This window comes from Dipodomys spectabilis, unplaced genomic scaffold (assembly GCF_019054845.1).
Source record: "Dipodomys spectabilis isolate Male_0828 unplaced genomic scaffold, ASM1905484v1 ptg000136l, whole genome shotgun sequence".
Classification (NCBI taxonomy): Eukaryota; Metazoa; Chordata; class Mammalia; order Rodentia; family Heteromyidae; genus Dipodomys; species Dipodomys spectabilis.
The window spans coordinates 7,324,118-7,612,475 of NW_024870813.1; positions in this window are offsets into that span (position 1 = coordinate 7,324,118).

Sequence of the window (288,358 nt, forward strand, 5' to 3'; positions counted from 1 at the left end):
CTCAGTACCCCCCCACCATGTTCTCTTTGGCCCTGAGAATTTTGGACATGCTGCTCCTGATGCCTCATATTCCCTTTCTCAGTTCCTCCTCTGCAAACTCCTATTCATGTCTCAGAACTCAGCCCCACTGCCCCTTCTGCTAGGCGCTTCTCTGAGAAGTCCAGACTCAGTTGGACATTCTCCACCAAGTTCTCATGCAAGCCTTGCCAACCTGTCCCAACAACTCTGCATTTGTCTGAGAATGGGAGAACTTGGAGAGGTAAAACCTGAGGCCTTTATCTTTATACCTCTCATTTCCAGCACAGTGTCCAGTGCTGAACTAGTGGGTAGGCAGGAAGGCAGTAGATATACAAACACTAGAGAGCAAGCATATGGAGGAGTCTCCTCTACTGACTGGTACCTTGTCAGCTGCTAGCCCTCCTGGGAGTGGCTGGACCCCAGCTGTGAGTCTCACAGCAGAATTACACTGCAGAGTTCCAAAGCCATAGGCCTGTGTGCATCCAGCCTCCATCACACCCAGGTCGAGTTCAGACCCAGATCATACCTGAGCACCTTTGCTAGGCTCATGGTCCTCAGGGATCCCTAGGGATGCCAAAATTCTGGGTCTTTCATGAAATCTAACATACAGGATTAAAACACATTTTAACCTAGCTCTCTGCTAGGATGTAAAGGGACAACAGAGAAGCAAAGCCAAGCCATCTAGGTGAGCACAAGGGGCTAGAGATCTGGTGGAGGGAGGCAGGGATGCAGGAAAACACACTGATGCTTACCATCTGGCCTTGGTGACCTCTCCCCAGTCTCCTTGAGTAATGCAGGACTTTCTGATTGCTCAGACTGGGAGTGCATTCCTGCCTCCCAAGCTGTTGAAGGAGGATTGGTTCTTATCTGTGCAGTAGGATATATCTGAGGCTCTTTATAGGGATGACCAGATCTCTTTATAGAGATGACCAGATCAGTCAATGGAGCCTAGCCTGGAGGAGACAAGAAGCAGGTAGGGAGGCCTCAAGGCTCTTCCAGTCTCCTTGGTGGCATGATGGTGGCCCACAGCACAGAGCAGCAGGGCTATCAGAATAGAGAGAGGTAGGAGGACTCCAAGGGAGTCAGCAGGGATCTTTCCATCACTCTTCCTGTAGGGCCAGGGCAGAGAGGACAGGAGGGGGACCTGTTGGGGCGATGGTGTGTAGGTGGTGACTCTGGGAGGCTGCAGGCACCCATGGAAGAAAGGAAAGCTGCCATGGAGATAATGGAGCTGGCTGGCCATCTTCACTGGTGCTTGCCTACACTGCTGTCTTAAATGTGCCGAGCTGGAACGCAGATCGGTGCACAGAAGCAAGTAGAGGAGCTTTTCCTACACCTGTGCTGTGATGCCAGCTTTCTACACTGGGTACTAGCAGGCAGAGTGTGAGCACACCATCTATTTTCTCTGTGCTGGAACTCTGAGGGCCCATACCGACTCTATTGAAGGGGTCCACAGTATCTGACTGTCCAATGACCCCATTAGTGAACTTCTCTGGGCCATGACTCTCAGTATTGTGCACAGGTGTAGAAATGTGCACACATATGTACATGTTTTTACAGAAAGCATACATGCTGACAGTGGGCAGGCGTTAGAGAAGTCTTGGAGCATGAGTAAGAGTCTGTCAAGGAGATGGGAGGGTGTGAAGAACTTTCTAGACAGCTGGAAAAGCAGAAGCAAAGGTGTGGGTTGGGGGAACAGAAAACAAGTTGAGGATGAAATGGAAAGAAACTAACTGGGAGTGAGGTTGGAAGACAGGCTGTGTTCAAGGTCACGATGCACAGATATATTCCACCTTGGAGCTCAGAGGTGACTCCAGAGCTTTGTTTTGTAGTCTTCTTTGTCTTGCTGAGTGCCCAGGACACGTGTTAAGAAGGACTCTGAGGTGGACTGGGAGAGTCACATAGTCAAGGAGTGGCATTTGCTAGGACTGTAGGAGTAGAAGGTGGCACTTTAGGGGTGGGATTTGCCATATTTGTGTGTGTGTATGTGTGTGTGTGTGTGTGTGTGTGTGTGTGTGTGTGTGCGTGCTGGTCCTGGGGCTTGAACTCAGGGCCTGAGCACTGTCCCTGAGCTTTTTTGCTCAAGGCTGACACTCTACCACTTGAGCTACCCCTCTCTTCTAGCTTTTTTGGTGGTTTGTTAGAGATAAGAATCACAAACTTTTCCTGCCCTTCAAACTATGATTGTCAGATCTCAGCCTCCCAAGTAGCTAGAATTATAGGCCTGAGCCATTGGTGCCAGGCCCATCTTTTCTGTACAAGAGGACCAGCCATGAGGGCGTGGAGGTGCCCAGTGGCTGCTCCGTGGTGCTGACTCTAGACCAACTTGGAGAGGCTGAGTAGGTAAGATGAAAGCTGTATTTGCCAGTGAGCTGGGACTGGGTTTAAAAATACCTGAGGACCAAATAGCTACAGCGTTGTCAACTAGGTCGGGGAGAGAAACATTCTAGCTACTTCCTAATGAGGAGTACCAGTGCCCAGCCCTGCCAATCTCCTACACCCCATTTGCAAAAGCAGCCAGGGTGAGAAAAATACCACACAGCACATGCACAGCAATGACCCCCCCAGTAAGGGAAGGCCACTTTATAATCTCCCCACCCCCCAGTCTCGGCTCCTTGCGGAAGTCAAGTTGCATAATTACTGGAAAGTAGTTTTGACTGAATTTTAGATGAGCATTTTGACAAAATAGAATATTGGAAACAATCTTTATCAAACATTCATGTGTAGTATGGGAGATAAAGCCTGGACTCCATAATTCATACAGTGTGTGTATTACCAAGTGTGCATGAGAGACTGCATTTCAATGAGGCCGCCCGAACAATATTTTCTGTCAGACGCTGGCTTTCATCATTTACATTATTCACCAGGTTTTCCAGAACAGTAAATCTTAAATATATATTTGTGTTAGGAAGAGCTCCTGTGCATGTCTGTATACACACAGGGAGATGGGCACCCGTGTGGGCACAGAGCAAGAGGGGGCGCGATCCAGCTGGAGGGGCCCACAGCGGTAACCGCAGTACACCAGGGTGATTCTTCTGGACCACAGCCTGTGCTCAATGCACAGGCATTATATCCACTCAGCCTGGGCTTTTCATCCTCCGACTCTCCTAAGCAGTGCTCCTGGATCCTATAGTAGGGCAAGACAAAGCAGAAGCCAGGTGAGGTATCTCACGCCTGTCATCCTAGCAATCAGGAGGCTGAGATCTGAGGATTGAGATTTGAAGCCAGCCTGGGCAGGAAAGTCTGTGAGATTCTTATCTCCAATTAACCACCAAGAGGCTGAAAGTAGAGCTGTAGCTCAAGTGGTAGAGCACTAACTGTGAGCACTAAAGCTCAGGAGCAGTGCCCTAAGGGCAAGCACCACACACACACACACACACACACACACACACACACACACACACACACACACATACACACACACAGACTTTCTGCAGAGGAAGGCCATGGGTGAGAAAGAAAAAGCTCTTCATAGTTCCACTCTGCACTGGGCTGGAGAATTCTCCCTGAAGTCTCCAGAGATCCAGAGTGGAAGGAAAGGTTCCATAAGGAAGCTCAATCAGATTTGATATCAACAGTCTCCCTCTCTCCTCTGGAGAGCCAGAATGCTTGGCCCCCAGTCCAGCTCCTAAGAGCCAGACGGCTCAAAGGTCTTTCCTTCATCAAGGTGAGCGTTGTCTTTTAATAACTACCACCCTTGAGTCACGTTTTCCCAGAGCACAGGGCTGGCCTCCAGGGCTCCTGAGTGTGATTTAACTTTATAAAGCCTTCTCCTTCCAGCCCCGTGTTCCTCCAGCTCTTCCTCCTCTGTCCTATGGGGTGGACACCAGGACAACACTCAGTTTCTTTTTCCCTTCAGAGCCAGGAGCTTGTTCTGTTGCTCATTGGCTCACCTGTTTCTGCATCCAGAATGAGGCCCCTTTAGGAAGTTCCCAAGCAGAGGATACGGCCCATTCAAGGTCTTGTTTCACTTACTACACGAAGGAGAGATAATTGAATTGGGTGGCTGCTAGCGGCATGCCTGAGGAGTCTTCCTCAGTCCTAGAGCTGAGGTCTCTCCCTTGGTCCACACTGCGGTCCTCCATCCCCCCAAATACTCATTCTGGTGAACCTCTTGCAGGCCAGGACTGAGTGTGTGTGAGAGGGGGGGGGGCAGGAAATGGTCTCTAGGAACCTGACTTAAGTGAGACTGGGAATGGCATGAGAAAGGGGCTTCCCAGGGAATGACAGAGGTGGCTCACCCACAGGCACTAAGATGCCCTTACTGGTGAGATCAGAGATCAGAGGTCAGAAGTTAGTGGTCTGAGAGCTCCTTACTCAGATAAAATACTTTACCCTGAGGAGAAACCAGGATAATCCAAGACTGATGGATAAATTAGTAATTATAAGGACACTGAAATGGTATGGCTAAATGCAATGAGTGGACTGAAAAAGTAAAGAAAAGGTTGTCAGTGATGAATTACCAAATGAAGGCAAAGGGTTGAAGACATGGGTGTCCTAGGCTGCATCTAACATATTCCACTTCTCCAGCAGCTGGATAGATGAGAATCTGGAGGTTCAGGGCCCAAGCTTAATTACAAGGACAGGTGTAGTCCAGGTGAGTCCTCTAGGCCAAGTTCAAAGCCCTGGCTGGGAAGGAGCAGGACTTTGGGACTTGGGATGGGGATTTCTGAGTGAGGGGCTTTGAACATTTAGAAACTGGAGCTCCTCCGAATCTTCTGAGGAGTGGTGCCACTACCATGGCTTCCTACCATCCAAGACCCATGCTGTGCTCTGGCTCAGAGATGGTGTAGGATCTCTGCCTGCTACATTACGTGTTGCTAGTTTCCTCCCACCCAGGAAACAAATACTAGAATTCTACATAGACCATTCCTGTGAGTGCTTGGTTTTCTGGAGGTGGGGTTGCTGATCTAAGAGATGTAGAACTCCACCCCAACCCCCAACCTAAACACACTGGTGTGGGCGAAAGCCAGTGTAGAGGCCTGGCACACTGAGAGTATGAATCAGGGATGATGGAAGGAATTGATCAACAGTCGATTCTCCTTGAATGGAAGGTGTCATGCTTTGAGAAAGACCTTGGCAGAAGAGGCTGACACATTACTGGGGTGACTCCCAGAAGCTTGGAAGAAGAGATGTCCTACACTGTGTGAGTAGAAATGCAAGGTTCGTGTGGCAAATGGCAGGGGAAGGAACAGAGCCTAAGGAGTAAGCACACTGAAGATCATCCATGGATAGTCTTATGCATGATTTCGACAGCAGGTCCCACAACCTGCTCTCCTCCATGCAGTGGGAGGCCCAGCCTCAGGAAAGAGATCTCAGGATTCATTGCCTCGTGAGTCCATCCTGACACAGTATGGGTTTGAGACTCCCAACATCTGTTTTCTTCTAGCATTTCATTAGATGTTCTACACCCATCTTCTCCTTCAAAAATGCCAGTATTACTTTGCTTAATGGTGCTCCCAAAGTCTCCAAGGTTCTCTTCATTTTTTCCCCTTGTCTGATGGATATTTAAAAAGACTTGTCTTCAAGTTAAGGTATTCATTCTTCAGCTTCATCTACCCTACTGAGTTTCTTTCAATTGTATTTTTTAGTTGCTTTTTGAAGCTTTCCTGGATTTCTGTTTAGAGCTTTTTCAATTCTCTCTCTGTTTGCTGAATTTTTCACTCCTTAGCTCACATTATTTCCTATTTTTTTTCAATGCAACTATGTCTAGGTACTCTCAAATCTCATTGAATTAAAAAAATTATTATTTTAAACACTCCATCAGCCATATCATCAATATCGTTTAGTTTGGGGTCTGTAGCTAGCACGACCATGTTCTTTTTGATGTTGTTTTCAATTCTTTAGTTTTTAAGTCAGCATCTCACAATGTGGTTCAGGCTGGTCCTGAACTTATCATATAACTCTAGGCTGTCCTAGAGCTTGTAATCCTCTTGCCTTGACTCCCAGGTGCTAGGATTGTAATTGTGCGCCACCACATGTGGTTAGAGTTACCATGTTCTTGTGGAGGGATCATGTTACCTTGGTCTTCCATATTTCTGTGTTCTTGTATTGACTTTTGAACATCTGGCAAAGACATTATCTATTGGCTTTTTTTTTCCTGGTGTGGTTCTTAGGTTTCATCTCAGGTCCTTGCACTTGCTAGGCAGATAGTCTATGCTGCTTGAGCCACATTCTAGGACATTTTTAAAAGTAAGTTTTGAGGTAGGGTCTTTGCCCACAGTCCTTTGATGTAGCTGGGATCACAGGCATACATACACCACCATGCCTGGTTTTTAATTACAATAAAATCTTGCTAAGTTATCTATCTATCTATCTATCTATCTATCTATCTATCTATCTATCTTTCCTAGGTTGGCTTCAAACCATGATCTTTACCACCTTTATCACCTTCCCCTGCAAATCTCTGCCCCCAGAGTGAGTAGGATTACAGGTGTGAATTACCATGTTCAGTTTCCTCCACTACTTTTGTAAGATGGTCATGAAGGTGTATCTTGGTATGCAATATTGGCTCTGGTTGCAGCTGAGGGTCTGCGATGTGGACTCCTTATAGCTTATTTGGCTGTAATTAATGGCATTGACAGCAATGCATGGTGTGATGGGATGGAAGAGGCCCCTTATCTCTATGGATCACTCAGGGGTGGGGATGTTCTGGTGGACCAGGCAGGTGTGGAGAGGTAGTCCTGGTTGGGCGATGACCTTCCCTCAGGCAGTGCTGAAGGCACCCTACTGAAGGAGAGGGCCTCTGGTTTTGGTAGCCACCTCAGCAGCAGGAGACTAAAGTACCTCTGCTTAGTCCAGGCAATGAAGCCATGCACAAGCTGCCTGTGTGGAGGGGTAGCATGGTCACTGGCATTTGGCCTGTATTAGCCTGAGTCCACACATGGCCCAGCCTTTATCCTCTTCCTCTGATTTCCCCTGGCCTGCCAATTCCCATGTTGAACCTTCTGTCTTGGAAGGTGCCCTGTGGGTACCTGCTACTAGGGTAACAGCTGCTCTGCGGGGCTACGTTGAGTTGGGAGGTGGTAGAATGTACAAGACCCTGAGGACAGTGAGGTGTAGAGGGGTCTCCGACCTCTGGAGCAGGATGCGTTCAAACTACAGTTGCCTTCTCAAGATATAGAAGCCTGGCTCTGGAGGCTGGTGGGGCAATGCTACTGTGCAGGGCTCCAGGCCTATGTGACTGCAAATCTCTCCAAGTGCCAGGATGGCTGGTATCTGTGCTGGTGGAGTTTGCTGGGGCTTGCCCTCCACCCTCTCCCCAAGTTTCCACACCAGCTGGGGTGGGCAGGGTGGTCAGGTGCTTTGTACCTGTCCTAGGTCTTAGAGTTTTTCAAGCTCTCGGTTTTCTTCCTTGCTGTGTTCCATTATTTGGTGGTGGTCACTTGCCTCGCCAAGAGGCCATCCACTTGTTGCTTTTGTTTCTTTGTTTGTAGAGAAAGACACAATAATTCCTGGGATCTGTTTCCTGCTCATGTTCCAGGATATCTAAGTTGCTCCTCTTGAGAAATGGTTTCTGAAGTAGAAATAAAGCTCCAATTGTTCACTTTCTTTGTTGTAGACTCTCTACATATATTAATGTAGCCTAAGTAATGAATAACTCTTTTGTGACCATGCCATGTAAACGACTTTCTTTTTTTTTTTTTGGTCTGGTCATGGGGCCTGAACTCTGGGCCTGGGCGCTGTCCCTCAGCTCTTCAGCTCAAGGCTAGCGCTCTACCACTTGAGCCACAGCGCCACTTCCGGCTTTTTTCTTTTTTTGCTTATGTGGTGCTGAGGAATCGAACCCAGGGCCTCAGGCATGCAAGGCAAGCGCTCTGCCACTGAGCCACCTTCCCAGCTCCGACTTTCTAAACTTACTGGGGTTCAGAATTGGGGCCTTGTGTTTGCTAGCACTCTACCACTTGAGCCATCCCTCTAGCTCTCCTTTGCTTTAGGTTACTTTTGAGACATTGTTTTAGTTTTTACATGAATCAGGCTGAGACTGTGATCTTCCTGCCCGTGCTTCCTTTATAGCTGAGATTATTCACATGTACCATCATGCTTGACTTGTTTGTTATGATAAGATCTCACTAGATTTTTGTCCAGGGTGGGATTGAATTTTCCCGGTGTTTGCCTTCTGATAGGCAGGATTACTGTGTGACCACCCATCTGGCCCTTAAACTCACCCTTAGTAGAAAACCTCACATCTTTTCTACAACCTGCTGCTATTTATCCATGTGCCCTTAGTGTGTGTGTGTGTGTGTGTGTGAGAGAGAGAGAGAGAGACAGAGACAGAGACAGAGAGTCAGAGAGAGACAGAGAGACAGAGAGAAAGAGAGAGAGCGTTCTTGAGGGACCAAGTACAGAGTTTAGATCCCTTTGTTCAGCTTCATCTGCTTCACCATCGCTTGTGTTTCCTTCCTACCTGTTGAAAGATTTCTGGATCAGACTTTCATTCCATTTGCTTACCTTTACTTTCAAATTCCTGACAGCTTCCAATTGGATAACCCCTCTTTCCATCTCCTTTGTTAGCTCATAAGACTGCTTCAGGCTTACCCAGGGCTTGAGCATCTTCTCTGCTGTGGGACAGACAGACAGCTCAGTGATATTGCGGGGGCGGGGGCGGGGGTGGGGAGAGCCCATACACTCCCCTCTGCTGTGAGGCTGTTGTTCCTACTTACCCTTTCTGGAGCCTGCCATCCTAAGCTCCCCACTTTGCTTAATCCCTACCCCTCAGCAGCCTGTGCACAGGTACCCTGGAGTATCTAAAGAACTGGCCTCAGACTTTACTGTTATTAAGTGGCAGACTCTGGATTCACACATGGATTTGTTGGCCCAGTAGCACTGTGCTGTGAAGCCACTTCCAGGATGTGGCTTTCAAGGCTGGTCCCTTCCTGCTTGCAGGTATCACAGGGTATACAGAGACAGGCTAGTTGAGATGTGGGAAAGATGGAGTCTTCAGGGTGGTTGAATTTTGGAGAGAGCACAGGCTCTGGAGGATGCATCATAGGGGGGGAGTTATGTGCACCTGGTCAGAGCATCTTTACATAGTAATAACGTCCTGCAAAACCACCTACCTGCCCCAACTCAGTCATCTCTAGCTCTCCAGCAAAGCACTGATGGCACAGAAATGTTCAGGAACTTTCCATAAGTCACAAAGCTGGTGGAAGCATGGCCTAGGGTCATCTCCAAAGAGCGTGAGCCTCTTTGCCTTCATTTTCTGGTGACCTCCTGAAGCCCAGCCAATGCCACTGCAAGTCACCTGGTAAGCTGAAGCAGTGTCCTCTCCTAGTTCTGTGCAGTGTGCTGCGAGTGCATCATTGGTGTGAGCTCTACGACTGTCTTGTTTACCAACTCCTGGTTGTGTCCCCAATCCCAATGACAATGCCTGCCAAGAGTGAGCACTCAATGTATTATTTGTTCATCACAAAATAATATACAGGACTTGCTGGGTGCCAGTGGCTCATATCTGTAATCCTATCTACTCAAGATGCTGAGATATGAAAATAGCAGCTAGAAGCCAGCCTGGGTAGGAAAGTCCATTGAACTACCAAAAGGCTGGAAGTGGAACTGTGGCTTAAGTGGCTAGAGTGCTATCCTTGAGTGAAAAAGCTCAAGGACAGAGGCCTGGCACCAGAGGTCAAGCCCTAGTCCTGGTGTAAGCACGTACACACACACACACACACACACACACACACACGTGCACACAGACAAGTCTATGAAGCCTAAGCCAACTTCCCTCAAGTTGTGCAACACCATGAAACTTGTTGGCCCCCATGCAGAGGTCCAGCTAGAGCAAGCACTTTGCCTAGGTCTTGGCACCCAGCAGCCAAGACTTGAAAACTTTGAGTTGGCTGTTCCCCTATTTTCCCCTTGGAGCCAGTGGCTCCCAGATGTTTTTCAATGAAATTGCAGCCTGGGCATCTCACAGGTGGAACTGTACCAAAGAGTGAGGCACTGTTCTCCATGCAGGTTTTTCTCCTTGCCACATGTTTTCTACTGCTTCAGGTGGCACCCTGCCCTCGGCCAGACTCCAGACACTGGATCACTGGCTGAGGGATCCAGAAATTTTGCCTGAGGAACAGCTGGCGTGCTTGCTAGAGAGGTTGTGCTTTTATGAGAGCTTTATTCTTATTTCCTTTCCCCCTCTTATTTCCCCAACAAGAAACAGGGACACTCACTCCTAGGGGGATCTGTCTCAATTGATATATACTACAAGAAACCCACTGAAGTTCTCCTTCCACGTGGCCATCCTGCCAGCAGGGAGGGCTTGGGGAGCTGGCTCCCTGGAGGCCTCCAGCAGATGGTAGGGAAGATAGAGCACTTGCAGGTTCACACAGGACCTGGGATCTCTGCCACCTCTTAATTCAGAACAGACATGGAGTACTTAGGATGATATAATATTATTTTGAGTTATTGTTCCATAATAAAAATTAACTGGGCAGGAAGATGGTTGGAACCGTCACATGGCCGTTCCCTTTACTCTTTTTTCCTCTAGGTGCAGATATGGTGACCTTGCTCAGTTGACATGCCAGCAGTCCCAGGCAGGCCAGGTCCTTCCCACCCCATCCTGACAGGTCACCCTGGGTACCATGCTACTGGCCTTGGCCTGTCTACTCCTCCTGTGGTTGAGGGATCCCAGCTGGTCACAGATATTCCTCCATGATGGCAAGGAGCTCCAGCACCAGCACACACTGCTGCAACTGTTGCACCCCATACTTTCCATCCTTGGCCAGGTGCCCCCGAGCTCATAGTCCTGCTCGTGTGGACTTAGTGTCCCACTGACCAGCCAGGATTAGAGGACAGTGAGACAGCAAGACAGTGGAAACAGATATTTGACTCATGGACTACTGGAGCCGGAAGCTACTTGGAGACAAATCTTTCTGCAGAAGAGGGAGCCGGGGCACAGAGTTCAGGGTCTTGTCCAAGATCCCACCAGTTACAGTGTGGCTCAGCAGCTGCTCAGCCGCTCCCAGCTGGCCCCCATCACTGAGCCATCTCTCCTGTAGAGCCCAGAGAAGGAGCAGGCTGAAGTCACACAGCAGGCAGAAACCTAATTAGAGCCCTGTCACTCTTTAACAAAGGCCTACAGACCCATGGCTTAACGAACGGAAGTGTTTGGCTTCCAGTTCCAGAGGTCAGGGGTCAATACTAAAATATGTGAGCATGATGACTCTCATCTAAGGGCTTTTTGGGGGAATGGCTGGCCTTGGAGGGTCTGCTGGCAGTTGATGACATAGCTTAGCTGGGGAAGCCATCATTGTGGTCTCTACCTTCATCTCTACACAGTGCCCTTTCCAGGTTCATGTTTATATGCCCAAGTTTCTCCCTGTGAATAAGGACACCAGCCCCACTGGATTAGGGGCCAGTTTGGCCAGTCGCATCTCATAGCAACTAGCCACACATCCTGTGACCCTACTTCCAAACAATGTCACATGGTCCAGTGCTGAGGGACAGAACTTCAGCCTATGAATGGGGACAGGGCACAGTTCAACCCCATTCACCCAGTCTCCTCACTCCATAGCCTCCTGTTATCCAAAACAACGTCTAATTTAACCGATCATAATCACATTGAGTAAAATAGAGTTTGGGGGGCAGCCAAGAATACAAGATAAGAGCTTTAAATAAATTGAATGACAGGATACCAGGACTCTGAACTATGTCCACTTATTGCAGGTGATAGTATTGCAGGGGAGAGCGGAGGGTCTGAAGAAGGGAGATTTACACCCGAAGTCCCATGGGTCCCAGGAAGACAGTTTATTCACACTAGCCCACCCTAGGTGAAGGTGTCTGTTCTTGAGGATGGAGCTAGAAATGCCCAATAGGTATCAGTAATGACTAGAAAACCATGCCCAGACCCTTGCCCAGTGTGGGCTGTGGCTGGAAGCTAGCTCTGAATTGTAGGTCAGCACTGATGCCACTGTTGCATTTTGGAGTCCTTTCATTACCTGGGTTGTGAGCCCTTTGATGATAGCAGTCCTTGCTCTGCTGTCTCTCTCAGAACCCTCTAGAAGCCCCTCCCACCCTTGGTTCTCTTTGAACCCATGGCTTCAGCCTCTGTCCCCAGGATGAAGATCTCCAGCCCCTCCCTCTGCTTTACTCTGTGATGGTGGTGGTGTCACCCCAGCCTCTTACCCCCAGGCCTCTGCCCCCACCCCTTGTGTAATTAAAGGCGCAAGATTCTGCATCCACTCCCTTATATTTTTATCAAATAGCGGCGAGATGAATTAAGAGGTCCATATTTCTATTTCAAGGTTCATGCGCTTTCACAAACTGCAAGTTGTGCTCTTTAAAGCTGCTGCGTCAGCAGGAAGGCTCTGCTCTGCTCGGCTACCTCTCCCCCTTCCTCTTTCTGGTACCCCCAACTTCTAAATGGATGGGATCTTAGAGACTCTGCATAGAAAATGAGGGAATTACTCCCCCAGGATCCTCTGATCTCTCCTCCCTTCCTCTTTTTCTCCTTCCTCATTTTCCACCTCTCTCTTTCCTCCCTCCCTCCCTCCACTCTCCTATTCCTTCCCCCTCTTCCTTTCTCTCTCTCTCTCTTTCTGCCTCCCTCCCTCCTTATTCCATCTTCTTTCATTCTCTTACATATTTCTCAAGAAATCTTCCTTCTGGAGGGCTGCCAGGTTCTTAGCTTAATCATCTTGACTGTAAGAAACATGTATTCAAAACTTGCTCAGTACTTGGGAGATGAAAATAGGAGGATCATAGTTTGAAGCGAGCCAGTGCAAAAATGATATCAAGACCCGTCATCTAAAAACTATGGCATTGTGATACTTGTCCATAATCTTAGCTATGAGGGAAGCAGAGGCAGATAGATTGTGGTTCGAGACTGGTCAGGGAGGAAAAGTATGTGATTTTGTCTGAAAGACAACTAAAGCCAAAAGGATTGAAACTGTGGCTCAAGTGTAGAGCACTTGCCCAGCAAGTGAGTTCAAATCTAGTACCTCTGAGAGAGAAAGAGAGAGAGGGAAGAAAAGGAAAGAAGGGAGGAAGGAAGGAAGGAAGGAAGGAAGGAAGGAAGGAAAGAAGGAAGCAAGGAAGAAAAGAAAGAAGGAAGGAAGGAAGGAAAGAAAGGAGGAAGGAAGGAAGGGAAGGAGAGAAGGAAGGAGGGAGGGAGGAGGAATGAGGATTTCAATGTGTGCCATGAAGGGAATAAATACCTTAAATCTCTATACTTGTTTCTAGCTCACCAAGTACTTCTATATTTAACACCATTGGATTCTTGCACAGAGCCTCTGACATGATCACCTTATCATGTCATAGTGAGGAAAGGAATATGACGTGGCTGAGATGACAGGAGTCCCTCAACTTCAGGGGTCAAGGACTCTCTGGGCAGACTGGTGAAGCCCATGACCCTTGTCTCAGAGTAACACTTTTTAGCACACAGAGTGACATTGAGTCACAGAGGCAAATACTTAGTCTGAAATGTAATTTTCAAGATATGAAAAAGTCTGATGTTGTAAGACATGTGCTTCTATGTTAAGTCACTAAATAACAAGATACTACAAATTATGGCAACTTTAAAGGGATGAATCATTAATCTGGGACGTATAAACTATGGTTTAGATTACTGTCTACTTATATAAATAAAGTTTTATTGGAACACAGTCATGTCCATTCATTTCTGTTTTATCCATGGCTGCTTTAGAGGTAGGTCTAAGGGCTCAGCAGTTACAACAGGGAGCTGGTGCCTAAAATAATTACTTTGTGGACATGTACAGAAAATGCTTGCTGGCTTCTGCTGTAATCCGTACTTGGGGCTGTCTGGAGCAATGTTAAAGAAATAGGAAAATGACTGTGATTTCTACAGGTGACATGAATCTTAAGTATTCCTGGTACCTCTGAGGTTTGTTGCCTCTGTCTGTGATTAAAGAACAGTATTTTTTTATCCAAGTGTATGAGCCCATATGATTCTCTCCCAGGTACTAGTGGGTATGGAATTCAAGCCAGTATTTGTTCCATGCTCTGGTCCCTGGTACTGAGCTCAGTCTAGTGGAGCACACACATTCCTGTGAGAATACATGCTCTCTCTCTCTCTCTCTCTCACACACACACACACAGTGGGCAACCTCTGCTTAGTGCCATCACAAGGAAGAAGAGTGACTGGAACGATGGGAGAAAGTGTTTTTCTATGTGCATGCATGTGTGTGTATGTGGTGTGTGTGTGTGTGTGTGTGTGTGTTCACATGTGGTATCACACTCTGGTATTAAGGCTTGAATTCAGGGCTCTCATGTTCTTGTTTAGCTTTTTCAGTCAAGGCTAGAGCTCTACCATTTGAGCCACACTTCTACTCTGGCTTTTGTCTGGTTAATTGAAGATAAGAGTCTCACAGACTTTCCTACCCTGGCTGGCTTCAAACCATGATCCTCAGATTTCATCCTCTTGAGTAGTTAGGATTACAGAGGTAAGCCATCAGCGCTTAGATGCCTTCTATGGTTTTGTTTGTTTGTTTTTTTAATAAGCCCAGGGCTACCATGTATGCTGTGTGGATCATTATGCCTACTTATGTTGAGAGATTCGGCACCATGCTCCAATTCTCAGAGAGATGGACTGTGGGCTGGAGGTAGCTTGAACCCATCTTCTTTCAACGTATGTAGAAGGTTTGTTTGTGCTAAGACTCAGTGGGTGCTGGTTAATGTGTGGTCAGTTCCTCCAGAAACAGCACAGGTTGCTTGCTAGCTTGATTCTTGGAGAGATAGCAATGAAGAGGGAAGAGTTTCATTACACTGAGGAATTTTTGCAAACTTTATTCATTCACTCCTTTACTCCCATCTTCTTTCTCCCCTCCAACCCTAGCAAATGTTCAGTGATTATTTACTACAAGCCAAACTCCTCAGTGTTACCCGAGTCAGAAGAACTTCAGTCCTGGCTCTGTGATCTCCTAGCTATATGATATTGAGTAGCTCAAACTCTTTGACCGCTATTAGCCTCCCTCCTCCACACCCTGCAAGTAGGAATCATAAATATAGCTGCTATCTGCTTCACACATCTGAGATGAGTCTGAGGAAATGACAGGAAGGAGGGATGGGGAGAAGTCATCTCAGAAAGGGAAAAGAAGAAGTTCAGGTTACTCAAACTGATTTATAGTGGAAATGTCCTTGAGGCCATCAAGAGATGGACAGGATTTGAAGAGGCCATCAGTTAGCTGGACCCAGTGAAGACATCAAAATGGTACCACATGCGAGGTTTGGGGAGACCAAGTAGGTCCTGTGACATTTTATTTTTCTGCCTCCCAAAGGAGCTGTAACACTCAACATACTCCCTGCTGAGATTTCAGTGCCAGCCGGGAGCCATTGTTATGAGAATATGTTTATTATTATCATCCTCATCAACATTATTATCATTATTAATAATACGGTATTTGGAGCATTTATGCACATTAATTTTAAACAAGCACGTGCAATGGCGAGATTTGATGCTGCTACCAATAAACAGCCATAATGTGGCTCTTTAATTTACATGAAATCATTTATGCTAATTTAATTAGTCCTTTGTTTACAACCCAGGCACTCTCGCCACTGGCTTGTGTGGGAGGCTGAGCTTCAGCACACTGCAGAGCTGACGCTGGGCACCAGCTTCCGTTTTTGCAAAGATGCTCTTCTTACCTAGAGGGAAGGCTCCATATTCTACACATGCAGAATCAGAAAGTTCTTAGTTAGAACTTACACCCTTAAAGGAATTTATTAGGTGCTAGCCAGTCATTGACTAATCAGTCAGAGAATCTTTGGTCCTGTACTCAACATCTAGTTGATTCATAGGTTTCTCATACTCAACCCCTTTCTGTGACTTCCTTGAGGCCCTTCAGTAAGAAGCTAGCATGTCTTGATTGGCACCAGTAGCTTGTAAACTTAGCTACTCAGGAGGATGAGCTCTGAGGATCATGGTTTGAAACCATCCCAGGCAGGGAAGTCCATGAGACTCCTATCTCCAATTAACCACCAACAAACAAGAAGTGGAGCTGTGTTAGAGGACCAGTCTTGAGTGAAAAAGCATGGAGCAATGCCCAAACTGAATTTAAGCCCCAGTACTGGCACACACACACACATACACACACACACACACACACACACACACACACACACACACACACTCACTAACCCCAGGTTGGCATGTCTTGTCATATAGTGTGTCCTCCATCACCATCAATTGAATAAGTGAATGAATGAATGAATAAACAGCAGCATTACAGTTCCAAGTGCTTTCAGATACACCATGCCCCTGATGCTCAGCTGTAACACCTGAAGGACAGGTTTTGTTGTCTGCAGAGAAAGCTGATCCTCTGGAGGCATGGGGAGACCATTGCCCTGTGAACTCAGTTTGTCCTTCTGATGATGTCATTGATTTATGGCCTAACCTTGGACTGACCTTGACCTTGGCCAAAGTGCTCTTCCACTCCAGTTCCTCCATTTTCTAATTCATGAGACAGAAAGAAGAATCTCTTGTCCTTCTAATCTGATGGGCAGAAGTAAAAAAAAAAAAAAAGAGATTGTAGAGAGAATGTGCAGGGTTCTGGGGAATTATAAGGTGGTATTTGTCAGCCTTGCCTTGGGAAACCTTGAAAAATTGAATGGAAACCACTGGGCTCATTCATCTCCTTTTAACAGCCCCATGTCATCCAGCCTGGTCTTTTCCATTCCTGCCCTGTCCAATCCTGACAACATAATTTAGTTCCAGGGAACTTGAATAGAACACAGTGGACTGATATTTCCACAGGCCCGAGCCTTGATTAATACCATCAGGGCAGCAGCCAGAGAGGATGGGGACCAGGGAGGCCCACTCTCTGCAGTGCCTCACTCCTGTGCGTGTATGCCGCCCAGCACTCCCCCACACTCCGCCTCTCCCCATGCAGAGCTCTTCCCCTGCAGATCTTCCAGGCTCCACTGGCCCCTCCAGCTCTGGCCTAGACTCAGCTCCAAGTCCCTTACCTGGTCTGCTTGCTCTTTCCATTGTCTGACCACTCATTTGCAGATAAGGTGAGCATTTCCCATGATCAGGCAATTGGGCTACAGGGCTAAGTAAGGCCAACCTTCCCCTGAGAAGAATTCAGCCACAGGAAATTCAGCCCAGAAACTGCCCAAGGGTTGGGGCTTTAGGGGTAGAGGCAGGGTGGGGTAGGTGGAAGAAGGAGGCACACATTGTGCCAGAGCCTCACTATGGACAGAATGTCCACATGGGCATCTCAGGATTAGCAAGCACCTCAGACTCAGGAGAACATGATGGTGCCGGGAAGTGACCACAGCAGAGATGCACTGTGTCTAGGTGGCTCTCTGTGTTGGGGTGGTGAGATAGGACAGAGCTGGAAGCAGAGACTGGGAAGACAAAAGGATTGAGAAGCCCTTTGGCGTGGCTGATATGGTCTGCCTGAGCTCGGATTTGGCAGTGTGCCTTTCTCAGAGAGAGAGAGTACCCGACAGACAGGCATAGATGAGGAAGGAGGTGGGAAGCAGATAAGGGAGGCATTCCATCCACATTTCAACTTGGAAGAGGGAAGGAAAAGTTAAATCCTAGCAGGCTGGGCGAACAGGAAGGATATAGGACAGGAATGTCCCCTCCATTTGTGTAAATAGGGGCAGATAGAGCACATTCTGGCAGTCTGCTCTCTGAGGATAGAAATTGGCTTTCCTTTTGTAGACTCCTTTCAAAACACACAACCACCCAGAATCTCCAAGAAATTGCTAGACATATTCAGAACCACCTCCCCATTTTGCAGAGAACCTTTAGCTGGTCACAAAGGAGACACAATTACTCAAGCCATTTGTGAAGACATTTCTGTCCTTGCCCAACAGCACCTGCGTGGAGACCTTCTTTCTATGGATACCAAGATTTATTGCTCTTCAAAAATCAAATATTGACCTTGACTTTTTGTCCATCAATATATGACCTTTTGAGTCAATGGACCTGGATATGATAGTCAATGGCTACTTATTATTTCTCCTGCCCTGAATTGGACATCTCAGACCCCAGTGCATTTCTTTCTAACCCCTGCACTTGCAATTTGTGGCTGTAATGTTTCCAGACAGCCTGAATGGCTCTGGGCAAACCTCCCCTTCCTACTCCATGATACCAGAAGTCTCACCAACCCAGTACTAGTGGCTCACACCTGTAATCTTAGCTGCTCAGGAAGATGAAATCTGAGGATCATGGTTCAGAGATAGCCTAAGTAGAAAAGTTGGTAAAACACTTATCTCCAATGAACCAGCAAAAAGCTAGAAGTAGATGTCTGGCTCAAGTGATAGAGTGCCAGCCTTGAATGTAAAAGCTAAGAGATGGTGTCCCAGGCCTGAGTTCAAGCCCCAGGACCAGCACAGAACAAACAGAAAAACAAACAAACAAACATAATAAAGAAATCTCACAAGTAGGCCTGTTTGTCTATGGCACCTAGGTCTCTTCCTCATGGAGAAAGTCTGTGGGCTGCTCATCTCAAAGGTCTGTGATGGGAAGTGGTGCTGTGGCTCAAATGGTAGAGCACTAGACTTGAGCTGAAGAGCTGAGGGACAGTGCCCAGGCCCAGAGTTCAAGCCCCACTACTGACAAAAAAAGGGTCTGTGATGGGCCTAGGCCTCTTTCTCTCCATCTACCTCAAGCCAAGAAGACCTGGTATATTTGGGCTGATGAAGGATTTCAGAACCCCATTGCTGTGATACTGTGGACCTATTCCAGTCCACAGCTGTAGAAGCTGTAGAATGAGCGATGAGCACCCAGACTGTCTGAGTATGTACTGTTTGTCTTCTAGTACTGTAGGACTTTGGGTAAGTTCTTTCTGTGCATTTTCTCTCTCTGTCACTTCCCTTATTAGTAGCATAGATTATTGTAAAGAATAACCCACTGCGTAAAGCATAGCAGCAGTATCCAGCAGCTCAGTGGTCATGGTAAAGATTACAAATGTCAGCCATGTCTAGTTTTCTCCCTTGCCCCCACCTTACCCTTTCTTTGAGGGTGGGGTGGACTGAGTGCCAGGTTTAGACTGATCAAATCTGAGATGTGACAGATGTCACTTCTGAGGTGGGGGGAGAGTGTTAGTTCTATCAGTCTGAAAGGTGCTTAGTAGCTGAGAAATGCCACTGCTGGGGGTCTGTGAGGTTGAGAAGTCTGTGAGAGACCCACCCCCACCAATATGGGCAGGCACCACCCCCTCCATGGACTTGGCAGAACAAAAGACAGAGAAGTAACAAATCCCCTCTCTTCCTTGGCTGGGCCATCTATCTTCTGCTCTTAGACATTGGGCTCCTGGGTCCTAGGCTTTTGCTCTTGGACTGAATTGTACCCCTGGCTTCCCCGGCTTTTCAGCTTTCAGACAGCAGATATTGAAGAGCATATTCTGAGCCTCCATAATTGCATGAGTCAATTCCCATAATAAATCTCCTTTTATATAGCTATATATATCCGCAAGGTTTCTCTGTTTCTCTGGAGAGCCCTGACTAAGGCAGAGAGTGAAAAGCCCATGCATTGTCTTGTCTCTCTCCTGCTGCAGCCCCTGTGAAGGTAATGGGCTGCAGATCATACAGCTGTGGGTAGCAAAGGACCGACTGGGCCACTCTGCAAGAAGAACACTTGCCCTGCAGAGGCAGGATCTGCAGTGGATGGTGTGTGAGCAAGAAACAAGTCTTTGTTGTGTTAAGCCACCAGAGTTTGGGAGCTATATTACTGCAGCAGGCTGAGACTCTCCTGACTAACACGGTCCTCAGTGAACAGTAGCATCATGGCTATAGTAGTATGGCTTGTAATATGGCTAACAGCGCAGATAGTACAATAGTTTGGTAATTCTGCCTCCTTCCGCAGCAGATCCTTGACTGTGACCTCCAGATGCTGTTGCTCAGTAGTCCTAAGGACTCTAACCTAGCTGGCTTATGGATTCTGTCCTGATGTTCTGCTTTGACTGATGATTGGACCTCTCTTTTCTTCCTTTTGTCTTTGCAGATCTGAAACTCTACCTAGAACTTTTTTTTTTTTCAAACAAGACATGGTCTTTTTCTTTTTAGAATCTTCAAGCCAACTTATCTACTACAAGAAGGCTGGGGAAAAGATGAGCCACGGATCTTAAATTCAAATGTTGGTGTAGCCTGCACCTCCCTCTTTTCTGATCTCCTGCCTAGTTTGAAAGAAATTTGGGATGATGGTTACCCTGGGCACCTCCTTATTTCCCGGATATCCTCTGGGTACAGCCCTGTCTTAAACCTCCTCAACTAGCGCACAGTGTGGGATGCAATCTATAATCTTGAACCACTTGAGCATGAAGGATCCTAAGGAAGAGAGAGCTCTTAGTGGCCATGCTCCTGCACTGACACAGACACAGAAACTGCCCCCCAACAGGTGCTCACAAGACGCTCTGCTCAGCTGGAATGACTGTAAGAGAGACAGGGGCCATCCTTCAACCCCAGATAGCTGGGACAAGCAGCTTTCTGAGGAACAGCTCTGGGAACTTACTGCCTGGGCCCAAGTTTTTCATCTTAGAAGTGGGGTGTTAGTGACTCACAGAGGATGATGACAGGCAGAAGCCACAGATATCAGGCCCATGAGTTCCCTGAACCTGACTTGGGTGGCTTCATGTCATTGTAGTCCATTCTTTCCTAGCTACTGTCCCAGTGTGGCTGAGCCCTCTAAGAGCAAGGTGGGCTCTGAGTGGGTTGTGGGATGGGGACATGGGCAGGGTACCGTGGTCCTGGTCTATAATGCATGCTGTCATATTGCCCAAGCTTGGGTCCTGAGTCTCCCCATATGAGCTTTGTGACCCCACTAGGTGACAAATTCCTTCACCTCCCTGAGCCTTTTGTATGTTAGGTGAGGATGATGAATGAACCCTTGCCCTGGCCTCCTGGGGGCCTGGGTGAGATGGCTCTGAGTGGTGCTCTGTGCCCTATGGCCTACAGCCAGGCTAAGCGATATTGCTGCCCGTCTTCCTGCCTTCCTTCTGTCCACAATCACCGAACTCACATGTATTCCATGTAGGACATTTGCCTGATCAGTCATCTTTATTTGTTTCTGGAAGAGCAGAAAGTGACAGAAATAGAAAGGGCCCCGAACTGCAGAGCCCAGATCAGGAAGACTTCATGCTGTCTCTTCTCCTCCAGCGTCACCTCCATACCCCAGCGGTTGTGCTTACTCCCTCCAAGAAGTCCACCTTGATTCCTCCAGTGGTTACGTGTGCATTCCCTGTTCATCATGGCATCCTGTTTGGTGCCAAATGGGACCAGCCAGCATTGCCAGTAAACAAATGACAGAGTCATCTTCTGTCCTAATGACTGTCATTTCCTATAAATGCAAAGGACTGAAACTGTTCAACCAGGGCTCAACACAGTGCCTGGCACATACTAGATCTCAATAAATACTTATTGATGGAATGATTAATTGATTCAGGCAAGTATGCTTCACTCTTACTCTATAGCTGTGACTCTTACTCTATACCTATGACTTATTCAGCATAAATCATAGGTAGGCCTGGCTCTTGACTTACACACACAGGACTGGCAGACTCTCTTAGAAGGACTAGAAAGAACTCTGAAAGTCCCTTGAAGTGGAAAGGAGAGCAAAATTGAGGCCAGAGAGTATTAGTAGTTAGCTGGCTAGATGTAAAACTGCAGCTTGAGCCTGATTCTGGGTGACCCTCAAAGCTAAGCTTTTTGGTCACTACATTTTCAGTAGGTTTCAGACTTCCTGTGTTCTATCCCCAGTGCTTAGTAAGTTGAGAAGCAGGACCATCCCCAGGACCTCCACCCTCTCAGTCCTGTATTTAATTAATTTATTTCCAGGGCAGGCTGTCTGTGTAAACCACTGAGCCATTCAACAGTCATGTGAGCTCCGCCTTGCTGGCTGGATCCCCTGCAGTTCTGTGATAACAGTGCTTCCCTGCCCAGGAGGTGCAATTACACAGGGTCCCACCCCAACGCCCCAGGGTGACCTGTAGGGGTTTGATCTCAGAGCTTCCTGGTACCCCCGGGATGTTCCTGGAAGCAGTGGTGCAGGGTTGGAGGGGGCAGACAGTGTCAGGAGAAGAGAAACAAATGGGAACTTCGGTTCCCATAAAAGTCTAGTGTGCGAATGAGGCATGGTTAGTCCTAGGGAGACAGGGCTAGGTTCCCTTCAGAGGAACCCCTGAGATTGTGGATAGTCTATGATGGGGGTCTTCCTAGCATGGGGATGGGGGCAGCAGCATCTAGGGTAAGCCTAGCAGCCTGATGGCACACCAGTAGCCCACCTGTGGGATTCTGATGCCCAGGCCCCATAGCATCTCACTTTGAGAAGCCCTACTTTGGGAGAATCAGCTTGGCTCCAGGTGGGAAGAGCTTTCTGAGCGACACAACTGGTCAGGGATGGAGGACCCTGTGGGTCTGCCCAGCCTGATGGCTGTCATCTCCCTAGGTCTCAGCACAGGAGGAAGGTGACAGGCACTGGATGACAGCGTGGGCTCCTGGGAGGGAGGGGGATTTCTGATCAGACGGGGCCTTGGCAGCCTCCTAATTTGCCTTCTCGTCACCACGCCAGTATCAGCTTTCTGATGCACGGGGACCCCGGTAATGAGTTTCTATTAAAAGAGCTGAATCCTGACTCTCGGAACTCAATGTTCAGAATAAACAATGGGGCAGAATCCTATTAAAAAAAAAAAAAAGAGGTTTCCAACACGGACAAATTAAACCCTTGGGAATGCTGTACAAAGAATACATTTTTTTCCAGTGTGGAATCAAGATCAATAGAGAAAAACAAATAATTTCAAGTAAGAGTCGTCATAATGACATCCAGGTACAGGCAAGGTCTGGGCATGCTTTTATTTTTGGTCCTAGGTTGCCCTGGTAGAGATAATGAGGAAGCAGAGCTGGGGGCTGTCCCAGACACCAGGGGTCTAGGTGGCAGAATTTGGAGGACCACATGTCTCTGCTGACTCTATCAGGCTATGGTTAGGCCAGGGAGGGGAAAAGCCCTGGCCATGCTAGGAGGGAGTGGAGCTTATCAAGAACATCTGTGCAGTCACCATACCCTGCTTCTGACCCTGGTCTCCTTTTTGACCTCTGCTTATCATTCCACTGGGAATATCACCTTGACAGGGCCTGCTTTGAATCCTGGGATCTGAGCAAGATATTAGCCATCCTGCCTTATTTAGAATCCCTCACTTTTCCTCCCCAAACCCTTGCTGTGTATTCCCCTGGTAGTCTTACAAACTCCTCTTGAATAGTTGGCTCTGTATTCCTTACCCTGCTTCCCAAAGGAGCCTGGCTCCATGGTGCTCACTGTCCTGTTGATTTGTGACTCAGGCAAGAATCCCTAGATTCAGCCTAGCTCTTCTCACCCTCCCAGAAACATGAACCACTGAGCATGTCATTTCCATGCAAAGCACAAGAGATCTGGGTAGACTCACATCTGGGCTGGGGTACCAGGAAGACAGAGGTTTGCCTAATATCCCGATTTGACTATCTGAGGAAGTGAACTGACCTCCTATAGACAGTGGTGATGGACCCCAACTAGAGTCCAACCAGAGCCCAATCTTGCTACCATATCCCGAGAAACACGGTTTTTCCTTTACTAAAACCCCTAAGAAGTCTTGCAGCAACTTCACTCTTCCCAGTGTCTGCAAGGCACACGGGATAGTGGAAGCCCTTTCTGGTCTCCTAAGACTGTGTCTATGTAGTAGTCTTCTTCTCTTGGAAAGTCAGCCAGAGGAGTGGGAGGTTCACTGACCAAGACGTTAAATTGCATAAGCTCAGAATCAACCAGGTGGATTTCCAGGTAAGGAGGAGGAGGGTGGTGGGACTCCAGGTTCCTGAGTGGCAAAGCTGAGGTAGGTGAGGAGTTGAGCTCTACGTTACAGGCGGGCACCCATGCAGGTTACCAGTGGGGGCACACGTGCGAATGAGGGGGCTTTGGTGGGGCAGGGTTGGCTCAGCTATTGAGGTTCCAAATGTACTTTCTCACCATGAGCAATTTCAGGTCTCTGTTTACCTAGAAGGACTTACTTCATCTGCAGGGGCTCATGGTGGGCTGTGCAAACCCGCTTCCTGCAGTCCTGCTAGCAACCGTGTAGGATAGAACAACAGTGTAGGATAGAACAACAGTGTAAGATAGCTAGATGTCTGTGGCTCACGCCTGGAATCCTAGCTACTCAGGTAGCTGAGATCCAAGGATTGGGGTTTGAGGCTAACCTTGGAAGGAAATTGTAAGCAACTTTTATCACCAACTGACCACCAGAAAGCTGGAAGTGGACTGTGGTTCAAACAGTAGAACACTAGCCTTAAGTGAAAAAGCCAAGGGACAGCACCCAGGACATGCACTCAAGCCCTAGTACTGGTGCACACATACACACACACACACACACACACGAAAACAATAAGAAACAACCTTTCTGAGCATCAGTAGGAGAAAAACTGGAGGTCCTCTATAACCAGAAAGAGTGGGAAGATAGATGTCAGTGTATATGGCTACAGAGTTCTCTCATGTACCAGCAGAGCAATGTGAATGAGTGGCATCTATAATATCTACACTAAGTTACTGAGGGGAAAAATATACCTGTAGGTACACTGGAGCATTCCAACAGATATACAAATATTGGCAACCTGCAGACATGCTTACATACACACACTGTTCCATGAGCAGTAAGTGAGCAAGCTCTAAACACAGACTCCTTTTGAGTCTGTATTTCATGTCACTGAACTTAACTTAGGGTGAATAATCCCACCTAGCTGTCCCCCACCCCCATGTTTGCTCATCCATAAGTTCAGATAATTCTATTTCAACCTGAAAAAACGATTGGGTTTAAGATGAGCAGGGTTTGTGAGAGTGGCCGGCCCAAGATAAGAGAGCAAGCTGGGGACCTATTTCCTCTCTGCAAATGCACACATCTTTCCCCAGCTGGAACCCGCGGTAAACGTGGGCTTGAACAATCAACAGCTTTCAGAACTGGGTCATAGTTTCATTGGCAACTCCTTTTCCTTCTCGATGCTGTATCTTACAAGAACGGACTCCTAGGCAAATGAGTGAGATCATTGCTACTAGCTGACGCCTGCAAGGCTCCAGTGCTTTGGGTTCCAGGACACACACAGCTGGCCTACACCTCTGGCCTCTGGGAGGAAGAATGCTGGGGAATAGGGGGCCAGTGGGAGGGTACAGCCTTATCAGGAGACTCTGTGCTTTACAAGCAGCATGTACCCGTGTTTACATGTGCTTTCACTTAGCGTTGCTTAGCTGCAGCCAGCAGACACTAACACTGGTTAACTTAAGCAAAAAGGAATTTATTGGCAGGATGTCGGGAGCTCACAGAAGTGACAGGAGCCTGGAGAGGCAGACTTGGGAAGGGCGGGAGCGGGACCTTCCACAAAGCTCCAGATTAGGAGCCGCAGCCACTGCCTTGTAGCAGGGGAGCATCTGGTGTGCACGCTGCTGCACTGAGATGAGTGACCTCCAGCTCGGCCGTCTGTCTCCAGGTCCAGTGGCTCTTGTCATTCTTGTCTGTCATCTGATAATCTCTCCTTTCTGGGCTCCACAAAGCCCCTACCTTAGAAGTCTTTGAGGGGGAGGGAACAGCACAGGTCCAGTCCTATTGTGGGCTGAGCTACAGATCCACCCAGGCCCAGCAACCTTTACAGCAGCGATGACCCAGACTCATGGCCAGGTTGGTCATATGCCAACTTCCCTGAGGAATCCGGAGCAGGCAATGCCATGGGACAAGGACCGTGGCATATCTATGCAGGAGGCTGAGAGCAGGAGCTACAGCAGCAATGCCACTCCAGGGGGCAGTGCTTGTCTGAGTGACATGCCACACCCAGCCTGAGGAGCAAGTGTCATCTCATACTGGCATTTACACGACAGTTCTGGGGGACTGCTCTGCCCTGACCAGTATCAGCTGAGCCCTCTCATTCCTGCCTATCTCCTGGTCTTCCCAGTGAATATGTGACCTCACCTCTCATGGAGTACCCCCATTCCTGCATCAATCTGACCACACAGTTTCTGTCACTGGCAACCAAGAAGTCTGGCTGATACCTTGTGTGACACAGCACATGCAAACTCCAAACTCCAGAAAAGAGGTCAGGGCATACTTCTGGTCCCCGGGGGTCTCCAAAAGACACAGGAAACTGGAATGGGCCCTTTGACTTTTATAATGGGAGGCAGAAGCTTAGAATTCCCTTCCATCAAGACCACACAGGAGAAGAGGAAAATTCCAGACCAGGCTGCTGACTACGATGAAGGAGTAGAGCTAGCTAAGGGAGACACACGGTGCACTAACCTTGTTTTTTTATCAAAGGAAGTTGAATATGCATTCTCCCTTGAATGAATGAATGCACATTCATTCATATATTCACTCAACAAAATGATGAAAAGCCAAGTCCTGGGCAGACAGACATGGTCAAGACCTGAGGATAGAACAGTAACAGGGGAGCCCAGGTCTGATGCCAGGGAAGAAAAGAGACAGGGAGTGGATGTACTATGGCAAAACCAGATGGTCCAAGTGCTGTGGCCTTGGGAGCAGGCAGTCATGGAAAGCTCCATGGAGGAAGTACAAGGGAGCTCTGCCTGGGACGCAGGATAGCTTTGCCAGGTGGAAGGCCAATGGAACAGAATTGCATGGAGTTAGGATCCTGCAGGACACTGCCCTGGGCCCTTGGAAAGGGCGAGGTGGTGGAATAGGAGGTGGCGAAGGGAGGTAGAAATGGGAGAAAGGATGAGTCTAAAGATCAGGGTGGGGCTGGCAGGAAAAGGCCTTGAATATTACGCAAAGAGGAGCTAGTAAAAGTATTTGAAATTCGAGAGAAAGGTCATTGGATTCGTCTTTGAGAAGGGCTATTTGGGTGAGACAATGAAGGCCAGCAGCAGGGGAAGAAAGAATGACACAGTGCCAGAAGGGAGACCGCAGCCAGGCATCCGTGGTGACTGCCTGGGCCCAAGCTGGTAGGACTTCAATTAAGGACCTGTTAGAGGTAACAGTGAGGGTCAACATGGGTTCCATTGTGGGTTCCCCATTTGGGGGAGGCAGCCGCACCTCTGCCACCACTCCCGGCTCCCTCAGGGCTTGCTGAGTGCCTGGCACCACCCTTGACTCTGGGACCACAGTGAAACCTCTGGGGATCTACCAGACCAGCCCCACCAGGGCCTGTCTTACACAGGTAGGTCCCACCCAAGACGTTGCTTGTACTGGAATTACACATAGAGACCACTGGAATCCCTCACTCTCCAAGATCCTGTGCTGCTCCAACAACTTTGGGTGACCGTTCACCCTGGTTTGCCACGGATGATCTTTGTTTTAGCTGGGCTGGTCCTGTGTTGAATCCCTTAGTCCTAGGCAAACTACATGGTTACTAGATCTAGACATGCAGTCCTGAAAATATTGGGGCAGAAGGCCACAGAAATGGGTGGCCCATGGCTTCCAGTGATTTCATGGGTATGCTTCCTATTGAACAGGAGAAGGAGAAGAAGAAAGAGGAGAATAAGAAAGACTAACTAACATAAATGTCAGCAAATACAGGCTGACTATACATTGCTGAGACCACTGTAGGAATTGCTTTGGTCTTTTTCTTTGTTAAACTTTATTTATTTATTTATATTGTTATTATTAAGTAGTTGTACAAAGTGGTTACAATTCTGTAAGCTGCTTTGGTCTTTATGACATTAGCAAATCCAAATAACATCTGCCTAACCTTCACAGTGGTTTATTGTTATGATCCATCAACCTAAATTCCAGAGAGAAACTTTCAAGGATGTAACCGCGGCTCCACAAAGCTAGTGGGGGGGGGGGGGGGAGGGTCCATGTTTCTTCTTCCTCACCTTTGCTCCTCTCTTAGCGGAGGAAGGTGGCTCCAGCTAGAGCCCTACAGCACAAGCTTGAGAACAAAGGAAGAAGCAAGGACCTAGCAGCAGTACCTGGACAGGGAAGCTGAGCCCTCCCAGGTACCTGCTACTCTTCACCCACCATCTCTCTTGTGGAAGGAGGCTGAAGGATGGGATGTGTCAGTTGACCTGAACAAGCACATGGGATTCATTTGTAGGAAAGGGAATTTGACCGGGCTTTGTTTGGGTAGTTAGTTGGGTAGTCAGAAGGGTCTTAGAGCTTCTAAATGCCCTGCCTCATCCTGCTTGTCTACCATATGATGCTGGCACCGGCCCCAGGGTCCCCATGGCCGTAGCTACCAGGCTCAACATGATCCACAGACCCAGGGTTCAACCAAGAGGCTGCCTGCAAACCCCTGCTTCCTTCTCTTCCCCCACAAAGCCAGATGGCAGGCGGCGAGGCTCCAGTTCCTGGCAAGGTCTGGAGGACTTTGCCCCTTTCCCGCCTGGAAGGCTGTGTCCCCTCCTGATGTGCTTCCTGTGGCCTGGAGCCCAGCCTCCCTCCAAATGTGATTTTCCCTGCCTCCTCCAGCGCGGAACTCAGAGTGAGCCGGTCCCATCTGGTTCTACTTTCCTCCATGTTACTCATCAGGATATGTTTGCCAGGAGGTATTTGATGTTCAGGAAGAATTCTGAGGCTTTTGAAAAGAGGTAAATAAAATCTTTTTTTAATCCCCCAAAGAGTCGTGAAATTGCATTTTGCTTAGGAGATGGTAGGCCCGCATGTGCGATCTTATGACTCTCCCCAGCCCAGTGAGGCACGGGGGGCTAGGGTTCCAGGATTTGTCATCCTGCCAGTCTCCCCCTCATCATTGAACGCATCTGGGCCTCCCCAGGAGCCTAGTCCTCTGAGCCTTTCCTGATCCTCCATGATGCCTGAATTTGGGAACAGAAGAGGATTGCTATGGGGACAGCCCAGCCCTATCTCTGTCTCTAGCTGGCCAAGAAAGCTTTGAGGATGAGCTCCTCCCACTTGCAGCCTTGTCAGAGCCGTGTCTGTGAGCTCCAGAGGGGTGGAACCAGTGATATATTCTCTGCTGCAGGGGGCACTTGTGAGGTCAGAGAGGGGGAGCTGAGAAGGCTCACCCCACCTGCTGGGGCTTGGGGCTCAAAGCCTCCCTCTGGATGTTGAATAAACAGAAGAAGCTGGGGTCATGGGTATGAGGATGTCCGGAAGGGAACAGGATTCACCTCCATCTCATCCTCATCCTTTTCTTTTCTCAGTTCCAGCATCCACCCTGCTTCCTCCCTCCATGGTGAGGCTGGAATTGTCCAGAAATGTTTTGGTGGAAAGCCAAATACGTATTCCCTGGTATGTGCCAGATCCTCAGGCTCTTCGGTCCAAGTGGACCCTCCCCCTCTCACTGGGTACTGACAATGGCCCTCGCTGGTCCCCAATCATCCTGGTGACGGAGTGAACCAGAGTGTGTTGGTTGCTCCTGCAGTGGCTGGAGGCTGGTTATGCTCCCACGCTGGGCAAAGCATCCATACAAGTGGCCAGAAAGAGGGCTGCGGGCTCATCCCTGGTTGCCTCAGTCTCTTCTCTCCTACTTATGGGGGACTGCAGTGGGTTGTTTCTCCCCAGCTGTGGCATAGCAAACCCTGTAATTCACCTAGAGCATCCCTCATGACAGCTTACAACGCCGACTATTAAACATTGATCACTCAAAATTTAACATCCGTCTTCTCTTTGATACCTTCAACTGCCCTGTGCAGAAGACAACAACTGCTTTCTGCAGCTCAGTATGAGGGAAGACTTCAAAGCTGCCTTCCCTGCATTCACTGTTCCCCAAGCTCAGAAGCTCTGGTATTCTGCCAGCCAGCTTGTCAAGAGGAAGTGGGGAGAGAGGAGCCCTCGCAAGCTGCATCGTAAGGACTGAAACCAGCAGGGGAAACCTCCAGGATTAAGTACGGGGTGAAGATTCGAGGGGTGATCTGAGCATAGCCTGATTCATGGGCACCTTGGATATCTCTAGAAGTAGCCATGGATAACAAGAAGGGATTTGGGTTGAGCAGCTGCAGCCTGGGTGTGTATCCTTGGGCTGTCCCTCTCAAGTCAGGTAGATGTGATGATGGTCCTTACCAGGTGAGCCTCTGCAGAGGCTAAAACCCCAGGCAGGGTGTGTGTTTGCCCAGCTCATCACAATCACAAGATGTGATTTGGTTTTCTCTGGGGGGAGGGATGCTTTAATGACCTACCTGGCAAGATAGGTGACTTTGAACTTCCCAGAAGGTAGCCAGTTCAGAGTCACTACCTGCATGCTACGTGTCAGTCACTATTGATCTTTCATTTGCCCTCCCCAGGAACCTGTATTATATTAACTATATTAATTAGAGTAGTTAACACTTTTAAAATGTGCCTCATGGGCTGGGCCCTGGCAAGGTGATTGATGGCTGTCATCTTATATCAGTTCCATATCCACCTTGAGGCTTCGAGATGACAGGGGCCACCTCTGAACAATGGCCCTGTAGGGCTCTGGAGAAGGTCAGTTCAAGGTCTTGCCTGTCTTCTGGCTGGTACTGACCTAGGCTATAGGTGCTCAGACATGTGTGCACCTGAAGTTAATCCATGTCAGTAAACAGCTTCGTATTTCATCTGAGCATTCATGTGCGTCTCTCCCTATGGAGAGAAGTGTAGCAGATCATGAGCTCACAAAAGACTGATGTGTTCCTTCATGCTGGGCAACATGGAATCTGCCTGCCTGTGGGCTTCCTCTGTGCTCTGGCAACCCCTGTGTGAGCAAATCTGGGGTCTTGGGGTGTGCATTAGATGACCTCTCAGCATGGAGGGGTATGTTGAGCTCATCCAAGACCATTGACTATATTCACACACCAGTTTTGAGATGCTATCCATGCACAGTAGCCCCAGGCTGGAAGTCCAAGGTCGTGGTAACTGGCCTTCATCTCTGCAGTCCTCAGAAACAAACTGTGGTTCTCCTCTCTGCCAACTTCCAGGGACTCAGTCCTGTCCACGCAGAGCTGCTGGGATGAATAGGAAAGCTATGGCCATCCTCATGCTGGTGGATGGATGCTGGGAGGATGATGTCAGGTACAATGGATGGTTTGGGGGTTATGGGCTGGGACTGAAGCATTCCTGGTGCATCCTTATCGGCATCCCAGAAGCACAGGCAGTGCTGCTGCCTTGTGAGATCAGGCAGTCTCTGTCCCTTTCTCGGAGATCTGAAGGAAACATTATGCCTCTGAACCTTTTATTTCTCAGTCTAAAGGGATTCAATTCCTTCCTTCATTACTTCCCTTTTGCATGGCTTTGCAGGGGAGTATGGGAGAGACATTAGGAGACTGGCTCAAGCTTCCTGGAGGGTTGCTGGGGCTGGAACAAAGGCACAGTGCAGAGCTGGAGAGAGAATGGTGGGAGCAACTAGAGAGACCAGTGAGCAGAGTTTCCTCCCCAGTAAGGCCTCTATGTATCCTCTGAGGAAGAGCAGAGCCAAGCCACACTTCTCCCAGGCATACAAGGCAGCCCTTTGTCTGGCAGCTGCCTCAGAGCCATGAGGAAACCTCCATGTCCTCCCAAATAGGAGGGTTGGGCTGAGGACTGGTAATACCAGTTTCTAAGCTGTCACCTGTACGCGTCAAGGATAACAGACTCTTCTTTGGAGAAGAAACCTCATGCTATGATGATTCAGCCAAACTGAGCAGATGAAGCTCCCCTCCACATGGCCTCCCAGGCAGAGTAGGGTGGCTGGAATGACCTCCAGGCATTCCACCCTCCCTGGGATGGGTACCAGATATTGTCAGGACCTCCCCAGGGCTCTTCTTACCAGGCCTTTGGTGGGCACTTAAGCTATGATCTTTGCAGAGTGTCTCCACTGTCTGAATTCAGGAAAGGCCAAAAAAGGAATGAGGTAGAAGGTAGAAGACCTTTGAGTCTGGATTTGAGTTTACGTCACCCTCTCTGTGATTTGGGGTAATTGAATTATCATCTCCCAAACTCGATCCTTAGTTGAGGAAATGAGGCTAACAATGTATGACTCATAGGGTCTTCCAAAAAGCCAAATGAAATGGTATCTACAAAGAGCTGATCTTTATACAGTATACTATAGATGTTCAATAAGTGCTAAATAGGAAAAGTGATTGGGTTGTAGATGTGGAAAAGACAGATTGACACCAACTTATGAATGATTTGTTAGCTAGTGGTTGGGACTGGGGTCTGGGTTTTTCTAGAAGGTCAGTGGAAATTCTTTACTCTAGTAGCCTCTCACAACCACTCTGAAATCTCCAAGCCAAGCATACTGCCTGGTTGTGTTAAGAGTCAGCACACAGAGGCAGCCTGGTCCCAGCAAACCCAGGAGATGGATCACCAGTGAGGCCCCCATCCTGCCTGCCAACCTGCTCCTGACAGAGCCCAGAGCACAACCATTAGAGATTTGACTGCAGGTTCAACTCTAAACCTGACCCTAGGAGATGTAACAAATCAACCCATTATCCTCCATTAATGCTCCTGCATGGCTCCATTTGTCATAGCTATGCTGCTGCGCGGAGAGGCGGAAATGGCAAAGGGTTCCCAGAGGGGGTGGGGGTCTGTGGGCCTGACTGTAGCCTATATCAGAGCTTGAATTCTCATTGTTCTAGATCTTGAGGAGCGGGCAGAAATGTCTGCCAATTATGAGTTACACCATATTCTGAGCCTTGCCCCATCTCCTTTAATGATGCAACCCTCCTTGGAATTTGATACCATTCTTTCCATTCAGTGATGAAGGCACTCCAGAGAAAAAGAAATAATGACTCGAGGTCGAATTGTTACTGTCAGATGGGGACTGAAGCTACAGGGTGGCCCTAAAGTCATATAACCCTTGTCTGCTCTTGGGCACGGAGGAAGGGTTCAAAAGCTCCTTTATAGCCATTACTTCCCTCAACTCATGCAACATCATAGTGATTGAGATTATTGTCAGCTTCATTTGTTTCAGGTAGAACTGGGAACTCCTGTTGGCTTGGTTTTTGAGGAAAAAGAATCAAGGGAGACCGACATACCTTGTGGCCTGGATTTTGAGCCAGGTTTGTTCCTTTCCAGAGTCCCACATCCCAATTCTGCTATTAGACTTCCTGCTTTGAATGTATTCCTCTAGCCCTCCAACAAGCCTAATGATCACATGGAAACTTAGCAGAAGTGAGTGGCCCCTTCTCGCCAATCAGCCAATCAGGAGCAGACCAGCCTTCTGCATATCTTCTCCTGTGTGTGTGTCTGGAAGTCAGGGAGCCAGGATACAGCTGCCACTAGGATGGAGCAGCCCAAGTCCTTGAGTCACCACTTACAGGAGGACCTTGAGAAGCCCAGACCTTCATGATGTGTTGATAAGAGCCAGATGTACCCACCTATGCTAGGCCAAACAACATTTTTTCTTTAGCACTCTGTGTGTGTGTGTGTGTGTGTGTGTGTGTGTTAGTCCTGGGGCTTGAACTGAGGGCCTGGGCACTGTCCCTAAGCTTTTCTGCTCAAGGTTAGCGCTCTGGCACTAGAGCCACAGCTCCACTTCTGCCTTTTGGGGGTTAATTGGAGCTAACTCTCACCAACTTTCCTGTCCAGGCTGGCTTTAAACTGAGATCCTCAGATCTCAGCCTCCTGATTGATTAGCTAGGATGACAGGTGTGAGACACCAGTGCCCAGTATATTTGTTCATTTTACTGTTAAATTCTTAAAGAAGAATCAGTTCCTAGGAACATTTAACACCAAAGGCATCATCCTGGGTCCTGCCCAAGCTCTCCTCTACAGGCACAATGTGTCTGCTAGAGGCCTCTGCTGACTCTTCTTGACCCCTGGACCCCCTTGTGCCTTCTCATCCTCTTCTCCCATCTCAGAAACACATTCTGAGATGCTTCCCTCCACAGACATAGGGTCAGGAAGGTCCTGAACAAGTCAACAGTACCTTACCAGAAACTATCTGTTCTGTCCCCTGGCCCACCAAGGACTGAGGTGGTGAACCAAAGGACCAAGATGGGGAATGGCTTTGACAAGGGGTCCACTGGAATGGGGTCTCACTAAGAAGGCTCTTGAGTGAGATGCGGAGCTTTTGATTGTGCTTTGTTGACAGAGCAAAGCTAGGGAGAATTTTAATGGGGAGAGAAGCAAGGTTGGGTCCATGCTTAAACACAACAAAAAAACTAATTGAGCTGAGTGCTGGTGGCTCATGCCTTTACTCCTAGTCTACTAAAGAGACTGAGAGTTGGAGGATCAAAGTTTGAAGGAAGCCCAGGCAGAAAAGTTTGTAAGACTTTACCTCCAATGGACCAGCCAAGTGCCAGGTTAGAAATATTGCTCAAGTAGTAGAGCACTATCCATGAGCAGGAAAGTGAAGTGAGAAAGAGACTTACTTTTCTCGGCCAACTTTTAGTAGTGATCAAATTTTTATTAAACCTGTAAATGCATTATTTTTCTAATGTATTCAATAAATGTGCATTAAAATTTTTATCCTTCCTGAGATGTGAATGATGGATTGAAGAAAGGAGAGACTGAGGGACTAGCGAGCCCTTCTTCACCCACAGTCTTGTGATTAATAGCATCGCCATCCATCCAGTCTTCAAACCTGGGAGTCCTTTTTGACTCCCCCCACATCTAGTCGGTTATCAAGTCCTGCCCGCGCTACCCAAGAAATCTCACTCCTCTCAGTTCAGAACAGACAGAGAGATGGATGACACAGCCCTACACGGCAGAGACAGACCGAGCATGTATAAATATTTAGTATGTGATAATGGTGGCATTTCAAGTCCTGTGGGGAGGATGGATTAGTCAATAAATGCTGCTGGAAAAAAATTAACTCTGATTCTTAGCCCAGTCATAAACTAAAACAAATTCCTGGTGAATTAAAGGTATGCATGAAAAAAAATAAAGCCAAAAAGCCACTAGAAGAAAATGTAAGTCAGTCTTCATGCAACCGTAAGGATCTTTATAAGGGTCTTGAAAAGGAATTATAGAGATGAATCTGATAGTTGGGATTGTATGAAATTATTCTGGACATATGCATAATAAAACATCAAAAGCTAATGGGAAAATGGAAAAAATACTTCAAAATATGTGGCTTCTTAGAAAGTTAATAGCTTAATTTATAAAGAAAACTTACTAAACAACGAGAAAAAGATAAACACTCTAATAAGCAAATGAAAATAAGTAAGTAATGGAAGAAAAAGCAAAAAGCTGATAAACACGGGAAAATGTTGCATATTATTGTCAAGAAAAAACCTAGCCAGATGCTAGCGACTCATGCCTGTCATCCTAGCTACTCAGGAGGCTGAGATCTAAGGATCATTGTTCAAAGCCAGCCCAAGCTGGGAAATCTGCGAGACTCTTCTCCACTTATCTAGCAAAAGGCAGAAGTGGATTTAGGGCTCAAGTGGTAGAGTGTCATCCTTGAGGGAAAAAGTTAAGGGAGTGCATGAGTTCAAACCCAAGTACTGGTGTGCACACCCACATGTGTATACACACACACACAAACACACACACACACACACACACACACACACACATAACCCAAGCACTTTAAAATAGCATTAAGACTTGAAGTTTTCAATGAGATGATGCCCTGAAAGCTGATGTGATCGTGTATACCTTGGAAGGAAGAGGAAAGAAGATCAAAAGTTCAAGGTCACCTAGATTACATGTTGGGACTTAGTCTTGAGGTTCTAGCAAACTGGTTTATCTATCACAGGAAGATAATGCAGTCAACTCAAACTTGGCAGGTTCAAACCTATGAACATACATCAAAGTAAAAATGATACATGAAAATTGTGAGTCATTGACTTCAGCTTTAAAATTTTTACTTAAAAAAATAATTGTCAGTCATGGGGCTTGAAGTCAGGGACTTAGCATTGTCTCTGAGTTCTTTTGCTCAAGGCTAGTGCTCTACCACTTTGGGCTACATAGCATCACTTCTGGATCTTGAGTAGTTAATTGGAGATAAGAGTCTCAGGGGGCTTTCCTGCCTGGACTGGCTTCTAACTGCAATTCTCAGATCTCAGTCTCCTGAGTAGCTAGGATTATAGATGTGAGCCACTGGTGCTCGGCTAAGAATTTTATCTTGAGGAAATAATTAAGGACCCTATAATGGTGTTCTATATAGCGAAGTAGGTGACTTAAACATTTTGGAAAACAAAACTCCCAAATTCCTTATAATAAATGATTGATTACATAAGTTATCAAAGTCCAAACAATGTCATTAACTCATGGTTAGTCAGAAAAAATGTATTTTGGTTTAAAATCATGTTTGTTCTCTGCATGTAGAAGACAGAGATTACAATATAATCTTATCTCCATATAGATCTCCACAAGATTTCATAGAAAGCTCATATTTTCAATAGTGGCTGTCTCGATGAGCAAGGAAATGTGTGGATGATTCTTATTTTCTTGAAAATCACTTTACTATTTAAAAATGACTTAATAAATATTGATAACTGGAAAAACTTTAAAAATATACCTATACTTCACGTGAGAAATTATAGGAATTCATGATAAAAAAGTAAAGAGCAATGGGAGAATGAATGGTAGCTCAAAGTCATTTATCTCAGCTCTTCGAATAATGATAAAATGTGGAGATGACCTTGAAGCCCAACCAGAGAATATTTAAATAAATGATGGGTGGATGGAAGGTGATGCCATGTCATTGTAAGAAGCAGGTTAAAGAAAGTAATTCTTAAAATGGAAATGGTTTCCCAAGAGTAGCTAGAAAACCCCATATAGAAATGTATACCCCTGTCTGGGTATTTTCTACAGAAAATAGAAAACTCTACACCCAAATAATAATGTAGTTACTCTTGAGCAGATAAGCTTTAGTTGAGAGCTTTGTTTAACATTCTTATCTATTTCAATAATTCTGAATTACATAGTTTGCTGCTTGACAAAAACACACAGAAATCTTAAAACACTATAAATAAAACTTAGAAGACAAATTAAAAGATTAGGAAAATATTATAGCTCATGTGATATTCAAGGTGTTTTTAGATATTTAATCTATAAAAGTTTCTTTTTTATAAAGGAGAAAAATATGTGCATCTCAACAGAGAGAAAAATAGGTACATCTTCTCAATAAAGAGAAAAATATGTACATCTCAATATGCATGGGATATCTAAAGACCATTAAGAAAAGAAATACAATCACTCACCACAGGAATAAAAGTCAAATGCTGCTAGCGATACTGAAAGAGAACTGGGCATCTTTGCTCTTTCAATGAAGAGTCCATTTTTCTAATAAGAGGCTTGCTGTTTTAAGAGCTGGGCCTGGGATGTTAGACCCATCCCCTTGCTCACAATTATGCTGGAAATTCAATGTCTGGATTTGCTGAGGAGCCACTATATCAGATAGACTGAAAGTTTGAAGGGGTTCAGCTTCTAGGAAGTAGTCATCAATGTGCAATGAATTTAGGGGAAGTATGCTTTCAGCAACACCACTTGGTAAAGATGAAAAGTTAGGTACAGTTCTCATAGTGAAGCCATGAAGTTGGGTTTTGGTTGGAAATCACAGCCCAGGTCCATAGTACAATAGGCGTAATTCTAGAACCCACCAAGTCATCATAATTAATCAACTCATGTGATATTTGCCCCAAAGTTATGGGTGCTAAAAATCTGAGCTGAGCTGAAGGAGGTTTACCTAGACACTGGTAGATTGCAGTATGTGACTATTCCAGTGTTTTCTTGTCTACATCTTAGAGCTGACCATGGACTACTTTTGAGGTCCTGTGGCAGGTGCATGTGTTCCATGGTGCAAATAGTTCTGAACCTCCCAAAATCTGGCACCAAAGTTTTCAGAGTAAGTCCCAAACAATGGAATATCCCACTGTCATCAAAATTCATGTTCTCTGGGAGGGCTGTCGGGTATTTTGTTCAGTCATACTACTTAAAATTGTTTAAATAAAAAAACCAGTAAAATATAAAATTGTGCATAGCATCTTTTTATTTTTTATTTTATTTTTTTAACCAAAGTATGTGTCCACATTTTTTTTGGTGGTGATAGTATTGAGATTTGAACTCAGGTCCATGAGCCTGCTGGCCAAATTTTCTCCATTGAAACTGGATTTTTAGATCTCAGGCCTAAAATCCAGGAGTTCCAAGTTAGGTCTGGCCACTCACCTCTCTATGCCACATGCAGAGACATGACGAAGGGCAGAGAAAGGAGATTTCTTGCCATGGCAGCCAAGGGAGACAGCACTTCAATGCAACTTCAGCTGTATCCAAGGGTACAGACATTGGCTTCAGGTTAAGTAGGAAGAAGGAGGGGCAGAGAGTAAGAAAGATCTTCGTAGTAGTCCCAAGTCACAAGTGTGGCCTGGTTGAGCATCAGCTCTGTCTTTGTCCCTGCAGGAATTCTGGAAAAGTTGTTATCACTTTATTACTGGAACAGAACAGGGACAAGGTGGTCTTCAGAGTTTGGGGCTGTTTTAAGATAGCAAGACATTATTTGTTTGTGGGTAGTTTTCCTTCTACACAAGATGCTGACCGGTGATTCTTGGAACCCAAGGTGATTGCAGAGTAGACTGCAACAGAGGATGGCTCAGATCACAGATATAAAGTTGGAGGACTTTTAGTTCATTCACAAGCACCTTTTAAGGTTGCCTTTTACACTATGGCTTGAGCCCCACAGCTCCTATCTGTAAATTATTTTAATATACTAAAGAGTCAAAGGATGTTTTTTGTTCTCCAAGTTCTCTATGACAAACCTTCATTGTCTTTAACAAATATATTCTGAAACATGAAACAAAATCTAGGTGACGTGACATCAAGTAGGAAGGGTTGCACATATTTTGTTTTAGTTCTGGTTATCTTGTATAAATAATCAAATGTCTTGAAAACATATTAATTGGAGATAAGAGTTTCATGGACTTTCCTGGGCTGGCTACCTTCAAACTTTGTTCCTCAGATCTCAGCTTCCTGAGTAGCTAGGGTAACAAGTGTGAGCCACCAGAGCCTGGCTCTGTCTGTTCCCTTTTAAGATTTTCATGTACCTGTTCAAGACCATGCTCCTGGGTTCCATGTTCTGTAAGGTGGCCTTTGTGATCTGTACAAATGCTGAAATACTCCTCTCTGAATCTCCCATTAGGTGTGAAGTCCCTGGAACTCCCTCCTCCTAATGACCCTCTGAAGAAACCTTGGCCTAACAGCCTGCAGCAAAGTTGAGAGAGAACATCCATGAACCTGTTAATTAGGGCAGAAGAGCAACTATGTGTGTCTTCCTTGCAACTAGAATCAGTGGACAGGGCTTCTGTAGAACCTCGAGGTTGCATTTCTGCTTTATGAGAAAGGATGTTGTGATGGATTCCTAATGTCTGCCCTGGGCATAGGTCTGCAGACAGTGTGGTATCTGCCCTTTTTATGGTTGTCTCAGAGTTGAGTAACATATAAATAGTCATGATGATTGGACACAAAGAAAGGACACAAATCCAGCTTCTGTTTCACAAACTCTGATGGTCTTTTCTCTCATTCCTCTTTTGCTTTAATTTAAAATTGTTTTATTCACTTTCATCTATAAAGATTCTAAACTCTTGGCTTTTGGTTTCTGTAATAGCAAAGTAATGGTTTTCTGTAACAATCTTTTTATACTTCCTCTCTTTCACTCTCTTGCCAGGGATGAAATTGTTTTTACTAAAAGGGGGGAAAAAGGAGAAAAAATACATATGTAAAAATCACACATCCTCACCATGCTTAAAAATCATGTGTTTGGCAGTGAGAATATCTTTCGGAGGCCAAATGGCGTTTTTCTTCTCTTGCAGAACAAGCAAGGGGAAAAAATCATACTTTTCCTGAAATGGTATTGAATTATTGGCTCTTGTCAGTCACTGCTACTGAGGGACCTCTTGTCCTGGAAACTCGTTATGCCGAGAGACCAAAAGTTCTAGAAGAATCTGGCTACAGCTGCTTCTCTTATTTTGTGTAGGGACCATAAAACCAACATCCATGGTACTGGGTATTAGAGGGAGTAGGCATGGGAGACAGACAGACCAGAGCAACTGTGACAGCTGTGTGACCTTGAGCAGAATTCTTAATTGGCAGGGAATGGGAAGTGCCAGGGCTGGGATGTTGTTTCCCATAGTAAAGCTGTCTAGGGGGAAGGATTCATGTATACAAATGCACTCACTGAAACACAGTAGATTCAAGGGAGAACTCGAGTAATATAATTCCTTAGAAAGGGAAAATCAAAGCTCAGCAAAATAAAACACCATGAAGTGGGTACTAGGAAAAGAAGGGGTGGTGTCAAGGGAAAAGGGATAGAGAAATGAAGAGAAGAGGCAGGAAATGCAGACAAGAATCTAATGTATACCCTACCAAATCAGTAGGGTGAGGGAAGGGGTGGGTAAGAGAGGGATGGGTGAGAATGTTGAAAGGGGTGATGTTGATCAAGACACATTGTTATTCATAACCTGCTTTGTTCAATCGCAGCTCCTTTGTACAAGTACTTAAAGTTAACATTTTTTTTAAAAAAAAGAACTAAGGGAATGGTACTGTGGCTCAAGTGGTAGAGCGCTAACTAGCCTTGAGCTAAAAAGCTGAGGAACAGCATCCAGGCTCAGAGTTCAAGCCCCATGACGGACAAAACAAAAAAAAAAAAAGAATTGAAAGGCAGGAAAGTGTTTAAGGTAAATGGAAGAAGTGTTTTGAAAATGAAAGGAAAATCCTTGAAAGAAAGCAGTGACTCTCCATCCAGAGAAGGGCCCCTCGAGGAGTCCAGTGGAATCTTTGGGGGTGGTTATTATAGTGTGGGTCCCCCATATATCCTCATGGGCTCTGAACTAATGGCTTGTGTATGCACCACCTTGGCTCTTTCCATTGAATGGGAACCCAGGGCATTATGGGAAGAAGAAAGATTTGAGTGTGAACTCACAGCATTCTGGGAAGAAGAAGAAGCCCAAGGCACTATATGGGAACAAGAAGTACCATGATGGACCATATGTTATCTGCCATGTGTTATGTCCAACACTTTTTTTATCTTTATCTACCTAACAGTTCTCCTTTTTCTCTCTTAATAAGGGGCAGAGGGAACCCTCCCCGCAAGGGGGGACTCTGTTTAGAGAGAGCAGGAGGAGTTGATGATGTGTTCTTGTGTCTACCTGGTATCTCCCTGGGGCCCGGGGAACTTGGGGCTCCAACTAGTGGCAGAGAGCTACAGGGTAGAAAGAGCCAGGGATGAGCCAGTGGGGCAGGGCAGGGTAGGGCAGGGCTGTCTGGGCAGCCCAGGTAGGATGTGTGGGGACTTTGGTGTTTGCTCTGCACGGGACCAGAAAGCATGTCATCCCAGGGAGCCATAGTGATCTCAGTTACCATGTAACAGGGACAAGACCCTACATAGAGAAGTCAGGAGAGGAGGGAGCTATTACAGCGAGCAGGGGAAACATGGTGGTGGCTCTGGAGAGTGGGAAGGGGAAGAAGCTGGTTGAGGTGATGGAGGTTGGCCCGTAGTGGACTCTTCTCCCTCTGTCCTGTGGCTGTGGTGGTGATGGAATATTACTTGCCACTGACTTCAGAAGGAGAATGTCATGCCTGGGAAGGTCCTGGTTGGAGTGTGCTTTTATCGCCCAAACCCTCAGACCTGTGAAACTCCATATATCAGAGGATATTTCTATCCATTCCAGATCCTTCCATCTCAATGTAAGAGCAGAGACAAAGGGAATTGGAGTGGAGTAAAAAAGTCTTGAAATTCCTGTTTATACAAGAATCCCACATAGAACCTCTTTCACCTGTGCAGGTGTGGTTTCCTGTTGGGGTTTTTGTCAGGGCCTAAGGAGAGGCGACCTGAGAGGAAGTGCTCCTCTGGCCCTTCCTTCCTTCCTTCCTTCCTTCCTTTCTTCCTTCCTTCCTTCCTTCCTTCCTTCCTTCCTTCCTTCCTTCCTTCCTTCCTTCCTTCCTTCCTTCCTTCCTTCCTTCCTTCCTTCCTGTTCCTCCTTCCCTCCTCTCCCTCCTTCTCTTTTGAAGGTCCTGGGGCTTGAATTCTGGGCCTGGGCACTATCCCTGAGCTTCTTACAGCTCCACTTCCCATTTTCTGGTGGCTTATTGAAGGTAAGAGTCTCCCAGACTTCCTGCCCTGGCTGGCTTTGATCTTTCATATTCAGATCTCAGCTTCCTGAGTAGCTAGGATTACAAGTGTGAGCCACTGGCTCCTGGCTTCTGCTGCTGTCTCTTTCTACCCTGCCTACCATATCTCCCTCTCACAAAATTTACAACTCACAGACCTTCAGGAGGCAGTCTTTGATATGTGTGTGGTCACCACCACACCAGGCAGGGTGGGACCTCGGGAACTCGCTCCTTCTCAGCACTTTCCACATATACACTGCTCTGACTCAATGGTGCCTCACCCCGGTGCTCTGCCTCCCCTCTCCCAAAGTAACCAGGGCTCCGTAAGACCTGTGAGCTGGGATCTTATCTGCCTGAGGGCCCTCTAGGGGAGAGTGGTCTGCTGATGATCATGTCAGAGCCACAGGAATGAGCTATGTTTGGCCCGTGTCCACCTGCCTTCCCTGTGGGCAGCAGCCCAATGCTACAGAGCTGGGTGACTGGATGGCACCTTGCTCCATTCCTGGAAGGGCAATAATGATCACTGATGAGCAGGTGCATTTATGGATCACTATTGCATACATATACCTGCATCTCAATCAGCCTACAGGCTGAGCATAAGGGTCAGATAGGCGCCTCAGTTTACTTCTCCGTGAAGGGGGTCTTGCCCGCATCCCTGCCTGCCCTCACATGGGAGGCGTGGGTAGAAACAATTTGGATTGCTGCCTGGCCCAAGGTCAGGCTCACAAAGTGACAGCTATCCTTGCTGTACTTGTTTTAGTTTCTGGACGACTCTGAAGGCAGAGCGCATTCCACGATGTTCCACTGCTATGTGGGGACAGGTTAGGATCCCATAGGACCCCATGCCTTCCAATGGGTGGCCTTAACCCTTTCAAGACCTTCCCTGGCACCATAGGGTTGTATGGGCCCAGTGGCCATCCACAGGATCACCCAGGAGAGGATTCATTATGACCTGGAGTTTGGTAGCCCAGCCTTGCCCAGCCCTCTGCCAGTTCTTCCAGGATCAGAATGTTGGGATGCTCTGATCTTAGCAGTCCTTGGTCCCCTCCTCCAGACGCTGCCTAAGCTCCGATGGGCGTAGGCCCAGTGTGCTGTAGGTAGATGCCGAGACCCAGAGAAAGGCTGGGAACAGTGGATGGAGGCAGGCCAAAGCAGATGTCAAGGAGATTTCCTGTGCAGAATAATAGAAAGGTACTCACAGCCCTGTGATGTGGGGGAGCAGAGTGTATCTCCTGAGTGAGTACCCTGAGTTCCCACAGCTGTCAATGATCTGCCTGAGCTGATGAGACTCTGGGTGTTAAAGCCAGATCTTGATTCTGGTGACAAACATCTCAGGAGTGGTCATTCTCTGTCTCCTGGGCCTACCTCCCAGCTGGTTCCTACATATCAGAACAGAATGGCAGAGTGTGGGTCGTGGTCACTTACTTTGTCTATAAAGTGGGTTGATGATATCTACCTCACAGCATGGTATCAAGGAATGAATTGGGTCTGCCATGAAAATATAGCTTGGACAACTGGAGTAGTCTGTGGTCAGTGGGCTGGAGTGCCCCTCACCATACGGGGGTGGGGGGAAGGAGGGCATGCAGGCAGCACCAGCTCTGGGCCAATGTGGTTCAAGTGGTAGCCTTGAACATAAAAGCTAAGGGACAATGCCTAGGCACAGCCCTGCCCAACACACACACACACACACACACACATACACACACACACACACACACGTGCCCGCTATGGGCCTGCTTGTCTAGGGGAATCTATGCTTGCTGCTAGCTGGTTCAAGTGGTAGCCTTGAACATAAAAGCTAAGGGACAATGCCTAGACACTGCCCTGCCCAACACACACACACACACACACACACACACACACACACACACACGTGCGCGCTATGGGCCTGCTTGTCTAGGGGAATCTATGCTTGCTGCTAGCTGGTTCAAGTGGTAGCCTTGAACATAAAAGCTAAGGGACAATGCCTAGACACTGCCCTGCCCAACACACACACACACACACACACACACACCACACACACACACACACACACATACACACACACACACACCACACACACGCACACACATGCGCGCTATGGGCCTGCTTGTCTAGGGGAATCTATGTTTGCTGCTAGCTGTGTGACCTCAGGCTACTGTCCTTCCCTGTCTGTGTCTCAGAGTCTTTTCTTACAGGTGATGAGTACACTCCCAGGCTTCCTGTTTTGATAGTCCCTGGTGCCAAGGCAACTCATCATAGTAGGGATAAAAGGTTCCGGACCTTTTTTCAAGCCCTCCCTAATCCAGGTGACCAGCCAGGTGTCCAGCACACTGGCAATCAGAAAGACCAAACTGACATGCCAGAAGTCAATCACTTCATCCAAACCCTGGTGATTCCCCCACACCTTTTCCACACCCACCAGTGTCTGCCCAGGATCATAAAATCCCACAGCCCGTGAGGTTCACTTGGGAGGGCTTTTTCTGAACTGGGATTGACCCCAGTTAGCTGGGTAAATTTCCTTCCCACCATGACCATGGCTTACACATCTGTGGAATGAGAATTTTACACATCTGTGGAATGAGAATTTGAGATTCAGTGCAGGGATGGAAGTGGGGGAGGGGGGTATCTCAGGAGTGCTACCCTTTGATGGTTCTGAGATCAGGTCAAGCCCCTAGGGCTCATTTGGGACCTTAGGGCTGGGCTCTCTACTAGCCTAAATCTTCCCATCTAGGCAGCCTTTTCTTGTTTTTCTTGCTGGGCTGGGGGGGCTCAGGGTCTAGGCATGGTCCCTGAGCTCTTTGGCTCAAGGCTAGTACTCTACCATTTGAGCCACAGTGCCACTTCTGGCTTTTTCTATGATTTGAGATAAGAGTTTCACAAGCATTCCTGTCTAGAATGGCTTTGAACTGCTGTCCTCAGACCTCAGCCCCTTGAGTAGCTGGGATTACAGATGTGAGCACCAGCACCCGGCCACCTCAACTTTTCAACCCCAAATGATCTCACTTTCTTCTGAAGCCCATCTGATTTTTTTTCCTGGCATAGCAGCCTCCTGTCCTTTCTCTGGTCACCCTGCCTCTTTCCTCTGACCACAGGTAACAGTGAAAATCTGTCTATGCCTATCTTGGGCAGCCACAAGCCTCAGAACAGAGTGGTCTGGGGTCTCTACCTGTGCAATGCTTCTTCAAATCAAGAGCCAAATCTCCCAGACTCCCACTCATATATCTGTGCCCAAAGGGTACTGATGGCTGGGCATAATTCCAGGGCCCTGGGCGGAGCAGGTAGATTCCCACCTTTGTCTGGTGGCTTGGCAAATAAGTGGGAATGCAATTCTAGAAACAACTGAACACAGCATATCCTGGAGGGAGAGAATAAATGTCATGCCCATGTGGAGATCAACCCATATCTAAAACAGAACAAGCAAAAATGGCTCTGGCAGACAGGAGAGGTCCAGCCTCAGCTCTACGGGTCTCCCCTGTGTGAGCCACTTAGCCATGTCAACTTCATCCCAACTCCCATCTCCAGCCCTGTAGCCTTAGTGTATTTCCCAGCCAGCTCACTGCCTGGTTGGGATAGACTCTGTTCCTCTTCTGGCCCCTGACTGCCCACTTGGGCTTTCCTGAGTCTTGCTAGCTCAGAGACCCAGAGATCTGTGTTTCCCACCCACCATCATAAGCCAGTGGTCCAACCTCAAGACTAATCATTTTCTTGTTCTCACCTGCAGGAATCCTGTTCTAGCCTGGGGTGAGCAGTGGAGGGAGGGGGAGACTTGGATCTCATAAAGCAAGAGGAACAAGCACCCCCCTGCTGTGTCTGCCTTGTCTTTCTTCCTGGTGGGCTGGGATGAGGGGAGGTGGGTGGAAGGCTGGTTAGAAAGCCCCATAGCTGCAATACTGGGCCTGGCCTGGTTGTCTGCCTGGCTCTGTCACTTTAAGAGAACCCTGGGGCCAAGATTTATTGGCTGCTGTGGCCCTGCTGTGTGTGTGGCTCCCGTGTTTACAGGCTGAGGTCTCCACTGGTGGGAGAATGGCTACCATTCACGGTGGGGTTTGAAATAGGACTTGGTGTGCCGCCCAGGCGCAGGCATCTTGTGCTTATAAAAAGTCCAGTCCTGGGATGGAAATCTCACCCTGCTCAGTGCAGATGGGGAGGGGATGGTGGAGGATTTGGCTCTTCTCTGTGTCTGGGTACCTGGGCCAGGAACTGGCTCTGTTCACCGAGAGTCCCCCTTGGGTGGGCAGCACTAGAGATTTAGCAGTGGGGGACAAGCAGTGGGACCCAGAGCTGAGAGATGTAGAAACAAGCAGTGCACAGACCCAGCTGTGCAGGAGAGGACAGGACGGACGGAAGGGCTGCCTGTGTATACTAGGAACCCACAACACTGTGCACATGACCAAGACACTTGAGCTCTGTGTCTCCATTGGCTGACCAGAGAAGTAGGACTGAGTCTCCATTGGCTGATTGGAGAAGTGGGACTGATGGGGACTGATGGGGTCCACCCCACAGGTTGGCAGGAATTTGGTACTATAGTACAAAGGGCCTGATGCCCAGCAATAGTTATTTCTACTGCTGCTCCTGTTGCTGTTACTGAAGGCAAACTGTCACCGTGTTCCCAGCTCCTCCTTGTTCCTTCTGGCTTAGGGCTGCCCAAAAAGGTCATTTGGGGATGGAAGATGAGATTGACAGGATATTTAGGCTCAGCCTGGGAGCTAAGACAAACATGGTATGCTCTTCATCACACTCCAATTGACTGTCACCCTTTTATCATAGAAATATTCCAATTTATGAAGCTAGATAGAATGGTGATGGATGGCCTGGTACCTATCTCCTTGTCTCAATATTGATCCATTGATGTATGCTGCTCTTTCTTTTTTTCCATCAATGCCATGTGGCTTTCTTTTCTGCCTCCTCCTCCTCCTCCTCCTCCTCCTCCTCCTCCTCCTCTTCTTCCTCCTCCTCCTTCTCCTCCTCCTCCTTCTCCTCCTCCTCCACCTTCTTCTTCTCCTTCTTCTTCTTCTTTTTTCTGTCTTCTTTTCTTCTTCCTTCTCCCTCTCAGCTGAACTATCTAAAGCCAACCCTGGATATTGTATCATTTCACCTATAAGTACTTCTCTGTGTTTGCTACTGGTTGAAAAATTTGAAACAAGTTGGGCATGATGGTTCATGCCTGTAATCAGGAGGTGGAGATCAGGAGTATCATGGTCTGAGGCCAGCTTGGGCAAATGTTAGCCAGATCCTATCTCAATAAACAAGTAGAGTATGGTAGTTGCCATTCTCTAATTTTAACTATTCAGGAGATATAGGTAGAATGATCATGATCTGAAGATGGCCCAGGGAAATAGCACAAGATCTTATCTGAAACAAACAAACGAAAAAAAAAAAAACCCTAACTAAAAGCATGAAGAGCTAGAGGTATGCTCAGGTGACATTTCTTACCAAGCTAGCACAGAGTTCTGAGCTCTAATTCCAGTATGGAAAAAAATTAATTAAAAATGAGAAGAAAGAAAAGAGATTTTTAAAGCTTATTTTCATACCTCAAAAAATAAACAATAAGAGTACGAGCTAACAACTGTTCTGCACATGATCATATTTAATTCTCCAAATAATCATTTGGAATTTAAAATACCATGGCTCCCACCTTTTCAATGAAAACCAACAGCAAAGCAGGCATGATGAAACTCCTGCTCCATAGCCTCCCAGCACAAACGACAGACACACAGCACCTGCCTTCTAGCTCTTCCTTCCTTTGCATTTTGACAACTATCTATCCTGTGGCTTTTCTGTGGAGTTTACAGTCTGCACATGTGCTCCTTGAATCCTGGCCTATAGACCTGCAATTAGGAGAGGTTAAAAACTCAGACACTTAATTAGAAACTCAGCCCTGCCCCTGCCTTTGTTAAATTGGAATCTGTATTTTATTGTAATTTTTTTTCATGCTAGGACTAGGGTTTGAACTCAGGACTTCACTCTCTCTTAGCCTTTTGCTCTTAAGCTTAGCGTTTACGCTCTACCACTTGAACCACGGCTCCACTTCCAGCTTTTTGGCAGTTAATTGGAGATAGTTTATCAAACTTTTCTGCCCAGGCTAGCTTTGAACCTTGATCATCAGAGCTCAGCCTCCTGAGTAGCTAGGATCATAGGTGTGAGCCGCTGGCCTGCACACAGTAGCATCTGTATTTTAATGAGATCGGAGGGATTTAGTCCTGTGCTTTGGAACTTTGGGAACCATTGTTTAAGCCCAGCTCTCATCACTGTCTGCACACTCAACTGCCCTCAGGAGCCCTGGAGAGCACAAAGCCAAGGCCCACCCAGAACAATGAACCAGATCCATCCATGACGTGAATAGGTTCTCCCTGAACGGGGACTAGGAACTGCTGGCCCAATTTGATTATTTTAAGAATAAAGGAATTAATTGAGATGAAATCTCTAGCAGCTACTGGAGGACACAGTAGGTGCTAAGTTAATGCTATGCCTTTCTTTCCCTTTGTTGCCTCTTGTTCCTGAGACCCCCCACAGAGTCGTGTACTTGGGTGGCTGATTGCCTTTTCCTAGTCCAAAGACATTCTTTGGCCACAAACACTTCTAACTGGAATGTCTTTCTTTTCTGGGAAACCCCAGAACCTTAACCTTGGGGCCTTCTGTGGGAAGCTCTGCTCGAGTTTGCCGAATTGGGCTGAGAGTTGCAAACAGAAATAAATAAATAAATAAGGAGAGGCTCAGCCATGTGTGCAAAGAGCCTTTCCTTTCTACACAGCCAGATTTGTCCAGACATGATCTCATCTCTCTCTCTCTCTCTCTCTCTCTCTCTCTCTTTCTTTCTTTCTCTCTCTCTCTCTCTCTCTGGTCAGGTGAGGCAGTACAGACAGGTGCCACCCACCAAGGCTTAAGGTATAGGGCTGTGAGTTGAGTCACCCAAGCAGATGGGAGAGGGCCCTGATCCCTAGCCCCTGGGGTCAAGCAGCCTGGGTATAAGCAGGCTGCCCTCCTGCGGTCCTAGGAACAGGAATATCTGAGGAATATCTGCCTGCCGATTGGGGGTTGTCAGGATCTCACAGTGGTGGGGGTAAGCCTGTGTGAGGTCCCGCCTCTCCTCCCCTTCTACAGGCCACCAGGATACACTGCATGGTGCCATTCACAGGCCATAAACAAGCCATAGCCCATGGGGGAGGGTAGACAGGGTCAGAGCCTCCTTCAGCCAGAGTGGAGCGCTAACAGGGATCAGGTCTCCTGGGAAGTCTGCACTTCAGTCCGATTCTCCACGCAGACATTAATTTGGTGGGAGACTGCAGTCTGGGTTCTGGGAACAGGAAAGGACTTTCTGGGGTCATTTTGTCTACTCTGGGCCTGTTGTTCTCTCTCTGATATGAACTTGGGGCTCAGTGCTACCCTGGGAAATGTTCGTGCATACCAAAGGACACCCCCAGACCTTGCCTGGGGGTGTGGAGAAATGAGATCTGCAGTCAAGGCAAGAGGAGAAGAGGTGGCTCAGGAAGAACTTGAGGTTGGTTCTTCTGTTGGTACTTGCTGGGAACTCAAGGTAAGTCATGTCCTTTCCCAGCATCTCCAGTATAGTCATCTCTCAAGGGACTTCACGGGGTGGCTCTGGTGAGTCTGGATAGCTGAGCCCTAGTGGCTCCTACCTGTAATCCTAGCTACTCAGGGGACTAAGATCTGAGGATCTTGGTTCGAAGGTAGCCCAAACAGGTAAGTCTGTGAGACCCTCATCTCCAATTAACCACCAAAAAGCTAAAAGTAGATCTGTAGCTCAAGTGGCAGAGTGCTAGCCTGGATTGAAAAAGTGAAGGAACAATGCCCAGGTCCTGAGTTCAAGCCCCAGTAATGGCAGAAAGAAAGAGAGAAAGAAAGGAAGGAAGGAAGGGAAGGAGGAAGTAGGGAGGGAGGGAGGGAGGAAGGAAGGAAAAAAGAAAGAGAGAGAGAGAAAGAGAGAAAAGGAGAAAGGGAGGAAGGGAGGAAGGGAGGGAAATAAAGCTTGGATAAGAACCTCTGCTGTACTAGGTATGGTCAGCAGCAGACATCATGCACCTGGCCTAATTCCTCCCTTCAAAGTCCATGGCAGACATCACTAAACAAAACCAGAACCTCCTCCTGCTCCGTGTGGACCAAGTCTCAGAGCCTCTGTTCAGGGTGCTGCAGGCAGCCACTTCCAGTCCAGCTGAGATATGTTTTAACAGAAATCCATCTTCATCCTGTCATCATCTGCTGAGAAACTGCTGCTACAGAGCCAGAGCCAGGCACCTCCAGGAAAAGCCAGAGCTTGGGAATAAATGAAGCAGGAAGCCAGGAGAGGTGTGGGGAGGGGATCGGGATGGGGGAAGAAGAATCTTGGGCAAGGTTAGTGATACATAAGACCCTCCTCTCCCAGAGCAGGACACACAGAAAACCAGTAAGGAGGTACGAGCACTGGGAAAGAGTCGTTGTAGCTGAGCCCTGCGCTGGTACCAGGAACTTGTTTCCCCTTCTCATCCTGTGGCTTTATGTCATTATCAGCCCAGATTACATAGAGGGAAACTGAGGCTGGAGAAGCTTATGGCTAAGAGTGGGCAGAATTGGCTCTGGTGACTGAGTCTTCCACTAAAGTCGATGCTCTTTCTTCGGCCTTACACACAGCACATCTCAGCTGCCTTGGGCCTTCTCCTGTGCAGAGCCAGGAGTAGAGGTCAGCCAGGGATATCCAGAGTTCTGATCTGGAGAGCCAGGTTCCTGCTGCTCGAGGCTAGGGGAGCACGAGGGCAGAAGGCTTCAGGAGAGAGGGCTAGCCCTCACGGTGCATCCAGGACTGGACACACAGCAAGATGTACACAGGCACCCCAGGCCTCCCAACTTGCTGATTGGGTGGATGTGGGCAGCAGAGTCCTCATAGCTTCAGGATACACGTTGATGTTTTGAAGTTGGGGCATATGTAAAACCCCATCTATTCCAGTTCTCGGAGAAATCATATGCATTGCTGATACAGGGTACATAGGGTCACCAGGGGACAGTGGGTGGGGTACTGAGGGCAGGCTGCCTGGCTGGCCTTCTCCTTGCCTTGCTAATCACTGGAACATTAGAGTTCCAGGCCCAGAACAGAGGACAGAGCAGCAAGCAGCACCTCACAGGAGACTTGCCCCTTTCTGAGCCTCAGTTTACCCACCTTGCGTTGAAACATATAAATTTGGGGAGCCTGTGGTAAAGACTGAACCTCCCCCCCCGCCTCACCTGCCATGGGGTCATTAGAAGAGCTTTTCTATCTCAAACCCCAGCACCAAGATGGTTAACATCAGCTAGAGTCCTTGAGTCTCTTACATCTCAAGACCCAGACAGCTCAGAGCTGGATCATCAAGCTCAGCCTGATAGTTCCAGCCAAGCAGGGCAAGCAGGGATTGCCAGGCACTAGCTGATGATGCAAAGGAAGCTTCCTGAATGCCTGACTCTGGAGCTTGAGTGGGTGAAGGGGTGACCGGCCAGCTTGCATGGAGCTCCTAGGAGCATGTGCGCACACACAGAGAGACACACAGACACACACAAAGCAAGGACTCCACAGTACATCCTGGGTGTGGGGATAAATCAGATCAGATCATAAAGGATGATTGAGTAGGCCTGGGGCCCTGCCCTTCTCCCCACAGCTGGCTGAGCTGTGTCCCAAGCCCAGTAAATGCTATCTCCGGGTCCCATCGCAGGCAGTGGGGGCCACAATTATAAATGGAAGTGCTCCTTCATTCTCTCACAAGCACTAGCATTTTCCATCCCTTTTATGGATTTCTGAGCAAGGATAAAATGCAGCCGTTTTGGCTCATGAACCAGCAAAAGAATAAAAGGTGGTCTGAGTCTTCTCCAAGGAAATCAGTGCTTATTTATTTATTTTGCCTCCAAGACTTTTCTCCAAGTCTCACAATAGAAACATAGCTTCCATCCCCCTCAGGGCCCCCCCCCCCCAACTTCTCTCACTCAAACCATTTCTTGGCCATTCCTTTGTAGACACTGAAAAGCCTTCTAGGGGTGGTCAGGTTTGTGGTTCTCTTTTCTCTTCTGAAAATGGTAGCCATCCTGATCTCTGCCCTGCCGGACCCATGGCAACATTAAATGAGATAATGCAGGCCCTGGGCCTGACACAATGCCTTCTTATTTGCCTGCCTTAAAGATTTTCTGTGGGTTAGAAAATTCCTATAAAGCCAGATGCCTAGGCCTGTCATCTAGCTACTCAGGAAGCTGAGATCCAGAGGATCATGGTTCAAAGACAGCCCAGGCAGAAAACTCTTCTAGACTTTATATATCCAAAATGACTAGCACAAACTGGGCTGGAGAGAGAGTGCCAGCTAATCAAGTTAAGCAAGCTTGAGGCCCTGAGTTCAAACCCTAGTATGATGGAGGGGGAAATTGTCTGAAGCAAACAGCCTGGCTGCTGTTCTGGTGGTATCCCGGATGCACGTATGTCTGCTATCGTGGAATAGGACTGTCCTTTCAAGGCATGTGAATTAATGGAAAGACTTGAAGCCAAGACCCTGGAGAGAGCATGGCCTGGATGTTCTTGCTCCTGCAGCTTCCTGACCTCAGCTTCATCTCCCCAGGATTCAGGCTTAACTATCCAGCATGGAAACACTGAGAACTCAAGCCTTGTTCCTCTCATCCCTGCTCCCCAGAATACACACACACGCACGCACACACACACACACACACACACACACACACACACACACACACACACACACACACACACACGGACAAGGTGTTGCTGCCATCCTAGGTGTTTCTACCTTTCTGGGAACCGTGAGCTGCAGGATGACCCAGCACCAGGTGTTCAAGGTGACCTTTAGCCCTGACCATCCTGTGTCTCTACTGCTGGTTATCCTCAGCTGTCAGGCGGGCAGGCTGTGGTCGAGCTATGACTATGTGTATAGAGCTATGACTGTGCACAGGAGGCTGAATTACGTCCCTGGAAAGGTACGCCCAGGCGCTCCCTCCCAGCACCTGGAAAGCCAGCTCTGCCCTTCTTTGGAGATGCAGTGAAGTAAAGGATCTTGGGATGAGATAATCCTGGATGTAGGGTGGGCCCTAAAGCCAATGACTGATGTCCTTATAAGGAGAGGGAACTTTGAGACACACAGAGATAGTCAGGGGGAAGCCAAGGGAGGATGGGGAGATGTATCATCAGCCAAGGAACACCACAATGGGCAAGGGTGGCCAGTGACAACCAGAATTGAGAAGACACAAGCAGGGATTGTGCTGAGAGCCTCCGAATGGAGGCCATCTACATCGGGATCCAATACCACCTTGAGTTTGAACTTGTGGCTTCTGAACTTAGGACAAAATCCATTTCCATTTAAGCCATTAAGATCTGAGTAATTTATTTCAACAGCCCCAGAAAATAAATACACCGTATAAAGAGCAATCAATTGAAAACAGACCTTCCAGTGTATTTGGGATGTTTGCAGACTATATGTGAATGGTACCAGGTACCCTCAGAGGGAGTGGAGAGCCCCGGGGTACCTCACAGTGTACCCTGAACAGAGAGGGGCCAGCAGTGTGGGCAGTTAGCTAGCTTGCATTGGACTGGCAAGGATGCTGTGCAGGGGTGAAGACTCAGGGTCATCAGCCTGTGTCAGAGATTGGAATTGGCTTTTAGGATACCACACATCTCTGTATGGGGGAGGGCTAGGGGTGCAGTAGGAGAGGCAGAAAAAGAGATCAACCATCTGGGAACTGTGAGGTGGGGGGAACTAAGTGACCCAGCTTCCATGGAGGTGAGAAGACCTTGGGAGCTCTCTCCTTACCAGGAACAATGGGAATGAGTTCTCCTGGGCAGGGGTCTGTGTATTGGAAAGCCAGAACTGAACCTGCAGTAGGCATTCTCTGTCCAATCCACAGGGAGAGAGGAGTTGGAGCAGCTGACACCTGCTGTCAGGGGTGCTGGCCACAGAAGGATACAGGAAGCATGCAAAAGGAATGGAGGGAAAGAGCCTTCCCTCTGGGCTGGAAGAGCCAGGGGGACTTCCTGGCAGAGAGGGTTGGCTTTGGCTCCAGGAGGCTGGGGTAAGAGGGAGTCCTAGGTGGCCTTGAGCAGAGAGGTGGTCAAGGGTGCTGAATGGGGATGTGGAGGCCTGCAGAATGGGGGCTGGGCCATGTGGGGAAGGAGGGAGGCCGGGCTGGGTGCCAGAGGGGTCAGGTGCGGCAGGAGAAGGCCACTCACCTGGCCGAAGATCAATGCCAGAAGGCTTGGTGGCTGCCTTGGGGGAATGAACAGAGGAGGATGGCCACAGCCCAGGCCCAGGAGACTGCAGAGAGCCTGGGAATGGCTAGACGGCACCAGCTCTTTGTGACGGGGTTGAAAAGCAGAGCTTGGCCTGCTAGGAAACCCACCTTAGCCATACAAAGACCAGCCATACAAGCACACAAACACACAGACGCAGGCTATGGGATACTCACAGACACCTACAGGGCCTCAGACAGACACAAGACCCAGGGTACATACACATCACACAGAGATGCCCCTGGCCTCTTCCTCTCTCCCACCTCCTCCTGCCCCTGCCTTGCTTTCTCCTTCTCTACAGTCAGCTCTGGCTTCAGACATGCCAGTGCCTCCCGGAGGGGGCCCGTAGGGGCCCCCGGCCAAGATGGGCGGGGGACAGGCAAGATTCCAGAGACTTAGAGAGAAAAGAGTCCTTCCCTGTCACAGAGGCAGACAGGCCCATGCTCACCACCCCCCACAGGAACAGGGACCCAGAGCGACTCTGACACAGACACTGCAGGAAGCTGAGAGGCTAGTCCCGTGATGCTACAGGACAGAGCAAGGTACACAGACACACACACAGAACACACGCTGATCCACACATGAGTACCCTCTGGCATGCACACACTCATGGACACACCCAAGAGCAAATAATAATAATAATAGTGCTCCACACATAGAGAGCCACTGAGACAGACATATAGACACAACCCAGCCATCAGTGTCGGGGAGGCCGAGTAGAAGACAAAGGGGCTTTGAGAGCTGGGCCTGCCTGCTCCAGAGCCCAGAGCTCAGACAGCTTGGCTTTGCAGTCCCCCTAGGAGCCCTCCGAAACGCCAGCAGAAATTCCTGGGATATTAGCTAAATTTCAGACACAAACATTCCTGTCTCCCGCCCCTCTCCAGATGTGCTGTGTGTGAAGGCACGTGGCCACCCCTCCTTGGCCCCCCACTCCCTTATTCCCAGGAATGATTCCAGAGCCTGGGTAGAGGCCATGCAGGGGGCTCATGGCTCTCTGGATGCTAGGCTGGGGCGGGGTGGGGGGGGATCCTGGCAGGCAAAAAGAAAGGGTCAGGCAGAAAGAAGGGATCGTGTGTGTGTGTGTGTGTGTGTGTGTGTGTGTGTGTGTGTGTGTGTGTGTGTGTGTGTGTGTAGGGGGGGTTCTGCTCAGAGCCAGGCTGTGAGAGACTGGAGTCTAGTGTGGGGAAGTGTCAAATTGGAACTCAGCAAGGGGTAAGTTCCAGGTCCTTGTAGAGCTAAGGTCTTGCTCATCTTCCTATGGCCACAGTAGCTACTCGCAGGACTCAATGTGAGCTATGTCTTTGCACCCTGAGGTCCCTCTGCCTGGGGTCATTTCTTCTTCCATTCTGCCTCAATCTCAGGGTGAAAGTCATTTTCACAAAGTGTCCCAGGCCTCTGAGTACTCCCTCCTAAAACCTTCCCTGCCTATCATCTTCGTCGGGTTCACAGTGACTTCATTTTCACGTCACACTCGCAATGTATTTCTCCCCTGGACTGGATCAAAAGTTTCACTATGGAGGACAAAGAGATAGACCCATTAGAGACAGAGCTGGGAGATGTGGATCTTGCCCAAGACCCTCAACACCTCCTTTTCCATGTCTATAAAATGGGCTGAGGTTATGGTTCTCTCTTGTAAGGCTCCCATGAGAAGGAAATGAATGAGGAAAGGGCTTCTCACTGTGTGGGGACTAAGACTCCCCCACCTCCCCAAGAGGAAGCAAACAACCCAGACCCAGGCACAGCCAGGGTTTACAGGGAATAGTGCCCGGAAATGCTGGGTTGCTTAAGAAAGGTGTTTCTAAGCCTATTACAAGGTGTCCAAACCTCTGACTGAAAGGAAAGTTCCACCATAAAGGACCACAAATCTTATCAACTCACAAACCACGAGAGGAACCTGTCACTTATCATCAGAATAAAGAAATGATCGGGCCACAAACAGGTCTGTCCTCTGGGACCCAAACACAGCTTGTTTTCCAATCTTGATCAGCACTATATCCGTGAGGTTTAGCAACTCCAGGACCTCAGGATCACACCAACTCTGTGGGATAAGCCAAAAGTCCAGTACTCAACCCCTGTGCCATAGGACCCATGGCTTCCTCTGAAGGTCAGGGGCCACCTCAATCCAGCTTTGCCTACTGCTCAATGCATGACTAGAGTAAGTATCATCTTTGAGCTTCAAATAATCATTTACCTCCTTTCTTTGCAAAGAAAGCCGCTCAACCATGTTCTGGTTCCTGATGGGTTTTCTGGGACATAGCAGTCACTCAGTACAAGGTGCCTGTGATGGCGGTGAGCCCCAGCATTCTGTGGGAGTGGGCAGCTCCCAGACATGGATACAGAGATGTCTTCCGTGCTGGGCAGGTTCACTGGGCCTGAGACCTACACCCCGCCTGCCTCCTCTTGCCTAGACAGTGCCTGCTTTGCAAGAGGCAGCTCGTTATGCTGGAGATATATGTCCTGTCATAAAGCGTTTAATATTTGAGCATCTAATTGCATTAGCAGAGACAGACAGCTGTTAATGCTTATCACTCTCCCACTGCTGCCTTTGGCAGGACCCGCCAGGATGCTCCAGGTGTTTCCTTACTGCCTCCTTTGGAAAGTCCAGGTTGTCCTCTGTGCTACGTGATGTGGTCAGGCCATAAGCAGGAGCAGAATCGGAGAGGGGTCTGGGGATGTGGGAATGAACATGACCCAGCCTGCACCCTCTGGAGATGGAATGTGGCACTAGCATGGCCGCATTGCATGGGTTGTTCTCAGCAAGTAGGGGCATACATGAGTCACGGTGGGGGTTCAAGATGATCAACAGTCCACCACCTCCTTTGAGCCACCTGCAGGAGCCTTCCTGTTGGTGAAGCACCAGCTTTGGACTCCTCTGATCCCAGTGGCCTGGTCAGGAGGAAAGGTTATTATTGGTCCCATGATGTAGAGGTAGGAGAGGATGCTAAGAGATGTTGTATGTTCCAGTCTGTCCATTCATCTGTCTGTCTGTCCATCTGTGGATGCATGCATGTATGTATCCTTCCTTCCTTCCATCATCTATCCTCTGTACACTTATGCATGTTTCCATCCAGCCTTCCTTTCTTCCTTAAACTATCCATCCATCCCCCCATCCATTTATCCATTCATTGGTCTATACACCCATATAAGTATCCTTCCTTTTTTCTTTTTTTCCTTCCTTCAATCATCCATTCATCTATCTACCTACCCATTTACCTTTCCATGTGCCTATGTATGTATCCATCCAGCTTTTTTCCCTTCTTTCCTTCTTCTCTTCCTTCTTTCCTTCTTCCCTTCCTTGCTTGCTTCCTTCCTTCCCTCTATCATAAGCCAGCCAGCTTCTTTGGGAAGAGTGGCATTGTGGAAAGTTCTAGGAACACAGAATTGACCAGTCCAGCCGCACCCTCAGAGAATCCCTAGCCGTGAACAGACAGAAAGGGACAGAGTCATGGCTACCCTTGTGGTGTCTCTGCTAAGTCAGGGCTTCATTCCCTGCTAGCTGATGACTAGCTCCTGATACACATCAGCTCCAGAGTTCATAGATGGATGGTCCCAGTCTATACTCCTGATTCAAAGTATTCCATTTAAATCCTTCTCTGAGCTTCCTCTCCTTTCCTTGTCCTGACCACACAGTGCAAGGGAATGTCACATGACTACTAAATCCAGACTTATGCAGTATTGCTGCTCCCCATTTCCAACTATCTGCACCCCAAACTTGTTTGTGTAGTGAGCAGAAGTCTGAAGCATCAAGGTGACCACCAGCCTCAGCATAAACCAATTGTGATCTAGTCCTCTTCTCCGTGGTCCTCCCCAGCTTCCCTTACAACCACAAATGACCAGCCCGAGGATTGAACCAAGGAGAATCAGATTATGTCGAACTTTGAGGGCTCCAAGACAGAAGGGAGAGTTTCCTTGGGTTCTAGCTTTCCTTTTCTTCCTGCCCAGGGCAAGGTTGTGCATAGATATGATATCTGGAGCTGCAGCAGCCATATTTTGACCACATGGCAACAAATAAAGGGCCAAAAAACTGCTCATGGAGGGAGACTAAGCTAAAGTATGGACGGATTCTGTGCCAGTTCAGGAGCTGTGGAGACACACCACTCTGGTGTTCTCATGAAGCAGAGGGCACACCCTTCTGTTCATACTCGTGTGCTTTGGGGCTTTGCTGCTGGCAATAGCCACGTCCTATTGGACAGTCACTCAGCCTTCTCTCTTCCTGTACCTGTTTTATAGTCTTGCTTTGTAAATCTGAATGCGCCAGTTCCTTTGTGAGATGGCTTCCTTGCCCTTTCCTCACCCCCTCAACCATAGGGTTAATCACCTCAGCATAACCCACAGCTCTGTGTCCACAGCCCTTTGTAGCTGTCATCAAGAGGATTTGCCATGATCTGTCTTTGTGGTCCATCTGTGGACACCCAGAGGGTTGGAGCAGACGCGTATCATGGAGACTAGAGGAAGGAGCTTGCACTGAGGCTCATATGGGAGCAGTTGCTGCAGCGGGTGCCAGCAAGGCCTGTTCTGTGTCCTCACATCACTGGCTTCTCCCAGTGACCCGGGACCCATCATCGCCCCCCACCATCACCAGTGAGGAAACAGGAATTCAGGAAAGGCCCACCATGAGGCCTGTCCAGCTTGGAAGGAACTCTCGGTCCTGCCTGCTGTGCTCCCCAGCCCACAGGTGCCCCTCTGTGTCCCTGAGTGTAGTCAATGCTGCCTGTGACCCGGTGTTTTGCAGGGCAGTGGGTGGCCAGGTGCTCAACCTGGGGCAATGAACAGACCCTGTTTGTCTTGGCAGAGCTGCTGGTGGGGACTGGTTCAGAGGCCATTTTATCCACAGAGCTGGGGTTGGAGCCTATCGAAAAATATGGCCCAAGCTGGGCTTGCGGGGGGAATGAAGTCATGTGGAAAAACACTCTGGGCAGAACGAACAAAACTGTCTTTCTGCAAATGACTCCATACGGTTGCCAGCAGCCAGAGCAGCCTGCCCTGGGCCTCTCTCTGCATGCCCACAGGAGCCTCCCTTTGCCATACCTCTAAGGCAAAAGCAAATATTACTGCTATTCACCCACGAGAGGTTAGGGAGCTGCTACCCCATCTCTTGGACCCACAGGCTGGGCCTGAGCCTCCTCCAGCTCTGTATGCGAGAGCTCAGCTCTCTGTGAGTCACAGACTAAAAAAAATTAAAAAAAGAAAGCACTCAGGGAATGCAAGTGTTAGACTCAGCAGAAGAGGACGTAAGAGGGAGAAGGTGAGAACAAGTGGTTTCTCTATTAGAGAGTTAGGAAGCCCATAGCCTAGAAGTGTGAAGGTCTCTGACTTCTCTCTTTCCTGCCCAGGTTTCTATAGCCTCGCCTCCATTTCTGACCACATGATGGCCTCCCAAGATGCCCTTTTAGCATGCTGGCATTGGTGGCTCCACTCGGGGGAGTGGAGGGGTGAGAGGCCCAGGTCCCCTGCTGCAGTGTGGTGTGACGAGGTAGTGTGGGGCAGGCAGGAACAAGTGCCTAGTGAGTAGGTCCAGGCAGCCAAGACAGTGGCTGAAAGGGACGCTGAAAGGGCCCAGGAGCCTGGAAGGGGCAGGTAACAACCCACATTGGGAGGGCAGGGTGTGTAAAGTGTTGCATTTGTTGCAAGAATAATGAATTGTGGGGTCTGGTGCTGCAGGCAGAGGCACCAGCCTCAACCTGAAGGTGGAATGGGATGTAGATTTCATGATGGAGGATCCAGAGCCATCAGAGGGCTGAAGAGGCAGAGGGTGCATCTCAGAAAGCTGCTCTAGACTGGAGGATAGGTCTCAGACAGACTGAGGAGGCCCTGGCATAGTTCAGAGGCAAGAGAAAGAAGACCTCAGAGTAGGTGATAAAGGGGTTGAGAGGAGGGGAAATTGTCTAGGTGAGGATGCATCAATGAGGCCAAGTGGGTGAGGAAAAGTGAGGGCCTATGAATGATTTTGGTTGCAGAAGTGATTTAAACGTTTATTGGAATGCAAATGGAGAATAGCAATGCCCTCAAAATAAGTGATCTCAAAGAAGACAAAGAGGGAGGATCTTGCCTCACAGAGTCTGAGGCTGGTAGGGTGGCTTCCCAAGGGTCAGAGACCCAGGTTCCTTCCATCTTGTTGCAATCCAGAAGATCCAAAGTGGCTGGTTCACCTTCCACAGTCACACCTGCATTTCTTTGAGAGGGATTCAGATAAAAAATAAAGGGCTGGGAGGGAGTGGGTATAACTAGTCATTGTGCAATGACAACAACGCTGGGCATCCCTGTTAACATCCAGTGGCAGACCAGAGTGGCAAGACAGTGCATAGCTTATTCGGATGGTGGAAACTATAAGCAGCCACGTGCCTAGAGATTGTCAATCTTTCACCAAAGGGGAAAGATGGAAAAGCAGTGAGCTCACACTCACCCCAGGCATCTCTGACCTCGATATTTCTCATTTTTGCCAAACGCAGTCTGTGACTAGTCACCGTTATTTTTAACCAAATAAATGTTAAAAATGATCAATCCTCTACCCACAGCACCCAGTGTTTTGCCAGGCCAGTCTGATTCTCTGGACTTCGATTTCCCAATCATGGGAGGAGAAGTTGGATAGTATTTTCCACATGGCCTCTGTGGGGTCAGCAGAGTGGGCTTTGGGGTGGGTGAGCTCCATTAAGAGCCCTGCATGAGTTCCAGCTGAGTGAAGACAGATTTCTTGGGAGATACCTTATGACTTAATTTACTGATTGAGCATATAGGTTGATCATGCTGAGGCAGGGGGCCTTTTGCTTTAAAAACATCATCTTTGGTGGCCCCTTTATGCCTGCTCTGTAAATGCACCTGGAAAGCTGCACGGAGAAAGAGAAGGGCAATAATTGCAGGGGTTCGGGATGGCTGGCCATGAGCTGTCTCAACATTGTTCTGATTGACAGTCCACTGGGTGTGGCTACTGCCAGCCTTTCTCACTAGTCTTTGCCTGGCTACGTTGAGAGTTGGCGGGCACAGGCCTGGCACACTCTGCAGAATGCCCCCTTACTGCAGTCTTCCAGAGCTCCCCGCCAGAAGCCAGCTAGGATTTCAGAGGCACAAGCAGCCCGCTGTGCTTCCCGGACCAGGTGAAAAGAACAGAGGCAGCATTAATGGGACGCACCTCTCCCGTATCGGCTTTCCCTTCACAGGCGATGTCTCAGACCAGAGCAGAGCTGTCCCTTCTCTGGAGCCAGGGTTTTGATACTGTCATGAATGGATGTTTTCATCCTCCAACCAGTTGTCTGCCCTCCATGGCGCCTGCTGCTCATGCCAAGCCTGGCATGGGAGGAGGCCTGGGTTGTAGAAGGAGTAAGTGGCTGGAGTGGGGGTGGGGCGGAGAATGGGGCTCAGGGGTTCTCGCCCCACTTCGGACATCCAGATCTAGCAGGGGTACAAGGCTTTGGGGTGCAGGGAGAATCAGATGGGAGTGATTAGGCTCTGATGTGCCGGGGTGGGGGAGGTGGGGTGGGGTTCACAGGTGGTTCACGGATAGCAAGATTACAGAGAGAGAGCAGTAGGGCCCTGTGCATGTGCAGAGCTGGGAAGAGGGTCAGGAGTGCCTTCAATAGGGGGTACAGGGGGGAGAAGGACTCCTAAGACCTCAATATAGATTGAACATCCTGGAACAGGGGCAGGTGAGGGAGAGGCTAAGCAGGGGGGATGGAGGTGTGTCAGGAGCCGAGTGGTGAAAGGCGATATTGGAGCTCTGCCCCAGGAGTGTTTAGCCAATAAGAGAGGCCTGGGCTACATGGTAGGTGCAGCTCCTTCCTGTGGCCCCAGGAGATGGTGACAGAACTGGCCTGCCGTGTCCTTACAGTGACGGGTCATCCTGTCTTATCATTTGCCCTATGCTCCCACTTAGTCCAGGCAGGGGACTTGGCACTGGCAGCTGGTGACTTGCAGGTGTGGGATCAAGGACAGAGGCCAATGGGAGACAAAGGGATGAGGGCAGGGAGGGGATGCAGCTAGGGCATCAGAGAGCTATGTGTGCCAGCCTTTGTAAAACACACATTTGTCTATCCCCTGGATGAGGCCCACAAGCCTGTGAACCAGGGCAAGCCCTTGTGAATGACACAAGGCAGTTCAAGAGCCCAGCCATTTGCCACATGGTACCAGGTGTTCTGCTGGGTATGGTGGGCACTGGCCTCTTGCTTTGCCCTTGGAGCCCCGCTCTTCAGTAGGGCATTGTGAAGGGCCACTGGGGGTGGCTTGAGGTCTGAGAGTGGGCCTGACCAGGCCCTCAAATGGTTGCTAAGATACACATCACTCAGTGACTCCATGAGACTAAAAGTGGGCCGCAAATCAGGTGGTTGGTAGGTGGGAACTCAGTCCTCAAGCCCAGAGCCAGATGAACCCCTGCCACCTCTCTGCAGGGTAGCCACGGGGAGAAGCAGACCTTCTCAGTACCTCCGTTTCTTTACTCAGGAAGGGCAGGAAGTGGCGCCTGGCTCATTGTGTTGTATGTATGGGTCTGCCTATGACATCATACCAGCCAGCACCTGACCTGGGGCGAAGTCCTAGCCCAGCAGGAGTAGGCTGGTGATGTCACTGCAGCTTCTGACAGCTTGGCAGCCATCAAGAACAGTGGTGCTTAGGAGTTTCAAGAGAGGCCCAGGGAAGCCTGCTGCTAGATCTGGGGGTGCAGAGACCGGGATGGGTCCTATTGTGTTTTCAGCTGGTATAATTTGGGGCCTGTTACATCCTGTCCATGTGGAATTCTGGGAGATGCAGTTAGTCCCCATGACGATCCTCAGAATAAGTGATCAGGAGGGTTGTACCTGATGCTGGAGCAGAAGTGGCCATAGCCACCCCTGTGCCACAGCTCCAGCTCCAGTGGAAAATGTTGGTGGGGAAACCCCGGCCAACAAGCAGCTCCTCCCCACCTGGGCCCAGCCACCAGCTCCCAGACGAGGGCTTCCAGCTGGACCCCCTGAGCATCAGAAGAAGGAATACTGGACCATGTAGAGTGCTTCTATGGTCATCAGAGCCAAGGGCCTGGATGGGTTGTGGCTCTGGCCTGCCTGAAGCTGGGGTGGAACCCATATCATTGATCTCCTCTGGAGGTTGACTTATGCCCAGCACTTCCCCGGCTTCCAGCAAAGGGTGCTGGCTTTGCCCAGGGGACAGCCAGTTTAAACCAATGAGGTTCAAGTTGGGCTTTTGCCCCCTAATCCCTTAGTGGGATAGTCAGTCTGGGGTGCACACTTCCCCAGTCTTCACAGTGAACTTGGAGATTATCTGCTCATACATGCATCCTGGGTTTGCTCATCTTTGCTCAGTCTTCCTACTCTTATCCTTGTAGTGTTTCTAAGGTTGGCATCACCTTCCCCATGAGCGGCGCACACACAAATCCTTGTCCCCTTGAGCTGCTTCTGGAGAGTTCTGCTTAAGTACAGCACAACACTGGGTCCATCTGGGCTGGGCGCCTGGAGGGCTTTGCTGGGGACAGGCTGTCCACAGACTCTTGACTCTGTGTCCCTGGATCCTGTGGTTACCTGCCTTCCTCACTCACATCCCTGCCTCTGAGAAGCCAGCGTTCTGTTTCTGTCCTGAGAATACCGTGGAACACAGGGATCTTCCGTTCCCAGAACATAGCCTGTGGCTCCATCAGGAAGCAGGAGTCAGGGTAACTGGCTTTGGGCTAGTTTCAGAAGCAGCCTCTGAATAACGTTGGGAACTCCCCTAGGAGGCAGTGAATGGAGTATGGGGGAGTGGTAATTCGCTTCCCAGGGTTCCATCATCAGAGCCCTCAGCTCTGCCTGCCTGCTGCTGGAGTATGTCAGGCTCTAAGTCTTCACAGGAAATGTGCCTATCTCCACAACAGAAGCAAGAGAATGAAATATTCATCTGCTGAAACTGGAGGCTGGAGGCCACTGTATTCTGAAGCAGGAGCAGGACCTTAAAGACACATGCAGACCCAGACAGAAGCGCATGCACACAGTATAGGTAGGAGAAGCGCATGTACAGAACCATGAGCCTGTGGTGCATGCATGCTCACACACACACACACACACACACATGCACCTACACACACATGCACATGCTCAAATGCAGTCACAACCTGAAACAACCAAACATGCAGGCCTTATATGAATACATATATGGATTTTACACATGCCTGGGGAGCCTCAACAAACACACACACACACACACACACACACACACACACATACACACACACACCCCTCCCCCTACTCCTCCATCAATGCAATGAAAATGCCATCTTCTTTGTTCTTGTATGGAGGGGGGGAAGAGCCCACCAGATCGCCCCCTGATTCCTGCACAAGCCGCCTATGTCCCCAGGAAGCTTGGCTCTGTCAGGCAGAAGGCAGATACTAAGCTGGGGGGAAGCGTGACTCAGAGGTGAGTTACACAACTCAGTTCTGCCCATCTGTTCTGCCCAGGAGGGGGAGCGAGGAACAGTTGCCAGTAATGAAAGCTGAAAGGCTGCACTTCTAGAAGCTTCTCAAGGCTTGTGGAGGCTGAAGCTCCCCGAGGGCAGCACATGGGGGCTGCTCGGCTGTCACGAACCCCAGTCAGTGTTCCTGATGACACAGGGCCCCCACCCTTGGAGGGAGTGGGGGGGCTAGGGGGGTGTTTCCTTCACAGCAGAGCTGGAACCTCCCACTGAACTGCTCCTGTGCCTTGCAGCTGCCTGGGTGCACCCTCATGCCACCCTGCACAGAAAGTGGTTGGCCCTAGCCTACTTACTGTGTGGGCTGAGCTAGCCTGTGTCTACAAAGTGATCCCGCCTTGTGTCTATTTCAGAAGTCCCTGCTGGGCAGCTTGGAGTCAGAGGATGGTGGCTTACACCTAAGGTTTCAGAAAATGGAGGATGTTGCTCATACTGGTTCTGGAAGGTAAAGCTGGCCAGATGAAGAATGAGGTTTTGTGTGGACGTGGGTAGGTGGGAGGGAGGAGGGCATGGAGGAGGGGGATTGGAGCTCTGAGGAGAAAAGCAGCATTCACAAATAGCACATGGCTCCCTCTGCAGAAAATTGCAGACTAGGAGTTGGCAAACTCCAGCCCACAGGCCAAATCCAGCCCACTTCCTGTTTTTTGGTAAATAAAGTTTTATTGGAGCTCAGCCAGGCACGTTCATTTATGTATCTGTCTCTGGTCAAGCTAAGTCATGATAACACAGGAGTCACAGCCCGAAATATTCATTATCTCAGTCTTTAAAGTTTGCCCACCCTGTAGGTAGACCCATCAATGCATTTTGAAACCACTACCAAATTCCTGAAACTAACCACAAAGTATTCGGAGGGCTCCCCTCCCCGTTTTAGTCTAGAATCCAGCATGGCTTTCTAGAGCTCCCTTGAAAGAGTGACATTTGTGTAGGATTTAGAAGTTTACAGTGAGCTTTTGCATCCATTATCCCGTTTCATCCTCCAACGAGCCCGTGTGAGGTTCATGGTAATTTTATCCCAAATTTGTAGATGAGAAACCCAAGACAAAGAAAACGAGGAGGGGCCTGTTGAAGACCACAAGGCTGGGAGAGAGCTGGGACCGGGCAGTCTGCTTCTAACATTCCAATTGCTTTCCACTTCATTATTTTTCAGATGTGTCCCTGTCACACATTCCACTGCTTAGCTGTCCTCCTGTCCGTGTCTTCCCTCTCCTTCCTAACACCCCCCCACACACCTCTTGCCCGCCACTGAGGAAGTCTTTTGTCCACCAGGCTCCCCAGAAGCCATGAATTTCTTTCCTGCATCTGTTTGTGTTGCCTCTGCACCCTGGGATGCTAACCAACACTGACAGATGATCTACAATCGGCTGGCATGCCTGAAAAGCCACTGGACCAGGTAATTCCAGCCCTCCTCCTCAGAACTCCGCCCAGGAGGGAGCCTGGGCTGGTGGCCATGGCCTTGCTGAACCAGGCGGGGCAAACTGGGCCCACCCCTGGGACCAGCCAGGGGACCTGTTATGCTTCCCCTTCCCCCAGGGGCAGGGTGGGTACCCTGAGTGACCCCTGCTGGAAACAAAGGTTTCAGAGATCAGACTCCTGGGATGTTCACAGAAGCTACTCTTAAAGGGATTACATCCCAGTTATTAGATACAAGGACCTGAGATGTGGCTATGTAATGTCAGCTCCCTCCCACCCCCACCCCCACCCCCACCCCTAACACACACACACACACACACACACACACACACTTCCTGCAGCTCCGTGTGCTGCAGCGTGGAGCTCTGCCTGCTGTGGGTAACACATTTAGCTCGATAAAATATAATATACGACAGGATCATATTTAACAAGGAAAACAGGGCCCGAATGGACAGAGGAGCAGTGTGGCTGGGTTGCCATGGAAACCTCCTTGTTCGGAATTTCCTGACTCCTAGGAGATTACATTTTCAACCTTAATGCTGTATTAACATAAGCTTTGGCACTTAATGTCTCTGTTTTTCACCCCCTCCCGCCCTCCTTCTCTCCTTTCCTCCCTCCCTCTCTCCCTCCCTCCCTTTTCCCCTCCCTCCCTTCCTTGCTTACAGGGGAAAAGAAAGCAGAATGATGATGAACCCGGAAGGAGGGCGAGAAAGGCTGCATCTCACCAGCCAGCTTCAGCCAGCCGCTACGCCAGGGCCAGGTGAGCTGCAGTTTTCAAAGCGAATTGCATCCATTATTTCTCGTGACCTGTAGACATATCTTGCCAGGCTGGCTGGTATGAGGTTGTCCAGTCCTGTGTGTGCTGCCCACCCAATGCCTCTGCGTCTGCTCCTTCCTCTGTCACTGCCCTCATCCTGCCCCCTTGGGATGTCAGAGATCCCTTCTTACCCTTCTTCCCACTCACAACCGGTGCCCTGCCAACCCCTCTTGCTGCCCGCTGCATCTTTGTGCACTGCAAATGTGTTCATCCTACAGTTTGGTTTAACAGCCTCCATCAGCATCAACTCCGGCCCTCCCCGCACCCCCCTTGCCCCGCCCTGGCAGATACAGAAGAAAATCCTTACTCCTTCCTGGTCCAGGCTTTTCTGCCTTTGCAAACCCCTCTCAGGTGATCCCCAAAGTAGCAGCCCCCCACCCCACTTTCCAAATGCATGAGCCTTCTAGGGGTCAACCTTGAGTGCTTGCTTCAGGCTCAGCCCAGACCCTTGGGCTCTCCTGTCCTCCTGATTAAACATGTAATCATTTTTTTAAATGAGTCAACGCAGTGTCACTTCCTTCAGGGACTGTGTGTGTGTATGTGGGGGCGGGGGGAGGTGTGTCCACTGCCCACCTGGCTCCAATGATAGCACACGGAGTACCAAATGCTGTTTTGTGCGCCACTCATCATCTGATGGTACGTTTGCCTGCTTCATTCCACCAGGAGCTTGGCAAGCCCAGAGCTGTGCATTCCCCGTGCCATAGACCTGCCTCCCGGTGAGGTTCTGGTGCCCCATTTGCATTTGAGAAATTGCATTTCCAGATGAGGGCCCTGAGATGTCAATTAGGAGCCAAACACCCCCAACTTGGTTGACAGCCCATTTGGGTCTGTTCCCACCACTGCCTCTCCCTGCAGCTCCTGCTCTGAGACCCCAGAGCATCCATAAGCTACCCGTTTTCAGTACTGCACTGGTCTTTCCCTACCAGATCCTTCCTCCCATCATCAGCTCCATCAATCTTGCTCTCTCCGGCCAGAAAACCTCTGAGACCAGCAGAGACACCCCTAGCGCTGGAAAAGCCCATACTCTTCCTGTCAGGCTCAGCGTCCTTTAGGAATTGTGGGTGGGTATCAAGATAGCATGGAATAGATCTTCATGTAAGGGAGTGTGTGTGGAGTTTATGGTGATGAGCGTGGGGCCAAAGTAAAGATGGACAGCTTCAATCAGCAACCAGCACACTGGCTTCAATGGCACTCCTACTCACCAAGACACCACCCCGAACTCAGAATGGACATCACTGGCATAGGGTTTTGAAGAAGTACTGAATCTGACAGTCTTCAGATGACCCTGACCCAGAGTAGAACCACCTCAATACAGTGATAATGTCTGCACAAGGGACAGAGACCCAGAGACCCAGCCAATCCACACAGAGTGGTCCATGTGGAGACAGAAGCAGGGGACTGTAATATGCAGCTGCAAGCCAAGAACCCCCAGAATTACTGGAGGCCACTGGAAGGAAGCTGGAGAGGCTGAAGGAGTCTTCTGAGAGCCTCCAGATGGGACCCACCCTCCTAGCACCCCTACACTTCAGACTTCTGGCCTCTGGAACTGGATTTTCCACCACCCAGTGTGTGTGTGTGTGTGTGTGTGTGTGTGTGTGTGTGTTACCTAGGCAACTGCTGGCAACAAACAGAGCCAGGCAGTGTGAGAACCTAGAGAAGGCTGAGCTGCTGAGGACAGACTCAACTCCCTCCTCATCCTGTGATCCTGTGTGGGTCTCTCTGCTCCTCCCATCCCCCCTCAGTTCTTCTTTGCCTCTGCACTGACCTCCAGCTTCCCCAGCCCACCCTGTCTACTCTTTTCTGGGAGGGGGGATCTCTGCTAATGTGTTCAGACGTGGTTATGGGAACAGACACAATCCATGGGCTTCAGGTTAACAGCACTCTGCTCCTGATTGGCACTTCCACCAATGGCCCTGTACCCCCAAAGTGCCAATCTCCCTCCTCTTGATGGCCTTTTTGTCAGCTGATTGGCTCCTCTGTATTGAAACCTTGCAACCAGAGATGATCTGATTGTTTAGTGAAGTGATGTTTTCCCAAGCAAGGCAAAGCTTTTGGCCCTGGCTATGTCCTGGACTACAGCGGGTTCTGCCTCTTCTTGTCCCAGGCAGTAGGGGTCCCCTGCCAGGTCAATGAGGTCTTGCAGCCTAGTATTAGGGCAAGAAGGCTCTGAGAGGCAGGGTGATGACTAGAAACACCTTGCCAGGAGGATGGAAGACACCTTCAGAACAGAAGAATATGACTAGGGAAGGAGGAGGAACGGGGAAAAAACAGTTCTTATAAAATGTTGAAGAACCAACCGGGGGGGAGGGGGGTAGCTCATGCTTGTAATCATAGCTATTCAGGAGGATGAGATTAAGAGGGTTGTGATTTAAAGCCAACGCAGGCAGAAGAGTCTACAAGACTCATTCTGCAAAATGACCAGCAAAGAGCCAGACTAGAGTCATGGATCAAGTGGTAGAACACCAGCTGAGCAAATAAGCTGAGCAAGAGTGATGCTCTGAGTTCAAACCAAAGTATTAGCAAAGAAAAAGAAAAGAAAAAAGGAAGGGAGAGAGGGAAGGGGAAAGGAAGGAAAGAAGGAAGGAAGGAAGGAAGGAAGGGAAGATGATTTCATGCACCTAAACCTCAAAAGGGCTCAAAGGATCATTTCAGCACCTACAGGATGCTGCCTTCTTGTACTGCTGAGGGCTCACTGCTCTGGGTCAGTGTGACCCATTATTCAGGGAGGAGAAGAGGGCTGAGCACGGAGAAGCTGTGTGGGAAGAGCTGGGCTGCCAAGGATGTGGCTGGCTGGAGGTTACCTTGTCTACTACTGCGTTTGGAGAGTGTCTGGGCATCTCTGGCTCCTCCCTCATGCTCCATTTGTGTAGTGTGGTGTTAAAGATGAGGCACAGACATCTTCCCCATCAACCTGCCCTGACCCCTGGGGTGGAGATTGAGTTGTTTTATTTTTTTCTTTCTGCATATATCAGGGACCAAAAGAGAAGGCTCAGAGTCACAGGACAAGAGGGTGGCAGTCAGCACTTGAACTCAGCTCAGAGAGGCCAGAGACATGAGAGCAGAATGTGCTGTGAGGGCCTGGAGTGGGTCAGGGAGTACAGGGAGGACAGCAAGGTGGAGTGAGGCAGGAAGTCCCATCAGATAACATCACTGAATCCATGTGAAATTTCCTGATTGGGCGACCATTCGTTACTAACTATTGTAACTATACAATATACATTTCTAAGAAATGCATATGGGAACATTGAACACTAATAACAAACACTCTCTAACTTAACTTTCAGACTGTATATAGAGAGACCAGAGATGGTGGCTCATGCTTGTAATCCTAGCTACTCAGGAGGCTGAGATCTCAGGATCATGATTCGAAGCCAGCTCGTGCAGCAAAATTTGTGAGACTCTGATCTCCAGTTAACTATTGAAAAGGTAGAAGTGGAGCTGTGGCTCAAGTTGTAGAGTGTTAGCCTTGAGGAGGAAAAAAAAAAAACAAAACAAAACTAAGCAACAGTGCTGGAGCCCTGAGTTCAAACCCCAGTATTGACACCAAATGACTGAGAAAGGGAGGCAGAGAGAGAGAGAGACAGACAGACAGACACAGGCAGACAGATAGACACACACAGATACACAGACAAGCAGAGAGATTGGGGAATGTAATGTGCTGAATCTAGGGGACAGTCATTAGGAACTCTTTCAATTCTGCACATTTAAGACTGTATCAAAGTTAAGATTGTAAAAAAGACAACTCTACAAAGTTTTAGCTGTTTCTAGTTTCTAAAAGGGACTTAGAGGGGGCTGGGAAGGTGGCTCAGTGGTAGAGTGCTTGCCTCCCATGCATGAGGCCCTGGGTTCAATTCCTCAGCATCACATAAGCAGAAAAAAAATCTGGAAGTGGCGCTGTGACTCAAGTGGCAGGGTGGTAGTCTTAAGCTGAAGAGCTGAGGGACAGCGCCCAGGCCCAGAGCTCAGCCCCTACGATGGACAAAATAATAAAAATAAAAGGGGACTTTGAGGAGAGTTGATTGCCATGCAAGGGCCTGGAAGCCTGTGTCTGGGTAAGTTGGATAAATGTTGACATCTATTAAGTTGTCACCACCAACATCCTTCCAATTTAAATGTCTCTTTCTGATGCCCTTAACTCCTCCTTAGCCTTCCCTCTCTACCATCCTCTGGTGGCTACTCTTTCTTATTATAGATTAATTTGCATTTCCTAGGACTTAATATAAATGATATCCTGCAGTATGTTCCTCTTTTTGTTTGATTTTGCCTCTGGAGACGTGGGATGGCAGCATGTTTCAGTAGTGTATTCATTTCCACTACAAAGTAATATTCCACAGCATAGACATACCACAATTTGCGGATGGACTCTTAGGTTATTTCCATTCTCTGGCAGATATGAATAAACCTTCTATGAAGATTCATAGATAAACTTTTTAGGGACATGGCTTTACATTTCTCTTCCCAGAAAGAGATTATCTGGATTGTATGGTAGATAGATGTTAAGTTATTAAGAAACCATCTGTTTTCTGAAACAGGCATGAGCAGGCGACAGTTACTACGTATCTCTGCCTCTGAATGGGCCAACTTAATAGTGCCATCTTTGTGCAATGCAGTAAGCTAGTGGAGCTCGAAGACTGCAGCCCTGCAGCTGTCCAAAGGCCAGGGCACATCCTTAGGGGCGACACAAAAGTGGACAGGCCCAGGTGGAATGCTGCAGGCCTGGTATGAACGCTCAGGACCCTGTAGATCTGGGTCAGAGGGCACAGATGGCAGAGACCAGGCTGCAGCTGGGGCCCCCATCCCTGGGCTCTTCCACAGGGAAGTAGTGGGCAGGATGCATTGGGTCCTGATACCACCCACCACTTGTTGCTTTAGCAACCAGCAGGTGCCACCCAGATGCCCAGGTCTATGGCCAGCACGTATGGTGCTTGAGCTGTGGTGGATCCCTAGTTGATGGGTGTCTTTAGGATTAAGATGCCCAGTGGCTCTCTCAGCCATCTTTTCCCTTCTTGTCATCCTCTCTTAGCCAGAAAAGCTCCTACATCCCACAGGAAGGATGTAAAACCCAGTGCCTCCTTGTTTTGCACCCTACACACCATTTCTGCAGGCAGTGGCTGCACATCCTTGAGGCCAGAATTAGCCACACTGGAGTAGGAGGAGGTGGCTATGTACTCCACAGCACTGGCTCTGGCAATGTTTCTCATCACCATCACACCTGCCACACCATCTGAGGACAAGACAGGCTATTGGTGGTGGGCCAGCCACGCCCTGTCCTGGAGGTGGCACTTGGGCTTGCTGGAGAAAGTGACATACTTTTGTCCATCATGACCAGAAAGAGCCATCGCCTTTGTGCAGGACACATGGGGTCATGAGCTTAAATAGCATCACCAGTCAGTGTTTGGGGTTCACTAATGTGGTGCACCCACATCCCTGGTCAGGGATGTGTTTCTTCTTTTTGTTCCTCCTCCTCCTCCTCCTCCTCCTCCTCCTCCTCCTCCTCCTCTTCCTCCTCCTCCTCTTCCTCCTCCTCCTCCCCCTCCTCCTCCTCCTCCTCCTCTTCTTCTTCTTCTTCTTCTTCTTCTTCCCCTTCCCCTTCCTTTTTTTGCCTTTTTCTGTTCCAGCAGCAGCTCCCTGTGTGCACTTCCGCCGGAGAACACCTGGAAACCTTTCAAATTAAATATTCAACGTATGGATCTGGTAATTTCATGTTGTGAGTTATGAAACCTCTACTTGGCTCCCACCTTTTATTAAACCTCAGGACTCTGCGTTGGTCTCCATAATGGCATTGCGTTACATTGGATTAGGTGTTTTTTTAAAAAAAAAAAAAAAAAATTAAAAAAAAAAAAACCCAGAGAGGGCTGGATTATTTGTTGTGACTCGGTAATGCTAATGTTTAAATTTTGAGTCCTTTTACTGCTGATTAAGCCTCTAAAGACTAGAGCAGAATTTCCGCTTCACTTGCTAGAAGAAAAGAACCCGGCGTTGGTTTGTGTTGGGGAGATCGCTTGAAGAATGTGCGGGAAGGTTGCCGCATTTATGAATAAAGAGGAGCATTATCATTTTTAATAGGAATTAAACAGCTAGCGGGAGAAGTCGGCACTGCCGCTATGAGTGCAAAGGAAAACAATCTAACAATTTTAATTAACTGTATTTTAATAGCTTTAGTTATAATTGAATAATTTAAATACCAAGGGAAACAGTTAAATCTCCTAAAAGCCTTTTTTTATTTACATTTTAAATACAGTTCATGGTGAGAAGATGACAGGGTGTGCTTGAGGGGGAATCGTCCAGTGACTCTAGTAGCCAAGAGGGCCTGGGAGAGGCAGGTGGGGTACTGCATGGGGTGACTGGGGCGCACGCGCCTATCATCATGGTCTGGATGGCTGCCTAAGGCCACGGAGGCAGGGTGGGCATCCTGTTGGGGCCCTGCAGCACACACCTGCTAGTGGGATCTGAGATGAGACCCCATACTCAATGTTCATAGGCTATTTCTCCAGGCCTTTGTCACAGCCAGCACTGTAGCAACCTAGTAGATCAACTGATGCTGGCTAAGGGCTTCCCAAAGGCCTGGGGATGGTAAATGAGACCCGGCAGGGCTTTCTTGGAATATTCCAACTAGAAGGCAAAACAGACAGTAAGCAAAAGCAACAATGTTTAAAATTATGCCCTCAAGTCTAAAAGGAGGCAATGGAGTTTCTGGGATTGAAGATGGTATGCTAGGAGGTATCTTTAGGTAAGGTCTCCTTGAGTGGTCCTTCCTGGGAGTTGATACTTCTGGGAGAGCTTTTCCCCTAGAGAAAGTGGCATATGCAAAGGTCCTGGGGAGTAGGAGTGAATCTTGGTAGCATCTTTTTTTTTTTTTTGTCGGTCATGGGGCTTGAACTCTGGGCCTAGGCGCTGTCCCTCAGCTCTTCAGCTCAAGGTGAGCGCGCTACCACTTGAGCTACAGCACCACTTCTGGTTTTCTGGTGGTTTATTGGAGATAGGAGTCTCACGGTCTTTCCTGCCCGGGCTGGCTTTGAACCGCGATCCTCAGTTCTCAGCCTCCTGAGTAGCTAGGATTACAGGCGTGAGCCACCAGCGCCCGGCTCTTGGTAGCATCTTAAAGTAAGTTAGAGAACAGGGAGAAGAAGGTGGTACAGGTAAGAAGAGCTGGTTTGGAGATAGCCATAGAATGATTTTAAGCAGTAGAATGATGTAATCGGACAAATGATTCTCAGAGGTCTTAGTGGAGTCTTCCTAAGCCATGGGCAGGATGTGGCCTCCTTCCTCCTTCACCTGTGTGGGCCCACCTGGGACTGTCTTGAGTCCTTGTTGGACCATTGCTCCATCGATAGCCCCGTCTAGCCACTGGACCCTGCCCCTGCCTATGGCTTCACACTTATGTCCCCTCGAGCTAATCTTGATTCCTCAGCTCGCGCGCTAGTGGGGGCCCTCATCGGACACCCCTGACCTGCCAACCTTCACCATAGAATGGTTAAGGTAAGCCTGCTGCTGCAGCTGTCTACCCATTGGTCAAGAAAGCCCTGGGTGCTGATTGATAGCTATGCAACTGGGGACCAATTCCCCACCCACTCTGGGCCTCTTTTCTCTGTTTCATCAGAAAGCCCTTCAAACTGGCAGCCATGCACCTGCCTCCCAGGCCTGAGACCCTTATCAGAAGAGAAGATGGGGCCCTGAGAGGGGCAGAGGGCTTATGTGTTCTGGGGAGGGAGGGCTGGCTGCTTCACCCAGCCTCCAGCCTGGAGCTGTCCCCAACCTCCTTTCCCAGCCCACCAGGAACACTAGGGATGTCCGCACACTAGCCACTTATTTCTTCCTTCCAGGGGTGTCTGGGGCTCTCAGCAGGGGCTGGGGCAGAAGGAGAGAGCACAGTGCTCAGATGCCATGCTGCACTGCCAGCCATGCACCTGCGTGTGGATTCACTGAATCACTCAGACAGCACTTCATCCTAGAGGGGATGGGCGGGCCACGCTCCCCACAAAGAGATCCAAGCTCAGATGCAAGCAGCCCTGAACAACGTAGGAAAGCTGACATGGCCTGAGGAGCAGCTGTGCATCCGACACTGAACGCTGCTCTAATTCCAGCCCTGGCATGGTGTAGGCCATTTGTGCCTCATAAAGACCAAGTTGAGAAGCAGGGGTGCCTGGGTTCCTTGAAGAAACACAGCTGGTCTCTATTGGATGACCATGCCCTGCCATGTGCTTTCTGTGTTTGGTTTGGTTTGGTTTGGTTGTTTTTTTTTAGTTCTTGGGTTTGAACTCAGGGCTGTCCACTTGCTAGTCAAGCTCTTGAGCTCTTCCTTGCTTGAATTATTTTTCAGATGGAGTCTGAAGTTTTTGCCCCACACTGTCCTCAGATTACATTCCTCCTACCTATGCCTCCTACATAATATACCTGGGATCATAGGTGTGTACCACGGCATGCAGCTTATTTATAAGATGGTGGGGGGGGGGGAGGGGGAAGGGGAGGGTGTCTCATTAACTTTTTGCCTAGGTACAAACTGAGATCCTTCTGATCTCAGCTTCCTGAGTAGCTGGAATTACACCTGTGAGCCTGTATCCAGTTCTGCTCCTTCCTCCTCTTCCTTCTCTTCTTCCACCCCTTCCTCCTCCTCCTCTTTTTGATTTTTCTTCCTCCTCCTCCTCCTCCTCCTCCTCTTTCCTTTTCTTCTTCGTTGTACAAAGGGGTTACCATTTAATCAATCAGTTCACACTGATCAATGTCATCCCTTTCAGCATTCTTCTCCATCCCTCTCAACCCCATCCTTCCTCTCAGTTTTCTTAATTTTGTAGGGTATGCATCAAATGTCATGGCTGGATTCTTCTCTTAATTTGTCTACCCCCCCCATTCTGTTGGCTGCACCTCCCCACATTTCCAGCAGCAGTTTCCTAGTATTTATTTTGTTGGACTATGAGTTAGCCTTTCTAAGGAATCACAGTGCTTCTGCTCTGTTCTTAACTTACCATCCTCAACCCAGCTCTGCCTTACTTGCACTGGGCTGGCGTCCGTGTCTTTACTCACCTAGCCCACAGACACTTACCCGTGTCTCATATCTCATCCCCTCTACCTCATCGTATGGATGTAGAAATGGATGCTGGGAGACCCAAGCTTGAGACACTGGAAGACCTGAGCTCACACATGAGGGCATGTGGTTGGTCATCGATTGATCATCTCTGGTCAGGGAACTGTGGCAAGGGTCACCCAAGCCCACCTCCACACCACGTACCCCACCCATGCCTCACAGTGAGAAGCGGCACTGCTGGGGCAAGTTCCAAAGCTGGGGTGAGGAAAGCAGGGCCCAGCTGGAGGCTTCTGGCTCCCTGGGACTAGAAGGAAAGGATGAAAGCATGGAAGGTAGCACCCAAAGCCCAGAGAAGCAGGGTCTGCTTGGAACACTCTCTGACACCTCGTCCTACAGGCAGAGGCCATGGATCAGGAATGTGCATTCTGTATGGAGGCTCTCCTTCTCAGCTCTGTGTTTCTGGGGTACCAGGATACAACAGGGTGGCCATGTTCTGTCCTTGCCCCTGTACACTAAGAGCTCCAGTCTGTGGCTTGTTCTAAGGAAATTGGAAGAAGAGGAGGGCACAGGCAGCTTGGGCAGGAGGTGGGGTCAGGGAGAGGCAGGTGGATCAAGGGATGGCTGATCCACCTTGATCCCCATTCAGAAATGGAGGTCCTCTCCTCTACGGTCCCTGGAGTTATGACCAAGACTTCCCTGCATCTTCCCCTTCAGGACCAGACTCTGCGAAAGACAGCCTCATGGACTGATTGTGTCCAGTGCCTGGCTAGCTTGGGTAGAGGTGGACAGGCCCTGGCCTTTGGCCTGAACTTGGGGTGGCTCAGAAGATTCTCAGCCTCGGTGAGTGCTTTTCACGGGGCCCTGTCACAGCCTGGTCTCTACCTGGTGCATCTTTTTTCTGACTTTTCTCCATAGGTGTGTGTCCATAATTAATGCCCTGAGCACTGATCTGGGGCTCAGCAGCAACCTCGCAGGGAGCCTGACTTGCCACAGCGACTGACCTTATTAGTGACCAATTTAACACTTATTCAATCAGTCTGCCTCTAGCAACTCTTGTGGGCTGGGGTGGGCTGGCTGAGCAGTGATGATTGTAAGGGGGTGATTATGCTGGGGACCCCTGCTCTTCTTGAGAGTCTTGGGGGTTCTAGACATAGGCATGGCCCCCCGCTGGGGAGCCCCTCCCCTCGTGATCAGTGCACCTGGCCCTGGACCCTCCAGGGAGGACAGCTCTGTTGCTCATGAGTCCCTCCCAGTCCCTCCTATCCTGCAGCTGTCTTTCCCCTGGGCTCGTGCTGTCCTTGAGGCTGGCAGGAAAGGTACTTTCTGGGGTTCCTAAGTCCAGGAAATCCCTAGGTTGTAGACTCAGCCTGAGAGAGAGGCCCAGGGTGAATTCACACAGGTCAGAAGGGGCTCCCCTCCCCACAGGTCTGCAGAGGAGGGGGCTCTTTCTACAGAGGGTCCCTCTCTTGAGCCTCACTTTCCCCTCCCGCTTTGTTAAGTGTGTGTGCATTGGGAATAAGCCCTCCAACAATACAGGATCCACTCAGGAGACATTAGAGGTTTATGGCCTGCGGGCCTTGCAGTGCAGTACCTAGATTCAGGATATGGAGCATGACACCAGATTGCTTCCCATGGAAAGAAAGTGCTTTTTTTCCTCTCTTTTCTTTTCTCTCTCTCTCTCTCTCTCTTTCTTTATCCCTCCCTCCCTCCCTCCCTCCTTCCTTCCTTCCTTCCCTCCCTCTCTCCTTCCCTCCTTCCTTCCTTCCTTCCCTCCCTCCCTCTCTCTGTCCCTCCTGCCTTCCTTCCTTCCTTCCCTCTCTCCTTCCCTCCCTCCTTCCCTCCTTCCTTCCCTCTCTTCCTTCCTTCTTTTCTTTCTTCCTTCCTTCCTTCCTTCCTTCCTTTTTTTCTTTCTTTCTTTCTTTCTTTCTTTCTTTCTTTCTTTCTTTCTTTCTTTCTTTCTTTCTTTCTTTCTTTCTTTCTTTCTTTCTTTCTTTCTTTCTGTGTGGTATTTCTCAGGGCCAGCATTTGGAAAATTTATCTTGAAAATATCCTGCTTTTAAGAACAAATCCTGTTTTTGCTCAAAAGGGAAAGAGAAATTTCACCTTGGTGGGAGAGGGTAGCATGGTGGGAGAAGTAGATGAGAAGGAGGACAAAGGTCTAAGGAGGAAGGGGAGATGGGGTGTCCCCCTTCTCCGGCCTTCTCCCGGAGCCAGGGTCTCGCAGAGGGCTGTGAGGGACAGTGGTAACGACATGGCCTGTGGAGGGGACGACAGGAGGAGAAGCCCAGGGCACAGGTGGTACCCGTGGGGTCCCACAGCAGCAAATGCCATACTCACAGGCCATGTGAACAGCTGCCTCCTTCCCCAGCCACTTCGGATGCTCAGACCCCAGGCTCTGCCTCCCATCCTCTCTGACATGTGAATCACAGCCAGGCTGGAGGCTGGGCCTGGCTGGCTGGAAGAGGGGAAATGATAACCAGATGTGGGGGCAGGATGTGCCAAGAGGTCTGTGGTATCTCAGGCCTGCTGGCCACGGCCTTGTCCCCAGGGAGCAGGAGAGGGGGTAGTGCTGGAGCAGCAACAGAGAAGCCGGTGGCACAGGGGTTAAGAGCATGAGCTTTGAAGCCCAGCAGCCTGGGCAGGAGTCCTGCCTCTGCCACTTGCTGGTTGTGGGACTTTGGACAAGTGATTTAACCTCACATGTCAAGTAGGAAACTTCACGGAGCTTGGATCAGAGTGGAGCTTTGGCAGTTTAAGTCAGAAGAAGGCACAAGAAGGCCCCAGCAGGGACTCAGTCCCTGCCCTGAGTTTATGCTGCTGCTGGGGGAAGGGCACAAATCTTAATCACAGACAGCCCTGACTTTGGCCTTGAGGAGCTGACAGGCAAGGAAGGCTGAGCCAAGAGGCCACCCTTGATGGCAGTGTGGCTTCCAGATCCAGAACTCTCTGAGGAGTTGGCCGGAACCAGCCCATGATTGGGTTAGGGCCTGGCACACTTATCAGTTAATGAGATAAGTGTGTCCTCTGCTCTCTCTTTGCCTGTGGACTCTTACTTGACCTTCAAAGCCCAGACTAAAGCAAGGAACTTCAAGCAGCAACTCATCCATGAAGCAGGCTCCTCCTAGCACCTGGCAGGGGCTTTGTTTTGTTTTGTTTTGTTTTGTTTCTCTCTAAGCTGGTGCTCTCCTACCTAAGCCACAGCTCAACTTCTACTTTTTGGTATTTAATTGGAGATAAGAGTTTCACACACTTTTCTGCTTGGGCTGGCTTTGAACTGTAATCCTCAGGTTTCAGTCTCCTAAGTAGCTAGATTACAGGGGTGAGCCACCTGCACATACAACTTGACACAGGTCTTGTTAACACCCTTTAAGTCTGCAAGTGCACACGGGAGTTTTTTACTTGTGATTTTTTTTTTTCAACTAGAAGGTCAGCAAGGAGAGAAGACTCAGGGGACAGTACAGGTGACCTTAAGGGCGGGTCTGGACTTAGTCCTGTGTGTATTGGAATTCCCGCATCGCCAGACTAGTAGGTTTTGATGAACTCTCCCATCTCTGAACTGAAGTCTCTTTCTCTACAAAGCTGAAGGAAATGTGGTCTTCCAGGACTTGTGAGACTGGTAAGGGATGTTAGCCACAATAGACTTAACTCAGGGCCTGACCACCAGAGACCACCAGGGGACCTTTGGAGCATGATCACAGCTTCATCTGTGTGCCCATCTAGCCGTACCCCAGAGACCAGCCCGTGGCAGGGTGCCAGGAATACTTATCGATGGGTCAGCCTCAACCTCCTTTCTAGGCTGCAGACTTCTGTCTGCAGGAAGAAACTGGCTTCTCCGAGTGGATTTCCGATCAATCCTGTCCACCCAGAGGAACTCTGAAGCTGCCCACACACTTACAGATAAGGAAACTGAGGATCTCACAGTGAACAAAGGCAATAAACCCCCAGCGGCTGGGAAATGTGATTGTAGTTTGTTCAGCAGTTCAATTCCTGCAGCCAGCTACTTTCCCAGCTGAGCCGGGTCTGTGTAGAGGAAATATCAAGGTGTATGATGTCAGTGTTGTGAAGTAATCCAACCAGCTGTGTAAACATCTGGAAAGAGGAGAGACAGCCTCAGAGCAAAAGCAGGGCTCAGCTCCGCCAGACATCCTGGTGAGCTCTCAAAGTGTGACCTGCAAAGCACTAGCAAGGAGAGGCAGCACTCTGAGCAGAAGCCTGGGCATGTGTTTGGTCCTCTGCAGGCTGGGGCTCTGGGCCGTGAAGGGCCAGGACAAGAAAGCCACTGTGCCCAGTGTGGGTGACTTTGGAAAACAGATGCTCCGCTTAGGCTAGCCCTGCTAATGGCATGTCAGCATGGCTGGAAACAACTTGTCAGGTTCCTGGGGATCTGCTTCTTCTCACTCTTTCCTGGCTGAGGGCGGGGCAGGGGGGAGGCGTGGCCATATCTGGGAATCCCAAGGGAGAATGGTGGGCTTAGAAGCCGGAAATCAGCCAGGTACTAGTGGCTCATGCCTGTAATCCTAGCCACTCAAGAGCCTGAGATCTGAGAATTTTGGTTCAAAGTCAGCCCAGGCAGGAAAGTTCATGAGACTCTTATCTCGAAACTACCAAAAAGTCAGAAGGGAAGCTGTGGCTCAAGTGGTAGAGCCTTGAGTTCAAGCCCCAGATCCAGCAATCCGTATGTGTGCGCACACACACACACACACACACACACACACACACACACACACACACACACACACACACGCACACACACAGAGTCCAAAATCTAGGGCTGCAACCTGTATTTTCGAGTTTTCTCCTTAGAAGCCAGTGGGGAAAGGGTTTGCAGGAGTGTCCAGCCCACAGCTTCTAGTTATTTCTGAGACAATTGAAGTCCAGAGAGAGATACTATACACTCAAGCTCACACCGCTGCACAGAGAAAGATTCAAAACTCAGAGGCAAGATTTCCCAGTCCAGGCTGGCTTCCTTTTACCTAGCTGCCCTCTTACTTGTGTTTATAAGGAAGCATTGCTTTTAATATCTAGTTGCAAAGTAACATCAGGAGAAATTGTAAAACAGATGAGCACAAGATACATTTAGTAACAAAATCTCTAGCTGGAGCTAACTACTGATTTTCTTTATGGTCCCACACACACACACACACACACACACACACACACAGATGCACACAGAGGCATGCAGATACAGACACAGACACACAGGTGTACACACAAAAACAAAGTGATACACACACATACAGATACACAAAGACATACGTGGCCATAGACACACAGATATAGATACACACCTATAGAGACACATGTACACAACTGTTATCCAGCTTCTTTGCTAATTTTTTCTCTTTCTTCTTCCTCCATAATCTCTTGACAGGTGTGTTTGTGGTTTTCTAGGACCTGAGACCAAGGAAGGCCTGGCCTTGGCTCATCCCTCACAAACCAGGGTGTTTCCTCTTACCCTCAGTTTCCCTGTCTGTAAAACTGGTTGTCAATTTGTACCTTTGGATAAATCAAACCACATCAAACCACATGAAAACACTTACCAATGTTTTTTGCAATGTGTTCGCATGAATGAATGAGTGAATGAATGGATGAGGCAGAGAAGGACTGTGTATGTGTGTGTCAGGTGCTGGTCTCAGAACCTGACCACCCTGGTCTCTCTCCATGTGATTACAATGGTTGAGAAGCAGGATTGAAGATTTAGTCTCTGACCCTTGGGAAACACTACACCAACCCTGGGCTGCCTGCCGGTGGGTTGCTTTATAGAAGAGCAAATAAAACTATCATCTTATTTAAGCCACTGTCATATAATGCTAAATCTAGTTCTAATTGGTATTCTTTGACTCCAAAGCCTGACAATACCATTCATTAAATGACTGATCTTGCTCTTTTTTTTCCAGTCACACAGCAAACATTGTCTGTACTGAACAGAGATCTAAAGTTTGATAGCTGCCAGGAGCAGCTGAGAGCTCCCAGCTTGGACAAGGGTCAGAGGAGGAGGCATCACTTACACTAGGGGTTGGATGGTTCTTGGGCATAGGGGCCTTGCAAGATGGTTAGTGGCATCTAGACCCTGCCCAGCAGCTCCTGGGAGCACACCCAGTACTGACTGAGAACCATAGCACACATATAGGAGAAGAGGACAGAGTGTGAGAAAGAGCCACTACCCACCATGTGTCAGCTGAGCAAGACACAGGGGCAGGCAGGGGAAAGAACACAACTTTTCTCTCCCACGTGTTAGCTGGGTGGTGGTGGGCAGATGACTTGATCCCTCTGGGCCTCCACAGCATAGATATGCTGCTGTTCAACAACCAAGGCATAAAGGGTTAAGTGTTATGGCTTCATTTACATGAAAGCCCATTACAGGCAAATCTTTAGAGACAGAAGGTAGATTGGTGGTTTCCAAAGCCAGGAAGGAAGGATGTGGGTGTGGAGGCAATAACAGATCAAGGGTTTGGGGATACCTTCTGGAGTGATGAAAAGATGATAGAATTGATCATAGTGCTAATAGTTCATATAATTTTGAATATTGAATACTGAAACCCTTTGTGTCATAATATCACAGGTTGTGGGAGCTTGCTCAGTTTGTTTGCTTGGCTGGAGCTCTATCATTTGAGCCATGCTTGCAATATGGATTTTTGTGCTGGTTGTCTGGAGATGGAGTCCATGGACTTTTCTGCCTGGGCTGGCTTAGAACCATGATCCTCCATGTTTCAATCTCCTGAGTAGCTAGGATTATAGGCATAAGCCGTCAGCTTCTGGTGTGTTTGAACTTTTCAATCACAACCTGAGTGGTGTTTACATGAACATGTCATGTTGTGATCATTCATGGTCATGCTCAGTTTTCTGTCATGGAACTTAACACTCCACATAAAAGGAAGTGAAGGGTGTGGCTAGGACAGAGGAAGCTGATAGAGGCCAGAAAAGCAAAAATACCATTCTATTTCCCCTGACGATTTGTCTAATTTGTACAATGCTCGACATTTCTGCCTGTTTATGCTGGGTGCAGGAAGAAACACAACTCATATCCGTAAGCCCAGATCCTTCAGTCTTAGTGGGTGGAGGGTGCAAGCTGTCAAGTCTGGAAGGAAGACACACATAGTATCCCAGGAGGAGGGACCATTCTTCCCTCTCTCTACTCTACATGGGGGCTGCAGTGTTGGGCAGGGCCTGACTTTGGTAGCCAATGGGGGAGGGGCCATAAGTCTCCTGTCATCATGTCCAGGAAGGTTGGTGAGTGGGAGGTAAGGCCCTGTCTGGATCACAGGTGGTATTCAGGTATGGGAACATGTCAGCATCCCCAGTACTGCTGCCTCTTTATGGAAATCTAAGACCCAGAGACGTTCAGTGCCTTGTCATCTAAAGCTGTCCCAGTGCATGGGTCCTGTGGGTCCCTGAACTCAGATGACCTGTCCCTATTGGGGCATATGAAGTAGCTTTGTGTCCATATTATGGTCTCCTGAGTGGTCCCACTCTCTCCCATCTTCTGTGGAGTGGGAGGAGCCCAGATTCTGGGTGGGGCTCAATAATCTCAACTCCATCTCTTTAGTTGCTTTCTCTTTGTGGACTCCTTCTGTCAGTGTCCAGAGCAACTGTGTTCAGGAAGGTTTCTTTCCAATCTAGAGCCTGTAAGGCTTGGAAACTTTAAATCCACTGAGGCAGGTCAACATGAGGTCCTTCCTCCCGTCCATCCCCACTCCAGCCCCCTGGGTAAGCCTCCTTTGCAGAGCCAGGATCAACTTGACTGTGGACTGAGTTGTGGAGGTGGCTTTGGCTCAGACCACGTGTGTCTTGTAGGTGCACCTCGATTTTCTGCATCACCAGGTGAATCCTTCCTTTGCTTGGGCTCTAAGGGCTGCAGGGAGTAGGTAGACTCTGGCATCTGTTTCATGGGGCACTAAGACAGAAGGCATGCTGGATGTGAAGAGTAATGGATGGGAGGTCAGCAGTTATAGCAGAGACGCCCCAAGTGATGTCCAATGAGAAAACCTTTTGTTTTGTGTTGTCACTGCACTTTTGTCTTTTGAATTGCCAGCCATATGTAGGCAGCTTGCGGGAGGCCTGTCCAAGTTGAGCAGCGGGGGTGGGGCGAGGAGGAGAGAATGACAAGCCATTGAACCCACAGAAGGGTGTTCAGGCATCTTTGTGGCTTCTCCACACAATGTCCTCAGCAGAGGAAGGCCGAGGAGGTGGTGACATGAAGGTACCTCTGTGCTTTTTGGATGTCTCACTTAGAGCTTTACCGACAGATTCAATCCATCATTATCACACAATTCTGGGGTGACTTTTCTTATCTGTGGTTGACCAATAGCTAGGAGAAGTTAAGAAAGATAATTCAAGTGCCACATCTATAATCAAGTGATGGGGACCAGTAGTGGAGTCTTCTTGCCCCTGACACGGAGTGAAAGCAGGTTCTAGAATGTTCTATGGGGTCTCTGTACTCAATGTTCCCACTAGCTCAGGTAGGGTCCCTCATTGTCTCCTTGTGGCACAGGGTAAGGTGGCTGTTAGCTTTCTGATTTTGTGGGTACAAAAGCAGGAGCTCAGATACCAGGCAGGCAGCTGGCCTCCTCTCCAGCCTGCTCAGACTCACTTGTAATGGCCACTGGTGTGATTCATAAAGTCTAATCTTCACCAGCATGGATGACCTGTCTCTCTCTCTCTCTCTCTCTCTCTCTCTCTCTCTCTCTCTCTCTCTCTCTCTAGCTCTCTCTCTCTCGCTCTCTTGCTCTCTTATATTCCAGGAAACAGCTTGAAAGCTTTGCTGCCCTTGATGCAGAGTGTTCCAGGTCAGCTCACATTCTAGAAGCCTCTATGACGGAGGGTATTTTAAGAGCCAGTGAGCAAGGCAGATTTGGAAAGCAGCCAGTTTCCTGACACTTATCCTGCATGGTGGGGTGGGGGTGGGGTAGGAGGGGGGTACAGGGGGCTGACAGGGAGGGTGGGAAGAGAAAGGGCTTTGTTTTTCATTTTTGCTTTCTTTAGTGCATCACTGTTTCTGGAAATACAGACTGGGGGTGAGAGCAAGACAGAAACAACAGAATGCCTGGTCTCTCTGGGACTGTGTTTTAGCCTGGCTGTTCCATGCGTACCCCAGCTACCCACATCACGAGGGCTCCTCAGGAATGCAGATCTGTGGGACCTACAAAAGACTCACGGAGGCAGAATCTGTTCTAATGAGATCTCCAGATGATGAGGCGCATGTGTGGAAAAGCCCCGGCCTCTGCCCTCTCAGCAGAGCTCACCTCTGCAGTCCTCCATTGTGAGGACCAGTTCTCTATCATTCTCTCCCCTCCTCTAAGCCAATCACTTTCCCTTCCCCTGCAGAACCAGGATGAACTTGACTGTGAGCTCAGAGCCATCCGGGCTGCTTCGGCTCAGAAGACCATCCGAGTCTTGTAGGTAGGTCCCTTCACACAGTGGGTGCATCCTTTGTCTTAGGCTCTGAAAGTCCCAGTAAGTAGGTAGACTCTGGAATCTGGATCATTTAATGAGGAGCCAGGACAGGTGACACGCTCCCTTCACTCTTCTTTCCAAGGCTTTGCCTTCTCCCATTGCCGAAGAAGCAACCCCAATCTCTGCTTCCTGTTCTCCTTTCCTCAATCCCCAGGTCCAAAGTCTCAAGTGCCTCTTGGGTACACTTGTTCTTGTCCTCAAAGGCACTGACCCATTCCACCAACACCTACCTGGGCTTTCTGACTGTTCTGAGTATTCCTCCCTTCTTGTGGATTTAAGGAAGCCCTGCCATCCCACCATCAAGGGTCTTCCTGTGTCCCCATCACTACTTTTCAAAGAAAGCCAGGCATGTGCCCAATTTCACTTACCCCATAGACCTATCTCTCTACTTGTTCCTGGAAAACTGCATCCTAGGCCTTCCAAGATGATTTCAAGCATTTGATTCCACTGTACCTACATGAATTCCCTCCTCCACTGCTGCTTTGAATGTTTTGTGTTGTTTTTTTCCCTTTTATCATCAGGCTCAGCAATTTGTTTATGACAAGCTATGGTTTGTTTTCCTTTATGTTTCTGCTGCTTGGGACCTGTTGAACTTTTGGGGTTTGTGTGAGTTTATAACTTTCACTAAATTTGGAAATGGTTAGCCATTATTTGGTGATTTTTTTTTTTTTGCCTCCTTTCTTTTCCTGTTTTGCTTCATGGTTTGACTTTGTCCCATCGTGAGCCTGCCCAAGGCTCGGCCAGGTTCACAGATTCTGCATTTCCTGTAGGAGAAATCCTTTCTCTAAATCTTCAGTACCTATTCTCCCCCATTATTGGATCCCTTGTTCATTGCATAGGTGAAAACCTTCTTTTCAGATACATTGTTTTTATTGATAGAAGTTCCTTGAGCCTCTCTCTTACCTCCTGCTTTTCTCCTGGTGAGGTCCTCCCTCTCTTCAGATGCTCTGGTATGAAAGCTATTGCAACCTCCTGCCATGCGGGCACCCAGCGCTGCTAGTTATCATCTGGTTCTTTTGACAGGTTTCTTCCTGCTTATGGTCCACATTGCCCTGCTTCTTGGCAGGTAAATGAGGGACGAGGTGAATCTGGTGTTGTCAAGTGTCTGGATTTTGTTATCTTCCTTTAAAGAGAGTGGGTTTTTTGCTCTGGAACTCTGTGAAGGTATTTGGAGATCACATGATCACTTGTAGTTTGTTTCTTAATCATGAAACCAGATCTGGAGTGGCCTTTGCTCAGGCTGAATATTGATGGGTATCCCCTCTGAGACTATCCATACCCCTGAGAACACTGTGTGTTCTCTTTTTGAAATCAACCATCTCTCTGCTTGGTAGGTGAGCTCTGGGAATTGCTCAACATACAACTTCCCAGTTACTTGCCTGTTAGGGCTGAGTTTCTTACAAGATAGTAATGGCCCAGAACCCATCAAAGGCCAGAGTAGACACCTCTGCAGGCTGCCAGGGCTATTTTTGAGGCAGTTACTCCACTGGAGAGATAAGTCTGACAGCTTCCATTTTTCACCTCAGCAAGCCTGTGAGGACTGTGTGCTCTCTGCTTCCATGGACTTCTAGGTAGAAAGCAGAGCAACCCTGTCTCAAAGACTGGGGGGAGTGTGAGCTCCCTCAGTACCTTACTGCCCTTTCTCCAGGGCTACTTTCCTGTGTTGCTTGCTGCTTCTCTGTGGAAAGCATTTTGGGTGTTTGCTTCTTTTTGTGGGCATTAGTGGAAGAGAAAAAGCGCAGTCTTTCCTGCTTCATCCTGGCAGCCCGCACAGCGGGTTTGATTGTGACCTTTCCAGGCAGTACCTCACAGGGTGCCCTTTGTCTTCCCCTAGGGAACCCCAAAGCTCTGAGCTGAGCTAGAATCTGACTCCCAGAGTTCTTTCTGTAGCCAGAAACATTCCATAAGCACATGAAAAAGAAGTCATTTTCACAAAAAGTCTGCAAAGTGAGGCACTTCAGAGCAGATGGCATGCGACAGGACACTGGCTCAATAGCACTGTCATCAGGAAGCCTGGAGCCTCACATCACTGGTAATATGTAGCCAGGGTCCCTAGCCACATCACTGGTAATATGTAGCCAGGGTTCCTAGCTGCCTGGAGGGTGTGTGGAGCTCAGGAGATTTTTTTTTTTTTGAATCCAACACCTTAACCACTGGACCATCACATTTGCTTAAGGAGAGTTTTGGACAAAGAAGAAAATTGTTTACCCTGGCCCTATTCTGTACCAGCGCTATGCTAGGACAGCATTTCCTGTTCTTCTCACTGTCCACTTGTGGGGAATTTTAAAACATTACCCACATAGAGCTGGCTGTCTGAGAAGGAGAAATAAGAAGGGCGCCCCCAAACAAACAAAAACAAAAACAAACAAACAACAAAAAACAAATGAATTGCCTTTTGCCTACCATTCAGAGAGAGGAAGTAGAGGTGTGGCTTAAGTGGTAGAACATGAGTCCCAAGTGAAAAAGCCAAGCAAGATTGAGAAGCCCTGAGCTCAAGCCCCAGTACCAGTGTATGCACGCGCACTTGCACGCACACACACACCATACACACAACAACAACAACAACAATAACAAACAATGAATAAAAACTGTCACTCAGAGATAACTCAGGAGTTGATGCTGAAGCAGGAGTGTGGTTGGTTCTTATTCTCCCGTAGAATAGAAATGAAACCAGCAACAGCAAGCATAGTTATAGTAAGGTAGCAAAGAGTCTATTTAATGACATGGAAGGAAGGGCTAGTCAGAAGATTGAGTAGGAGAACTCAGAAACCAGTTATTTTCCGTGATCAGGGATCATCTGTTTTGTATTGTCCCTCCCCAATTTTCCTCCTTCCTTTAGGCAGTTGGTCAGATTGAGGTTGGCTGGTTTGAAACAAGCAAGACTTTCCTGATAGCTCACAGGAGAACTGCTCTACCTTGAGGTAGGACCCAACACCCTCCTGTGGATGGTAGCCACTAGTTGGGAGTGGGCCAAGCTGGCCTGATACTGTTGGCTGATGTTTTCTTTTATTTCTATATTCCTTCAGAAATTAAAAGATAACAATTTATATACTGTCAATCCCAGTTGGATTTGTTCTGGTGAAGGTAGCAGCCAGACTAGAAAAACCTCTCCAGAATCAGGTCTTAGAGTATGTCTATCTCTTCAGAAGGATCTCTCGTGTCTCTCTAGAGAGAGAGACTAGCTCTGGAGCTAGTCTGCCTTTCCCAGATCCCAGGCACACATTTCTCCACTTGCTTCCTTCCTTCTCCTTTCCTAGAGGTTTCACTCAAGTAGAGTCATGACATGGGATCCCCACATCTGCTATCTGACAGTTTCGAGGGTGGCCATGTTGTTGAATAAAGCAGCTCCTGCCTCTTTTTGCTGGAAAGCATGGCAGCGCAAGAATGTGTTGATTATCTATAGGACAGGTGGTGGGAGTTTGGGATGCTTTGGTTTTGAACTATTGCGATTACAGCTGTCGTGAGCACCTGTGAATCCTGCGATCATGCAGGTCCATGTCTATGAGTAGGGTTGTAGGGCTGTGTGGTTTATCTTGTTTAGAAAACCATGCAAGTTGCTTACCATTTTATGTCCCCATTGCAGTGTGGCAATTGCATTGTGATTTGAATCTTAATGAACATGTCCTTAATATGAATGATGAGGAGTCTCTTTTACATATGGGGATTGGCCATTTAGGTATCTTATTTGGTGAGGACAAATATCTTGCCTTTTTAAAGAACTATGCCTTTTACCTGCTTCTTGAGATGAATGGGTTTTTAATATATACTGCATATTTGTTGTCCACCACGTGTGTGTGAATGACACTGTCACAGCCAGTTCATCTTCTGCCCATTCCCCCTCCCCCACCAATGGGCTCTCCAAGAGTAAAAGCTTTACATTTTATGCTAGACAATTTCTTTCAAAATTAGGTGTAAATATATATTAACAGGCTTGTAAAGGTCCAATCATGTTTTCTCTTACTATTTTGAACTTGATAAATTATGTTAATAGACTTTGAACCTAGCATTTCTAGATTATATCTTAACTAATCATAGCTCATTACTGTCTTAAGGAACTTCTGAAATCTGATACCTATACATATTTATTCAGAAAATTTGCATGTAAAGGTAATAGTGATATTACATTACAGATTTACTTTTTGGATGTTATTCAGCGATAGTTGTTAGTAGTAGTGTAACTTATAAAATGGATTGGGTGTCACCTCATTTTTTATACCATCCTAGAACACTGTATACCTTGGAAATATTTTATTCCTCAAAAATTAGTTTTTCAAGTTTTAAAAGAAGAGGGTCACTATGAAACTATTGGAGCTTATTGCTTATATTTTTAATAATGTAAATTATTTACCAATGTAATTTGATGATTTTTTTCTCCCAATTTCTTCCAGTATTTTTTGATTAAATTTTCCTTTTTTAAGTGAATTTTGGCAAGAAAATTCTGCATTTGATCTTGGCTTTAACATTTTGTGCACTTCTGGTACGTATATTCAGTTTTGTTTTGTTTTGTTTTTGGTCAGTCATGAGACTTGGATGCTGTCCCTGAGCTTTTTTCCTCAAATCTAGCACTCTACCACTTTAAGCCACAGCTCCACTTCCAGTTTTCTGGTGGCTAATTAGAAATAAGAGTCTCATGGACTTTCTTATCTGGGCTGGCTTCGAACCATGATCCTCAGATCTTAACCTCCTGAGTATCTAGGATTATAGTACCCAGCTTGGTACATATATTCTTTCACTAATCTTCTAATATCTCCCACACAGTGTGATTGTTCCATTTCCTTTCCAGTCTTGGTTTCGTGTACTGTTTTATGTCTTTTATTTGTCACGATCAGACTAACTGCTTACTTTCCTATTTCTTTTATTGTCTCCAAGTTTCTGCTCAACTTGACCCCACCCTAGTTCCCATCTCCTCTTTTGGCTGCTACAACAGGCCATTTGACAGACGTCCAGTTTCTGCAAATCACAGCAGGCACTTCAAGGAGTTGTCAACTTAAAGATGAAGATCCTGGGGTTCAAAGTAGATAGAAAGCAAGGAAAATGGGTAGCCTTGGAGCTGGGACCCAGGCTATCTTTCCTTCAGCCTTCAGCTCACCTTTGAGGCATGACAATATGGCTGGGGGTGAATTGTAATCTCTAGAAACCCACTGTGCCATCTGGAGACAATGTCCCTCAACTCTGGTGGGATTCCGATGCAGAATCTGATGTCACTCCAGCCTTTCCCTGTGGGACTGTGGAACCAAAACTGCTGAGTCCCCAAGATACTAATGCCAAAAGCCCCAGCTCATTCCCATTGCAATGGAGGATCTGCCAAAGATGTGATGTGAGTGTGAATGGAAAGAAGACCAAAGACTAAGCCTGCCTTGGCTCCCATCAGCACTTCCCAGAGAAGACAACCGACCCAGGATCTGACAACACCCAATGGTATGATCTCTGAAAGATACACCCAAAAGGGAGAGAGAGAGAGCTCTGCTAAGATCTGCCACAGTCTGAGCTGGCCATTCTCCCAGTCAACAGGTGGTCAGCTTGGAGGCACAGATGGAAACTGGGAAATGCCCACCAAGTCTGGCGGTTGACTTAGAATTTCTACTGAATCTTTTGCATTTGCAAAGGAAATAGAAAGCCATCCTGAGATTCATGACCAAGCTCAAATGCAACCTTGTCCATGAAGCCTTCCTAAGCCCCCCACATGGAATTCCTGTTCTCACCTCAGTTTTCCTGGGGCTGTGTAGTTTTACCTCCTATTGATTCACCATCAAGACCTCCTTATGTCTATTCATTTATTTCTTTATTTAATACATATTGGGTTGCATCCGGCTATGGGATGGGTCAGAATTGTGCAGTCTGGCCAGGTGACCTAGTGGGCCTAGGAGAGGGCATAGTGGTTTTGATAAGCTATCACAGGTGCTGGAGGATGGGAGGACAATGTGTGTGGGGGGCTCCATTCTCTGAGAATGGAAAGAATAGTAGAGGACCATGCCATGCATGCCAGGTGATATGCCTATAGAGGAGGAACTGCCTCATGCCAGTGGGCTGAGTTGTAGAGTGACAGCAGGATGATAGAACAGAGAGGCCAACTTGCAGCTCCTGGGCTCCTCAGGATGCCCTGCTTATTAGACTACAGGAAATGGGGAGAGAGTTGGCAGGTGTCTGCCTGTCTTGGTACAGTAATAGGCACAGGGATGATCAGCCACTCAGATCAGGGACCGTTTCTTTTTGTGTTTTTGTTTCTTATTGTGAAAATACTGTACAGAGAGGTTATAATCACATGAGCAAGATAATGAGTACATTTCTTATCAAGCATTGTGGCCTCCTCCTTTGTTTTCCTCCTACCATCCCTTCCCTCCCATTTCCACAGCTACACTCCCCCTCCCCTGCCTATATTGTAAAGTTCATTTTTGGACATAGCGTCTTGTACATCTCATTGTTGCAATGGGTCCACCTGTATCCCTATTTAAACAATTAGTTTTTTTCCCTTCCACTCCCCAAATTATACCAACATGAAATACAGTGAAAACAGGAATTATACCGGGAGGGACATACAAAGCAACAAAAAAATCACGTGGTACCTTATAAATACGTGATCAGGGACCATTTCTAGCGCAATTGGATCCCATCTGGCAAATGTGCTCATTTCTGTTGTCTCACAGAATTCCAGGTTCCCCCTTTGCCCAATGAGAGCACTCTGTTCCCCCAAGATCCCTGGAAATATCAGTGATGAGAATAAGCAGGTACCCACAGCTCGCTGAAGCACAGAGCCACACAGATGAATAGAGGATGGCCCATGCCCGTCCCAGCTCCCTGTGGTGTTTGAGAGCAAAGCCCCAGACTGGCTCACCTTCATGGGGCCCCTTGGACCCGGACTCTTGGATTGTCAATTGACAGTGCTCCATGTCTTCCTTCTAACCAGGAATAAGGAAGGACACCTGCTCAGAGGGGACCACATTGAGAAGCCAGCCTGCAAGGTGTGCTGGGAAATGCATAATTGATGGACAGGTCCTTTGGAGGCCTTCCTAGAGGAACAAAATGTAATCAGCACCAGTGAGCTTGATCAGAACAGAAGTTCCTTTTATATTCTGCTGGTTGCAGACCTGCCCAGCAAGTCCCCCTGGTCATTAAGAGGCGCCGTGACTGCAGCAGGTCTCCTTGGGTCACTGCAGGATGAGAAGGCATCAGGCTCAGGAAAGGGCTCTGGCATCCCCCAGGGCACAGGCATGGAGTGGCTGCTCCATACACACTCAGGCTGGCCACAGGGAAAGCCCAGCTCTCCTAAGGCCAGCACGGGGGTGTTCTGAGATTCCAGAGTGAATATGCTGCCTTCCCAATGAATTATTCACACAGATTGATGAATGAAGTGTCTGCATGCTGCATTAATTTTATTGGATTTCAAAAAGTGAGCATTTCAGAGGTATCAAGGAGGGGATGAGATTCCCACCCCTATCCCCATCCCACCCCATCTTTAAGGGTGGGAGCACACAGATCTCAACCATGACAAGCCACTCTGAAGATTCTCTTATTTCTTGTGTTGGAAATGGGCTCCAGCTATCCACCCTTCCTTCCTTCCTTCCTTTCTTCCTTCCTTCCTTCCTTCTTCCTTCTTTTTTTCCATCCTCCTTCCTTCCTTACTTCCCTTGCCAATACTTGGGCTCAAACTCAGGGTCTGGGCAATGTCCCTTAGAGTTTTTGCTCAAAGCTAGCACTCTACCACTTGAACCACAGTTCCGCTTCCAGATTTTTGGTGGTTAATTGGAGATAAGATTCACATACCTCTGTATAGCATCTGTACAATAAAATCATTCTTGGGGGGTCCAGTCGTGGGGCCTGAACTCTGGGCCTGGGCGCTGTCCCTCAGCTCTTCAGCTCAAGGCTAGCGCTCTACCACTTGAGCCACAGCGCCACTTCTGTTTTTTTTCTTTTTGCTTATGTGGTGCTGAGGAATCAAACCCAGGGCCTTATGCATGCAAGGCAAGCGCTCTATCACTGAGCCACCTTCCCAGCCCCCAATAAAATCATTTAAAAAAAAGATTCACACAGACTTTCCTACCTGGGCTGGCCTTAAACCACAGTCCTCAGATATCATCCTTTTTAGTAGCTAAGATTATGGTCATAACCCCTGGTGCTTTGGTAAGCTAATTTCTTTTTTACTTTAATAGGAAATTATAATCACCTTAACCCACTCAGAACCTGATCCTGCAGTAGAAGAAAAAATTTCAGATGAAATAGTTTGGCTCCTCTGGGATTGGTGATGACATTTTTGTACACACAGAGCTTTTACACTTGGCCACAGGGAAGGAAGCCCAGTTAGATATGCCTGGCCCTACCCCTTCTGCTTCTCCACCCCAACTCTTGGCTGGTTCCTGGGCAAATTCTTTGCTTTATCTACCAGGAAATAATCAGCAGAGTATTATGACCGGGGACACTAAGCATGGGCTGGCAACTCCTCAGGGGGTGAGTGAATGAAATGCTGTAACGCAGGGTTTGGACATGCTTCACAGAGAAGGAGGGCCCCAGGTCTACACAAACTTCAAGGAAAATATCATTTGGGAAAAAATGATGTGCTGGCTACTCAGAGAAGTACAGAGAGATTTTGTAAGAATCCAAAGAAGTCATAAAATGTACAGCCAATATTGATTGTGTACTATGTGGCAGGATTCCTAAGGCTTTTAAGTCATTGTTTCTTGGGATCTTTGGAATCCTAGTAGACTGGCAAATACTTCTACCAAGGTCTCCCCTACAGGTAAAAGAGCTGAGACTCAAGCTCAGTCCTTCTTGGACCTCAGAGCCCATGAGTCTCACCTGTGTGTAGGTCCTGAGGGTCTGGAGAGAGGACAATAATACAGTCCTACACAAGCAAAAGGTGCACCCAGAAATGGTGGCTTCACATCCCAACCCTACTAGCAACCTCAGGGATGCTTTGGAACTATCATTTCCTTTCTACTCTGAGCCTCATTATTCCCCACTGGAGAGATGGCAAGATGAAGTTTAACACCCTTAAGAACATCCAAGTCCCTCAGCTCACAGGAGAGAGCAGAGGCTTGGAAACAGGCCTGTAACACATGGCCAAGTGAGTCATAGGGACCCTAGAGTCCCTGGCTATGGTTCCCAGGAAGTCCCACCCTCTAGAAGGCCCATAAACATGACCTTGGATGAGGCCAGAGGCTGTTCATGTCACCTGTGGAGGAGTTGAGACACTGCTAGTCTGAAGACCTTGATATTCCCAAGTACTTAGCACATCCAGGCACTGGCGGCAACATTGAGCTCTGGTTCTCTTTTATCTTTCTATCCAGAGTCACCAGGATGCCCTTTTATGAGCCAAACATTCACCACCATGGTCCAGGAGGTGTGTTGGTGGGGGGGTGTGCTTCGGAGCTAACCTTGATACAGTTTAATGAAAATAAACACTTTTCTAGTAAGGACAAGAAAGGAAAAATGAGGTCAGATGGGATCCAGTGGTTTGTACCATTTCTGGCTCTATGATGCCAGACAAAACCCTTAGTTGTCTATAGAGCTTGGCTTTCTTCTCTGAAGAACAGAGCTGTAGCCTATTGAACCAAAGTGCTGGAGAGGAAGGGGCTGGGCACATGGGTGTCCAGGGGATACCATTGCCTCCCCATTGGGTGGTTAAGACCTGAGATTTCAAGGAAGGAAATAGGAGTAACCATGGTTCATTCTCTCTACCAATATGCATTGCTGTGTAGCAGATATGAGGAGGGGGGAACTCTAGTGCGTAAAAGTATATAACATACAATCCTGAATAAGATCAGAAATACCTGAAAATACATATTTATATGATTATAGTGATGTCTAAAACAGTATCTAGGGGTTATTGGTATCTAGGTTATCAGCTTCAGTGCCGGGGAGTTTGGAGGAAGGATTTCAAGGAGAGGTCAGAGGGCTGAAGGAAAAAAGAAGAGTGGGGAAAGGAGATGATGAGAAAAAAGGAGTGGGGGCAGTGAATGGAGATGTCCACAAACAACTCAGAGTGTCTGTAGTGGCGAATTCCTGCCCATGGGCACAAAGAGATGAAGAGAGAGGATTGGATAAAATGGGTCCTGCTACACAGTACAGTGTCAGTCTTTGGGGATTGTCAGCAGACTCAGATGACGTCATCGTGTGTCACGAGGATGTTCCAGTGTCACACTGTCAAAGGACCTGGATTCCAGTTTACTGTTGCTCAGGCTATGGTGGTCCACCCAACTGGGATCACACACCTGAGCCAGACAGCCATTGATGGGCTCACGGAACATGGGTCTTTCTCCCAGACAAAGAGCGAGAATCAGAACAGATGCCAATCCTCTCATTTCCAATGGTCATCTGTGAGCGCTATAATCACCATGTCCACACCACAATCATATTTTAGTTTGGAAATACAACTTTAATGTTGATGAGGATAACAGGAGGCACCAGTTGGATGAGATTTCCACGTGGTGAGACACGTGAGCCCACACCTAGAGAGCGAGACCCAGCCTGCCTGGTACTCAGCCTTCTTCACTAACACTGGCTAGAATTCATTATTAGCCCACAATAGACAGACTGGTAAAGCAAGGCTCCCTGAGTAGCTTGCTCCAGGCTTCAGAGCAGGAGTAGGATTCAAATCCATGGCAGCTTGACTCCAGACCACGGTTTTAATTCCACTAGCAATGGTGTTGGTGGTCCAGATGTCTGTGAGTGACCACAGGGATTCTAGCTTGGTTTTCCCATTGGTGCTGGCTTCTGACGCTGCTTCCTGCTGGTGTGTGACACTATACAACATGTCCCTCTGCAACGGGGTTGTGACTCAGAGGTGTCTCTTATGTCCTTATGTGTGTTTTTCATTTTCACTTACAATGAAAGTTTTATTTTTTGTGTGTCTGTGCATGTGCCAGTATGGGGACTTGAACTCATGGCCTGGGATCTGTCCCTTAGCTTTTTCACTCAAGGCTGTTGCTCTATCACTTGAGCTACAGCTCCATTTTTGGCTTTTTGGTGGTTAACTGGAGGTAGGAGTCTCATGAATTTTCCTGAGTTGGTTGTGAACCCAAATCTTCAGATCTCAACCTCCTGAGTAGCTATGATTGCAGGCATGAGTCACCAGCTCTCAGCCTCATTGTATCTTTTGCCTGGCAAGTTTTGTTGCATGCTCAGAGCCCAATGAGAGCTTTGCAGATTGAAATTCTCTCCTCCACCTCAAATATCATCCCCTCCAAGTTCAGTGGAATCCACGGATTTCATAAGGAGCTTTCTGTGCCTTCATTCAAGTATTCACAAAATTTGTTTGAACAGGAGCGAGTCAAGGACAAAGGCTTATCTCAGGCCTCGGGAGAGCTCCGGAACTGACAAGCTGAGCAAGAATGAATTAATCAGCACACCCTGAGCATGGCTCCTGAAGTGGTTTTACGTCCACCTTCCTGAGCGTAGTATTACTTTAGCTAGAGTTCTTCATGTTACCCAAAAGTATCTCAGAAAAATTTTATCATATCCCATGTGGCAATCCAAATACAATACCTCTGATCCAGTTTCCTGATCTATCTAATAATCACACACAAGGTGGAAGGAAGGAAGGAAGGAAAGAAGAAAGGCAGGAAGGCAGGCAGGCAGACAGGAAGGAAGGCAGGAAGGAAGAAAGGTAGGAAGGAAGGAAGGAAGGAAGGCAAGAAGGCAGGAAAGCAGGAAGGAAGGAAGGCAGGCAGGAAAGAAAAAAGGAAGGAAGGAAGGAGGGAGGGAGGAGGGAGGGAGGAAGGGAGGGAGGAGAGAGAAGGGAGGAAAAAGAGAAGGAGGGAAGGAAAAACAGATTGCTTTACTAGGACTAGTTTTTAAAAGGACACTGATTGCTAGGAACCAACATACATTCACAGACAATGCAGAATTATCCCTTGGTTATGAGTAGATTTTATGATTTAGGAAGGTCATCAGATCTGTGCCTTTAAATGGTGCCTTTGCATCATTCTGAAATCTAATTTACTCATCTCTTACACATTTTCAGGGACCTGCTCTCTGCCTGGCCCTGAGCCAGGATTAGGACTCACAGGACAGGAACTCACAGACTTACATCAGTGTTTTCTCCCTTCCTTCCTTCCTTCCTTCCTTCCTTCCTTCCTTCCTTCCTTCCTTCCTTCCTTCCTTCCTGCCTCTCCCTCTCTCCCTCTCTCCCTCTCTCATCTCCTTTTTTTGGTTGTTTGTTTTTGGCGCCAATATTGGGACTTGAACTCAGTCAAGACTGGTGCTCTACCACTTGAGCCACACCTCTACTTGTGGCTTTTTTGCAGATCAGTTGGAGAGATCAAAAGTTTCATCAAGTTTTCTGTCTGGGCTGACCTCAAACCTTGATCGTCAGATCTTAGTCTCTGAGTAGCTAGGATTTCAGGTGTGAGTCACCAGAACCTAGCAGTACATTTTTCTATTTCTCAGCTTCTTCAACTCTCTCATCAAGGACATGAAGTCATGTTCATACTCCTTGGTCCAGTGAATTACTTTAGAAACTTCAGATGGTTTTTCTTTCCCTCCTCAGACCCCTCAGATCCACCTTCCTTCTGTAGACCATCATCCCGGGCTGGACATACAAAGGTTATCTTTATCATCGGAATTAAGGAAGTCCTTTCTCGTCCTTCTTACTCTGAACACAAATTAAAATTCATTTCTCCCAGATCCAGTCCACTCTGGTGAGGGCTGTGCTGACACCAGCTTATCAGGACTGGGTTGTTTGCAATGGCAGAGAATTGGATGTAGAATAGCTAAAGCAAACATTCACTGCATACATAATTGGAAAGTCTGAGTGCAGATCATGCTTCTGGAACTGGTATGTTTCAGGGGTGCAAATATGATCATCGGTTCCCTGTCTCTGTCTCAGTCTCTCCTTAGTTTTATGTTGAAGGACATTTAGGCCTACCAGACTCTCTAGGCTTTTGTCACATTTCACTATGTTGTGTTTAAGGTTTGTGACAGCCCTGCATTGATTAACTCTATGGTTGCCATTTTCCCAACTGCCCAGAATAATAAATAATACTAATTATTTTTAGTGAGTGTGTGTGTGTGTGTGTGTGTGTGTGTGTGTGCTGCCAGGAATTAAACTCAGGGCTTTTTGCTTGATTCATACCTCTTATCCCTTTTTGCCTTGGTTATTTATTTTGAAGGTAGATCTTGCTTTATGCTCATATTGGCCTAGGCTGTGATGCTCTTACTTGTGCTGAAGATGACACACACATGCCACTATGCCTGGCCATTGAGCTTACTCAGTAGCTGGGCTAATAGGCATGCATTACAATATCCATTGCTAAGTGAGATGGAGCCTGGTGAAATTTTATGCTTTGGCTTCCCTTGAACCACAATACCCTGATCTCTGCCTCCCAAGTAGCTGAGATTATAGGCTTGAAGTAGCTAAAATATTTTAAATTAAAGCATCTACAGTTTTAAAAAGAAACAATGCCATGGCACACTAAATGACTACAGTATGCCACAAACAAAGCTTTAATATGCACTGGGAAATCAGAACATTCCTGTGACTCGTTTTGTTGCAATCTTGTCTTCATTGCAGTGGTCTGGAGAGGAAACCGCCGTGTCTTTGAGGTTTGCTGTAGAGCGCAGAACAGAAATGCTCCTCTGGATAATGTAAATGAAAATATTAGGATTTGATTGGCTACTTACATATCCCTGAGCCAACCACCATTGAAAGACAATGCTGTGCTCTGATTGGCCAAGAAGAGCCATGAGTCTATTTCTGAAGTTGGGGTTAAAGCCAGCTCCACCAGACACCAGAATTGAATGTGGGCAGGTGTCCAGAGGTACTGCTATAGAAAGAAAGTGATTAAATGCTGAGTTGGAAAAAAAATTCCTAGAAGAGAATATTGATGCTTATAAGGTAGGTAGTAGAGATCAGTTACTCAATGAATCTTTGATGAAGAGGTTTTTTGGTAAAAAAAAATCTGGCCCTCATGACCTTCTGTCATATGACATCTGTGATGTCCTTATCAGTGACATCCTGAGATGATCCTTGCATTTGTGTACAGCATAGCCATTGTCCTGTTCTCCCTTGCAAACAGAACCTGACTTAGAGAGGTCCTCAGGTTTCCGTACTTCAGGGTAGGTCATGCTTTGGGAGAAAAATCTGTTTGATTTAAACTCCTGCGTCACAAACTTAGGAGCTCAGAAGCATCTCTTGGGCTTGTTTCAATAGACGGCTGGCCTATGCAGAGACTGCATTTTTGAGCCACATTCTAGATCTGAGCTCTCTAGTGCCTGACAGGGACATCCAGAAGGCGGCGGAGGGTGGGGGTGGGGCTTCTAGTGGGGAGATCAGATAAGAAGCCGTTGTGATAAGGCTTATGGCAAAAAGAAAAGAATCAGATCGTGAGAATCGATCAATGGGTGGAGGGGTCAGCTTTTTAGAAGCAAAGACATTAGCTGTGGAGGCCGAGGAAAGAAGTAAAGTGAATCCCGCATGTGGGCTTGCAGAAAATGTGAAGATGCTGAGAGGAATGGGGAACCAAGAGGGATTTTCTGTGGAAGCTAGCTCAGTTCCATCGGCAGTGAGGAGTGCCAGCTGAGGACACTGCGGGGCTGCCCCACAGGCAGGTGGACACGTGAAGGACAGAGGTCTGGGTCAGAGGGACAGACGTGTGACTTGGGCCAGAAACAGATATATGTCAGCAGCCTGTAGATGAACCGTGGGAGACAGGGCTGTTTGATCAGAGTGGAAGCAAAGGAAAGGTTCCAGAAGAAGGGACCAATGTTTACACATCGAAAGAATAAATCACAGAGGGTATAGTCTATGTATTCTATGTATATTCTGTGAATCAGGATGGCAGCAGTGATGCCTAGCAGAAAACAAAGTCTGCATGGGCTTGGACCATGAACCACAAGCCCAGTTTTACAAGAGCTGAGAGCCAAGGTGGCCATCAAGTACATTTCCTTCCCATCAGTGAGTTGTGGCTTCACAGGGGACCTGAATATCTCCAAAGACTCCTTTCCCAGTGAGGTTTTTTTTTTCCTTATGTCCAGCAGCCTATAGCAGGTGGATGTCTACTGCTGAGACCCCCTCCCATCACAGTTATGGGAGTGGGAATTCCAACTTAAATACTTTCCAAGAGCAGCCACAGAGACCAGAGACCTGGGAGAGGTGACTACTTCCGGGCCTAACTGGGGTGGGTTGCAGCACTCTGGTAATTCTGATGCAGACTCAAGTTTGAGAGTTTGTGCTCTCTCTCCTAAAGTACAAATCAAGCCAATAAACAGCAACAACAAAAAGCCTAGCTTAGATAAGGGTGCGGTGTCTTGGCTTTGGAAAGTTCAGCCAAAGTCATGAAACACAACCCACCTTCCTTCAGCCATAGCTCATCCCTCAGTTCTGCCTCCCCCTCTGCTCCTTGGCTAGGCTCTGGCCCTGCCACTTGAGGCTGGGATGCAGCTCAAATTTGTGCCTCCGCTAGAGACCCAGCCATCCATCCTGTCCATTACTGTCTGTCCATGGACAATTTGTCCCGGAGACTCCCAGGTGTCTGCCTCGGTCCCGCCAAGCCTTTGGATGCACAAACCATCCCCTGCAGTACTAAGCCGGGAATCTGCTTCTGAGATGCTGTTGCCAATCCAGTTGCCGGGACAGTGCCTAGCAAGAAGCTAGCCCAGGGAGAAGGTTTGATGAATGACTGAAGCTCCCTGAGGGCAGGGCCAACATCTTTCACATGTACCTTTTACTCACCCAAGCAAAGGAAGCCCTCTAAAGATAAAGGCCAAAGAATCAGCACCCTAAATGGCCACTACACACCCAAAGTTATGCCAGGTGGAGCACAAGGCCAAGAGTTTGCTTCAATATCAACAGCAGATAAAATATGGGGTCCTAGCTTTGCCTGGTTACTCTCTATGTGATCTGGGGGACATTATCTATGTCCGCTAAATCTCACTGTGCTCATCTGTGACACAGGAGTCTTGCTAGTAGCACAACGACTGTTGCTATGACAACCAGAGTCACAGCATCTACTAGGCTGTGAGTGCTTGTTATACAGCAAGCACCGAGCATGCCAGGTTTCATGCCAGCATTAAGTTTGGCAAACTAACAGGGAGCAGGGGGCATAGGCCACTGGCTTCTGGCTTTCGGGCGGAAGCCAGCACAGGGTGATAGGGATTCAGATACCCGGTACAAGGCTGTTGAAGCTGTCCAACATGGCCTACATGCACCCAGAAATGGTTATGTGCCATCTTTGTTGCTCTCACCAGCTCCCAGAGTGGGTCATGGAAAGGAGGCATCAAACCACAAAGGGCAAATGCAACCATGCAGAGACACCTGCCCATGGTGTCCCTCCAAGTGTCCTCCAGACATCTTTGGTCCAGAGCTGTTCCTGCATCTTGTGCAGTCACATGACTTCAGTGTCACCTCTGTTGCTGGTTCTGACATCTGCAGCAGCCTCTTCCCTGTGGGGTGAGGCTTGCTTGTTGACTGTCTGTAGATAGTAAGCATTGGGGGCCTCACCTAGGACCTGGCAGCTAGTCGGTGGAGAGCCGGCGGTCACTCTTCTTCTCTGGGGAGTCTATACCCTTTGGGAAGAGTCTCTTCTAACCCAACCACAGCTCTAGGGTGCTGGGAGTGGTGTGGTACTAATGGCTGCACCTGTGTTAAGGACTATTCCATGCCCTGGATCATGGGAGGCCTAGAGTCGGAGGTGATAGACAGTCAAAGGATGAGTGGCCTTACTGAAGATGGCTAGACAAGGAGCCCACAAGAGGAAAGGAGCCATGAGGAACTCAGCCTCCTCCCTCTGTGGAGGTGACCCCAAACTAGCCCTAAAGTAGCATCTGGCTTTGGGAACACCTTCTCCTCTCTCTCATGTGACAGAAAGCTATGTGCTCATTCACATCACCTGAGGACTTTATCTGCTTCTTCAAACTCTATTTCTGACATCTATGAGTGGGTGGCCTGGGGTTGTGGTTGCCCTCTCTAGTGACCAGATTTCCTCTTAGGTCTAGCCCTATGTCAGAAGCCCAGCTGCAGCCGGTGAGGCTAGAGGAGGTGGGTCTTAGAGAATTCTGGGTAGGGTGCTTTGGGTGGATCAACTTTTCCTCCCATGGCCTGAAATTGGGGAGAGGGGCCCCTGCGTGGAATCACTAGCAGTGAGGAGGGAGGGCAGCTGGAATAGTCCTATCCCTGCCCTGCTTTAATGGTTCATGCCCACTTTCTCCTCTCACACTACTATGTCACCCAAAGAGCCAGAAGTCTGCCCCTCCACAAAGACCAAGAAAAGGAAGCAGGAAAGATAACCATTTCTTTTCTTATTTGAATATTATTATTACTTTTGAGCTGTACTAGAAATTGAATTCAGGTCCTTAAGCTTGCTTGGCAAGTATTCTACCACTTCTTTTACTTTATTTATGAAGTACATCTACCTTCTTTTACTTTATTTATTATTTATTTATTTCACCTGGAGCTGGCCTGGGATCTCGATCCTCTTAGCTACCAGTCCTGGGTAGCTGGGATCACAGGCATGAATCACCATGCATGGATTGTTATGTGAGATGCAGTTTTACTAACATTTGCCAGGAAATGTCCTTGATTCAACATCCTCCCCTCCCACCTTCCTCCTAGCTGAGATTACAAGTGTGAGCTGCCATACCTGGTTGCCATTTCCTTTTTCTTGTTAACTCAAATTTCCTGTGATCCACTTCATGTGTTGTGGTTTGTTGTTTGCACCAGTATTTGGATTGAACTCAGGACTTTTCATTTTTTTTCACTTGTTCCACTTAAGCCACAGCTCTACTTCCAGTTTTTTTCTGGTTAATGGAGATAAGAGATGTGTCTGTCTATGCTAGCTTTAAACCTTGATCCGAAGATCTCACCTTCCTGAGTCGCGAGGATTACAGACATGAGCCCCAAGCTCCCTCTCACTGCATATGTTTTGAATGTTGTTGTAGTTTAAAAGAAGTGATCACAGAATTCTGGGGCATCCAGCAACAAGTCAATCATTAGAAATAGATCTTTGATGTCTTGGTGCAGAATTGACTCAGGCACTGCCCAAAAATTAGAGGTATCATCCATGAGGGTTCTTTCTGCATTAAAAAAAAGTTCCCTTCCCAGCAAAGGTATAAAACCTGGGTCTCAATAGCTCTAGGCTTCTTGTTTAGCTACAATCAACTTCCCTCGGCCACCGAAGGAACACAGTTATAACCAAGCTTAATAAATAATGAAGAGAACCCAGTCCAGATCTACAGTGGTAAAGTAATTCTCTGTCAATCACAAAAGCCCTGGTCCGAGGGAAAATGAGGTGGACATTCTCTTTCCGCTTAATGTCTTTCCTTCTCCCTTTCCTTTCTAACTACCTTCCTTTCTTTCCCACAAGGGTGTTTAAAGACAGTGTCATTTGTCGAGATCAAGTTCTTTTTGTACGGCTCCAGTGAAACATTCTTTTGTAGCTGACACCTATTAATAATTTAAAGTGCCTGCTCTTTTGAACAATGATCAAAATTAAGCTATTACCCACAGGGGGATATTTACATACAGTTAGTCGGCAGTTCTTTAACAGCCCTTCTACTCACAGTTTCTTGCAACCCTCACTGATCATTAGAAAGTAGAAGAATATTTGGTTATTCTGTGATGGTTTCCTTTTTCTGTCTGTATATTTGATAAACGTCCACTGGGAATCTGTGAGGAAGTAAATAAGGTAATTCTTTTTGATTTCTGCAGGCTGCTGAAGTTACAGGAGAAGGCCAATTACTTTTAGATCTCTCTACATGCAATTTACTAATAAGCCGCAGAATTTGGAAACGTGTAATTAGTAATTACTAAAAGTATGGAGGGATTCAGGGCTTACCCAGTCTGTGGGCCTATAATCTTGTGGCAGAAAATGAAATGAATTTAGTCCCCACAAGTAAGCTTGGTCTATTTGAAGACAGTTACTCAGGATCAACTTAACTGATGTTTGTAGAGATGCTGCCTTACACCTGTCCACTACCCCAAGGCTAATAGGAATCTCTCTCTCTCTCTCTCTCTCTCTCTCTCTGTGTTGGTCCTGGGGCTTGAACTCTGGGTCTGGGTGCTGTTCCTGAGCTTTTCACCTCAAAGTGAGTGCTGTACCACTTGAGCCACAGTGCCACTTCCAGTTTTCTGGTGGCTAATTGGAGATAAGAGTCTCACGGAACTTTCCTGCCTGGGCTGGCTTTGAACTGCAATCCTCAGATCTCAGCCTCCTGAGAAGCTAGGATAACAGATGTGAGCCACTAGTGCCTGACAGTCTCCTAGTTTTTTATCTCAAGGCTGATGCTCTACCTTGACCCACAGCTCCACTTCTGGCTACTTGGAGATAAGTAATTCATATTTATCTGTCTGAGCTGGCTTTGGATTGTGATTCTCAGATCTCTGCCTCCTGAGTAGCAGGGATTAGAGGTGTGAACCACCAGTGCCTGGCCTTGTCTCCATTTTTTTTTAATGGGAGGCAGAGTTAAGAAGAATTCAGGCAGAGGATCTGCTGAAGGGCACAGGCTGAGATCCTGAGATTTGAAGACAACTGTCCATTGCTTCCCTAGGCAGCCAGAGGTGTGCTACCCTATGCCAAGACTCAGAACCCAGGAGGACGTGCCCATGGGTGAGTGAAGGCTGTGAAGAGACAGAAGGGAAATAACCCTGAAACAAGAGCCCAGCTTTGAGGTGTGAATGCTGCACATGTGCTGGGCATTGTTTCCTGTACATTAGAAGCATCATGGCACACACCTTCATGGGAGTGGAAATAGGGTTACAACACCCAGAATGTCAAGCTAGGATGTGACCTTGGCTGATGCTGATTCCAAGGACAATGAGCTTCCTTCCTCACTATGGAGTTATTGTGGTGGCAACATAAATTACAGCAATGCAATGTATCTGTGGCCGCCACCTGAGAATGGAAAACAGATTTTTTGGGGTGATTGTTGGGGCTCAGCAGCAGAATCAGAGAGCTGATCACTTCACCTGCTAAGTTCTAAAAAAAGATTACACAAAGACAAAAATGTATATGCAGAAATATCCAACAAATGTATTATTTGTAATAATTGCAAAAGCTAGGGAAGCAATTTCAACATCCAGTGATGTGGGTTTTTGTTTGTTTTGTTTTTCAGTTCTTGGGCTTTGAACTCAGGGCTTTATACCTGTTAGGTAGGTGCTCTACCACATGAGCCACACCTCAACCCTTTTTAAAGTTATTTTCCAATTAAGATATCATATTTATATCTGGGCTAGCCTGGACCTTAATCCTCCTATTTATACTTCCCATGCTGCTGGGATGATAGGCATGAGAATTCACACACATTTTATTTAGGGTGGTTCCTAACTTCAATCCTCCCAAGTAGCTGGGATTATAAGCATGATCCACCAGGCCAGAAATGGAAGAGTTTTAATTAAGAACATTCATTCCTAAGAGACAGTGAGGTAGCATTCAAAGCTGTGCATTCACGATGAACTCACTCATATAAAATAGTATGTATGGAAAGAGATATAGACCAAACTTGTACTGCAAGATTCTCAGGTGATAGTACTTTTTGCAGTAACAACTGAGACAATTCACATAGCACAAAGTTTATACTTTTAATGCATATTTGTGAGTTTTAGTTTATTCTCAGAATTGTACAACCACCATTGCTAAGTAAAATTACATAATCTCATGTCCGCACGTCCTTTCCTCCGTATGCGAGTAAATATATACTTTGTATTCACTATGACTAGATTTTCTGCTTCTATAAATTTGCCTTTTATGGACATCTCATAGAAATGAAATGATATGATATGTAATTTTTTGTGACTAGCTCTTCCACTTAGAATAATGTGCTCAACGGTCTATCATGCTGTAGCATGTGTGAGTTAGTACTTCATTCTTTTTTAGGGTAGAATACTATTTCACTGAATGGACATACCACATTTTTTCACTGATAAATTGATCAACATTTGTTTTTATCATGGATATTATGAATATTACTGGTGTACACATTGATGTATGAAATATTTTCATTCCCCCTTGTCTGTAATGAGAAATTACTTGCGACTTCGTCTTCACATTTTGAAGGACTTTAAAACTTTTAAAATTAGACTAACAGTTGGTTTTGACATGTTTTTCCAACCAGGCTGAACATCTTTTTATGTGCCTCTTCTCTGGAGAGACATGTACTGAAATTCTTTGTTCATTCTAAAAATTCTGTTTTTTGTGTTGAGACTGTAAAGGGTGTGTGTGTGTGTGTGTGTGTGTGTGTGTGTGTGTGTGTGTGTGTGTGTGTCCTGGACACTAGTAACTTACCAAACATTCAATTTCCTAGTATTCTCTATAGGCTGTTCTTTTTCACTTTCTTGGTGATGTTGTTAATAATTTAATTTTGAAAAAGTCTCTGGGTTTTTTGTTGTTGCTATTGTTGCTCTTGTGCTTTTAGTATCATAGATTATAGATTCCAGGTAGTGAAAACTTACTTATACATGTTACTCTAAGGGGTTAGATTTCTTTAGACCATTTGTATATGGTGTGAGGTAGAGGTCTAAATTATTCTATTGCCTGTGTAAAGTTAGTTGTCCCAGAGATGTTTGTTGATTGACTGTTCTGTCCCCATTGAATTGCATTGGCAGACGTATCAAGAACCAATTGACCATAAGTATAAGAATTTTTATTTATGGACTCTGACCTCAATCCTATCCATCTATTTACCTATGGTTGTGCGAGCACCACACAGTATTGAATAATGCAGCTTTGTAGTTAAGTTTTCAAATCAGGAAGTGGGAATTCTCCAACTACCCGTAGAAGTTATTTGTGGCTCTTTGGAGTCTCTTATCATTCTGAAAGGATTTTACTATTGGCTTGCCACTGTCCACCCAAAAGGCAGCTAGGATTTTGATAGGGGTTGTACAGAACCTGAACAGCTTGTTGGGAGGGACTCACCATCCGGTTAACAAAATCTCGATCAAGCCTACATGAACGTTATGGTTTCCCTGAGCTGTAAGGAAGCGCCTTCTTAGCCTGGTAAGGGCAGTGCCATTCACTCCCTGGACCATCAAGGAGGGCCTGGGAATTACTTTTATATGGAGATGACCTATTAGAGCCTGGAGGCTGCTCCCTCGAGGCCAGTTCTCGGCCATTCCACACACCACATGGTTTCTATTACTTAGTCCAGCAAGGCTTTAAATACCTCCGGGCACCCCTTCACCGTTTCCTGTGGAATACTATTTCACAGCTTAATGGATCCTCCTAAGGGAATTTTCCCTCTCACTTAGCCCACATTTCCTCTTACGCTGAAGCCAGTCGCTTCCCCATGACCACAGTGTTCCACCGTGCCTACCTGGGATTCCCATGTCACAGCCACAGAGATTGCGATCTATTCAGGTTGTTGGGCAACAAGACAGATAAACAAACAAACTCTGGGTTTCACAGATGGAGGCTTACACAGAGGAGGTCTCTGGAGAGAAAGGGCTCACACCAGGCTCCTTGAGCTCACCAAGCAAACGTAGCTGAGAAAAGGAAACAAACAGCTGTGGTGCTCTTCCTGGAGAATTTAGGAAGCCCCTTGCACACTTTGGGAAAGAATGTCTCCCCACATTTTTGACCTATGGAAAGAAACCAGAGTTCTGCTGCTTCCCAGCCTCCAGCAAAAGGGGGAGCAGTATCAGATGCCAGTCCTGCCTGGTGAACTCACTGGACAGCGGGTCCCCCAAAGCTGGGGAAGTCTGGCTGGGCAGACTAGGGAGAGAGTAAGGGAATGTGTAGACATACGCAGAGGCTCAGAGGAGCCAGATCAACACGCATAAGCCACTTCTGTGTCTGTATCTGCATCTCTGCATGGCCCACACCATCCTTTCATCCCACATCAGCCTCCCTGAGCTGGCATCCCGAGCAGAAAAGCACAATATCATGCAGAAGGAAGCAGAATAGTGGCTCTAATTTCCATGGTTCCTTCTGGTGCCTGGCGGAGTCTTAGCTTCTTCATCTACAAAATGGAGCTTAGGCAAATATCCCAGAGTGGCTGAAAGAATAAGTGATAGAGTCTAGGTGGCAAACTCCAGCTTCATACACATTCTATTGCTTGCTTCCTTGTCTCTCGATGGTGGATCAGGGCCATTTTTCTAAGTAATTTAGCAAGGCGTGTGTCTTGTGGTCCCTCTCCTCCCAGCCTCCTGCCCTGCACTGATAAGTTTTATTAGCAAAGAGGGAAAGGATTTTCTACAACCAAATTTCTTCTGGGCTTTTCAGGTGATATTGATGGAGCTGCCTGCTTTCTTGGCTGGCACTTTATCCTGACCGGATTGCCTGGCTGCGGGAGACCTGGCTGGCCCGGGGAGGGGCCCTGCAGTGTTATTCTTCTAAAGGGAAAAAAATATCATCATCTGGCTTCTTGGGTTTATGTACCTTGAATGTCAGAGAAGCAGCTGGAATTTGCCCGAAAACCACAGTGCTATCTGCTTGGTTCTCAATAGGTGGCTGGGGAAAAGACTGCCTCTGACAGTTCCATCACCCGCCTTCTTGTTCTGCATAATAAGAACCTGCTCTGGGTGTCTCTGAGCTCTGCAGGGTGGGGCTGTGGATGGGCTTATTTAAGACATCAGTGCAGGTCAAGTTCCTAGGGGCATGGGTCTGTTCTGTGTGCATGTGGCTGGGGGGCAGAAAGGGGGCTTATGTGTACAGGTACGTGTGTTCTTGCATGTGTGGATATGAGTGTGGGGTATGTATGCATATACATGTGCACATGTGTGTACCTCAGTGTTCACCTGAATGTTTTCCTGTGTATTTGTATTTCTATTGATGCTAGATGGGGATCCGGAACACCCCGAGGAGTCACAGACATACATAGCTACCCCCCTCAATCAGAAGACTCACATGCTTAGTGAAGCTGTGGAGGGTGTGTAGTCCACCCAGGCTAAGTCCCATTTGGCCTCATTCACATTGTGGATCTCAGTGAGAACTCCCATCCCCTCACTGCTAGCCACCACAAGTTGACCCTTATTCATGCTTCAAAATTCAACCAGTCCCTTCTTCACCACCTCCCAGAAGCACTCTAATTGTCTCTGTGCCTGCATTGGAGTCCCTCCTCTGAGCTTCCCAGATCCTCAGTGAGAGCTGTGGGTTCCATATTGGATTGGCCCAAGGTTCTATTCACACACCTGTGTGGGGACTGTGTCATTTCCTCTCTGTTCCTCAGGACTGGGTACTTGTAAGGCACCTCTCAGACACTTAACCTGTGTGTGTGTGTGTGTGTGTGTGTGTGTGTGTGTGTGTGTGTATGTGTGTGTGTATGCAAGTAAGTGTGTGTACAAAGAGCAAATAAATGGAGACTCACTGGTTTGGGCTGGATGTTCCAGGAAGAACACTTCACATGGATCCTGACAGCACTACACAAGAAAGAGCATGCTTGAAAATGTCAAAAACAGCACAGCCAGGCAGCCCTGCTAGGAGGTAGACACAGGAGCAGGGGCAGTGGACAAAGTCAGAGCCTGCTTCAAACTCTCCTTATACTACTTGATATTGTGTTCGTGTTGCTTTGAGAGAGGATACAGGAGCCAGTTCACCCTTGGCCTCGCTTCCTCAGCTGTAGTGCAGCTGTTTGCACATTCCTGACAAGTGCACTGTTCACTGAGAACCCAATAAAAGTTGGCTAAACAGAGCAGCATGAAGGGCATGGACACTGACAACAGTGTAATATATGTGCACCGAAGTCCATGAATGTGAGCCAGGTGTGACCAGCAGGGCCTAGAGATGGAGACCCAGAGCAGGTTTAGAGAAAGTAAGCTTTGCATGGCACGGCCAGGCTGAGCTATGACTGGAAGATGAGTGAGTCTGAGGGTGCTGTCAAGTTTCCATTGCTGCCTCACACACAGCTAGACACAGACTAGTGTTATCTCAGGATTTCTACTGTAAATGTCTAGGAGGGCTTAAGTAGCCTCCCCATGAAGGGCCGTAAAAGGCTGCAGTCAAGGTACCAGCAGGTTGTGTTCTCATCTGGAGGTTCAACCTGGGGGTGGGAGATGGGTGGGTGGTGATCTTTGCTTCCAGTATCTTTCTTGTCTTTGGAAGAATTCTTCTTGCAATTCTGGAACTGAGTTTTCCATTTTCTTGCTGGCTATGGACCCATCTCTAGGCTCTAAGAAACTGCCTTTAGAATCCAGTTATATGTTTCACCATCCAAGATGGCAGCATATTCCTTCTGTACTTCTTGCTCACTTCCTGTTCAGGAGGAACTTGATCCCTCTCATAAAAACTTTGCCATGATTATACTCAGGCCCACTCAGGAGAAGTTCCCCTATTAATTAGCTCACAGTGGGCAGTTTGGCAGCTTAACTACATCTTTATATTCCCTTCCCCCATCGCCGGATATAGCTAACCATGGGAGGGGCAGCCCAGCCCATGCACGGACTCCACTTATACCCAAAGGAAAACTGTTGTCTTAGGGCTGTGCACCTGAAGGTTAGTGGACTGTCATGTCTGGTTGTGCAATGAGTTCAGGGTTCTAAGAAATGGCCTTTCTGCCTGTTCTATGCCAACTCCCATAGCTGATAAGACTCCTAGAGGAAAGGGGACCATGTGTCCCTGATGGCGGACACAAGTCTAGCTTCTCTGCCTGTTTGGGGAGTGATGAGCAGTAGACCCTATTCACTTTCAAACCTGACCCAAATTGGAGGAAAAATGCATTGTCTCTTACTCCAAGGAAGAGGTTTCCTTCCAGAGTGTCCCAGGCTGTTCTGGAAAGAAGGTAATGGGAAGACAGTAAGCCATGGCCACAGGCAATATGCAGGAAATTGCCAAGCCTTGAAGAAAAGGTCAAAGGAGATGAGTGTGGGCAGGGACTTGCTAAACACCAGACAATTCAGACGTGATGTCTCACTGTCTTCTCAAGACGAGCCTAAGAGAAAGACAGTCAACCCAATGTCCTGGCTAAGGACAGGGAGGTTTGGAGGGTAACACTGACCAGTCAATGGTCACATCATCAGAAGGTGGGGGGTTGCAACTCTCACACTTACCTCCTACCTCTAACCTTCTGGTGTATGCATGCATACACACATACACACATACAAAGCTGTTTCTTTGATGTGCACTGCCTCCCACCCCCAGCCATCTCTTTTGGTGTGCAGAGACTTTTGTTTTGTCATAGAGGGAAGCCGAGTCAGGGCTGCATTGGGAGACAGAATGCACTGTCCTCATAGCGTGGACACCCCGTTTCTCTCTGTAGGACGATCCTGCCAGCTCTCTAGCACTGCATTTCCCCCTGAGCTGGAGGTTCTTCAGATCCCAGTGACAGAGCCCAGGTGTCAGGTCCACATGTCCTCATGGCTGCACTGCCATGTCTAGCTCTCCTCTCCTATAGTACCTGGTACTCACTAAATATTTGTTCAAAGGATGAGGGAATAAACCCTTGACTCGAGGGAAACTTAACTCTAATATCAAAGCCAACTTGTCTCTTTGAAAATGCATTTCCTCAAAGAGACAGCCGCACCTGGTGAGGCTTCCACACCCCCCCCACTCCTTCTCTCCCTGACTCAGTCATCATCAGAACCAGTGCCACTAGGATGAACTGATGCACATTTGAAGCTAAAGGCTACGACCACCAATTTCCAGGAGTCCTTCAAGTCTGAGAGTGAATTAACCAACCAGCAGCCACTTCAATCAATGCATAGGTGATGAGTGCCAGGTACTCAGCAGGGTTTCTCACACACACACACACACACACACACACACACACACACACACACACACACGTGCTGGGTTTGGGCTGGCTCCACAGGCTGAAGGACTTGGGCAATGTGGCCCTGATGGAGCTGCCCATCAGAGAGGCTGATGGGGGGGGCGCATATTTTTGTGGGGATGACTGGATGGCACTGATTGCACCCCACCTTTGTGACTGCACAGGAGTCCTGATTGTAGGCAGAGCTTCATCCCTGCTGGAGGGGAATGATGGGGCATCCGATGGCATTTGCCACTAAGTATCTCCTGATTAATCAGGCTGTTCCAGTCAGAATTTCTCAGGAAAGAAATCTGACATGAGCAGATTCATCTTGAACTCTGATGCTGATGAGGTAAGCACTCTATCAGGCAGAGGTGGGTCTGGGAAGTTGGACTTTTTCCTGTTGGAGACATTGAGAGACAAAGATGACTGAAGAGCTGGGATGACCAGGAAAACTCAGGAAATGAGGCTTCTAGTTCCTCCCATGGGAAGAACTCCATGATATTCTCTTCAGGGCAATTTAATATAAGAGCAAGTACATGACCTTAGGGCCTCCTTGGTCTAGGACACCACTCCTGTACTTGTAAGCTGTGTGTTAGGTGACCTATGATACTCTGAGCTTTCATTTTGTTTTTGTTTGTTGTGGTTTGCTTTTCTTTTCTTATTTTTTTCCAGTACTGGGGTTTGATCTCAGAGTCTAGGTGCTGCCTCTAACTTCTTTTTTTTACTCAGGCTGGTGCTCTACCACTTGAGCCACAGCTCCACTCCTGGCTTTTTGCTGGTTGATTAAAGAAAAGAGTCTTACAGACTTTTCTTCCCCAGGATGGCTTCAAACTGTGATCATCAGATTTCAGCCTCCTGAGTAGCTAGGATGACAGATGTGAGCCACCAGTACCTGGCCATCTCCTTTGTTAAGAGGGGAAAAATTATTTTTCTCAGTCTCCAGGGGTTTTGCAGGGAGACACTATACACCATAGCTCTAGGTGTTAAGAGTGGGCTTGGAGTGACTGGTAAAGACTCCCTCATGAAGCCAATCAAAGTAATAGCAAAAGATATATGGGCATTTGCTCCGTCTCTAGTGTCACCTCCAGATTCATGCACCAACAGAGTTGGTAGCAGGGCCCTATGAGAGGGGTTTGGATTGCTATGGCTCCACCCCATAAGTGGTCAGTGCCAATGAGCTGGCCCTACCCAGAGGTAGCCTCTTGACCGTGGACTTCGCAGCTTTCAGAATGCAAGGGACCACTCAAGGCTTTTCTGTCTTGAATTTGCCCTTTTCTCTACTTGACCTGGTCCTCCATGTGGGGATATTACTGCCTCTGCTGCTTTTGGGAACTCTGCCCATCATTAAGGAGATGAATCCGATCATCAAGGAGTCATGTCTCCTTTAAGAAAGGGTGTTGCTTTTACATGGATCAAAGGTCTACACCTTCTTTCTCAGAAGATGGATGAAGCCCAAATCTAAAACCAAGGGAACCCAGAAAAGCTGCCAAGATCCCTCCCAGATGCCCAGTACCCACAGCTAAGCCACCCAGAAGCTTGCCAAGCAACTGAGTATTTTTTAAAATTATGATTTCTCTCTTCTGGGGTGAGGGGCAGGAGGAGTCCTTTGTATCCTGGCAATGGAGATCTGCAAACACAGCCTTGCCTTGGTTCAGCCTAATGATATTGAAAGGCCAGCACCCAAGAGGAGTCGGGGTGGCCACATGATGGCCAAGTCATGGTCATCGTGAACCAGATTCACCATGAGAGTCCCAGAAATCGGTGCCCTGACCAATAGGATTTTGAGAACCACCCAAGACCATGAGGTCTTCCAGCCAGAATGTCCCATAGTGTCAATTACCAGCACTCCAGAGAAGGCCTTTCTCAGATGCATTTGGGTGACTGTCCTCTTCTGTGAATCTGCTTTTCAACCTTTTCCATTTATTTCTGATAGGTAGAAATTTTAATTTAATGATTACCAAATTACCAAAGAAATATTTTTCCTAAAAACCTATATTCTTTTTCTCCTTTTTCTCCTAATGATTGAATGAAAGAGATTGTGGGGAACTAAATTTTCTTTTAAAAGATCCCAAATCTAAGACCCAACCAAAAGGGGTCTACCCTTTGGAGATCCCAGATTAGAATAGATAGAATACTGGGGAGTGAGGAGACTTGTTGGGAGAGCATGCCTTCTCTTGCAGGCAGGGTACACACCCTTACCTCACACCCTAGATCTTCAGTTATTTGTGTGCAGAGGGGACCTCCGTGTAGACGAGATACAGCCTGAGAGAAGAATAACAGTTCCACCATAGGGTCAGCTGGGAAGGTAGACATTGAACTGTGCAGGGGCTCTGGGCAGATAGAGGGAGATGAGTAACTCAGTGTGGGACCCCTGCGGGAAGGGGACTACTAGTTTTGGTTTTGTCTGGGACACTGGGAGTGGAAGGCCTTTCAAGGAAGACAAATGGCTGGTGGCCAGCAGAAGCTAGAATAGTTGGAGAAACTGTAAGGTATAGAATCGGACTTGAGCAAGGAGGGGAGTGACTCTGGCCTCCAACTTCCCCATTTACAAATGGGAGATTTGAGTTTACCATTGTTCCCTCTGACACAAACATTCTTCACTGGCTGAAGTGATGGATGAGGAGAAGATTCTGAGACAGGATGAGAGGTGAACGCCCAGGCTGGTCCCAGCTCTCTCAGTCCCAGCCCTTATTTCTGTTGGAGGCTCAGATGCTAGCCTACTAGAGTGCAGAGAGCAGGACCTCTTCCACCATGCTGCATTCCCAGGCTATCTCAGAACTCCTTACACATAGGTTCCACAGACCAGCTTTGTAGAGCATCCCTGCACATGACAGAGCCCGAGTGGTTCAATAACTTTCCGACCTCTCTGAATTAGACCTCAGGCCTCAGTCTGTACCTTTTCTCCTTCAGTCTTGCTTCCACCCTGTTTTACATCCACTACTGCCCTGGGGTCCCTCCTTGGGCATGGTGAGATCTAGGGGAGATCTGGAAATCTTGGTCCTCGCCAGGTACAAAGGCCAGGCCATTTGGCTGATGTGAAACTCATCCTCTGACCCTATGATCACTGTGGAGCTGGGAAAAGCAGCGCAGTGTGACAAGATGACACCCGCAGGAGTGGCAGAAATACAGGAGTCCCTGGGGATTAGATTTGAGCACCCGGGAGCTGACTCTATGGCCACATACAAGATACTTTAAAATTTTCCCCCAGCCTCATTTTCCCCATCTGCAAATGGGGCTGACACCTCCCTCGAAGGTTTGCCAGTTGGCTTCTGTGAGGCCTAATGGAGTCTATGCAAGTATTTTGTGTGGCTCTGTGTGTCAGGCCCTAAGCCAGGAGTAGAATAGGTGCTGGAGGAAGAGCTAGGTTCCCCACATCCTTCCCCTGCATCCAGATTCCAGACTGCAGGGAGGTGCTGACCGTGTGACCTTACACTGCCAGATAAGGCAGCCCTGGGCTGTCCCAGATAGGTGTCAGGTCCAGCAGGCTAAGAAGTAGAACCTACAGGCAGAAGATAGGTGAGTTTGGTCCCAGCATACCAATATGAAGCTGGCTTATGGGGTTTCCAGATGCAAAGGGGCCCAGCCCTCATGGGGTGGAGAGATCACCTGTGTGTGGTACACTCTGCCTAGTTCACACAACCATTTCACAGATTAGGGAACTGAGGATCAACTGGATTTAGTGCTTTGCTTGACAGCACTTTAGGGGATGATGAAAACTCACGAAGGCTGACACTTCCTGCCACTGAGCTGGCCCCAAGCATTGGGTTTCTTTACATCACCTTTCCAAACTAGACTCTGAGGTCAAATCTAGAACAGTCCCTATCAAGTGCAGCAGGGTAAACTGAACCCAGTCCCTTGTCCCTCCCTCCACACCCACCACAAACACCTGGATAATCTGGATAAAGAAGAGGCACACCCTCCTCTTGTTATATAGCTGAGTACTTACTCAAGGCCTCCTACTGGATTCGAGGAGATCTATGCCCTCTGATCCCTAAAAGTTCAGCCGGTCAGGGCAGCAGTGAACTAAATAAGGATCATGAGGCTGGACAGGAGGAGAGCAATCTCCGAGAACGGGTGAGGAAGAGGGGCAGAGCAAGTGGTGCTGAGCTCAGAAGTTGCCAGTTTTGGGTGGCTCTGGCTCCCTGCACTGTTCAGAGCAGCAGCCCAAGCCCAGCCTGCAGTGCATCCTGGGTCTCATCCAGAATCAGCCTCAGGCCTCCGCCTTGATACCAGCTCTGCTTCTGCCTGGGCTGCATAATTCTCCAGGTCCAGTGTTCTGACCCCATGGCACAAGTGGCTGCTGACTCCATGGGGCGCAGCCGGGGGCTGGCCATGGCTCTAGCGCTGGAAATCCCAGGCGAACCCTGGATCCGCGTCCTGAAGACCAGCCCTTGTCATGGCTGTTCCCTAGCAACCCAGGCTGCTTGCTGCAACCGCAGGTTCACAGCTGACGCCCTTCCATCATTTGGACAGAGACGCTGGGTTTTAGGGGCTCCGGGGTGCCTCCTAATGTCCCTGCCATGATCCATGGCGCCATTTGCTTATGAAGCCTCCCTCCTCCCTCCCCTATCCCAGCCTTTACGCCCGCGTTTAGCGCAGTGAACCCTCTGCACAGACTCGCGAACAGAACCCTGGGTGGCTTGTTGAACAAAGCCCTCGTTTCATTGAGGCGGCGGCGGCAGTGTGGGGCGACTTCCTCTGCGGTGCTGCTGCTGCCCGCCCTGGGCTGTGCTGGGAGGGGGCGGGAAGGATGGATGGGATCCAGAAGACAAGAAGCAAAACAAGCCCAGCGAGCAGAGGTGGAGGAGGAAAGAGGGGAGGGGGGGAAGCCAAGGGAGGGGGGAGGAAGAGGAGCGGGAAAGGGAGGAGAGAGGCCACTTCATTTATTTATTATGATGCCAGTTGTAGTGCTGGTCTCATGTGTAGGGAGCAGACTGTATTTTATGTTTTAATCCTCCAAGCTGTGTGTGTGGGCTGGGGATAATTACATTGAAAAATGTGTCTAATATGCCGAAGGTTCTTTTTTTTGTGTGGGGAATGGGAACGCTCTGGTGGAATATCTTCCTTGTGGTAACCGATAGCTTCTCCATCAGCTGCTCAGAAGGTGCCAGTAATTAGGAGTGCAAAGAAAACAGGGCCAATCCCCCAGCCCCCAGCCGGCTGAGGGAGGCCTGGGCATCTGAGGAGCAGGGCTGCACCTTCGCCTCACCCCTGCCAGCCTCGGTAGGTGATAGGCAGGAGACAAATGGGAAGCCTGATTGCTTTCTTGGCTGCAGCCTTGAGGCCGGCTGCTGAAGAATGCAGGGGGGAGATGACAGGCGGGCTGCTAGGAGACAGAGCAGCGGTGTGCATGCTGCCCGTGAGTGGCACAATGTGTGTGTGTGTGTGCGTGTACTGCAGGGACACTACACTCAGAATCCCTCTCCTCTCACACTGCACACATGATACATGTGCTGCTGTGTATACTCACAGGCACACAGACAATGCACACATGTGTGCATGTGCATATTCATACACATGTGTGTGTGCATGGATTCATGCACACAAATACACACCTCTTTGCACACACAATACACCTACAAATGTATTGCACACTCATTCTTATACATGCATGCACAAAAATACACACCCCTTTGCATACACAATACACACACATGCCCATGTACACTCATTCATACATATGCATGCACACAAACTCACCTCTTCACACACAATACACCCATGTGTGCAAGCACACACTAATACACAAATATATGCACTCACTCCTTCACACAGGATACACTCACATGTACATATGCCCTCATTTTATATGCATGTGCCTATGCATAAACACACACCTTCACACAATAAACTCATATGTGTATGTGAATACTCATCCATACCTCCATATGCATCCAACACAATACACATACATATACACATGCACACTCACACAAATACCTATACATACCTTCATACATGTACACACGCTTACACTCCCATACACACAAATGCATGCACACAAACACACATATCCCTACACCATACACCCACATGTGTGAATGAACACAAATACACTCACCTTCACATATAATACAACCCTGTGTGCACACACATTCATTCCTTTACATAGATGCACACAAATATACACTCACACATTTACATACATCACACATGTGGTGTGCACATGCACATATACTAATTCACATCAAATACAAGCACACAGTACATGCATATGTGCACATTCATTCATAAATATGCACGCACACAAATCCAAGTTCATATTTTCACATACACAATACACATAGGTGTGTCACACTATTCATACATGCAAACACACACTTACACATTGCATGCCACTTGGAGGCACATTCACATGCTGTCATGCATTTGTATACAGGCCTACACACATCTATGTCCTCCATCAGCAGAAATATACATTTGCATTCCTATACATTTGCACGGATGTACACATCTTGCTCAGGCTCCCACACATGTCCAAGTACTCCTTTCCATTCTTACACACACCCCCTCATGTATATTCACACATGCCTAACACACTCACTGCACAGCCTGGCAATTGTGAGGCTGTGTCAAAAATATTGCCAAGGACATTTTTCTTTTGGAATTTTAAAAAGTTGACACCTGCCTTCTTTAAAAGGCCACCAAAAAGAAAAAAAAATCCCCAACAGCCTTGACATCCTGAATGTTTATTTTTTAGCGCCTGCACTGCTCACTTAATTTCAGCCACATGGCGAATGTGCAAACTTTCCTTTGGCTCCTACATTCTGCTGGTTTGATGCCTGTTTACTCTGAAAGTGCAGATCCAGTGGAAAAAACACTCCAGCCTATGGAGGTGCCAATTAGTCTGCCTTCCCATGGCAGGACGGTACCCGCACAGGAGATTCCACAGGCCAGGCAGAGACAGCCAGGGCCCCGCAGCCGCCTGTGATGAATAGGAATCTGCTTCCCCTGGGACTTGGATGGTTGTTTTGTAGGAAATTGAATTTCTTGGTAAGTTAGAAGGTGTGCTAATGAGTACTAATGTGTTGCTGGCCAGGGGGGCTGAGGGTGGGTTCCAGCCCGATATCAGCTTGGGTCAGCTCTACTTCTTCACCCATGAGACTTTGGGGGTGCTTCCTTTCTGTCTACTATACAATCATCACCTCCTCCCTCGGACTACCCAAGTTCCTGGCTCTCTCCTGAGTCTAAATCTGCTCCAAACTGCCCTCCCTGCCTCCAGCAGCCTCCAGATCTCCCAGAGGCAGAAGCAACAGAGTCAATTGGCAGTCCACAGATTTTAGCTGGAGTTTCTCAGTGGCCCGCCTGCCTGGTCTAGACTCAACTTCTCCTAACTCTCTGCCATGTGCTCTGCTGGCTAGACAGACACTAGTCAGCGCTCCGTGAGCGCTGCAGGGCTTTGTCCTGCCCACTGATCTACATCAGAAGGCTCTGCACCCTTCATGGCAGTGAAAATAAAGCTCAAATGAGGAGGATGCATCCACAAGGCCCAGAGGATGTGGCTTCCTGTGGCTACTCTGAGTTATTTCTGCTTGTGTTCTCTTTCATTGCTTTGCCCCAGCCACAATGGTCGTCTTCGGATGCTCTGGACCAGATTCTCATGAAAGTTCTCCACCAAGGCAGGGATCTACATGGCTCACTTCCCACCTGGACAGGACTTTCAGAAACCATAAGGCATGCTTAGTCACCCTCCCTTGAATCCCTCTCCTCCTTACCCCCTTCTCTGTAGCTCCCACTATCTAGCCCTCGTATCCATTCCTAAAAAACAAGCTTTCGGAAAGACACATGCCGGGACTGTTTGGTTATTGCTGCATCTCCTGCTTCCAACACAACACCCTGTGTGGGAAGGTTGCTTCATCGTGGTCTGCAGAAAAAGGAAGGAGGAGACAATTCCACCTTTCTGCACCCACAAATAATCCCAGCCCACTTCCAAGAGGGCCTGTGTGGCATCTGTTGGACTTGGGCTGGAATGAGAAGCTAAACTTCCTTTCTTTTCCTTTTACTATTATTTTAAAAACCAGCATAATGACCATTGTAGATAAATGATGGGATCCAATGTGATGTTTTGATCTATACTCTCTGCTATATAATAGTCAAGTTAGGAGAATTTGAAACTCACACAGTGATCATTTCTTCGTGGACATATTCTCTTTTGTACTATGAGTTATACAGCATATGACTGGTCTTCAAAGCTACCTGACCCACAGATAACACAACTGATTTCTCGGACCCATGAACATTTCTCTCCTGGAAGTCTAAATATGTGTCGAGGGTTCTTATTTTAGATCGACCCATATATTTTTTTAAAATTGGCATTGTATCCTCCCTTAGTTTATTTGCTCAAGGCTGACACTTGACCACTTGAGCCATACCTCCATTTCTGGCTTTTTGCTCAGTAGTTGGCAGGTGATAAGAATCTCCTGGACTTTTTAAACTGTGATCCTCAGGTCTCAGTCTCCTGAGAAGCTAGGGTTGCAGGTGTGAGTCACCGGTGTTTGGCCATTTTTAAGGATTTTACATGCATTCTCTGATTGGCTAGTCCCAAGAAATGCAAGGCATCATCTACTCTGGGCAGATGAACAAACAAACTGGGTTCAGAGAGGTAAAGTAACTCAGCTCAGTCATGCAGCTTTACTTCCTGTGCTGCTCTTCCTTTACCCCATGCGTGTCCCCAGGAGCCAGTGACCTCTGCTCCTCAGCCAACATCCAGCTGTAGGTCACCATCTGCCTTTGCCTTGTCTGAGGTGTGAGCCCGGGGTAAGAGAGCTCTGCTGGCCAGCCAAAAGGAAGCATCATCACACTAACCTCCAGAGAAAGGCCACTGAACACCAGCACTCTGGCCCTATGACCCCATAAGCCTCTGTGTCCAGATGGACAACAATAGGTTGCTACCTTCATAGGGATTATGAAGCAGTATGGCTGATTTTTTTTGTCCTCCTGCCTCCCAGGTAATCTTCCTGTAAGTGATTTTCATGAATTTCCAGATCAGGGAATTCATGTTACTGAGGCACCCTGCCACTGCTCACCAAAGACTCCAAGATCATTTTTATGTTTTGAGCAACCTGGTCCCACCTACCCATGGGTGACAGCAGGCTGTGAAAAATGCCGCGTCTTCCTCCCCTCTTCCTCCCCTCATCCTTTTCTGGAGCATGCCAAGTGTCCTACCTTGAACATAGCTTGTGGATTCCAGGATCCAAATGGAGGCTTCCATATACATCCTCAAAGGGGGAGGATACGGGAGAGGGGATGGGAGCAGGATAGGACAATGGAGTGACTTAGACTGCCATATAGACCAGGGTGGGGAGACTGTTCTCAAGGCAGCATTGCTCTGCAGGGAGTCAGACAAAGGGTCTACAGCCTGCAGGGAGAAGCTGCGGGGCCCCATATGGAAGCTAAGTGAACGGTTCCAGTCCCAGTCCCAGATCCTGGGGCCAGTTATACGCTGCAATCTCTGCAGCCACTGTAGAGCAAACAAAGCCAGAGGTGCCGCTGTAGACACGGCTCGGAAGCCAGGAACAGGGCCCGTCTGTACCTTTGGATGCTGTCATCTCATTAATCTTGTACCTCTGCAGTCCTTCTGAAGAGCACACTCACAGCGGCCCATTCATTACGGCTCTAATAACAGCGGCAGGCATGAAAGAGCCGGCTGCGGTAGGGGCTGGCCTCTGCAGCTGCAGAAAGCCAATACCTTTTTAAATACATTTACACAGCAATAAATAAAAGCGGTCTCAGTTTACCTCTTTATTAAACTCTATTTGCGCGTCCGAGCTAAGGGCTGCATTTGTGTCTTGCTATTCAAATTTATTCATGCACGCCTGTGAGCCTGGATGCATTTATTCCATCATTCGATAATGGGGGCTGAAGCTTAAGGGAGCTTTTCATCACCAAGCCGCCCTCATTAAGGGCTCTGCTCCAGGCTCCTGGGCTCAATTTGGCCACCAAGAAGACCTCCCCATTACCCAGAGGGGAACACGAAGGCAGAGAACGGGATTGCTTTTATTAGTCCAACAGCTTATCTGTACTGAGTATGAGAGAAGCCAGCAAGGTCACTTTCAAGAGAAGAGCAGAACAATGCAGCAACAAAATGTCCTTCGTTCATGAATGGGAAAGGTGGACACAGAGAGGTTGTGTGCTCTTCCACGTCACACAGATCAGGCTTTAGATTCCTAGTCTCTGTACTGCCAACTCTCCAGAGCAGTGTTAGGAGTCATCTGAGCACTGATGGCCCCTGAGGGCCCTCCAGGGGATCCTACATCAGGGAATGAGAACTTCTCTGAACAGTCAGAGGGTTAAAGGACACCAGAGGTCCAATAGCTGGTTCACAGTCCCAATTTATGCTAAATAGGGTCATCCTCTTCCCCCAAGATTCCCCACTATATGTTCCCCAATGAATCCTAGAGTGGTCCATCCATCTGTGGTACCATGGCAGAAAAAAGGTGGCTGGGGAATTCTGGTCCAAGATTTGTGGATTTCTAATTGCATGGTCCTGAGGTCAGTCCCCTCTCTAAGCTTTCTGGAGACAAAGCAGGAATGTCTCCTATGTGTTTATTTCAAGCCTGCTTCTGGGATTTCTTTGAAAAGAAAGAGCTTGGGCGCTGGTGTTGGGCTAGCTTGCTGAGTTATAAAACTGGCCAATTTAGGCAAATCATTTCACCTCTGTGGGTCTGTGTCCACACTGGAGGAAGGTTGGAGGGGTATACATTTCATACACCACATGGGAGCGGGCATACAAGAGGCACCCAGCAAACAGCAGGTGCACCATAAAGGCAGTGATCTAGTGTCTTTCCCTTCACCAGCCTGAGGGCAAGTAAGGATTGCATGAGTCAGAGCTCTGTCACTGTAACAAAATACCTGAGCTGCAAGAGTTACAAAGAGAAAAGGGTGATTTGAGCTCATGGTTTTGGAGGTTCCGGTTTAGGATGGGTCGGTTCCATTGCTTTGAGTCTGTGGAGAGTCAGCACAATTTGGCAGGAGGGTGTGGCCCCAGAAAACCGTGCAACTTGTAGGTGGGAAATGAAATAGACTGAGGATCCACAATCCCCTACTCCTTTCTGGAGGGTTGTGGGAGAGCATGTCCCCAATGACCTAAAGATCTCCCTTTAGGTCCTACCTCTTAAAGGTTTTACCACTTTCCAATAGAGCTACCCTGGGAAGAAAGCCTTGATCCATAGTCTTTTGAGAACATTCACAAAAATCAAAGTATGCAGGAAGCTGGTTGATTTAGATTGAGGTCCATGGCGTGGGGGTGGGGGTTGGGGCAGGGGAGCCTACCCATTTATTGACAGCCGATGCTGATGTTTCTAGGTAGCATCAGTGAAGTTGCCAAGAGTACCAAGCATTTCTGCAATGTGACAATAGTGGACTATTCTGTCCACTCTGCTCTTCCCAGCACTAAAGCCTGAGGATGGACAGGTACTATATCCACTGGCCCAACATCCACCCTCAGGGTCATTTTCCCAGTGTGCTATTCGTCAAAGTACTGACTTTTCCAGATGTCCCTGAAGTTACAAGTGGTCACAAAATTGTGTTTAGACCACAAAGAAGGGTGGCTAGTGGGCTTCAGAAAGGGTGCAAAGGAATGCCCACTTTGTTGGTTGTACTGATTTGGTCAAGGTGGGTCACACTGTGCTCTTTAAATAGATGAGTTTGTTCTATGTCACTGGTGCCATGGGACTGTCTTTTAAAATCTCTCCCAGGAGTTCTTGGAAAGATTGGCTTTCCCGATGAAGCATCTCTATGGAAGGTACTAGTCCTTCTCCTTTTTCCTGTTCACATATAGAAGCGTCTGCCCCCCAGATGACTATCTGCCTACCAGAAAATGTCTTGGAAAAGCTAAAAGAAGCCTTGAAATCTGGATTCTAAACCCTACCTGAAGTCCCCTTCTTATTATAGGAAAAATAAACCATGGTCTTAAATCTCCACAGGTGAGACTTTTTGGTTCCTTGCAGGCTAAAACCTTCCCATCTGTGCATCACAATTTGTTGAGTAGACACAGTGGCTGGGAGGATGAGAGGGTCTGCATGGGCTGAGGAGACCAGGAAAGCTCTCATTTGGTATTAGAGATGATCATAAAAGGAGAAATAGGATTTTCCCAGAAAGAGAAGATGCTGTGAGAGGCTCAGGGCAGGGAGAACCACCAGAGCAAAGGACACAGAGACAGGAGTAAGTAAGGACATTGTCCTCCCAGAAAACCTGGCCCTCCCAGCCAGAAGCATATATTTGCCTTCCCTCCATCTTGGCTAATAAGCCATCCCATATTTTGCTTTCTTCTCCACATTTTTTCCCCAGTGGCAGAAAATTACAGCTGACGAGTGGCAATTGATCTCTTCACATTATTTTGAAGCAATTATATTGAAATGGGAAACAATGCTTCCAAGAAAGAGCATGATAAGAGACTTGCACACAAAGCTTGCTCCAAGACAGATAGGGGGAGGCCAATTTGTACTGCATCGAAACTGACCAAATTTCCTTCCCCTGAAATTACAGTTAATTACCGCCTAGAAATCATCAAAGATCAATTCTGCCTTCATCCAAGGAGCCTGAGGACAGGCCAGAGTCTGCAGTGCTCTAGTGAGGGGCTGGGTACAGGTGATTCTTGTTCCACACATTCCAACAGGGGTTCTGTGGACCAGAGTAGGGATACACAAAACCATCTTCTCTAATTTTCTAAACTTAAGACTCAAAAAAAAAAAAAAGGTCCAATATTGATTCTTCCAATTGTATTGGAATGCTACTGAAATCTATTCAAAGCTAAGACCAAACCTCTTATGCTTATTCTGGGAAGTAATGGTTTCATTGCAAATTTAAAAATGAGACATAGGCAGATGCCCACGGCTCATGTCTAGAATCCTAGCTACTCAGGAGGCTGAGATCTGAAGATCAAAGTTTGAGGTCAATCCAGGCAGATAAATATAATGGAACTGTGGCTTAGGTAGTAGAGTACCAGTCTTGAGCAAAAAAAGCTAAGAAACTGTCAAGGCCCTGAGTTCAAGTCCCAGTACCAGCATATTAAAAATAACCACACATATAAAACTAACAAGAGCAAATACATTTTCAGTGCCTATATGTTCCCTTTGAGTGACAGAAGAGAGGCTAGCTGCTACAGCAGAGCCCAGTTGTGAGCTTTCCTTGTCCTTGTCCTGAAAAGGTAGTATGAGACATTTTCCTAGCACACAGTGTGTTTCATGCCTTTGGGCCTTCACCAGCTGAAGGAGGAATGGCCAGTCCTGCCTCTGTGCAAGTCTGTAGCCATTAAAATAGCACTCATATATGAAGAACAACATGTGTTGTTCTTTGGCTGCTTTGGCTGCTCATTGGCCTCTCTTGAGGAAGATTAAAAATGTTTATATTTAAAACTTGGAGCAGGTGGCTGATGCCTGTAATTCTAGCTATGCAGGAGGCTGAGACCTGAAGAGTGAGGTTTGAAGCTAGCCTGGGCAGGAAAGTCCCTCAAAGTCTTATCTCTAACTTCCAAAAAGTCAGAAGTGGTTCAAGTAGTAGAGTCCTAGCTTTTGAAGGAGAAAAAAAAATCTCAAGGACAGGGCCCAGGCCCTGAGTTCAAGGCCCCAGGACTGGCACACACACACACACACACACACACACACACACACACACACACACACTTATCTTTAGACATACCCCTCAGACCAATGGAAGTGCAATCTTTTTAAGTTTTCCCTGGATTATCCAATGGGCAGCCAGGTTGAAAAGGATCTGTATCAGCATGCTTGTGTCAAACAAGAGTATGTGTCAGAAACACCCGGGGAGCTTCGGGAAACCCAGAGGACCAGCTCCATCCCTGGATCAGTTCCTTCTTGGTGGAGGCTGGACTAAGAAACTGGAATTTCTCACAGGACCCCACAAGATGCTTCTGAGGCTGCTGATCAAGGAACCCTGTTTTAAGAACTAACACCAATGATCTGAATATGTTGATATTCTCTTACCAGGGAATGTTACAGTTATGAAATGATTTACATAAAGAACACATGAACCAGCCAGTCATTAGTGTCTCTTGTCTGTGCTCAGGCCCTGAGTTCAAGCCCAGTACTGGTAAAATAAATAAATAAATAAATCAAGCAAGCAAGCAAGCAAACAAAACAAAATACATAAACTTCAGAGATGGCATTTGCGAATCTCAGTTTGGGAATGCCAATGGAGTGAACCCAGAACTGGTGTCCAACCAACCAGGTGTTAAATCCCACCTTTCTCACTAATACCAATGGTGGCCTTGAGTGGGTCTTAGGTGTCCCTATGACTTGGTGAGACAAAGATCCTCCCCATGCCATGAGGAGCTGGGCCACCTCTGCTGAGTGCCATACACAAGGCAGGCTTTGCCAGCAGGTCACATGGATCAGGTATTGTCCAAGCCCCACTGCCTCCCCGGGAATCTGGTCCCAGCACCATAAAGATGAGTAAAGTTGGAGGTTAATCATGGCTTTGAGCATCCTTATGAGATTGAAGATATACAAACACACTTTTTAATCTGCGAAGTACTAAATGGCTTATTTTGTTAAATTGAAACACACATACACACATTTGTACCAGTACTAGCGCTTGAACTCAGGGCCTAGGTGCTGTTCCTTAGCTTTTATGCTTAAGGCTGGTAACCTACCACTTTACTAACTGCTCCACTTCTAGCTTTTTGATGGTTCATTGGAGATAAGTGTCTTACACTTTCCTGTCCAGGCTTCTTTGAAGCATGATTCTCAGATCTCAGCCTCCTGAGTAGCTAGGATTATAGGCATAGGCCTATAAAACACAAATTGAATGGAGTAGAGACACCTGTACCATAATTTTGGAAGGAACCCATGATGCTAACCCAAGATTACCCTACAAGAAGTCTGTATTGCAAAGCTAACCACTGATCTGAGGCAGAGATGGTTGCTGCAGGTGCCCAAAGTGTGTGTGTGTGTGTGTGTGTGTGTGTGAGGGGGGTGGAAGTGGGGAAGGACTCTACTCTGTCTTACAGCATCGACTCCACAGGGAAACAGCTAGAATGAGCTATTCTCCTTTGTCTGGCTTTTAGAGGAGTTGGGCCTCTAGATACTAGGGGAAACTAAGATATTTGTAAATGAGGAAAAATAGGGCTGGAACACTGACTAAAGTGGTAGAGTGCCTAGTCAGCAAGTTCAGGACCCTAAGTTTAAATGCCAGTATTAGATAGATAGATAGATAGATAGATAGATAGATAGATAGATAGATAGATAGATAGATAGATAAAATAAAAGGTCTGCAGTGCAAAGTACCGAAGTGTTACTAGGAGAAGGCCTCTGGACTTGCTAGGACAGATTGTTAACTATTCTCCTTCAGCCACAAGCCCCTTGTCCTCTCTCTCACAGATCTCATCAATGACTCTGCTGTCAAAAAACCACAAACTCATTGATAGTGTCTCTAGACATGCCCATACTCACTTCCCAGCTTCTAGCCTTCTACCTGCTACATGACTGATGCTCATTCCAGGTGTAACGAATGAGATATAAAGGAGGTTGAAGACCACCTGCAGAGCACAGGTGACTACAGCTCAAACACGGGTTTACAATTTGCCACTTACTAATGTTGATGGCCAAAGGGAGGGTATTTCATGAGGAAATCCCAGTTGGATTTTGGAAACCAAGTCACAAAATAAGGTAGCGCATTATGAGTTTCCCTTGAAAGGAACAATTGGAATTGTTCATGTGAGCTGATGGGTTTTCAAGTCATTGTAATGAGAGAGAGGAAGAGAGAGGAAGAAGGAAAAGAAGGATGATAAAAGGAAAGAAGGAAGGAAGAAGGAAAGAAAGAAAAGGAAAAAAGAAAGGAAGGGAAGAAGAGCTCTAGAAGAAGGTAAGAAAGATGGGAACAATTTTATCATCTGCAAGAAAGTTTTGCACAAGGAGGTTTGGAGGGTCTCATCCCAGAGATCCCTTGACCCCTAAACAGGTTCTGAATAGCAACAGTTTTTAAGGTCATGTTAAGAAAACTGAAGCCTCACAGATCAAGTGAGAGGAGAATTCCATTCATCTTATTTCATTTGGTTGAACTTGTCACTCAGAATGAAAAGCTTTTGTTCTATCACTTTTGCTGTACCATGTGTGGTCAATCCTTGGAGCTATGCAGTAATTTTAACCATGACTTCTCTCTTAAGATGAATCAAAAATAAAGCTTAAATATGGAGGTGTTTATGAGTGCTTATTCTTACCAGTACATAACTAACAGATGCCATCAATCTTTGGGCCCAAAGGATCCAACTGGGGCCAAATAGCACATTTCTCTCCTGGTGACTTCTCACATGTAAGGTTAGGTACATTAAGGGGCAAATGTGCTTTCTAGAACTGATGGCTATGGTTATAGGGAGAAAAATGACAAACAAAACATCAACTGTAAACTTATTGCATCCTTTCTCCAAGGCAAGTAACAGTTTCCTTTGTCTGGTGTATCCTGACCTTACCCTGACTCTCCCAAAACAAAACCACAATACCTTGTGTACAAATATACACTTTCTTAATGGTTCTCTCTCTCCCTCTCTGCTTCTGTCTGTCTGTCTGTCTGTCTGTCTGTCTGTCTCTCTCTCTCTCTCTCTCTCTCTCTCACACACACACACACACACACACAGAGTTAGGGAAGGATTTCTTAAACTTCTGGAAAAGTCATGTGAAGGAAAGAAAGGAAAAAGAAGATGGCCCACAGGTGCTCAATTACTCTGAGCAAAAACCCATTTGAAAGTCATCTCAAATAAGCCACAGAACTGGTCTGAATGCTTAAACAGACATGACAGCCCAACTTCCAGGTGAAAGATCTGCTTTAGCTCCTAGTATAAATAGCTGTATTAGCACTGCAGGCTGAGGATAACATAGTCTCCACCTTGAATATGCCAAATGTCCTCAAGTAGTCAAACACTATGTTAACTGGGTTGGTGATGGCTTCAACACAGGAAACACCATGCATGTAAGACAGCTGCAGGGCAGTGAAGAACAGCATGCTGCAGTTGAAGCAGATCTGTTTGCTTAAGTTTGATTCCTACCTGGGAGAAAATAGGGGACTTCCCATGAAGTCTTTTTAGATAAAAGACCTCTTCCACCCTAGTAGGATTACTGACTCTTGAGTTGTAGATAGCAGCCTCTATTGGTGAGGTTGGATATTGCAACCCAGCTTTAGTGGACATTCTAATCAGGGCAGGCATGTGAAATCCTTGGTTGAAGTTGAAGAGAAAAGCCATGTCCTAAATGGCCATCCTAAAGCAATCTTCAAGCAAAACATTCCAGGGCCAGTGAAGTACCAAAGAGAGGCAATATCTACTCAGCCCTCAATGACCTCCCCCCATCACAAACAGCATTTACTTGACAAAATGTCTTTGATTCAGTATTTTGAGATATTACATTACTTTTATTTTGAAACAAGCCAATGGATAAGTGAATTTTAATCATAATTACATGACCGACTTAAATTATTTTGTTGTTGTTGAGTGTGGCAGTCACACTCTGGATATCTTGTAAGGATTACGGCACATAGTATTGTTCCCCAGAGAACAAAGGCTGAGATGCCAAGATAAATTTTTAAACCTCAAGTCAGGCCTGGCTAGTTGCTTACATCTGTAACCCTAGCTATTCAGGAGGCTGAGATCTGATAATTGTGGTTTGAAGCCAGCCTGGGAAGGAAAATTTGTGAGACTTTTATCTCTAATTAAGCACCAAAAAAAGCCAGAAGTGGAGCTGCTGCTCAAGTAGTAGAGCACTGGTCTTGAGCAAAAAAGCTCAGAGACTGTGCTCAGGGACTGCACTCGAGCCCTGAGTTAAACACACACACACACACACACACACACACACACACACACATACACAATACATCCTCAAGTCAGAAGGATAAGGTACAATGCACAGAAATAGCATATCAGAGGAAGGAGACCTTGGGAACCCCCATTGTTTTGATGGAGAAACTGAGGCCAGACATAGAAGATGAAGTTTGAAGTGCCTTCAGGAAGAGGCAAAGCCATCTCTGCATTGACTAGCTGCCAGCCCAGGGCTCCTTACTCCCAAACCAGTTCCTCTTCTGAATTGTCAATATTGCCTTGTGAGGGCTTGTCCTCTAACCCTCTCAAGATATGATCTAATATCAGAAATTCCACACATTCTGTACCCAATCCTGTTTCCTACACATACTAACTCCTCCTCATCCCCTCCACCCCTCCCCCCCACAAGTGATCCTGACTTTTGGTTCAAAACTTACAGCTATAGGCACAACCCATCTCTTGAATCATATTAATCCAGATAACTGTGCCAAAGGGACAAGTGGAAGGCTAAGCACACAAGAGCCTGAGAAGTCGCCTTAGCCCCCTTGGAGCCTCTCCATCGGGAGGACCACACCACACAGTGCCCAGCCCCCAGCCCCTCTCTTAGGAGAGAACTTCAGTGCCCTTCAGGAGACAATTAGAGTCATCTTAAGGAAAGCTGAATTAGAGGGAATGAGCCTCAGTGGACTCAAGAGGTCCTTCCCTCCAACATCCCTTATGTCTTCATAATGGATCCTTTCTTTAAACATTACACCCCTCAATTAGCTCATAATTGCTGTCCGTGCTGTATGAATTATGCATCATGCAACTGCAAACCCAGGTTCCCTGGCTTTGGCCAAATCACAAGCTATTGAGGAAGCTAAAGTAATTACCAAAACAATTCCAGCAACCCTGGGGAACAGAAGCTTCTCTGGCTGTCCTTCTATTCACGCTGCCTTCCTCATCTTGCAGCCATGGTTGGCCACCAAACCCCATCTAGCTGCAATCGATAAAGTCTGGGTTTCAGAGCTCATGCCACCATGCCAAGCAAGGTGCTGATATGCATCATGTTTAACACTTTTATACTTCACCCACATTGCATGGAGGCTCTGCTTTCTTCTCCATTGGTTATCAGTGTAACATGCCTGCTTCTTCTGGAATCCATAGCTTGCATAGGCCTGGCTTTGGGTGAGGTTTACCTTTGTGGCAGAAATGGCAAAGATGGCTTGTTCAGCAAGTGACAAATGTCAGGAGAAAGGATGGTTTGAAACTATAAATGAGGACAAAGAGGGCACTTTGGAAGCACTCAGAGTGTTAACTATGAAGCAAATCACATTTCTTGAACTACTTCTCCAAACCTGTAAGAGAGGGTTAAGATTGGGAAGCATTGAAAGTGCTCTCCTTCCCTTGTATCCAAATTTATGCATGCTCACCAATCTATTCTGTCCCACAATTATCTTTTGGTTAATACTGTGTGTGTGCTTGTGTGTGTGCACGTGTGGGAGGGTGCGTGCATGTGTGTGCATGTGATTGTTATACTGAATCTAAGGTTAGCACCTGACATGTGCCTTTATGTGACTCCTGTTTTCCTTCTACCACCCCTCCCCCCATTTTTTGTGTCAGTCGTGGGACTTGAGCTCAGGGTATGAGCTCTTTTTGCTTTTTTGCTCAAGGCTAATGTTCTACTACTTCAGCCACAGCTCCACTTCTGGGATGTGTGTGTGTGTGTGTGTGTGTGTGTGTGTGTATGCCAGTTATGGAGCTTAAACTAAGGGCCTAGGCACTGTCCCCGAGTTTCTCACTGTATTGTTTGAGCTTCTGGTTTTTTTGTTTTATTTTTGTTTTTTGCTTTCTTTTTTAGTGATTAATTGGAGATAAGAGTCTCCTCATGGACTTTCCTACCCAGGCAGACTTTGAGCTGTGATCCTCAGATCTTAGCCTCCTAAGTAGCTAGGATTACAGGCATGAGCCACAGGCACTTGGCTCCACAGCCATCTTTCATGGGAATCATGCCTCCTCTGGGAACAGCTGCATAAAGCTTTTAATTTTCCATCATTTTCTCATTCATCTATTCATTCTTTAAATATTTATTTAGGGCCTATTATGTGCCAACATATTGAGCTAGGAACTGGTGTTGCCAGAGATAAGTAAGATGAGATCCTCATTCCTAAGTAGCTCCTGGACTGCCAGAAGAAACCATGAGCCACTGGCTTGAAATCATCATGTGAGCCAGAGACTCAGTCAGCAAAGAGAAGAACTAACCAAGGACTTGGAAGGTGAACAGGACTAAGTTCAAGCCCCAGCAGCACCACTTACTAATTTTGTGACCATTGCAGAGTTCAATTTCTTCATGTGTAAAATGGAAGGAAGTAACAGCACAAAGCTGAATTCTAAGTCCATGTATACTCTTAAAGTCAGCCAGGTATCAGTTTGGATTTTTGTTTTTTTGGGGGGGGAGGTGTTGGTTACTTGGGCTTGAACTCAGGACCTCACACTCTTACTTGGCTTGTTTGCTCAAGACTAGCACTCTACCACTAGAGCCACAACTCCACTTGTGGCCTTTCACTGGTTAGTTGGAGATAAGAGTCTCTCAGATGTGTCTGCCCAAACAGGCTTTGAACCTCGATCCTTAAATCTCAGACTCCTGAGTAGCAAGGATTAAAAGCAAGTGACTCCCCGATGTCCAGCTGGCAAATTTGAATTCTTTTCTTAAAAACAAACACGCAGATACCATTTTGAAATTACCTCTGGCACAAAATGGATCTCTGAGGGGACCAACGCTTCTCTTCCATTTTGCTGTCTGCTTAGGAGCAAATCACCTCTCATATAGGTCTCTACTTTCTTCATTGGTCAAAGCTGAAACTGAGCAAATGATCCTTTTGGGGTAGCTTTGGTATTGAGAAGCCGATGATAGTATTAGTAGCTAAGAAATCCTTAAGCCCTAGTAGTCTTCCAATTGCCAGGAAGCTTGAGAAAGGTCTGAGGCTGGGTGGCTGTTGTTACGTGGCATTTTACGACATGGTATAGACAGTGAGTGGGAAGATGGGAGATGTAGGTCTATATATCAAACTGTCAAGCTGAGAGAATTAAAACAGGAGAGAGGACACCACAATTGGTAGCAAAAGGCTTAATGTAGGTTCTTCTTCACACTGCAATCCATCCATCCATCCATCCAAAGCAGGATAAATTAAGGAAAATGAGGCCGGGAGAAGACAACCCAGAAACGAGGTGTTTAAAAGCATGGAAGCACTATCTTTGCTTCTAAGGGAGACAAAAATCACCCTCTTTATTTCAAGGATAAGCATTTCAAGGATGCATTCTTACTTGGAAGAAACCCCCAAAACATACAAAAAATTCAGAAATTGTAACACTAGGACTGGTAAGAGCACACCTTTGAAGCCAAACCCCCTGCCTTCATCATATAAATACCTCTGATGCCAAAGAGCCACATGTCTCTCTTACTTTGAGAGCACTCACTTTGTTGGAGTGTGTCTTCTCCTTTCTGCTTGTCTGCTTGTTAACTTATTCAGTAAAGTTCCAACAAGTTTTCTTATCATTGTGACTTGTCCAGAAATCCTTATTCTGCGATCGAAGTCAAGAACCCTAAGTGAAGAGTCCCCTTTAAAAGGAAATTTCACAAACTTTCACCTGCATTCAGTGACCCGTTCATCCATTCATCCATCCAATCGTTTATCCATCTATCTGCTTCACAGGTTTTTCTTGAGTACTTAATATTTTCCAGTCACAGCTTAGTGTGGGGCATGCAGTATGAACAAATTGGCATGCTCCTGATCCTCAGGAGATTCTGGTGGGAGAATTGGACCTTTTAAAAGGGCTACTTAACCATGACACTTCTGGCTCTAGCAGTTACTCTTGGAGATGCTTGCAGGTTGTCATAGAAGCAGGAAAAGTGAAGCAGATTTGGTGTATGTCAGAGGTGAGACTGATGCTGTGATGTAACAGCCGCGTAGCTTTACCTTGGAGAAATTGACAGAAAAATTTCCCTGCATGGCAAGTGTCACAGGATGCCAGCTTTGGATGCTGATGTTTCTGGTGTCCAATGGAAGGCAGAAAACAACCATGTTTTGTATTCTTCCATAAATGAATTTATATACAAATATACAGAAAGCACAAATTAGTTGTTGTGGGAAGATGTCAGGAACTGCCACAGTAATGTCTGTTTTGGGTGGAAGGATTATTTGGAAGTCCAGGTTTGTTCTTTTTCATGAGTCAGTTCTCCTGGATCATTAAGAACTGTGGAAGCTGGATGCTAGTAGCTCATGCCTGTAATCCTGGCAATTCAGGAGGCTGGGATCTGATGATCACAGTTTGAAGCTAGACTGGGCAGACAACTTAGTAAGACTCTTGTCACCAGTTAACCACTAAAAAGGTTGGCATGGAGCTGTGCCTCAAGTAGTAGAGTACCAGCCTTGAGTGAAAACACCCTAAAAGATAGCACCCCAGTGCACGCAAACACATACACACACACACACTCTCTCTCTCTCTCTCTCACACACACACACACACTCTCTCTCTCTCTCTCTCTCTTTCTCTCTCTCTCTCTCTCTCTCTCTCTCTCTCTCACACACACACACACACACACACACACTAGCTCACTGTAAAGGAATCATTCTTTTAAGCCGAAGCTAGCCAAAAGCTCAGGTTAGACTTTACCTCACCCTCCGACCCCAATGATCCTTCTGTAGATAAGGATAGAGGCAAAGTATAAAGAGAATAAGAACTCACAAATGTCACAATTATTCTAGTGCCTTCTAAAATGGGTTAAAATAGCAAAGTAGTTTCACCAAGTGCCAATAAGTCTTACATGTAGAGAGAGAGAGACAAAAAAAAGAGGGGAGGTCCAAAACTCAGAAAGTCTGAGAAATAGATTAAACTATTATGCAGTTTTTTTTATCATAGAGTTTCTCAGAGCCTTTGTTAACATAGTGTACATTGTACGTCTCTAATGATGAGTATAATTCGTAACATTTTCCAAACATATTTGACCACAAAACATGCTTTTCCTGGAATATTTCTTGGGTGGATTGTATTTCAGAGTTTTGTTTTGGTAACTGCTGCTTAAACAAGTCATTTTTAAGGTTGAGATTTGAAAAGTGAGATGGATCTATCTTAGAGGTCACTTTGTCCAAGGCTCCCACTTTTCAGACCAATACAAATCAGAACCGCAGGTTGAAAGCTATCACGCTAGCATCATTGCAGGTATCTGCCTTACACAGGGTTGGGAAAGTCATAGGACAGAAAAATGCCCTCAGGCCCAGTGGGGATAGCTCTCTCCTATAATCCTAGCTACCCAACAGGCTGAGGATCATGGTTCAGAGTCAGTCTGGGCAGGAAAGTCTTGAGACCCGTGTATCCAATTAATCACCAAAAAGCTGAAAGTAGAGCTGAGGCTCAAGTGGTAGAGCACTATATTTGAACACAAAAGCTCAGGGACAGAACCCAGGCCCTGAGTTCAAATACACACACACACACACACACACACACACACACACACACACACACACACACACACACACACACACACACACACACACACACACACACACACACACACGGGCCCTCAGAGACTAAGGAAATCCCTGGGCTTTGCCATGGAACTTTGGTGCAGTCAGTGCTCTGGACCTTGGTTCTTCCAATGTTCAACCAATACAATGTGCCCCTGGATTGTGTGGTTGTGTGGTTAGTTTATTTCTTTTTTATCTTTCATGCTGGTACTGGGGCTAGAACTCAAGGTCTGGGAAGTGTCCCTTAGCTTTTTCCACTCAAGGCTGGCACTCTACCAACTGAGCCACAGTTTTACTTCCTGCTTTTCCTGGTTAATTGGACATAAGAGAATTTCAGGCAGAAAACCACGATCCTCAGATCTCAGTGTCCTGAGTATATAGGAATACAGGCATGACTCTCCAGTGTCCTGTTCATCCCTAAGTTATTAAGGCTGTGCTACCTGAAAAGTACATATTACGGAAGAGTCCTTTAACGCGTTATGAGTTAGCCCACCTCCTCCTCACCCCAAGAAAGAGGTACCACTCTATGTTTTAAATATAAGGTTATTATTATTATTAAGGCGTTGTACAGAGGAGTCACTATCCCATAATTCAAGTAATAAACACAGATGTTTTTGGACAATGTCACCCCTTCCTTTACTTTCCCCAGTTAGAAGCACCACTCTTTACATATGTACTATATGCAAACAATCTATATGTGAAATGTAAATAGTCAAGATACTTTTCATAAAGTATTGGGTTTTGTCCTCAGAGGATGCTCCAGAGGGAGCCTATGAATGCAAAAGAAGGCATTGCTCCACCCTGCAGAGTTAGACCATGCCTAAGAAGCGCTTTGATGTTATAACCTGGTGTTAAACTTCATTAAATAGAAACACTGGGGAGTTCAGCACGCTTATATTGTATCAAGGAACTTGAGCTTCCTCAAGCAGAGCATTGGAAAGTTTGGGTTCCTCTTACATTTTTGAGGAGTAGAGACTCCATTAGAAATAGAAACACGGTTTTTAGGCCCCAGGCCCAAGTCCACGCTAGGCCCAGCCACTCTGCCTCCATATGCCAAATACAGAGACATGGTGAAAGGCAGAGAAACTTTATTCCATGGCAGCCATGAGAAGACAGCACTTCAGTTCATCTTAAGCTGTCTGCAGAGGTACAGACATTGGCTTCAGGTTAAATAGACAGAATTGGGAGGAGGGATGGGGTGGGGGTGTATACAGAGTTAAAACAGTCCCAGGTCATGATGTGGTCTGGTTGACCATTAGCTCAGAACTCCTGGAGGAGTTCTGGAGAAGTTGTCACTTTACTGTAGAACAGAAGAGGGACAAGGGAGTCTCCTGAGTTAGGGTGTGGTTTGCAACCAAGATAAGAAGACTTTGCTAGTCTGAAGGGCAGTTTGCCTTCCACCCAACACTGCTATCAGTGAATCCTGGAGCCCAGGGTGATTACAAAGTTGACAGCAGTAGAAAAAACTCAGGTCAAAGGGCACAGATGCAACACGGAGGGACTTTTAGTGAATTCACAGGACCCAGTAAACGCATCTTTTATGTTGCCTCTCACAGTATCAGGAGGCTGTGCTTCAGAATGACAGCATGGCAACGTTTGGGCCCCTTTTACATTTATAGTTCCTACAAGTTAGGACTAATTCCAGCCCCAGAAAGCTCAAATCATAGTCGCCCATTCCAGCCAGGGTGTTTCCTCCTAGCCAGCAGCTCCTCATGGCTTTTCATGGAAACTCCAGATGAGGCAATGCAGAAGAGTTTGCCTGTGGATGCTCTGTGTGCCTCTGGGAAGGCAGGCAATACCCAGGGACGTTTTTGTCTCCCTTGCTGCTTGGAGGAAGATTCTGTTGGTTGAGAAGAGAAAAATCATCAACCATCAGGGTTTTATGTTTTGTGCCAGAGGACACACGCAACACACCTCAGCAGGCTCTGAGCTGGGGACCATGCCGGATGTAGACCCTTCTCTTTCTGTAAGCAGTGAGAAAAGAGTGAGCCTTGTAGGAGAGCAAGTCTGCTTTCTGTTGTGTCCACAGGGAGAGGTACCAGGCTAAGTCACCCAAGCAGCTATGCAGAATTTTTTACTATAAAATCAAAGGTAGACTGAACATCTCTGAACATTCGTCATTTATATCATAAGGTAAATGACTACACTCTGGCTCTCTGTCTCAGGCATTCACCTATCCTGGACAGCATTGCTGAGAGATTACACAGGGACAGGCTGGAGTCACGGGTCTGGATTCCAGTGCTGCAACTTCCAGGTCACCTTGGATATGTCATCTGTTGGGACCACCATCCAAATATAGGCAGGAGAGCTGTTTGCCATATTTTGATGCCAGTCTTGAGGCTTGAACTCAGGGCCTAGCTGCTGTTCCTGAGCTCTTTTGTTCAAGGTTAGTGCTCTACCACTTGAGCTTCACCTCCAGCGTTTTTGGGTGCTTAATTAAAGATAAGAGTCTCACTGTGGTTGCCTTTTGATAAGACTGAAATGAACCAATTAGATGGGACATCCGTCCAACTGTACTAATGGCAATCCAGGACAAGTCAAGTTTAGAGAGACCAGAGGAAGAAGGCTACTCTTCTATTCAGGGCGCCTCCTCTAGGAAGTATAGGCCCAGTTTCTTTGATAATAACTCTTAGGAAGAAGATCCAGCCTGGAAGTGGTGTCTCAAGCCTGTAATCCTAGCCACCCAGAAGGCTGAGATTTGAGGACTGTGGTTCAAAGCCAGCCCAGGTATGAAAGTCTGTGAGACTCGAATCTTCAATTAACCAGCAAGTTAAAGGTATGAAGTGGGAGTATGGCTCAAGTGCTCGAGCAACAGCCTTGAGCTAAGCAAGAGTGTGAGGCCTTGAGTTCAAGTCCCAGTTCTGGCACCAAAAAAGAACAAGAAAAAGAAATAAAGAAAAGAAAAAGAGGAAGAGGAGGAGGAGGATTAGGAGAGGGAAAAGGAGCAGGATGAAAAAGAGAAGGAAGAGAAGAAGAAAAGGAGGAGGAGGAGGAGGAGGAGGAAGAGGAAGAAGAGGAAAAGATGAAAAAGAGAAGGAGGAAGAGAAGGAAGAAAAAAGGAGGAGAAGGAAGAGGAGGAAGAAGGGGAGGGGGAGGAAGAGGAAGAGACGATCATCCATACAGCATTCACAAAGCAGCAAGGAAGCGCTGTGGGCCTTTGAGATGCAGAGATGAAGGTGGGCTTATCCCTAGCCCACCTCGAACACCTGGATTTGGCAGCTATTGGATCCTTGAGCTCAGAAGCTGAATGAAAGTGACCCATGAGGGACAGTCTGATATGTCTGAGATCTGAGGCTCTGACAGGGAAGAATGTTTCAGCTGGATCTCTGAAATTATTTTTAATCAAGAAGGAAACCCAGGCTGGGGTTGTAGCTCTGTGGTAGAGCACTTGCCTACGATGTACAAAGCCCAGTACTGCAAAAATAAAATACAAAAGTAAAAAAACAAAACAAAACAAAAAACAACCTGGTAGTGAATACTAAGTAGGTGTGACTCTCATTTGGTAGGTCCCAGATTCTACTTCCAAGTGTGACTTGGATGCTTCAGGCAACTGTCAGAGGACACGACGCTACAATTAAGCCGGAGCAGGACCCTGACCCATGAGAGGGTCTTGAAAAGACCCCAACTCCCTCACTTCTGTAACTAAATCAGGTTTAGTCTTCTCTAAGTTCAGGTGGGCTTCTAGAAGGAAGAAAACACCAGGAGCAGCACAGCGTGTTTGCTGTGGGCCATAAAGCGCCATCTGGGCCATCTCTAGTGTCCATAAATGAGCATCAAGAAGTAGGAGATTTCCCAGAGGCAAATTCTGGCTTCCACTCTGGGGTAATCTTGGATGCTGAGCTCTCTGAGCACCAGCCAGTAGGGGGAGCCGCGTCTCATGGTGGTGCTCAGGGCATCTGCTGGCAAGAGGCACCTCTTTAGCCTGGTTAGGCACTGACTTGAAAAAGCCATCTGTGAAGCCTGTGGCTGGCAGATGGGGCCCTGCTGGCCTGTATTTCTGCTCTGCTGTGGTCCCCGCCCACCCAACCCTATCAGTTCCTCCTGAGTTCCTGAAAGCGATCGACTCCATGATGAAGACACATGAGTTCTTCTTGCAAGTTGTTGCCCCAAAGTGTGCTGTCCTTGACTGGAACGCAGACAGCAGTGATGACCTGTCGAAACGCCAGCAGAAAGGCTCCTGGGGCAGGGGGACAGAATCGGGAACAGAGGCAGGAAGGTATTTTAAAGGAGCACAATGTGTCCATTCGCTTTTGCAGACACTTACTGAGCGCCTACTATGAGCCAGGCCCAGGCTGGTCCTGATCCCAGACATCTAATCAGTACCACCGCCTCCAACCTTCTTTCTGAATGTCAGCTGTCCAATCCTGGGGCTTTGTGCTGGTTCTCTTTCTTCCTCATTCTCTTTCTTTCTTTCTTAAGCCACCAACAAAAACTCTGACCTCTCCTCCACACACACAATGCAGGCAGTCACTCATGCATTAACAACCATCGGGCCCCAAAGGTCGTTTCTATGACAACCCTGGGGTCCTTAATGACCCTGGCAGGCCAATGATTTTGTTTTGTTTGAGAGTGAAGGAATAAGTCAGGCTGGCTCGCTCAGGCGCTCACCCCTCTCTCCGTCCCCTCCCCCCTCCTCGGCTGTGCAGATCCACTGTTCATTATCTGCCTGCTGCATCAACCCCAGAGACAGGGCAGGCGGCAGCCAGCTTTGAAAGACAAAGAGCTGGAAAGGACCAGAGTGTGTCCTGCATCCAGCGCTGCCTGAGCTTCTTCATTAATTCTATCGCCTGCCAGGAAGGAAGAGCAGAACCCTGGGACCCCCAGCTCCTGGAGTCCATGGTGCCCATGTGAACCCCGAATCACTACACAGCTCTTTGGAAAGACCTCTCTACCCAGGAGGTGTGCCTGATCCGATGGGGAGACCTATCCTTTTAATGATGGAATGGACAAGGCAATTAACGTGTAGCCCCACCAGCCTCTGTAACCCAGTAACCAGGGAGGCTGGGCCCCACCGTACACACAAAGGCTGGCAGCATGGAGTCCCAGTTGATTCTTGTCCAGGTCTGGGGTAAAGCCCTGCCCTCTTGGTTCTCCATCTCCAGCTCTCTGTTTCCCCACCCCCCATCCCCTGTAGAAACTTCCTGGGGAGGAAGCTTTCATTGTCTTCTGATCTTAGGGCAAACAGGCTTCCAGCTTGTCACATTAATTTTCAAACGTGATGCTCAGCAGCCTGGGATTTGGCTAGCAGACACTTGGAATTATTTTTGTTGTGTGTGCACAGCTCAAATCCCCTAGAATAAGTCATTATCCTCCAAAAGGAAAAAGAAAAAGAGAGAGAGAGAGAGAAAGACAAAAAACCCCACTCCTACTGGCTGCCTGGTGGCCCAATCAGCTGACTCATTTTTCCACGCTTTCCCCGAAGTAATTAGCGTTTTCATTTTTCCCAACCTGCCTATTAGATAAACTCCAGGATCCCCTTTGGTGGAAGCACAATTTTGAGAGTTGACATGCCTCAGCCTCTCCCCAAGAAACAAAAGGAGAAATCTGGAGAAGGACATAAAGAGATATGTGATTTGAGCTTATACTTTCCTCCTTGAGATGGAGCAAGGGTTGTGTGCCAGGGTCAGGAGTAAGGTGGGCTCAGGGCCCTCCAGCATCTGCTGCTGACCCCAGCTTGGTATTGGCCTAGGGGCAGTTTCCGAGCAGCTGTTGGCACTCCCAAATCAAGGTGCAGAAATGTGTTGTATAGCAGATAGTGTTTGCTTCCCTACCCTGATCTCTTTCTCTTCTCTCTCATTAAATTATAAAGCTGCACGGGCAGGGGCTGCATTGCTAAGGGGGTAACATTCACAGTCATATGAGGGCGAGTTCTTGAGTAGACTGGACCATATCTCCTTGCATAAAATAGCTATTGAAGACCAGGCACCCGTGGCTCATGCCTGTCACCCAAGCTACTCAGGAGGCTGAGAATCATGAAGTGCTGAGACAGCCCAAATAGGAAAGTTTGTGAGACTCTTATCTCCAATTAACCAGCAAAAAGTCACAAGGAGTGGTGCTCACTCAAGAGCACCAGCCTTGAGTGAAAAAGCTAAGGGAGAGTGAAAAGCCCTGAGTTCAAGCCCCAGTAACACACACACACACACACACACACACACACACACACACACACACACACACACACACACGAGAAAAAGAATAAGCAATCTAGAAACCAACAAGCCTGCAACATGGTCTAATTGGCATTTATTTCTCATTGTCTCTCACTTGTGTCTGACAGTTGGAAGATGCCACTTTGGGGTCTCCATTGGTTCCGCACCTCGGCAGTCCTAGGCTGAGCTCTCTCTCTCCCACATTTACCTTCATGGCAGCCCCACCTCTAGGATCTGACCTACCTGAGGATGTCCAGGCCACTCTGCCAAAGCAAAGGGCTCCAGGCACTTGTCAAAAACAGCAAGGGAGCCCGGCACCGGTGGCTCATGCCTGTCATCCTAGCTACTCAGGAGACTCAAATCTGAGGATCGTTGTTCAAAGCCAGCAGGAAAGTCCGTGAGACTCTTATTTCCAATAAACCACCAGAAAACCGGAAGTGTCAAGTGGTAGAGCGCTAGTCTTGAGCTGAAGAGCTGAGGGACAGAGTTCAGGCCCAGAGTTCAAGTCCCACGACCAAACCAAACCAAACCAAACAAAAAATGATGGGTGTCATACCTCCTAAAAAGAGCCGGATGTTGCACCCCGGCTTTCCAAGCCCTTTGTGGTAAGGGCCCAATGTATGCCACATTTCTCCCCATTGCACACTAGACCTGGGGGGGGGGAGAAGGGAGGTGGGGGGGGAGCATGAAGATTGTGTACTCTCCTACTGCCTGGTCACCAGTTTCTAACACTCCCTTTTGCTGGAAGGTTCTGCCATCATCAATCTCACCCAAATGTAAGTGCTTCTGGTATTTAAAGTTCATCCAAGGTCACTACCTGCTGCTCCTCAGTTTCAGTTTCCCTGGCTACTGGGTACTACTGGGTTATTGTATTAGTTTAGGCTGCTTTAACAAAATCCATATACTGTGGCTGGGTGTGTATTAGACAGTTCAGGCTGCTTTAACAAAACACTATATACTGTGGCTGGGTGTGACCCTAGTAGTAGAGCAAATGTGAGACCAAACCCCAGTAATGTAACAAAACAACACAGAACAAGACAAAACAAAAACAATATAAGCCATATAAGGGCTGACACCTGGCATCCTAATTACTCAGGAACTGAGATCAAGAGAACCACAGTCTAATTCAGTGTAAGCATCTCCAATTAAAGCCATAAGTCAGGCTGAAGACATGGCTCACATGGTAGAGCAGTCGCCTAAGCAAGCAAGCTATGCAAGCTCAAGGTTCTGAGTTCAAATACCTGTTCATACAAAAAAATATATAGTAGAGTGGAGTGGTTACTGTTTTAACTGTTCTGGAGGTTAGAAGTCCAAGGTTCTGGCTACTTTACTGCCTGCCTTGCAGGTGGCCACCTTCTTTCTCACTGTGTCATTGACTAGGTTTTTCTCAGTGCATTCTGGGCTAGGGGCTGGGGGAACCCCTCTGTGCCATAGAAGGATGCTAGTCCCCTGGGATTGGAGCCACAGCCTTATGATCTCATATAATACTTCTGCCTGAAATCCCCATTGAGTCTACCAAGTCAACTGAAGGTCTCTCACATGCCAGACAGAGGCCTGTAACCCTGAGTGGCCCACCTTAGGTTCCTCTTGACCTCCCAGAACCCCTGCAATGGGGGATTGCTTACTGCCCACTCTGGGTCAGAAACTTAACTGTAATTGCCAGTTTACACACACTACCAAAGTGAGTTTCCCAAGGCAGAGACTGGGGCTCTTGGCTCCCCATTCTCAGTATCTGGCATGTTGCTCAACAACCAGTAATAACACAATCAAGTATTTGTCAGAAGAAGGAATGAATAAAAATGGAAACTTTAAAGAAATTCTCCTGTCATTCCCATTACCTACCTGAAATCATCTTTTAAAAAAGCAAATTTATTGTAACGTTTCAGACAATTGCTTGACAGGGCAGTTCGCAGGATAGTCTCATTTCAGATTCCCTGACAATGGGGAGAAAAGATTAGTATACAGAGAAGATGGAAGAAGAAAAATCGGAGATCTATATTAAATTGGAAAAAAATTCCCCCACCACAGTTAGCAACCTGACATTCAAGAGACATACATTTTAAAGCATCACAAATATTCTAGCTGTGCTTACTGGGGTGCAGTTTGGGGGTTTCCCATCCAGGGGTGTGTGGGTAAAGTGTGTGTGAAAGACATTGGACCCCAAACCTTCTTAAAGACAGTCACAACCAGTATAGTATGAGTACTTAGCAGGCTAGCTGCTCTGCTCAGCAAGATAAATGCATTTCCATGGAAGGTTCACACCCATTATTCAATTCCAATTAGTATTACTGAAATTGTTTTTCCACTGTCCACTTGAACAAACTGAGACCCAAAAGATATCAAGTGCTTTAACAAAGAACGTGAAGGATACATACACAGCCGGACAGTCCCACCATCCTGGGTCACTCAAGCTATGGGACTCTGGTGCTAATATCTAGAAAGTCACTGTGTAAATGATTGGGGATTTTCTTCTGATGATTAAGGTGGGCAGAGCACATTCGCTTCACAGGCTTCTGGGTCCACAGCCTGCAGAGGTGGCTAGGATTGCTGTGTTGTAGCAGGCAATACCTGCCAGGGTTGCAGCTCCATGGTCCCCTCTGCCACAATTGCAGCCTCAGGAACCTGTCTTAGGAACTTGAGAAATGAACTCCACAGACAACAAAGAATGAATACAAAAAAAAATTCGTTCAGAAAAAAAAGTATCTTAGCTGAAGGTTGTTGCTGCTTTATCTCTTACCAGGCTGAGGTTTTAAAACTCTAAACTAGGCTCTGAACTAGGTTGCTCCTATTATAATTAGATAGTGGTGTGTGTGTGTGTGTGTGTGTGTGTGTGTGTGTGTGTGTGTGAGAGAGAGAGAGAGAGAGAGAGAGAGAGAGAGAGAGAGAGTGTCCCAGGTCTGGGATTTTGAACTCAGGTCCTGGGAGCTGTCCCTGAGATTTTGTCCTTGAGGCTGGTGTTCTACTACTCAAGCTCCACTTCTTGCTTTTTGGTGGTTCATAGGAGGTTAAGAGTCTGGAAGACGTTCCTGGCTTTGAACCAATTGCTATCCTCAGATCTCAGCCTCTTGAGAGGCTAGGATTACAGGCATTAGCCACCCACTGGTGCCCATCTTGGTAGTTAACTTGTTATTGGTGGAGTCCTAAAATATTTAGATTGTTTATTATTTCCTAATTGGCTTCCTTCTGCAAATACCCTCCCTAGGCTCATGGGAAAGTTATTGAAACTTGAGGAATTAGACCAGGATCAGAAGGGGCAGAGGCAGAATGTTTTGTTTCCTGCTGGAATGCCTTTTGAAACAATGTTGTCTCCTTTGTGTGTGGCTTCCACTTGCCAGGCCAAGGTGTACTGAGTCCTGACTCATCTAAATTCTCAAAGCCAGTGTCTGATGCCAGAATTTGAACCATTAAACATTATTGAGTATCTGTACAATTTCAGCTACATTGTTTATGAACTAAGATCACAATTTTGAAATGGTCAGTTCAAGGGCATCATCTAGCATCATGAGGGGTACACAGTTACATTCTGAGTGTGGAGGCTCCTGAGAACAGGAACTCTGTCATATTTTTCTCCATCATTTCATGTTCCCGACATGAGCCCTTGCACTGAGCAAATGATTAGGAAGAGCTTGCTCAAAGTTTTGTTTTGCTAACACCAATTCATCAATAATTGACAACTTGAAAAAAAAATAATTGACAACTCTTCTAGCACCAAACTCCATTTTAGATATTCTTCTCCATGGATTCTCCTCCTACAGATTACTGCTTTTCTCACTGTTAAGCTACTCCTCTCTTGATTTGCTTTTTCCCTTCTAAACATTGTCCCATGGAACTCAAGCCACGTCTTCCTTGCCTTTCCAAGACTTTCAACGTGGAACAATTCATTTGCTATGACCACTCTTGGTGCTTGGAACCTTAGCTGCAACAATCAGTTTTCATGCATTTCAACATGTGACAATGTTCTTGTAGTCCCCTGATTGAGGACTTTGTAAAGAATTAACCAACATGGCCCAGATCACTAGTTGTCCCAATGTCCATCCCCTACTTCCATAGGACTAGAATGGTTACTAGGGTGCATAATTTTCTCAAGACTACATTTCCCAGTATACCTTGTATAGCCATGTGACCAAGTCCTGGCCAATGGGATATGAGCAGAGGTATCTTGGCACATGTTCAGGTCCTCTCCCTTGCTTGCTTGCTCTGTCTCCCCCATCGCCCATGATTAGGTTGCATTTTGCTTCTTGGTTAGTTGCATTTGCATTCTAAATAAAACAGTTGAGAATGATTGATTGTCACTGCTATGTTCAGTCTCACTTGCAGTACGCAGACACTACTGAGCATGTTTGTTGCCAGCCTTGCTGAGAAAACAAAAGGCCTTTGGGTCATCTGCTTGCTGGCCTTGGTTTAGCCTCTTCTCCTCACCCAACCCTGTCCCCTGTCTGTCCCATGGTCCCTGCTGTTTAGTGTGGAGAATAGTGTGTCTGGGCTTTCATTCTAACTGCAGATGGTGATGACCAAGCAGTTGGTACTGCGGGTGGCAGTGTGCTGATCATTGGGTGCCAGAATCTGGAAGACTAATCTCACTGAGTCTGCTGTGTACCCTGCACCACTTTGGGAGGAAAGGTTTTCCTGCCTTCTAGTTGTTTAGTTTCCTTGGAGCAGAGAAACAGCTCCAGGGGAGATGTGCCATGACAAAGCATCCTTCCTGCAGAGCCTGTGAGAAGACAGACCTGCCCTCTATTTCCTAAATCAGACTGGGCTGGACATTCTTGTCCCACATCTTACCAGTGATCAGAATTCTATGTCTTGGCCCGTCAGGCTGGGAGCAGCTGAGCTTCATTCAGTAAAGTCAGCTGTGCCCCAGCATGGATCCTGTGTAACGTCTCTTCTCTCATTTCGTCCCTGTGGGGCACATGCTGCCTCTTACCCCTTCTAATATAAAGCCTCTATTAGCTTTAACGGGCAGTTTGTTATGTAAAATGCTCCATATGACAGCCTAGCTTTGCCCTGATTCCCCCATTTCCTGCAACCCTTTAAAGATCTTTCTTAATGTCCTTGCTCTGTAATCCATTAATTTCTATTTTATGGGTAGAGACTTCCCTTGATATTTCTTTGCTGCTAATCTCCCCCGCCCTCTTCTTAGTCTTTTGTATCCCCCTCCTCCTTCTTGACAACGTCTCTCTGTCAGCTCTTCTCCATATTGAATCAAACCTCTAATTTTCCACAAGGTCTGTTGCCAATATTTCACCCTCCATGTGATGGATGGCCTGTAGTGTGATGGCCCTCCATCATCACGCTTCAAGGAGGGAAGGCTCGTTCTGGCTCATGATTTTGCTGGTCGCTTTAGGCCTGTAGGTGCCTGCCATGCATCCTGGCAGCAGGGTGCGGCCAAGGGAGACCTGTTCACCTTCTCACCTGGCAGCTGGAAAGAGAGGGAAAGGGGAACATCTGGTGTTCCAATATCCCCTTCAAGGGCATGTGCCCCAATAACCTAACTTCCTCTCACTAGGCCAGACCTCTTCAAGATTTGCCTCTTCCCAGTAGCACCTCAGGCCAGTGACCAAGCCTGGAACAATTTTGAGGGAGGCTTGAAAGCTCAGTGACACACTTCCCAGAAGCAAAAGGAAAGCCAACACAGGTTTTTCTTCAGGTACCTCAGGGTAGAACCCAGTTCAAAATGCCCACTTCACTTTCACGTCTTTTCCTCTTTCATCTAAGAACTTTCTATCCTTTTCAGTCTCTCTCTTTCATGCTGTCTCCTAATTAAGTTGTACAAAGGGATTTTAATTCAACATGTCAGTATGAGTACAATGTATCTTGATCAATGTCACTCCTTCCATCATTCTCCACCAATTCTCCCAACCCCATTGCCTCAAGTTACCTGGTTCCATGTTTACACGCGTACCTTGGGTATTATGACTGCATTCTCCCATCCTTCTTCTCTCCATTCATCTGTCAGCCCTCTCCTTAAGTTTCTCCCATCCTGATATGTGTTTCCATCTGGTATTCATTCAGTAGTTCAAAGGCGCTGCACCATTGTGATATTCCCCTGTGTATATCATACATTGGTTGATATGTTTGAGTACAAATGCAATGGCTCTATATGTATTTTAATATACATGTATATTTTAGGTCTATCTGCCACATCTGAGAGAACACATGCACCCTTCGCCCCTCTGAGCATGACTTACTTCTTTCTACATACTTTTTCCAGTGCCTTTGATAATGTATGCAAAGGTAAATACACACCTTCCTATCTCTGAGCATTATGTCTTCAATTTTCTTCTCCTTGGGACCACACAGCTCATGGCACATAGCAGGTTCTGGGATATAGTAGGTTTCCTAAATGATTGGTTCCTGGAATCTACTCAGCTGTCTTTGTCTTAAATTAATCATTCTAACTGTCATGAAAGAACAAATGGATAAAGCCCCATCATCCAAATTAAAATGTTCTGTTTTTCTAAAGGCACGATTTAGAAAATAAAAAAAACAAGAAGTGGATTTAGAGAATAACTTGCATCTAAATATTGTGTGCATGCACGCCTATGAACACCAGTATTGGGGCTTAAATTCAGGACCTCATGCTCTTGCTTGGCTTTTTTGCCCAATGCTAGTATCCTACCACTTGAGCCACAGCTCCACTTCTGGCTCTTTGATGGCTAATTGAAGATAAGAATCTCAGGAACTTTCATTTCTGGGCTGGCTTTGAACTATGATTCTCAGTTCTCAGCTTCCTGAATTAGTATAATTACAGATATGAACCTCCAGAGCCCTGCTTGCTTCCAAATATTTAAGGAGCTCTTAAGGAAATCAGTGGTAGGAAAGTTACATGACTGAAAAGTGAGCAGAAGCTGGGCGACAGTGGCTCATGACTTTAATCCTAGCTACTCAGGAAGCTGAGATCTGAGGATCGTGTTTCAAAGCCAGCCCAGGCAGGAAAAGCTATGAAACTCTTATCTCCAATGAACCACCAGAAAACCGGAAGTGGTGCTGTGGTTCAAGTGGTAGAGCGCTAGCCTTGAGCTGAAGAGCTGAGGGACAGTACTCAGGCCAAGAGTTCAAGTCCCATGACCAACAAGAAAAAAAATAAGAGCAGAATATAAAGAAGGTGTGTGGATGGAGAAAATACATGAAAAAATGTTCATCACCATTAGTAATTGGGGGAATGCAAATAAAAACCACAGTAGAATGCCATTGTCTCTTAGACTGGGAGAACTACTATCCAGTGGGTATATAAAATGGTCCCAGTTACATTGGTAGATTTTTTTTTTCCTTTTTATTTTGGGACTTGAACTCAGGGATTGTAGCTTGCTAGGCAGGCATTCTACCACTTGAGTAACACTCCCATCCCTTCTTACCCTTACTTATATTTTTATTTTTGAGATTGGGTCTTGCCTCAGAGCATAATCTTTCTACCTATACCTGGTCTTGGGTCACCTTTTTTTCCTTTTGCCTTCACCTTCCCCATAACTAGAATTACAGGTTTGAACCATCAATCACAGCTTGTTAGTTTCATTAAGACCTGGCAAACTTTTGCCCAGGCTGAACTTAAAACTTGATCTCCCCAATCTGTGCCTTCTGAATTTCTGGGATTCCAAGTATGAGACACAACTGCTGCACTGTAAATTTCTTAAAACATTAGTCATAGCCAGGCACGATAACTAATGCTATGATCCCTGCTACATGAGAGATTCTAGGCAGGAAGATCACACATTTAAAGATGGCTTGTACTGAATGAGTACAAAAGAGACTCAGCTTCAAACAAAACAAAAACCAACAAGAACACAAACAAAAAACTCAAAAATGTAAGGGCTAGCATCTGATTCAAGTGGTAGAGTGCTGCTTAAAACTCAAGAGGCCCTGGGTTCAATCCCCACTACCACAAAAGTAGAACAAGCAATTCAATCTTCAGTATTTATTCAGGAGAACAGAAAAAAAATGTGCTTTGCATAACTTGTAAACTAACATTCATACTAACCAGATAGCAAACCACAAGAGCCATCAACCAATGAACAAAAACTGTGATATATCCTTATAATGAAATACTACATGGAAACAAAAATGGTTGAACAAACATGCATGCTGGAACATGGATGAATGCACTCAATGACTTCAATTGCATACAATGTGTGGCTATGTAAATAAGTCCATGGTCCCAGGGAGTAACTTGGTATTTAATGCTGGGATGGGAGCTTAAGGGGGACCACAGGAAGAGCCACAGAGGAGCAAGAGGGAATGTGGGGGTACATTCACTAGCTAGACAATTTCCTGCTGTTTAAGTTTGTCAAGACATTAAGTTGTATGCTTTAACCATGTGTAGTTTATTACATGTCAACTCTTCCTCTGAAGCTCCTAAATAAATGACCAGATCGATAAGCAAAGCAATAAATGCTTCATATTACATTCTTTCAGTTGCTTTTCTTTTTCTTGGAATTTTCTCTAGTCTAGACACATTTTTTTTCTTGTAAAATATAGACACCACTCACAGAGCTAAAAGAGAGAACATATTTGGCCTTCTATGGGAGAGGCTGAATGGCTCCTTGACTTTGCCAGTAGAGGTGTCTGAGTGGTGCTGGCTCTGTGCTGCTCAGTGCTAACTCAGTGCTAACTCAGTGCTGCTCAGTGCTAGCCTGCCTTGGTTCTGTTGCAGCATGCATACATACACTCACATACACACATATGCACACATACTCATGTACATACACATGCACGCATGTATATGCATGCACAGATGTACCCATAGGTACACATTCATACACACACAATCACACAAAAGCACATGCATGCACACATGCTTGTGTGCAAACAGACATACCTGTGTACATGGACATGCACCTACCTATAGGCAGACACTCATATACAAATCACATGTGTGCACATGTGCATGCATACAAATGTGCCCATACATGCTAACAATCCATGTGTGTGCATATACTTATATGTATGTGATGTGCATGTACACACATAGACTCATGGCCATGCATGTGTGTCCACACATAAAACATGTATGCATGTACATATGCATACTCACTCATACTCTTACATGACCACACACATGTTCACTTGCCTACATGTGTACAGCTGCACACACACACTTGTGCACACACATGCCCACATGTGCACCCATAATTTCACATGCACACATCTGGGATATGTGTCATTACATAAATGTTCCTCGCCTGTCTTCAGCCACAGTTAGGAAGAAGAACATGGCAGGCCGGAGCTGGGGCTCCCACTGAGACTCAGTGTGAACACTGCATGCATGAAGGTCTCTGGCAGACAGAACTGGTTGTGGAGTAACAGCCCGGAACATTGCAAACTGCCAGGAGCAAGGGGCTCTCGCGGTACGGCTTGTTGAGCACCCCGGGTGCCAAGACATAGCCCTGAGTCACATGCTCATGGTGCCCCTTCTGGGTGCTGAGCAAGGCTGAGCGCTCAGCCCTTCCGGGGCTGCAGGAAAGCTTGCACGGGGAGGGGGGGAGCGAGTGTAGGAAGGAGCTGTGGAGCCCCCATGTGCCAGTGGGGCCTTGGCAGGAACCGCAGGGGGTGACAAGGAATGATGAGGGGGAGCAAGGGGCACACAGTGGCAGAACAAACAGCAGCAGGAACTTCCAGAAGGATGACCCACAGTAAGCAAGATGGGGGGCTGGAGAGGGAATGGGGTATAGACAGGGAAGGGCTACTGGGGCCTGTGGAGCCCCCTGGTTGTGGGAGGAGCCTGGCCTGGGCTGGGCCTTCCATTGAGTCAGAGCTATTCACAGCTACAAGACTGGCATTTGGAGAGTAGCCACACTGACCAACGTGACAGCACAGCCAGGAGCTGAGAAGCCTGCAGGGCAGGGGAAGAGTGGGCAGAGGGGCACTGTGGATGGTGTCCCAGACAGAATCTGTGTCCAGGGGCCACAAGCCCCTGTGTCTATTTGAAGATCTCATGGTAGGAACCCACAAAAACACACTCCTGTTTCTTGGTCTTCTTGTTTCATGAACCTGAACTTGACTATTGGAGAACCACCTAGACTCATTTCCTCTGAGGAAATCCAGGAATGCAGCGGTGGTAAGGAACAGACTGACACTTTGCGAAGTTCTTCCTCACCTCCCGCTTTCTACATCCTCAGGCAAATGGAGTAGATGCGTGCTGATGGCCAACGTGACTTTGCTGAAAATCCCCTGGGAGACTCTGCAAGGATGGTCCCACCCATCCTCACACTATAGGGAGCCTAATGAAGACCCAGGTGGGGTCATGATGTTAAAGGACCGATCAGTATGCACTAAGCAAGTCAAGGAAGACTTCCTTGAGGAGGTAGAAGCATTGTTGCTCCTCCCCCAGAGCAAATATTCCATTTCCAGTTTGAGAGCATGGGTGGAGAAGGGACAGAAGAGGATCCAGAGAAAGCTGGCAGCGTGCCATCCCAAATGGGATAGTGCCAAGCACAGGTCATCACCCACCTCACGAACGAAGGAACCAGTGGCTGAGCAAATGCATTCAGCCCAAGCAGCCTGTCACAGAGGCCCTGGGAGATTGCATGGTCCCTAGAGATGTGGTGCCTTGAAGGTGACCATCTTTGGAATAAAGGCCTTTGAAGATGTAGTTCAAAATAAGAGGCTCTAGATGAGATCAGATGGGCTCTTCCTTCTGTCCTCAGAAAGAAAAGAGGAGAAGGCAGACCCAAAGAAGCCCACGTGGAGATGGGAATGGGGAGTGGAGTTAGGAGCTATATGCTAGGGTTGCCAAAGATTGCCAGCAGTTACCAGAAGCCAGGAGAAAGCCTTTGAATGGTTTTCCTGCAGAGTCCTCGGGAGGAGCTAACCATGCAGGCACCCCAGGACACACACGAATGTATTTCTATTATTTTCAGCTGCCTTGCTTGTATCTATTTGTTGCAGCAGCTTCTTGTGGCTGATACCCATCCCATGCTATGCAGCAAGTTTTATTTTATACAGAGCAGGGAGCCATGGGGCATGTTAGAGTTCATGGATGAGGGAAGCATGTTCCAAAAGTATATCTACAACGGACTACTCTCCAGATATGAATGAGTCTGGAAGTGTGGGGGACGAATTCAAGACTTCTTCTCAGAGCCACAAAGCCTGTGACAGATCAAACCTAGTCCCTTCATTGGCTCCTTAGGTGCAAATTTGGGGCTTTTCATGAAAAGGCTAAAAAAATAGCACACATACATTGCAAAGCAGATGTAAAAATTGAAAGGCAGGCTCTGGGATGGTGGCTCAGCGGTAGAGTGCTTGCCTTCCATACATGAGGCCCTGGGTTCGATTCCTCAGCACCACATGAACAGAAAAATTGGAAGGCATTTTTCTTTCTTATCCTTTTTGTTTTTTTGTTTTCTTTCTTTATTTTTTTACTCCAGGCTGGCACCCTACCACTTAAGGCACAGCTCCACTTTCGGCTTTTGCTGGACAACTGGAGCTAAGAGTTTCCTGAACTTCTCTACCTAGGTTGTCTTGGAACCACATTTTCAGACCCTAGCCTCCTGAGTAGCTTGGATCGCAGGCATGAGGCACTAGCTCTAAAGCACTTCTTTGAATCTAATCAGGAACATTAAAAACATTTTTTAAAGCAAAATAACAGCATTAACAACAAAAACTACAAAAGTAAAAGTGGAGCCAAATTTAGCTGAAGCATTACTCAGCTAAATGTATACACACACACACACACACACACACACACAAATATTCTGGAGTTTTATGCATTTTTAACCGGTCTTGTCAAAACTATTTTGTTTACATAAGAAACTTTATTTATTTATTTGTTACTTTCTCCAGCAACTGAGGGAGGATGTAAATGGGGATATTTACATAATACATGTGAAAGCTAATCTCACTGGAGCGACATCTTTATGCCACTCACAGTGAGGGGACTGTGCATTTTCCAGGGAGTGAACAAGCTCCAAGCCAGATTGTGGAACCTTGTCTGTGGCCTGCGTACCTCTGCAAGCTCAGTGGTGCCACTGAATGACATGCTTTCTTTCTGAAATATCCATGAGATGGTATTGGGGTGGTCGATCATAAACCAGCCACAGGAAGACAGTTAAAAAGACGAGGCTATTTGAAGAGGAAAGACAGGTCTGTGGCTCTTTATGGAAGGGAGGTTGGTGTGGTGGGTTTGGATTACAGGGTGGAAGTCTGAGGCAGATTTCAATCCAGAAGCCACGTAGAGCAGATGATAAGTTTCCCTTGGTGGGAGGAATGTAAGAGAGACAGCTGTAGAAGGAAGGGCCGTGTGCATGGGACAAGATGCTCTTCCCCCATCCTTCACACCGTGATGCATCAGAGACAGGTTGGATGTAGAAGAAGCTACCCATCCCTGCCCAGGCAAGAGAATGGATAATAAGAGCCCTGTGGCTCTCCATCATAGCTATCAGGCAGGCCAGCCTTCTTTAGCAAGACTGTCACTCAGGATCTGAGCCCACTGGTTCATGGTCCCTCTCTTACCCACAAGTGCTGGTAGTGGCTTCTGTAAGCAAGGCTGCGCCTGGCTAGCCAGCCAAATGGCCTATGCTTCATGCTCCGTGGGTCTCCAGGCGCCCAGGGTCTGTGCGCATTTACACTGCTGGTGTGCTCTGGCCAAATGGCTGAGTAATTGATGAGGAGGCTGGGAAAGCCAGGGCTGAACTGAGCATGGGCCTGGCTGAGCTACGTCCCCGCTGCCTCCTGGCTGCTGCAGGTCCTAAGAGGGACTCTCTCCATCAGCACAGGAGCAAGAGACTTTGAGACAAATGGCACCCAGCTGACAGAGGGACAAATGGTACACAAACTAACTGAGGGGGTCCCCAAAGAAGGAGTGCTCTTGGGAAATGACTCCCTCATGTGGCTTGCTGCAGAGCTGGTCTGCAAATGTCCCTGTCTCCGTGTCAGGCAGGAGCAGTTAGAAGGAGGGCAGATGTCTCAATTGGTACATTTGGTTGCTATAACAAACTACCTGAGACAGGATACATTTATAAAGGCCAGAGGACTATTTAGCTCATGACTCTTGGAGGCTGAGAAGTTCAAGAGCATCTCATTGTCCCTGGTGAGGGCTTTGTGTTGTAGGCAGAGGGCATCACAGGGTGAGACAAAGCCATTGTACCACCTCAGGCCTCTTCTCTTCTTATAAGCCACTGATATCAACATGGGGGCCCCACCCCCATGGCCACATCTCATCACCTCTCAGAGACCCCACCTTCTAAATACCATCAGGGCATGAATTTTGAGGATTCCCGCACATGAGGCCGGGGACACTCCCAAACCACAGGTCCTTCATTCTCCCAGATGCTCTGGGACATAGGGGAATCTAAACTGTCAGAGGCCTGGCATCGTGACAACCTGTGTAACAATGGCTGGGGCTTGATCTCCAGGGGCAGCTCCGTGTCATCTGTGGCTGCAAAGCAGTTGCCACTTCTGGGGATGCCGGAAGTGTCTGAAGTAAGGGTGGTGATAACTCTGGGCATGGGAGGAGCAGACAGGCAGGCAGGCAGGCAGGCAGAGCAGACCCCATTTGGTCAGCCTGCAAGAAAGGCAGAGGACCAGGTTCTTGAATGGGGACAGAGATTGCAGAAAGCAAGAGGGTCTGTTCAGATAAAGAAGCCAAGACTGGGTAGAACATGAGCCTGACTTCTCACCTCAGATAGCTATCAGGAGAAAATGAAGCATTTGCTTCTGCATGTCCCTGAGGGCCACTGAGTAGAAGTAGAGAGGGAATTCCAGCAGTCAGGCACTTCTACAAGTGACTTGTCTAAAGAAATACCACTCTTCCTAGTCCTGGAGGCCCATGGCATGCCGTGAGCACACAGGCAATGCCTTGGTTAGGAATAGTGGAGAGCTCTGGTCAGCCTCACCACTGAAGCTAACCTGGAACCCAAGAGTCTGCATTACACATACCTTTCCAAGTGTCTGTATCAGTCAGTGATAGCCATGAAATGGCTGAATAACAAGTAAACATTTCAGCAGCATACAACAAAGCTCTGTTTCAGCTCCTGCATCTGCAAGTTGACTGGCAGCAGCCATGTGTGACGTGGTCCCTGGCATTCTCTTGGGACCAGTGGGCTGGCCTGGGTCTAATCAGAGCATTCAGTGAGAAAGAAGAATAAAAGCAGAAAAAAGCTACGGTTCTGGAAGCCCAGGCTTGGGGTCCCTCACTACTGCCTGCTACCCAAAGCAAGTCATGTGGCTGAGCCCAAAGAAACAGAGATGTCTGCCAGATATGCAAATGGGAACAAGGAAACTGGGGCTGCATGGTCATAATAGGTTTGCTGCATCTGTGGGTTAGGTATGCCAACACTTGAGTTGATATGAGAAACACTTCCCAGACCACAGAGCTGTTCCTAAAAGCCAGTAGAGGAGGAGGAGCTCCCCAGGGCTATCCTGGGAGCTGGTGTGACTCCAGATGTGTTTGCATACCAAATTGACAAGGGATGGGTTGTTTTTTTTTATGATAGTCAGGTCTGCGTGTCAACATGGCTACTGTCTGCAGCTATTTAATCTAGGGGTTGCAGTGAAAGGAATTTTTAGATAGATAAAGACTATAGTCAGTTGACTTCAAGTAAGGAGATTACACTAGATAATCTGGGGAGCCTGCTGTAATCAGTCTAAAGGCCTTAAGAACAGAGCTGAGGCCTTCCAGAAGGAGAAACTCTCTGTAGCTTCCAGCTTCCAGCCAGCCCCTCCCAACAGCCTGCCCTGTGGGTGAGAGACATGATTAGCCATGCTCTAGGATTGCACTGGCCACTTTGTTTTGCAATACATCTTTAGATTTCTTTCCTGATGGCTTGTGTCTCTGGATGAACTTCACTAACATGAAATAGATGGCACTGATTGAGTGGACCATGGGGTGGGTCTCAGACTGAAACAGGGAAGGGAAATGAATCCACTCCATCCAGTTAAGCCAGGGCAGTCTGTCCTTAACAGTGGATAATGGTTATCGGAAGAAGTACCATGCTTCAGGATGGCATGACAAAGCCAAGGCCAGCTGGGCTGGTCTAGGAATGCCATGAAAGTCTTTTCTAGTGGCACGAACTGATAAAAATTGAGACCTCAGAAAGATCTGTCTGATCATGACTGGCTGGAAAGAGGGGAGGCTGGGAACTAGTCAAAGCCCTTTCATCTGTTCTATTTGACAAGGAGAGTCAGATGCCCCTTGCAGGATTTGAACTGTGACCCTTTTACAAGAAGCAAATTGTGCATCTTTGAGGGAGGGGTGGAGGCAAAATGAGGGATGGTGGCAGCGCAGAGAGTGAGGATGGAGATGGGAGAGAGGCCAACAATGAAACGTCACAGCCCAGGGAGGGGCTCTATGTCCTCTCCTAACCACCTCCCTAGGCTGCTGGAATAGGGCACTTTCCTTCCTTCCTTCCTTCCTTCCTGCCTTCCTTCCTTCCTTTCCTTCCTTCCTTCCTTCCTTCCTTCCTTCTTTCTTTCTTCCTTTCTTTCTTTCTTTCTTTCTTTCTTTCTTTCTTTCTTTCTTTCTTTCTTTCTTTCTTTCTTTCTTCCTTTCTTCCTTTCTTCCTTTCTTTCTTTCTTCCTTTCTTTCTTTCTTTCCTTGTTGTGCTATTCCCAGGGTTTGAACTTAGGTCCTGGTTGCTGTCCCTTAGCTCTTTCACCCAGGCTGGGCTCTACACCTTGAGTCACAGTTCTATTTCCAGCTTTTCGTGATTAATTGGAGGTAAGAAGTCTCTTAAACTATTCTGCCCAGGCTGGTTTTGAACCTCAGATCCTTTGATCCTCAGATCTCAGCTTCCCGAGTAGCTAAGATTACAGGCATGAGCCATCAGTGGCCAGACCTTATGCTTGGAGACTGTCAATTGAGTGTGTTTCTATGGCCTGCAGCCACTGGGGTGAATTTCTTTGTCTGATGGAGTGTAGGTGAAAGTGGTAACAGACAAGTTCTGATGTGAGGACATGAAGGGCTTCCTGTATCTGTTTATCTTTGTGTTTCTTTGAAGTTGGAGAGAACTTCCCACTGATTGCTGCTGCCCCTGAGCCTGAGCCCTGGATGGAATATACAATGTGCCACACTCAGTCAGTCCACATCCCAAAGAAGGCCTGTCCGGTCCGGAATATAAACCTCCATCCTAGCTGTTGAAGGCCCTGTGTTTGGAGGAGGTTTATTACCCAGGACCACTGGGGCATTTGCTGCCTAATGTACTCTGTGCCTTGTATTAAGAAAGGATTAAGCCAGGTGCCAGTGGCTTATGCCTATAAGGTTGGCTATTCAGGAGGGAGATCTGAGGAGTAAGATTGGAAGCCAACCTGAGCAGAAAAGTCTTTGAGACTCTTCTCTCCAATTAACCAGCAAATATGGAGAGTAAAGGTGTGGCTCAAGTGGTAAAGCACCAGCTTTGAGTGAAAAAGCTCAGGGACAGTGTCCAGGTACAGAGTTTAATCTGTGCTGGCACATGCACATGCACACATACACACACGCACGCACACGCACACACAGAATTTTTACCTCCTCCAACATGTCATATTCTGCCACAATTCTGATGGCTTCTGAAGATTCTAGAACTCCCTGACCCAGAGGACAAATCTACCCAGCTGTGGATAAAAGCTTGATGTGAAGTTTGGGAAGCTGAAGAGGAAGAGGAAGAGGAAGAAATATTCTCCAAGAGACCCAAGTTCTATACCCAGGCCAGCACTGACAGTCTGCATGGGTTTTGTCTGAGCATTTTCCTTCTTTGCACCTCAGTTTCTTAATCTCTGAAACATGGAAGCAAATGAAACACCTCCTGGCTGGACTCCCTCCCCAGTGCCAAGAAAACAAGCTATAGTTGGTTAGTGACTGTACTCACACTAGATGCACTGGTGTATCTAATCTGAATTCCTTTCCCAGAGGTGGTAACATTTGGGTCTCACTTTCAGACTCTGAAAGGGTGGCAGTGACTGCTCACAGCTGCCTGGAGAAAGATGCCAAGGCTGCTGCATGCACGCTTGGCAAGAACAGCTTCCACGTCTGCACACCCCCTCTCCCGGGAGCCGAGGATGTGGTGCTGCACTGGGATGCTGGGTGTGGGATCAGGACATATCAGTCAGAGTTCAGTGGGTAGCACTGCTGGCCAGGCTGGGCACTCAGGAGCAGACCCTCAGAGATTTCAAAGCATAAGTTGCGAGAGTATGGCTCCCTTGGGCTTCGTGGAAGGCACGAGGAAAGCAGGCTGCATGTACTGCTAGCTTCAAGCCCCTTGAGCCATGTGTTCACCACTGTCTTCCTGAGACCTAAAGCCATGAGGGAATGGGGGAGTACACCCACAGTCCTCTCCAGGGGCTCCAGAGAGCAGCATAGTTCCGCCCCAGGAGACACTTGGTCCCAGCCCTGCCTGCAGCTCCCTGTAGGGCCTCAGAGGGATTATGGGATTCCTTGAAATGTGGGATTTCTTGAAATGAGTTCAGGTGAGAGAAGCCCAGTGATAGGGCAAGACAGAGGTCTGAGTGTTTGTTTCTCACCGTGTTCTGGGCAATGAGATACTGGAGGATTATTATGGTCCACAGAACAAGGATGACAGCACCCACAGAGAAAGCTCCAGGCACAGGGTTGGGTGCTGGGTGATGTCTATGTGAAGAACCACCTGGATGTGGCATGAAGCAGGCTAAGCAGGCAAGAGAAAGGAAAGTGAGTCCGAGGAATCAACTCTCCAAATAGGAGGTGAGACTTACTGTGATGGCAGTAGGAAGCCGTGGAAGGCTTTAGAGAAAGCTGCAGGACTTGACCCTAAGCTTGTGCTCACCCTTTGCTCAACTAGTTGACCTGGCACAAAATAATCGGTGACCCCAAGGACTTAAGAGTTCCCACACTGAGTGTGTTAAAAGGATCAAATAAAATGCTGAGTACCAAGGGCTCACACCTGTAATCCTAGCTGCTCAAGGGGCTGAGACCTGAGGACTGTGGCCAACTCTGAGCAGGAAAGTCCAACTAGCCAGCAAAAATCCAGAAATGGAGCTGAATTTAAGACCCAATACTAGCACCAAATTTCCCCTCCCTCCCGCCTCTCTCTCCCTCAGAAGGAAAAACGTATTGTGGGTTAGGCCAGGCGCCACTTGTTCAACCCTGTAATCCTAGCTACTCAGGATGCTGAGATCGAGGATCGAGGTTCAGAGCCAGCCCTGGCAGAAAAGTCCCTATTAAACTCATATCTCCAATTAACAACTCAAAAACCAAAGTTGTATTCTACTACAAGTAGTAGAATACAAGCCTTGAGCAAAAGAGCTCAGGGATAGCACCCAGGCCTTGAGATCAAGCCCCATGACCGACGTGTGTGTGTGTGTGTGTGTGTGTGTGTGTGTGTGTGTGTGTGTGTGTGTGTGTGTGTAGTGGGTTGGGAGACATGTGAGGAGAATGATGGAATAAGTAACACTGATCAAGATGTATTGTACTCATAAGCTGACACATTTAATTGAAACCCTTCATACAACTACTTAATAATAATAAAAAAGTGAGTGGCAGAGTCGGTGTGATGCCAGGCATGTCTTAATCCCCATCAGCCCCTGTGTTGAAATGCGAACCATGATTATGACTCTGTGGGCGGATTACGAGGGATTTTCATTTTCCTTTGTATATGTTTCTAGAGTTTGCAAATCATCTATGGTGAATATATGTTACTTTTGTCAGCAGAGGGCAAATGGATGCTTGAAAACATTCTTCTAGTACTGTGCAGTAGAACCTAGCTCTTCAGAGAAATTACTACCTGAACAACAATTGGACTTTCTTGGCATTGGCTTCATTTGGCCTATGTCTGGAAGATGTTCTAACTCTTCATTCACATAAAGGAAATGGAGGCTCAGGACAGAGCCAGCTTGCCACCCGGGCGTAGTGCCCACATCCCCAGGGTCATCTCAGCCCCAGGCCTGGGGGTTTGCCAAGGACACAGCTCACATTGCTCTTCTCCTTGGTTTGTACCCTAGACACAGAGGACACAAGCAGGCTGGGCCCTAGGAGCTGACAGAAACTTCTGGAAAGAAAGAAGCCCCTCTGTTTTGAGCAGCTGTTTTCCTTGCTTACCTTCCCCTGCCCCGTGAGGGGCTAGATGGCATTATTTATGGCCAGATTATGCTGAGAGCTGGAGTCTGGGGAGATCACTCAGGGTGATTTTGTTCATCTGTGCGGTGGATATGTTCCTGGGCAATGGGCCCCCAAGGATCCCAGTGCTCTTTTTCCTCCACAGCTCACCAGGGTCCATTCCTACTCAGGTGATCCACATCATTCAGTGTGGACAGGGGGCCCCAGGGCCTACTGACTGGGCTGAGCCTCCAAAATCAAGACTCAGACCCCATTCAATGTTTGTACAGCTGGGACAAGGTTGGAAAGTACAGTCATTGTGAGAAGCATGGGGGACTAAAGGGAAGATGGGAAGGTGGGAAGGTGGGAAGGTCCTCTCTCCACTCAGATGCTTCTTACCCTGCACCATCCTGGCAGAGACATCCCTCCACATGTGCCCAGCCCGCCACCCCCCATCCACTTCACTCTGCCAAGAATGGGCCACTCTTCATTCCTACCAGTGGATTCTTCTCCCTGCCTCTCTCTTCCTCCTTCTCCCTCTCAATCTTTGTTTCCCTCTCCCCTTTCCCTCTGTCTCTCCCTCCCTTCTTGCCTCCCTCTTGCCCTCTCTCTGCTCTCTCTCGTGCGCTTTTCATGTATGTCCATGTCTGTCTCTCTCTGACTCTGTTCTCCCTCTCTGTGTCTGTCTGTGTCTCTCTTCTCCCTCCCCCCTCTCTTTTTCTTCCTCTTTCCCTCCCTCCCTCTCTTGTCTCCCTGGCTCTTCCTCCCTCCTTCTTTTCCCTCTATCTTCTGTGTCTCCATCTCTGTGTTCTCTCTGTGACTCCTTCTCCCTGTCTCCCACTCTCTCTGTCTCTCTGTAGACCATCCTCCTCAGGACTTTCCCTCAGGACCCATAGTGTCTGATTGTCTTCCTACTATAGGTGCCAAGTATCTGGCTTGAAGCATAATCAATCTCTGTAACAGTGAGTTGGTAGTGATTTCTATAACTCTTCTCTCTGCATCCACCAAATGATTTTCTTTCCTTGGGCTTCACCCCAACATCTGCCTCCCACGGCTCACCTGCATGGATGCTGGGGAGCTCTCCCTCTCTGGTTGCTCCTTCTCAACAACATAGTCTGAGTTTCCTCTACAACCTCAAAGGCTCCATCCTCATCTTCCCTCACCCTTCCTGATGGACAAGCTTCAGTCTAGAGCTCACTGCCAGCCTTGTCCAGGGCTGGAAAAGTTTACCGTGTTGTGCTGAGATGCACAGGGTGTTAAGTCCCTTGGAGACAAAGCTTCCAGCTTTGAAGAAACACTGTACCCTTTCCTCCTTGTATCTCCAGCTTCCCCTGGCCTAGGCCACCCCTATCTTCACCAAGGGCACTCAGGCCAGAGTCTAGCTGCCCCCGCCTTGCAGAGACTTGCAATCCACCATCATGCTGTAGCCTGGTTGAGCAGTCTTGGTGTTAAGCTGGACTTTAGATAGAGACCAGTGGATAAAGAGCCCAGGTGTCACCTTGTGAGCTGTGGGAGCTGAGGAGTTCCAATTTTAAAGTTCCATGGGCCAGTATGACATGGACACACATGGGCAATGTGCTGGTAGAACTTTCTATAGGTCTAGAACTCTAATATGATTATTATGCTAACAGGCCTTTTGGCCAGAATCTGAGTAAAGAGGGAGGAAGTGGAAAGAGATGCTGCTGAGAGGATCTGGCTACAACCAGTAGAACTCACAGCTATGTACAACCCAATTGGTTTATAAGAAGAAATGTCCTGGGCTTGTGGAAATGAGCCAGCCACACAGCTGTAGGGCCCAGCGATGGACTAGAAGTACAGTAAACAAGCAGCGTGGCAAGTGTGCCTATCAATATTTATGAATGGAAAGAATTCATGAGCTGGGTGCTGGTGGCTCAGACCTATAACCCCATTTACTCAAGAGGCTGAGATCTAGAGGGTCAAGGTAAAAGCCAGCCAGGGTAGAAAGTCTATGAGGCTCCATCTCCAATTAACCAGCAAAAAAGTAGAGTTGGAGGAATGGCTTGAGCAAGAAGGCAGAGCAAGAGTGTATGATCCTGAGTTTAAGCTGGTACCAGCACACACAGAAAGTAAGGGGGGCAGAGGAAGGGAAGAATGGAGGGAGAGGGAGAAAGAGGGATCATGAATGACACTGGTGCCGAAAAACCAAAGGAGGTCCAGGGTATGGTTATGGTGATCACAGAGACAGTTCAGTGAGTTCTGTCTGGGGTGGAGAATGAAACAATCCGGGTGGACTTGGCTGAGGAGGGGGCCTTTAAATTAAGTGCAAGAAAGAGGGAGATTTCCATAGACAGGGGAGGTGAGAAGCCACGGCAGACACCAATGGTTGTCATTCAAAGGGTGGGGTGGGGACCCCCTCAGGCCTTTATAGTGCACTTATGGGGCAGGAAGAAATGAGGTAATAGAGAATCCAGGACCACCACACGCCTTGCACCGTAAGGCCTCCATGCACACTGCTGCCTTAAGGCAAGGGAAGACAGCGGTGGCCTCTGCCGTGACACCAGTGACAAGATTGGGGGCTCTGCTCAGAAGGATCAGTCTGGTGACTTTGTGTGGATTGCAGTCTGGAGCACCTGCAGGTCCCACCAGGAGGCCAAGGAAATAGTCCAGGTGAGCCATGATGACAGGGCAGCCCAAGAGACCTGTCATTTCCCAGTTGAATGGTAATTGGGCATTCCAAACACAATCCTCCACCAGCACGTCTTCCCTGCAGTTCGCTCCCCCTGTGTGAGTAGCTTAAGCTGCTTACAGCTAACCCCGGGCCAGCTCTCTGCCCACCCCACACACAGAGGCAATAGTGGTCGGCACCAGGTGGGCAAAGCTGTGGTTCTACACAAGGACGCTGACACCCTCTTGTCTCTTCTGCTGCCACCGGCCTCTGCTCAGTCCCTAAGCCAAGCTGGGTCAGCCACTTTGCTTCCTGATCCCCTCCTGCAAGCTGAGGCGCGGGGCTGGCAGCCTTTTAACCAAGATGGCCTTGCTAGCACTGGGGTCCAAATTGATTAATCAGCACTTGATTCTAGCTATCAGCCCTGCCGCAACTGGCATATTTATTTCTAATCAGCTCTTCAAAATGGCATCATTCAAAGGTGCTTAACCACATTACTTAATTCTCAGTCTGTATTACTATTGATTTCAAATATTCTCTTCAAGATATGGCTCATCATTCAATGCAGGAGTCTGTTTATATAATAATCTTATCTGGTTACTAAAAATCTGTGAAATCTCTTCAATTGCCTCTAATGCAAGATCGGAGGCTGCTTGCTAAATGAGTCAATTTTACTTTAATTTGGTTTATTTACAGTACATGTTTTAACGCTCCACAATCCCTGTCTTTCACAGTCAGGTTGAAAATAAAGGAAAATGTAGGCTTTTCTAAGTCTGCAAGAGTTGAAGAAGGCTAGCTGAGTGCCCCTCCCCAGAAGACATTGAGCTAGCTTACTTGGTCTGGTGGCTGGTCTGGAGAAGGGCCTAACATGGCTTTAAAAACCTATACCCCAAGCTGGGCACTGATGGCTCACACCTGTCATCCTAGCTACTTAAGAGGTTGAGATCTGAGAATCTCTGTTCAAAGTCATCCTGGCTAGGAAAGTCCATGAGAGTCTTATCTCCAATTAACCACCAGAAAATCAGAAGTAGAGCTGTGACTCAACGTAGTAGAGTGCTAGCCTTAAGCAAAAGAGCTCAGGAACAGCACTTAGGCCCCAAGTTCAAGCCCCACAACTGACCAAAAAACAAACAAAAAAAACTCCAAAACAACAACAAAAAACAACTTATAACCCCATGACATTGTCCAGAAAGAATTGTAATTGAACTAACTACCTAACTTATGAAATGGTGACCCAGCTGTTCAACAGCTTACTAATGCCAACAAAATTATACTTAAAAAAAACACCAAACCTTACAACCCCAGTGTAACACCATCAACAATACCTGAGGTGCCAGGTGCTAGTTGCTTGTGCCTGTAATCCTAGCTACTTAAGAGGCTGAGATCTGAGGATCTTGGTTCAAACCAGCACAGACAAAAAAGTCCATGAAAATCTTATATCAAATTAACCACCAAAAAGCCAGAACTAGAGCTGTGGCTCAAGTAGAGTGCCAGCCTTGAGGGAAAAAGCTCAGGGACAGAGCTCAAGCCCTTGAGTTTAAGCCCTAGTACTGGAACACACACACACACACACACACACACACACACACACACACACACACACAAGTACCTGAGGGAGCTTCACTGCCATTTGCTGGACACCACAGAGCCTCAGTTTACCCATTTGGGAAATGAAATCAATATAGCATGTGTCCAAGGGGCTTATGATGACCACCAGTGACTCCTAGGTGGAAGTCATACAAACAACTCTCTGCTCCTTCAGGTGTAACTACAGAGCCTTAACAACCACCTTTCACCTGGTTGTACCCACACCTCATCATCCAGCTTGACCACACTGTTTTCCTAGACATAGAGGTGCTATAGGCTTCCAAGTCCAGTAGCTGACTCCTCTAGGCTCATTTGGCTGGCTTTATCATAAGGCAAAGCCATTCTGGAAGACCTAAGGGCTCCTGAGGCTCCTGGATCTCTAAGACACATCTTTCTTTGCAAGCTCCTAGATGTTTCGAACACTTCTATACCTTCTCAAGTATCTGCCCCAATTTCCTGCTCCTAGGTACCAGCCTCTGTGATGGCCTACTCCAAGCCCAAAGGGCTGCTTCAATTCTTGCGTCTCCACCCTTCACTTGGTTTCCATTGCTAAGTGACCTGGATCTGGATACCTGTTAAAATAAATGCCAAGGAAGAAGATGTCATTGATCTGGCTTCTGTGTGGGTGCCAGGCCCTCTTGCCAATGCTTGCTGGAGGCAGATAGATCACGTCCCGTGGCTCAGCACTCCATCCCTGATGTATCCAGGATCTGAGGGCATGTCAAGCCACTTCTCCATAGCACAGCTGGAATCTGGCAGCTGCTGAGTTAGACTCTGGGTGCACAAGACCTGCCCTGGCTTAGAGGAGTCACCAAGCCTGCCAGAGAGACATGAGCAAGTGGGTGGTAAGCCATTGGGGGTGCTCAACAAACTGATGCTCTTGTAGTCTTCCCCACTAGGGCCAAGAAAGGGGAAGGAGGCTCTTGGCGTGCAGTGGGCCGTGCCCATCTTGCCACCCGCCCCTTCCCCCCAAGCCGTGCCTCCCTTTGGTCAAGTGTGAAAGCTGCCATTTCATGCTTATCTTCCCCAATTAACAACAGCTGGCCCCCTATAAAACCAACTGGTGAGATGCTTTGTTATGGAAAGCCAATACAACACCATTAGGCACTAATGGCCCCTAGGCTCGTTTACCGGGGCTGTGTTCGCAGGGTTGATGTGTCCAGATGTTGGGTTTCACCCTTGCTGAGCTTTCTGGGCACGTTTATTTTAGGTACTTTCTTCAGATTTCATTTTTCTGAATCTTGGAACTGAGGAAGCAGTGAGGAGGAAGTAGAGGAGCTTCTTGATTTCCTGGAAGGAGACATGTTCGGAAGTGGAGAAGAACAAGATGGTCCAAGGAAATCATTTTGAATTCAAAATCTTTTCCCAACACTTGTTTCTTGGGTCTGCATGAATTGGTTTGAGTCTATCAGTAGCTTGATAAGTATTCTCTCTCTCTCTTTCTCTCTCTCTCTCTCCCTCCCTCACTCTACTCTGTCTCTGCCTCTCTATCTCTGCCTCTCTGTCTCTGTTTCTCTATCGGTCTGTCTCTCTGTCTCTGTCTCTCTTCATCTCTTTCTCTATTTCTGTGTCTGTCTGTTAAGTCTTTTCTGTGTCTTTCTTGTCTGTGTCTGTCTCTCTTTGTCATCTTTCTCTCTTTGTCTCTGTCTCTGTCTCTCTGTCATCTCTTTCTCTCTGTCTCTTGTCCCTCTCTTTCTCTGCTCTTTCTCTCTTTCTGTCTCTGTCTTCCCCTGGGTCTCTGTCTCTTTCTGTATCTCTCTCTGTCTCTCTGTGTCCCTGTCTCCCTATCTCCCTATTTCTCTGTCTGTATGTCTCTCTCCCTCTAGATCCCTTCTTCTCCCTCACTGGACTCTCACTTCTGGTGTGAAAGCTGCAGTCGGTTGCAGGCTGTGCTGGTTTGAGGGGTTTCTCCTCATTACAGGAAGAGCTGAGCGGAGGAGCAATGTTCTGGGACCAGCTGGGACCTAGCAGCCACATGCAGCAGATTTGGCGTTGGTGACAACAATAACCTGCCTAACTCAGAGACGACATCATGGGCTTATGTTTCTTGTACCCTAAAACTAAACATTAGTCTGTGTGTTGATCTAACTGATGGAGACAGGGGCATCTCAATAAGGAGGTCTGCCCTTATGAACACATCTGAAATCACCATTACATCCATTCATGGACTGAGCAGGGGGCCAGGGGCCCCCTCCCACCAGCACCAGGCTTTGCCAGCAATGCTGCCTCCTGCTCCCATCCCAGAGACTGTGCAATGAACACTTCTAACATCCTACTCCGTTTCTCTACTTATTCCTTCCTTCCTTCCTTCCTCTATCTCCTTCCTTCCATGGAACTTTCTCAAGCATGTATACTTGGCACAGACTCAAGGTTTGGTTTCTGTGCTAAAGGAAGAAGGAATTTACAAATCTGCACAGAGTCAAGAGCAAATCCCTGCACCAGGCAGCCCACAGTCCAGGCAAGGTGACCCGGGAATTGTTGACAGCCCATTTCCAGCACAAGACCTAGGCAGAGACAAAGCTTCTAGTGCCTTCTGAACCAACTCTGATCCCTTGATGCTTACTCAGACCATCTGGATCCTACCTCAAACTCTGTTAAGAAAATCAACAAGCAGGGCTAGGAAGGTGGCTCAGTGGTAGAACGCTTGCCTTGCATGCATGAGGCCCTGGGTTCCATTCCTCAGCACCACATAAGCAAAAAGAAAAAAACCGGAAGTGGCTCTGTGGCTCAAGTGGTAGAGCGCTAGCCTTGAGCTGAAGAGCTGAGGGACAGCGCCCAGGCCCAGAGTTCAGGCCCCACAACTGGACCCCCCCCCACAAAAGAAAATCAACAAGCAGAGGTAGAGCTCATCCCAGCCGGAACTCTAGAATGGAGGTGCTCTCTTGCAGCCCATCTGGCACAAAGAAGCCTCAGGAGGAGGGAGAAATCGGGGCCACACCATGAGCTCTCAATACAGCTCCTATAATCCACCAGGGGTGAAATCACTGTCCTTTTGGGTTTCGTACTAATGAAGAGGGACAATCTTGGCTCTTCCATGCTGGGCAGGAGTAGATTAAAAGGGTTCCCTGTCCACCCCATTCATGACCCACTTAATCAAATAGCGTCTTGAGCACTCCCTCATCCATGCTCCTCAATTTCTCTATGTTTGCTAACGTTCCCTGGGAGTGTTAACCTCTGCTTGCTGGTTTCAAGTAGAGTCAGAGCCACAGTCAAGTTAGCATTTTGAAAGCCAAACCAAAGTTCTAGAAAAGAATCATTGCAGGACAAGGTCCAGATATGATAGTGAATGACTGTAGTCGCAGCTATTTGGGAAACAAATCATAGGATGTGGTTTGAGACCAGCCCAGGGCATGTAGGGGCTAGTTACCTAATGCAAGATCCCTTTTAAAAAACAAATTGAGACCTGTGGTTTCATTGCAGTCCAAGGCCAGTTACACACACACACACACACAGCTGAAAAAACTAATGCCAAAATGCCAAAAAAAAGGCTGGGGTATAATGCAAATGGTAATCCTCATGCCTAGCAAGGAAAAGGCTCTAAATGCAAATCCTAGTACCACTGAGAATAAACTGTTGCAGGCAGGGTATAGTGAGTCACATCTGTAATTTCAGCTAGAGAGGCAGAGATCAGAGGACTGTGGTTCAAGGCCAGCCTAGGGAAAAATCAGTGACACTATCTCAAAGAAAGACAAGACAAATTTATTTGAGGCCTTAGCTTCTCAGGAGATGGAGACAGGAGTCTGGAGGTCTGAGGCAAGCTCTAGGCAAAAGCATAAGACACTATTAAAAAACAAACTAAAAGCAAAAGGAGCCGGGTGCTCACACCTGTAGTCCTAGCTCCTCAGGAAGCTGAGATTTGAGGATTGATGTTTAAATCCAGCCCAGGCAGGTATGTCCATGAGAATCTTAATCTTCATTTAACCACCGAAAGAGTTAGACATGGATCTGTGGCTCAAATGGTAGAGTGACAACCTTGAGCATAAAAGCTCAAGGACGGTGCCCAGGCCTTGAGTTCAAGTTTAAGTTCTGGCAGGAAAAAAAGAACTAAAAGAAAGGACTTGGATGTGGCTCAAATGATAACAGTACTTGCCTAATAAGTGGGCCCAGAGTTCAATCCTTAGTACTACAGCAGCAACAACAACAATGAAGAGGAGTTGTGTGCTTTCTGGGAAATAACTAATATTTAAGGAAGTCAAGTGATGCAATGAATGCCCGCTTCAAATGTGTTCCCCTACTTTTCCACTCACTTACTTGCTGTGCAGCTTTGGGCTAGGATGTGACCTCCGAATATCACAATCCTATTTGAAGTGAGACACTAGGGGGTAGATAGTTGCAAGAGTCTGAGCAACCTTCTCCCTCTATTCTGGGCCTTTCACACTGGAGCCCAAGCCTACATACCACCAGGTAGGCAGGGGTCTCTCAGCAATTACATCACAAGTAAGTGAAAAATGATGTTTTTGTACCTGGGGGACGAACTCCAGACAGACACCCCCACCCCGAGCTCTTTGCAGAAGGACTTCTGGAAATTCTCCCTGGACGCAATTGTGTCCTGAGGCTGACTTCCTGCAAACCAGCTGACCTGTATTTACAGTATCCGCATTTGCTTTGGACAAATTCCAAATGTCCACTTAACTGGGCTGGAGGCCAGCATAATCTTCCTATATTGTTTGTAAGCACCAGATTAATGGAGGGCCTTGATCCCAACCTTGTGGTGACATCATTCACCTTGAGGTGTCTGTCAGTGCAGATTACAAAAACACATTGGTATTTGGGAGGTGGGGGAGAGTGTCATCTCTGGCCCAGCCGTGACTGCAGGAAGGTGGCTTGCTGGGCAGGTGGCATCACTTTGGAGATGGACCGGGAAAAGCTTGAGGTCCGAGCCTGCTGGACCAGCTGCAGGACCTTGGTAAGACCCCCAATCTCTCTGAACCTCACTGTCTCCCACATACACAAGCCATAGCTCTCAAGTCCCACAGTTATTGTGGAGATTAAATCAAGGATAAGGATTTAACTCATAAATACCCACCGACAAGCATGCATCCATCCCTATGGCCTACAGAAAGATGATAAAGCAGTGTGCATGATGTTAAAATAAAACCCGGGAGATGGTGACTCACATCTGAAATCCCAGCTACTTAGGATTCTGCAATCTGAGGGTCCTGGTTTGATGCCAGCCTAGGTAGACAAGTCCAAGAGACTCTTATCTCCAATTAGCCAGCAAGAAAGCTGGAAGTAGAGAGATGTTTCAAGGGTTAGAGCACCAGCTTTGAGTGAAATAGCCAACTGAGAGCATGAGGTCTTGAGTTCAAGGCCCCTACCAGCAACATCCACTAACTAATCAATTACTCAATCCAAGGTTACAAGTCAATAATCATTTTAAAAATAAGCTTACTGAATACTGGAGTTTCCTCAAGAATTCAGATCATAGGGGCTGGGAAGGTGGCTCAGTGGTAGAGTGCTTGCCTTGCATGCATGAGGCCCTGGGTTCGATTCCTCAGCACCACATAAGCAAAAAGAAAAAAGCCGGAAGTGGCGCTGTGGCTCAAGTGGTAGAGTGCTAGCCTTGAGCTGAAGAGCTGAGGGACAGCGTCCAGGCCCAGAGTTCAGGCCCCACGACCAGACCAAAAAAAAAAAAGAATTCAGATCATAGGTAACTACACTGAACTGCATTCCCAGGGCCCGCCTGCCATAGAGGAGGGCATGAGAAGTTCGTTTTTAGTAAGTACCAAGTTCCCAAAGATTCTTCTGGAAGTTTCTTTCAAAGCAGGGACTGGATTTCCTCATTTCTGCAGAAAACACTTGCAGCTTGGGGTTATTACAGTCTCAAGACCCATTTGGCAGATGAGACATACACAGACTCACACATAAACACACAGATATACATATGCACACATGCACGCACACACAGATACATGTGCAAGCATAAATGCATCCACGGACTGAGAAAGAGGAGTATGTGGGCCATAGCACAGCACTTGGGATGCTTGTCCTGAAGTGAGTAAATGTCTTGTCCAGGGCTGACTTGGCTGCACTTGGACTGCTGTATACCTATGTCATTTGTTCCTAGCCCAGGGTCAGGCAGTCATGGTCAGAGCTGGTCCCTCCATCAGCCTGTCTCCCCTCAGCCACTGCAATGGCCAGCTGTGCCGCCCAGAGTGAGTTCCTGCACTTTATACCTGGGATTCTCCTGCATCTGGCACAGATGACCCTAAACTCCACAGAGGTTGACAGGGAGGGGAGAGGGAGGGGCAAACAAGGCCAGGAGACAACTCTGTGTGTGCTGGAGTCCAGGCTGGCAGCTCACAGCTTCGTAACCTGCAAACAGATCCTTTCCTTTCCTGACTAGGAAGGCTTTACCTCTCCTTGCCCCCTCCCCACCCAAGCCTCAAAGCAGGCAGGGGGTGGGTGTTTTGGAATTAAACAGCCTGGATGAAATACTTTCTGCTAGCAATTGCCTTCATTGCCTGCCGTAAAAATACATCTATATTTAAATATGCTGAGATAATTCTTAAGTTTTATTAGTACTTAAATATTTTGGCATGTTTATTTCTCCTGAAACAATTATGGAGGTTTCATTGTTTTACTTGCAAGAGAGAGGGTGAGGGGAGGGAGGGGAAGGAGAGAAAGAGGGGGGTGAGAGGAAGAGAGAGAGAAGCAGGCTAAATCTCCTTTTATAATAAACCCCTGACAGGTCGAATATGGTGCTGTTCCCAGCGTGGGTCCACTATTGTCTAGTCAGGTCTGGGTGCAGAATGGACAGGCAGGGAGCAAACACACCCTCAGCCCACCCCCTCTCCCCTCTGGTCTCCTGCTGTGGCCTGTGGCCCTCTGTGTAGACTGGACTCTGTGCTTTCTGGCTTGATACTGACTAGCCAAAAGGCAGACTCTAAGGGCAGTGATGTTCTAATACAGGGCCCCGTGGCTTAGTCTCTGGGGTCACTGAAGGCTGGTGTGCCTTCAACCAAAGGACACCACTTCTTGTTCAGCACTGTCCTTGTTCAGCCTTCCAGGCTACTGCCCCTTTCCCTCCCCCATCCCTTCTCATTTGGGGTGATGATGGTACCCTCTGCATAGTGTCCTGTCCCTTCCACTACGACCCCAGGTTTGTCAACAACCCCTTATCAACTCTCTTCCATGAGCCCTCTGAGAAGGCTGTGTGTTCACTCTGGTAAACATGGAGCCCTCACTAAATAAACCCTTGCCTGTGTGGGCTTTTACCAGGAAGGAAGCACTTTTGAATCCCAAACTATGGTTAATGCATTAAACCATCTTTTCAGTGGAGAGAGCAGGCCTATGGAGACACCAAGGCTCAGAGAGGTTTCCTGCCTGGCCCAAAGCCACACAGGCCAGTAAGCAAAGGAACTAGGAGCAAGCTGCTAGAAGGTCTAGAATGCACCCCAATATTGTCACTGGTATTGACCACTTGATGCAGGGCTGGAGAGATTCAGAGACCGTTCCTTCTGAGGGAGGAGGGAGGCGAATCTGTTAGGTATATAGGGATAAAAAGTGATGGACATAACAGATGGCCAGTAACACGAGGACCCTCATGGCACTTCTTGTTCCCATAGAGCTTTGGGCTCCTGCTCAATTGCTTTTTCTTCCCATAATGCTGTGGGTTCCCACTCAAATGTTTCTTTTTCCCATGATGCTCTGGGTACCTACTCAACCACTACAAGAACCAGGGTGGTTCATGCATAAAGCACCAAGCAATCAGCACGGAGCTAAGGGGGAAAGTATTGGAGGACCCCCATATTATAACAACTGCCCCCTGAGAAGATTCTTTTGTACTCCTCTTTAGGCCCCTCTCCAAATGGCAAGTCTTGCTACTTTCTTTCATGACTTCTTTTTCACTTCCCAAATAAATGGACTCTGTTTATCTTAAACACTTATCTGCCTTTTAATTCTTTAATGGGCATAAGGATGAAGCCATTCCCCTAGATGGCTTCACTTCTCCCACTGTGGAGAAGACCTGCCCCCTGCCTTGTGTGCAAGCCATCTGTTTCCTTCCTCAACAGGTCGGGTACAGCTCTGTACAGGACTGGCCAAGCCCCTGTGCCAGCTGCATGACCCAAGGTGAGCGACTTCCTCCCTGGGTCAGTTTCTCATTAGGATCATGGGGATGGCACTTGCTGGTGCAGAGGCAGAACCCAAGCGAGCAGCTCAGCCTTTGCAAGGGACAGTGGCAGGTGCCAGGGGACTGGACAGTTCTCAGCACTCTAGGTAGAAAGTCTAATTGAAGCTTCTCTGATTACCATCACCCCTATTTGACAGACCCAGAAAACAAAACACAGAGGGAGAGAACCTTTCTGCTATCACATTGCTGGCATTTGATTGGGGCCATCAGACCCCAGAGCCCACCTCCTCCAGTCTCCTCAGAGCAAAAGATTTGGTGGGACATTAATGGGCAACCAGTCAGGGAGTTTAGAGGTGGGCCGTGGGGACCAGAACAGAGTGGCTCTTTGGCCAAGCCCTCACAATCACAGCAGCTGGGCATCTAGTCCCCAGACTCAGGGTGGAGCCCTTGTAGTGTCATCAAGGTTTGAGTGATATGGGACCAGCCCTCAGGTCTAGGCAGTGTCTCTGGGCTCTAGGCTTCCTTATGAGCATCTAGGGAGGCACTGGGCACTTCTGCATGGAGGTATGGCAGTTCCATTTCTCTTGCGTCCCCTCCAGCAACCCTGTCCAGGGTGCGGTTCATAGTGAGCTATCTGCCCCAGGGAGTCCAACCTGGGAGAAGGTGGGAGCAAGTCCGAGCCAGTCTGGGATAAGGAGGGCTAGAAGCTGCTGTGCTGCTGGATAATGAGTTGCTGATGGGGTGGATGCCATGGTCCAGCTCTCCAGGATTTGCTGCAGAGTCATGTGGCTCTGGTTAGTTCATTGCATTGCCTAAATCTCTGTTTTCTCATGGATAAGAGGAGTGCAATTAACAATAGCAAGTGTGCTACGAAAATATCACACTCAAAGGTGCCGACCAATCGGAACATATGCCAGCCATCCTGGCTCCAATTGACCAACCTAGCCACTCCTGGGTGATTGTCAAGAGCCAGAGGAGAAAACATCATGCTCACTAAAGTCAGGACCAGGCCTCCTAAACACCAGCCATTTCTTTATTTGTAAATTTCAAGAGTTCTGTTTTCCTCTGGGTTGTGACATTTTCGACATTTCAATCCTTTATAGGGTAGAAATTTCATTACTGCAACTCTGGGGGCAGGGGAGTGGGAAGGCCAACCACCGTGAAGGAGATTTAACTCAATCCTTCAAACGTGGGCTAAGAAGCCCCTCCATGCCAGGCTTCAGAGGGAGGTGGGGGAGCATAGCAGCCTTTGTTCTCAGAATGAGACCCAGGTCTGCAGGAGAAAGCTGGAGTAAATGAAACAGAATGAAAGAAGTGTGGGGTGCAGGCCTAGGCGAGCGAAGGCTGGAGGTTCAGGTGTTTTGCAATTTCCAAGTCAGAGCTCCACTGCGCCCCCCTTCCCATCACACCCACTCATTCCCCATGGGAACTCTGGTACCCAGCTCCAGGGCTGTCAGACACTGATGGGGCATAGCCCTGCTGGAGCAGCCAACACGGGGCCAGGCAGCAAGCTCTCATCTCCAGGAGGCCTGACATGAGGGAAGAAGAAGCATGTCTGGGTCTGGGTAGTCTGGGAAGGCATCCTAGAGGTAGCAAGGGTGGAGGGTCTCAGTCACGGAGAGGGTAGGAGAAGCAGTCTGCAGGGCATGGTGCATGGATTTGGGGAGGCCTGGAATGGATTTGCCAGCAGCAGGGCAGCGTACTCTGCCTAGATGATCTGCGTGTGAGAAGCTGCAGACAGAGACTTTGCCTTGGAACTTGCAGGTTCTGTGTGCAAATCTATCACCATTTGGGGCAGGGTGAGTAGCTTCCATGTGCAGAATGTCTGGAGGGCTACCCTCTGCCTTGTAGAGGATGTAGTAGAGCTAGAGGACTTTTTTTTTGCTCCCAAAGGGCATTTGAATAGCTATAACATCATTCTAGGGCCAAACAAAATCATCAATATAGGCAGATGGCTTTGGACAACCAACCAGAGCCATGTGTCTGCCCTGTCTTATACTAAGTAATTCTCAGGACTTCTATGTCCTGTGGGCTGGACATCCCCATCTCTGATGGAGGATGCACAAGGAACTTGCTAGGAGCTTCCAAATTCTTTTCTTCACTCAGTTATTGGTGAAACCCTTTGACAATATAGCTAAAGGAATGAGCCCTCCCTCTTCCCTCTCTCCCTCTCTATTTCCCCCCTCCATCCTCCCTTCCTCCCTTCCTTCCTTCCTTCCTTCCTTCCTTCCTTCCTTCCTTCCTTCCTTCCTTCCTTCCTTCCTTCCTTCCTTCCTTCCTTCCTTCTTCCCTTCCTCCCTTCCTTTTTTATCAGTTTAAAATTTTCAGCCCTCTCCAAACCACTCAGTATTAGAGGCTTACATCAAAGTAAAATAGGCATGACCCAGATATGGGGCTACTATTTGCTGCCTGGAACTTACAGCATCACCCAGTTTCCAAGACCCGAGAAATAGTCTTCCCATGGGCAGCCCAAAGACAAGAAGAGGAAATGGTCACACTCAGGACCCAAGATCTCTATTCCGCCTGCCTCCAAGCTGAGTTGAATTTGGTCCCAGGGTTGGGGACAAAAGGAGCAAAAAGAGAGGTTTACTTTGAGAGGTCCTGGCTTTCCCAAACCCCTCCCTCCTGGAGCCAGGGCTTTGAATTATGCATGCAGCACTGGCGGAGCTGGGCTGCTTTTTCAAATATTTCTCTAATTGACAAGTAGGTTTTTGATAAGTTGCTGTGGAAGCAGGAACTTCTGATCGAAAGAGCTCTGTCTTGTTCCTCCTTGGCAGATCTTTGGCTTAAAGGGGATCTAAAGTTCAAGGTGCTAACTCTTCCTTCTGGAACTTACATAAGCATAAATATAATGCTTTCATTTTTGTAGTTTGTTTTGTGCCAGTCCTGGGGCTTGAACTCAGGGCTCTGCCTTTGTGTTTTTATACTCAAAAGCAGGCACTCTATCATTTGAGACCCAGCATAATTGGAGATAAGAGTTTCATGGACTTTATTACCAGGGTCGGCTTCAAACCATGATCCTCAGATCTCAGGCCACCAGAGTAGCTGAGATTATAGGCATGAGCCACTAGCTGCCTCCCACCTCCTGCATGGTTTGGATTTTTTAACCTTGCCAAGGAAGAGTTCTCTGAGGTCTGAAGTCTGGTGTCTGCTATTACTCAGATGAAGGAGCCTAGGGCTGAATGTTTAAATGCTGGGTCCTCTCTGACATGTGTCCTCAATTTCCCATAGTGTCCTCTGTGAAGGGTGTCTTCAAAATCATGGGGAGAGACCAAATCCTTCAGAACTAGGGCACACAGGCACTGGCTAACCAGAACTTCAGAATGGACACCTGTTATAGTACCAGTGGGACCAGCGTGGTCCCACTACATGCCATATTGTGGTGGGGTCTTGAGGCCCAAGGTTTTGCCTGAGTGCTGGAGAAAGCAGAGAATATGGCAGTGACTCAAAGACCTTGAACAGGAACTTTCTGCTAGTTTGTATGGGAAGGATGCAGAAGTATGAGGTGTGAGCAGGTCGGTAGCCTCCAGTCTTAAAACGGCAGAGTGACATTTGAACTTTCGCCCTTGTACTCCCACTCATCCTTCCCACAGCTCCTCCCCATTCTCCCCAGCTCAGGCCTGGCTTCCAGCCTTCTCAGTGCATATTGGTAACTACATGAAATATACAGCCTCCATGAAGCCCGGCCTGACCCCACTTGCTTACCATTTCTCTCATATTGTCACAAATATCTCACCTAGCAGCTCATGTGTTTTGCTGCAAATTGTGTGACCTGTGTTGGACATGAGCCTGTGCATGACATCAGATATAACAGTTGATGTTCATTAGTTGTCATTTCTGCCCATTATTGCAGGACACCTGTCATCCCACAGAATTACATTCATCCTAGAGTCATTAGAGCATAGTTCATGTGAGAGAGTTCACTCCAATCCCCACTGGAGGAGTCTTTCTTCACTGACTTTCTGCTTCCATTCTGAGGGGTCTCTTAGCACAGTAGGCCCATCTTCTTTCCATCCCTATGGTGTGTGGAGTGTGTTGGAAGGAAATATGTGCCCACCCCTTTCTTCACCCATCTTCCTGCTACTTTGAGATCCACCATGCACAAAAACATGTCTTCTCTGCCAAACCTCATGCCTGCTGAGCACCACTTGTGGATGGGAGTGTGTGATTCTCGGCATGTGATGAGATGAATAAGTGTAGTTCAGGATGTGTTGGCAAGCATCCTGTCAAGATCCAAATAATGTCCTGCAAGATTTTTTTTAAAATCAGTATCAAAGGCTATACTTGATTCTATCCTGGGTAAAGAGAAGTAAGAGGAGGTATTGTAGCTAATATAGTTCTCAAACCCCCAAAGTCACCGACCCCAAAGTATTAAGGTATAATAAGGAATTCTATAAATGCTTCTATGCAGATAAATTTAATAACTTAAATGAAATGAGCCAATTATTTGAAAGAAATTATCGAAACTCACCTGGGGAGAAATGGAAAATGTGAATAGCTCTACATTTATTAAAGAAATTGAATCTGTAGTTTTAAAAAAAATCTCCCAAAAGAAAAACCACAGATCAAGATGATTCTATGGCCACATTCTGGCAAGCATTTTAAAAAGAAATAATATCAGTTCTGTACAATCACATCCAGAAAATGGAAGAGGGAAGACTTTATAGCTCATTTCATATGGTCAGTATTATACTGAAATCAAATCCATGCTAAACTAGTACAAGAAAGGAAACTATGGGTCAATAGCACTCATGAATGCACAGAGAAAAACAATGTCAACAGAGCAAATGTAAAGAATAATGTATTGCGATATGATGAAGTTTACTTCAGGAATGCAAGGCTAGTTCAATACTTGAAAATCAACCAACAAAAAATGACAAGCCACACAACTGTTATACAGTAAAGGATGAAAAATTCAACATATATATAATAAAACACTTTGCTAACCTGTAAACAAAACTTCCTTAAGTACTTAGTTGAGAACATCTACAATAAATAAATGAACAAGTAACATCAAAATTTCGAACAGTGAAATACTGATTCTCTCTCTCAAAGATGAGGCAAAGGTGGCTGCTCTTACTGCTATTATTCAATATCACATGGAACTCCTAATGAAATAAGGCAAGCAAATAAATAAAAGACATACAGCCAGCCACTGATGGCTCACATCTGTAATGCTTAACTACTCAGGATGCTGAGACCTAGAGGATCTATCTCAGTTTGAAGTTAGCCGAAAAGCCTAAGAGACTCTATCTCTAATTAACTAGGCAAATTCTGGACTGGAGGCATGGATCACATGGTACAGTGCCATCTATGAGCAAGCAAGTTGAGAGAGCTCAAAGTCCTGATTTTAATTCTTGGTACCAGCATCAAACAAACAAACAAAAGAAATAAAAGACATAAAGATTGTAAGGGAATAAAATTAAATTGACTCTCTTTTCAGACAATATGACTCTAGAAAATCCCAGAGTCATATAAAAACATAGGCTAATAATGAGGTTGTTAATTGTTGCAAGTTAGAAGGTCAACATTAAAAAAATACTGTCATATTATTTATATATTGGCAATCAACAGTTGGAAGCTAGAATTTTAAAAGCCAATACCTTTGACAAAAATTCCCCAAATGAAATACTTAGTCTAAACACAAGAAGAAAACATATTTAGGGACACAACTTGTTTTTTCTTTCTTGCTATTGTTTTTAACAAATCCAAAATGTATTATGTGATTTTTTTTATTTTCTTTTGTATGTTCTTTCCCCACGGTATAACCCCTGTTTTCATTGTATTTGACGTCAGTGCCCTGCAACTTGTATATACATTTTTCTAATTTGGGGAGGGGAAGAGAAATAAAATGCTGAAATAAGGATATGGTTTGACCCACTGTAACAATGAGATGTACAAGACTCTATGTTGAAAACAAACTTTACAACTGGGGGAGGGGGAGTTAGGGAGGTAGGGAGGGAAGAGAGAGTAGGGGAAAAACAAAGGAGAAGGTAACAATGCTGAACAGGAAATGTAGTCATTACCTTATTCATGTAACTGTAACCCCTCTGTACACTATTTTTACAATAAAACAAAACAAAACAAATATATTTAGGATCTTTATGAAGAAACTACATGACACTAATGAAAGAAATTCACCTAAATATATGGAGAGACTTCATGGGCTCCTGGATTGGAAGACTCAATGTGGATATGAAGTCAGAGGCCACAGATCATTCTCTAGGTTAAACTCCATTAAAATAAAACTCACAGAAAAACTTCCTGTGGCTGTGGGCAAATGATCTTAAAACACAAGAAAAGGAAGAGCCAGTACTAGTGGATCAAGCCTGTAATCCTGGCTACTTGGGAGGCTGAAATCTGAGAATCAGAGTTCAAAGCCATCCTGAGAAAATCCATGAGACTGATCTCTAATCAGCTACCCAAAAAAGCCAGGAGTGAAGCTGTGGTTCAAATAGTCAAGTGGTAGAGCACTAGCCTTAAGCAAAAGAAGCTCAGGGACAGCACCCTGGCCCTGAATTCAAGCCCCAGGACCAGTGCGCAAAATAAAATACTAATTATTAGATGGCTAATAATACTTGATTTTAAGATTTACCATGTAACTACAGTCATCAAGATTGTAGGGCATTGGCAAAGGGAGAGACTCAGAGATCAGGGAGATAAGACAGAAGACCTACAGACAGATATGGCCATACCAGTTTTGAAAGTTCCAATGAGGATAGGATTATCTTCCAAATAATTTTCCAGATGTCCAGTTTTCTAAATGGGTATCTATTTCAAAAACAAACATGCTAATACAGAACACATCATACAAAACTGTTTGTCGAGCTAAATGAAACATGACAACAGTGTTAGGATTAGCACAAGAGAGTCCTCATGACCTTGAGTGATGCATGAATGGCAGTAGCATAATTCATAAAGGAAAAGAAACTGGTCAATGGAACTTCATCAAGATTGAAAGGATCTCCTTTATGGAATACATTGTTAAGAGAATGAAAACACAAATTATAGACTGGAAGAAAATATATCTGCACCCCATATCCACCAAAAGTGTGTGTGTGTGTGTGTGTGTGTGTGTGTGTGTGTGTGTGTGTGTGTGTGTGTGTGTGTGTAGGTAGGTAGGTGGGTGGGAAGTAGGGCTTGATCTCAGGGTCTTGAGCTCTTGCTTGTTAGTTTTGCTTGAGGATGGCACTCTACTGCTTGAACCATACCTCCACTTCTGGCCCTTTGCTGGTTAATTGGAGAAAAGAATCTCTTGGATTTGTCTGCCTAAACTGGATTCAAATTTTGATTGTCAGATCTCAGCTTTCTGAGTAGCTAGAATTAGGGGCATGAGCCATCAGTGCCTAGCTCAGCACAGGATTTGTATCTAGAATCAACAAACAATTCTCAAAACAGCAAAAGGAATAGAAATAACCCAACAAAAAAAGGAGACAAGTGATTTGAACAGAAACTCCCCCCAAGAAGATAACGAGATAGAAAATAAATTCATAAAATTCAAAATAAGTTCATAAAACTCAAGCGACAGTAAGCTACCATGAGAGTTTCTTAGAACAATGAAAACAGTCTGGTGATAATGTGGGGAGAGTCAAGAAAGGAAGGCTGCTCTGAAAACCCATACTGGCAGTTTCCAGTGTGAAACACACACAAATTGTGCCACCCAGGAGTCCTACACGTAGGCAGGTGCTCACACCAGAGAACTGAATTTGGGTTCACACAAGAAAGTAGCTCTAGGGCTGGGAAGGTGGCTCAGTGGTAGAGCCCTTGCATGCTCGAGGCCCTGGATTCGATTCCTCAGCACCACATAAGCAAAAAGAAAAAAGCCAGAAGTGGCGCTGTGGCTCAAGTGGTAGAGCGCTAGCCTTGAGCTGAAGAGCTGAGGGGCAGCACCCAGGCCCAGAGTTCAGGCCCTGCGACTGGACCCCCCCAAAAAAAAATTTAAAAAAAAAAGAAAGAAAGTAGCTATTTATAATTGCCCTATGTGGAATGTCATGTGGAAAGTTCATTGCATTCTTGCCATTCTGAAGGAACAACAAATAAGTCAAAAGGTATTGGGTAAGAGAATAATGTTTGTACCTTTCCTGTTGTGTTTGGGAAGCAATATGTTATATATTTATTTGGGGAGGTGTGTCATTTTTCAGACAGAATTTTACATAGCTTTAGAGCTAGACAGGACTTAGCTTTTCCCTCATCAAGGGTATGGTCTCACCAGTGAGAACTTTTGGTCAAAGGAAGGAAGAACCAGGTCCAGTGCCTGGTCTCTGGGCTGTTAGAGTCTAGGTCTGCAGAGATAATGGATGGGGGCTCTGGGAGTGGGGGTGCTCTGTGCAAATCTTGATGGTGCCATGGCTTGGGGGATTGTCAGGACAATGGAGAGGCTTTGAGTGGCATATGGCACCTCCCACACAGCTGAGCCTCCCACCGCCTATGGCTACTTGGGGGGTGGAAATGAAGAGCTAAGATGATATTTTGGTCTGATTCCTAAAAGAATCTGAGAGTAAAGGAGTCAAAGTCAGGTCCTCCTGGACACCAGGACACCACTGCCCTGCTGTGAGCCACAAGGGGGGCCAACTGTTCTCAGAGGACCAGCTGGGCTGTTGGCTTAAGGACCAGCAGTGGGGAGAAGGAAGGGATTGTAGCTACGCCTGGCCTTTGGACTCAGACAGACCCTGGGTCCATTTCTTCCTGCCTCCTGCCTAGTAGTACAATCTTGGGGAATGTTGATCTATATTCTTTGCCTTCCAGAGGAGCAGATACAGTCCTCAAAGAGTGGGAGAGATCAACATAGCTAGTGATGCTGTCCCAATGACAACAGAGGCTGCAATGAGGGAAGCTGGGGTGGGGAGACAGGAGAAGCAGGAAGGGGCAGTCAGTAACTTCCCATTCCCCAGAATTGGGCTGGGGAGGAGACAGGATGTGGACCTGCAGCTTGGTTAATTAATTTTCAGTGCCTGGGCTTGGCTTTCATTCTCCTGTTACATGTTCCTCATTGGGATGTGAGCCTTAGTTTTCTGATCTCCAGGGCCCAGGCCAGGCCTTCAGAATGGAACATGGTCATGTGAAGGTGCATGCATGTCCCATCTGTTCCTCCGAGCCTGGCCACTTGCTGTTTCTTCACTTCTTCCCAGTGAAAGTTGTGGTACTCGTTTGAGCTCCTAAACTCCTCTTTAAACCTCTTTAATGCATTCGTCATTCTCTCTCTCTCTCCCTCTCTCTCTCCCCCTCACACACACTCTCTCTCCTAACTACCTCTTGAATACATCCATTTTTCTGCCCTCTCCTAAACAACTCCTCCATGAGCCCTTTCTCTCTCTCTCATCCCCAAATCAAAGCTGTCAGAGTGAGATAAAACTCAAACTCCCTGATTCACACTCCTTCATAGCTAGAAGGACATGCTCCTGACTTGGATTACAATGCCCTCCACCCACCTCTCAGCTTGCCCACTCCCTCTTTTCCATCCACCACCCATGCCATGTTTCTGCCTGCTCCAGGTCCTTGGCATTTACTGTGTTCTTTGCCAAGGTCACAGTTCCTCTTCTGATCTCTATCTGCCACTCACCCTTCAGGTCCTCAGACAGAGGCAGGTTTTTGTGTTTTGTTTTTTTTTTTTCCATAGCGTTCTTCTCCAGATTAGTTCAGCTTCTGCCCATTTGTCTTCCATTAGCCTGTGTTTCCTTTCTAGCATTTTCTCTGCTTGTAATTATTATTCACTGATGTGGTTTTGCTGTCTGCCTCGCCTGCCTTGCCTGCCTTGCTACCATCAAGGACACGTCTGCTTTGCTCGCCACTTATCCTAGTCTCTGGCACTGCCTGGCACATGGTAGAAGAAATAATTGAGTGAGTTTGTGACCACTCGGGGATGTTAGGTTGTCCTGTGTGCTCCCTCGGCCCCTGGGGAGCTGCCTGGCATCTCTGATCACTTCCAGCAGCTGTCTTCAAGGTGTCACATCTGTGCTCACACACATGTGCACTCATGCCCTGTCCAAGCAACCAGGGCTCAAAATGCTCTGGCTGGTTGGGTCCCATTTCCACAGAGGCTCTTTCCACAGAGGCAAGACCAGCCCACCAAGCTGGCCAGTGTGATGTAAAAGAGGCCATGGAAAAGAGGCAGGAACCTTGTTTAGGGCATTCAATGTTTTATCCTTGAGCTTCCAGAGTCCTCGGTGATATTCTGTAGGGGAGGGGACAGCGATGTAACACCAGGGTTCTTAGGACACTAGGACATCTACAAAGACCTTTGTTCTGGAGCTCACAGCTCCTTGTCTGGTTGGTCCAGACATACCAAGGACAGTGAAGGAAGGAGTCTATGGCTTGGGCTGGGTTCTCCCTGGGAGACTTCATATCACAGCTGCACCCAGAGACACAGAGCATCCCTCAGGACCAGTGTGAGAAAGAAGAACCTGCTGTCCTCCTGCTCAAATGGCTGAGCATGCATGCACTGCTGAAGGTCTGCTCTACAGACCCAGAGGCCCCTCAGGCTGGAGCACGAAACCTTTGCTGGAGCTCACCATGCATGCAGGACACACATGCATGACTAAACCCAACGGGAAGTGCTGCTAGTGAAGGTGAGAGCATGTTCTAAATATCTGCTGACAAGCCCTGGAACAGCATTTTCACCTGAGAATGCGTGCTTGCAATGAGTTGGAACTTCTTTCTGGCTCGTGTGTGGCTGTTTGTGTGGCACAGTTGAGGAGGACAGAGAGAGACGCCCCAGAATTTCCCAAGGCCAGGCTGACAGTGTAGCTTCGCTCATCCACATTTCCACCAGTGCTTTCTGTGTCTTCGGAATGGACAGGATCCTGAATGTGCTGGTCCCCCAGGACCCGCTGAGGACCAGGCTAGTGAGAATCACCTAAGATGAGCAGAACCCTCACATAACATGAAGAGCAACAGGAAGCTCCGGTCTCAGGGCAGAGCTGGGGACTGCACTGAACACAAGTCTCCTAAAGTTTTGGATTTTTTTTTCTTTTTGTGTCAGTACTGGGGTTTGAATTCATAGTGTTGGACATGTCTATAAGCTTTCTCCACTCAAGACTAATGCTCTACCACTGGAGCCACACCTCCAGCTTTTTGATGGTTAATTGGAGGTAAGAATCACATGGACTTTCCTGCCTGGGCTGGCTTTGAACTGTGATCCTCAGTTCTCAGCCTCCTATGCTAGGTGTTAGCCACCAGTGCCCAGCAGTTTTAGTTTTCTTATTGGCTGAAGAACATAAAGGTCACTACTGACTAACTGAGGTATCCTGGGCTTCACACTCCTTAGGCCACAGTGCTTGTCACAGTGGCTAGTCCTGGGTGTTTGGACTGTCACCTGGACAAATAATGAGATGACAAGAGGCTATTAGGCACACCAGTATGTCCTCTGAGCAGGGCTGAGCTAGTGATGACCATGGGCCTCCACCCTGAAGAATGTCTATCTCTGTCTTCTCTGAGGAGGGGGTGGCACTTACCAAAATGGCCGCCAGGATTGCTAGGCCAGGAACATGGCTGCCTTTGTGAAATTGGACCCCCTCCCTGTGCCTCAGGCCAGGCAGGACTTAATGAAATCCTGTTTACCCCTGGCTGCAGCTGCAGTTTTCAACATTTTCTTGAAAACTCATCCCAGATGGCCCAGGCCCTCACTTCCTGAGCACTCAGAAGCACATTTATGTCAGGTGGCCGCCCTACCCCAGGGACACTCAGGGTCTAATAGTGCACAGGAGCGCAGGGACCAGGGTTTTTATTCTTATTCCCTCCTATTCTTGGATGGTCGCATTGATCTGGGTGGGTCCTGGGATCCTGCCTGCAGGCGGTCCAGCTGAGCAACAGCCTTTGTGTATGAGGAGGCTGGCAACATGAGGCCCTTCCCAGATCTTCCAGGACAGAAGCAGATGTGGGCAGTGCCCAGCAGTCTGTGCCAGCAACCCTCACCAGGTAGACAGCCTGTATCAATGGAGCCCCTCTCATATAATATTGCCCTGGGTAACACCTTATTTCTGAGTCTCTTGAATAGCTCATCTTATGCATCCTGTAGCTTGTCCCAGTGTCCTGGTGTGTTTAATATAAGAGAGGAAGAGAGACAGACAGACTGACTAACTGACTCTATCTATCAACCAATCTATCATCTATCTATCTATCTATCTATCTATCTATCTATCTATCTATCTATCTATCTATCTATCTATATCTATCTATCTATCTATCTATATCTTCAAGTAGTGTATAAAGGGGTTCAATTCATGACAGTTTGTGAGTACAATGATTCTCCCCCATCTCTCCTAATCCCACCCAATCCTCTCAATTTACTTGTTTCAACTTTCACAAATGTACATTAAATATAGGATTCTTTTTTGGAGGGGAGATGCCAGGTCTGGGGCCTGAACTCAGGGCCTGGGCACTGGGCTTTTGCTTCTGGCTTTTTGGTGGTTAGAGATAAGAATCTGATGGACTTTTCTACCTGGGCTGGCTTTGAACTACAGCCTTCAGATTGGTCTCCTGAATAGCTAGGACTATAGGCTTGGGCCACTGGCACCTGGATGAATACAGGTTTCATAAATCAGGGGCCTGTCCATTCTAGCCTGAGAACTTTAATGGAATTAGTAGACTAAACTAGTGTGGTCAAACATCATCCAATCTGTCCAAGGCCCAGGTGAAAGGAGAAAGCAGAGAAAGGGTAAATTCTCATGGGCACAGGAACCTGAGACTCCAGGACTGGGGCCAGACTTCCCTCCTCTTCTCCAGCCCAAGGATGGCAGGATGTGATGATCCTTGGTTTCCATCATCACATGAGACAAATCTCTCTGTACGGTCCATTAGTTCTGTTGCCTTGAAGAAGTCTGACTAGTATGGAGGTGAAGGAAAAGCAGAATTTAGATTTTAAAAAATGCCACATAGAAAACTGTACTGCTGTCTGCCAGCAGTACAGTTCAAGGTACAGTAGAGGATTAAAGTCAAAGCCAGCCCAGGCAGAAAAGTACATGAAATTGTGATCTACAATTAACTGACCCTTCCCCATAAAAAAGCTGGAAGTGTAGTTGTGGTTTAAATGGTAAAGTACCAGCCCTGAGCTGAAAAGCTAGGAGACAGAGTCCAGGCCTTGAGTTTAAGCCTCAGAGCTGGCACAAAAATAAATAAAAATAAAATGAATAAATACAAAAATGTTAAACGCTTTAAAAAAAAAAAGAAAATAGAAGTGCAAATTAAGACATAGCTCCTCTTTAAGTCTCAATTAACTGGCAAATGTAAGAAAGTTGTACATATTTCTGAGGATTCACATGGAAACCCTAGCTACTCAGGAAACTTTGATCTGGAGGATCATGGTTCAAAGCCAGCCTCAGGCAAAGAAATTCCTTGAAACTCCATTTCCAAAATAACCCCAGCAAAATGTCTGTTTAGCAGTGCTGCTCAAATGGTAGGGCACCAGCATGAACAAGGAAGCCAAACCAACATGGGAGCCTAAGTTCAAATGCCAGTACCACCAAAACTAAAGAAAAGAAAAAGTTGAATACCATTAACTCTGACCTTCATACACCGTTACAGGAATTATGTTGTAGTTGCTTGGAAAATTCATACAGAAATAATTGGTGAAGTTATGATATGGATAGATAGTACATAGATAGAAAGACAAATAGACAGACAGACAGACAGACAGACAGACAGATAGTTCTATCTGTATCTATATATAGATACAGATAAAATGAGGCTGGAGGCATGGCTTAAAAAATAAACACTTGTCTAGCAAGTGTGAGAACCCAAGTTCAAATCCCAGTACTAACTAACAAAAAGAAAACCCCTGGACATACATTCCAGGACATTCCTGTACGTCCCTGAAGACCCAGGCCATGTGAGTTTGTGGGCCTGCTTCTCTTTCCCCGGCTTCCCCTCACACAGCCATATACCGCAAGCCTGTCCTTCCTCCAGTCTTCTCTACTCTATGGCTGATGGATCCTGTACTTCTCCAGGCTTCATCCACCGTTGGCTTCCTTCTGGTCCACACCCATCACAGTCTACACTGGTACTGGGCATACATGGCATCTGTATTACCTGTTAGCTGAGGCCTCACTCACTGCACTAATTGTGCTTTGTTCATCCTGTGTTTGAGACCCTAGCATGATACCTGGGTCAGTAAAGCAAGCATCTGTGTGCAATGAGCACATCTAGCAAGTGCAGGGCCTGGATCTGGAGCCTGGTGTTTGGGAGGTGGAATTTCTCCCTTGGGTTCTCATTTCCCTCACTCCAGTAATCCAGGCTGGCCTGATAACAGTCAGAGAAGACGGGGCTTCAGTCTTAGGATTCCTGTGTATCAGCAAGAATTCCATGCATCCAACCCCTGGTGTATCCTTTTGGTGGGGGGGGGGGGGGGGAGGCGGGGTGAGTCTACTAATAGCCTGTGTCATTTCCAGGGAGAAGACGGCTGCCAGGCTGGGCTGCCATATGCCCCCAGCACAGCTGGAGTTCGTCAGCTACAGGCCTCCGTTCCAGTGAGCTTCCACTGCTCTGACTCTCCCTGTGTTCAAGAATGTGGGGCCAGGCTCCCTTGGGCCTCCAAAAAAAATACGCCTCAGGCTGGGGTCCTGTGAAATTCTAACCCTTCCTCCAGGCCCCTATTCCCAGAATCACCACCTTCATCATAAAATAATTTATACAAGTGGAAAGGAAGGAACGAGAGAGAGAAAAAAACACTCTAATGCAGAAATACCATATGTAGAACAGCAACCTAAAGTCCCCTGAATTCCTGAAAGCTTCATTGGGCCATTTGGAAGATGCATTAGCTAGATAAGTATTAACAAAAGGGCCTATCACAGACTTATTACTCAAACTACCACCTTTTATTACGCCCCCAGGAGAACTTAAAACCAGTCCATTACCCTGATGTCTGGGATGGGCCTTTTTTTCTTTCTTTCCCTCTCTTTCTTTCTCTCTCTCTTTCTCTCTCTTCCTTTCTTTCCTTCTCTTTCTTCTCTTTTCTTTCTTCTCTTCTCTTTCTTTACTCTCTCTTTCCAGCTAAAGCAAGCATACATACTCCAGAAAGGAGCCCTGGGTTAGTTGTAGATACAACTGAGCTTGAGTGGATGGAACTTCCCTGCCCGCTGAGGGCAGAGGTGGGTAGCTCATCAGTCACCTTTAAGCTTCCAAGAGTTACTGCAGGAGCAGGGAGTAGGGGAGCTAGACTTAGGTTTATCCCATATACTGCTTTAGGGGCTTGCTTCCTGCCCTGTCTGTCTTCTTACAGGTACTAGGACTTCCAAGACTCCAGTTTTGCCTGACTTGCTGTGTGACCTTAGGCCGTTCCTTAAGCTCTCTGGCTCTCCCACTTATCTTCTGCAAAAAGGAGAGAGAGTGCAGATGATTAGATGGCATTTCATATTAGGATATGCTGTGAGGACCACAGAGGTGGCAGACATACTCTGCTCCCCAGGTTTTAACCTCCAGGGTGGCTTCTGATCACTACTTAACTTCATAAAGGCTCTGTTTATGTCTGGAAGATGCTGTCGACAGAACCAAGGGTCTTGAACCGCAGTGAGGATGAAAGCCAACTTCAGAGCACACACAAGCCATTCCCACGGTATGAGAAGTACTCAGTAAGTACTCATAGTTATTATTATAATCCAATGGGTCCTATGCTAAGTAGCCTTCTAAGTGTGCCCAGTGGTCCTGGCCTCCTGGCATCATTTCCTAGTATAATGCCTTCTGCTTGAGTATGGGTTAATCTAGAACTGATTCCTAATATATGCACTATACTCAAGACTAGGTTATAAAAGGACTGTGTGGACCAGGGTAGGCCCTCACTGATGGAAGCCAGTGCCATGAAGCCCAAGTTGGTATGGAGAGATCACGGCAGCAAGCGTCTGAGACCTCTAAAATAACAGCTGGGGAGGAACTAAGTCCCTCAATATACCAATCCAGAGGGATGGGCCAACTTGAGAAAACCCAGAGATGAGACCACAGATCCTCCTTGAGCTTGAAAACCTGGCTTAGCTGCCCTGGATTCCTGAGCCATAGAACCTGAGAAATGATCATACATTTATTGTCTTAAGATGCTATAGGGCTTTTTTGGGGTGAAGGGTGCCATCTGTTATACAACTATAAATAGCTAATGTGAGCTCTTTCCAACTCCAACATAAAGTGTCTAAGGGTTCCCCAAATTCAGTTTAACTCTAAGACACGTGGAGTCATCCAGAGAGAGCTGTAGGTTAGGATGAGGAAGCATTTATATAGCTCCTACTGCATGCAGCAAACGGCAGCCTGGCATACATGTATCTGGTCGAAACACTGTGATCACAAAATTCTGTGATCATGTTATTAGCTAGAACTGGTCTAAGGCTACACTACAGAAATCAGAAAATGCTAGATGTCAAGGATGAGGGTTTGTTTTCAGAGCAATCTTCAACATTTACCAGTTCACCAAAGCAGTTAATCCTTGAAGGTCATTATTGTGAGAATTCCAAGGAAATTGACAAGGTAAAAACTATCTTTCCTGTCTGAGGAAGACAACAGTCTTGGGACTGGAGCTGTAGACATGATCTCTCGATGTCTCTTCCAATTCTGTATTACACAGTGTTATAAAAATTTCAGGACTCAAAAAATGCAAATGATAACAGTCCTTATCATAACATAGATTGCAAGATCTGTCTTTAGATGACATGGATTCTGTATGTATGTGTGTGTGTGTGTGTGTTGGTACTGGGGCTCAGACTCAGGGGTTCACACTCTCACTTTCCTTTTTCTATCCAGGTTGAGGCACACTTCCACTTGAGCCACACCTCCAATGCCCAGCTTTTGGCTGCCTAATTGAAGATAAGGGTCCCTTGGACTTCTCTTGCCAAACTGACTTCGAACTGAGACCCCTCAGATCTCAGCCTACTAAGTAGCTATTACCAGCACCCCACTGATAACATAGATTCTTACCTTGACTTTCTGATAGTCCTTGAGTGATCTAATATCCATTCATTTCTTCAAGAGCAAAACAAGACTGTTACATATGTCTAGGAGTTTATTGTAACAACCTAATGTGTGATCCAGTACCTAGCACTGTGCGGGGTGCATTGCAGGTACTCAGTACACACTTAGGAATGTGTTCCCATTTTCCTTTTGAAGAAGAGAAGAAAGTTGAGGAGCCCAGAACAGGAAGCAGATGCAATGGCAGGGCTGTGGTCTCCAAGCCCCTAAATCATGGTGCACTCATCCATCTGTGCTGTGGTCCCCACTGAGCCCATTTACTCTACTCTGGCATTAGGAGCCAGGTGGGAGGAGTCTTCCTGAGTCACATCCCAAAGGAGACATTGCCAACCTTACCTCAGCCAGTATCTCCATAAAAAAATGAGTGGCCTCACTTTTGGAATGTTCTAGATACTTAATCCTTGCCAGGTGAAGTGGGCAAAGGCCAGGTGCCACCTGTTGCACTCTACTAGACCCCAGAGTGTCTTCCAATGTCTGAATATAGTTCATGCTCAACCAATGGCTTCTGGATAAGGAATATGTTGGAGATTGAGCTGGAGGGTGTCTTAGATGAGGGGAGCCCCACCACCACCATGTGCCCACTGAAGGGAGAGGGGGAGTTGCCTTCCCATCAGTCTGTGGCCAACGAGGCCAAGCCAAGCTCCCCGGCACCATCTTGCTTCAATGCCGAATGTGGAGTCCATAGGATCTGGGACTTTCCTTTGTGCTCAGATTCTGCTCAGATTCCACAAGACTTCAGAATAAGGAGGCCTGATTCAAACTCAGCAGTCAAGAGAGAAAGTTCAGGCTGGTTTTTAATTTTTTTTAAAATTTGGTTTACTTATTTAACACCAAGGAAGAGCCCCCTAAAGTTAAGGAGGTGATCCTCTACAAAAAAATAAAAATAAAAGAGCTGGAGGGGGCATCCTAGGGGAGAAGTAAGGAGAGGATTCTTGCAAAGTTGGAGTCTTGCTGGTGCTTGTTAAAAAGAACAGAACAGCTTTCTCTCCTCCCTTTCCCCCTCCACTCCCACCCCCCACCCCCCACCCCCGTCCAGAGCCCAGAGGGTCTGACCCTCCTCTTCCAGAACCTCTGGTTTTAGTTTATTATCTAACTCACTACAAACTCCCTAGCTATAGGGCAGACCTTTTTTTTTTTTTACAGCCATGGCTGGGGAATGACTTCATCTTGGTGAATTTATGGGTCACAGTATAGGCCGGAGTGGAGGAACTTGAAGTGGGGAAATAGCAGCCCACCCTGCCCCCCACCCTGCCATGATGACTTTCCCAGGCCTGGCCTTACAAAGCTGCTCCTTGCCCTGCTGTGGTGTTACGAGTTGGGGTGTCGGGCCAGCATCCCCTGTGGATGCCTGACACAAGCGTGAATGCTCAGAACATGGTGCCTGCAGAGGGAGCGCAGAGGGGGGGAGGGGGGAAGGGGGGCTGCATGTCCAAAAACCAGGAGGGAGGAGGACACAGGGGACTTGTGAAGCTTTCCGCTCCAGGGGCTGAGGCGGGCCAGGCTTGGGGGATGGTGGTATTCCAGACATGACTTGCTACCAAGCCCCTGTGCAGGACCCCTCTTGTGGGGGGGTGGGCCTGGCAGGTCTCCAGGTGTCAGTTGCTTCCAGGTCTTTCCTCTTGCTGAGTTCCTGCAACAGGACTCCTCTCACCAGCTCCAGCCTCAACCCCTCCGTGTCTTTTCCTAGGCCTGGAGCTCCCTTTCTTCTCCACCAAAGACATCTCTTGGGAGCCTGATGACCTGTCACTCAGGATCATGGAGCTTGCCCTTGACTGCCTGAATACTGACCTCAGGATCAACAGCCCAGCTCTGCCTCTACTTCTCCAATGCTCTCTTCCCTCATTCCTGGCAGAGTCGATGCTTGAAAACAGCTTAGCTTATGAAACAGGCAGATAACAGGCAATACTGAAACCTCCTAGGCAGAGTAGAAAGCAGCCCACCTGGTGCGTGCAGATGTAGCCAGTGTGTCCCTGGTGGGGTCGTAACCAAGGTGGGGTCATCAGAATGCTCAGGGCACAGAAGTCAAGCGCACCAGGTCAGCGCTGGTACCTGACTCTGAGCACCTCCTGAAGGGCCACACACCTCTCACTGCTCTCCAGCCACCCTGTCCCAGGAGGGTCATCTTATATTAGACTCGAGACAGGCACTGATGGCTCACATCTGTAACCCTACCTGCTCAGGAACCTGAGATCTGTGGATCACAGCTCAGGTAGAAAAGACCCTGAAACGCTTATCTCCAATTAACCACCAAAAGATCGAAGTGGAGCTGTGGCTCAAGTGGTGGAGCCCCAGTCTTGAGCAGAAAAGGTAAAAGAGAGTGAGAAGCATGGAATTTAAGCCCCAGTAACTGGTGCAGGCACGCATGCATGCATGCACACATGCACGTGCGTGCATGCGCGAACACACACACACACACACACACACACACACTAAACAAACATTGAACTTCATACCCAGTCACCCTAAAGCCTTCTCAGAGATGAGGTTGGCCTGTGAATAGAGTTTTGGCTGGAATTTTAGCCATCTACAGATTCTGAGACTTGGGGACAAATCTCTCCTAAGATTTCTTCCTCTTATCCAATGGCCAAGAAATCTACACATCCTGCCTTACCCAGAGTGAATAAGGGAATGAGCCTGGATCAGGGCTGGCAAGAAAGATGTTGTGGTTGGTGGAGGGAACTCTGAGTTCATTTCCATGACTTGCTGTGGAGGCCAGCCTGTGGCAGGCACTAGATCAGTAATAGTCATCAAGTAGATTACGAGGTCAGTGAGCCAGAGTGCTTGTTCTCACTGCTCTCACCGATGAGCAGCTGAGGCAGAGCAAAGACCTTCCTGGTGCAGGCATCTGGGCAGACATGAAACACAATATGAGGTTAAACAAGGGCATGGCTTTGCTGGTCTTGCTGTCCTGATTGCTGAGTTGGACACTGGACTTCAAGAGGAAGGTTTTCTGAAGGACATAGATGAGAAAAGAGTGCTAGAGATAGAGGTCCCAACACCGACAAAAGAATGGAAACACTAAACCAGTTGGTGATGTTGAGAAAGAGTGACTAGGGCTCCACAGTGTTCCCCGAGACTCCTATGGTGGAGATTTAACCCCTTAGCTCCTATGTTAATGTATTTGAAGAAGAGGCCTTTGGGAGATGGTGAAGGTTCAATGGGGGCAAGGAGAGGAGCTCCTACTCTGGCATTAGTGGATTTATAAGAAGAGAGACCCAAGCTAGCATGCTTGCTCTCTCCTACCCTGTGGCCCCTTCCGCCATTTCCAATATGGCGCAATCTCCTCGTCAGAGGCCATGAAGATGCTCTTGAACTTCGCAGCCTCCAGAATGATGATGTAAATTAACCTTTGTGCTTTATAAGCCATCTGGTCTGAGATATTTTGTTATAGCAACTATAAACAGGCTAAGCCAAATGAGAGTACATTCAATGGAAGGGTGAGCTAATTTAGAAGAATGAAAATGAGTATCTAAGCTGCTAACAGAATTAGGAATAGGTTGTATAGCTTCCTTGAACACGTTTATGTAGGCAGTGGGCATGTACAAATATGGGTACCTTTGCACATGTTGAGAGATTGTTTGGGGGTGGTAATTGAGTTGAAATGTTTGGAAAATTTAGCAAGATCTCAGGTGGAAAGAGAGTTTGGCATTATATGGACGAGAAATATATAGAACATTCTTGAAGTTCTTTGGCCTTGTGTGGCTTGCATTGACACTTAAGTCATGGTCTCCATGAGGTCAGTCTCCCAAGAGTCAGAGTAAGACCTTCCTTGTGTCCCTGTCTCTAAAGGCCCAGGGCATCTCTGTGTTAGCACTTGGGCCTTCCGGCAGAGGTAGAGTCCGGAGCTTTCCAATATGCACTGCACACCAGTGCCTTTGGGGGCTGAGGCCACCTGGCTGAGGTTGCCTTGCCAACTCCCCTGCCTCCCTCTCCTGCTTCCTCAAGTTGGCACTTAAGCTGTATCTTAAGCTGTATCTCAGGGAAACCTCCACCTGCAGAAGATCTTTCCACCTGACATTGGATGCTGTTCTTTGCCTGCCCATCTCAGGATGCTGCTTCCTGCTCTCCAGATGCCTCAAACCCCTTCTCTGCCTTTCTCCTCCTTTTGGAACAATCATTGTGGGCCTTCTTTCTCTGGCCCCCTGGACATGTGCACCATGCCTATACCCCACAACCTGTGTACCCCCCCTCCCTCTTCTACTCCTTCCTTCCCTCTTCCTCCCCCCTCAACCTCCTTCCTCTTGACTATCAGGGAAATTGGAGTCAGACTCAAACCTGTAACGAGATTAATGTTCTGAAGACAAGCTCGTACCTCAGAGCTGCTACTCCTTGATAATCTATTCAACGCATTTGGTTCCATCGTTAATAGACAGCTGTGTATTCTGTGATGATTACAATATACATTAATCAAAGGCACGTTATGCTGAGAGTTGAAAATTACACTTCCTTTTTTCTCCCCCTTTGCAGGAAAAAAAAAGGAGATAAAAATGTTCTGCTATTCAGTGACAAGGAGAAAGGTATTTAGATTCGTGCAAAACAAGCAAGGAGACTCTTTCAAAAGCCAGTTCCAAAAACACTGGGGAGAAAAATCATCTTAAAATGTCATAGTATCATTCAATGGTCAAGAGCAAGGATAGGCATCAGGAGTGAGCTGGGCTGGTAAGAGAGTAAGTGTCTCTAAGTTGCACTGGATTTTCTGAAGCGACTGATTCTAAGGCTTTCATTCCTGGGTCAATGATTTTGCAAAGTTTCTTGGGAAATAAACCAGATGTCATTTCACTCTGAACCAGTCCTGGAGGATCTTCAAAGTCACAGAGCCAGCCAACGCTGACTAGACGTTTTGCCATTTAGTGCTCAAATGCAATGTCCGTGTGCAGCTTCCTTTTCTCTTGCACAAAGCTGGGGCCATTTATAATGACTGACATACACCCACCAGTCTGGCAGCAGGCAGGCAGAGGCCCTTCTAGTTGGGTTGGGACGGCTTGATACTTGGTTGGCCTCTACACCACAAAATTGTGAGCCTTGTGATAGAAGGAAAAATTGGAGCCTCCTTGTCAGAAGAGACATACTTTTCCAAGTATTTTTAAGAATATTTTGCAGGCAGGGGCTTTTGGCTCACACCTGTAATCCTAGCTACTCAGGAGACTGAGATCTGAGGATCATGGTTTGAAGCCAGCCCAGGCAGGAAAGTCCGTGAGACTTATTGGAGACTTCATCTCCAATAAACCACCAGAAAACCAGAAGTAGCGCTATGGCTTACAGTGGTAGAGCACTAGCTTTGAGCTGAAGAGCTCAAGGACAGTGCCCAGGCCATAGTTCAAGCCCCACAACCTACACACACACACAAAAGGAATATTTTGCACAGGTCTTAGGCTGGTGCCCAATGGATGCATGGACCACCTTCTTCAGTAAGAGTTAACCAGCCAGGCACCAGTGGCTCACACTTGCAATCCTAACTACTTAAGAGGCTGGGAGATTCGAGGATAGAAGTTCTAAGCTAGTCCAGGCAGAAAAGCCCATGAGACTCCATATCTAAAATAACCAGCAAAAAGCTAGACTGGAGGTATTACTTGAGTAGTAGAGCATCATTCATGAGCTATTAGTTTGAACAAGAGAATGAAGCCCTGATTCAAGTTCTTTTACCAGCAAAGGAAGAGAAGAGTTCACAGAGGACGCAGGAACATCCTTCCTCTGTGCTTGGATGACAGCTGGATCACATTAATTAAGTATAACATATCATCTAAAAGAATAAGATCAGGAAGTGGTCAAGCATCTTTGGCCATCCTTAATAGAAGGATCACATTGAACCATTGGAGTGGAGTTGCTTGGCCTATTAGAACATCAAAGCTCTCTCTAGAGAATCTGTGACTGTCTCCCCAGAAAAACATAGTGTACCCAGCATTTTGCAGTATTTATGGGGGGAGGCAGAGGTTTGTGGATCGCCCAACTCTCTCTAGGCATCTTTCAGCTGAAGATGAAGAACTGCTCAGACAGGTCTGGAATCTGCTCATGGGCATCATGTGTGGAAGATGAGCAATCAGTCCTTAGCCACTGCCTCATCTGGCTTGGTGCCAGCAGTAGGCTCCAGGCTGACCTCTTTGGAGTGGGCTTGGCGTGTTAATAGCCTCTGTTGCTGTTGGAATGACCATCTGGGTACCTGGTATGATCAACAAATGGTGTCACCCACATCCACAGGGAAAGATGATTCTTATGAGCTTGGAGCTAAAGGAAGCTCAGCCCTGCCCTTTCAGAACAGAAGTACTTTGTCTTTGTGGGACTCGGTCATAAAAATCCATGGCTTGGAGGGACTAGGATCCTGGTGGCCTATGACACCAGTGTCCCTGTCAGAAAAGGTTCCTATCCCTAGTGGATTTTCCTGCTGAGACAATCGCTGACCCCTCCTGGCTGTGAGGCTTGCAGCGGCCAAGGCCAACGGCCAGTTTGGATGTGATACGCATTTCTTGTTCCTTTTTTTCTGATCAGGATAAGGTGGATCATATGGATCCTTTTTAGAACACAGAGGAATGTTGAAAAACACACAGAAGTGCTCATATGAAAGCACTGAAAATCTTTCTGGCTTCTTCAACAACCTCCATCCCCTCCTCCACCCCAACTCATGCTCACCCTGTGTGCTAACCACAAACCCTATCCATCTCCCCTTCACCCCTTGGCATGTGATGCAGCTCATGTTTGTCAAGCCCTTTAAGAACCTTCTCCAATGTGACTGACTGGCTTTGGGAAGCTTGCTGGGGGAAACATTGTCAGCCAGGAGCCCCTCAGCATGTCCTGTAGCTGCTACCAAGTGGGAGTGTGCTGTCCCTTAGAGTTGATATCTTATCTACGACACAGGGACCAATGGTGGTCCCCATCTAGTGGTTGTAAAAAGACAATGTATGCTGACACATGGAAATCAGTTGGAAGAGAGCTGTGCGCAGCAATCCACAGCTGCCCACACCGTGCTAATCACGACTGGGGTCCATTACAATGATCCAAGTGTTCCACACACTTTCACCCCAGTGACTCATCATCTCAGTTTTCTGAGGCTACAGCCACATGATAGTGTCGCTGAGTCATCTCAAGGCGGCCTGAGATAGGAGGTGTGGGCTGTCTTTATAGCTCCTGTCTGTTATCACAGCGTCTCACTCCGAGTCCAGGGCAGCCCTGAAGAAGGATTGAAAGGGAGGGGACGATTCTAAGTCAGAGTACTTGTTCTTGCTGGCTGCCTGCATCTGAGCAGAGGGAGGTTTAGTGTCAGTCTCCTCAGTACCCTTCCTCCCCTTCCCGGCACCCCCCCCCCCAAGACACTATAAACCTTGTTGACATATTTAGTGAATCTAATCATACATCCTGATCTACCCAGGCATAAAGGTGTGAATGGGCCACCAGCTAGTGACACTGTTAGAAACACATCTGCCATGCAAGTGGAAGGACCAAAGACAGACCAGAGTTGAGTAAAGAGCTGGGGGATGACCCCTCCTCACTCAGGGAAGGAAATCCCACTGAGCCCTCATGGTTCCTACTGCTGCAGAGTGCATGGGCACAGGACCAGTCTGATATCTGTGCCTATCACCCAGGCCCAGTATCATTGCTAACAGCCAGAGCCCACATATCTGGCAGCCTGCTGGGTTTTCAGACTCCTGGGTTTCTGTATGAAACTGAGAAGGTTAATTTTGGCATCAATGAACTGGAGAAGGTGGGAAATGAGTTTTGAGTAGGATAGCCAATGTTTATGTATCAATTTATATTAAATTCAACATGAGATGCTATATTATTTAACACCTTGGATGGTATTTAATGAGCATGAGTTGGATCTGGGGACCAAATTAAACAATCTCTAGCACTCTGGTCCAGGCCTATATCTAAGGGCTATGCTAGAGTAGATTTCAAATCTATAAAGCGTTTCTAAGCTGGAAGTCAGTAGCTCATGCCTATAATCCTGGCTACTCAGGAGATCTGAGGATCATGGTTTGGGCCCAACTGTGGCAAAAGAAAGTCCATGAGACCCTTATCTCCAAATAACCACCAAAAATCCAGACGTGGTTGTATTGCTCAAGGGGTAGAGCACTAGCCTTGAGCAAAATAAAATCTAAGGGAGGGTGCCCAGGCCCTGAGTTCAAACCTCAGTACCAGCACAAGAAAAAGCAAAAAGCAAAAAGGGAGTTTTCCTATTCAGGCTTTCTTGATTCTTAAGGCAACCAATCCTGTGAACTAATCAGGGCATGGATCTTGCATGCTAATTAAATAGTAAGACTAAGGTGTTGAAAAACTAAAGGATTTTCTGCAGATTGTGAGAAGAACCGTAAGAATTAGTAAGACTTCAAAACTCACATTTTCTTAGCAAATTCTCTTGTCACCAAAAGTCTATCCTGTAATGAATGACATCAGAGTAGAGCAGCAGCCTGGGGCAATCTTAAGAGGTACAGAAAGGGATGTAGAACCACCATGACCAAATGCAGCCCTCCCTCTGTACCCAGGTCCCTGCCCCCAGGCTGCGTGTCTCCAGGTACCAGTGAGAGGGTGTCAGCCTTCCCTTCTGACCCATACTTCTTACCCACCTAGAGCTGGTGTGGGTCCTGGAGCTGGTACAGCTTAAACATGGAGTGTACTTTCCACATTTAGTTGTCATTGTGGTGATGTTGGGAGGTGGAGCCTTGAAGAGATGGTTAAGTCTGGTTGTTAAAAGGGGTTAATGTCATTCCCTGTGTGTAGGTTCATTCTCAAAGGACTGGATTCATCACCAGGAGAGCAGGTTGTTATAAAGCCTTTGTCTAGCCTGTGCACACAGAATGACTTCCACTTCTGTGCCTGCTTCTCTGTGGCGCTAGGCCCTCTGTAGAGGTGGCCACCTGATCTTCCAGCTCCTAGAATCATGGAATAAATAAACCTTTATCCTTTTTCAATTACCCAGTCTCGAGTGCTGTTATAGCAACTACATGCAGACTGGAATGGGCAGTCTGCCTTCTGTCTCCTAATGACGCTTGCCTCTGGCAGGGATGTTTCAGGCTTGCTGTGGAGAGCAGGGCCTTTGTGGTACCCAGTCTCATTACTTCTTTATAAGGCGGGCTTCACAATCCCCAAATATCTACCTAGACTCTCGGTAGAGTTGTGTACAATTGCATTTGCCAAATTCAGTGGGATTCTAATCTCCAGTGGAGCAACTGACTCGCCTAGCATCTAAAGTTCATCACAGTCAGAGCTGGGCCCAAATGGCCAAACCTTACCCTATACTTCCTACCAGGCTAGGTGTGGTTTTGACATTTGCCTTCCTGATCACCCCTCTATCCAGCAGCCATCTACTTAGGAAAATAAACACCTCGGGTCACCAGGGAAGAACCTAAGAGCTGATGATGTGATGGACGCCTTGTCTCCCCGATTCCCCTGCCCCCAGTCCCCTGCCTCAAGGACTCTGGCAGCTTGTGCACAGAGAGTGGAGGGGCACTGCAGGGTGGTGGAGCCACTCCTTTCTCAGTAGCTGAGGAACACGCCTTTTCCTCACCCAGTAGCCTCCAGGTTATACTACCAGAAGGGAGCCTTCCTAAGCCTGAGATGTATACACAGGGGCTCAGCCCACTAAGAAGTGGCCGTCACTGACCAATCACAAAGACACCATCTCCACCCACCACTGGTCTGTCCCACCTCCTAGGAACTATGGGGGGGGGGTCCCTCTTCTACAGCTGAGTTGCAGGAGTGTAATTACACTCAGGGCACAGACCAGTCTCCTAGAGACTGGAGGGCTTTGGAGGCTGGATGAGTACCCTTAGCTGAGTCTAAAAGGGGTACCACGTACTGTTCTAACAAGTTCTGGGAAATTACTCGTGGCAGGCAGTCTATTGACTTGTGTCTTTCTAGTCTACATCTGGGCTTGGGGGTGGGTAAGGGACCAGCCAGATGTTCAGAAAGCAGTTTTCTTCATTCTTTATGAAGTACAACAATGCACTGCGGTCAAATGCAAATGTATGTGTGTGCTCAAAGCATACGCTCTTGGTGTTTAAAGGATGTTACAACCTACACGATGACACGGCGGGGGGGGGGGGGACATAAATCACACTCATGGTGGCGCTGGGTGGAAGGGCTTCATTCCTCTCCCTGCTGTCTTGACGATCTGGGTCCTCATATTTGTTCTCTCTCTCTCTCTCTCTCTCTCTCTCTCTCTCTCTGCTGCATCATGTCAGAATCATTTCAACACTCAGAACACAGAAGCTCCTACTCTGCAAAGGACATGTCCTCAGATTGCCGGCAGTGCTTAAAGCCACAGATTATCTCAAGCCCTATGGGGTTTTTTCCCCCCTTTCTTTTCTATGTATACCTAACCCAACTCTTTTCTATGTATACCTAACCTAACGATACAAATTAGGCACAGTAAGAGATTAATAACCAGCAATAAAATGGAACAACTATAACAATGGACTGTAATATAGTATATGAGCGAGAGCTCCCTGTCTTCTATCTCTGTCCCTGTCTCTCTGCTGCTAGCTCAATCTGTCTCTCTGTCTCTGTTTCTCTCTCTCTCTCTCAAAATGCCTGATTGTGCTGTAATTGGACCTAAGAACTGAGATACTGGGACAGTATCACCATGTCGGTGATGGACACAACTAAGTACCGAGTGGATAGTATATGCAGGGTGGATACACAGTCCCAGGCAGGACACTGCCAGACCTCACAAGATTCCATCACGCTACTCTGAACAGTACCACATACAACGTAAATCCTAGCAAGGGATTTATCATTGAACCTCTTCAGTCTGTCTTTGGCTGCAGGTAACTAAAGCCAAGGCAAGGGAAACCAAACCACAGGTCAGGAGAAATACTGTACTTAACTCTCAGTCCCAGCTCTGGACACCATGCATCTGAGTAGACTTTCTTCAGGGTGAAACAAATAAAGGGCCACTGCCGTGCCAGCTCTCTGGATCAATTCTGTGGGCCTCAGTGGATCAGATGACTAACTCTATGTATTCCAGCACTATTTTCAGACAAAGGAACAAATCACCATGGCCATGAGAAAAAAAAAATTGTTTCTTCTAGAAATATGAGCTTGCTGGGACATCACTCCCTGGTCTTATACGCTAAAGTGGCCTGGTGTCCGTAGGACACAGTTCCCAAAAGCTGTGGGAGATAAGCAAGCCACTTTCCCTGTGTTCCCTTCCAGTTCCTCTTCCTGTGGAGGAGGGTCCTCCCAGTACCACACTTCCTCTGACTCTGGCCTAGGGTCTCTAGGCAAGCTGGGCTTTTGGCTCTACCCTCAACTGGTGACAGCACATATTCAAATCCCAAGGCATATCTCAGCCTATGTGGCAGTAGGTAAAACTCTTTACCAGGAGAGCTGGCACCCTTGTTTGCCTTTGGGTCTGTGTGCCCACTGGGCCTGGTATATGTCCTTTTGTGGAATAGCACCTGGTGGTTGATCTCAAGGCCCTTTAGCATATCCAGTCTGGTTTTTTTATTTCATTTTGGGGAAAGCGTTCAGAATGCAGAGGCCTCTAGATGGGGGGTCCATGCAGCAGGAGAGACCCTCTACATGACATCGAGAGGCCCTGGCACCACACTCCTGAACACAGTCCTTGAACTTGGGCTGAACCCTGCTCTGGAGCATCATCTTGGGAAAAGAAACTGCATTTGCATCGATCCTCTGCCCAAGCCATTCTCTTTAGGGCCATTCATTGTTCTTCGTGACACAGGGGCTTGAGAAGCAGCACAATCCCCAGGCTTGCTATGTAAATACAGGCTCCTTGAAGGATATTTATTGGTCTGCAGAAAAGATGGCGAGGGGGGGGGGGGATTTTGTTCTCTAGGTGAGTGATAAAAAAAAAAAAAGAAAAGAAAAAAAGAAAAAAGCAGCCAGCTTATTCACCACAAATCTCTTATTTATGGCCTCATAACCCTCTGATGGCCTGATCCCCACCGCCTACATATACCTGGTTTCTTCCAAGATGGAGAAAATGCTGAGGGAAAGACTATTTGCCCAAGGTTTCTCTCTGCTGCTAGTTTCCACAGCTGGAGCTAGACCAAAGGATTTCCCCAGACAGGATGGTCTTGCTGGACAGTATGGCCTATGATGGCCTGGCAGGTCATATTTGGGGTGCAGTCCTTCAGAGTACCACTGGCTTAGTGCACCCTGGGGGTCTGCTTCTCTGGATCACTCACAAACGCTGAGTACCCCTTGGTAGTCATTGTGCCGGCTCAGTGCATGAGCTATATGCAGCAGATCCTCTTGGCAATCCCACGAGGCAGAAATGTGTTCCCCCAACAAAGATATCAGATACCCTGGAGGCTCCTCTCTCTCCAGTGCTCAGCATGTGTGATGATTCTGTCACTCAGACTCCTTAATGGGCCTCGTAGAACCAGGCAAGCCCAGGCTCAGTGATGGGACTAGTCTCTACCTGTCCTCCCAGAGCCTGGGTTCCATGCCTGTCTTTTGTCTGGGTGAACCCAGCGCCCACTATCTCAGGCTGCCATCCTGCTTAATAAGATTCAAGCTTCCAAGTCTAGCTCCTGAGTCGCTCTTCCCTGACAGCCTCTAAGTGCTCTATGCAAAGCACACAGTGACCAGGCCACTCCCTTGATTGATTTAGATACTGACCTGTCACCTTCACAACAAAATCTAAATACATTTAAGTTTCAAGGGAATCAGAGCACTGTTTTTGTTTTTGTTTTTGCAGTACTTAAGTTTGCCTCAAGGCCTTGAACTTATTTGGCTGGCTTGCTCAGCTGTTGAACAGTGCCTCCAGCAAGCTTTTAGCTGGTTAGATTGAAGATGACTTCTAGTAGACTATTCTTTCCCAGCAAACCTAGATCCCAGCCTCTTTATTATAGGTATGAGCCATTGGTATCTGTCCCAGAGCACTGTCTCCTCTCTCTGTATGTGTGTGTGTGTGTGTGTGTGTGTGTGTGTGTGTGTGGTATGTATGTGTGTGTGTATGCGTACTGGAGCTTGAACTCTATCTAGGCTTTGTTCTTTTGCTTAGCTTTTTCCTTCATGGCTCGTATTTTATCACCTGAGCCACATCTCCATTTCTGGCTTTTTGCTAGTTAATTAGAGTCTCATGCATTTGTCTGCCCAGATGATTCTCAAACCTCAGCCTGCTCCAGTGGGGACCAGACTCACCTTCTTTCCCTACTGACAAAGATCTCCTGTCTCCCCATCTCCTTGTCTTATGCCCCCAGCTCCCTGCCCCTTCCCCACATCCCCATGCTTACTCAAGTCAAAAACACATAGAAATAATGGCAGAAATAGAATAACATTGGGAATTATTTTGGCAGTGAAAGCAGCAGAAATCACCAAAACATTGAGTCAAATTGGGGGATACAGAGGGGTCTCAGCACCTGGACTCCCTGCTGGCCCTGTTCTAAAGCTGCGTCAACAAGGACAGTTGTCGACCTGAACACAAACGAAAATGGAAGTGGAAGCCTGCAGCTGCCCAAGGTTGAGAACATCCAGCAGGTGCCAGGCCTGTTGGTCAGGGAAAAGAGAGGGCTGGGGGGTGGGGGCAGAGGAAGAGTGATGGGCGCTCAGCAGCTTGAGGTGGAGGCTGATGGCTTTGGGAATATCACAGAATATAAAGTAAGGTTCTTCAAGAGCAAGGGGTTAGTTAAAGGGAGGCCTTGAAGGAAAATGAAGCAGGGAATGGGAGGGGGGGGGGAAGGGACAGGTCTAGAAGGACAAATGAGGAGAGTTTCAAGAGGAAGTGAGTGTCAGTGGGTAAAATGATGCAGAACGCCTGGAGGTAAGTGTCCAGGGGACTTCGCTATCCAGGGATACTGGACTTAGCATCAAGAAAGAGACAGAGGTAGTGGCCATCCAGGCCAACAGCAAGGGTGAAGAGGACTCCGAAACTGACTGGATTCCCATCACTGGGTTCAGTGAGGAAGCCATCTAAGGAAGATAACAGACTGCCTAAAGCAATGGGGAATCCTCAACTCGATAGGAGACACAGGCTTATGCACCTCCCGCCCAGAGCATCTCCTCCTCTACCTGACTCCTTCCCTGCTCCAACTTCCTCTTTCCACAGTGGTTCCATGGAAGGTCATCTGGCCGTTGATCTCTCTCTCTCTCTCTCACACACACACACACACACACTCATATACACCAGTCCCAGGAGAACATCTATCTTGTTCAGGCTGGACATTCAGCATACAGAACAGCAGCTGGCCCAGGGTGGGATTGAATTTGACCCTAGGGCTCCTATGAGGAGCTACTGATGGTTCATAGCCATTCAGCCACCAGTTATGCTTGTGCATCAGAACTCAGGTAGCAGAATGGGCCAGATTGAGGGTTACCATGGAGTTGTGGCCTAAGAATGGGGGCAAATGGAGTCCAGTTAGTAGAATGCTGTAGTCACTTCCTACCACTTACAAGAACCGTCTCTGAGTATCTTTCTCAACTCCTCTTTCCGCCACAAAACTGACATTATGATAAGGCATTGGAATTGGTCATAAGAGAGTATTTACACCATGATAATTGGCAAGTGATACCAAGCAGGACTCTCTTTCCCTTGGAGTTCTGGTTTACCCCAGATGTTAGTCCAGGTTCTCAGACATGTAGACATGATGATGCAGGATGACATAGCAACACACATGCCAGAGGTTCTCTTATGAGGTCACTCAGTACTTGATCAACTCTGATTTTTTATTTCAGCTGCAGCTGTTTTGCTTTGTTGTTGTTGTTTTTTCCAGAAATCAATTTTTCTCCCAGACTAGATATTTCTCAACTTGGAAAACAAAAGCAAAGCAAAGCAAGAGGGCCAAAAGGACCTCAAGCATCCCTGGGATGGGTTTTGTTGTTTTTTTGTTTTGTTTGCCTAGCCCAGATACCTCTTGGATCTTCTAGGAAAGTTCCAGAACAAGGAGAAAACAATGCTTCATCTCTGGGTGATGTTTGAGGCCAAATCCCCTGACTCAGAAGCAATAGAGCAGGAGGGACAAGGTGAGGGTACAGATTCCTCCCCCTAGTCCCTCAGTGGTCCTGTCCTCCTACATCTTCCGGAGGTGGAACCACAAGCCAGAGAAACAAGGGCTGCACACTGTACATAAGCCATCAGATTGTCACCAAGAGAATGGGTTCATCCAGAGCTGACTCTTGCTTTCTCTTCACCTACCTGCCTGAGCTAGGGGGACAGTAGCTCTCATGACTGAGGGTGGCCAGGGGGAAGAGGCTTTTCAAGGATATTAGTTATAATCGCAGAATGAAGACAGACTAGATGCTTACGTAATCATAGTTCTGAGGCAGTGTTGGCCATTACACGCATGTACATGTGTGCGTGCGCATGTGTATGCATGCACAGATACAATTAGCTAATTTGAAAGCTTGGTTTGGTTGTCTGCATGGAATAAAAAGCACCTCCTGCTTTCACTTCCTGGCTTATTTTCTCCTAGGCATGCTTCAAAGGAAGATCATCACTATTTCGAATGTTCTAGAAAATAACCTATATACATATATATATATAATTCTTTTTGTCCCTCCTTACCTCTTATTTTTGACTTTGTAGGCTTTAAACTCTCCTCCCTCCCCTCCCCTGTCCCCCAGGAGTCTGCTATCCTCTTCCCCCCTCCCCAGCCACCAGAGCACCTTCCTTCTACCTCCCTCTCCTTTCTTCTCTGTAGCTCCTGTTTCTTACCTCCACTCCTTCTCTTCCCTGTCTCCCCCTCACACCCTTTTCTCTCTCACCCAGCAATCCCTACCTCCAAGGTCAGCAAGCAAACTCTGTGAGCTCTCAAAAGAGCTTACATGGCTTTCATTAGGATCCTTTCAGAAACCCTGACACCAGAGGAAGCCCAACACTACAGCTGCTAGTTTCCTTTGCTCTATCTCATCACCTGCCTCCTCCATGCCTTTAAGAGCAAGGAGCCAATAAAAGAGATTTAGAATGGACATATGGAAGAAGAAGGGATTTGAAGATACCCCCACCTTCTGTTCTTCCATTACAAAAACAGATGAGAAAAATCAGAGAAGGACCTTGACACCCCAAGATCACAGAGGTATCTAGATGTGAGCTGGGGTAAGAATCTAGTTCCCCAGACCCCCCCCTCCTCTCCCTCAGCTGCTTTGGATCTGGCCACAGAAATCTCTTTGAGTATCTATGGTACCTCTCTCCAGGACCAGACTCTGCTTAGCAACAAGTGCTGACATTTTCCCCGACGTGCCCCAGGGCATCCTGGGAAGAAGCTACGAACAGTGAACTTGGTCATCACACACACTCCTATTTTCTTAACAAACCAACTGGATCTTGTTAAGGAGGCTTCTGAACACAGACAGAGAGAACCTTGTCGTCACCCGGTAAATATGTCTAATTTTACACATGGTCATGCAATGCTCCATCCAGCTGGCTCTCCTTGGAGAAGGAGTGGATAGCATCTTGGCAGGTTTCTTAGCACGTAGGTATTTTTTCCCTCAGGGAGGACTGAGGATGCTGCTTTGTCTCGGATTGCTAAGGCTTCCTACCAGGCATCTGCAGCAGACCGAATTTCTTGAAAACAGAGACCATCTGGCTGGCGGATGGATGGTGTGGCGTTTTGTCTTAGTTGCCTGCTCTCCAGTCCTCAGTTTCCCCAGCTGTAACCTGAGAACAGCTTAGGCTCTCCAAGGGCCCTTGCGGGGATCAGCTTTGTTGTTGCTCAGACTCATTCTTACACTTGCCAAGACTTTAATTACACGAAAACACCAAGCAAAGTCTGGTTTTTGTTAGGGCATTTGCTTACAAAATTGTCTTCCAAATCAAGAACCTTCTCGATGCCATTTAATAAGCCTCTACTTTCAAGGAAAAAAAAAAAAAGGAAAGTGGAACGTCTAGGTGCGCTCTGCTTCCTTTCCTGTAATGAAACCGACACAGATGACGACGTGCATCCGGTTCAAGGGCTGTAGACAAAGTTATCCTAACTTAACAGTCATAAACTAATAGTCCAACAGAATTAATAACAGGAATGTGACCACTTAAGCAGCGAGATGGCCTCGTGTCGTGGAATTTTTGCAGCTAAACCCTCCTGCGTTTCTGTAAGCTAATAGCAATTAGCTCCTGAGTTAATGGCAGCTGTGGTCATAATGAGATTGGAATTGATCATTTAGAAGCAGGCTCCATAAGCTGTTCTTATGAAGCATTTCAGCTACAACGCACAGCCATGACCTCTTCTCCTCCTACCTTCCATCTTGACCCCATCTTCTTGCTCTTGACTCAGTATGCATGCTCCTTATCCTAAAGCATCATGCATGCTTCAAGGTATAGGACTGAAGGATCAAAGAGGACTGTGAATCTTGCAGCGCCTACAAAGGACAGATTTTACCTAGATTCTGCTGCTGTCTTCTGGCAGCTCCCTCCTCTCAGCTCAAGTCTGTATTAGCTTCTAGTTGGACTCCAGTTGGTCTCAGTTCTGAGCAATAAATTGACCTTTCTCAGTCTGTTTCCTCGGCTGTAAAGTGGGGAGCATGTTTCCACCAAGTGGGCTTGTCATAAGAATGCAAGAAGGAAATCTATGTAACTCATAAAAAAAAAAGATGCTAAATGTCTGACTTTCTGTATTGACTAGCTTTTTGCTGTGTAACAAATCACTGCATATTTGTGGCTTGTCAATAACTATCCTTTTTGTCTAGCTCACAATCATATAGGTTATCTAAATGTTTTTGGGTTTTTTCCTGATCTGTCTGGTCTCTTCTGGGTGCTCCCATGCACCTTTGGTCAGTCGATGGATGGACTGACGGAGGATAATTGAAGGATGCCATAAATACGGGTGCTGATAACTGGCTGTAAGCCCAAGTCATGGGAGTAGTTGGATCTTATGAATTGCATGCCCCAGCAGGCAACCTGGACTTGTTTCTATGGCAACCTCAGGACCACCAAGTGCAGGAAGGGAAAGCAAAGTCCTAATACGCAAGTGCTTCCCCAATCTCTGCTGTTATACTTACTGTCCTTCTCCTCCTGGCCAAAGAAAGCCACGTGGTCAAGGTTAGACACACACTCTCCTGATGTCAAAGAGGTGGAGAGAATCCTCATTCAGCTTTACTCATGGACATGCTGTGTCTGGTAGAACTGAATGAACAAGCATGGATGGATGGATGGATGGATGGATAGAAACTAGTCTTCCACTAGGAAATAAATTTCTTTACCATGTTTAATGTATTTGAAATGTACTATGTGATTTTTTTTGTTTCTTTTGTATGTTCTTTCCCCATGGTATAACCTCTGTTTTCACTGTAGTTGATGTCAGTGCCCTGCATCTTGTATATACATTTTTCTAATTTGGGGAGGAGAATGGAAATAACAAAATGCTGAAATAAGGATATAGGTTGACCCATTGTAACAATGAGATGTACAAGACACTATGTTGAAAACAAACTTTACAACTTGGGGTGGGGGGAGGGAATTAGGGAGGTAGGAAGGGAAGGGATGGTAGGGGAAAAACAAAGGAGGAAGTAACAATGCTTGATAGTAAACATACTCATTACCTTACTCATATAACCTCTGTACATGATTTTTACAATAAAAAAACATAAAAAATTAAAAAAAGAAACTAGTCTTCCATTAGAAGCCAAATTTAGTAGCCAAGGTGTGGTGTCACCTGCACAGGTCATCACAAGAAATTGCATGGTAGGAACAGCACTGATCTCAGCTTCCTGGTTTTCTCTCTTTTTTTTTTTTTTTTTTGTCGGTCGTGGGGCTTGAACTCTGGGCCTGGGTGCTGTCCCTCAGCTCTTCAGTTCAAGGTGAGCGCTCTACCACTTGAGCTACAGCACCACTTCCGGTTTTCTGGTGGTTTATTGGAGATAGGAGTCTTACGGTCTCTCCTGCCCGGGCTGGCTTTGAACTGCGATCCTCAGATCTTAGCCTCCTGAGTAGCTAGGATTACAGGCGTGAGCCACCAGCGCCCGGCTCCTGGCTTTCTCTTTGAGATATGAACTTTCTAGAACATTAAGCACTCCAGTCCTTTGAGATGTGTTTGACATGAGCCTTGGGCTCCTGGCTTTCTCCCTCCCCGGCCTGAGAAGATTAGAAGGTAGTGTGGCTCAGAAGCAGTTCTCTGTCTAACGCTTCTCCTGGCAGACATGGAGGATTGGAAAGGTGTGGAAATGGAGCTCTTTCTTCATGGTTCTCTGTCTTTAGATGTTCCTGAAACTTGTTACATGAATCAATATGTAGATAGATAATCCTTGAGCCAGCTCTGCATTGTCTGAATGAAAGGTGATTAAATTACTCAGGAATCAATTCCAGAGCTATTTTCCTTTCTTATTTAAAGAGAACAAACTATTTTCTCTTGAGGACAAAGGCAAAAACAACAACAACAAAATCAAATGGGAGGAAAACTGGGGCCTTGTACCATCCTTATCAGACATTCTCCACCCCCAACGAGCTCAACAGCTGAGAAAAATGGGAGAATTGAGGCAAATGCTAACTGCAACTCTCTCTCTCTCTATCTCTCTCTCTCTCTCTCTCTCCGTCATAGATTTGATATAGAGATCCTTCAGAGCCCATCTGTTTTGACAATGTACCATCTTCCTGCCGTGTTGAATTTATCAGTCAGCTAGTTTAAGAATTGCTGCAATAACAAGTAACCCCCAGTGACCTATAGCAACAAAGGTCTATTTCTCAGTCCTGTTTCTCAGTCATATTCAAGATCTCCTTGGTCATCTGCAGCCGGGCTCCGGGAGGTGCAATTTTCACTGCAGCTTGGGACTGAAAGTGCAGTCTTACCTTGGGTACTGCTGGCCTCAGGGCTTGTGGGCAGGGAGGGGAGCAGGGGAGAGACTAGAACTCAATAGCTCTCAATGCTTCTGTTCAGAAGTAGCCCACTTCACAACTGCTCACATTTCATTGGCTAAATCGAATCAAATGGCAAAACTTAATGGGGTAGGGAAGAATAATCTTCCATGGAAAAGACTAGCAAATATTTTAAACAATAATATAATCTAACACATATAACCTCTCTTTGGGTCTGCTTGGTGCTTGTGTTTAGACAAGGGTGTGAGTTTTCCCTGGCTGGTCTGGAGTGGAAAGGGGGAGGGAGACCCAGGGGTACTGTGGGGCTGATCGGGTCCTGGTGGGGCTGGCTCTGTCTGCTTGCATCTTCCAGCAGAGGAAATCTTAACAGGCACTTCCATGAAGCCATTTGCTCAGGAACTACACAAGTTTCCAGACATTTCAGCTTGAAGCAGCAGCCCAAGAACTGCTGGATGGAAGCCAGCATCCCAGGCTGTCTGGCCTTCTTCTGAAGAATAAAATGTCCCCTTCTGCAGAGATCATGCAGGGCAGTGGGCCACATGCTGGTTGGGAAAACTGTGATGGGGCCAATTTCCCTGAAAGACTATGACACACCTCAAGTTCCCCTGCAATTCAGACTCCAGGGGCCCTGATAAGTGTGTATCAGAGGGCCTCAAACTCCGAGGAGGATATAGATCTGAACCTCAGTTCCCATTCTTCAACTTGTCCATCAGTTATTTTATTTGTGCCCCCCCACCTTCATGTTCTCAGCAATCTAAAGCAAGGAATAGCTTCACAGCTGCTGTTATGATCCAAGAGATAGGGTCTTCTATGCAAAAGAGTCAATGGAAGTTTTCTGGTGTCCCTCAGAGGCTGATAACAATGCTGCATCTCAAAGCTATCATCCCCTGTGGGCCTATGGAGAGATCCCTAAAGGATGGTCAGCAGACAGGCAGTGTAGATGTGCCCCCAGGGAAGTGTATTTTAGCTGACTTGAGGGATTCTGCTCTAATGAGTGAGGCCAGTACCTTAGGGGATGGAAGGCTGCCAAGTGAGATCAAGATTCCTGGCCCTGGGTGAGTGGCAGGTAGAGTGTGAACTCCGCCTCTCAACATGCTCTGGGTGGAGGTAAGCAATGCATGGATGTGGGGAAGCCCCAAGAGGTAAGCTATTTGATTTGGAGCCTATCTATCAAATTCAGAGCAACAGTAACAAGACCTTGAGGATGGTGCTGTGAAAACCCACCCAATCTGAGGATTGGCACATGTGCTCTTTCCTGACTTCACTGTGGGCCTTTGGAGACCCTTCAGGCTTGCACTCCAGGAGACCTGGACTGTGATTCACACCCTCTTGCCATTTCTTTCTTCTTTTTCCCCTCCTTTCCCTTCCCTTCCTGGAATTATAATTCACACCTCACCCTCTTACCATTCCTTCTTTCTTTTTTTCCTTCCCTTCCCTTTCTTTTCCTTCTCTTCTCTTTCCTTCCTTTCCTTTCCTCTTCTCTTCTCTTCTCCTCTCTTCTTCCCTCCTCTCCTCTCTCTTCTTCTCTCCTCTCCTCTCTTCTCTTCTTGTCTTGTCTCCTCTTCTCTTCTCTTTCCCTTCCCTTCCCTTCCCTTCCCTTCCCTTCCCTTCTTTTGACTTCCTTTTCCTTTATTTTTTTCCCTTTATTTTCTTTTGTTGTTTCGGCAGTACAGGGATTTGAACAGGTGTTCCACCATTTGAACAACATTCCAGATATTCTTGCTTTACTTATTTTTCAGATAGGGTGTTGCGCTTTTTGCCAGGGGGCTTTAGACTACAATCTTCAGAACTATCCCTCCTACTTAACTGGGATTATAGACTCAAACCACCATACCCAGCTGGTTTGTTCAGATGGGGGGGGGGGTGTCTCACTTTTTGGCAGAGCTAGTCTCCCAATCTCCAGCTCCTTGAGTAGGTGAGACTACAGTTCTTGATATTTCCTATAAATGAGGCACCATCCTGAAAGCTGATAGCCTTCTTCACCAGGAGCTAGGACATGCCTCTTGATCTCTTCGCAGTCCCAAGAAAGCTCTTCCAGGTATACCATGTTTCTGGTGTCCGGGTCCAGTGTCGTACAGATATGCTAAGGCATTGGACCATCATGTGCTTCTCAGTGTAGGGGATGGAGTATTGGTGGTGAATGGATCACATAACCAGCCCTGAACAATACTGGGTACATGGAAGAATTTGGGGCTGAGCGTGTGTGTGTGTGTGTCTGTGTGTCTGTGTGTCTGTGTGTCTGTGTGTTTTGGTTCTGGGCCTTGAACTCAAGGCCTGAGAGCTGTCTCTCAGCTTTTTTGCTCAAGGCTAATGCTATACCACTTGAGCTACAGCTCTACTTTCAGCTTGCTGCTGACTAATTGGAGACAAAGTCTTTTAGATTTGTCTGCCTGGGATTGGCTTCAAACAATGATCCTCAGATCTCAGATTCCTGAGTAGCTAGGATTACAGGTGTGAGCCACTGCCACCTGGCTCAAATGGGACCTTCTCATGTCAAGTTTGAGAGAATAGGTCTCAGCTACATGAGTGCTTCTGAAAATGTACCTGTGTGTTCAGGTGGGAAAACCAAAGCTTGGTTTCTTTCCAGCATCCAATTTATAACATGGGCCTCAGTTCCTCTATCTGCAAGACTGGATCTGAAGGGTTTGGGAGGCCAGCATTTCCTTACATTTGAAATATTAACACATTGTTCATGGACTCCAGCATAAGAAGAGACCCCAGAAACCCAAGAACAGGGTCACTGGGGAGAAATTCTGTCACCAGCCCTTGCCAGGCTGCTTCACTTTTCCTTGAGCCACCACCTCCCACAGGGATCCAGTGAATGCTAATATGCCTGACTGCATTTGATTCCCAACCTCCTCCTGGAGGAGGTTTTAGCCCCTCCATTTATCCAGAAGAAACAGGCTCAGGGAGGCTGACTAGTCCCTCCAAGGTCACACAGCTGAGAAATGACCAAGGTTGTCTCTGTGAAGTCTGCCCCCTGCCCGCTCAGCAGCTACAGCATCCGGGCTAATTGTTGACAGTCTCCCTCCCTGAGGATGTCTATGTGTGCATGCACAGCTGAGCATCTCTCTCTCTCTCTCTCTCTCTCTCTCTCTCTCTCTCTCTCTCTCTCTCTCTCTCTCTCTCTCTCCTTTCTTGTGAGTCTGCCATGAATCAGGAGAGGCAGGCAGAGGCACACAAAATAAACAGAGATGGATGGGAACGGAGGGTTTCCAAGTGGAGTCATTTTGCAAAGCTGCTTTTTCCCCCCCTTTCCTTCGCCTTTTTGTGCAAGCTTCTCCTCTTAGGAGCTTCAAAGAAAAACCTGCTCCTAAGCAGGATCTTTTCTCGCCTGAGCCAAAAGCCATTTATCTGGAATATTAATATGCCAGCAGCTGCCTGTGCCGATGCCTGCCACTGATCACACACTCCCAGCAAAGATCCCTCCTGGGAATGCCGGTGAGGCTCCAGGAAGCTAATGGGCCCCCTGGGGCACATTCTAGTTACCTTTTGTTTGGCTTTCTGGTAGCTTTCTGCAGATTGCCAGCCAAGCATGTGGCAGACAGGACCACTGACAGCAGATACCTCCCCACGCCCCACATTGTCCCTCAACACACAGGAGACTGGTCATTCCTGGCTCAGGGCAAAATGCATGGAAATTAGGACCCTCAAGAGCCAGTATGCACCCTGCTGACACTCCTCTTCTCATGGTGGGATACGATCTTGCTCAACACATCGTAAGTTGAAAAGACTGTCTTAAGTTGATCATGAATGTAATGCACCCTTGGGCTTAGCTAGCTTGTCTTAAAGATAAACATTTATTTCATCCTAGAGTTGAACATGACAAGAGAGCATCCTACTGAATACTGCCAACTCAAGAGATCAAAATTCCAAGTTCAGAGTACAGGTTCCTCTGAATGACATTGTACTATCATACCATCAAAAAATATTCTAACCACTGTGATTGTGGACTGTCTTGATCTCAACACCAGAAGGAGCCAAGCTGAGGGCTCATCCACACCGTGACATACAAGTCATCAAAGTTAGAATAGAAATCCAGGCCTTAATGATAGTTCAGCCACTCTAGTGCTATACACCTTGGGATGTCAACTTCCCATTAATTGAGCTGATTGAACTGGATGATTGCTCTTTAAGGTCCTCCGAATGGAACATACATAGTGATTTTGTAGGGGCACTTGGAAGAGTCTGAAACCTTGGGTTTGAATTCTGACTCTGCCTCAGCATGGCCCTTACCTAGTTGCTCAGATGCTATACCATGAGGTATGAGGTGACCCAAATGGAAATGTGCCCCCCAGGATGGTCCCAATTTCCTCCAAGGAATCAACTGAAGCTGGTGTAGAATTTCGTTTTTCCACCTTCAACTGGCATGGGCCTCCTTCCCCTAAGCTCCACAATTAAAAATCCCTGAAATGCCCCAGGACAGCACCTCTCCCTCCCAGAAGCATCTTTAGTTGCCTGAGGTCAGCATCAGCCACAAGATGTCCAGATTTTATTATTTAACTTTGAAGTCCCTCTCACCCTACCCTTAGCTCTATTCTTGTCACATAGCTGATCTCAATAAGGCCTTATGTTTTCCCCTGGTGGTGAAAATTCAGAACTACTGAACAATGCCAAACAATTAATGGCAATTAACATAGTACTGTTCTAAGTGCCTTAAATATCTTTTAATTCAACTCAGTGCTTATGATGACCACTCCCTGTGATCCGGAGCTGGATCCTGCTTCACACAGACAACTTCAGCAATTCACCCAAGCATTACTGAGCAACTAGGTAGAGAGGTAGGAATTAAATGCAGACAGTGTGGCTTGGGTTTGTGTCTTCATCATTCGGCCAGTGTTTCTGCAACTTAAATGGAAGTAGAATCACCAGATAGGGCACTAAAATGCAGACAGATAATGCAGTTGAGACCTAATGCAGGTTGGGGTCTAGAATTTGAATTCCTAGTTTCCAGATGATAATGCAGTTGAAACCTGCAATAGACAATGCTGCCCCCAGAAAGAGAGAAAATGGATTTTGTATGACCCAGGAGTCGCTTAGGGTTCCCAATGTCTTACCCACAGATAAAAATACCCCCACAACCTGTTGCAACAATGAGAAGTACAAGTTGTCATGTCCAAAACGAGCTTTACAACGTCGGTGCGGGGGGGAGGGGGAAGGGGGGGAAGGAGAAGGATTGGGATTGGGGGGGAGGGGGGAGGCTGGGAAGGGAGGTGAAGGGTAAACAAAGGAGGAGGCTGCAATGCTTGGTAAGAAATGTACGCATTATCCTGCCCATGTAATTGTAACCCCTCTGTACAGTATGTTCACAAATAAAATTAAATTAAATTAAAAAAAAATACCCCCCCAATCACTGATAAGTATTAAGGACTAAGAACAGGATCAAGATTCCTTGTCAAATGCATGTGAGGAATTAGAGTTCAATAGATTTAAATAGGATTCTTTAGTGGTTTTCTGCTTTCTGTTTGTTTATGTGTTTATGTACTCTCTGACATAACTCAGCAAATATTGTGAACATAGTCGCCCTCAATAACTTATTGTCACATGACAGCTCATGAGAGCAACACTCCAAGGGTCAACCCTGAAGAAACAGGGGCAGGCTAGCTGTGGGTCTTTCCCAACCTGGGGTGGGTAGCCTGAGACCATCCATAGGAGGCCTGGAGTGCAAGCTGATTGCATTAGGTTTGCTACAGCCATTTCCCCCTTCTGGATTGCACAAGGCAGAGACTCCACTCCTCTTCTCCAGTCTGTCCCAATGGCTCACATCTTCTATAAGCCCCTGAAGCAAATAGCTCTATTGCAGGGGAAGCCAGGCAAGAGAATACAGTGTTTGGGTACAGCCCCAACTGCTACGGTAAAGTTTTTTCTCTTCTAGGGATTGAATATGAACTCTTTTGTACAGGCTCATGCATGGGAGGCTGGATTCCCAGCTGTTGCTGGGAATTTTGAGAGGTGGTGGATACGTTAGGAGGTGGGCCCTAGCTGAAGGAACTACATCATTGAGGACAAGCTTTTGAAGGCTATTGCTGTCACTGGCCTCTTCCTCCTGTCTCTCTCTACTTCCTGGCTGCTAGGAGATGAGCAGTTCTCCCCCATTTTACTCTCTCCACCATGATATTCTGCCTTGTCTTAGGCCTAAAGCCATGGAACTAGCTGATCAGGAAACCTCTGAAACTAGGAGCCACAACAAATCTTTCTTCCTTTTAAATTGTTCTCTCAGGTACTTGTCATGGACAAAAACACTGATAGACACATCTCCAAAGAGGTCACACAGAGGGAGTATGGCTCTCAGTGAGGCAGTGTTTGAAGGTGATGTGGAATCTTTGAGAAAGTGTGTACAGGGAAGTAACCAGGTGATGGGGGCCTGTATGGGAAGGAATTTTTGTGGAACTCTGAGCTGGACTGTTGTTACAAAGACAGAGTCCAACCCTGGCTTCTTACTTCACCAGGTGATCTCAACATTGTGAAGCCAGGCACCAGGAGGACTTCAGAAAAACCCAGCAGGAGCTACTGTCATGCTAGCTGTGAGCAAGCATATCCTTTCTTTAAAAAAATACTTGGCCTTGGGAATTCCATTCCAGCAACAGAAGATCTACTCATTCACCATCCCAACTTCTAACTACTGCATGTGTAGATGCCTTTGAGACTGGGTATCCAGTCTCTATAAAAAGAAGATGGACTGTGTTTTAACACTAAAACAGAGGAGCTCTGTTTCCAGTCTGATGTACCAGTCACTGGCTAGGCACTGAAGGAACAAAGGAAAGTGAAGAATTACCACTGGCCCCAAGGCACTTGCGGTGCAGTGGGGGAGGCCTATGTCTATTGGTCCATGTCAAGGCAGAGTGGAGCGGTTGGCGGGTGGAGGAGTCACTTCCTACCAGGATCAAGGAGTTCTGTTAGTGGACAGATGGCATCTGAGAAGGAAATGGTCCCCCCCCCCCATGTAATCCAATCACACTCCTTCTCTGAGCTACTGAGTTGCAAGGGTTAGCGAGCAGCATGATCTGCACATTGCAAACCAGTCCCCAAGGTATGACAGGACATAGAATTTCATTTCCTCCCTTAATCCAGCAGGAGTTTGAATTTCAGCCACCAAAAAGCACCAAGGGAAAAAAATTACAAGAATAGAGAATCTGGAGAGCCCTCCACTCCTGGAGATCCCAGCAAAAGGAGCTCATAGCCAGACCCCAGAGAAGATTCCTGCTGGGAGCCTCCTTTGGATTAAACAAGTTGTCATAAAATTCATCGTCTCCATGCCAGGAAGAAAGGGAGAAGTAGCTGTTTTCAGGAGAAGAGAGCACATGTCTGGGGCCTCCCCATTCCTGTGGCTGAGGTTCTAGAGAGACAGGGAGGTGTCCTGCGAGGGGGACGGGGAGGGTTCTCTAGTGTAAGGCTGAAGTTGTAGCAATGTGGCGACTGCTTCCTCCATGGCTCTGGGTCCAAAGGAGCGTAAGGAGGAAGCCACAATGCTGCTTTTGGCCTCTGCTCAGGAGCCACATGTAGATGTTTCTTCTAATTCTGCTCATTAGAATCCAGTCCAGTCGACACATGAGGAGGTGAGGAATCATGAAAGAAGTCATAGCAAGGGAGCTTTGGGATTCATTTGAAAACCAACTTACCTTCTACAGATAATAAAAATAGGATCATGATTTTTAAAAATGAGTCAATATAGAAAATATGAGAGAGAGAGGTGAATAATTAATCTATAGATGATTAAATTTAAGTGGATAATTACAGAGTTTCTTGGAATGTGTAATGGAAATGCTAAATAAAGTCTTGAATCAGAAATGATACATATTAGAGGAAACCCCAGTAACAGGCTGGAATGAATTATAATAAAACTATTTTAGGAAATACTAGGATTTGGGGAGGGGGGAACAGGAGAAGAAGGTATGAGCAAAGGAGGATGGAATATGCAATAGGAGAAAAAAATTGGAATTTTGATTTTATATAGTAGAAAAGATACATTCATTTAATTACAAGTATGAGGAAATAGGATGAAATCATTAGTGGAATAAAAGACTAGAGTAAAAAAGATGAAGAAAAGGAAATAGAAAATGCAGTAAAAAGAAAACATAAACCAAAATAGTGTGACTGCTGTTACACTAAAAGTGAATGGACTAAATTTCCCTATTAAAATACAGGGACTTCACTTTAAAAGACAACAGGAAATGACAATGCTTTCTATGTGATGGGAGTTTATTGGATAAAGGTAAAGATGAAGGAAAATAGGGTAGACATAGAAGAGTCTCTAAGTCTTGAAAACCCTGCCACTACTTTTGTCTATACTATCCCCCAAAGAGTTTTTGCCCCACTCCTATCATTAGTGCCAAAGTGAGAGCAGCCAAGGAAGAATACTAGCTGGAACCTGTTATTATTTTAAAAACTTCCCAGGAATCAATACCACAGAAGAGTTGCAGAAAGACGCTTATTTCAGTTCGTTATTTCGGTTCTTAACCTCAGCTTTAGAGAGTCTGGAAAAATGCTCCTTGAAAATCCCTGCTGTGTAACATACCAGGATTGAGTGCTTGATTTATCTCTTCAAACAGGAGAAGATTCCCACTGGGAGCCTCCTTTGGATCAGACAGTTGCCATAAAATTCATCTTGTCTCCATGCCAGGGAGAGAGAAAGAGCAGTAGCTGTTTGCAGGAATGCACTGGGCTGGCATTTGAAGAACCCTGAAGAACCACTGGTCAGAATTAAAGCATCACAGGCTTGAGGTACAGATTCTTGTGGTTAAAGATGGCTTTCACTTCTGATTTGTCTAACCCACCAAGAAGACTTAGAATCTCAATGTCTTGGAATGCAGTCATTCACTCAGAGATACTCACACTAGAACCAAGTGCCAAACACTGTGACAGGCTCTGTGGATGTAGGAAATCAACAGGTCAGTGCAAGCCACTGCCCTCATGATGTACACATTCTAGAATGCTTCAGAGGCAAAAAGACAATAAATACTGGTAGTGCTTATGTGCTGTAAAGAAAAATAAGGCTGGTCAGGAGGCCAGAGTATGTGTATTATTTTAATCCATCAAACTGCAGATGCACTCTGTGGAGAGTACAAGGTTCATCTATCTCTGCCCATGGGGCTTTATTCCAGACACAGATGACATGTCATTACTGTGCAGAAAAGCAGTGGAGGTAGTTGTGGGTTGGGACTTATTTTTTAATGTATCAAATACTAAGAGGAAAGAAGCAATAAAGAGTTTGGACTGGTGATTTGTGAGATCAAATTTATGTTCTCAGGAGGTCTGGTTCATTTTGATTGCAGGGGTCAAATGAGAGCTGGAGGTGGTTTGAAGATGAACTAGGAACACCAACCATTGTGAGCAACACTATCCAACATAACCTTCTGCAATGATGGAAATGTTCCGTATCTGCCCGACACAGCCACCAGCTATACTTCTTAAGTACTTGCAACTTGGGTCAAGAGACTGTTATCAGTATGATGTTTATTGCTAAAGTGAAGTACCAGACACAAGTGACTTACAAAGAAAAGGAGGTTATTTAGCTCACAGCTTTGGAGGCTCGAAGTCAAAGCTGCACAGCACAGGATCTGTGATGAGGGCTATCCCCTGGCTTCATCACGTGCAATGACAGGAACAAAGCAAGTGATCGCACGTGGAGTAAAGAGGAGAGAGAATAGGAGGGGCCAGGCTTCCTCCTTTCAAAGCGACTCTCTGGTGAGAACTCCAGGGGTCCCCTGAGAACCAGCTTCTGGGGGCAAGGGCCTAAAGACCTCCCTTTAGGCTCCACCCCCAATCACTTCAAATAGCACTATCCTGGGAGCCAAGACATTAGCTTGTGGGCTTCTGAGGGGATGGAACTAGGATGTAGTGGGTACAGGAACTAAATTATACCTTTTCATGTTATAAATGTAAGCGTTGTGTGTGGTTCGTGGTCACAGAGCGGGCAAGGTGTCTGAAGACTACGCAAGCTAGAGCCCAGGGGGATCTGACCAGGTGCTGATGGTGTGGCTGGAATGGGAAACGGCAGAGGGGTGCGTAGTCATGTGGAAGAGCTCAGGCCACTCACCTAGGCTCTTCCAGCTTCAGCTTCCGTTCATGAAAGCAGAGGCGATGAGGGTTAGCTCCACTAGGTCTACTCACCTTGCATACTGCAACTTGTATTTTTTGTAAGGGAAATGGGAAGTTACAGATCTATATCTACCAATTTTGATATCTATAAATATATTTTAACCTATTTCGATATCTTTCTCTATAAGTGGGTAAGTAAATCCCTATCATTATTGATATACATATAAATATATATATTCCTATATCATTCTCTCTCACTAGATGGATAGCTCTATAGCTACCAATATTGATATATAAATATATATTTCTATATCTAACTCTCAATAGATAAATAGATCTAATCTACCAATATGGATATATGTGTATGTATATATTTTCATCTATCTTTATAAGTAGATGATAGATCTATTTCTACCTATATATATATAAACATACACATCTTTCTCTATCAATAGATTGATACGTTATCATACACATGTGTGTGTCTTAAAATTTTCAATGGCCTTTGACACTGTTTTTTTCTTCCAATATCTCTCCCCTCACCAAAAAAAAGATAATTAGAAACACCAGCAAGAATGTAGACAAACTTTGATTAAACTTTCAGTTACAGTGACAAAGTTATAGATACTTAACCCAATTAGCTCAATAAAGAATATCAGGAATTGAGTATAGTTTAAATATCTGTAACCCCAGCACTCAAGAGACTGAGGTAGGGTAATCATGAATTTAAGGCCAGTCTGTCCTACATAGTGACTTCGAAGCCAACCTTTGGGATACATCTTTTGTCAAAGGGCAAGAAAAAAATCCTGTCCACATATTAGGAGATATACATTAATAGAAGCTGTGAAGTAAATAATATCTAATAAAATGCTCTAGTCATAGTATTGCTAATTATGTAGCTCTGCGTGCTGACAAAGGACTGGAAGGAAAGGCAGAAAATTGCTGGCAGTGGTGATTGTTGGGTGAGGTGATTACTGTTCATGGTTGTTGATTTTTTTTCCCTGCATCGTTTCCTATTCTCCAAGTTCCTCAGGACGAGCTGGCATTGTTTTCTTTTACACTGTGTTGAAAAGGGTTATTTTTAAATGAGAGAAAGCAGCGGTTTTTGTTTTTTTGCTTTTTTTTTTTTTTGAAATAAATAGCCTCATCATGAGCCCTCTGATCTTGGCATCAGAGAGATGGTGCTTCCCAGAGCCACAGCCCATGGACTCCTGGGTTCTGGAGACTTCCATGAGCAAAAGGTACTACCTAGCTTTCTCCTCAGCTGGTCAGTTGCTGGGCTTTCAGAAGGGGATCTTGTAGGAAGGACATAGGTTGGAGGGGTGTTTACCAGGCAGGACATTCTTCATAAGCTTCCCCAGAGGTTTCCATCTTTAAGATCACCTTCCACACCCCTCTCTGACCTCTTGGTTCCCCTCCCCTCATTGTCCTCAACTCTCCTTGCCTCAGTTTCCCCTTGCGTCCTGTCTCTGTTCCTGACATCTCTGACTCAGCCTCTCTGTGCCTGCTTTTAGTCTCCATCCCAAGACAGACTCTGCCTCCTATTCTTCACCCCTTACTATCACAGAGAAGCTTTGGAGCCTGGCAGGGTGTTGAAGGGGCCGGGCTGCAGCCTGTGGAGCTCCCCTCCCCTAACTGATACTATTGCTGGGGGAGCAGGCGCGCTTCTGTCAAGAGAATGTTCTCACATGTCACAGTTCAGAAGAGGGTGTTTTCACTTCCTTACCTCCCTCCCCACCACCCCATCTTCCCTTCAACTGCAAGAAACAAGCAGGAGGCTTTCTGAAAGCTGCCCCAAGAACCTGTAAAGTCACGCAAGGGACAGAGCAAAGCAGTCACGCACTCCGTATTTTGATAAGTTGAGGGGTCTGCCCTCACCCCCCTCCTCCTTCTCCTTACAGAGATGCCTGCACCCAGCAGACTTTCTGTGCTAAAAATATCACTCTAAGCCAAGAGCAGCCAGCCTTGCTCTGGAAGCTGACACTACTAAGCATGCCTAGAAGATCTGCCTCTGGGAAGGAAGCATGGCTGGGTTTACAGAGAGGGACTTCACATCTGGGCTATACTTCTGCTCCTCACAAACTCATCTACCTAGGGTTCCCTGCTCCCTCAAGTCCCCAGCAGCAGAGAACCAGGGTGAAGCACAGGCTGTCTTCTTTGGCAGTAGGGAATATGTGGGGAAGTAGATGGAGTTAGGTGGGCAGACCAGAAGGGAAAGGACAATGGAGTGGGCAGAGGAGAATGAGGCTCAAGGTTGAACTGGGGAAGGCAGCTCAAGGATTGGACTTTATCGATGAACTGTTCCCACATAGATGCAGAATTGGTGGGTTTCCTTTGCTTGTCTTTTGCTGGGCCCTCAACCCCCCTTGCCCATGAGATCTCTGACCTTACACAGAATCTCCTAATGTTCTGCCTGTGGAATAAAGAGATGGGCCTCCACAGTCCTACACATCCAGGAAAATGCAAAGAGGCAGCTGAGTATAATGAGGAATCCTACCTGGTCCAGCCTCTAGCTCTGCCATGTAAACATAGGACCCAGCACTTTGTTTTATAAACTCTGCTGCAAGAACCTTTGAGTGGAGATGGCCCTCCCTGTTCTCCCAAACTTCAAAGCTGTGTTGTGGCCCCCTCTGACTCTCACCACATGGAGAGTTAGGAGACAAGGACCCCAGCTCTCTAGAAAGTATCACCATCTGTGTCAGCCTTTGCTACTTGACTGGGCAGCTGGGAGGATCAAAGTGGGACTGACCAGACAGAATTCACCCAGGCTTCAGCTGACTTGCTTTAGTACAAAGCTCCTAGATTTCCCCTCAAATGAAGGGGATTGATGCTGAGCAAGAATGCATGGGGTTCTGGGTAAAAATCAACTTCAAATGTATTACATTTTGCTTATTTATTGCATTCATTAATTTTAATTGTTAATTTATTAAATTCAAACATTTGCCTCTCTGATAAGTGTGAACAGCAGACACAGAGAAGCTGTTTGTTAAAGGAATTGAATACATGGGAGATTCAGTGATTTGGTGACTCTAAAACAACCATTCTGTCACATCTGTTATCCAGGGCTGCCAGGGGCAAATCCTGAGGTAGAAGGTGGTCCAACCAGAAAAGAGGAAGGTCTGATGGCAGGGAGTGTCTTATACCTAGCTCTTCTATATATTGACCAATTTGGCAATTGATGGTTACCTAGAGGGAAAGCCAGGCCCACAGGCCACAGACCTAAATGTGGACCAGTCTCTGCTCTCTTCACCTCTGCCATTTTCAGAGTAGAACTCATTAGCAAAAGTCACCAATGTGGCATTTTCTACATGGTCCCTCAATGTATCAGCATAGAAGTCTGGAGGTGACTGTCTCTAGGTCCAAAGAGTTGATAAAATTATAGAACTGGAGTGAGGGTCTTTGAAGCCCTTCCAGGTCACCTTCACTCTTGGATTCCAGCTGAAAGTCAACGCAGCCAGGCTCTGGGAGTGAGTTCTGGCATGAGCCACATAAACAGTGTGTGATCTTGGTCAGGATATGGAGTATGTCTGCATCTCCAACCTCATACAGAAAAATGAGAAATAATGCTACAGGAGGCTGCTGCCACTGTTAACATGTGAATAACCTCAGACAATCCAGAAGCAAGAAGAGTCCTAACTCACAATTGGCTATGAGTAGTGACCTTGCCCTAAACTTTCACAATGGGTGCAAGGAGCAGCCGCCATCAGTAAGCTCACCGTCAGCTGGGAAGCCAGTACAACACAGAGCTTAGAGTCCCAGCTGTCAGAGAAGCCATTAGCCAAAGGATAGAGTCAAGCATCTGAATTAGTTTTTGTGCTAGTACTGAGGCTTGAACTCAAGGCCTAGGTGCTGTCTATGATAGCTTTTTCATTCAAGGATGGAGCTCTACCACTTGCATCATAGCTCCATTACTGTCTTTTTTGCTGATCAATTGGAGATAAGATTCTTGTGGACTTTTCTGCCTGGGCTGGCTTCAAATCACGATCCTCAGATCTCAGCCTGCTGAGTAGCTACGATTACAGGTATAATCCTAATCGTGGCTAAATAATGTAGATTTTTAACAAACCCCTGCATCTCAATGTTGTTAAAATACAGCATTACAAATCTGTCTTTGCCGGTCTCAATTGGCTTTTATTACAGTCCTAGAATGGTCCAGCAGACTACACCAAGACTATACAGCTCCACCCCAAGGGCGGGTTGTATGAACAGCCAGAGAAAAGGAGGTGACAACCAGCAAACAGAGAGATATAAAGAGAGACTGGTTAAAGATGGGCATTGCCTTACTTGAACAAGGCTTCCAGGATGGATGGAAGCTCGGCTGCAGTGCACATCTATTTGCAACAGAGGTAAATTCCTATGCTAGATTTCAGTTTGTTTTGCTACTAAGTTAGGCTTCAAGACATCCCATGAGGACACGATTTACAGAGGCTGTCTCAAGCCAGACACCATGAGTTTACTGTGTCTAGACATCTCCTACCAAACAGGATTCTGAACACAGCTGGAAAATTCTTATTCACAAGCACACATTGTACTAATGGATGGAAGGGCAGGAGGACAGAGGCCATGGACAGCTACCTGGCTCCCACAGAGCTGGGCCAGTCCTTTATTTCATGAAGGTGTGACATCTGATGGCCATCCATCAATTAAAGGAGAATTTTGTTTTTCAAAGACTGTAACTAAATTTTAAGGGCCAGAACTCTCAGAAATAGATCTTAGTTGGCTATCCATCAATTAAAATAGAAAGTTGGCCTGGTGCTAGGGGCTCATGCCTATAATCCTAGCTACTCAGGAGGCTGAGATCTGAAGATCTTGGTTTGAAGGCATCTGGGCTGGAAAGTCTGTAAGATTTTTTTTTTTTTGTCGGTCATGGGGCTTGAACTCTGGGCCTGGGTGCTGTCCCTCAGCTCTTCAGCTCAAGGCGAGCGCTCTACCAGTTGAGCTACAGCGCCACTTCCGATTTTCTGGTGGTTTATTGGAGATAGGAGTCTCACGGTCTCTCCTGCCCGGGCTGGTTTTGAACCGCGATCCTCAGATCTCAGGCTCCTGAGTAGCTAGGATTACAGGCATGAGCCACCAGCGCCAGGCAGTCTGTGAGATTTTTATCTCCAATTAAAAACAGGAAGCTGGAAGTGGAGATGTGACTTAAGTGGTAGAGTACTAGCTTGAGCACAAAAGTTCAGGAACAATGCCCAGGTCCTGAATTCAAACCATAGGACTATGCCACAGAGAGAGAGAGAAAGCTTAGTTTCAAAGACCAAAACTAAGTTTTAAGTGCCAGAACTCTCAGAAATAGATTTTACTTTTTCAGAATAACTAAATACATAAAATCCGAAGTTGATCCCATCTCTTCTTCAAAGTGGCTCTTAAAGACACTGAGCCACAATGCGACGGTGCCTGTAAGCATCCACCTAATTCTTCTTCCCTGTTTAATGCTAGAAGAAAATGCAGACGCTTCCTTTGATCCTACTGTGCAGATGGTTTAGGCAAAGATGACTACAAGGATCTCTCTCATTCCTCATGCTTGAGTACCATAGCACCTTTTCTTATACTCCAGCTTCTCCATCCCCTTGAGTCTGGCCAGGAGAATTTGAGGTAAGTGGTGCTACCCCACTTTGGGGACCCTCGCCTTGTCTTGTGGCACCCACTTTCGGCTTCACAGGAAGCAGTTGCCATGTTAGAACCACAATTATCCTAAGCTCAATTCACAGTGAGGAACCCCAAACCCACCGTCCTGGAGTCTGAGATGCTGCACAGAGAAGCAGATAAGCCCTGGAGTAGTGGATGCCAGACACATGACTAAATCATCCGCCTTCGAAGCTTTACCCCCCTGTTCCAGCCACCTCCACTGATACCATGCTTGTCAGAGATGAATTGCCCAGTCATTCCTCCCCCAAGTTCCCAGCACATGAAATCACAACCAGAGCAGAATGATGACCCCTTCCCACCACATTGGGGGGCAGTTTATTTTTGTAGTGATGAATGCCTAACACCTGTGATAATATGATATGATATGATAATATATGAACAGGTTTCCCATTTTTAACTTGGATGCCAGGAAGCTCAGAGCTAGATTTCGGACACAACTTTCTCTTTAACCTGTCCTTCCTTTGTTTTATGCTTGTAACATCTGATCTTTTAAACATACGTTAATTGTAGTAGATTTGTGTGTGTGTGTGTGTGTGTGTGTGTGTGTGTGTGTGTGTGTGTGTGTGTGTGTGTGTGTTATATGAAGCTCCCTACATTCTTTAGATAGGAAGAGAGTTGCGCCAGGTGTGGGAGTACATGCCTATAAGCCCAGCAATTCAGAAAATGGAGATCTAGAGGACTGAAGTTACAAGCCAACCACAGCAGGGGAAAGTTAATGAGATCCCATCCCACCAAATTAAACCAGATGTGGTAGCACAGGCATAGGATGCCAGCTAAGTATAAGTAGGAGGACCACACTGGAGGCCAGCTCAGGACACAAAACACAGGCACTACCAGAAAAATATTCACAGCAAACCAGGACTTGGTTGTGGTTGAAGTGGAGAGGATTTGCCTAGCAAGTACGAGGCCCTGAATTCAAACCTTAATACACCTCACCCTAAAGAGGGTGAGGGTTGAACATCAAAGGGATATTGCAAATTTTCTTTTCTTCTTGTTTCATTTAACCCCCCCTCTGTAAATTTAAATGTTCCCACCATTCCAAGTTCTATTTAATGTCTCAGTTAGACCTGAGTACATACATGTGGGCATCACCCACGGGGTCAGTACTGCACCAGTGTTACTCCATAGCTCCTTCTTGCTCTGCTTGGCTCTTGGCTCATGAGTCCACATTTGCATGGTTTCCATCCATACAAGTGTCCTCTTCATGACCAAAAGGTCTGTACCACTGGGGTGGGCACTGGTGGCTCACTCCTATAATCCTGGCTACTCAAGAGGATAAGACTTGAGGGTTGCAGTTTGAAGCCAGCCCTGGTAGGAAAAGTCCATGAGACTCTTATCTCAAATTAACCAGCAAAAAGCTATGAGTGGAAGTATGACTCAAGTGGTAGAGTGCTAGCCTTGAGTAAAAAAGCTAAGAGACAATGCCAAAGCCTTGAGTTCAAGTTCTAGTACTAACCAAAACAAAAAAGTAGGAGGGACCGCACCATGCAAAAAATAAAAAAGGGGGTTTTCAACTGGAGGCAGTGACGTTAATTGGAGAGACATTTGATTCAGGGCATAGATGTGGAATAAATAACATTGGAGGCCAGTCCTGAATGCAAAGGAATCTCTGGCTGCCCTTGAACAAGCCCCTGAAACACACTTGTCCACAGGGGAGCAGCTTGAAAGTCCCGAGGCGTTACACCGGTCCACACACTCTCAGAGGAGAGCTGTTTCAGAAATCAAAACATTCTAGAAAGGTAATATGTTACCTACAGTTCATGATATCTAACTCCTCCAGGTTATTAGCAGGAATTAACTGTAATCCAACACAAATATTTCTACAGAGGAAAAAAAGAAAACACGAATAACCACAACTCAAATAGTTTTACATCCATTCAGGTCAGATTTCATTACCCAAGTAAGGTATGACAAATACTGTAGGTTTTCAGAACGTTCTCATTTTCTAGTTGTGTGTAGGATTCAAGATCCTGCTACTTTTTTTTTTTTGGCAGTACTAGGATTTGAACTCAGAACTGTGAGCTGGCTAGGTAGTCACTCTAGTAATTGAGTCACACCCTTACCCCTTTTGCTTTTGTTAATTAAAAACACTTTATTTTTGCTGATACTGAGGTTTGAACGCAAGCCCCGGTGTTTGCTCAGCTGAGGCTCTACTACTTGAGCCATACCTCCCCTCCAGCTTTTGGTTGGTTATTTTGAAGAGGTGTCTTACCAACTTTTCTGCCCAGGCTGGCTTCAAACCAAGATTCTCCAGATCTTAGCTCCCTGAGTAGTTAGGATACAGTTGTGAGCCAGGGGCATCTAGACTCCTTTCCTATTTTTTACGATCCTGTCTTACTGTTTTACTCAAGCTGGTCTGGTGAAGATCCTCCCATTTGTACTTCTTGCCGTAGGTGGGGTAACAGATACGTTCCACCATACTGAGCTATAGGTTGAAATGGAGTCTTGTGACTCTCCCGCCCCACCTCCCCCACCTCCACCCGCTGGCCTCCACCTGGGATCCCTCTGATCTCTGCCTCCTAAGTAGCTGGGTGGCAGGTGCTAGCCATCGACCAGGCGGGCCTGATTATTTTGCATTCATCTCACTGTTTGGTGAAATCCTTAAGAGATGAGTGATATTGAGGGTTCCAATATATAGAAGAGACTATGGAAGACTCCAAGACATGAAGCCACGTGGCAGAAGTCAAATGCTTTATTCTGGCAAAGTTTACTTTCAGCACGGAAGTGTCTGACTGCCATCTGGGTGGTCAGCCCTCCTTGCTGGCATCTTCCCTCACTCTTCCCTTCTGGCTGGGCACCTCAGCTGCCTGCTGAGGCCAGTGGATTTTGAGTGAAGAAAAAAGGAAGGAAAAGAAAGAAGGAAGGAAGGGATGGAAGCAGGGGGAAGTAAATAAGAGGCTATGGGTATGGCTCTGTGGCAGAGCATTTGCCCCGCACACAGGAGCCCCTGGGTTCCAGCACTTCAAAACAAAATACAATCCTTCCTCCTGACCCCTGACACCAAGGGAAAAGCTGAGCAACCAGAACCAAAGCAGCTTAGAAAAGAACCTTCCAGAAAAGCTTCCGTGGTCCCCCATCCTCCCCGTCCCCACACTTCCTGAGTTTTGTTTGTGGACATTGGACATTGACTCCCATTGCTGTCACCACCTGTAAAGAAATAGATATTTTTAAATGGCCATTGCTTTTTTAAAAAAGAAAAAACGTCAACTCACAAGCTGTATGCACAGCACAATACTTAGATGTAGCCATGGTTTCTAGTCTTACCTCTGCCATTTCTTGGCTGTGGGAATTGGGAACTTCTGTCCCTACCAGTAGGAGAACCCCTCTTCCCTTTTCTGTCCAATGGAAGGCCAGATCATGGACAAACAACCGACGAACAAGCCACCAGGTCTCCACAGGAGAGGGCACAAGTGTGCTCCCTCCAGAGAGGCAGCGAAGTCCCCACCCTCACCTACCCCAGCTTTCATTCAAAAGAACTATCATGCAGGGCATAGTGGCTCACGCCTTTAATCCTAGCTATCCAGGAAGCTGAGGTCTGAGGATCACAGTTTGAAACCAGCCTATGAGGAAAGTCTGTGAGACTCCAGCAAAAAGCCAGAAGTGAAGGTGTGGCTCAAATTGTAGAGAGGCGGCATTGAGCAAAAACAGCCAATAGAGAGCTGAAAGGCTTGAGTTCCAGGTCCCACTAGCAGTGTGTGTGTGTGTGTGTGTGTGTGTGTGTGTGTGTGTGTGTGTGTGTGTGTGCACGTGCACATACCATTACATGAAAATCCCATCTGCTCCACTCACCCAGGTCCTATCCAGGACAACCCATTTCTCATTGGATGACAGGTCTCAGCTGACCCAATGGAGCTGACAGACAGCTTTGTACTTCAGCCTTCTGATGAATCCTTACTACCCAGATTTTATACTCAAAGCAGAAAGGTCCCCACCCACCCATTCATTCAATCAGCTAGGGATTACTCATTGTGCAGGGAGATCTGTGTCTCCATTGAGTCCATTCATTTATCTTGCTTGGTGGTACTGGGCCTTGAACTCATATACTAGCCAGGTGCTCTACCACTTGAGCCATACCCTCAGTCCTTTTTGGCTTCGGTTGTGTTTTGAGATGGATCTTGCTTTTTGCCCAGACTTCCCTGGAGTCCTGGACCATGGCGAGATGGATGATAAATGTATACCATCACACCCAGCAAAAGTTCCAAGAATTTTTTTTCTTTTTCTTTGTCTTTTTTTCCCCCCAGGCTGACTCAGAACCTTAATGGTCCAGATCTCAGCCTTTCTTGTGGCTGGGATGACAGGCGTGAGTGACCCCACCTAACTTCATTCATTCATTTGACAGCAGGCATTTATTGAGTTTCTAGCATGTCCATGGCAATGTATTCAGACACTCTGGATACAGCTGTAGGTGACATTGGCTCTGCCCTCATGGCAAGGAAGCCTGGCATGATCCTTGCCAGCTCTGACCTCACTGTTTTGGGAGAGGAAAGTATCTGAAAATTCAATCCTGTGTCTATGTGGATTGCTGTAGCTTAGGGCTCCGTAGAAATATAGACACCCAGCCTGAACATACAGGTCATTCTCAGTCCTGGGGGACATGATGAAGACATTGAAAATCAAGGGGCGACGAAGGATCACAGACAAGTGTAGAGAAGAGAGAGCAGAAGCAACACATGCACATAGAAGACCCAGGATGGATTGAGGCAAAGACTAGTGGAGATGTGGCTGGAGAGTTCTGCGTGTCTTTGACTAGCCTCACTGTGCTCGCTGTGGGTGGGTCCAGTCAGAGATCTGGCGAGCAGAACTAATGATGGTGCCACACTTCCATGGATCCTGCACCTCCCCAGCCCTTCTTATCTCTGGGGACCTTCTGGTTGAATGTGAAGCTCTGACCCCAAAAAGAAGAAAGAAAGAAAAAAAAAGAGGTGAGGGCACGATGCCCAATTGCTGCCCAAAAGTGCAGTGCGTGTCTTTCTATAATCATTAAGACAAGTTCTCGAGCTGCTGGGTAGCTAACTCTAGTCGGTGTCAGGGTAATTAACCAAGCTGCCTGAACTTTATTCACAGCCTGACAAGGTGCGCCCCTGGGACTTGTCACTGTGGTTAGCTGGGGGGTGGGAGACTTGACATAAGGCTGATTAGGGAGTGTTTTACACAGCAAGGAGCTCTCTGATCTTCAGCTGAGTGGGGGGCTCCCTCCCTGCTCATAGAAGCCAGTCCAGCCCCCTCACTTGCAGAGAAGAAAGCAGCCATATTGAGCCTGGATCTTGGTTTCCCAAGGCCACAGATGGAGACTTGGTCCTAGGGCATGGTTACCATCCTCATCCCTTCACTCTCAGCTTTTGCTCTGTTGTCCAAAGTCTGCTCTTTCCCAGACTGGGGCTGTTCAAATGCCATGTGCAAAAGCATCGCCTGTGCAGCTTGGAAAGATGCAGGTTTGGATTCAGCATCTGAGAGAGCCTAACAGGTGACGCCATGCTGTTCTCCTCACATTATGGAGTTGTTCACACAGCAGGAGCTCCCAGACCCAGAGGAAGATTTGGTTCCAGCCAAGCTGGCATAGGGCACCTTAGTAGGTAGTTCCCTGGCTCCAGCTGGCTCTGAAGCAGGGCACTTTGGAGATGAGAACCAGACCACAGAGGCTCGTGGTCTCCAGCTTCTGTACACCCCTGACTCCCCTTGCTCTAGACAGCTTCCCTTTTCTTTATGTATTACTGGATTTGGACTTACTGCCTTTGCTAGGCAGATACTCTTCCACATGAGCCATGCCCCGCCAACCTTTTGCTTTCATTATGTTTTTGAATAAACACTAGTTAACTTGTACTTATGCCCATGCCAGCCTGGACCTTGAGCTTTCTACCTATGCTACCCTAATAGCTGGAATAACCGGCACATTCCATGACACGCAGCTTCTATTGATTGAAATGGAGTCTCATGATATGTTTGCTGAGGCTGGCCTTGAATTGTGATCTTCTCAATCACAGCTCCCAAATAGCTGGGATTACAGGCATGAGCCCCCACACCCAGCTCTGGCCTGTTCTGTTAGTCTTCACTGATCCAATGTAGTTCATGCCAGTTAAATGGGGTTTAAAGATGCAAAACTTTGCGCAGAAGCCTAGCATTGCACGGAAATGGCTTCTTTGCTTACCCACTATACTCCTCACTCTCTGAAAACCAACTCAGTCATCAGAATGCTTAGTCAGCTTTCTGTCACTATAACAAAAGACCTGAGATAGTTGGCAAAGCCTACCCTGGTCACTGGGAGAGAGATTTACACAAATGGACTTCTCACTGCAGATGCTAAGTAACAACAAATACATCCAAAAACATAGGAAGTTTCCCCACTTCATTCATGTGATGCTATGATGCCTTTGCAAATGGTGGCCATCCCAGCGAGAATGTGAGGAGATACAATTCTCCATGGGGCTTTGAGGCCATTTCATGGATAGTCAAGGGGTCATCTTTTCCCATGACCTCTGTGGGTAAGTACAAACTGTCATCTCACAGTGAATAAAACTAAAGCTCTTCTTAGGTCTGTTGTTCAGTGATCTAAACTAATTATTATGTTAAATTCCAAGTTCTTCCTGAATGGAAAGAGGCTAAGAGAGAGAATAAGACCCAGTGACTCTCACCGTCTCCCAGGAACTGCTATGGTGGTGCTAGGCCCATTGCTAAGAGGTGTTTATATAAGTTACACAGAAAATGTATGGCCCGCCCTAATGGGGGATTGTTTTCAGGTTGCACTATCAGAAGAAAGGCTCTTTTTGTACTGAAAGGAGTTTAAACCTCCTTTCTGGAATCCTCTGACCTCATATTTCTACCACAGGATAAAAAAGAGTAATATCCTATCTACAGAAAGGTCACAGTCATTAAAAACAACAACAGAAACAAGAATTTTCAGGAGCCAAGATCACCTAGCCATGACCCAGACTCTCAATACTTCCAATTTAAAGACTGGTCCAGGTCATCCTGGGCTGTAAGGTCACACACTGTGACTCCTGCGGAGGAGGACGTAGACAGGACCAGTGATGCTTTCCATAGCTACAGTGTGGCTGTAGGGACATTCCTGAGATCAGAATTGCAAACCCATTGAAAGCCAGGGGGTCCTTTCTTAGGCAGATGCCTATGCATCAGATGCATGGTATCCTTGTAATCTTAGAAGTCTACCCCCAGCCAATTCAAGACCCCACCCCTAGACTACTTCCCAAGATACACCTTCATGAATGAGATTAGTACCTTTATGAAAGGCACTAGTGTGCGTGTGTGTGTGAGTCTGTGAGTGTGTGAGAGTGTGTGTGTGAGTGTGTGTGAGTGTGTGAGTGTGAGTGTGTGAGTGTGTGTGTGAGAGTGTGTGAGTGTGTGTGAGAGTGTGTGAGTGTGTGTGAGTGTGAGTGTGAATGTGTGAGTGTGAGTGAGTGTGTGTGAGTGTATTGTGTGTGAGTGTGAGTGTGTGTTGTGTGTTGTGAGTGTGTGCATGTGTGAGTGCATGTGTGTGAGTGTGTGAGTATGTGTGTGTGTGTGAGTGTGTGTGAGTGAGTGTGTGTGTGAGTGTGTGTGAGTGTGTGTGAGTGTGAGTGTGTGTGTGAGTGTGTGAGTGTGTGTGTTGTATTGGGGACTGAACTCAGCTTCATGCTGTCACTCAGCTGCTTCTTTCATGCTGGTGCTCTACCACTTGAACCATACTTTCAGTCCAGCTTTTTGTCTGTTTAATTGGAGATAGAATCTCCAGGCTGGATTCTAACCACCATCCTGAGACCGCAGCATCCTGAGCAGCATGGATTACAGGCGTGAGCCGCCACAGCCAGGTTCACCTGTCCTTTAACCTGCCCTGTGAGGACACAGGAAGTCCGCAAGCTGCCACCTGAAAGAGGGCCCTCCCCAGAACCAGACTGTGCTGACATCTGGTCTAAGACTTAGCTCCTTCTGTTGTTTATAATCTACCCTGTCTGGGGGTGTATTTGTTAAAATAGGTAGAACACACTCGAACACCACCATCCTTCAGAATCTGCACCAGCCTGTTGGTTATGATGACTTTCAGACCGGAGCTGCTGGAGCCTGGTCAGCAGCTCTTCCCCCAGGATCCTCTCTGATTGGGCACAAGTGACACTCACACTGGATGTCCTGTCTTCCCCATTCCAGCAGACTGACTAGCAGGTGAACGTGCCAAGCCCAGCAGGGATGGTTTTGCACAAACTGACTTTGCCTCAGTGAAACAAGCACCACCCAACAGCTGAAATCTGCTTTGGCCAGACATATGTGTACAAGCATCAGTTTACTGCAGGGAGCGACACTCAGCAGGCTCACACGGAAGGAGTGTGAAGAAGACCAGATGGAGGTGTGCGGTGCCTGTAGCCTGCTTCATGGTGACAAGGGGCCAACTATTTCGACCAACAGCGATGGGAGACCTGAAGCCCCAGTTCCCAGTCTCATCTCTGACAGGCTGTTGACCAAAGACGAGTCCCCTAATGCTACAAGATCTCCATCTTTCTGTCTATGTCCCACCGGGAGAAAATGGATTGTACTCTCCCTGCTTCTGGCCTGAGAATGTTCTATAAGAAGGAGGAGATGACAAGATCAGAGTTCTCACTCCAGTGGTTTGCTCCTTTGGGGGGGTCTGGCCTGGCATTCCAGATACCCAATACCAAGAAGTCTCTTCCACCCCCTCTTTAGGCATAAAAGCTGGGGCACTGTGGCAGGTAACACAACTTGCCTTGTGTCCTGAACTGAAGTGCTCTTAAGTTTCTGCTCCTCAGAAAGATCAGTTTCTTGCCAATGTCGTCACTTTTTAGCCAGCGGAGTTCTATCAGCGGCTCCATCACAGACTGGAGGCCCTCAGCCTCCACCCTTCACCCCTCCCTTTGCCTTTAAGTCTGAGCCCTGGGAACACTGGAGAAACTTAATTCCTGAACACCTTCAACTCAAAAGAGCCACTGTTCTACAAAACCTGCACTGGGCCCTGTATTTCAACAGCTTTTGGGTGGGTTTCCCACCCAGATGTCAATAGGGCCCCAAACGCCTTGTGAATGTGTTGACTCTACTTCAACCACAGCTCGATTTCAAAGGATTGGCTGAAAACTCAGCCCACCCTCCCTCCATCAGAGGCTGGTTCCTGCTCCTGCCAGCCCCTGGCTGTGTCTCAGTTACTGGGAAATCTTGTCCCTCGAGGGCCCCAGTAGGCGACTTTTAGTGGCAGGGTACTGTGCCCACCATTTAGGGGAAGCAGCACTGGTTCTGGGAATCTCCTGCTTCCTGTCTCTTCATTCTTGGCCAGAGGTTTCTAGGCCACTAGGAGAAATGGGGTACAGTCCTGTCTGTTCTTCTAACTCATGTGCTACCTTGGACAAGTGCTCCTTGCTTCATGGGTCTCAGTTCCACCTGCTCCTCTGTCTCCCACCCCCATATACACACTCAGGGCTGACAGTAATGGGTTTGTCTTTCATGGCAAGGCATCAACACGCTTTGTGAATAAGGAGCACTTTATCACCACGCCACTGGCGAATACCGTCCACAAAAGGAGCTTTTGCCGTCTCCCTTCCTGTGACTGAGAAATTAGCAAGCCCAGATTGTGAAAGCCAGCTCGGCTCTTTGTAATTACAAATGTGCACACTTCCCACTGAGCGTCATTTTCAAAAGGCATATTAAGCAGCAGAGACCACAGGGGGGAACCCATGTAAACAGGCCTCCTCAGATCCTGCAAGAAAAAAGAAGGCTCGGAAAACAGTCCCCACGAGTGACTGGCTGCTCCTGCTCTCCCCACCCCTGCCTCACTGCCCTGCAGCCCAGTGCGCCACCATGCACCCCAGCCAGAGAACAGGGCCGTGGGACTAGTTAGTACTGGCTCTGAGTCCACATGGGGCCTTCCAATACCCAAACTCTTGTGAGCTTGAAGCTTCTCCAGAAAAGCTTCTCCAGCCATGAGTGGCAATCCCTATTCCCCAATGTCACCCTTCCAGCTGACCATAGGGAATGTTCCTTTTGATGATTATTGGGAAACTTTTGACTCAAAAGAGTCAGGAAAGTGGCTGAAGAACATGCCTGAGCCAACAGGAACACTGAGATTTGAGAGCACATCACCAAAGTCCTAGCCAGTCTCCCAATGCACATGGACAATGAAAACAATGGGCCCTGAACAGCAAATTGATTTGACCAAAGAACTGAGGGCCGAGCACCAATTAACTCAAGAGCTCTGTGCTGGTACTGCGTCAAGATCTCCATGGATACCAAAGCATCATGACTGCTTTGACAGGACCACTACAAGCCTGGGGTTTCCTGGAATCTCTCAGGGTTGAGTTGGGCAGGCTCCCTCTGAGGGTGGTAATCCATGGGATATGTTCCAGTCAGCTTCTGAACATGGATTTAGGAGGCCTGTGGGGGTGAAGATGCTGCCTAGAACATCCCAGAAGCCACCTGGTCTCCTTTGTGCTGTGGGAACAAGGAAAGGAGACCATCATTCACTTCGGAGATGGTTAATGAAAGGCTTCCTGGTTGACGGACGGAAGGGTGAAGATTAATTCTGAAGCCGGACTGGAGGTTATTTAGGAAGGGAAGGGCATTCAAGACTGAGGTGAGGTGAAAGACAGCATCGATCATTCACCATTGAATCTGGCTGCGGGAGAAAATGAAAAGGCTCAGTGTGGGTGTAGGGGAGGTATAGAGCTCATGAAACTGGGGAGCAGGCAAAGGCCACATTCTGACCATCCTAACAAACCCAGTGGAAACTCAATTTACCTAGAAGCAGAGAGAAGCAAGAGAATTTTACGTAAAAAATAGACATGGGTTCTATAAAGACCACTCTATAGCCAAGCAGGAGTGATTAACCGTTGTTCATGCTCTGGGAGTCAGTCTTAGTGGAGGAGATGGAAGGTGTTCGCACTAATGAAATGCTAATTGCAAACTGGTCAGTCAATTGTAGGTATTCTCTGGTCCCATCCCCAGGGTCTGCTTCTCTGAGGGTATGTGGGTGTCTCACAGGAAGCAGAAAGACAGTAATTACAGTATAACCTCAAGCCACATGGGATCCACTAGTTCTGTATTTCTCTGTGTCTGGATAAAAATCTCAGCCATCAGAGCAGCCCACCTAGACTGTGATCAGTCTGCAGGAAGTGCCCAGGAGGGCAGTTGATGGAGGTATTGGTGATAGTTTAAGAAGAGATATGGGAGGCAGCCTGAGGAAGTGGGCACATGGGGTTGAGGGAGAGAGAGTTCTAAGCAGAACTGTGTAGTTTAGCGTCCCTAAGACTGCACTGTAGGGGAATTCGGCTCAGCCAACCATGGCCAGAAATACCTACGTCACTCACTGAACTCAGATAGCATTGCTGCAGGGCTGGGGCACTGGGTGGGTCAGGGCCCGTGAGAAGTCATGCTGCTGTTACAGGGGAAGACTGACAGCTTCTCTGAGGGGGTTCAATCAGGCTTTTTGGTCTCTCCCTAAGAGAACACCAAAGAACAAGTCTCCATCATCTGATCTATTTCTTGTCAGAACAAAAAAGTCCAAGTACAGGCCAGGCACCAGTGGCTCAAGCCTGTAATCCTAGCTACTCAGGAGGCTGAGATTTGAGGATTGCAGTTCAAAGCCAGCCTGGGCAGGAACATCCATGAGACTCTTATCTCCAATTAACCACTTGAAAACCAGAAGTGGCGCTGTGGATCAAGTGGTAGAGCGCTCACCTTTAGCTGAAGTGCTCAGGGACAGCGCCCAGGCGTTCAAGTCCAAGTACACGGGACACGGCGGGGGGGGGGGGGGGGGGATCTTTAGGACCATGAGTCTATCATGCTGTGATTCGTCATTGACCAGAACGTGGGTATGACTTCAAGCACAAGATGCTATGTGCCATGAGATGGCCCTTGGTTTCCTATCTGGCATTCTCACCTGGGTGGATCTCCCTCTGCTGTACCAGGTTCTGTCAGAGGGACCACATTCAGGTCTATGATGGACTGCAACATGATGGATACAACCATGGTCCTTAAGATTACCATGGGGGTTGGGGGCTGAAAGATTCCTATCAAGTGATGTCACGCTGCCTCTCAGAAAGTAGCCCTGCCATGAAGCAATGGGCTCTTTATTGTGTTTCCTTGTTGTTTTTTAAGGGTTCTTGTGTCTTTGGAGGCACACAGTAGGCATTCAGGGGGGCATACAGTAGGTATTCAAGGAAACATACTGTAGGCATTTAGGGAGCTCACAGTAGGCATTTAGGGAGGTAGACAGTAAGAATTAAGGAAGGTAGACATTCAGGGGACACACAGTAGACATTCGGGGGGGCACATAGTAGGTGTTCAAGAGAGATTCAGTTCATGAACAGCACTCTTGGCCTTGTCCAAGAGGCCCTGCTGCCGGAAATGCCGACTTGGCTGCTGATCAGCCGTTTACTGGCAACTGCTGACAGCTGTCATTACTGAAATCCCAGTCCTGGTTGTGTGCTTTCTGTCTCTTTTTGCCACCACAGGAGGCTCTTAATATTTCTCTCTCTCTCTCTCTCTCTCTGACTCTCTCTTTCTCTCTCTAATATTATCTTCTTTTTGCTTCTGTTTTCACCTTGCTTGTCATGTTTTCCTCTTTTCAATCCCACTTTGCAGCTCAACCAGAAACAGAAAGTGTCTGAAAAATGGAAACCTCTCAATGACAATTGACTTATCCTTTTTACCCCTACCCTGGCTAGTCTTTTTCTCTGAAGCCAAACCAAGTGGACACCTTGTCCCCAAGCCCTTGGGTCCCTCTCCCCACAGCCCTCAGTGCAGAGAATGCTGACCAGTGGCATTACATAACATCTCCTCCCCAAGACCCCTATACTTCATAGAGAGGGGGTCCAGCCCCCTCACCCAGAACCACAGCCTAAAACACCTCCTAGGATTTCTTGCCCCATGAGGGACCCTGGGTTCCACAGCACATGGAATGACAGGAGTTAACCAGCTTAGACTTTAGCCCCTGGTACCATCTCCAATGCCCGGAGGACCCAGGACCCAGTGATCTTCTTTGACCCTCTGTACAATCAGGAACTCTTCAAGGATCCATTCAACCAGTATTTCCTGGGAGCAGATTCTGAACCAAGCACTATGCCCCTGGTCTTCAGGGACTCAGGGCTCAGACAACAGCAAGACCCACCATCAGATCCTGGTGATGGAGTCAACCAATTCACAGAGGCATAGAAGAGCAGGGAGGGAGGAATGTAGGCAGTGCTGGGTGTACTGAGGAAGGCCTCCAAAGGAAGTGCCACACTGAAGGAGTTCTGTATATGGGTGAGCATCATCTTCAGCCTACAGCCTGCAGTGCGCTGGGCTGGGGTAATGTGTGTCGGGGTTCTGAGAGCTGTATATAATGCACAGAGTGGAACACGGATGGTTGGGAGCCTGGCATGAGCCAGCACATAAAGGGCTTTGTAAACTCAGAGACCTGGGATCGGTGGGAGGCCCACCCGTGATTCCATCTCGCTTCCCTTCCTAGCGCTGTAGCTCTTTCTTACAAAAAGTCCCGAAGAAGCCGACACTCTTCATTACCACAGACTCACAAAGCACAATCAAGACTGTGAACGCTGCCACGCTGCTGTATCATCAAATGATGGGTGATTTTCTTTTTAATTCCCTTTCTTTACCCAGTTGTGTTCTCCTGATTTCATGTTCCAGAAACATAAACACAGGGTTCTTAGTGTATTTAGGATTAAGTCGGGAGGTGCTCACTTAATTCCATTATCTCCAAAACAAAATCACTTGGCCCTCTACACAATCCTGAAATCCAATCACCTGCCCCAGGAGACAAGGGAGGAGATCTCTCTGCTTGGCTCTGGCTTTTCTTCCCCTGATGAGTGGTGCATTTGAGAAAAAGCAAGCATGTTGTGATTCTCTGGGTTCTCCGATCCTCAGACTGAGTCCAGGACTGAAATGGGAGACTGCTGATGGCTTACAGAGGTAAATATTTCCTTGCATTTCCCCTTCCCTAGAAACATGTTTGTCAACAGAATAATATAGTAATATGTATTCTAATAATCAAATATATATCAGAGCTCTGTATGGAGTCCCTACTTGTCACATCATTCCCAGTGGGGGTGGGGAGGAAAAGGCCTACCTTGACTTTGGATTTAATACCCTTTAATTGACCTTGGGTGTCCAAGGTGAAGGGAGACACTTCTGGAAGGCAGTAAGAGCTTTGGATATTGAACCACCTGGTAGATTGGAACACTCCTTGTGGGACGCAGGTCACATGCTTAAACTTGCTCAGCCGTACTTTTCTTATTATGTTCAAAAGGAATAAAAATGCCCATCCTGCTGGATTATGGCAGAGAATGAGAGGGTGCATATAAAATGCTGAGAAAGCGCACAGCACCTCCAACTACTGTATATAGTTGCACAGTTTCTGCACTGCACGAAGATGTCCACCTGAGGGATGCCCGGCGCTAATACCCTGCCTTGTTTTTCTAATTTGCTAGTTCATCTTAAAAGGCCCTTGAAAAAAAGATGCTCTCAGTGGGGAAAGGTTCTGGATGATTCATCCACTAGAGAGAGAGAAAGAGCCCCTTTGCAATTCACCACGGTGAAATGCAGGAAGGAGACCCCTGAAGACGAGGAGATGGATCTTTACACCCCACTCTACACCAGGCCACTGGGCTCCCTGCCATCTTCCTGCCTTAGCCACAATTTCCCACAAGAACAGAGAACACAGGTTCCTAGGGCATTCCCCTCCCCCTCCCCCATCATCCAGGAAGCTTTGTCTTTTGTAAGAGATGAAATCGCCTGTTATTTCCTCTTGAGGTGTGACCTTTGGAAAGAGCGAATACACAAGTCTCAGGGGCACATTGGCACATTCAGTGTTGTGGTTATATTAGGTGAGCTTGTCATGCCTAAAACAATGTTGGTGAGAACACATGCCAATGGCTGAATGCTCATGGGTGGGTCCACTTGCACAGTCTCAGACCCATGAATACTTCACTATGTGCATTTCAACTATTGTCCTGCTCATCAGGGAGGGAAACTGGATAATTCTACCTGGGATGTCCCCTGCCGTAGCAGGGATGGGGCACAATTCACTCGAGGGGACGTTTCATTGGGCAGTTACATGAACCCAGGTTAGGGCAAGGGTTCTGGGCAAGCAGATGGCTGGTCCTGTGAATACCTGCCACAATTTGTAAGTCTGGGGCTCATTCAGGAGACCGTGGGCAGACACTGTCCTTGGGCCTTGGTGCTGGCCTCAATCCTGTCCCCCACCCCTTCCCATTGCCCAGGGCTTGGCTCTTCATCCACAGAATAGAAATCTCAGTGACTGCACTGGCAGAAGACTGTAAGCACAAGTCTCATGTTCCTAGCTGGGGACTCCAGGACATGCATCTAGGGATCTTAAGGCATTTCAAAGCGCAACTGGGAAAGACCCCAAAGAATACAGAGACGTGCAAGGAACAGAAATTGGTCCAAGAAGCCAAGAGCCCCCTCCAGAAGGTTTGGCCCTCAATCTCTCCAAAGCAAATTAAGAGAGCCGAGAGAATCCAGGAGGCACTTCCCTTCCTGTCCCCCTGGGGGCCTGGGTTGCCCACAGCACCACACTGCTTTTACTAGTTAATGCCTGGGCTTGGTGGAAGGGCCTGGTGTATGGCCACAGAGAGAGCTGCTGTCTCCAGGGGACCCGACTGGCCTCCATCCTGAGGATTACCGTAACTTTTTAATTAAGGCCAAGTTTGTAGGGAGCATGGCCTTTGATGTGGCAGCTGTAGCTGGAAACAGGCCTACATCTGAGGGTTTACTGCCCAGTGGCCCGGGAACACGCCACCCACACGTCAGAGCCCACACCCCATAAACAGCCCAGATCGAGTATCTTCAGGGCAGGGTGGGTGAGAAGGGTCTGAGACCACCCTGAAGGAGACGACCACCCTTGCTGATAGGCCCTCTGGGGCCAGTACCACCCCTCCACGCCCCCCCACCCCCACCCCATGCTCTTGGTCACCTGTGACAATGTTTTTATTCTTAGCCTTAGCAACATCCGGGCAAGACTAGAGTGGAAAGGACCGAGAGCCAGAAAGAGTATTCTTTTAGCAGTGGCATCTGGCTTCATTTCAAGGGTCATTTACACATGCAGGGCACAAATGGCTTCCCCTACTGGTCTAGAGGAAAGGGCAAGGTCCCTGCCCTTTATGTCCCTGAGACCTACACAGAATCGGCCAGGGGTTTGGGCATGAGCAGAGATGATCTCCGCATTGTTAACAGAACTGCACAGGAAAGGCCCAGTGTGTTGCTTTGTTCCTATCCCACATCTGTTTATGGAGTCACTGCTACCTACAGGTGTTTGTCATGGGCTCCGGAGACCAGGCAGTCAACAGTCACCCCAACCTCTAGCCCCTAAGTCCTGGTGGTTCTGAAATTCACTTAAGTCACACGCTTGCCTGCAACAAGACTCGGGTTCCAGTGACTCCACGACAGAGTGCTTTTCAAACTTTCTCATGCAGGAGCCCCTAACCATGTCTGAAAATTAACCCAAGGCAGCCAGATGCAAGTCCCATATTTCTCTGACATTGCAAAAGGTTTTCATGGACAGGTTCTTACAAATATTGAATTCTATACCAGACCATATCCATGTGTTATTTTTTATTATGAAGTAATGGTTCAAGTTTTTATAGAGATACAAAGTTTCCACCATCATGTCCTGCACCGTCATGTCTCCACCATTCCCTTGGCACACAAACATGTCTTCTTGGTGATCTGTAGTGGGGGCAGGCACATGTTTGGAGCTTATACAGACCCTTTGAAGTATCCACTGAACTTAGGTCTTGTCCTTAACTGGTACGTATGTGTGTGTGTATGCGCACAAATGCATGTGCATGTGTGTGCACACATGTGTGCTTATCCCAGTACTGGAGCTTGAATTGGGGCCTCATGTTCCCATGTAGCTTTTTCGCTCTAGATTAGCACTCTACCACTTAAGCTACATCTCTGTCTTTGGCTTTTTGCTGGTAAGAGTCTCATAGACTATTCTGCCCAGGTTGGCTTTGAACCATGATCCTCAGATCTCAACCTCCAAAAGAGCTAGGATCATAAGTGTGACCTATGGGTACCTGGCATCTGTCTTTTCCTTTTAAAATGAGTTGCACCATGAGCCAAGTTAGAAATCAAATGACAAATTGGGAAATAATAATTGCGAACTAGTTTGTTTTAGTCTCACAAATCTATAGCCTACAATAGGTGAGGGAATAGACCAGACATCCAGCCCTGGTCATGGCCTTTTGTGTAGAGGGTATACAAAGGGTTCTTTTGCATGTACAACTGGGCTTGCCCCAACTCCTAACCAGACAGATACAGATTTGAGCCACGTGGACATGAGAATTTTTACCTACTGAATAAGTGTTGAGAGTGGACAGAAATACCCTCTTCCAGTTATTGCCCCCACTTGGACATACGGAGGGGCGCAGACCTGTCCAAGAGGAGTGTTCTGCAATGTTCTGGAGGATTCTTTTCTTGGGCCGGCCACTTCATTCTGGAATCCTTTCTATATTCCACACTGGGAATAATGACACTCAGACATAGGCCTGCCCCTCCCCCAGGAGACTGTGACCTGAGATAGAAGAGTCAGAGATAGGACATAGTAAATAATGATATTTTGTATCTCTCCTTTATCAGGACATTCCAAATGGAGTAGGTCAGTGGGCGTCACAGCAACCCAGCTATGTGTATGTTCTTATTTCCATTTTCCAGGCCAGAAAACTCAAGCAGAGGAGACTTTTGCCCTAGGTCATAATCAAGTAACCTTGGAGCTAGACAAAGAAACTGGGGTTTACAAATACCATCCACTGGGGTCTAGCAGCCTGCCCCAAACGCAGAGGTCTCCAGCAATATCAGACGGTGTCTGAGACTCCAGAGAGAGAGATCATAGGGGCTTTGGCCCAGGGTTGGAGCCAGTCATGGCACAAGGCCTGCAGATTTGGACACGGCCTGGGTATCACTCTTCTCTGGCTGCAAGGCCTGGCTCTGATTCTCGATTCCTGTGTGACCCTGGATGATTTGTAAAACCTTTCTGTGCCTAGGACTTTTTCTCCATATATAACTAATAATGAGATTCAACAATTATGCTACATATCCAGGACATCACATTATGGTTGAGTAAAAGGGAGTTATCTCTCCTGAAACATCCCCTACAGGATGGGATACGAAAAGAACTGAAAAGTGTCTGGTCAGGGACACTAGAAACTCCCCTAACTCTCCTTCCTGAACCTCTACCCAGAGGTGACTCTGGAGCTCCGAGAATGAGCCCTCACAGCATTCTCTCTCCCCCTTCCTATGTTTTCAAAACACTCCCCAAGTCTGGGTGCGTGTAAAAACGCAATAAAACCGTACACACTTGGGCAAGTATTCAAGGCTCATAATAAATAATTGCCCTGTGACCGGTCAATGGATCCCTGCCCACCCTCCCTCCCTGGGTCTTTTCTGTTCACAAAATAAATAAAAGAAACAGCTGCAGGGGAATAAGGGTAGGGGGTGGGGGAGGCTTCTGCCAATAACACTCTGGCCTCCTCCATCAGGTGCTCTGGGTATAGGTTGGGTGGGGTACCTGTGGATAATAGAGAGATAACACTATCCTGAATGCCACTCCATCACCCCAAAGCATCCTTGGGAGAAAAAGCGCTTCTTCTGCTGGTCCTCCTGTGCTAACTCCTCCATGACTGCTGATAGAAAAGTACAGCAGACTTGCAGTGTCTTCAATGTGTTGCCGGTATTCCTTGGCTACGGCCACCACCAGCTCCTACTCTGTCATGGTCTGTATCCCGTCTTCTGGTCTCAGCATTCTATAGGTACCTCGTTGCTACTTGTCAGATTAATATGGAAAACTCAGTGTTGGTTGAAAAATGAGAAACAAAGGGGCCCCTGCTGGGCAAGTACATAATATTTCAAGATGGTTCCTACTGAATTCTGCAGTTCTGGCTGGCCCTGCTTCCGTACTCCAAAATTTCAGGATAATCTCTGCTCTGCCTGGCTCTTCTCAGTGGAGTCACCAGACATGAAGCATGAGGCATTTCTCATGCTAACAGCCCATGGTAGATATGGGTGGTACCCATTGGTTCTGCCCACCCACACCTAGTCTTTTTCTGCACCAAGCCCCTTGGCATTCTCTTCTAGAACTATTCCCTGCCCCCAGCATGCAGGTTTGCTGGTTCTCTGATTTCTCTAAACCCAAGACCAAGCCTACCAATCAAGTCCTTTCTCCCCCAGGAACTTACACCTTGTTGCTAATGGTAAAAGGGGCAGAAAACTCGGCATGCCTGGTTTTTGCATGGCTGGGCTGGTGCTACCTTGTTCCTGCCCTTTCTGAGCCCTGGAACTTCAGTCTTCTCTTTCTTCTGTCTGCCTCATCTCCTTCCAAGAAGTTCCCTTTGGTTCCTCCCTTGGGTAGAGCTTGCTTTGAGGTTAGATTGGTTAGATTCAACCAGTCCACCTGGAAGTTGCTCTGGATGGTCCTTTGCAGTGGACACCTCACTGGTGAGAAGTGTGGCAGATGACCCTAAGTGCACAGTCACCTTGGTGCAGCCTACAGCTCTACTCCAGGGTTCCTCCCCCAGCACTACTAACATTTGTATTTGCTGAGGGCTGTTCTACGCACAGCAGGGTTTTTACCTGCACCCCAGGCCTCTGCCGCTGAATGCCAGTTGCAGCCCTTGAGTTGGGTCAAACGTCACTATACACAGGTCATATCATAGCCATGAACTGACCTGGTGGAACCAAATGTGTCCAGGCAACCAATTCTGAGGATGTATGTTCCAAGTGAGTGGGTCCCCATGAACCAACTCTGAGCATGCATGAACCAAGAAGGTCCACACGGGCCAACTCATTATGCATGGTCCAAGCAGGGTCAGATGATCAACTCTGAGCATGCATGGTCCAAGCAGGTCCAGAGGACCACACAACAATGACATTGGAAGATCCATTACCACATCCCAGTGCATCTCTTCTGGCCAACAGGTAAGAGTTTTAACTTACCTGTTGGCCTGCAGGGCGAACTTGACGCTGACTGAGGAAACTGAGTAAGTCCCAGACCAGTGGACTTGCCCTGAATGTGGACATCTCACTTGTCATATTGGGTGGCATTCGACAGACAAGGGAGCAATTGTTTTTGCAGAGACAAACCTGTCTTTCACCCATGGAGTGCTTTTCTGACCAGCATGGCAGAGTGGGAAGAGAAACAAGGTGAAATTATAAACCTGGGAGATAGGAAGGCCCAGACCGGAGCCACCCTTCCAGACAGGTCAAGTTCTCACCCTTTCTCACACTTCAAATGGAAGCTTCTTTGAGCTTTGATAAAATGCCAATGAATGCTTTGTTCCCTCCTTGCCAGGCTGTGCTATCTTGAGTGCTTTCTGAGACCACACGGGCACAGGTCCATCAAGGACACCTGGGCGGTCAATTTCCAAGTGGGAAACTTTTTCAGTGATGACCTTTGCCCGCCCCCCATGTTTTCTGACTCTCGGGTGACAGTTCAGGCTGAAGGATAGGGATCGATCAGGGTGGTCTTGGCATCCTGAGACTAAAGGTGGGATTGCAACCCTCCCGCCAGAAGCAAAGCTTAGGAACACCTTCTTGGATGGCCCATTTCTCCATTTACAAAGCGGTGTTGGGATAGATCTACGAGTCTTACATTTATTCCAGCTTCACCATTCCATGACATCTACAAAGTCTAGGCCCAGGCTGCTGGACCAAACAGCCTTCCAGAGCTGCCCCTTCCTTGATCCTGCTTCTGTACCCAATGCTGTCAGCCTAGCTTTGTGATGTGACAGATGGAGCACAAAATTAAACATCCCTGGCTCAGGATACCAGCTTCTTTTCTCATCAGTTCTATGGTATTGAGGCCGTTTCGGACCTTCCCAATCCCCATTTTCCTTGTTTATAAAACAATGAGGTGGCATTCATCTGTAATTCGTGATCAGCATGAAATTATATAGTATGTATGGCTACACCCCACCTAGTAAACCCTTGATTAATTTTGGCCGGCTTACCTTTTCCCTCTTCCTGCCTGGACCACTTATTGATATAAGATTTGTCTTAAAACAGAGGCAAAAAAGCTATGAGTTCTTCAGGTTACTTTGATACCTGGTCAGGTCCTGGATAAAGTGTGATCACGCTCTGTTGTTGACAGCAAGAAAAAATGCCACTGGGGGTGGAATCCTGAGAGACTTATGCAGAGGAATTGGTGAGCTGTGTGACTTTGGTTAATGGCATCACCTCTCTGAGACCCATCTTCAAATGAGAGTGGCAATACGTCTCTCAGTCTCCCAGAGAATTCTTCCTCAAAGCCACATGGAGGGACAGACAGACAGACAGACAGACAGACAGACAGAGCATACATCATTAATGTCATTAGCAGCAGATCTGTTGCAAGGATGGGGGCAAATTGTAGGCTGTGGTCCTGGAGCCTGGGTGAGACATACAAGGTCCAAACACAATTAACATCTCTTCCTGTGATTCATGGAATGTCCAATTTACCCATCTCCTCTTTAACACTGGATTTATGGAATGACAAAGCACAACCGCCAATTCTGGGCAGAATGGTAAATCTGGTAGTAAAGTATCCAAATGATTAATAAGCATGGCTCAGGGAGGCTGTGGTACCTGACGGAGCATGCAGTGAGTCTGATGACATCTCCAGTTTGAAAGGTTCCCCTAGACACCTCTGTTCAGCACACAGTCCTTTCTGTCTTTATTGAGCTGAACTGCCAACTCTACTGAGTGCAAATACAGATTTAACTGGCAAATGTGCCACCAAGTCCAGGGCTAGGAGTGTGGGAAATGGCAGATCTGTTTGATGAGCAAATAATACCCGATCAATAAAGACTTGTTGGAAGGAAAGGAATGGAGAACAGCTGTTTGCTGAGTCTGCTCTGGGTAGACAGATGCAGAGACTGAAGGAAGAGGAAGCCCAGTACTGGGGCCTGGGACGTGTGTTCTAGAAAGATAACACTGCTGTTCTTGACCCTGTGGTTGTACCTGGGATGAGTAGAAATTGGACTGAATGCAAAGAAGGCCCAGTGTGAAAGAGGCTGGTGACTTATTGCCAGAGAAAAGAAGAATAAGCAGGACCAATTGGAATGTGAAACCTGACTTTACGGCGGGGGGGGGGGGGGGGGGGGGGAATGCGAATGTCTTAATGTGCAATAACCAAATGGTGGAAACAGTCCACATATCCATAATGGACGATGGGACATAATATAGGACATTTGTAAAAAGGAATATTATTTGACTTAGGGGGAAAGAAATTCTGACATATGTTCCAACATGTATTGGTTTGAAGACTCTCTGCTCAGGGCAATCAAGCCAGTCTCAGGACAGACACTGAATTCCATTGATCTGAGGTACCCAGAGAAGCCAGTCTTAGAGATCAGAAAGAAAATGATCCTTCCCTGGGGCTGTAGGGAGGGAAAAGAGAGTTACTGGTGAATAGGTTCAAGCTTCAGCTGGGACAATCGGCAAGTTCTAGAGGAGGAGAGTGTTAAAGGTATGCCATCCGGACAAATGTACTTAATGGCACCAAGTTCAGAAATTGTTAAAATGATAAATTTTCTGTAAGAGTGTGTGTGTGTGTGTGTGTGTGTGTCTGTGTGTCTGTGTGTCTGTGTGTCTGTGTGTCTGTGTCTGTGTCTGTGTCTGTATATATCTGGTGCCAGTACTAGAGCTTGAACTCGGAGCCTGGGTACTGTCCCTTAGCTTTTGTTCCCAAGGCTTGTACTCTACCACTTGAACCACAGCTCATCTTCTGGCTTTTTCCTTGTTAATTGGACATAAGACTCCCTCAGGTTTGCCTGCCTAGGCTGATTTTAAGCCTCAATCCTCAGATTTCATCCTCTTGAGCATCTAAGGTTATAGACATGAGCCATGGGTACCCAGCTTTGTTACACACATTTTACCACAACAAAAGAATTCATGCCACCTAGTATGGAAAATTCTGACTTGAGTTTTCATTGTTAACCTCTGCCATCAGATGGTGGCTCACCTGTCACCAAGAAATGGAGCTCATTTATTTATGCATCTTGCACTTGCTGTAATGTAGTGGGTTCAAGAGTATGTCTATGGAATCTTGGGAATCCCCAGGACTCTTCAAGGAGTTCATGAGGTCAGATTTCTTTTAGCAGATTGCCAAAATTGGCTCTGCTATTTCTTGTGCTAGCAGGAAAGCTATCCAAGAGATCACTGGTGCCAGGGTCCAGCATGGTGGCTCAACAGGATCCACAGTCATGGATCCTAAAGTGCTCCCAGGGCAAAGCAATGTGTCTTTGATGTCCTTGATGAAACAGAACAAGTTATTTAACTGATCTTTAACCCTTGTGTGCACCTCTTCTAATGTACATGTGTGTGCGTGCACGTGCGTGCGTGCACATACATGCACCAGCACTGGAACTTGAACTCAGGCCTTCATATTCTTGCTTGGCTGTTTTGCATAAGGCCGGTGTTCTACCACTTGAGCCACAGGTCCACTTCCAACTCTGCTGGTTAATTGGAGATAAAAGTCTCTTGGATTTGTATGCCCGTGGTCCTCAGATCTCAGCCTCCTGAGTTACTAGAATTACAGGTAAGAGTCACCAGCACCTGGCTCCTCAGTAATCTTTAAGAATGAGTGAGGTCAGGGAGCTCGAATTCCTCTGATGTAACAAATAGTCTGCTTATTTAATAAGTACCTTTATGAATACTGAATGAATGAATGAACAGGCAGATGAATAAATGGCTGCTAAGAGTGGTGGAAGGGAGGGAGATGACAGTAGTGGAAGGCTTCCAAAGGATTTTCTAAAGTAGGGTCTCAGTGGTCCCAGTTGGGATATAACATATGGATAAAACTGTCTAATTATGTTGGGGAACTGTAGAGTGACCAACATTGTATCTATTCAAGTAAGAATAACTTTAAAATGCCTACAAGCAGCTGGGTGCTAGTGGCTCAGGTCTGCAATCCCAGCTGCTCAGGAGGCTGAGATCTGAAGATCTGGGTTCAAAGCCTACCCTGGCAGAAAAGTCTGTGGAGGCTCCTGTCTCTAATTAACCACATACACAAAAAAGCTGGAAGTAGAGCTTGTTACTCACCACATAACAAAAAAGAAACCACAACAAAAATACTCAGGTGCCAATATAATTTTGGAAGAAGAAGGGGAATAGGGAGGAGGAGGAGGAAGGAGGAAGATGAGAAAAGAGGAGGAGCAGGAGCAGAAAGAGCCAAATCCTGGGTATGGGGAGAGGCCCTTCCTCTGATCCTGAAAGATTCAGAGTCAAAGAATCAAGCATCAGTCCCCTGATCAATAGAGCAGGAAGATCTCTCAGAAGCCTGTGGCATACAGGGTACCCTGACTAGGTCCTTGTGGGTAGGAGTATGAGAGATATGAAAGCTTGTCCCTGAAGGACAAGGGCTTAGCACAGAGAGCGCAGCCCTCTGTATCCAGGAGCAGTAGCCTCTGAAAGAAACAGGAGTAAGTCAGGTTAGGTGACCTGTCCCTAAGTGACATGCAAGAAAGGTGCTGTCACCTGACACCACAGCCCTGTACAGAACTTGTCCCTCAACAAGTCGTTTAAGGATTCAGGTGGACCTGTTGCAACAATGAGAAGTACAAAATGTCATGTCAAAACCAGCTTTACAATGTCGGTGGGGAGGGGGGTGGGGGGGTATGATTGGGTGGGAGGGAGGGGGGAGGCTGGGAAGGGAGGTGAAGGGTAAACAAAGGAGGAGGCTGCAATGCTTGGTAAGAAATGTATGCATTATCCTGCCCATGTAATTGTAACCCCTCTGTACAGTATGTTCTCAAATAAAATAAAATTAAATTAAAAAAAAAAAAAAAAAAAAAGAATGAGAACTTGTCCCTCTGTCCCCGTATTGGGAGACAGTCCCAGCTTGATCTAGAGGCTTATTTAAAAGTTCCACATCCATGACTCTTTCAGAACAAAGGGATGCATCCTTAGAAAGTGCATTCTGTGTCTCTCTCCCCTTCCAAAGCACCAGGCTTTGCCAGGCAGCCCTCTGCCAGCCGTGGCTCAGCCTCTCCCAGCTGCCCATCTGCCTGTCAGATCGGACCAGGCGCATATGGCAGCAGAAGCAGGGGGAAAGGGGCCACAGACATTGTGGCATGCGAGCCGCAGAGCTGTGAGCATATGGCCTGGAAGGCTCTCCAGGAATTTCACGGGACGTTTCACACAAGCCGAGACCAAGGCAATCGAGAACCGGGACCCCGAGAGAAGAAGAGAAGCCACAGAAAACATGGCTTTCCCTTTGCAACACTAACAGCCAAGGCAGTAGACCAGAGGAAATATTGGTCAAGCAAAGAGACTGTTCAGATTGCTAAGGAAAAGGTGAAGATTACCCCCCCACACACCACCACCACACACACACACACACACACACACAAAGTAAACTGGGAAATAGAGAGATGATTAATAAAGGAACCTCAAACATCACTACACCTAAAATGAGATTTATCTTCCTGGTTAAGAACCAAATGCAAGCCAGACACTGATGATTCATGCTACTCAGAAGACTGAGATCTGAGGATTGTGGTTCAAAGCCAGCCTGGGCAGGAAAGTCCATGAGATTCTTATCTCTAGTTAATAACCAAAAAGCTGGAGGTGGAGCTGTGGCTCAAGCAGTAGAGAGAAAAAGAAAAAAATAAAAGCTCAGACAGCTCTCAGGTCCTGAGTTCAAGCTCCAGTATTAGCCTGAAAGGAGGTGTGGGGCAAAGTGGGAAATCTTTTTATTTCTATTTGACATAAGGGCGTATAGGAGTGAGGGCGGCTATGGAAAGTTGGGCTAGAAGATGGGCACTCAGGGGGTTGCCAATCTGTAACTTAGTAATTAATCTGTAACTCAGTAATTCCACTGCTATGGAAATGCACAAACTAAGCCAAGATGACCTCCCTCTGATGGACTATTTTCCTTTATTCATGAATCCATAAACTAAAACTCAAATGCCTCTTTCTAACTGTACAAACACGAGGCATGGTTTGCTATATTTGTGAGGAAGGGTTTGGGGAATTCCCAGGCAGAACCTAGAGCTTATCATTGGCCGATTGACCCATCACTCAAGCTTGTAGGTCCTGCACCTATTATTCAAAATAGTTCTCACTTCTCTCAGCTTAGTATAACTTCAGATGGCACCAGTCAGCAAGCATGCCAAGACACAGGTGAAGATATCGTCCAGTGGCAGGTCCCCTAGAAAAAGAACAAATGAGGTCATTCAATCTGCACACAGGGAGAAAGAGACAGGAAGTCTTCACAAGAAGGGAGTCTGAGGGAAAAGCGTTGACTTCAGTGTGTGCTATGATTTGAACTCAGGGCCTTGTGCTTTCTGGGTAAGGACTCGATAGCCCGAGCCATGCCTGCAGCTCTTTTGGTGTTAGGGTTTTGTTTCGTTTGTTAAGCTTAGGTCTCACATTTTTGTCCTAGCCTTCCCTCAGTCTGTAATTTTCTACCTATTCCTCCCACATTGCAGGGATTACAATAGTGGAAACCACCACACCCAGCTTGTTTGTGGAGATGGAGGACTCATTAACTTTTCGCCCAGTTGACATAGACTCACGATCCTCTTAATCTCTGCCTCCCAAGTAGGTGGGATTATAGGTAGGTGCCACTGAACCTGGCCACTTATTAGAATCTGGATGCAGCCTCCTGTCTTGCCTGTCTGAAAATTACAAAAGATTTGTCAAATAAGTTGCATAATGAGGAGGGGACAATTCTTGAGGACCTGGGAGAGTAACACCCTGAGAGAACTTGCCCTCCCTGCCTGCCCTGGCAGGCAGCCCTGGCATCGCCAAACCTCCATCTGCACAGGACTATGTGCACCCCTCTCCTCATATTATATCTCCTGTCTTGCCCTTATTCCCTCCCTTGCCCTCTCCTTCCCCTTTCCTGCTCCCCCCACCCCAAAACCTTGCTTACAGCTCCTATTTTATATAGAGCATGTTCTAGCTACCCTCTGTTGTAAGTGATCCAGGGTCAGGGTCAGGGACTGGAGACATGGTTCTGTCACTTAGTACCTCTGTAACCTAAGACCTGTCACTCAACCTAAAGCCCCTCCCTCATCTCCCACAATGCCCCTCCCCCCCAATGGAGCTCAGGGGAGTCAAGATGGCAGCAGGTCTTATGATGGTAACTCATGTGTCAGAGGAAGCTCCCTCGTTTGTTGGCGTTTGCACTTATTTGATTCGATTCACTTTGCCTAGATTCTCCAGGCCTGGGAGGCAGGGGCAGAGGGTACAACTGTTCCCACACACACCCCAGCTCCCTCTGTGGCCAAGACTCTTCCAGGATGTTTGGGACACATCAACCTGCACAGCTCACACCCCTCCTGACATCAAAGCCCTGGGATTTCCGTGCTCTCATTTTTTGGCAGCTCCACTCAACCTTTTCAGCGACTCATCAGTCAACCGATATTTAAGGAGCACTTATTTCATACAAGACTAAGTTAAGCTGCGCCTCATCTCCCACCTCCAAATCCCTTTCTCTCTACAACGTCCTCCAGTTCACAATTGGACATTTGCCCTGGGGTTGGCATTGCCCGGGATCCCAGCTACTGAGGTGGCTGTGGCCCTGGGCAAGCTCTGATTTTTCTGGGAGGATATTTTAATTGTAAAGATCAACCTGGCCTATTATGTGGAATCACTCATAGAGATGACCGTGCAGGCCACAGAGCTGAGAAGAAGCTGGATCCAAGTGCTAGGCTGGTGGCTGGCCCTTCAGGGATCCTACTGGGAACACAGGACCCCAAACCAGGAACTTAGGAGCATCAATGCAGACCCCTTCAATTCCTCACAGTGACATCATCAACTTCATTGCATACTGCTTGTGGCCTGGTAGGGATATCTCAGAGGAGCCTTCCAATGGCAAAAACTATAGCCAGACTATTTTAACCTGGTCAGATCTGAGTCTCAGTCCCAGTCTCTCAGCTCCTATAGGGGAGATGAGAACCCACAGCTCCAGACCACCAGTCTGCCACCCTGTCAAAAGCCACCAGCACCCATGAAAACTCCCTTTGTCAGAAATAACATGCGTTGTGTAGTTTTCCCCCAAGTTATGTGACTAGCTTCTTTTATCACTAAATGATGGAGATAATGTAGCTTGAGATCTTAAATATGTCTTCCAGAGGCTTATTTTAAAGATTTTGTCCCCAGTCAGTGTCACAAGTGTGTGTGTGGAGGTGGGGGGGGGGATGGGGGAACCTTTAAAAGGAGGAGCCAAGTAGGAAGAAGCTAGGTCACTGGAGGTGTACTCTTGAAGGGGAATATTGGGATCCTGGTTCCTTTTGTATTACTTCTGACTATCATGTGGTAAGCAGGCCTCCTCCCCATGCTCCTGGCCATGGTGGACTATGCCACCACAGGGGCAAGTGACTATGAACTTGGATCTCCAAAACTAGGAGTCAGGATAAACCCATCCTCTTTTTAATATGTGTTCCTCAGTTACCTTATCACAGTGACAAGCTGACTAACATAGTCCATTTGCAGGACAATTCAACAATGGAGAACTAAGCACCCAACCAAAAGTCGGTTCAGAGAATACTTCAAAGCATGTAACAATATTCAGACTGAAATAATGTTAAATAGAGATGGCAAACAAGGTAGCAGAAGCTTCCACCTGTACACCTAGCTACTCAGGAGGCTGAGGTCTAAGCATCACAGTTCGAAGCCAGCTGAGGCAGGAAAGGCTCCAAGACCCTCATCTTCAATTAACCACCAAAAGGCACAAGCCACTTGAGCTGTGGCTCAAGTAATTAAAGCATCAGCTTTTAGTAAATAAAGCTAAGAGAAAGCACCCAGGCTCTGATTTCAAGCTCTAGGACTAGCATACACACACACACACACACACACACACACAGTATTACTGGAAACTGGGTGCTGGTGGTTCATGCCTATAATCCTAGCTACTCAGGAGGCTGAGATCTGAGGCTCAAGATTCAAAGCCAGCCCAACTAGAAAAGTCCATGAGATTCTTGTCTCCAAATAACACACAAAAAAATCTGGAAGTAGAACTGTGGCTCAAGAAATAGATCACTAGCCTTGAACAAATAAATACATAAACAAACAAATAAATAAGGTCAGCTCCCAGGCCCTGAGTTCAAGCCACAGGAATAGCACCAAAACAAAAGTATGACTGGGAAAATCTATACAGACTTCAATGTTAAAAAGATCTTCACTTTCCTTTAGAGGAAAAAAGTATGCATTTGTATTTTTTCTCTAAAAACAAAAGTTTCAAACATTATCTTGACTATATACTCTTTCCTCTTTTTCCCTCACTTGCAAAAAAAATGGTGACCGAACTTGAAACTTGACTAGGAAAACTCTACATGCCCACAAAGTAAGGTGAGTCTTGTGCCTTTCCCTGCCTTTGCTTCTGATTCTTGGAATTAAATATTTGCTTTCATCATTTGTGTTCTTAGGTGAGAAGAAGTTGATGAAAAGGACAGAGAACAAATAAATGTAATTCTTCTCAATCTGCTTTTCCTGTCAGACCTTTTTCCTCTCCTTTTCCTAGAAAAGCTGATCCAATCTGGCAACCCATCTTGTCAATTACACTTCAAAAAACCTCCACTTCCACCTCTGTTTCTCTCCCTGATCTCGGCATCAAACCTGCTGCATCAAACCTGCTGCCAAAGCTACCCACTATAGGACAGTGACCTCCGCCTTCTAGTTGGCCTTTCTGTACCTCCTCTTGTCCATCCTCTGTTCCCTTTATCCCTCAAACCATACCTGTGACCACCCAGTGAACTCCGCCCCACCATGCATCATCCTGTAGTAAGTCCTTTCTCATGCATCCTCCTGTAGTAAGTCCTTTCTCATATTTATCATACTGGAGCAGACCTACCTGTGTTTCCATGTGTGTTTCTTTTTCTCTCTCTTCTAGTACCTCCTATCCTGCTGCATCCTGGAAACCCAGGACTTCCTGGGATTTGTTGACAATAATGAAGTCTGGCTCACGCCCAACATCCCCAAGCCATAGCGTCTCACATGGGCTCAGGTCTTCTCAGGCCCAGCATTGCCTCTTCAGTCTTGTTCTACAGGCCCTGTTGCCTCTCAGCATGGGGCTTGCCCAGGCTGTCTCCAATGGAGACTTTCCATGACCCATGATGGTGGGAGGGTGGAATGGAGGGCTGGTGGGGGAAGGAGGCTCAGCCACGATGACCTGCTTGGGGCCAGAATGCAGGATACGAATCTGCGGGGAAGATCTAGAGAGGCCTGTGGCCCCACAAGTTGTCCCAAGGAAGAATCTTTGTCCCTTGTGATTAACTCATTTACCAGACATTCAAAACCCACATTAAAAGTCTTTATGCCCCAAAGGAGTAAAAAAAAAAAAACTTCCTAGAGAGACCTCACACACTGTAAGAGACTTCTTCATGGAAATGAATTTTTCTCCAAGGCAATAAGAAACCACGTCCTTCTTTTCTCTGCTCGTCTCCTTTCCCTGAGAACCAGACACTGGTCTGACTGAAGCCAAAGCTTTTACCTCAGATTCCCTTCTTGTGGAGACTTCCTGTCTCGCTCCCCTGTCTGCAGGATCCTCTCTTGGCTCCTCACTGCCTCAGCCAAGAAGGTCTCACTGGCCCCAAGAGGACATTTCGTGGGGTACCAGTTCCCTCCCCCCCACCTCCTGTGTTTTGATCTATTTTGTGTGGTTGTAACAAAATACCTGATGCTGGATTTATACAAAGAAAAAGGGTTTGTTTGGCTCATGATTCAGGTGACTGGGAAGTCTAAACAGCGAGACACCACATCTGGCAAGGGTCCCCTGGCTACATCACAATGTGGTGGGTGGCGTGACATAGAGAGAGCCCCTGTAAGATAGCTTGTTTGTTGAGAGCAAAAGTAACCGGGGGGCGTGTGCAGGCTCCATCTTTTACAACAGCCTAGTCTAGCGGGGACGAATCCACTCCTGTGAGACCTGATGCTCTGAGTCTGACCTTAATTGTGGGACCAATGACCCAATCACTTCCCACTGGGCCCCAGCTTTTAAAGGTCCCATCACCTTTTAATACTTTTAATAGGGCACCAAGCTTCTGAGATTTGGAGGGGCAAATATCCAAACTTCAGCAACCTCCTAGAAGAAAATTCCATGCTGTCAGTCTAGGCAGCAGAGACAATCCCTAAGTTCCTTTTTCTATAAGGTCAGAACAACCAGGAGAGAAGAATGGGCAGCCACTCCCACCATGAGGACAGTGGGGAGTGGGGTGGTAAGAGGGTCATAACTTTGTCTTGGTCATGTTGGCGCACTTGCCATATGATTACCCAGGAGTCTCAGTGTCCCCTAAGCACTGCTTTTGGGGACACACTTTGATCTCATTCTGTATGTAAGGAAACAGGCCGAGAAGGGTATGTAGCAGTTGCAGTGACAGAGACCAGCCTGGCTTCTCTGGTTTCTTTCTCTCCTCCTCTCTGCAAGGCCACACTGAATCTGGGTGTAAAATTTTCATTTTGTTCCCTCCCCTGGCTGAAATCTAAATCCTACATGTGTATGAAATATTTAAGCCTCTCCCAGGAGCCTCGTGTCACTTCTAAATCAATTTATTCTAATCTAATTGTCATCTACCATGGTTTCCTGGGCCAGTGCCATCAAGGAGAGCTCTTGGCAGGTGAGAGGCACTGAAAACACAGAACATTTGTTCGTAATGGTTCCTCAACAGCCGGTGGTTTCCAACGTGACCAATTCCACGCACACCGTGGAATATGACCAGTCCTTGGAAATGACCCTCCATGTACTCGGGCAGTGGGCACACATGGGTGCCCGTCAAACTGCAACTGGGAAGTTGTCAGGATCCCCCTTAAGCTATAGCATCACAGGGTGTAGACAGGAAGGCCACGGAGTCCCAGCCAATGGCCCAGGGAAGACCAGGAGAAGACCTGCCAGGCACGCCAGGCCTAGCCAAGGCCCAGGTTCCAAGGAGGACTCTGAGCAGCTTCAGCCATCCAAGGGACAGTGTTCTCTGCTTCTGCCTGGGTGTCAGGATGATTTCTTTCCCCTAGCTTCTGTTATTCTGATAAGAATGTTCCAGGAGGCAGATGTTCCATCCTGGCTTGGCCTTTCATCAGACACAGCTAGGGACTCCGGAAGCCACAAGACCCACGCACAGGATGCCCCAGGGTCCTCATGGTGTCTCTAGTGCCCACTGTGCCTAGGAGATCCATTAGAGGCCCTCCAGCAGACCCAGGATTCCAGCTGTACCATGTGGGCAGCTGGCAGCTGTTACAGTGACCACACCAGCCCCTCCCTGTCAGGCCCAGCACAGAAGTTCATCCACAGCTCTGCCCCAGGTCTGCTGGCATCATACCTGGTAGCCTGGCAGAAATCAGACAGGGACTTGTGGGGTTGACTGACTGAGGCTGGGTCAACCTTGCCCCAACAGCAACACTTCCCATGGAATACAGAATCCCTCCCATGTTCCCTCCCCCGAGACAGTTTGAGGTAACACACACACACACACACACACACACACACACACACACACACACACCTATCTGCGATTGTCTGTCATCAGTATCCCCTGTTGCAACAAAGCCAGGGGCCATCATGGTCTCCCTTATCCAGGGAAACATGTCATTTGTCTCCTTTATCCAAGGGGACATGTAACTTTTCAGAACAGAGTGAAGGCAGGCAGAATGGAATATCACCTCTGGCACCTCCTGGCTGTCTGATGCCAGGAAATCACCTCCCTTCTTGGTGTCTGAGTCTGTATATCTGGAAAATGGGTACAACAGTGAATACGGATTCCTTAATGGAGAAAGGAATGGAATCAGTCATGGAGGACGCTCCACACACTGGGTCGGCAATAGGAAGCCTCCACGTGTAGCCATTCTTGGAGCTATACCTTTCTGGCTGAAGATCTGCTGCTCCTCTTCTTTAGAGACACATGGAGACATGCTGGCCTTTGTAGTCAGTGACTTGGCCATTTGGTGGTTACCTGTCACCTTTAGTGTAACAGGCATTGTGTGTTATGTGTGTACATGCATACATGTGGTGGAGGGCAGTCGTGGGGCTTGAACTCAGGGCTTGGTCACTGTCCCTGAGTAAGCTTTGTTTGCTCAAGGCTAGCACTCTACCACTCAAATCATAGCTCTACTTATAGCTTTTTTGAAAATAAGAATCTCATGGACTTTCCTGCCTGGGCTGGCTTTGAACTGTGATTCTCAGAACTCAGCCTCCTGAGTAGCTAGGATTACAGGTTATGAGATACACAAGCCTGAGCGGGCAAAGCACCCCCTTTGACTCACAGCCCAGGGCAGCAGAGATCCCTGGCACAGGTTGGTTACAGCTGTACCATTCCCCCCACCTCCAATTCATGATTCTAAACTCCAAGGAGATTCAGAGAAAAGTCAGTTCACATCTCATCTCTGAATTAGCCAGATTTTTGGTTCCCTAATGGTGCCTGGAAGCTAAGCAGGCAGAATTTCCTGCAGAGTAGTTGAAAGTCAGAGCTGGAGGGACTGTCTATACCTACTCCACTGTGCAGAGGGAAAATGAGAACTAGGGAAGGAATGGGCCTTGCCCAGGGTGCAACAAGGGAGTGGCCCCAAGAGACCAAGATCTTACCATCATAATGAGCACAGATGTCATGAGAGATGATGCTCTGGAATCAAGTCTGCTTAGCTAATGAGTTCAGCCAGGAAAGAGGCCCCCGCTGCTTTAGGTGTGACATCTACCTTCAGTGGACTACAAACCACAGAGAGAAACTAGAAGACCCCCCTCCTCCGCACCAATGGAGCTGCATCTTCCTGTTGCCCAGAGGGAGGAGTCACAATGTCTTCTTTACCCCACCACCAGTGTCTCTGCCCAGACACTGAGTCTAGTGGCCACCCAATAATGAAGTCCCAAAGGCAGAAAGGTCATGTGCAGATGACCACATTGGGTATCTCTCCATGGCCTTCCCACCCCACAGTCATGGAGAGAGCCCTCCCGTGGGGGTCTATCCATCTTGGGCTTTAACTGAATGATGCAGATTCATAATCTTTGGATGATGGCCCTCGGGGGCCAGGCTGAGCCTTCCTGCCCCTTGACGGTCCTTCCAGTCAGGGAGGGCCACGTGAGCTGTCTTCAGGGATTGGTGACTGAGTTCAGAGGCCACACTTCTCACTGCAGGGCTGTGTGTAGGATGGTCTTCTCTTCCTGGCCCGGTGTTCCTTAGATACATCATTAAATTCCTACATCTCAGGGTATCCCGCGGTCCTGACAAAATTCAGAGTTAAAAGCCCTCCCAAGTCACCCTGCTCATGTTTCCACAGACCAGCAGCTAGCTGGGACCTGAGCCTTAGGAGAGTCGTTGGTAGAGATTCAGAAGGACAAGGAGAAAGAAGAGACTCTCATGCAGCCTGGAACAGTGTCACTTGCTGCCATAGGTCAGCTTTGTCAGCCATATTGGCCAAAGGTGTCTAGCCCTCTTATCATTCACACTATCTCTCTGGATCCCTATTTGGGCATTTAAAAGATAGGCCAACACAAGCCCCAAGTTAAAGAACATGGAAAAATTTTGTCCAGGAAGAGGGCCATAGCATGTGGAAGTGGAGAAGAGGGCTAAATATTGGGGTTCAATTGTCCCATCTCCCACAGGCAGAGTGATTTCTGGCTTGCAACCATGGATGATGTCACTTCTTCCTGGCTCCTAGCTGTCCCCAGGGGACCCAGTTCCAGGTTGGGGCCCTTCTCGTTTCTGTTCTCATCCAGCTCCTCCAGCACATATGCACACCAGTTACCCTGGGCTAGCAAGGCTCCAGCTCTGTCCTTCCCTGTCGACCCCTTCTTCTTCATCCAGTAGAGCGTCTGGAAAGGGAGGGGTGATCTTGTGTCAGATTTATCAGCATCCTGACCAGACTCTCCCATTGCCAAGTACATTTCAGCATCCTAAGCTCTGTGCCCTCCAGGCCTGGATCATGATTCACCCTCCAGGATCTCTCCTGGAACCTATAGCCCTGCATCCTACCCCCTGGCTTCCATGGATCTAGAACACACATGTCAGCAAAAGCCTTCACACCCTGGGTATTTAGCCTGCAGCCTCCAGCTCCAAGATCTGTAAAGCCCTCAGGCCTTCTGCCTTTGACCTCTCTTGTTCCCGGGTAAACATCCCTAAGCAAACCTGGTACCCCAAGAATTTCATCGTGTGCATCATAATTATTTAAGGCCTTTCTGGAAAGGGTGGGCTCACATCACAAACCCCTTAGTTCACAAGACCCCACCACTCCCCCGCCTCCTCTCCTCCCTCTCCTTCCTCCCTCCTTCCCTTAAATCCCTTCCCCGCACTTCCTATTGGGTCCATGTGCCTCCATTTGGACCAATAGGAATCTTAGCTTTGACTTCAAGAGTAATCGAAGGGAACGTTTCCTTCATTTTGTTCCATGTCAATTATATCTGACCACATTTTTACATCCCAGGGCTCTGTCTGTCCCCAGCCACCCAACAAGCTTCTGGGCTCTAGTCCCAGTGAAATGCAGGAAAGCACCAAGAATGAGAAAAGGACTTCAAGGGAAGGAAGTTTAAAAGACTTTCATTGCTTAAAACAAAACAAAACAAAAAACAACTTATGTGAGCTGACTCATCCAGCCTCCCTAAATTTATGAGGTGGTCTCCACAACATAGAAGAAGAAGAAGGCTGACCTTGTAGTGGTTTGACACCCGCCAGCCTGGCTCCCAAGGCCCACCCAGAGTTAGCTCCCAACCTGTCACCCAGGACTGGACCACAGACTCAGGCAGGGGAGCTCAGTGCCCACCACCGATGCCAGGCCTGGCTCTACCCCTCAGAGGCAGACTGCACCCAGACAATCACTTAACCTCTCAGGACGCTGCTCTCTCTGGAGGAGACAGGATGTCATGGGAAGTACCTCCAAGAAACAGGACCAGAGGAAGCTTCTGGAAACCTGAAAGCTGCTGCTCTGCTGTGAGACACTAGACTTCCTGTTTGTTGAGCTCAGGAAATGCCAGTTGATTTCAGCATCCCCCACCTCCCCATAAATCCTTAATTAGGAAAGCGATTCACTGTCACAAAACCACATGTGTCAACTCAAGCCAAATGGAATGAGTTTGGGGATGGGCCCCACTGGTGGCACATGATGCTTTCCTCTGTCCCTGGCCCAGATACCCAGAGGAGGGAGGGCTCTGCTGCCCACTCCTGAGCTTGAGGACCTTGGAGCAGGCAGGGGACCTGGCAAGTTAAGCCAGAGGTCAGCAGCTGGGCTAAGGTCAGGGACAGAGGCCTGGACTCATCAGAGACAGTCAAGTGCCAGGCCCAGCTGCCCCTCATACAGGGCCTTCACAGGAGGCAGGCACTCATTGCCAGGAGGGCATACTGCAGCTGCAAGGCAGACCAGGCCAGACATGCTGTGTGTAGCTGCCTCTCCCCTCTGCCCCCACCCGCCCAACAGCTCTCTCTGCGTTCACTGTCGTACCTCTTCTTCTCTCTTACTCTATCCCTTTCTCTCTGCCTCTGTCTATTGTTTCCCCTATCTTGTCCTGGGCCTCTATCTTTTGTATTTTTTTCCCTTCTTCTATTTCTCAGCCCCTATCTACCTTCTTATGTCTGAGTTGAAGGCAGGCAGAGAGGAACTGAGGCAAGACACCTGAAAGAAATCCCAGACAAAACCTAGCTGAGTCCTGTTATAGTTCAAACATTCACATACCCCTCCCCTCAATGTATTTGAATCCCTACCTCCCTACACCTCACCCCACCCCAGTGCAGAGGTATTAAGAGGTAGGGCCTTTAGAAAGTAATAGGTGATCATTAGAGCTCTAGTGAATGGAACTCATTCCCCTAGGATGAGCTAGCTCCTTCTACTACTGGGAATACACAGACCAGAACGTGAACTCAGCAGACATAGCAAACCCGCCACCACCTTGATCTCAGACTTCCAGCCTCCAGACTGTAAGCATAAGTTTCTGTTGTTTATAAGCCATCAAGTCTAAGGTATTTTGTTACTGTAGCCTAAATAGCCTAGGACAGATTTCACTCTATCCCATCAAGATAGCCTCAGGAGGGCAAGCTGGGATCTGGGGAGCATATGAAACACAAGGCTTTTTTTTGTCAGTCATGGGACTTGAACTCTGGGCCTGGGCGCTGTTCCTCAGCTCTTAGTTCAAGGCTAGTGCTCTACCACTTGAGCCACAGCGCCACTTCCAGTTTTCTAATGGTTTATTGAAGATAAGAATCTCACAACCTTTCCTGCCTGGGCTGGCTTTGAATGGTGATCCTTAGATCTCAGCCTCCTGAGTAGCTAGGATTACAAGCATGAGCCACCAGCGCCCAGCTCATGGGAATCTTTAAAAAGAAACCCAAACCTGGTGCTGATGACTCATGCCTACAACCCTGGCTAAGATCTGAGGATTGTGGTTTAAAGCCAGCCTGAGAAAGGAAAGCCCATGAAACTTTTGTCTTCAATAAAAATTACACCCTAAAAGAGCCAGGAATGGAGCTCTAGCTCAAGTGTTTAAAGCACTATTTTTATACAAAAGAAGCTCAGGGACAGTGCCAAGGCCCTGAGTTCAACACCCATGACTAGCATCAAAAAAGAAGAAGGAAGAGAAGAAGGAGAAGAGGAGGAGGAGGAGGAGGAGGAGGAGGAGGAGGAGGAGGAAGATGAGGAGGAGGAGGAGGAAGAGGAAGAAGAAGGAAGAGGAGGAGGAGAAGGAGGAGGAGGAGGAGGAGGAGGAGGAGGAGGAGGAGGAGAAGGAGAAGGAGAAGGAGAAGGAGAAGGAGAAGAAGAAGAAGAAGAAGAAGAAGAAGAAGAAGAAGAAGAAGAAGAAGAAGAAGAAGAAGAAGAAGAAGAAGAAGAAGAAGAAGAAGAAGAAAAGAAGAAGAAGAAGAAGAAGAAGAAGAAGAAGAAGAAGAAGAAAAGAAGAAGAAGAAGAAAAGGTAGTCTCAGAGATGTCAGCCAAGACCTTGCTCTGTGCTTTAAGATCAAGAGAAGCTGAGCAATAGAGACAGTTCTCACCAATACCACAAGAGCTTCTGGTCAGTTCTCTTGGCCTTGTGAGGAAGGAGCTCAAGGAACTAGTACACCAATTAGCTGCCCTCTATAGCCAAGGGGAGGCCAGCACAATGGATCCAGCAAGTACAAACTGAAGAGGATCTAAACTATAACACTGGTGTACAAAATGTGTTAGGCTAAGAAAGTAGAGGCTTGTGTCTAGGAAGTGGGCACAATTGAGCACAAGACCCAAAGGACTTGAGGTCATGCCTTGCTGGAAGAGTTTCCTAGGGCAGAAGCTGTGGGCAGCACTTCGATGCTAATAGCCTCAAGATAAGGTAGAAGGCCTTGTCCACTGTGAAATGGGAAGAAAGGCTCTTTCTCCACTGCCTTCCCAGGAGCAGGAAAAAATGAGGAAGGAGGGGAGCATGTGGCACCATGTCTGTCAAGCAGAAAGAAGGTGAGCAGCAGCTAGGCTGTCCTGCAAGCCTCTCCATAGGACATGGACTCATTATAAGCTGGGAGGTTCTCATGGTCCATGGGGAGGGCTTAGGTCCTAAGTGGCAAGGCAAACTTTATTTTAACATGACTTCTTCAATTAGGGAGGAGTTGGCAGTTGTGAAGACAAGGGCAGGATTCTAGTGTGACATGAAAGAGATGCCTCTGGAATTTGACATGATCTCCCTGGGGGAGAGGACTTCATTACCCTACCCTGACATGTCTATGATTGCCCAGTCATACTCTTAGCCCCTCCTGTCCTCTCTGCTCCCAAGAGAGCTCAAGATACAAAGAATGAGCAGATGGTCCAAAGCTGGCACTATACAAAGTGGGAAACTGAGGACAGGACGGGGAAGAATGCTCCCTTGGGGGCCACTAAACATGCTACACCTAGATCTGTGCAGGTGGGAGCATCTGCCCCCTCAGGGGAGGTGCCATTCTTGGCTTCTACTTGCAGTCAGAAACCTGTAGTTGCAGGTAGATCTCAAGAGACAGTTACTGACTGGTCATCCACACACATGGGAGGAACTGGGAAATCTAAAGGCTGGAGCAGGACAGAACCCACACCTGCAGACTAGGAGCTTGTGTAGTCACAGGGCACGCTGTGTCTGTGTCCCAACTGAGGAAAAATGAGGCTCAGGACTGGTGCTTGCCTCCATCTTCTCTTGATCTTTTCAGAGAAATGTATTTGCACTTGTAAACTGTACACACAATGTGGGCATGGGCACTATGCATGCATTTGTAGCATGAAGAAAGAGAGAGAGAGACAGAGACAGAGACAGAGACAGACAGAGAGAGAGAGAGAAGTTTTTAAAATCTCAATGGGTTCTCCTTGCCCTATGTTGCAAGGAAAATTAGTAGATTGGTGCAGTCACTAATCCCTTCCATTTGGATGCTAGCAAATGACAGGATCAGTCTCCATCACTGACACTGCTAAACCCCAGGGCTCTCTCTGGTGCTTGCAGAAGTCAGGATGACCCACTTTCTCCAGCTAGTGCCTGTCTCCAGGCTGCTTTGGCAGGGAAACTGTCAGTCTGGTAAATATCACAGGCTTAGCAGGGCGGGTTCCTGCTTCCAAGGCTGCCCCTTTGTGGCTGCCCAACCTCATTGATTGGAGCAAGCCCCAGGGTCCTGCCCCAAATGCTAGAGTTCAATGGCCCACATGCCCTCAAGGCTTGCCCACTCTGCATGCCAGCATTCACAGAGATATCTAACTACAGATCAAGAGGTCCCAGTACCTCTACAGCATTCCTGGGGTACCTGGTATATACCATGTACAAGCACTCAGTATTGGAGCTACACAAGACGCAGCCTCTACCCTCAGGAAAGGAGGTGATCAGGAACACAACATGGAAATCAGCACTAGAACAAACCAGATGTTCTTTGCACTAGGAGGTGGTGTGATGGGTAATCATGAGTGTAGTGAGAGACACTAAGGCAATTAGCAAGGTATACCCCCTGACTATGCCTGTAAGCACACAGCACAGATGATTAACTAAGGCACAAGACCTGCTTGTGAGTGTGGGCTGTGCCATCCTATAGCCTGGGAGGAGAAGCTCCACTAGCTCAGGCTCTCTGCTTCCTGGCTACCATGAGGTCATCAGCCTCTTACCCCACAATCCTGCCACCATGTTCTGTCTTACCACAAGCCTCATGCAATGGGCAAAGGAAACCATGAACTGAAATCATGAGCCAAAATAAATCCTTCCTCCTTTGAAATTGTTGCCTTCAGGTATTCATCACCATGACAGAAAACTAACATGGGAGGGATGATTCATTCTGCTGGGAGGATCACGGAAGGCTTCTCAAAGCCTCTGGAGTAAGGCCTGACATCAAATTAGAACATGCATCATCGAGAAGTTAGGAAGGTAATAAAGGGTGCCTCATGCTGTTTGGAACAAAGGTTTGGAAGTAGCAAAGAGCAAACACAGTGAAGTAAGATTGGCTGGAGGGCAGAAGAACCAGGCTCTGACAAGCCTTGGGCCCCAGAAGAAGGGTCACTTTTGTCCCCTGGATATAGGTCAGAAAGGGACATAGTTGTTCCCTGGGCCTACATCAGAGCCCACAGAGTTTTAAGCAATTCAGGCAGCTCATACATTGGCCCTATCCACTTTTTGGATCATGGTATAACAGCCCACTCCTTAGGCTTTTTCTTCTTCTAAGTGATCCCACACCTCACCCAGAGGCACTAGCATCTATTTCCCTGGAGTTTTATTTCCTATCAAGTAGAGAGCATTTTCTGGGAGATACCAGAAGCTTCTCAGTATGCATATGGATAGCAGCATTTCTTGCAATCCTTGAAGTGGAAGGGAAGGAAATAAGCCTCAGGAGCACAAAGCTAGCTTGTATGGGGAAAACTCTGAATTGTGCAAGAGAAACAGACACAATGGAATGACTTTTGACCTCAGAAGCCAAGGTTGATTGGGACAGCAGTGCCTGTCTCTGTGTTGCTGGGGAAATAGGTCTGAGAGACCTTTCCAGGGAAGGGCCAGCTACACCTAAGACTTGTGGGTTCTTTCGGGGGACAAGTGATCACTTCCAGGCTTGAAGAGAGAGGATATCACAGAGCAGGTGACAGTAAAGACTGTGCTATCTTGCAGTTGTGTGGTTTGAAAAGTATGGGTGGGACCAGGTTGAGAAAGGCCACAGTGGGACTGTATGCCTCTCTGGACCAGTGGTCCTCAGTCTCAGGAAGGCCCCGGAAGTGGGAACTTCAGTCCTGGTAAGTGAGTAGCCATAAGCCCTGGGCCCAACGCCATGGGGAACCAAGCTGAGCCATGATAGACCCAGAGAAGGATGTGATATTTTTGTTTTGCTAGTCCTAGGGCTTGAACTCAGGGCCCGGGCACTGTCCCTGAGCTTTTTTGTACTCACGGCTAGCATTTTATCATTTGAGCCAAAGTGTGACTTCTGGATTTTTCTGAGTAGTTTATTAGGATTCCTGCCCAGGATAACTTCAAAACTGCTATCCTCAGATCTCAGCCTCCTGAGTAGCTGAGATTACAGGTGTGAGCCACTGGCACCTGGCTCAGCTTTTTTCTTAATTCAGTTTGGATTGTTTTAGCAGAATGAGCCACGTGCCCTCCAATATATCCTTCAACGAGCAACCATGAATGGAATCTGCTCGGCACCACCTCCCTAGTGAATTTCCTCCTTCCCTTTGCCTTCAGTCTCTCTCTAATTCTGGCCTTGGGAAGCCATGCTTGGCTTTCTGTGACTATAAGTTAGATTTGACTTTTCTCAAATTTCATTTCTAAATGGCCCATCAGGATTTTTTTCCCATGTCAGAAAGATGAGGAAACAGGGTGTATACAGTGAAGACGGTACTGCAAAGTTTAAATTTGCTCCTCTACCCTGCTGGCAATGATAAGGTACAATCCTCTCCTGATGGTGCTGAGCATGGTAGATAGTTACAGAGCCAAAATCCTCTCCTGATGGTGCTGAGCATGGTAGATAGTTACAGAGCCCAAATCCATCTTCTTTACTTTATAAAAGCAACAAAGGTTCAAAGGTAACTGGTCTACCTAAAGTCACACAGCAAACTAGCAGTAGAACAGAGACTGGAGTCAAGCTCCATGTTCTAGTGACATCCTTCTACCACATCCAGGGGAAACCCCAGGAAGCCATTCCTTCTCTTGGGGTGCTACATGGAAACCTTTGCTGGAGACCCCAAGCTGAGCACCCCTTTCTTTGTAAATCTTGGCTTGAATAATTGCCTGCTGTCAGGGTTCAGACATGGGTCTCTGTGGTAAATGGAGCTGCTTTGCGTCTGCCTCCTTTCCCCCAAGGTACCTCTTGATTTCCAGCCACAAGGTACCATTTTTCTCCTAAGAGAGGACCGAGCAGCTGTCTTGTTAGGTTGCTTGTGGCTGTCAATTGCTGTTTAAATAGGAAAGCATTGCACGGTGACATTTAAAGAGGGCTGTGGTATAAATCCTAGCCCACATTCACACCACACTGCCTAGTTCAAGGGATCCCATTCTGGGACTTTGAAAAGTTGTAGATGGAAGCTATGAGCTCAGCTTGCAGGAATGAGTCTGCAAATGCTGCCCTGGAACCAGTTCATTAACCATCATCAAAAAGCTGGAGGCATCTTCTCAGACCCATATAATCCTTGCCATGACCTGGATAGCTTGGCATCCGATGCTATTGTCCCAGATGTTGATTCTAAGGCAACACTCCTCTAGACCCAAGTCCAGGGAGTCGGAGCAGAGGCAAGGGAGTCTATCTATGACACCTACCACAGGGGTTTGTGTCATTCTCGAGAAAAGGCACATCCATTTTGCCACATGGTTTTGTTGTTTCTGCTATTTGGTGGTAGTGGTGTTTGTTTTTGCTTTGGGTTTTTTCTTCTTTTCAGAGGTGGCAAGGGGAGATACAGAAAGGAGAGAGGAAAGGTGAACAACTGCAATAATGGTATTCAGTATACACCACATGGAAAACAAATTATGCAACTTGTGGGTAAGGATGGGAGGAGAAAAGTAAAGAAAGGGGTGATATTGTCCAAAAAGAAATGTACTCTTTACCTGACTTATGAAATGTTAGCCCCTCTGTACAACACCTTAATAGTAACAATGAAATTATATTAATTCTTTTTAAATCCTGCCTGGAATTCCCTCCTGTAATCCTAACTGCTAAGGAGGATTAGACCTGAGAATCATCATTCAAAGCCAGCCTGGACAGGAAAGTCCCTGAGACTCCCATCTCCAATAAACCACTGAAAACGTCAGAAACAGAGCTGTAGCTCAAGTGGTAGAATGTTAGCCTTGAGCAAAGGAAGCTTAGAAACAGAGCTCAGGCCCTAAATTCAAGCCCTAGTACTGGTACACACACACACACACACACACACACACACACACACACACACACACACACACACACACACTCCCTCTGACTTTGTGTTCAAGCTTGTGAGGAGTTTTATTTCATGTGTTCTGAGCCTGTCTGACACTATTCAGAGAAGGCATCTGAGTACACCAGGGGATTAACCCTGAAGGTTCAGGTCACAGAAGCCCACGGGCTTGAATCTGGAAGGTGTCATGACCACTCACTTCAGAAGTTCCCACTCCCACTTCTGACCCTCAGTGGCTTCCTCCACAGGTCTTCCATCTGGGCTCTTCCAAGACTTTGACAATATAACCAGCCATCCCAGCCAAGGGGAAGCTCCCAATAGACCCACCTTGGCCCCTTGTTCTCTAGAAAGACTGCGGTGGAGGGTTATGTGCTTCCCAGAATCTTCCACACCACCACACCAACTGCAGGCCCAGAGCAGTGCTGACTGGCAAAATACCAGCAGACTTACTATCCCATCGATAAACAAGAAAAAGAAGCTTCCCAGGCCAGAAACAAAAGAAAACTCAAAGCTAGAGCAATCGGCAGGGGCTGAAAAGAAATGGCCCACAGAGGTATAAGAGCTGGATGAAATGCTTCTGCTTTAGTACCCAGGAGGGATGAGACAATTGGTCTGGTACACAAAAGAGGCTCTGAAAGAGCCTAGAAAGGCTGTTATAAAATGAGAACAGAAACCCACCACCCACTGTTCACATAAGTGGACCTTCCTTCCAAGACTAGCAGAGAGTAAGGAGACACCAGAGAGAAAGCCAAGCTTTATATCTATGCCCCATGTCATCGAGAGCCCTAAAGCTGTACCATCCACTGTATATGAGAGCATAGAGGAAAATAATTACCCTATTAGCAGGGGAGACCTCAGGACTATGGCAGAGATGAAGGCAAAAACAACATCTTCTAGGAAACAGTATCTTCAGAAGATGGACTTGGAGTCTATAAGCTAACAATCCTCCAGAACTAAAGATATATATGCATTCTGTTTTTGTTGTTCTCAGTCCTGGGGCTCGAACTTAGGGCCTGGGCACTGTCCTTGAGTTGTTTTTATTCTTTTTTATTTTTTTTGCTCAAGGTTAGAACTCTACCACTTTTAGCCATAATGCTACTTCAGTTTTCTGGTAGTTAATGGGAGATAAGAGTCTGATGGACTTTCTTATCCAGCCTGGCTTTGAACCTTGATCATCAGATCGCAGTCTCCTGAGTAGCTAGGATTGAAGGCATAAGCCACCAGTGCCTGGCTTGTACATGCATTCTTACAGGACTGATGTTGCCTGAATATCACCCAATGCTCTTATTTATATTAAGAGGGATCAACATATCAGAAGGTGATAAATCATTCAATGAAGGATTATTAATTGAAGAATTATAAAAGTAAATAATAATATACCCAAGGGAGATAATGTGAGAAAAATGTGGTAAAAGACACACTAATATTTTTTGGTTTTCATAGTGAGGAAAATCTCCTTAGTTACATAATTCAATAAATAAGACATAAAAGAATATTGTATATAGTTACAAGAAAACAACTAAAGGAACTAAAAGTAAACCCCCCCCCCATCCATAAACCTTCCAAATTATTAGAGGGAAACCAATACATAAAGCAAACCACAGAAATAAAGACCATGAAATAAAAGACTTCTCAAGGAGGCTTTAAAAATCAGAAAGCATGGTATAAAGTAATATGACCGAACAGAGACCAAATCTACCCTGTCACATCATGAAACCTGATGAAATAAACTCTCATCTACTATTTAAAAAATACTCTAATTTGTGGAGCGAAGCATGAGGCAATAATCACATGCCTGTGACAGACTCGACTGATTTCCCAGCTAAGATTGCCCAAACTCACCCCTGACTTCAGTCACTGGGATACACTGTGTGATGGGGCCTGGGGGGGTTGACTCCAGGTGACATCCCCTGGTGCCACAAGTGTGAGCACTTTTCCCTTTGCCCATTGGCTCCCCTGCAGTAAGTGGCCACTTGCTGTGTCCACACATGTGCGTGGCTCACAAGCTTGATTATTAAGTAAACACTCACTTCATCTATGACATGTTCTACACCATGAAGCCTTTAGGGAGATGCAAACTAAACCCTAAGCTTTGATACAACTGTATACTCAATTAATGGCAAAAATCAGAGACCATTCATGCCCTCAATTAATGGCAAAAATCAGAGACGCCCATGCTAAGGGAGAATATGAAGCAACCAAACCCTATATGTGATACTAGTGGAAAGGTAAGTTTTTGGAACCATGTAAAAAAATGACTTGACCTCATCTTAATCAAACTTTGACATTTCCAGAAGTCCTTCAGGATTCTAAGCATATTCTCAAGAGAAATTCTTTAAACGGACCTACTACTGAATACATTCATGGAACCACTCTTCATAATGGCAAAACCAAAATAGCCACAGACAGGAGAGGCTAAATAAATTATAGCACTATTATATGATGAATGGAATAGTATATAATGTATATAAGAGTTAAAAATAAACCACACGGGCTGGGAAGTTGGCTCAGTGGTAGAGCACTTGCCTTGCAAGCCTGAGGCCCTGGGTTCGATTCCTCAGCGCCACATAAGCAAAAAGAAAAAAGCCGGAAGTGGTGCTGTGGCTCAAGTGGTAGGGCACTAGCCTTGAGCTGAAGAGCTGAGGGACACAGTGCTCAGGCCCAGAGTTCAGGCCCCACAACCGGACCAAAATAAATAAATAAATAAATAAAAATAAACCACAATAGCTATAAGCAACAATATCACCATAGCTATAAAATATCATCTTGAGTAGAAAAATGCCCCAAAGATTATTCACTGCCTGATACCATGCTGATACAGTTATTAAGAGAAAATACCAAATGTTATTATTTTAGAATAATAACTATGGAGATAACAAGCAAAGTCATACTTAATGGTAAACACTGCTTCCAAAATCAGAAACTAGACAAAATATCTGCTTTCAAAACTTCAAGATTGTGCTGGAGATTCACAAGCAAACAACTAAGCAAGAAAAATTAGCTAACAGCTTGAGAATTGGAAAAAAAAGAGGCAAAACAAACTATATTTTCATCTGACATGATCTTTTTTTGGGGGTCCGGTCGTGGGGCCTGAACCCTGGTCCTGGGCACTGTCCCTCAGCTCTTCAGTTCAAGGCTAGCGCTCTACCACTTGATCCACAGTGCCACTTCGAACCCAGGGCCTCATGCATGCAAGGCAAGCACTCTACCACTGAGCCACCTTCCCAGCCCTGACATGATCTTTTATATAGAAATTCCTACATCCCATTTAAGTGAATGACTTCAGAAAGTCTGCAAGATCTAGTACCAGCATAAAAGTCAACCAAATTTCTAAAAAGTAACAACAAACAACTCAAAAGTAAAAACAAAGAAATAACTCCATTTACAGTACCATCACAGAGACCAAAATACAGGTAATTTAAATGAAAGAAATGCCAGCCTTTCTTACTGAAACTTCAAAACTGTTGGAACACATTAAAGATGAAAGTGTGCATGAACTAGAAGACTTACATAAGTAAAATGGAAATCCCTCCAGAGCAATTTAATATTAGATTTCAATAATGGTTTCACAACACCCAGTTACATGAAAACCACTGAATTATATACTTTGAATTGATGAACTGTAGGATATGTGTGTAATGTCTCAATAAAACTGTTCTAAATAAAATAGAGTTGGGAAACATGAAAAAACAACCAGTTTGACACCTGTGTGTACATAAATTAAGTGACAAGAAGCAGAGGATGAAAATGGATGAGATCAGAAAAGAAGATCCATATTTTTATCACAGTTCTGGGTTATTCATTTTGTGCTCTGTTCCCAGGTCTTTACTTAATAATTATAAACAAACAAAGGAGGAAAACTTGAGGAAAGGAAGGAAGTGGCAACATTGTCCAAAAAAGAAATGTATGCATTACCTAAGAACTAGTAACTCCTCTGTGCAATACCTTAATGATAGCAATAAAATTTATATTAAAATATAAAAACAAAGTAATAACCAATAACTAGAGGGGGGAAGAGAAGAGGGAAGAGCAGAGGTGGGAAGAGGAGCAATGCAGAGATCAAAGATTTTGTATGTCCATGTGACTGCTCTATTTTTGAGCACCTGTGGTCCAAGCCAAAGAAAATCAACTAGTAAATGCCAACAATAGAAATGGCACAGCTAAAGTGGTGCCCAGAAGAAAACTTACAGCCTTAATTAGTTTACTTTACTAAGTAAGAACAAATGAAAATAACTCAATTTAAAAGTCACACAAAGAACAATATATCAAGCAGAAGGAAAACAGAAGGAAAAAATTAGTAAGGATAAAAGCACAAATAAATCGATTATAAAATAAGAGACAGAGAAATTAGTACATTCAAAAGCAGGTCCATGGTGGGTGGGGGGCATCCTGTTTTATTTTTTAAAAAACAACTAATCAAATTAATATTCTTTAAAAATGTGGTGAAAGCACAATACACACAGTGGAAGAAAATGGACACATAGTAATAGATATAAATCCAAGTAAGCCAGCCATGAGAAATTAATAAAAGTTAACTCTTCAGCTAGGTACCAGTGTCTCATGACATTGTAATCCTAGCTATTCAAGAGGCTGAGATCTGAGGATCAAGGTTCAAAATCAACCCAGGCAGGAAAGTCTGAGAGAGTCTTATCTACCAAAAAAAAAAGATGGAAATGAAGGTATGACTCAAGTGGTAGAGTGCCGGCCTTGAGCAAAAAAAAATGTAAAGAGAGTGTGATAGGTTGAGTCCAAGCCGCAGTACCGGTGCAGGTGCATGTGTGTGCACATACACGCACGCGTACACAGACACGCACACATACACACACAAAGTTAACCTTACAAGTAAACGTGAAAACCTAACATGCAATGAGTAGTTTTCTATATAAACATAATGGATATACATAGACCAATAATCTGAAAATAAATAAGGAAATTTTTCAGAGAACTTCCTCAAAGGTGTGACTTCTTGGTAATTTCTTTTTTGGGGGGGTCTGGTCGTGGGGCCTGAACTCCGGGCCTGGGCACTGTCCCTCAGCTCTTCAGCTCAAGGCTAGCGCTCTATCACTTGAGCCACAGCGCCACTTCCACTTTTTTTCTTTTTGCTTATATGGTGCTGAGGAATTGAACCCAGGGCCTCAGGCATGCAAGGCAAGCGCTCTACCACTGAGCCACTTTTCCAGCCCTACTTCTTGGTAATTTCTATCAGCTCTGCCCATCTTTATCTTTTCCTTGGTGAATTTGAGCCATGTACATTTAAGATAAGTGTATGATTATGTTAGAGCTTAAGTCTGCCATCTTGTTAACTTGCTTTCTGTTTGTGATTACTGTGTCTAATGTGTCTAATGAGACACAGTGATCTGTTAATTAAGTGATTTTGAGAATTCCATCTGAGTTCATTTATAGTGATTTCTAGCATACTTATCTGTATCATTTTAGTGGTCACATTTGGTATTTCAATATACATGTGCATTTTATCAGACTATTATTTACTATTTTTACACTTAGATCTGTTTGCCCTACTTACTTGTAAAATATAATTCACTGAGTACCACATTAGAAGGTGTTATAGGGGTAAACAAAATGCAGCAATGGTGCTTTCTGGACACTATGTTGCACAACTTGTTGGTGGGATGAAAAGGAGAAACTTGGAAGGGGTGACACATTATCCAAAAGGAAATGTATTCTTTGCCTGATTTGTGTAATTGTAACCCCTCATGTTTAGCATTTTCAAATAAAAACAATTTGCAAAAAGCAAAACTTCTTATGTTGTCAGGCTCTGCAAACCCCATGTAGATCTAAAGGCCCAAAAAAGCAGCAGTTGCACTCTGCCCAGAAAAAAAAAAAAGACAACATTACAATTGTTGCTTCAGCCATTAAATATTACTTAAGAAACTCATGAAAAATAAAATCTAGTCTGTTATCTTTACCCATCTAATTCTTTCGTTTTTCTTTTGTAAAGTGCCAAAACTTCTGTTACTACTTCCTTTCCACTTAAGGCAACTACTTATATCATTCCTCTCTGCTGGTCTCTCTGGTCTCTCTCTCTGTCTCCCTATCTCTATCTGTGCCTCTCTATCTGTATCTCTGTCTATCTGTCTGTCTGTCTTTCTCTTTCCCTTTGTGTGAGTACTGGAGCTTGAACTCAGGGCTTAGGGCACTGTTCCTTAGTGTTTTTGCTCAAGGCTAGTGCTTTGCCATTTGAGCCACTCCACCATTTCTAGCACGTTTTGGTGGTTAATTGGAGAAAAGAGTGTCAAAGACTTTGCTACCCAGGTTGGCTTCAAATCACAGTCCTCAGACCTCAGCCACCTGCGTAGCTAGGATTACAGGCATGAGCCTTCAGAGCCTGGCCCTTATGGCATTTGAAAGGATAGATTTGCCAGTAAAAATATTCTCTTAGTTTTCCCCCATCTGAGAATCTTATTATTTCCCCTTAATTATGAAAGGACATCTTCCCTCTGTACAGAATTTGAAGTTGCCAAGTACTTGCTGTAAGTATTTAAAAGTAGTCCACTCTGTTCTGGCCTCGTTGGCTTCTGGAGGGCGGTGGTGGGCCGTGCATTCTCTGTTGCCTGCTTTGTGATCCCTCCACTACAGTTTCCCTCCGTGCTTCTCTCCAGCCAGGCTGTGTGTAAAACAAATTGTTCATCAGAAGTAAAGTGGTTTGCCAAGTTGTTTCTTCTCAGGTGCTGTTAAGATGTTTTACTTTGTCTTTAGAAGTTTAATTTTGAGTTCATGGATTTCTTATAGGATATTCCATTTAAGATAGTTTATCTCTGCCTCTTGGATCTGTAACTTTGTGTCCGCTGCTGAAGTTAGTAAGATCTAGTCTTTACCTTGTCTTTACATTCTTCCCCCTCACACACCACAAGATTTGTGGTACAAATGTCAGTTTTGTTGTCTTCTCCCAAGTCCCTGAAATTGTTCATTTTTCTCTCTGCTGACATGATTGAGTAAATTCTGTTATCTGTCTTTAAGGCCACTAATTATATGTCTGGTAATCTCCACACCACTCTGAAGCCCATTAGCTAGGGGTTTTGTGTGTGTGTGTGTGTGTGTGTGTGTGTGTGTGTGTGTGTGTGTGTGTTTAATTTGTTATTATATCTTTTTTGTGTGTGAGAATACCGTATACAGGAGTTACAGTTACATGGGCAAGATAACAAGTACATTTCTTATCAAGCATTGTTGCCTCCTCTTTGTTTCCCCTTCCCATCTCTTCCCATCCTCCCCCCTCCCCCCTAGCCGATCCTTCCCCCACCCCCCACCAAAGTTGTAAAGTTCATTTTTCGACATAACGACTTGTACATCTCATTGTTGCAATAGGTCCACCTATATCCCTAGTTAAACGATTTGTTTTTTCCCTTTCCCTCCACAAATTATACCAACATCAAATACAGTGAAAGCATGGGTTATACTGTGGGGGAGGGACATATAAAGCAACATAGAAATCATCTTATAAATATGTTAGATAGAAACAATTACATGAAAGGAAAAAAAAACATTTGAATACTTGTCTTGGGGTTCATTTCCTTAACATCAACTTATCTGACCTTTTCTGCTTGACTCAGACATATACTAGTTATTGCAAATAAGGGAAACCATGGGACCTATGTTTCTTTGGGCCTAGCTTACTTCACTTAATATAATTTTTTCCAAGTCTTTCCATTTCCTAACAAATGGGGCAATGTCATTCTTTCTGATGGAGGCATACAATTCCATTGTGTATATATACCACATTTTCTTGATCCATTCATCTACTGAGAGGCATCTGGGTTGGTTCCATATCTTAGCATGGTAAATAATGCTGCAATAAACATAGTCGTGCTGGTAGCTTTAGTGTGTTCTTGTTTGTGATCATTTGGGTAAATGCCCAAAAGTGGGATTGCTGGGTCGTAGGGGAGCTCTATGTGGAGTCTTTTGAGGAACCTCCATACTGCTTTCCAAAGTGGTTGAACAAGTTTACACTCCCACCAGCAGTAAGGTTCCCCTTTGTCCACATCCCCTCCAGCATCTGTTTTTATAAGAGTTATTGATTATAGCCATTCTAACTGGGGTGAGGTGGTATCTCAATGTTGTTTTGATTTGCATTTCTTTTATGGCTAGGGAGGTTGAGCATTTCTTCATGTGTCTATTGGCCATCCTTCTTTCCTCTTCAGAGAAGTTTCTCTTTAAGTCTTTAGCCCACTTATTTATTGGGCAGTTGTTTCTTTGAAGATTTGTTTTTGGGGAATTTAATTTTTTAAGTTCCAGGTATATTTTAGATATGAGACCCTTGTCTGTTGTATGGCTAGTGAAGATCTTCTCCCAATCTGTGGGCTTTCTATTGATCTTGCCAGCTATGTCCTTTGCCAGGCAGAAGCTCTGCAATTTCATGCAATCCCATTTGCCCAACCTTTCTTTGTTTTGTTGTGTTTCTGAGTCTCTATTAAGAAAATTTCGGCCTGTGCCAAGGAGACCTAGAGTTTCTCCTATTCCTGTTATTATATCTTTCACTTCTGGAACACCCACTTACTTCTATTTCTTTGCTGAGATATTCTATTGGCTTCATTTACTGTGAGAGAACTCCTAATTGCTGTTAGTATCTGCTTCAATATTCTTGGCAGGTAATTCCAATATCTGATTCGTTTCTGGGTTGATACTCTATTACTAAGCGAAAGGTGGACTTCCTGGTTCTTTGTATAAAAGTGATTATGTGGGGTTTTCCCCCATATTCTGGAAATTTTGAACATTATCCCATGAGAAACTATCTTATTTAATCTCCTTGTTTTGAAAATTTTCCAGGCAGTCCTCCTTTTGAAGTATGGCAGAGGGCTGACTGGTGGGTGTGCTCAACTTCATGCCAGGCTCCACTGCCACTGCAGGAGGCTGAGCAGTGTTGACTCATGCTATTCTATTGCTATGAGCTGGGGGAGGCAGCTCCACTACCACGGGGTCCTGCTGACACCATGACACCAGGCATGAAAGCTGGAGAACCCAAGTGCCAACTCACCCTGCCTGCAATGACCTCATCTTCTCTCATGATGCTGGGTTGTAGACGGAGGGACCCACTGACATCAGGATAGGAGGGACATGGGGGTGTCAACTCTTCCTCCTTGCTCTGAGGTTAGACCGTGCCACTGCTGGAGGTCAATAACATTATCCTAGTGGGAGACTGGCATGTTATCTGCTTCCACTGAACAAATAATTGATGTTCAGCTCTCCATGCAACTCAGCCAGTGCTGTCTGGCTTGGAAATTTAACCAGTGCCTATTTCTTCTGAGAGAAAATGGGAGTTTCCATTTCCCATCACTTGATATCACCTGGAAGAAGGATGCAAGCACTGTGTGCTTCATTAAAGAGGAGGAAGATCTAAGAGGGGAGAGGGGAAGCCCAGTTTCTGACTCCAACCTGTAGAACCATAGGCAAGGTTTGCAGTGATGTTCAGCAAGGTGGTATTGCCATCCGTCTGTTGGTAGGCAGCCAGGTACCTGGGCTTTAACTAGGGTAGTAGGTTTTTCCTGGAGTTTCTGTCCATGCCTGTAGGAGGTTCTAGAGTAGAGACATCATCAGCATCTGCCTGGAGTACATGCTGGGCAACCAGAAGACTCAAGGTACAGACCATGTTACTCTTCAAATCCCAAAGACCTTTCTTCCTACCACCTTCCTATGGTCTCCAGCACCAATTGTTGTGAGGCCTCAACCGTTCCTCAGTTTCAAAACCAAAGGAAGACTTGGAAGGACAGGGACCAGTTGCTCTTGGCTGAAAACTGTAACCCAATTTTTAAGGAACTCTTTAAAAAATTACAATACATGTGTGGAAAAAAGGAACAGATGATTAATGTCCAGTTTCATGAGGCTTCATACACTCAACCTCTCTGTGCAACCAGTAAACAACACTCAGTAAACAATATAGGACATGTCTGATACTCCCAGAATTTCATTAAGTGATCCTTTTAATCACCCTAGACCCCATCCCAAGAAAAACTCCTCTCTGGATTTCACACACAACAGATTAGTTTTACCTGAGACAACTTAACCTTTTCTTCTAATAACCAATAGAACAATAGCTGATTTGTTGTGCCTATGCAGCATGATGGTAGATTTCAGTTCTGGTGTGGCTTGATCTTCATCTAGCTTGCTTTTTTCCCTGGAGAGTTAGTTCCCCATACAAAAGACATATTTTCCTCCTGCCAGTAAAGAGTCAGCTCACGTCTCCAAGTTAGTCCCCCATCAAAAGCCTTTGCCTCTTTAGTTGTTGCTGCCTTGGGATTGTCTACCATATTCATACACAGCTGCATTGACAAAACCAGATATAACCAGATGGTAGTTTTACACCAGTGACACCATCTGACCCAGAAGATATTCCTATTGCTATTACAATTGCTCCAAAATGTTTTACCATTTGAATAATATCTAACCAGGGTAACTAGTTTTGGATCAAACTTATTTACCAATTTTGATATAAGCTAAAACACTTGGGGAGGGTGATGAAATCTAGGAGCACATTAAAAGTATAATACAACACGGTAAAGCAAGGGTCTTGGTAGGGATGCAAGGATGGTTCAATCCTTCAGGGAGAAAAGAAAAAACTTTTTTCAGGATGGAATAATAATGTTGACTACAAAGGCAAATCCAAGTTAGAAAAAAAATCTCATTTGAATAGGAATATTTTGACCATTCCTTTATATAATAAGGCAAACAGTAGCACTATAGTCAATATTTAAAGGTTTGAAAAGGTACCAGGCATGGTGGCACATACCCATAGTTCCATAGTACTCAACATGTGGAGATCAGAATATCTCTGTTCAAAGCCAGCACTGGTAAAGTTAGCTTGAGATCTTCTCTGAAAAAAATAATAAAATAAGAAAACAAAACATATGACAACATGGCTCAAGTGGTAGAACATTTGCCTAGCAAACATGAAGCCCAGAATTCAAGCCCAACAGAAAGGAAGTTTTGAAAAAGCAAAGGTTCCTAGCAGTATACTTTCTTGTGCCAGTACTGGGACTGGGGCTTGACCTCAGGTTCTTACAGTATTGTTCAGCTTTGTTACCCACAACTTATGCTTTACTACTTGAGCGATACTTCCAGTCTGAATTTTGCTATTTAACTGCAAAGGACATTTCATAGACTTTCTGCATAGTTGGCTTTGAACCACGACCCTCCAGATCTCAGCCTCTTAAGCAGACAGAATTACAGGCATGAGCCACCAGCACCTGGCCAGCAGCATATTTTTATGCAATATTCTCTTGGCAATAACCATGCACTAAAATTTCATTAGAGAACTGTGTGAAGCATAAAAATTGGAAAGAAGGGCTGGGAAGTTGGCTCAGTGGTAGAGCACTTGCCTTGCATGCCTGAGGCCCTGGGTTCGATTCCCCAGCACCACATAAGCAAAAAGGAAAAAAGCCGGAAGTGGCGCTGTGGCTCAAGTGGTAGAGCCCTAATCTTGAGCTGAAGAGCTGAGGGACAGCACCCAGGCCCACAGTTCAGGCCCATGACCGCCCCCCCACCCCCCCAAAAAAAAAAACAGAAAAAAAATTGGAAAGAAGTGGCAAAACTTAACCTTTGGTCAATAAGGTAATTCTTTATTTGGAAGTTTCAAAAGAAGTAACTAAAAAGCTGTTAGAAAGGAAAACAGAATCTTGAAAGAAAGACTGCAATACTTTAGTATTATGACTTAGATTTTGATTATCCCCCCAAAGACAAATCTATGAAAGTCTTGGTTACCAGTATGTGGCACTATTGGGAAGTGATAGAATTTTTAAGGGGTGTGGCCTAGTGGAAGGTCTTTAAGTCGTTGGCAGTGTATCCTTTAAAAGAATATTAGAATCCTGGCCTTTTCCTCAACTCTCTTTTTTCCCCAGCAACCATCAGGTGATCAAACTTCCTTTGCCAGGTGCACTCATCCTGATGTCCTGAGCCAACAACATATGCAAACCGAACCAACTAGACCAATTGAAAATAGACTGAAACTTCTGAAACTGCTAGCAAAAGTAAATCTTTCTCTTACATCAACTCAGCTCTGGTATTTTACCACAGGAACAGCGATCTGAGTATTACAAAGTTACTTTACCAAATTAGCTTTACTCTATATAGGATAGTCAATTGAAAACTTAAAAAATGTAATCAAATTATAGATCCCATTTACCAAAACTGTCAAAATTAACATACAAAGCAACAAGCACAATAAGAATGTTTAAAGACTCACACAAGGAAAGCTTTAAATCAGCAGTGAACTTCAGTGAATGACAACTGGATAAGTGGAAATTCATGTTCTTTTATTTCACCAACAATGCAGTATTGTGAACATATCAAAACTCCTGTAACCTACACATTTAACACAATCCCAACAGAAATGACAGTGTGACTTTCCCTAATGCACACTCTGATTTTTAATTTTACATCATTAATTTTTGAACAATAATAAACTTACGAAGAAATCTTGCCTAAATTACTGAAAATAAACTGTAGCATTAAGACCTATCATACTTGAATATTTTAGTGTGTTTTATATGTATTCTTATATTGTTCCCAGTAGCACCAGGAAAGTTGGAGTAACTAGTGTCAGGCCCTTACAAAATAAAGTTAAATAAACCTGAGGTCTCTGAAGAGTATCTCATTTGCATATGTCTGATAATAATAGCATCATAAACTCTATCACAAACACAACCTTGCACAAAGGCCTACATATCCACACAGGAAGAACTCTTCCAGAAGAACATCTGTGTCTGTGTCTATATGTGTCTGTCTGTGTCTGTATCTGTTTCTCTGTGTGTCTGTGGTACTTGGGTTGAACTCAGGGCCTTACATTTGATAGGTAGGCACTCTACCACTTGAGCCACACATCCAGCCCAAGGACATTTATGTAATTACTGTCTTATTCAGCCTTGGACTGGTACCAACCTTTTTATTGATCCTTGCACAGCTTTATTATAAATCCTCATGACCAACCACTATTGGTTGGACCATTGTGTTAAAACAACTCATAAATATCTCCTTGTTTGGGTTATGCGTTGCCCTTTACTACATCCTTCCTGAATATAAGCATGGTTTCCATGGCATGAGTATTTCAAAACACAATGCTCCTTACCTATTCAAAACAAACAAGCAAACAGAGGCTGGGAAGGTGGCTCAGTGGTAGAGCACTTGCCTTGCATGCATGAGGCCCTGGGTTCGATTCCTCAGCACCACATAAGCAGAAAAAAAGCTGGAAGTGGCACTGTGGCTCAAGTGGTAGAGCGCTAGCCTTGAGGTGAAGAGCTGAAGGACAGCGCCCAGGCCCAGAGTTCAGGCCCCCCCCCCAAAAAAAAACCAATAACCAAAGAAAAGTATTCTTTATTTTTGTGGCGGTAGTCGAGTTTGAACTCAGGGCCTTGCATTTGCCAGGAAACCACTCTACCACTTCAGCCATACTCTAGTCCTAAATTAAAAAAAAAAAAAACTAAATAAATAAATCAGTATTCTTCAGAGAGTTTCTCTCTAGTTATTACTTAAAGGTTGGCAGGGCCATTGAGATTAGATATTACTATTTCCTACTCTTCAAATGCCAGTCAAGTGTCATCATTTGCCCCAATCATTTCCGTTATGGTCAAAGTCGGTGTTATAGAATAGCATGTCACATTTAATCGTCACGTCTGGCTAGTCCCCTTCAATGTGACACCATCTTTTTTAGACTCTCCTTGTCTTTGATGATTTTGAACTCTTAGAAATGACTATTTCTTTCAGGATACTACTTTGTGGTTGTCTGCTGTTTCCTCATATTTAGATTTCTACTTTGTGTTTTTCAGATTTCCATTCTCGGCCTCTGTGCATTATTTCAATGCAGGCCCTTACCAAGGAGGTTCACTTGAGATCCCTTAGTTACGGGATATCTCCAGCCTTCCCCACTAGGGTGTTATTCTTTATCTCACTGGAATGAGCATATATTTTGCAAGGAAGCACTTTGAAACTACATCAATACTCCATTCCTCTTTGAACTTTACCTTCATTCATTAGCTTATTTATCTCCATAGGCATTCATGGATTTTTCTTTTACCCTAATTTATAATCTGTAACATTCAGCATTTACCTTGTTCCTAGTTTACTCTTCGTGAGCCCAGAACTGACATCTAAACCTTATAAAAAGGTCTCCATCATCCTGTGTCCTAGCAACAGGATCTTTCAGTCAAGGGTTAGAGGCATGGCTCAGGTGGTAGAATGTCAGCTGATGAACAAAAGTGTCAGATACTGAGTTCAAGTCCTGGTCTCGAACCTTAATTAATTAATTAATTAATTGTAGTCTTAACGTCACTATTTTTCCAAGGACCATTTAAGGGGGAATTTAGGTTGAATCATAACCTCCAAGAGTGTTCATGTCCTAATCATCAAGGCCTGTGTCATCACCTTAGGTGCCAAAGGGACTTTGCAGATATAATTATCATGGAGTTGATCTTTGGATTTGCAGATTGTTCTGTATTGCCCAGCTATGCCCCATGTAAGCACAAAAATCTGTGTTGGTAAAGACGTTGTAGATAAAAATCTTTGGAGGCTGGAGGCTGGAGAGTCAGAGCCAGAGAAAGAAATGTGAGGATAGAAGCAGAGGACAGAGTAATGGCACTACTGGAAACAGAAGGCCTCCCACCAAGGGACAAGGGTGACCTCTACAAGCTGCATGAAGGAAAGAATGAAAACTCTCCATGAGAATCTCAGAGTGGCTGATATCTTCTTGCTCTGAAACACCTGTTTTTTGAGCCTTGTGCAACTTTTTTCTTTCTTTTCTTTCTTTCTTTCTTTCTTTCTTTCTTTCTTTCTTTCTTTCTTTCTTTCTTTCTTTCTTCCTTCCTTCCTTCCTTCCTTCCTTCCTTCCTTTCTTTCTTTCTTTCTTTCTTTCTTTCTTTCTTTCTTTCTTTCTTTCTTTCTTTCTTTCTTTCTTTCTTTCTTTCTTTTTCTTTTTCTTCTGCCAGTTCTGGGGCTTGAACTCAGGGCCTGGGTGCTATACCTGAGTTTTTGTGCTTAAGACTAGCCCTCTATCACTTTAGCCACAGCTTTACTGGCTTTCTTTGGGGGCAGGGAGGGTGCTTAATTGGAGATAAGACTTTCCTAGCCTCGAATTGTGATCCTCAGATCTCAGCCTCCTGAGTAGCTAGGATTACAGCATGAGCCACTGGCACCCAGCCATTTTTTATTTCTAATTTGGATAACTGTAAGATGGTGTCTTGTTTTAAGCCAGTGAGTGCATGGTGATTTGTTATCGTAAGAACAAAAACTAGCACAGAGGTATGTACAGACTAGGTACTGCTGTTAGACATGCTCATCGCCTGGGCCTGTCGCTGCCCAGGCCTCCGAGAACAGTACTGCAATACACATATGGCACACATATTTACGCTCATGTTTATTTCTACAGTCTGGAAAGCCCTGAGCCCACAACATCTTCAATTCCAGCCAATTCCATAATAATATCTTCAAAAGTACTTCTCGATATTTTCTTTTTGTAATTTTCTTTTTCATCAGTTCAGAACTTGGCTTTCATTATACCTCAGAGATTTCATGATTCAACCAATCTCCTTGTATGTAACCAATCTCCTCTTTTGGCTGCTATCTCCTTTTTTCCTGGACACTTCACTCTACTGGCTTCAAGCCTCCAGTTCCTTAGGGCAGGTCACCCTCCCGCTTAGCATTCAAAAACAAAAGGAAGCAGCCAAATTCATCCCTCTATTAAAAGTCCATCTCAAGATAAGTCACTCAAAGGAATGGACCTCAGTCCACCAACACCCCAGTCAAATGACCTTCAGTACCTGCTGCTTGCATTTGCAGAGTCTAGGAATTCACTGAAATTGAATGAGTGAAAAGCAATGAACTTATTTCTGGGGGAAAATTCCTTGACTTCTATTCAATTACCAGTCTATAACACTTAGGGGGGAGAAACGGAGTATCGATATAGATTCGTGAAATTAAAGCTGTATTTTATAAATCTGAGGTCTTGAGAATCACTAATAGATACGAATACATTCACTTTGGGAAACTGTTGGTAGTTCCTAGTGCAGTTTCCAGTCTTAAAATAGGCAGGTGGATGGATGGGTGAGAGTGGATGGATGGATAGATGAAATGATAGATGGGAGTTGGGTTGGTGGAAGGATGGATGGATGATGGATGGATGGATGGATGGAAGGAAGTATAAATGGCAGATGGATTGGTAGAAAGAAGAATAGATGGGATAGATGGATGAGTAGAAGGAAGGAAGGAAGGAAGGAAGGAAGGAAGGAAGGAAGGAAGGAAGGAAGGAAGGAAGGATGCAAGCAAGCAGGCAAGAAACATGGATGGGTGACTGGATGGATGGATACTTACCAGAGCTGTGTACACAGATTAAAAAATAGTTCAAGAATATTGTAGCAGTTTTCTCCATAAGGGCCCAGAGCTTGAAACTGCTCAAACGCTGACACATGATGAATGGATGCATACATTTCAGTACTTTCATTTAGTGAAATGTCATGCAGAAGTAAAAACGAATAACCCACAACTATATACTATGGTGCTGCTGATCTCTACACACATACTATTGGATGAAAGAAGCCAGGCACAGAAAGTTGTGTAGGATACACTCACATAAATGCAAAAGGCAAGCAGTAGTTCATGCTTTTGAAGTCAGGAAAGGAGCTGAGGCTGTGAGTGTAAGGGCTTGTGGGAAGCAGCCTGTGTTTGCCTGTGTTTCCTCCTCTGGGACTAGTTGTGTGGATATGATCATTTTGAGAAAATTCACTGGGCTACATCTCTGTGCTCTTTGCATTTTTCTATATAAACATCAACATTTAATGACAGATTGAAGAAAATTGTTCAATAAGACTTATACTTATCAGAACTATCTGCTTAGGGACTCCCAAGAGCCCTTGTACTGAGAGAGAGGCCTGTCTTCACCATCAGAATGGACCCCTGAGTGTTCAAAGACCTGTCTTCCCCTTCTGCCATACTCGGGGCCTGTTTGTGAACAGGTGCTCTGCCACGCCAGCTGAAAAATGTTTTGCTAATGTGATCTCTTCACCAGGACATGGGAAAATCAGGACCCAGATCCCTAAGGGAGGCTGGCCTCACCACTCAACCCCAGCTGAGAGTCTCAGGGCCATCAACCTCCTCCTCGGGTTACAGACAAGGGAGGGGGCAGGTTCACAGGGACGGGGGAGACCCAAATGAACTCACAGCTGGAAAAACACTGAAAGCGCCCCATACTACCCATGTGCACAATTTACTGGCATTGGTATTGTTGTGGATAATGATAATAATAATTATTATTAGTATTATAAATTAAACAGTGCCTCTTTCTTCCCCTAACAGAGGCCCATTTGGAGCCCAGAGGGAACGGTGTATAGATAACTTTCCATTCTTCCCAATTTGTCTTGGAAAAAATTCAGTGTAAAGAGATAGATTGGTCTGGGCAATGATGCAGACATCACATAAACTGAGAGAGAAGGCATAGGGGCGGGACTGTGAGGCTACACAGCTGTCAATCATGGCTCTGCAGGCCCCAGGAGCCAGGCCTGAGCTCTAGGTTCCAGGGCCAAAGGCCTGTGAACTCATTAGCACAGGCCTGTGAGTCTGTCTTTCAGATTTCAGGCGCCATTTTTTTGTTGTCCTTAGAGAGGGAGGGGAGGGCTGTCATTACCATTATAGTGCAGAAATCGCCCAAAAGCTTCTCCTTCCTGGGTAGGCAGGAAGCTCAATGAGGCTGGGGTCTGGGGAAGTTCTCCACTGTTGGCAGTTCACTCATTCTGGTGACAGATGCCATGTGCCGGGGACAGACCTGTTGACCCCACGGGGGATTTGGGAGCTGCTGATCTGAACAAATAGATCCCAGGGGCTGCCTGTCCTCTAAGCATGGGAGCAGCAATGAGGAAAGGACAGGAAAAAAGGGGCAGATGGCAATCTGAAATGCAGGGGTCCAGTCGCATGAATCCAGGTGGTGTTAGGCCCCAGAGACCCCACCCCCCACAGTCTGGTGAAAGCCAGGAGCTCTGTCCCCAGACATCAGAGGGATTAGCTAATGCACTGAAAAGGGAGGGAAGGCCCAGCACTGGTGACTCATTTCTGTAATCCTTGCTACTTAGGAGGCTGAGATCTGAGGATCATGGTTTGAAGCCAGGCAGGGCAGGAAAAACCGACTAAATAGCTGGCAGCCAAAGCTGAGCCCCCCGCCCCAACACACGTTCCATTGTGCCCCCATCTTCCCCACTCCTGGCCACACTCTTTCACTTAGACTCATCAGTAACCTCCATTCTGGTCCATACTGAAGCCAGATGGTGGCTCAATAGGGGGCGCATCCCTAGTCCCTCCTTGGTCCCCTCCCTCTTACCCTGGAGAAGCCAGAACTCAGGCCACTGTGCATTGCCTGGGGAAGAGAAAGAGCAGAGGGCAGCTACATGGGCAGTGGGACTTTAAATTAGTATTTACGCTCAGCACTGGTGGCTCCCAGCAGTAATCCTAGCTACTAAGGTTGCTGAGATCCGAGGATTGCGATTTGAAGCAAGTCTGGGCAGGAATGTCTGTGAGACCCTTATCTCCAATTAACCAGCAAAAAGGTAGAAGTGGATGTGTTCACGTGTAGAGTTGCTGGCTGGCCTTGAGCAGAAAAGCACAGGGCTATCACCCAGGCCCTGAGTTCAAGCCCCAGAACAGGCTTAAGAAAAAAATTGGAGTAGGGTTGGATACTTAATTGATGAGGGTGGCATAGATGTATAAGAAGATTACCCACTGAGGGTGCAATACTCTCAACTGTGACTGATGCCAGAACTTCACAGGCCACTTTGGGGACACAATGGCTCCCAAAAGATGTTCTCCTGGTGTGGCCCCATTTCTACATGGTCTCCATGTAGGGTTGTCAAGTGGGGTCAGAAGGAGGTAGGAGCTATGTTTCTGCCCAACACTCATTGTCCTGGCTTTTGGTCATTAAACCTCCTATTTCTTTGGGGAGCATTTGGTCCCTGTGGCTTGGGGACACTTCCTGCACCAAAACTTCTAGCTGGCCCCCACATGCCAGTCAGTGCTGTGTTTCTCTGAACCAGTGGAGAAGATGATCTTAACTCAGAGAACACAAGTTCCAGCCTTTGCCATGGCATGGAGAGACCCTGCCAGTCTGCAAAGGGCAGCAGAACCTAGCGAGGGAAAGCAGACTTCTCTCTACTCTGAAGGGCCCCATCTCCCAGCCATCTCTGAAGCTGACTGTATCTCAAGGATCAGACTGTCTAATTACTTAAAATAATACAGTCTTATGTGGAATTAGAGTCCTGTCACCTGCAAATGACAGGACTAACTTCCTAAAGGTAGATTCAAAGTACTGTCGTACAGATGATTTCTTTTTTTTTTGGGTCCGGTCATGGGGCCTGAACTCTGGGCCTGGGCGCTGTCCCTCAGCTCTTCAGCTCAAGGCTAGCGCTCTACCACTTGAGCCACAGTGCCACTTCCGGCTTTTTTCTTTTTGCTTATGTGGTGCTGAGGAATCGAACCCAGGGCCTCGAGCATGCAAGGCAAGCGCTCTACCACTGAGCCACCTTCCCAGCCCCCAGATGATTTCTTATTCAACAAAACATGATTTATACAAAAATAATGGTGAGCATGCATCAGGTGTATGCAATCCATGCAAGTAAGGCTGTCCTGTACACCTGCTCGGGTTGTGTACTACTCCAGTCCAGGGGTTGCCTTTCATGCAGTAGCCTGGAGCCATGAGGATTCAGGCTCACATAAGTCAGCTCTCAACCCATGACTCACCTGCACCCCTTATCCCTATGACCTAGCAAAATGCAGGATTTACTGCCATCTCTGTTGAACTCTTTCCTGGCTGTCAGGAAAGCCTCCACCCAAGGCCCCTTCTTCTGAGAAGCCCAGATGGAGAGGTGCAAAGGTTTCAAGGCTACTGCTCTGTGGGTCACTGCCACCAGCCTCCCTCTGCATCCTGACTTCTTCTCCATCCCAACCACCAGCCCTGCACCCTCAGCCTGAGCTGCAGCCAGCACTGATCTCCCATTATCCACAACACAAACAGCCTGTATGCCAGCAAGCCTCATGAGGGAGGCCAGGACCGGAACTATGAGGCAGGATAAGACAAGAGACCCCTGACCAAGTGCTGGTGGCTCATGCCTGTAAGCCTAGCCTAGCTTGATCCTAGCTCGAAGCAAGCCCGGATGCCATGAGACTCTTATCTCCAACTAACTACCAGCATGCTAGAAGTGGATCTGTGGTTCAAGTGATAGAGCATCAGTCTTGAATGAACACACTAAGAGACAGTGCTCAGGCTCTGAATTCAAGTCCCAACATTGGCATGTCTGTACGCGCACGTGGACACACACACACACACACACACACACACACATATACTTTAATACTAAAAAGTGCCTGACTTCATGCCCTCCACCCTCCAGTGGCTTCCCTGTGCTG